This window comes from Passer montanus, unplaced genomic scaffold (genome assembly GCF_014805655.1).
Source record: "Passer montanus isolate IOZ18808 unplaced genomic scaffold, ASM1480565v1 scaffold1, whole genome shotgun sequence".
Lineage (NCBI taxonomy): Eukaryota > Metazoa > Chordata > Aves > Passeriformes > Passeridae > Passer > Passer montanus.
Window position 1 is genome coordinate 314,762 of NW_024356504.1, and position 288,358 is coordinate 603,119.

General features: G+C 39.4%; 7 protein-coding genes and 1 long non-coding RNA gene across 31 annotated transcripts in view; 2 read left to right on the forward strand and 6 right to left on the reverse strand.

The window, feature by feature from the left end:
• The window catches only part of SLC39A10 (solute carrier family 39 member 10), a 53,764-nt gene extending 30,885 nt beyond the window's left edge, over nucleotides 1-22,879 (forward strand). For 15 of the 17 annotated variants that reach the window (XM_039727186.1, XM_039724674.1, XM_039726368.1 and 12 more), the window contains 9 exons: nucleotides 2,195-3,268; nucleotides 4,169-4,370; nucleotides 8,413-8,582; nucleotides 9,520-9,738; nucleotides 11,026-11,146; nucleotides 12,433-12,801; nucleotides 14,623-14,703; nucleotides 16,433-16,623; nucleotides 19,686-19,844. In XM_039727186.1, coding sequence (XP_039583120.1) covers nucleotides 2,204-3,268; nucleotides 4,169-4,370; nucleotides 8,413-8,582; nucleotides 9,520-9,738; nucleotides 11,026-11,146; nucleotides 12,433-12,801; nucleotides 14,623-14,703; nucleotides 16,433-16,623; nucleotides 19,686-19,844 — 2,577 coding nt within the window. In that variant the 5' untranslated portion in view covers nucleotides 2,195-2,203. Of the gene's footprint in view, nucleotides 1-2,194; nucleotides 3,269-4,168; nucleotides 4,371-8,412; nucleotides 8,583-9,519; nucleotides 9,739-11,025; nucleotides 11,147-12,432; nucleotides 12,802-14,622; nucleotides 14,704-16,432; nucleotides 16,624-19,685; nucleotides 19,855-20,745 lie in introns of those variants that run through there. The other 2 variants (XM_039717984.1, XM_039728043.1) reach the window with 2 other exon arrangements.
• Nucleotides 22,880-23,438: 559 nt separating this feature from the next.
• LOC120512759 lies at nucleotides 23,439-25,606 on the reverse strand. Its single transcript, XR_005630166.1, has 2 exons — nucleotides 25,510-25,606; nucleotides 23,439-24,678 (listed from the first exon to the last, which is right to left on the reverse strand). It is a non-coding gene; the product is annotated as an uncharacterized LOC120512759 (long non-coding RNA).
• A 2,956-nt stretch (nucleotides 25,607-28,562) lies between these two features.
• On the forward strand, nucleotides 28,563-33,184 carry LOC120511613 (baculoviral IAP repeat-containing protein 5.1-like). Of its 2 annotated transcripts, XR_005629955.1 has the most exons (5): nucleotides 28,563-28,863; nucleotides 29,492-29,601; nucleotides 29,922-30,036; nucleotides 31,117-32,237; nucleotides 32,787-33,184. XR_005629955.1 is itself a non-coding variant. In XM_039729328.1 (4 exons), the coding sequence occupies exons 1-4, from the start codon at nucleotides 28,726-28,728 to the stop codon at nucleotides 31,327-31,329; spliced, it is 576 nt and encodes a 191-aa protein (XP_039585262.1). In that variant the 5' UTR covers nucleotides 28,563-28,725; the 3' UTR covers nucleotides 31,330-32,385. The 2 variants fall into 2 exon arrangements, 1 of the variants encoding a protein (XP_039585262.1); XM_039729328.1 differs by lacking the exon at nucleotides 32,787-33,184 and having other exon boundaries at nucleotides 31,117-32,385.
• Nucleotides 33,185-57,542: 24,358 nt separating this feature from the next.
• STK17B (serine/threonine kinase 17b) lies at nucleotides 57,543-70,770 on the reverse strand. 3 transcript variants are annotated; one of them, XM_039700195.1, is made up of 8 exons: nucleotides 70,633-70,770; nucleotides 68,390-68,548; nucleotides 64,507-64,719; nucleotides 62,709-62,853; nucleotides 62,325-62,451; nucleotides 61,407-61,455; nucleotides 59,900-60,079; nucleotides 57,543-58,073 (listed from the first exon to the last, which is right to left on the reverse strand). In XM_039700195.1, the coding sequence occupies exons 2-8, from the start codon at nucleotides 68,509-68,511 to the stop codon at nucleotides 57,791-57,793; spliced, it is 1,119 nt and encodes a 372-aa protein (XP_039556129.1). In that variant the 5' UTR covers nucleotides 68,512-68,548; nucleotides 70,633-70,770; the 3' UTR covers nucleotides 57,543-57,790. The 3 variants fall into 3 exon arrangements, with proteins under 3 accessions (XP_039556129.1, XP_039556203.1, XP_039556290.1); XM_039700269.1 differs by having other exon boundaries at nucleotides 68,390-68,551; nucleotides 70,633-70,744; XM_039700356.1 differs by lacking the exon at nucleotides 70,633-70,770 and adding an exon at nucleotides 67,422-67,483 and having other exon boundaries at nucleotides 68,390-68,528.
• Nucleotides 70,771-74,043: 3,273 nt separating this feature from the next.
• Nucleotides 74,044-179,458, reverse strand: HECW2 (HECT, C2 and WW domain containing E3 ubiquitin protein ligase 2). 2 transcript variants are annotated; one of them, XM_039699961.1, is made up of 28 exons: nucleotides 179,118-179,458; nucleotides 152,246-152,353; nucleotides 140,501-140,595; nucleotides 136,239-136,314; nucleotides 134,266-134,435; nucleotides 132,143-132,285; nucleotides 129,260-129,360; nucleotides 127,347-128,690; nucleotides 126,001-126,096; nucleotides 123,501-123,651; nucleotides 123,030-123,133; nucleotides 119,846-119,970; nucleotides 119,083-119,268; nucleotides 114,599-114,733; nucleotides 111,727-111,829; nucleotides 110,612-110,708; nucleotides 107,029-107,112; nucleotides 104,732-104,841; nucleotides 101,176-101,296; nucleotides 99,065-99,178; nucleotides 95,292-95,444; nucleotides 93,171-93,269; nucleotides 91,895-92,024; nucleotides 91,156-91,302; nucleotides 90,640-90,754; nucleotides 89,799-89,884; nucleotides 88,321-88,433; nucleotides 74,044-82,810 (listed from the first exon to the last, which is right to left on the reverse strand). In XM_039699961.1, the coding sequence occupies exons 1-28, from the start codon at nucleotides 179,407-179,409 to the stop codon at nucleotides 82,699-82,701; spliced, it is 4,710 nt and encodes a 1,569-aa protein (XP_039555895.1). In that variant the 5' UTR covers nucleotides 179,410-179,458; the 3' UTR covers nucleotides 74,044-82,698. The 2 variants fall into 2 exon arrangements, with proteins under 2 accessions (XP_039555895.1, XP_039555995.1); XM_039700061.1 differs by lacking the exon at nucleotides 179,118-179,458 and adding an exon at nucleotides 158,084-158,472.
• A 67,338-nt stretch (nucleotides 179,459-246,796) lies between these two features.
• On the reverse strand, nucleotides 246,797-262,992 carry GTF3C3 (general transcription factor IIIC subunit 3). 2 transcript variants are annotated; one of them, XM_039700014.1, is made up of 19 exons: nucleotides 262,714-262,989; nucleotides 262,062-262,164; nucleotides 260,778-261,004; nucleotides 260,273-260,396; nucleotides 259,580-259,771; nucleotides 259,158-259,323; nucleotides 258,478-258,625; nucleotides 257,372-257,444; nucleotides 256,347-256,430; nucleotides 255,205-255,308; nucleotides 254,453-254,624; nucleotides 253,833-254,035; nucleotides 253,145-253,246; nucleotides 252,140-252,275; nucleotides 251,252-251,489; nucleotides 250,695-250,885; nucleotides 249,839-249,963; nucleotides 248,456-248,608; nucleotides 246,797-247,537 (listed from the first exon to the last, which is right to left on the reverse strand). In XM_039700014.1, exons 1-19 carry the CDS (start codon nucleotides 262,810-262,812, stop codon nucleotides 247,415-247,417), a joined length of 2,763 nt encoding a protein of 920 aa, XP_039555948.1. In that variant the 5' UTR covers nucleotides 262,813-262,989; the 3' UTR covers nucleotides 246,797-247,414. The 2 variants fall into 2 exon arrangements, 1 of the variants encoding a protein (XP_039555948.1); XR_005626591.1 differs by lacking the exons at nucleotides 246,797-247,537; nucleotides 248,456-248,608; nucleotides 249,839-249,963; nucleotides 252,140-252,275 and having other exon boundaries at nucleotides 250,701-250,885; nucleotides 262,714-262,992.
• A 163-nt stretch (nucleotides 262,993-263,155) lies between these two features.
• On the reverse strand, nucleotides 263,156-268,163 carry CUNH2orf66 (chromosome unknown C2orf66 homolog). 2 transcript variants are annotated; one of them, XM_039699928.1, is made up of 4 exons: nucleotides 266,089-268,163; nucleotides 265,441-265,583; nucleotides 264,404-264,595; nucleotides 263,156-263,416 (listed from the first exon to the last, which is right to left on the reverse strand). In XM_039699928.1, the coding sequence occupies exons 2-3, from the start codon at nucleotides 265,561-265,563 to the stop codon at nucleotides 264,422-264,424; spliced, it is 297 nt and encodes a 98-aa protein (XP_039555862.1). In that variant the 5' UTR covers nucleotides 265,564-265,583; nucleotides 266,089-268,163; the 3' UTR covers nucleotides 263,156-263,416; nucleotides 264,404-264,421. The 2 variants fall into 2 exon arrangements, with proteins under 2 accessions (XP_039555862.1, XP_039555854.1); XM_039699920.1 differs by having other exon boundaries at nucleotides 265,441-268,163.
• Nucleotides 268,164-268,307: 144 nt separating this feature from the next.
• The window catches only part of PGAP1 (post-GPI attachment to proteins inositol deacylase 1), a 34,577-nt gene continuing 14,526 nt past the window's right edge, over nucleotides 268,308-288,358 (reverse strand). For both annotated transcript variants that reach the window (XM_039699895.1, XM_039699904.1), the window contains exons 11-27: nucleotides 287,204-287,253; nucleotides 285,547-285,598; nucleotides 285,266-285,343; nucleotides 284,279-284,354; nucleotides 283,933-284,006; nucleotides 283,795-283,846; nucleotides 283,045-283,111; nucleotides 282,066-282,174; nucleotides 281,675-281,713; nucleotides 280,531-280,624; nucleotides 279,785-279,875; nucleotides 279,373-279,570; nucleotides 279,012-279,147; nucleotides 278,553-278,603; nucleotides 277,212-277,435; nucleotides 276,764-276,868; nucleotides 268,308-275,943 (exon numbers count right to left, since the gene is read on the reverse strand). In XM_039699895.1, coding sequence (XP_039555829.1) covers nucleotides 275,805-275,943; nucleotides 276,764-276,868; nucleotides 277,212-277,435; nucleotides 278,553-278,603; nucleotides 279,012-279,147; nucleotides 279,373-279,570; nucleotides 279,785-279,875; nucleotides 280,531-280,624; nucleotides 281,675-281,713; nucleotides 282,066-282,174; nucleotides 283,045-283,111; nucleotides 283,795-283,846; nucleotides 283,933-284,006; nucleotides 284,279-284,354; nucleotides 285,266-285,343; nucleotides 285,547-285,598; nucleotides 287,204-287,253 — 1,635 coding nt within the window. In that variant the 3' untranslated portion in view covers nucleotides 268,308-275,804. The remainder of the gene's footprint in view (nucleotides 275,944-276,763; nucleotides 276,869-277,211; nucleotides 277,436-278,552; nucleotides 278,604-279,011; nucleotides 279,148-279,372; nucleotides 279,571-279,784; nucleotides 279,876-280,530; nucleotides 280,625-281,674; nucleotides 281,714-282,065; nucleotides 282,175-283,044; nucleotides 283,112-283,794; nucleotides 283,847-283,932; nucleotides 284,007-284,278; nucleotides 284,355-285,265; nucleotides 285,344-285,546; nucleotides 285,599-287,203; nucleotides 287,254-288,358) is intronic.

The window sequence follows — 288,358 nt, forward strand, 5'->3', positions numbered from 1 at the left end:
AAGAAAGAAATAATTCTTTCTGGTTGTTCTTTTGGAAACTTTATTATGGCTACATTTGTTTTTTAAGTATCTGTTCCATAAGAAGATTTGCAGTGGAAGATACAGAATATTATACAATAGAAGATCAAAAATCCTTTGCTAGGGTTATGACTTTTAACTGAAAACAGACAAGTAATTGATTTTGAAACTGCTCTGAGACTGTTCAGCTCTTGTTTTTCAGCAACGAATCACAGTCATAGGTTACAAACTATTTTAACCACTATGGCATGGAGAAAAGGTACCATTCAAAGCTAAACACCACAATTAGGGATGCATGACTAAAGTTTCCAAGTAATGTATTAGTAGTATTGTATGAGACAGTCACATGGAAAAGATCATGAGGTTGTGAAAAGGATTATGAGCGTGCTTTAGTCATGAATTTCCTGGTAGAGATATTTTAGTCTGGATCATGCTTGTCTAAATGAGAGTAATTTAGCTTTGCTTGTTCTGATTGTATTACCATTATGTGGCAAAGGGAGAGAAAAGGTGTCTTACCTACAAAGTAGTATTACTTTATATATTAATATATGAAAATAATATTTCAGTAAATTTTGGGGATGAACTTGCCATACTCAACTGCTTGAAAAAGTTTATCACAGCCCTGAAATCAGCAACTGGAATGTAGGGGATTGAACTGTGGAGATGAGCTATGATTATTCCAGATTGATGATTGAACAGTTGTTTATAAAAATAAACCACTAATGTACAGTGAGTAGCCATTGTCCTATCTGACATCCATGGAATCAGTTTTGATGCAGATGCCTCCATTTGACAGATATTCTTTAGGGCTTATATTTATAAATGGGACAGCATTGCAAAAGAGAGTTTTGCTTTTTAAAAAAAATTTGTAAGTTTTTGAAGCTCCAGTGAAAAAGTGAATTTTCATATTTTGGATTTGTATAGGTTAAAAAGGGAAAGGTTTTTCTCCAGTCTTCTGTGTTGACACATTTATTTGCCATATAAAGTCCTTAGAAGGTAGCTCCTTCCTTTTCTCTGCCAACCTGTTACAAGTATAGCAGCTTCCAATAGATATTTTGGGAAAGTAAGATGGACTTCAAATGTTTGTGGTTTGCTGCAGAGCACCTGCCTGGCTGGCTTCTCAAAGCACATTTTAGTGAGCAGCTGTGGGGGCCTTGGGAAGGAGAGCCAAATTTCTCCTGTCTCATGTGAGAGTCAGTGGCACTTGAGGATGCACTGAGCAGGTCACGTGTGTCTGGGAATGTAGGGCCAGGGGCAGCCCCAGATGCACACCAGGAGCTAAAACCACTGGCAGTGGTAAGAGCTTAAGGCACAGCTGGCCCATGGCCTGTCCCCTTACATCCTTGCATTTGCTGCAGTGTAAAATGGTGACTTGCAAGTTTTTTACATGTAACAGAATTGAAAGCCACGTTGTCTCAATGATATAATTTCTAAAAACCAGCACTAACTGCTTTTGGCTCAACAGTTGTCAGCATTAACAGTATTTTTTTAGTTGCCTAAGCAGGTGTTTTCCATATAACCCTACTTTTAAATGGATGTCCACACAGATATTTGTGGATGTAAGTGAAAATTACTAAAAATATGAACATTTAAGTGATATATTGAAGTTAGTTGATGACAACTTATTTGTACATTGATAATGGGTGATTTCAAAATAGGGAATTGTGCACTATGTGTTTAGTGGAGGCACTTGAGCAGCACAAAAGAGAATAAATGGTGTGTGGGTTTTCAGCTGTACTACCTGCCTGTCACCCCTGTGAACAGGAAAATACAGCATTGTTATTTTAAGTTAATTTTCATTGTTTTGTACCTTGTGTTTTATCAAGATTTTCAATATTATAGGTTATCATAAGTATAGATGCCTCTGAAAATATGCACAAAAATATTCTGATATGACTGACTGTAAATGTTGTTAATCTTTTTCTTATCATTGCCTCCTGTAAGTATGGTTTGTAAAACCACATCGCTAAAATACACAGTCTGTCTTACTGTTGGATAAGAAAAGTACATTATTACAATTTCTGCAGTAAAAGATCTGCAATTGCTATTCTTTTATTGCCAATATCTAAAAAGCTTTGTGGATGATTCAGTTGGCATAAGTACCAAACTGATATGTCATATAAACTGACATTGAGATTGCTTTACAGCTCAGTGCTTCCCTTTGTGTTTCTTGTAGGAAACAGAGATGAAGGTACACATGCACACAAAATTTTGCATCATTTGTTTGCTGACATTTATTTTTCATCAGTGCAATCATTGCCATGGAGATGGACACAACAATGGTCCCAAAAAGGATCGTGTACACGACCATAATGACTATCAGATCTCAAATGAATCATACTTCCAGAATGGAGGAACAGAATCTATGCCCAGTAAATTTTCAACGTTGGAAGCAGAAAATGAACAAAAATACTACATTGAAAAGATTTTTGATCGCTATGGTGAAAATGGAAGATTATCTTTTTTTGGCCTGGAAAAACTGTTAATAAGCCTTGGTTTGGGAGAGGTAAAAGTAGTGATGATAAATCATGATGATATTGGCCATGATCATGTTTCTCACTTGTATGCTTTGGAAGTACAGGAAGGAAAGCATTTTCATCCTCATAACCATGCTCACAGCCACTCAGATTCAGAAAACCAGACCACGGTTGGTGTGTCTGCAAAGAGAAATCATAAATGTGACACTGAGAGAGACACGGCGGTGCCCTCGGTGAAGGAGGACGGCAAACACGTTCACAACCAGAGCCGCCGCCACCACCACCACCACCACTCGCGCCCGCACCGGCACGAGCACAACGGCACGCGGCACTCGCGCAACGATTCCGTCAGCCACGGCGACCCCGCGGAGCAGAGCCACGAGCCTGCCACCGAGACAAACACCACCCAGGAGCAGCCGGAACGGAAACAGCGCAAGCAGAAGAAGAAGCAGAAGAAGATCAGCGAGACGTCGGGAGACGCCACGTGGGATTACGCCCCGGAGCACGATCCCGGCGATCAGTACGAGCACAACCGCGTTCACAAACACGACCATGTCCACGATGCCTCTCACTTGCACGTGCACCACCACGAGCACAGCGGTGACCGCTCTGCCGGCCACGGCCACCAGGATGGCAGCTTGGGCAGTGCCAGCGGGCACCGCCACACCAGCAAGCGAGAGGCCTCGCACAAGCAGATCAGCGTGAGGAAACACGCGCTTCCTGCGGCACGCGGTCGCAAGGATCACAGTGAAGATGAGCACAAGCATGAAGAGGTGAGTGTGAAATGCAGAGCTGGTAAGTGACTTTCAGTGCCGTCACATAATAACTGAAGGTGCATACCCACAAATAACAGAGAGGCATGTTTGGGAGCATAGTGTAACACAGTGTATGAATTTGATCTGTAAAGCTTTCTGAGCTACCCTGCTTACAGGGGAGGTTTTCCCTTCCCAGTATTCCAGAATACTGCCACCGCACACCTTTTTTGGACTTCTTTCTGAATCTGAGATCACTAACATTTTTGGAAACTGCACAGACACTTCCCTAAAATACCTGCATCTTTTCAGCACACTTCTGTTATCTTTGTCCTTGGAGATTAAAAGCAATTGCTGGTGTTGCTTCAGCAGCACTGTGGTCAGTAGAAGCTCTTCTGTTTTGTCTTTCAACATCCATTAGTTCTGCCAACACCATAAATCCCTTCCCCTTACAGTTAACTACAGATGCAGGACCTTGTAAAGTCATAATTTTAAACTAGAAGGATGGAGGGAGTGCCAAGTTCAAGGTTTCAAACTCTACTAAAAAGTGAAACTCAAAACACAAAAGGTTGGTAGGTAAACAGAAGTGTTGAAAAACCTATTTTGGATTTACATTTTTCCACTCTTCACCTGTTGCTTTTTCTCCATTGCTTGCACTGTGTAAAAAATATGGAAACTGCTTTTCATTGAAATTTATCAAAAGTTATGCAGGTGTTGGGGGTCTGGAGTGTTTGGTGCAGATGTTGTTATTGTTTCTTGCTTTCATAAACCACTTAGATCAGTTTAAGTCATGTTTTAGCACTGGTGGAACATTTGGACCAAAGTTTCTGCTTTGTTTGTGTTCTCAAATAATATCCTGCATTTTCCATACATGAAAATAGATGCTTTTTTATTTAATTTGTTTGTACAATTTGCTTGCAGTGCTTGAATGCTACCCAGCTGCTACGGTACTATGGTCTGGAAGCCAGCTCTCTAATATCTCCTGAGCTCTTCGTGTACATGTGTCCTGCTTTGCTCTACCAGATTGAGAGAAGGCTTTGTATTCTACATTATGATGAGCTGGAAGATTTTACAAGAAATAAAAATGCATCAGTTGAGAATAAAGATAAAACAGGTGCATCAGGTAGGTGTCTTTTTTTCTTAGTGGGACTGAGGTGGTGCTTATGTTTATCTCAAAGTTGGAAAGTTGCAGTGTTACTTTGGCATTAAATTTCTTAATAAATTTGACCTGGAGGTGCTAATTCAGGAATAGAGAACAACACTATGATCACAGTTCATTCACCGGAAAATAAGATTTTAGGTCTTACTATTTTTATATTTTAGCAGTGATACAGGTGTGTAGAATTTACATGCATAATTTTTTGTGAACTTAAAAAATAGGCATAAGCAAGTACAAGAGCATTTAAATTGTCATTTCTGATACTTCCCTTTTCTGACTATTTCTCTAAGCACATGAGAAGTGTTCCACCAAAATCCTCTGTTGCCAGTTTTAATTTTTTTGTGTGTACCTGTGTGTACCTTGAGTAAAACTGAGTAGACTTCTTATCTCATCACCATAGTTCTAAAATATTTTTACTACTGTTAAAGCAGTTACTTTAAGGGTAGAATCCATTGTTGTTATTTCATAACTGAATGTACTTTTCAAATACATGTTTGCCACTGCTATCTTGCATAAATTTTAATGAAACTGTTGATGTTTAGTTGTATTAAAATACTAAAAATCTAAAAAATCTTGGATATAATGAATGTGTTTTGAAAATGAAAATATTGGTAATGTGAGGATTGATTAGTACATAGGTGCATATTAGCATTATTAGAAATAAATCTGGAAATAACTGCATTCTCATAAATGTTAATAACTGTTGGGAAGAATGCATTGCTGGTAATCTTTCTTAGCAATTGCAGAGTCATTAAAATAATTAACTTCTTATAGATAAATCTCCTCTAGTGGCACATCTGCTGTCTTGTTAGCTGCTCAGAGATTGCTGTAGAGCAGATACAGTGGGTGTTTTGTACGACAGCAAATTACTTTGTGGTGTGGTCTGTGTAGTAAGAGCTGACCCCTGCCTTATTACCAAGAGCATTGCTAGAGCAACTCTAAGCATTTTCTGCCAATTAAAATGTTGAAACCCTGTACAAAACTGTCACATTGCACATGCTCTGGACCAGTTTAATTAGGAAGCTTCTACAGATGAGTGCTTCTTTTTAAAAGATTGCATTTTATTTTTCTGTAATGAGAAAGGGAGTTCATTAATAACTCAGCTTGAAGACCTTTAATGTTTTAAGAGACTTAATCTGCAAAATTAGTGAAGCTTATTGTGAACATTTAACATGTTTTATGGCATCTGATACCTTGAATATAAATAACACCTTTGCCAGTTAGTGTAAAAATCTGGGTGCTAACTCATTGATTTGGCTCTCAAACAGTAACCTGCAGAACAAGTCAGCTTGATTAGATAATGATAAATCAATCTTCATAACAATTTCCTGTATTCTCTTGTATTAATTACAGCAAGATTTCAGTTGATATAATAATAATTGTTCAGTGTTATGTAAGGAAGTGAATAAGAAATAACAAGTCCTTATTGGAATGTGGGATTGTGGGAGGTGTAGGGCAAATGTCAGCCACAGAGTAACGTAACCTATACATTGTAGGTCTGTACTGAAATGAAAGCATGTGCTCACCTAAGGTAATATAAACATTTTTAAATAGAAGTATTCAGCAGAGTTAGGAGGATGTAGTCACTTTTAAACATAAGCTTTCTGTGATTTACTTTAGTTTTAGTCAAAGCTTTCAATCAGTCTTAACAGGCCAGTGTTGCTTCTGTTCATTGATACCAACCTGTGAGGTTTCCATTACCTCTGCTAACTGGTTTTCTAAAGCAAGATAATTTACTTAATTTAAAAAACTTATAAAGCCGTGTTGGGTTTTCTTCCTGTAATTTGCAGATAGTTCTGTGACATTTTCTAATGGAGGATTTTCAAGGGCTTATCCATAGAACTGAGCTTTCACAGTGTACCTCCTGGAAGGGGAGCACTGTCACCACTGAGGGCCCTAAACAACTGAAAAGGAAAGGCACACCCTGCTGCTGAATGAAGTAGAAGTAGTAGAAGTCACAGAAGTAAACAGGGAGCATTTTGTTTAAAGCTGGAGATGGCTTAGAGCTGTTGATGAGAAGTGTCTCAGATCAGATACAAGCTGTAATTCTGCCTGTGCAGATGCCAGTGCTCCCTGGGGCTCGATCCGAGAGGGGCACAGATTCCATATTCTAATCCCATGCGCCTTATCTTAATCATGATGTCACGTTTAGGTCCTGTATCATCTACAGGAGTATTCCAGCCCCTCAGAGGTGTATCTGCCAAACCTGCTGTGATAGATGAAACTTGAGCCTTTCCACTTTTCTCCATGTAAGGCTGTTTATCATCTACCCTGGCACTGAACACCAGAGTGTGTCCACCTTGGGGCAGCGTCCTGCCCAAAGGCTGTGTCATTTTTATCTGGCTGCTTCTGCATGTGTGATTGATAGAACATTGAGGGACAGCTCCATGTATGCTGGGTTTTCAGCACTGCCTGCTGGTCCAGGGTACATGGCTGAAGTGCTCTGGGGATCAGTCTGGGGACCTGGGGCAGTATTTTGGTCATCGTGGTCCTGCTTCAGCTTTAGACTTACTTTTGTATTCCTGCTTTCCAACCTCAGTTTTTCAGTTCCATCTGACAGCAGACTTTGACTTACCACCAACTCTTTTTTGCTATGGTCTCAGTACTCAGGTCTGTCAGTGCACACCTCATACTGGCTAAAGCTTTTTCCAGTCATTGTCTCCCAGTGGATGTGGTCTGGTACCCCTTGCATTGCAGCTGGACTTTTTCCTTTTATACATTGTTGTGGAATGACAGCCACAGACTTAGTAAGAATCAATATCCCACCAAAATAAAATTTAAAGCAACAGATGTGAGCTTTGGTGTTGAAGCAGACCAAGCCTGCAGCAGCCACACTTCTGCTGACAAAGTCATATCAATCTGCTCCATGTGGGTTTGGTACAGACAGAATTCTTGGGGTGTTTCACCCTCATGTTGACACTGAGCAGCTACAACACATTTGTTCCTCTTTTCTTCTCCTCTCACACATGCCCTGCCCCATTTTCCAGGATGTTTTCCCCTACTTCTGGACCCTCACAGATGCAAGGAAAGTGAGATTATTCTCTGAAATGTGGAAATGTTAGGGATTCTGAGTCAGGAGTTGTAGCTTACCTTAAAGTTGGCAAAATGTGGTAGACAAACATCTTTGATTAAAAGTGGAGCTAGGAAAAACCGTGTGGAAGAAAATCAAAGCCTTTGTACTAAAACTTAAAGAAAATACTTCATTAGAGTGAAATGCTGACTGAAAGAGCTGTGTCTCTTTGTTTATAGGATCTGTATCTTCTGTAATTCCTCCTTTTCAATGTCATGTACAAATGTTCACATCTTCCCTCATTAACAGGAATATGTTGGGTATACCACATCCCATTATCACTTCCTCTATGGCAACAGTAAAGATTCTCAGAAAAAATAAATGCTGCTATTTGGTGGTAGCAAGTTGCTTTCAGCTTTTCAAGCTCTTATGGTAGCATTTGATTTTAGAGTTCCTCTGCCAAAGGTTGTATCTTCTCATGAATAAAGGTGTATGTTTCAAAGCACCAAGTGAAATAAATAGTGCCAAATTAAACATGTGACTCCAAACAGGGAGAAATACAGAATCCAGGAAAATTTTGCATCAGAATCATATTAAAAACAACTGTTACATACACATTAGTGCTTGTAGAGCTCTTGCAAGTTAAGTAGCAGAGATGGTTTTGTCCCAGTATGAAACTTTTTGCTTTTTCTTTCATGAAGGGCTACAAAGCTAAGCCTGGAACTAACAATCAGGAAGAATTGCTGGGCTCTTTATAGCTAGCTGTCTTCTGATGTCTCACTATATTATACTGTGCTGTGAATAAGCCTGTGTATTTCTGGTTTGCTGGGGACTTCAGTACTGCCTTCGTATTTTTCAGCACCTTTTCAATGAACAATCACTACTTAGGTTAAAGGAAAGTCACCTTCTTAAGACATAATTGAAAGTCATTAATCAGGCTTAAACGTTTTCCAGGTGTTGTTCTGATAACCTTTCTGTGTTCATTTTTTCCCACAGCCTGGTTTTGTGGTATCATCTCTATCACCGTCATTAGCCTGCTTTCCTTGCTAGGTGTGATCTTGGTTCCCATCATTAACCAATGGTGCTTCAAATTTCTTCTAACTTTCTTGGTAGCTCTGGCTGTAGGAACAATGAGTGGAGATGCACTGCTCCATCTCTTGCCACATGTAAGTATGGTCTCCTCACCTTTTATTCTTAATTGTAAACGAGTCTAGAATTTTCGAGGAATTGTTTGATAGTGTCCATAAAGAAAGGCTCACTGATGCACCTGGAGATTGACTTGACTGTGAGGAACACCAACACTTTTGGAGACTTTCAGCTGACAGAAAGGAAGGAAATGTGTTTCTCTAAACAAAAGGTGGTGGGGAAAACTAGTTGCATATTCATTGTTGAACTGATGTCATGCTATTGTAAAACACTCAGGAGCCCAGCAAGAGTATTTGTAAATTAGCAGTATTGCTGTCTCTTGTTTACTGATAGTTGTGTATCAGTACCTAAAAGTATTTTCTGGGGATTAACCTGCCTGGTTGCTATATTTGAGGGAGAAGGTATTGTGTACTGAATCAAGCAATTGGCCAAGCAAGGTGAGCAGCTTTTAATTCATGATGGTGCTCTGTAATTCTTAAAAGGGGAAATGTTTTCTAAAATGATTTTACCTCAGTTGTTTATCACAAAGACTAATATTTACATGGTTTCTTTGTATAATTCTAATACCCATTTTTGGTTGTGGTTTTACAGTTTAAGTTCATCTTTTAGATCAGAATTTAGGGTATAATTGACTGTAATAGTTTAAAAAGTCATTAGGCTTGGTTGGTAATGAGAGAATAAGAATGGTAATTCCTTGTGCTATTTCTGAATGTTAGTCTCATTTTCAGCATCATGAGAGAAAAGCTGAAGCTACATTATCTACACCCTCAAAACAAAACAAAAAAAAATCCCCAGAGGAATTTATTTACTGATTAGGGTAATGAATAATCTTTTGAAAAATGTACGTGGCAAAATGTGTGAGTGTGAAGAAAAAGCAAAAAAGGGTGGGGGTTTCTGTTGTTTCTTCTGGCCCAGTGCCACTTCAGTGCCATGGTGTCACTGTTGTCTCTCCCACAGTCCCATGGAGGCCACAACCACAGCCACCACCATGGCCAAGGCCACGTGCACGAGCACAGGCACTCGCACCGGCACGGCCACGCGCACGCGGCGCACGCCGAGAGCTTCCTGCAGGAGAACGATCCCGTGCTCAAAGGGCTCTTGGCACTTGGAGGCATTTATGTTCTCTTCATCATTGAGCACTGCATAAGAATGTACAAACATTACAATAAACAAAAGGTAGGTGATGAAATTGTTTGCTGTTAAAAAAATGTGTTCCCTAAAGGTACCTTGTGAGCGCTGAGGAATTGTGTTTGCCCTGTGAACAAGTGCTGCTGCTGCTGCTGCTCTGTATTCTGCCTGATGTTATGTGGGGGATCCCCTTCCTAAAGAAGTTGATTTTCTCAAAAGGTAACTTGGGAAAACAGTGTAGACATCTGATGGAGGAAGCTGCATCTAAAGCTTCCTGGGGTTTTTTTGCAAAAACAGGAGAAAGCATTATGTAAGAAAGATCTGGTTAGAGAGCCAACAATTGTCAGACAATTGATAAGAAACTTAGCAGTATGCTCTTACCTGACAATGCCAGTGTAACAGAGGTGTCCAGGTTTTCCACATCAGAAGAATGCTAAAATTTTCAGATCTCCTGCTTTCTGTAAATTGCCAGTCAAATTTTAACTTGTTTCTCAAAAAATGATTGCATTTTTAGTGCTGGGAGCGCTCTGTATTTATGATAGGGTATAAAAGGAGAGCAAGTACCCTGGGGAGTGTGAATGTGGATGGAAATTCAGTTTTAGCCTTTGCCTTTGTCTTTCAGCTTTGAGGAGAAAATTATTTTGGTGAAATTCCAACTTGTTTTTCCCAAAATTACTGTGAAAACTTTTCAGCTTCTCTGTTTTCATGTCAGACTTGCTGTCTGAGCTGGACAGGCAGCAAAAGATTTTCTTTGTTGGAGGAGGCATTTCCTAGATCTTCTGATAAAAGGATGAAAACTGTTACACTGTGCATATAATCTTTGAGATTAATTAAATAATTAAATCCCCATGGCTGCTTTGGCAAATCCTTGGGATCTGCTGTATGGGCTGCAGATAGAGAAAAGATTGCTGCATTCTTAAAGGGAAGTACCAGGACGTTACAAAAATATAAAACAAAAAAATAAAATTCAACAAATTAGAGGAGCTGTTCTTGCTGCAAATTTGCTTTCTTGAACAAATCTAATAGCTGCATGGAAGTATTTCTGGGCTATGAGAGCAATCCTTGTCAGAATATCCCCTCTTATTAAAGTGAAATACATCTCTGTGTAAGTGTTTGAGAGTGAGATTCCATGGTAAGTAGCTAAGAACTCCTGCTGGAAAGGGATTGTTGCTGAGCCTTATAAAGGTCAATATTTTGAAGTGACATATTTCTGTCATACATGGTAAGAGAGAGTAGCTTGGTCTGTTTAGGAGAGATTTTTGGACAGCATTTCAGTTCCTGTTATTTCCATCAATGTCCTGTCACAAACCAGACATTACCTGTTTTCTGTTGCAGAGTAAGCAGAAATGGTGCAAAAAACCCCAGACTGAAGAATCACCAATTGGAAGGAAACTTTCTGATCACAAATTAAATAACAGACCAGATGCTGACTGGCTTCAGCTGAAACCCCTTGCAGGTAGGCAGTTACTGTCAGAATTCTCTGACTGTGAGATCCGAAGCAGGAGCAGTTACTGGGGCATGGTGTGTAGCATGTAACCTCTTGTACAGTTTTGCTGCTATTATGCAAATCATTGTTAATAAGACTTAATAGGCTTTTCCCTATTAAATCTTTTTTATTTTGTTTTCTTTAGATCAGAGAGCACTCTGAACATTTCCTAATATGCCATAGAGATGGTTCTCAGACTTCTGAAGCAGTCATGTTTTGGGTGGCTGTGGGTCTTTGGGAGTTTGTTTGTTTGTTTGTTTTCAGGGTGTTTGGATGTTTTGGTTAAGCTATTCCTGACTAGCTCAGCCCTGGCAAAAATAAGATCAAAAATGAACACCCACACAATGAATGGGGATACCTTCCACTTTGAAGATCCCAGCATCTGACCAGTTACAGATAAACAAAATCTGTTTCTTTCCATAAATACAACTGAGTATCCTGAATACTCCTCAAGTATCCAAAACAACTTCTGCACACTGTTCCTTCATGACAGCCTGTGGATGCTCACCCTGTGTGTACCCAGAATAAATGCTTTATCCCCCTTCTCCACAGTAGGAGAGAAGGGCAAAGGCTTTGCTCCATAACCTTCCAATTCTGTTGCCTGCATGGCTGCAGAATTAATTTGTTGATGAAGAACCTATACAAATTTGTATTTGCACAAATTAGGTTTATTTAATTTGATTGGTTTGTAGAAGAGAGGGTTAGGATTGCACCTTTCTCCACGCAAAAATCTCATGAGGGAACTGGGGCACTGACACAGAACATGGAAAGTTTTTTTTTCAGCAGTGCAGGGGTTGGAGCATATATTTGAAATGTCTGCATGACAGTGGAGGCTGAGCTGTGACTTGTAGGGGCATGTGCAGGCAGAGCCAGGTAGGGTTTCCTTAAACCAATCAGATCCCATCTACAGCCCTAAGACATTATCACCATATTGGCAACTCTCCTTTGCCAGTGTTGAACCATAAACTTTGTCAGTAGCAAAATTACAGGCACGAGCGTAGGCTGGGCTAAAACTGGCTTTGAGTGCTGTGGATGCAGTGCTGCTGCCTTGCAGTGGAGACTTTTATATATTGTACATGCACATTTGTGAAAAAATGTCTCAATGACAGACTTAGTTTTTGGATTGGATGCTAGCAACAAACTTGCTAGACTGGGATGTGTTAAAATACTTGTTTTGCTTTCCCAAAGCAGTTAACCCTTAGGTCAAGGGTTAAACAGGAATTAACTCAGTGTCTCTCCCAACTGATGGGATGCAGGAGCAGACGACTCAGTTTTGTCTGAAGATCGCCTGAATGAAACTGAACTGACTGACTTGGATGGGCAGCTGGAGCCCCCTGCCAAAAACTACCTGTCTGCAGAAGAGGAGAACAACCTGCGGCACTCTCACAACGACGTCTCCCACGCCGCCCAAGAGCACGAGCTGCACGATTCCGAGTATGACAGCCATGGCGAAGATAAAATGATAGCTAGAAAACACAGTCACCACTGGCATCACAAACATTCCCATCATTCCCATGGCCACTGTCATTCTGGAAAAGACCTGAAAGATACTGGGATAGCTAATATTGCTTGGATGGTAATTATGGGAGATGGCATTCACAACTTTAGTGATGGCTTAGCAATCGGTAAGCAAAAGCACTGAGTGTTTCTCAACAGTTTCTCCTTACCTTTAGTAACTCTGCTAATATTTTACTTAGTAGTGATCACAGGTAAGGCTTCCAGTTAGCACCTGTGGTTACTGCCATTGTTCAGTCTCCTGCAGAGCAGAAATAAAAAGCCTGTCAATTGCAATAATTTCCCTTTTGTTAATATTCTGTGCTATTTGCACTAAAATTAGTGTACCAGTAGCAGTGACAATCAGTCTTTGCCAAGGAGAGATTGGTGCAGACAGACCTTGGGATTTATGGAGCACAGTAACCCACCTTTCTTGTTTGGGTCTCAGTTGCCTTAGAATTATAAATAAATGCCTTTCAGTCTTATTTAGAATGATATTTACTAACAATAATAGTAATACTATTTCTAGTATTGTTAATACATAGAATTATACAGTACTTGCAAATAAAAATACACTGTGAGCCAGGTTACAGAAATCATATTTTAAAAGTATTACTTAGGATAATTTAGTTTTAATTTAAGCAAAATATTATTTCAGCTCACGGTCCGTATAGATTTATTTCTAGCCAAGTGCAGAAAAAAAATTGAAGTACCAAAGAGATTTTATTAGATTTATTAAATCAACTTGGAGTCACACAATGTTCTAAATGTGATTTGAATTGTAAAGTGTATTAATTTGGATGTACAAGTCAGGGTGATGGTGAGGGGCCTGAAGTGCACGTTTTGATTCATGACTAAGGTAGCTGCTCAAGAGCAAGGGTAGGCAGAGTTCTGAACTAATGGCACAAGGGACACACCCATTTTGAAGGATGGGGGATAAGCATTTGTCAGGGTCTGTAATTGACAATGGAATCTACTACAGTTTCTCCACTTCCTTCTGACAATTTCCAAAGAAACTAAACTCCTTAAAAAATAACTTGTTGCTTCATTTTCACATAAAACAGGTAAGACATTTACTCAATGGCTTCTAATGCCAAAAACAATTGCTACGCCTTCTGTTGAGCACTTCACAGTATTGAAACTCCATTTCTAAATGTTCCTGGGTCAAGCCCAAACAGATGAATCTGTGTAATTGCAGATTTTAGAAAAACATGCCCATCTTTTTAATATATCAAGCTATGAGGAATCCAGAGGAAATAAATTCCTCCTGTGTCTTTAGATTGTGTCTTCTCTTTCTGCTTTATGCTGCCTGTTTAGACTGCTCACTGCAGGCTCTTTTTGTGCTTTTCTCTGCTACAGTACAGAAATTTAATGCCAGTTTTCTCATCTCAGAATTATTTAAGGTATGAACTTAAAGTTGATTGAATTCAATTAGCTTATGCAAAAGTACTGAAAGATATTTATGGCAATGTTTTTACCCATATTATTTTCCAGATCTGGCTTACTAATATTGCTCATATTTTTTCTAAAAATAAGTAGAAAGGAGCTAGAGAGGTTATGGTTTAAATATTAGCTTGGATTTCCAGGCTGGAAAGATAGAGCCAGACTCTTGCTCATGTACATTCCTAACTGCCCTTGTGTACTTGAGAGTTCCTAAAAGTGGTGTTATTTATTAGCTGGTTGTCTTTATGTCTCATTTTTGGCCAGCTGTGTTCTCCTCTCCAGGGTTTGTTTTTCAGATAAATGAGTAATAAAAGCCTGCAGTGGTAATGCACATCCAGCCAGGGTGCTTCCAGTATTTCCCATTTATATAGAGACAGGGCACAAACATACTGAAAAATAGTAGTGTGCATTCTAACAGAAGGATGTCAGCTCTGCAAAGTCTATTAATTTTTCTGACCTGAAAATAGTGAAATATAATTTTAATTTTTTTTTCCTTTTTTTTTTTCTAGGAGCAGCTTTTAGTGCTGGACTGACAGGGGGAATTAGTACATCTATAGCAGTATTTTGTCACGAGCTTCCCCATGAATTAGGTAACTAAGTGTAGAAACTGTGCTCCATCTGTACAAAATCCTTATATAAAAGCTGTTGTAATACTGTGGTAAGCACAATGCAGTGCAGAAGCTGCAGAGGTGACCAGAACTTCAGAGGGTGAGGGAAAAATATTGCTTCAGAGAAGGTACTGCTACAGGATTATGTGGGTAGTGTCTAGCTACAGCACTTCTGTAAAGCTTTTTGAGTATGTTTTTAAAATATTCTTAGGAGCACACATTTTACATAGCTCTGCATTTTATAAAGTTCCACAGTACTCTGTGTGGCATTATCTTACACAAAGTTAAGTCACATGAGCAAACACAGGTTTACATAAGTAAAATTCCATGTGGGGATCTTCAGAAGAGGCTTTGTTCCAACTGTGGCCGAGTTCAGCAGGTGTGGCCATTTAGGGTAAGCCTGTAGGCACTATTGCCAGTGTTATTGATTCTTCCCCCACTAATTGAAGCATTTCTTCTGGAGGTAGCTAACCATGATGAAACCTGTTGTTTTCACATTGCATGAAAATGTCCTGCACCCTGAGAGTTTAAAAAGAGCAGCCAGAGAGAGGAGGAATTTTCTGGTTTTCCACACTGATGTGAAGTTGTGCTAGACTGACCTCTCTCTGTACTCACAGCTTGCTCACTTGAAGAGCTGCTGGGTCTGAATGATCAAAAGTGAAGTAAAACAGGCACTGCAAAAACCTTAGAGGTGATGAGGGAAAGCATTTTATATGGGCATCTCCTGAGCTATAGGTAAATCAGAGGCATAGTGGGGAAATAATAGAGCAGGTGTTTGTGGTTTGACCTGTGCTATACAACCATTAAGTTAAGTGAAGCTGCTGCAATAGATACAGGATTGCAATGTATATTACAATGCTTGGAACTTGACAGCTTAGCATGATGAAATGATGTATATATATGACTCACCCCTTGTATAAGGGGTGAGTCATATATATTTTTTTTTATTTTTCCTTAAATTTTGATATAGTTATGATTCTAATTTTTGATTCTAGATTAGGAAAATAATTTCAGGCATGGGTATAAGAACATTACATAAGAATATTACTTTAATTGCCCTGATGTCTGTACATCACCTTACACTTCTCAAGATCACAAGAGTTCAGTTTGAATGAAGTAAAACTGTTAGAGCTGATTACAAGACTGAAGTCTAAATTTTTATAGAATATCTACTTTTAGCACCTAATTTAGTAGAGCTGTCCTGAATTCAGAATGAAACACATTACCCTGGCATGCCTTTACTCAGAAAACTGATTCAGGGTGGATCTGAAGTCATTCTTTGTGAATGTGAACTTCCTAGTGCTCAAATTCATTGTCATCTGTGGGGACAAATGCCTCATTATCCTCTTCCTGGATTTGCATAATGAGGTGTGTATAGCTAAGAGGAATTCTCACAGGTATTGATCCTAAGCCTCTGGTTTTATGTGCTGTGGAGAACTTCTGAGAAAGATGAGTGTGTGCACACAGGTGTGTTCTCTGTGGGAAGAGCAGACCTAGACTCCTCCACTCACCCTTCACAATTAATCACTGCTGCCTTTTTGACAATCAGCAACACGAACAGGCACCTTTAAATCACATCTTACTCAAGGCATGGCTGTGCCTATGCACAGTTCCTGGAGGTGGTCAGTTCCTGTGGCTCAGCCTGCTCCCTGCTGAGGGCTTTCTCCGGCCGCTCGGGCGCGCTGACGCCCAGCCCGTGTTGTCCCCACAGGTGACTTTGCGGTGCTGCTGAAGGCAGGGATGACAGTGAAGCAGGCCATCGTGTACAACCTGCTGTCAGCCATGATGGCCTACATCGGGATGCTGATCGGCACGGCCGTGGGGCAGTATGCCAACAACATCACCCTCTGGATCTTCGCCGTCACCGCCGGCATGTTCCTCTACGTGGCCCTGGTCGACATGGTACGGCTGCTGGGTGGGGCTGCGCCTCTGGGGCCTTCTGGGAGGGAAGCTGGGCCTTCTGGGGGTGCTGCACTTCAGTCTGCTGTTCAGGTTTATTCTTCACTGAGACTTCATCGTCATGTATTCCGTTCTGGAAAGTTCAGTCTGAACTTTACTATGAGCAGCTGGTAATCCAGAGCTGTTGTGGTGAGTAGCTTTTAAAAAAATTACCTGGTGGAAAAATGCTGCTGCTTCAAGAACACACAGGTGCATTAACCTAAGTGTGTGTACACCATAGAGCAGAGCCTTCAGGCAGCAGTGCTGCTGTGCACATGTTACCAGCACATATTCAGTCCTGATTTCTTTCCTCTAAGCTGCTTCAGAGCTTCATTTAAATGAGGCAATTTTCTCACTTCTCATCTTTACCAGCCCAAAGGTGATGAGATAATTTTTCACTTTTGGGGTACTTTGTAATGCTCTCCACTTCATTATAGAGACTTTAATTTGTAAATATACTGTTGTTATAAAGTCACTCTAATCTAGTAATAGGTGAATAAGTCCTTTTCAGGACCTGCTAAATTGTTAAATAGAATGTCTGGGTAGAGTGATCCTTCTTGCACCTTCAGGTGTTCCATAGTAGCTTATAATGCCTGAAATATCACTTCCTTGTAAGCTCTGTGTCTGATACTTATTTCCTGTTCTTTGACTGAAGATGTCATGGATAAAGGAAAGGAAGACAGTATTTTCATTCCTTCATTCCTTTTTCTTTCCCTTGGCCATCATAGTAGTAACCAAATAGTCAAAGTCCCATGGCCTGACTCAACAACAGCAGGAAAGTTTCTGCAAGAGACACTTGAAACTGAACCAGTTTTGTCTTGGTGTCTGCATAATCAGCCTCCTTCTCAAAGACCTCTTTACCTGGAACACAACAAGATTAGATTTTGATTCCTCCCTGGCTGTGAGCAGAGGTTCACAGAGGTGCAGTTTTCCGTCCATTCCTTATACCAGCCCATTGAGAATGAGCCTTTTGGTATTTTTGCATTTGACTGCCCTGAAGTTTGTGTAACTACATGGGTTTCAATTATAAGGATATTCCTACCCAGGCCTTTCATCTAAACTCAGGCGTTTCAAAGTCCTCCAGGTTTTCCATGTTCTTTCATGAAATTTCATTTGGTGATGACTTATAAGAGTAATCATAATATCCTCCTTCCTGACACTCCTGTTTTGAATGGGTACATTGAATAGTCCAACTAGAATAATTTCATCTTACTGGGAAACAAATTTATCTGCTGCGGTTTTTGTTCCTTTTATCTCTAGTAGTGACACCATGAGCTTTCGCCTTCAAAAGAATGGGGGTTTTTTAATTGACAGGAGCATTCTTTATATGGTCCCTGAAATTGGTCACATCAGCTTTTATTAGCAATAAAGCAAAACGTTTAGTCATCTTTGGATGTGCTGCCAAAGTAAACATCCAGAGTGTTAAAGCCCATTACAGTAATGCTAAGGTGAAGCCCTTTATTCTTTATGACTTAACAGCACTTTGTAATTTAGAGTAGTGCTTGCTGTGGAGCTGCCTGGTGTAGTGTATATGTGATAATCATTTAAACATTTTTCACACAAATTGGGGAGGCTTTTTGTGTTTTGAGGAATAGTATCCCTTTTCTTCTGTATCATCATTTTCTGTATTGAGTGAGTCTTGAAGGAATTCCTGTAAGAATTCCCTCCTTGAAGGAATTATTTTAAGAGACTTAAAGATCACAAGTGCCTCAAACACTGTTAAATCACCGAAGGACTTTGCCCACTGTAGCAAACTGCAAAGAAGCAACTGCTCTGCCCCCATGGAATCCCACTCTGCTGAGTATAGTCCTGACTAAAGATAAGGTTAAGGTGGGACTATTGTCCAGTTATCTCAGGCCTAAGGAGAAGTAAACAACACTGGGGAGAAGAATACAAAGGCAGAGCAGCTCTGCTGAAAATGAGCTCTGGCTGGGCCCAGGAGGGGGAGGCCACAGCCCAGCACTCCTGTGAGGCACCCGACTCAAAGTAAGAGAGACTGGGATGGGATAATTAGCATTGGAAGTGAGGGAATAATTTAACCCCTAGAATAAGAGAACTGCACAGCCAATGAGCACTGAGCCTTTGTTTGCTAAAATGTGTACATGGTGACAAGTTTTGAGTGGCTGGCTTTGGGGAAGACCAGGAGGACACTAGCTGGATCCATAAGTGGTGACTATGTTCTGTGCTTTTTCTCCCATCTCCCATCATGTCTTTCTCCCACCTTCTTTCTTTCTTTCTTTCTCCTCTCCCTCCTCTCTCTTTCTTACTTCTTTCTCTCTCTGCCTCATATTTGCTGTTAAATAAAATCCTGACTCTTGACTTTGGCATATGGTTTTATTTGCACTTTAATTCAGGCAGAAGCATCTCTCAGTAACCAGATCTTAACATGTACCTCCTGTTTACTTGAATTAATTTCCTTGTAAATATTCTACTTCTTTTCTATGTGGATGGCTTTGTAAAACTCAAAACTTTATTTTTACATTTCCAAGAGCACTACTCTTAGTTTATTTTGTCAGTACTTGACTTTTCCTCATAGGTGAGCAATATTCAGAATGTCTAGAACTTTCATAAGTTCTTTTGTACAAAAAATTTCTCTTTAATTGCTTGTAGCTATCATTCCCAGATTTAAAAAGGATGTGAATATGTGTAAGCGTCTCAAATGACAAATGAATGGCTAAGTTAATCAAAGTCATATGTTTATTTGAGCCTGACTTGAATTCTTTTCAAATTAAAAGAGCAGAACTTGAAGAATATTGGCTGTACCCTGTCTTGAGGAACTTAATGTTCAGTTGGATGATCTGGTGAAAGTTGAAGGAAAGGCTTTTTTAGTTTGTTTTGTAACTACATCACGTGATCATGTTTTTATTGAGTGTAGTTGTTTGGTAGAGTTTAAGCTGTGTCTTAATATATTGCTTTTATATCTGAACTCTGGAGTGTTTATCCTTGACAATATCATCTTGTAAACTTGTCCATGTATAAATGGAAAAGAGGTGAAACAACTTCCTAAATTGCTTTGTATCTTTTAGCTTCCAGAAATGCTTCATGGAGATGGAGATAATGAAGAGCATGGTTACTGTCCTGTGGGGCAGTTTATTCTTCAGAATCTAGGCCTGCTTCTTGGATTTGCCATCATGCTGGTGATTGCCCTCTATGAAGACAAAATAGTGCTTGACATCCAGTTTTGACCTGATGCTGGTAATCACTGTGGTTCCAATCTGTTGCTGTCTGGCTTTGAGTCTGCACTGTGTGGCTGTGTGCACACTGCTCAGAGGACATGTGGTGCTTGCACTGCTTACAGGAGGACAGGAGATTCCTTTCTGCCTAGAGTAGCTTCTGCTTTTCTCTAATCCCATCCAATGAGCTTACCCAACACAACTCCTAAACTTGAGTGAGCAGCGTTTAGGAAACCCTAAATCTGAGAAATAAGGGCCAAGGTCAGGGTGCTGTATAGGGAGCACTGCTTGCTTAAGAAAGAAAAAGTACAGGAAAAGATCTCATTTGGGAAAACACCATTCCATTAGTGCACTTGGACAGAACCCAGATGTTGCAGCTGAAACTCACACCTGTGCAAGGAACCCAAGGAAACTTTTAGTGCCACATGAGTCTTGAGTAGCTCCTAGCTCTGTGTGTGTATAGATCTGTATAGATATAGACAGATGTGCACACATATACTTGTGTGTGTGTGCACCTCTGTATATATATGTATTAATCCTGTGCTGATTTTTCTGCGTAGTGGTGACTTGAAGTATTCAGTCTTACAGCAGGACATGGCTGGAAGCCACTGTGCTGGCTTAAATTTTTAAAAAGAAACCCCAAGCCTAAACACTGTTTAAATTCTTGGAAGCTGTGTTAAGCTGCACTCCATCATTGAAACCTCTTGTGTAAGAAGGCAGGCTGTTGCCATGTACTCTGCGAAGTGTAACTTCTGTTCAGGGTCAGTTTGATGATGTTTTTCCCCAGCTGAGATTTATTTGATGTTTGTTCCTTGATATTAGTAGGAAAATGCAAAATGCAGTAGAATTAGTGTTAGCTTGGGGAAATCCCTGACCTTGGAGTTATTGAGCTGTTTCTGGTTCTTTCTTACAGATGCTAAACATGTATTGTGTGCCACTTGCAGCATAAACTACTGAAGAATTGTGGCTGTGAATTTGTGCAAACTCTTTTAACAAGAGAATCCATGTGGGAATTTCTCCATTTTTTAAAATTATTATTTTGGACTGTTTTCTCCTCTTCATGTTAAACCAAGGTGCAAGATGCTAGTAGCTGCAGCTGGACACAAGGGTTAAATTATGCTCTGTGTATGTTGTACTGGTAGGGTATTTACGATACTGTAACAGCGCGTCAAATCCGTTCCTACAATGCCTTGATATCAGACATTGTGACACCAGCCATTTCTGGCAGTAAAGAATATGTAAGAAGATTTCTACTTCCAGTATAAAGGAGTTCATTTCTATGATATTTTTTTACAATTTTGGTATTTAAATTAGATTATTAAAAAGCAGATGTGGTAGAACCATGGTATGTGTCATTTAGAAGAATAGACTGAAAATTTGGGCCTTAACTTGCTGGGACCAGCTGTCCTAAATCAGATTGTGCTGACAGGCATTTATTGCCAGACATGAGTTAGTTCTTCTTGTACCCATCCCCTTAACAAAAAATAAATGGTGAGTTTGTGGGGAGTGCAAGTTGATTCTGTAGTACCAGTCCTAAGCATGGTAGTAGCTTTTTTTCCAAACACCCAGTTTGTCTCTCTCCTGTGTATGCCAGGTAAAAGCTGTACTTTGACTGTGTGCCGTAAGTTTTAAAGTTCCGGTCTGCTTGGTGCCAGTGTAGCTGCTAAAAACACTACTCCTAACGCCTTTAATGAGAGCCAGTGGGTCTCTGCATTCCATTTCAAGTTCCTGTGTTTCCTGTGGCCCTTTACTTCAGAAGCTTCATTGGTCAGTTTAGCTTTTACTGAGAGCAGCTCATGTGTTTTAAAGGTATCAGTTGGTTGCCAGTATTTGTTCCTAATGCAGTATCAGGAAACAGTATTAAGGGTCCATTTCAAAGAAGGGTGCAGTTTCTTCAGTGAAGAAGCCAAAAGCCCAGAGTTCAGGCACGCAGCCATTTGATGTTCTGAACTCAGGTTTTCTTTTTTCCTCTTTAAACCTATTTAGTGTAGAACCCTAATTAGCAAACACACTGTTGTTAGCTTCAGATTGCTGAATTTCTGGCAGTGTAAAACTCCTGGATGACATTTTTGCATAGTGCCCATGTTAAGTCAATGAGACAAAACTTCCTGGATACCTTCTGAAGATCTGAGTTTAAACAATCTCTGTTTCTTTTGTATTAAACTGACTGACTTAAGATTTTTTCTTTTCTGTTAATTCTGAAATATAAGGGGGTCATTATGCAGCTGATGTTTTGTCAAATGATTTTTTTAAGATTTATTTCTCTTAACTCTTTTCAAATGAAGATTTCTGTATTTCCAGTAGTATATTTACTGTTGTATTAGTTGGAATGTGGTTATAGCTCAATACACTGCCTCTGTAGGAAAATAGTTAACTTCCTTCCAAGACCATCTTCAGACAAGGGAAAAACATGGTCGTTGAAGGTAGGTACTGTATTTTTCATGGAATATAGATTGTTTACTTTTATTTTCTAGTATTTATTGCAAGTGTAACAGAGCAGTGTAACAGCTGTGACTTCTCTATATTTCCACCAGTATTGAATTCCAGATGATTCTAATGTACACTTTTGAGTTACAGACAATCTGAATTCCACTACATTTCTACTTGGCTTCAACATTCCATTTGGCTTGAATCCAGAGTCTCATTTAACTTGTATTTGTTGGAGGGCATAAATGTTACTTGTATATTTTACAATGCTGTCACTGTGTGACATCCCATGTGAATTCTGATGTAAATCACATTGCACTCAATCCGCTGTGATTATGCTTAGAAAATGTTGTAGTTGCTAGATGCAGTGTGATTATTTTTTTATTATTTTTTTCTTTCCTCTCCCCATTAACAACTGAGTCTATGGTTTAAAATGTGATAATGGTCCAATAAGATAACTTGCTGAGCTATTGGTTTTTTTTGTTATAACTAAATCATTTTTAAAAAATTTTATAAAGCTGGAAATTATCAAATGCTGTTTTGTTCATTGTCAACAGTGTTGTGTTCATTTTATGTATGTTCCTTATACATAAGGAGCCTTCAGAAAATAAAAAAAAAATTCAAGGAGCAGATATTTTTGTTGAGTTTCTTAAGGTTTGATCACTTTTGTGTTTTAGTATTCCTTTCAGTTCAGCAGACATCACTACGAGCCCCTAAAAGAAATTCTGAAAAGGAAGGTGTCAAAATACTTTGCATAACAGGGTTGCTTAAACAATTAAAAACCAACATAAATGCTCTGTCCTACATTTATGTCTAGGGCAGTCAGGTAGGAGCAATACTGAAAACAAGAACAGTGGATTGGGGGATTCCCTGGAAAGTTACTGTCTGGCTGATCCTGTAGTCATTGGACTGCTCAGTGAAAAAGTCCATAGCCTCTTCTGGAGAAAGCTGCCCATCCTGGGAAATTCTCACTCCCATCCTTCAGAAACATGGTCTGCCCAGAGCATGTCTGAGTTTACTACCTGTAAACCCTCCTCACTATTCTTGTTTCATTCACTGTGGCATTGCTGCAGGTGCCTTCCTCTAAAGCAGCAGAATTCCCTCTCTTCCTGCAGTAGAAGTTACTAGCTTAGAACTAACAAAATTCAGTTGCCTGCAGATGTGTCTCTTTTTTTTTAGTTTTTTTTTTTTTTTTGGCCTGAACTGTGGTGGCACTAGACTGTACCTGGCTTACAAACTGGACTAGAACTGGCCACAGGTTGAAAACTGTTAAAAGCTGGAGGAAGTAGGAGATCTATAAACTGACTGTACAGTCACAAAATGTTTCCCCAGGAAGACAGAAAAAAATAGAATCCCCCCCAAAAAAAGCCTTAAAACATTCTTGAGTGGAAAAGTAATTTCACCAGAATGGAGGTACAGTGAAAACTCAGGAGGGAAGGTGAACATGGATATGCATAGAGAATCTGGGTAAGGTGGTGTGTGACTTTGCATCATGCCTGTGTAAGAATGTCATCAAATAACAGCTGTGTTCCTGACTGAGCCTTGGTAACACCAGCGTTTGCAGTCATTCCAAAGGTCTCTGGGAAAGGATTCTGTGCAAGTGTCTTTGTATGTTCAGTACAGCTTCAGTACTGAGAAGAAGTGGGGAAAAATACCTCCAGAGCAAAAAAAAAAAGATGCAGAAGGAGCCAACCAGCCCACAAGAGGCCACAAGGTGTACTTCAAAACCACTACAGAATTTCCTAGTGATTAATAAAGTGTGTTAACTAAGATATAAAAGATACAAAGATGTAGTTCCTGAAAAATTCTGGGAGCTGATGAAAATTCAGTTAAAATGAGATACCAAGTGTAAGGGGCTGCAGCCTCTCTCCAAGCCCACTGCCTGCCAAGTGCCTGCAGGTGTTTTGCTGATGACTGAGACAACTCCTGTGTGATAAATTAAGCTGATTATTGTGGCCTTTCTGCCTCAGGAAATATAATGAACTACTTCTCTTATGCCTACTTTAAAATGCTTTAACTTCACTGGGCTGTGTTTCTCACTTGCTGTCCCCTGAGTGCTGACTCACACAGTGTCAATTCAGATGACAGTAATTGGGTGGTGTTTACATAATGTCCCTTTCTTAGAAGTCACTGCCACCAAAGCAGTGACTGAGTAAACACTGATACACATCAGTTTCAGTAAAGATGCATCTATTAAAAAAAAAAAAAAAAGCTGTTGGTAATTCTGTTGTTCTGACATACATCTCCTTCAGGAGGGGCAAAATAAACACCACTTGGATCAAGTACCTAATTGACATTTGTAATGATTTCCGAGGAAAATAACATCTTGAGAACACTTACAGAGCCAACCCCAGTGTCAGTGCCTCTGGCACCATAATTGCATTCCCCAGTCACAGTGAGGAGCATCAGCTGGCAGCTCCTGCAGAAAACAGGACAGTGATCAGAGCAGCAGCCCAGCACCTCCCTGGGCAGCCCTATCAGTGTCACTGTACTGCACCTGGAAGGCAGCCAGAATTCTCACTGGAAAGTTTAAAAGCTGTTAATTACTTCTGCTAGTTCATGCTTGAACCATTTCATCTCCCACCCTTCAAATACTTTTTAATAATCATCCCTCAAGGCACCCAGCCATTGCTGCTTTTGAAGAATAATAGCACCAAAAATTTTCACAGTAATGCAGCTGAAACTCCCTGGATACAAGTTTATGGAAAACTTTTCTAAAAATATCTCTATTTGTTCAACATCTTCCTAAAATAAATGTATGCTATCATAAGGCCATAGCTGTGCTCATAATTTTATTTATTTTTTTAGAAAATCAAACATGCTTTAAATTCTTGAGGTTGGGAGAAGCTGGACTCCTCTTAGGTGCATAAAAAGAAAAACTTAAGAGTGATAACAGAAAATTACTTGCAGGAAGGCAAGAGTGGTGATGCACTGAGAACTGGGATAAAGCAAACCAGTCAACAAAAGTATCAATAAATGTTTACTACATACAAATCATTATCTTTCAGGGCAAAAAAAAGGTTCCCTCCCTGCTAGGAACTATATTTGCAATTTGTTCAGAACCTTTGGTCATATAAAAATCCCCCACCCTCCATTCTCCTTCAGGAAAGAAACACCTCTGTGAAGTTGCTTGAGCCACTTGCCTGTTAATCACATTATTGCCTGAATTATTGCTGTTTAACCACACTGATAACCAAAATCACTGCAGGCTGACAGTGAAAGGAACACCCCTGTTCCTGCCCATCCATACCTTGAACAGACTTTGGCCATGCTGGGCTGCTTGGCAAGCTGGAGCATGAAGAAGTGCCATGTATTGCTGGCAAATTCCCGAGAGGCTGCTCTGGCAAACACCCACCTCTGCACGCAGGGAAGGAAACGCCCTCTGCCAGAGCTCCTCTCTGCATGCCGGCTGCTTTCGCTCTGCATGGGGCTGCTCTTGTCCTGCCATGAATAAATCACAGGCAGCCAGCAGGGGTATTTTAGGCAGTAGGGTATTTTACACCTTGCAGGAACAGTTCATTTTTCTCTCCTGTCCTGCACAGCAGAGCTGAGCTGCTCAGAGCCCAGATTCTTCCTGCTCACACACTTTGTGAGTCGGGGGAAGCCTCTTCTTGACAAACTAAAGGCCTTTAGCAGGAGGTCTTTAAATGGTCATGAGCATCATTTCCAGAGTCTCTTAAAACCTCAAAGCAGTTTTATTTTTTAAAACTATTAATTCATGTAGATTTAATTCATGTACATTACGTACAACTGTATGTATGAGACCATGCACCTATACATTTATAACACCACTGTGTTATAAAATATTGTTCATATAATATTTTAGGGTTTTTTTAATCCTTACCAAGACATCAGGTAGAAATGTTTGATTTGGTTTCCAATTAAGACCACCTAGCTAAATACACAATCTCATTTAGATAATCTATATTAATTATAGAAAAATAATGCAAAATAATGTAAAATGTGATTGCAAGCACACATCCAATTATTAAAACAGTGGATAGGTTTTCCCAGTCTTACCTATGTAAAAAAAAAAAAACCAAAAACACCAAGAGAGCTGTATTATTATTGCCATAGCAACAAGTTTCAATTGATGAAGTATGAAACAAGCAAGAAAATAAAAAAATAAATGTACTGCACTATTGCCAGTAATTGAAACTACATTCCTTGCAGTGGAAGACAAGTATTTCATTTCTGAGCCTGTCTTCCCCCAGATCACCGATACACGTTCATCAGGGTGGACTTTAACTGATTTACAAAGTTGCAACATTACTCACAGGTTTTCTGCCCTTAGTGTAGAAGTCAGGATCAGATATCAGGTATTTAATGTACCTGATTTAATCGTTTAAAATATGATTTAAATATTTTCTTTCATGTCATGCCACATCTTGTGTGTCTTCCAGTGAAAAGCTCCATCTACCCATCCATTTAATCTGGACCTATGAAATTCTGACAGTTTCAGAACACTTCTGCAAACAGTATTCTCTTGAAGGATGTAGACAACCTACTATAAAATTTTATATCCCAAAAAAAGGATACCTTTACAGATAGACTTGAAATGTACCTGTCATTCTCAACACCACAGAATTCTGACAGAATTATAGGCAGGAAATGCAAGAAATACATCTTAGGATGTGTCATTGCATGTATAATCTTACTTTCTAGTATTCTAGCAGTACTTTTCTACATAAGAACAGATTTGGGCTGTTGGGAATTTTTTGTTTGTTTTAAATGCCATAAAAACAATCAAAGCAAAAAAAAAACCAAAAACCACAAAGCACTGTATTTCAATTCCGATGCATAAATATCACCCAGGACTCCAAGGTCCCATATTACTGTGGTGTTTTTGATTAAATTATGTATTACACATAAAGCATTTTTGAAAAAATAGCATTTTCAGATCAGACTGCTTACAAGAAGCATTTAAACTATTGTGGTTTTGTTCCATTTTTGCATTTTCCATTTGAAATGACACAAATTAATTAGTTAAATAGATCATGACATCCCAAGATGATAAAATATGCCAAAATATTTAACCTACAGTTTCTTTTAAACAACAGACAAATTCTTCATTCCTGAAAACAATCCACATGCATGAATTAGTGCCTTGTTTTAAAGAGAAGCATGAGATCAATTTTACTGGTTTTGGGCAGTTAAAAACAGGTTTTGGGTTTGGTTTGGCATTTCAATTTTTAGTTAAACAAAGTTCCTTGCTTCATACAAATACACTCACATGTGCACACACATACACACACAAACTTCAACTACAGTAAAAAAGAGATTAAAATATCTGATCATCAGCTGCCATGGAGTCATCACCAGGAGAAACTATTAATATCAGTGCTTGGAGGGCCCAGGTTATGAATGATAAATTCCTGCACCATTGGTATCATCTGGAAAAAAAAATAAATTAAAGTATCCTATTTTCATGTAACACATGTTACTCTAAATATCTGAATATAAACTTCAAGGACAGTATTCCTGAATATACAATAGACATACAGTCCCAGAGGATTCAATGATGTAGCATTTGTAAATCTAGGCAAAAGCAATGCCCCAAGGGCTGACATTGGAAGTCCTATACAAATGTTCTTTAATCTCATTTCTGTCACCACATCTAGACAGAATAATGGGCTGGATTATTTTCTGCACTTACTCCATCTGTATTTCAGAGATTTAAATTTCCAAGTCTCACAATGCAAAATCCTTCAGAGGTGTTAAGATTTTGGCTTAGAAAGCTGCTGCATGCAGCATTCTTGAAGACACTGATGTTTAAACTTCTACTGAATTCAACTGGATTCTTTACCAAAATAAGAGACAGTTTATAAAATGACAACTTAATGCTTTGATACTGTAAACCCTTACAGATATACACCTTTAAAATATTTAACCCAGCATCTGGCTTATACACCTTTAAAATATTTAATCCAGCATCTGGCTATGCTCTATAATATTTTAAAATAGAACTGAGTACTTACAATATTATAAAACAACCACCTCCTCTTTAAAGAAATGCAACACTATTTGCAAAGACAATCCTAAGAATTAATCTCTGAATGTGAAATTCAAGAAACACTGAAGGATTCAAACAGCAATGTCAATTCAACCCATTTCCTTGCAATCAGGATAGTATTCTTTAAAACTTTATATGCAAAGTTTCTGCATTTGTAACTAGAGTTTTAAACTTGCAGGTTTTGACATTTCAGTTGTAAAATCTGCAATAGTAATAGGTGCTTTCAGTTAAAAAATATATAACGTGACCAAGGACAGAGACTGTGACACAAGGGGAAGAAATTCCAGCAGCTTCATTTCCCTTGGTTGTCCTACCCATAAACTCACCTGTGTTAGGAAGGGACTAAGGCTCTGTTAGACCTTCCCCTGCTCTCCAGGTGTCACCAATTAGCAAAGGCCTTAAAAGTGAGAGTAGGAGGGAAGCTCTGCCTTTCACTGATTGCAGGCTTCAGAGATGGAGACTCTGCTGCAAGAGCTCAGCTCAGCTTCCAAGCTCTTAACTGACTTTAAGGAGATGTATGAGTATGAGACCCGTTTAAAAACCTTCACCAAGTGGCCCTTCCAGGAAAACTGCAAGTGCACTCCAGAGAATGTAAGTCTGAAAATGGTTGGTTTGCCTCTGCCTTAATTTATATATGCCATGCCTGAATGTGAAGTCATTATTGAGTGTATTCAGGTTCAAGAGGAGTCCACTAAGCCTGAAGATGAGTTAAATACTCAACTTTCCTCTGTTCCCTGCTCAGAAATACTGTAGTGGGATTTTCTGGTTTTTCTGTGTTCAGTCCACAGTCTGCCTACAGATTCTAATATTTACTGTTCTTGTTCCTTTTTTTTTCTGTTCTTGTCATTTAAAAATTAATTTCTTGTATTACATAGTCTTTCTAATTGCAAATTTCTGTTCATGAGAAAGCAGCCTCCATTAAACAAGTACAGATCCAGCAGGAAGGATATAGTGGAATGATCACTACTTCAAATTCAGAAATGGGAATTATTTAAATAAAAAATCCACCTGACTTCTACTTTGGCACACACATGACACTGCCAGCCTGAATCTCAGATGAGTCATACTGCTAGAGTTGCCTGAAGAGATGTTTGGTTACTGAAACAAACTTAATTTTTGGTGTCTTGACTAGATGTGATTCTAAAGTGCCAGGAAGTATGAGTAAATATGAGTAGCGTGTGTGGGATAATGCTCTAAACTTGTAAACTGTCCCTTGCAGATGGCAAAGGCTGGCTTCATCCACTGTCCAACTGCAAATGAACCAGATGTGGCAAAATGTTTCTTTTGCTTGTTAGAACTGGTGGGCTGGGAGCCAAATGATGACCCATGGTAAGCAAAGATGTACCAATGCTCTTGAGAAGTATCTCTCCAAATTTCTGTAGTAATTTTACAATGAGTTAATGTCCCTGTCAATTTTCGCTATGACAGTGCACAAAACTGGAAGCTTATCTTGCCCAGGAACTGTGGAATTGTTCAACTAGCTTTTATCCGAGAGCCACTAAAATCTATTTCATCTTTTCTGTATGCTATTATTTCTGCTGATAGACAGCACAAGTACTGAAGAGACCTGCCTGTACAGATCTCTTCCTCTCCTGAAATGAAACTTCTGTGGGTTTAACATCTGTTCTTATTCTGGGTTGATATTGCAGGGAGGAACACAGCAAGCGTCACACCTGTGACTTTTTATCCCTTCCCAAGCACTTTGATGAGCTGACAATGGAGGAGTACTACATGCTGGAGATGGCACGGCTGAGGACCTTCATTGTAAGTGTTAGCCACTGTCATCTGGAATTCTAAGCTAGACTATAAACAACTTCTTTTGCTAAGATTTCCAAGCATCAGCCAGGAATGATTGTCTAAGGCTAGAACATGAAGTATTGATTTATATGCATTATTAGCTAAGAAATCTGCACCTAAGCACTTCTCAGTTTAAGTTATTGTCTGGTTTCTGAATGCAAACCTGCTTCCTTTAGAAGTGTTTTTCCAACAACTCATTACAGCAAAGAAAAAATACATAGGGTGCAATAATCAATGCACAAAATTCAACAATGAGCAGCTTTATCATTCACAGGAGGGATGAACAACATACGTGAAAAGACAAAATTTGACCAGATTATTGCTTCACATATCCAGTTTTACATATAAATCTGCCTAATTAAAATGTTAAGCTCATTTCAAATATTTTACTCCTCCCCACTTCTGGGGAGTTTCATCCTGTAGTGTTGACATGTAGAAAAGCACACAACTGAGCAGCTCAGTTGATCCAGATCAGCTGATCTATGAACCCTAATCCTATGGATAGTAAGAATTATGTGAACCAAGCTCCCTGATGAGGAACAGTAAAAGATTCTGCATATTACTTGTTGGTGGGTTTGCACAAATAAGATCTCTGCCTTGCTAATAATGTTCTGTATTACATATATACCTGGTGACTGTCAAGATTAAGCATTTAAGGTCACTGTGCAACAGATTAAAGTACAAAAAAATAGGATAATGGGGCACAATGATATCTTAGAAGGTGGACTAAGAGTGGTGTTACCTAACTTGAACTGTGAATGATTTAGAGCAATGTCTCAAGATACAAGAGGGGTCTTGGCCATAATATGAACATATTTCTAGATAAAGCATATAAAAAATTAGAAGCAGCAGCCTCAGGTGAGGACACTTAGCCCCAAGGACAGTGTCACCGATAGCTGGGAGGGCTGTGCACCAGGCTGACCGGGGTATGATTGCTATCATGAAACAGATACCCGAATGCAGCCTGAGGAGGGAGGGTTGGAATGTGGCAGAACGATACAGTCCAACTGCTCCGCTGAAAGGCTCAATGTCTTGCTTTGATTCAAGTGCAAAGTTGGCAGCCGCGCCATAAGCTCTTTTCAAGAAGAGGTGGCAGCGACGAGGCAGAGGCTGGTGAATTACTTTGGCTCCAGACCCTCGCTCCCGGCACCGCTGCCTCTCGGGGATGAGCCTTCAGCCCAGCAGCCTGGAGAATCTGCTGCCGCCAAAAGCAGCCCAGCACAAGTGAGCTGTGACTCTGGCTCTAAAAGTGACTCTTGATTTCCTCTCTTTGTCTGAGTGTGATTGCAAAGCTGAACAGGTGGGTGAGGGAGTGTATGATGTAGAGAACTGTTCCTGACTGGGAGGAGTGAGTACAGACAGGTATGGCCTGTCTCTCACAGTGTGCTTTCTTAGTATGGCTGGGACAGGAGCTAAGAGCAGTTCCACTACCCTGACAGTGTATGGAAAATGTCTAAGCAAATACTTCTATTCTGGTTTTTAGCAAGCTGACTTTTTTGTTTTGAATAAAGATTCACAACTGTGAGTACTTTCTGTGATCTGTGTTAAAACCTTATGCCTAGATTCAAATCACAACAGCTCTGCTTCAAAACACTTTCCAGGGAACTAAATGGATCTGTGTGTCTGCAACAATTGCTTAGGCACCTGCATTACTACTCTCCTGCTTACCACTAAGTTGTCTTTCTAGATCAGACCAAACTGACACAGACAGCCACATCCAGCACAAATAGCAGGTGTACTGAATAAGGGTAGACACAAGGTGTGTAAGACAGTTTCAAGAAAGAGCTCTGGATATTTTGGTGTGCAACTGAATCAACAAAAGCTAAAGTCCCACTATTCTGTTTTTAAAAGTTTTTCATTACAATTTCAAACTTCCTGAAGTTCTTTAAAAAAATCTTATTAATTTCTATTTTCCTCTTTGAGAGATTGTTGTAGAATACAAGTGCATGCATACTTGCAAATATTTTTGGTTTTTAAGATGCAGACAGACCCTTCTCAGTAAGGTGAAAGTTTTGTACATTACATTGTCAGGTCTCAGGCAGTGAACGAACAGCAGCTTTTGAAACTTTTGACTTGTCTTTCCACTCTGCAAGAAAATCTTCATGCTGGGGATCCTAAAAACATATTTCAACATTCTTCAAAGCATTTATGAATTCCCTATCTTGAGAGTAAGTTATCCCTTAACTGGATACATCAATCCATGAAGTATTTTTTCTTAAGTTACAGAAATGAGGTTGACATGCTTAAAGCTTTTTTAAAAAAACCATTTAAATACATGTTACTCTAAGAAGCTTCTTGTACAGCACAGGATTACTATCTTTGGAAGATGTGGAGTAATTTTCAAGTTCTTCACTAGAAAGTGAAGAAATTATGGGGGGGGGGGGGGGGGGGAGAGAGCATCCATTTTAGCTCCCTCTTTGTTAGAGCTCTATTCTAGTGCCAGTCTTTAAGGTTACAATGATAACATGCTATCAATGACAATCACATTGTATTACTAGGTAACTATGAGCTAGGCTGCAGCTGAAGGCAGAAAAACAAGAATGAGAAAATTAGTGTCAAGCATTAGTGTTGCTTGGTTTGCAAATGGCCTATGCCCAACCCGGCTGTTATGTTGTGATTGCAGCTTCCAGAGTGGGGACAGCTATAACCCTGCATAATGAAGTAGCTCCCCCTCAGTCTCTTTTTCCAATGTCATCATTTCTCTGTTCATTTTCCAGGTGATCATTTCCCAAAGGACTTCAACTTGCTGTATTTATTTTTATGCCCAAAGAAAGGCCAAGAATGAAAATCAGGCTATTTCCTGCAATGTGGTTAAGTGTTTAGTTCCTTTAATGTCTCTCATACTCATTTATGAGCATTTCCAACCAAAAATCCATTCTCACCCTCTCTGCGTACTTTATGCTATTTCTTTAATTAAAAAGTATTTCTAAAGCCTGGATATTTACAATGAAAAAATACACAATCTTTTTTTTTTTTTTTTAGAGAGTCTAAGAATTCCTGGGTCATTTCACTGAATATTGGTGATAATTTTTCTTACTGTTAATTTAAATGATGAAAATCTAACTGGCAAAAGTGTTACCTGGACATGGAAGTGGTTATGGTCAGATATGAAGAGTAAGATGGAAGGATAATTAATTATTTTTCTATAATTCCAGATATGGAATTATCCTTCCATCTTATATGGTCATATAAGATGGAAGGATAATTAATTATTTTTCTGACTACCGTGAGCACCTCAGACAAAATAAGGTGAGGTCCATTCAGGTGGTTTGAAATGCAGTGTAAGAATTTGCAGAAACTACTTCAAATTCTTTTTTCAAAGTAGAAACAAAGGTGTGGAAAATCTCTATAGCTTTTTCCCAATTACCTAGGTCACCAAGCCCTTGGCAGAGAGCTACTCAAGAGAATCATTCCTGTATTTCAGGCATGGTGATCGTTCTCAGACCTAATTGTAATCTATCATCATTAAAAAGTGTAAAGCTTTTGACAGAAGATCAAGAATGAGAGCAAGCTATGCCATTTGAGCTGTGTCTCCTTTTCAGTCTTGTGTTTCAGTCTATTTCTGTTTTCTTCCATTCAGTTAACAACAAATGGATAATTTTTAATATTATTACTGTGATAATTACTGAGTTATTATTAGCATTAAGTCCTTTCAAAGTTATGGTTCCTCATCAGTTAAATGGATGTACATACAATTTATGCACAAAATACTGACACAAAGATGACTGTGGGACAAAATGTAAATTTTTTTTCAAGTCACAAAATTAATATGGTTTGCATGAGAAAAGAGTCTGACTAGTGAAGGTAGCCCAAGCCAAAGAGGGCTATGTGAACTATTAATTAACAGAGAATTTTCTCGGTGGCTGCCTACCTCTGCCTTTGCTGGTCTCGTGGCTTTCTTCAGTTGCTGCTGGACTCTACTGGAGTGCTTCTTGCCTGGATAAAATCATCAAAAAGGGTCTACACCAAACATTCCCTGGGGATGACTGGTGTAATCCACACTGGCAGCTGGGATTCAGGTTCTGTTTCTTCATATTTCTGCTGACAGAAAGGTTTGGAAACAAAGGGAGGTAATTTTATTTATTGCACACTCTAATTGAGGCACACAGGGATACAGGGGATTTTTTTGAGATGTAAAATAGTAAAATTTAAAGTCAAAGATTTATAGAACACAGACTGCCTCAAAGGTACATTCAAATATGATCCCAAAATATTAAGCTCTGAACTAAACTGATTACTAGCAATATCTTTAACAGTTCTGCTAAACTTAAACTGCCCAGGCCCTTCCCTGTCCCTAACTACACTACAGATAAAAAAGCCCAATGCAGCTTTTGCGTGTGAGGTGACTACTGTATTAAGTCTTGTAAATATTTTTATAAAAAAAGGTGAGCAACTAGCATCAGGAGCTCCAGACTGGAAAGGAGATGAAAGTAATTAATTAAATAAATTCCTGACTGGATGAAAGAATGTCAGAATTGCAAGGTGAAGTATTAGATGTGAGAAATGTCAACACTTGTGATACCAGTCACCCAACAGTGTAAAAAAATGTTGGCAGGGGAGGAGGAATAAACAAATGCCAGGAATTCTTCCCAGGTGTTAGCAAAGGAATCACTTTAAAATTAAAACAAAGTTGCACATTTACTTTCAAAATTCTCACTTTAACTGATTTTCCAGCAAGATAATGTGTAGAAATATTATTATTCTAATACGAAAAAAAAGAAATTGCAATTCTCATAAAACAATTAAATATAAAGATTTAACTGATTATTATATTGTGCTAAGAAGTATCTTAGTATAGTTTTAAGTATTACTTGGAGTGAGGGCTTCAATAACATTCACTTGATTCAAAACAAGGAGGGAAAAACATACTTATTTCCCTTAAGTATGAGAACATTGGATATTCACTACTTTGATTTTTTAGCTAATTGTGCCCCCTCCAGGTGCTTCTGTAATTTACACTTTCATTAGTCATCAACCTTCCAGCACTGCCAAACTGAACGCACTTTTCCAGTGCTGCAATAAACTGAGGGTCTCTGAGTTTGATTATATGCAAACTGTTGGATTTTTCCATGTTCTTTATTCATTTGTTTGTTTGATAGCTCCCTAAGGAGCCATGAGCAGAGGCCATCTTCTTGCATTACCAAAGGGAAAAATACAAACTTTCAAAATTGAAATATAAGCTCTTCAAATGTTTACCTCAAAGTGCTTCTTAAGGCAATTTATTCCCTTCTGTCATTACAGCAGAAGCACATCAGTATGAAATCATAGCAGGCACATACTCAGTGCAATTTAAGAGACAGATGAACACTAAAGTTCTTTGTTTACAAAAACAATTTTCCTCTTTGAGAGAATGTATTTAGAATAAGAGTTCTTACCTGCTAGAAAGTTTAATCACATTTAGTTTTATATTTAATTCCAAATAATAATACCCCTCTGAAATTCTGAATAGCTTTAACACAGTTGCATGCATAACTGAGTATTTTCAAGTAGAAACAAAGGGAATTTTTCACTAATGAAAATGGATATTATGGGAAAAAAGCCTAAATGTAGGAGAGGAAGTTTTGGTGGAAAAATGTACCATGAATGGCAGTAACCTTCTCTATTATGGATCACAGTACTTGGGAATGACCCATCACCAGCTGAAGGAGGATGCCTTTCTTCCCCCTTTTGGAAAGGTTCAGGAAAACATCTGAAAGGGATACTGTGCAGCCTACCCACAAGAGAAGGAAGCTTTCACAGGTAAAATGCATACAGAGATTCAGGAAATACATCTATAACCCACCAGCACAGCATTATATCAATAAATTGTGAAATTTGTAAAGTTAAAAGGAGTTTGAGTAATTTGATAAACACAGATAAGGGAAAATTTAGTGACACCATAGGTCTGGAGAAGCAATAGGGTTTGGAAACCTGAATATCTGTCAGATGAGGCAGCAGCATCAGCAGGGATAGAGAGAGAATCTCACAGCACATAACAGTGGGTCAAAAATGTACTGGAAGAACTGCTGAGCTCCCAAATTTCCACGTGGCTCAGTCACTTGTCAGTGCCCAAGGAGAGACCCAAGGGAGATGGAGCCAGGTTACATTTGCCACATAAGCTGCTACCAGCAATTGCAGACTGTAAACTGAACACAGGAAACCTCCACGTTAAGCACAGTCTAGAAACAGGAATTGAGCATTTGGGTAAAACTCAGCTAAAACCTGCATTATTTCTTTCCCTACTTCAAAGTTTCAGTCACATATTATTTTCAGCATATCTCACTTCAGACTTACTATTTGAATAATTAAAGAATAGTTCTCTAATATCAGCCCAACACACACAGCTTTCATCATCTATAAAATCCTTCTTCATTGACAGGAATGCATAAGCAGTCACTGGGTATGTTTGCAAATTATCCTTGGTTTGCTCACTAATTCTGCTTTTGAAAAAAATTTATTGTTACAAAAAGCTTGAGTTGCATTTTCTACTGTTCCTGTGGCCCTAATATCCAGCCATAAACTCATAACTACAGGCATAATATGTACCATCAATTTGAGGTAGATTCTATCTCACCTTTCAAAATTAAAAGCTATCATTATTTAGTTTTAAAATGCTAATCATCTTTCCATTAGTTCAAAAAGAATTTTGATCAAAGCTGTGTAAAAGTGAAATGGAGGATGAACTGTACAAGTCTTGAATTCATTAACATTTGTCGACTGTTTAGCCTGAGTGATTGAATTATTAATACAGTAATTATTTGGGAAAAAATTACATATACAATCAGAATACCAGCATATATACTCTAATTTCAACAAGTAGTTTTGCTTCCTGAAGTACAATCAATACCCTGTATCTGTAGTATTTCTAATGCCAAAGTAAGTGCATTGAAGGAAAAGGGGAATTAGGGAAAATATCCAAATTATATCCTCAAATGACAGACTGATTTTCTTGTCTCTTAGTTTTAGCAATCTTCATTAACCTGGACCTGCTTTTCAAAATAAGTAGACATTAAGTTCTTTAGCTGAATTCAGTGGAAGATTTTGGTGTTCAAAAACATTCAAAGTCAGGGTAATCTTGACACTCAAAAGTTCTTCCAGATAAAAATTATCTGCCATGTCAAAATTTTTCTGTATTCTGCATTTCTGTTTATTTCCTTAAGAGTTATAGGCACAAATCACAGGTTCATAGAATGGCCTGGACTGGAAAGGACCTTAAAGATCATCCAGTTCCAACCCCCTGCCATGGGCTCAGGGCCCCATCCAACCTGGGCCTGGACACTTCCAGGGATGGAGCAATAACACAACATCTGCAGGGATTGGCCATCTGCTCTTCTGGAACTACTGTTGCTTTAGAGAAGAACATGAACCAAAGGAATCCATGTTTTACACAGTACCCTCCAGTAGAAGAAAAAAAGAATATTTCACAGGAGTCTTATAAAGAAAACTCAAAAGCCTACAACGAACAACACAGTTTCAGTTCCACTTATTAATTTTACTAAAACATAATTTAAAATATATTTATATTAGAAGAAAAATTAATTAAATTTAGACTATTAAAAGAACAGAAGAACAAAATCACTGTACATGTCACTTGCCTGTAGCTGGATGTAAAGGCTGCTAGGTAAGCTAAAATTCCTGATGGAATAAGTGTATTCCAGTCAAGTTGATGTCCTGCATTTCCAGCTCCAAAGCAGTCTCAGCCAGAGTTTTCTCACCCTCAGGGCCATCATTAAATTGTTCTGCTCATTGTAGTTTTTTGCTGCATAAGTCAACGTCAGAATAGAAAAAATTGCTGATTATGTAACAAGATCATTTTAGAGATGTTTTACAAACATTTAAAACATCCACAGATTATTTTCCTATGCAGATTTTTTCTTAAGTTACTTCAACAAACAGAAAGAATGCACCCTATTCTAATGGAAGTTTTTAAAGAACAAAAACTACTAAGAGAACCAGTACACCAAAGCCTATTCAGTTAACTTTCATCCAAATAAAGGAAGAAGTATAAAACATGCAATTTGAAATAGCTCTGTGTGAGAGACAGGAAACATTAACAGTGAAGGAAACTTTCTACAAGAGAAAAAAAAAAACCCTTAAAGAGATCACTGTCTCATAAAACGTATGTACACAAAATAAAAGAAAATATTAACAGCTTTTCACAACCAAGGATCTGTTTGTGAGTTTTGAGGATTTCACTCTTTTATACGGATATTTTTCTGAGGAGAATATTGGATGGAACATACACTGAAAACATGTTCATCATTCCAAAAACAAGTATCAAAGTAAAATGTCCCTAGGACCAGCTGAAGCAGAACTTGACAAGAATTAGTGTCAGTTAATGAATCCCCTCTCATATTGGTGTAAGTTGCAGCTCTTTAAAGTCCACCTTTTAAAACAATTTTCTAGATATTACAATGTAGATATTACAATGTAGATATTACAATATTAGTAGCTGTTCCCAAATTGAGAAGTCCCCCAAGCATGCAGTTACCAATCTTTTAGATGAGTAACAAAATACCTTCTCAGATAAAGGCACACCAAATAAAAGCCAGCCATGACTCAGCTTTCAAGGGCCACATTGACCTTGGTGCCCAGAGCAGATTTACTGCTCAGCTGTCAGCTCCAGATGTTCCAAATTAGAAACAGCATCAAAGACCCCACACTTCTTCAATGCATCACAGGTATGCATACCAAAAAATATCCTGTGGGCTGGATGGGACTATCAGAAGCCTCCAAGGACATTGGACATTTCAAGAATGCCCCAGTTTTGTGCAACACGCTAAGAGGATGTTAACGTTGTTGCTGTCTGAAGAGAATGTTGATTTCCTGCCTCCTTACAAAAATTCACAGCTGAAAATCGGGCTCTACACCTTATCAGGTATCTTACATGAATTCATCTGCACTATTGGCTTTTTTCATAAGTATCCCACCAGTAATTTCACCTCTCTTTTGGTGTTAAATTACACTGTAGACCGATCCCTTTAATGAAATGTAACTATTTTTAAAAATACATACTTACATATCATAAAACTCCATGGTTATGACCCATTAAAGAAAAACAAAAAAACTTACCTTTTTTTGGCACAATGCTGTTGGAAACAACTGCATGACTGCTGAGACACTCCTTTCAATGCAACCCAAATAAAGAAAAAAATACCAATCAATAGACAATAAAGTACCAAATAAAACCACTGGTTTTTAAACGAAACATTACCTGAAATAATATCCTACTAACAGGATTGCAGAATAAAACTGTATGTCTAGCTATTCAGGAAGTTAATGGACTTTCTAAAAGATAAACAGAAGGAATCATGATCAATAATTGTAGTTATGGTTAATGCATGACCCCTACTTTTTATTTTATTATTTTATATTTCACTTGACGTGTCTTGTATTACAAGAGATCTTGTCCTGATTTGTGTAAAACATTGTATCCTACCACCATCCAGTAAAAGCACTCATATTTTTCCAGTAAGTACTGTCAATATTATTTTATTTGTGCGTTATATGTCAATTAAAATCTTTAATTGTCATCCCTATAGCATTCTTTATCCTGCAGCATCACAAAACCAAAATACAGTCTTTGAGTCAACAAATTCTGTCTGTAACATTCCCTGCAAATTCAGCAAATGCACTGAGGCTCAGCAGAGATGAAGCAAGTAATTTTAATTAAAAACTGTTTACTTCTGGCTACTGGCCACTCTAGTTAGCAATCCATAAAATGATTGTTCCAGGTATTCTCTTATCAGCAGAAATTCTCACTGTAGCATAACCATTCCCTGTGTGAGCAAGCAAGCAGAAATTGAAAAACTGTGAACAGGAATTACCTTCTAATAGGATTGAGAGGTATCACTCACCTCCCAGCAGCACCTAAGCTGATTTAACCATTCAAAGTCACTCTCATCTTTGCCTTCTTTGCTTACCAGAGATGCAGGAACATCCTCAGCATGAGCATCAAGCTCAACAAGTGCTCCCAGAGTCACTGGATTCTGCTTAGCCAGCTTTCCTCACACCAAGGTGACAGTGTCCTCACTCTGTCTATTATCCTGTCCCAGAAAATCCTCTGGTGCCTGCAAAACATTTTAAAAGTTAAGAAGTTGAACGTCTGGTCTTAGGCGTGATTATGTTTTCTTGCATTTCTTATTTTTTACTATATTACTTTTATTTCTTTTATTAAATGGTTCCTTCTCACTATGATACCAGTACAATGTCCTTCATTCACCAGTAGCTCAACAGGGGCTTGAGATGCATTTTTTTCTTTTACAAACCCAAATATAAAACATCAATGGCACATATCTGCTAACAAAACAGCACACACAATTTAAATCCTGCAACACAGGAAATACCCATGTCCTTTTACTGCTTCCATTTTATTCTTTCCAATAGTACCTAAGAATATATAATTAAGAAAAACATCTGAACAATTTACCTAAAAGACCATTTAAAGTTAAATTAAAAAAAGGTTTATGCTCAGCAATAATTGTTGTGTCCTGCCCCCTGCAAGATGCTTCCCACTGTATTTACTGAGGATCAGTTTAAAGATGTAAAACTTTACTTACAGTCTCTGTAACACAAAAACTCATGAGGATGAACAAGAACTCTCTCTTCAACAGCTAATCCACCTCCAGTACATAAAAAGTTATTATTTATACCTTCCCAGCAATAGCAAATATTAAGGAAATTGAGTAGAGCAATGAGGCACAATCTTAACACAATAGTTTTCCATGATTAAAAGAAAACAAACCAACAAACAAAACCAACACCTTTAAGATTTTTTCCCTCACAAAATTTCTTGTCCTGTTCTTTGCACTGTAGGGATGTTTCTCTGGGACTGAACTAGCATTTTAATTTCCATTTTTACTCTTGTTTCTGTATGACTTTGCACTGCAGTCACTGCACACTCTCAAGTCTGTGTATGGGGACCCAAGCCCAGCTCCTCTCTTTACAGCAAAGATTATATTACTTAACAATATCCCCATTAAATACTTCCATACCAACTAAGGTCTTTGTACTTTGAAAGAACCTCAAGAAGTTTCTAATTCAATAAAAAAAAAGAATCTGGGGAAAACCAGATGCTTTTTCTCTAAGTATTTATTAAGTCCCTTGAGAATTATTTCCAGAAATTCATTGCACTTCCTCAGTTTTTCCAGTATCTTTTCTGCTGTTACTGCTCTCAGCAGATGTCTGTTCTGGAAAAGAAATTATTCCAGATAAAAATATTATTGTCTTTTCAAGTGAATCACCACACAGCACTGCAGGAAGTCTTAATCTGAAAATGAATCTCTATATGACATTCTGCTTTACTCAAACCATTGTCAGGTCTACAATTAACTGTCCTTGCTCATTGCCAGAGTTCACCAGAGCAGCAGTTAGGCAGCTTGTATGAAATTATTCAGCACATGAACTATTAGTTCTGAAATCATTTCAAAATAGGGTCAATTGATCAAAGAGCACAACTCCCATCATTCTGTTGGAGCAACATCAATTTACACTGGCTGTTCAACTGCATTGTGCAATTAAACAACATGAACAATTCATATATTTTGATGGATTTTTAGTGGTTTTTTAATTAAAACAACAAAGTAACACATTTCAACCAGTAATCAAGTATCATAATTCAATGCAAAGAATAATCCTTCTTTCCATATAAAATATATAAACAAGATGTAAGTATTAATACAGCAGTTGTACACAGGCAACGCTGACTTCAGCACTAACACTAACCAGTAATGTGATCTTAGAAAGGTATTTCCTGATCCTGAGACATTTCCTAACTAAATACATGTTTAAAATTTTTGTTCTCAAAACAAAGTTCTACTTATTTTAAGAAGACAAGAAATTGTATTTTTTTTCTTTTCACAACAGCACCTGAATAAGACCTCTCAAGACACGTTGTTGAATAAACACTGTGTTTCTTGTATTTTTACACTGTACAGATGACAAAATATACATTAAGATATGGAGTTCCAAATTCTTTGTAGTGCTTTCCAAATTAATTTCTCAAATTAAATTAATGTAAATTATTAGAAAAGTTACTGTATAAGATGAAAGTTATCTCAGTTAATACAAATACAAAAAAGGTTTTGAAAAGACCTTTAAAAATACAGTTGTCTGAACACCAGGTTCTGGCATTTAATTTGCCTTGTGACCCATTTCTAGCCTAATCATCACTACAGTTTTTAATCTTGCTCACCAAGTATGGGGTTGGGGAGGAAAGACACATTGATATGCAGGAAATTATGCAAATTTATAATTAAGAAATCAAACCAAACAAATGCTTCTACTCAGTTCCAGTATAGGCTTGAATTTAATCCATGACTGAATTTATTCAGTCCAGTTAATTTAGTTCAGTTCCACGCCAGGACATTGTGAACTGATCCAAGCTCCTCAGGCTGCAATACAAAATTCACAGAATTCACAGAATGACCAGGTTGGAAGGGACCTTAAAGACCATTGAGTCCAACTGAGCCCTAACACCTCAACTAAACCATGGCACTGAGTGCCACATCCAGGCTTTTTAAACACATCCAGGGATGGTGACTCCACCACCTGCCCCTGGGCAGACCAAAGCAGAACTTTAGCACTTTAAAACACTTTTACATAATACCCAATCTATATTCCCCTTGAAAATGTTCTATCAGGGCAAAGTCCTGGCAAGGAAATGGGGACTGATAAATACTAATGCCCTGCTCCCCTTCCCAAAACCTGGAACACAGGTTCTGCCAAGGCTTCTCCTCTCCCACCTAAACCAGTGTGCATTCCCCAGACCCTGAGTGGTGCTGGGATGGCCAGAGGTGAGATGGAAACAGAGGTGACCAGAAACGCCAGCCGACCCTGAGGTCCCTCTGCTGTGCCTGGTGCCTGTCCCTGAAGGGATGCAGCCAGGAGCACACATCCAGGATGAAAACAAAACACACAGAGCTGTACCCACCATGAGCAACTCCAGAGAGTTACAGGGACAATTTCAGCCAAATCAATCTACTGAGGGCTCGCAAGAACTGCTGACAGTGACAACAACGATGGACATCGGAGCACAAAGATGTGCCTAAAGGACTCCCAGCAGCAGCAGCTTCCAGAGCCCATCCCAAAAGCAGATCCACCCTGTCAGGGAAGGCCCTGAGAGCAGGCAGAACCACATCACTGAGCAGCAGCTGGGGTCACTGATGGGACAAGGACACCTAAGGACAGAGGCTGCACTGCTGTGCAGAGCCAGCGTGTCCCAGAAACAAACTCCTCACAGGGGGACAAGGCAGATTGGACCCACGACTCCTTCTCAGCTTCAGTTTGGAGAATTTGACAGTAAATTCCAAGTTCAGTTTGAGCCCAGAAGCTCTGAATGTTTGCAATCTGCATTCAGCTTTCTGCTCGTGTCACACAAAGCCCTCCCATCTGGTGACAGCACCAGAGCTGCGCGCTGACCTGAGGGATGCAGGTGGGGTGCAGCTCCCCCTGCAACAATCACAGCCTTCCTTTGTGCAGGAAACCATTCACCCTGTGCCTCCTGCCTCTCAAACCACACCAAACTGCAGAAACTTCAGCTGTACACAGAGAGTCAAGATGTCAGCATGCCAGCACAGTTCATAATTTGTTTATAAAACAGGTTTTAATGCAAAATTGTGTAACTACACATTGTCAAGAGACAAGTGGGTTTTGTTCCCTTTCTTAGTATATTTATGAACAGCAAATGGAATAATTGCAACTGGTAAAGCAAATCAAAGCTGTGTTGCCAGTTTTATAAATGGGATTCTTCCTACTTGTTTTTATTCTTTCACATGAGAAAAAGCTAAGGAAAAAATAATCCATGCTTCGAAATAGTTTCCTATTTACCACTAAGGCATGAAATAAAAAAGGGAATGGCATCATTCCCAGTGATCCAAAACATCAGTGAAATTATTTTGTCAGTGACACTGCCAGTGTCAATTGTGGGGGAAAAAAGTATCAAGAAAAGCACATAAATCAAGTGTACAAAAACAGCCTGAGCACCCTGTTAAAAGACCATCAATAATGTAGTTTCTAAATATAACTTCTAATATATCACAGATTGCAGCCTGGGATTTTTTTTTTACATTTGCTTTTTTTTTCTTGTCTTTTTTTTTTCCTTCTGATTTTTGCCCTGGGAAGATAGAAAAACTTCTGTACCCAAGATTTTCTTAAAATTTATGGGAAGTGGAAATTAAACCACTAAGTAATTTAAACCTCATCAACACACTTTGCTTGAATTAGATATTTATAATGAAGGAATAATGTATGATTATTCAAATTTGCAATGAAAAACTAAGCCAATGAAGGAATTTCATTACCCAATGTCATATAAATGCAAAAAAACCCAGCCTGAACAGACTCAAATTAGCTTTATGCTTTAAGAAGCAGACAGACCGTTCAGACAGTCTGGAGAAGAGCATCCTTTTAAGCCATGAACCTCAGACCCTGCATTTGTGGAAGGACAGTGCCACCTTCTGGAAACTGATTGGGCTCGTTTAGCCATCGGCCTGACACTGCTGAACTTCTGTTCTGGCACTCACACTCTCCTGCACGAACATGACTTTTCTTTTTTTTCCCTGCCAGTGATAGCATGTCGCACATTCCACAAATATACTTTGTAATTGAGTAGCACTGAATATCTGAATTAGATCATTTTATCAAAATTGGTCATTCAGTACACAATATTCAGAAATACCCAGCACACTTCTCAATTTCTTGCCTTTTTTTGAATAGTTTAGTAAGCCCACTTACCAATACATTAAAAATGCAACTTCCTACTAGAAATCCCTTGATATTAGCAAACATCTTCAGAATGAGGGCAGTTTTTTTGAATCATTATTAGAATTATATAACAGGATTACCAGAATGACAAGGTAGCTGGTAATTCCCTGAGGATCAGAATCTGCAGAGCATGCATGAGAGGAGTTGGGGAGAGCTGGACTTGCTCAGTTTGGTGAAATAGAAATTAAGGTAGAATTTAACTGGAGCCAGTAACAGGTACAAATCTTTGCTTGGGAGATTCATCTTGGACAGCAGGAAAAAAATTATTCCCTAGGAGCTCTGAAGCCTCTGGAGGTAATCTGCAAATCTGTGTTCATGGAGATTTCTGAAATTTGGATACACAAAGCTGTACCTGACCTGATGAAGTGGCACCTAAAGTTTCTGCTTTTTGAAAGGAGTCAGATTAACTGAACTCCAGAGGCCCCTCCCAACCAATGTTTCTCTGATTCTGTCTGAACCCATGATTTTTTTTAAAGAACCAGTAAGGAAGCTAAAATCAACAGAAAATGGATTACTGTTTTATCAGAAGCAATTTTTTTAGTACATACTACAAATTCACTCTATACTCTGAATAAAGCAGTATGTACCTGAAAAACTGATTTAAACTCTTTTAGTCAAGTATTGAATTATATACTTTCCTTCAGGCATCTGAGCCATGATGTTAGAACTGAAAATTGCCTCCAAATAAAGCCAAGTAGCCTGAACCTTCAGCCTTTCATGCAGAACATCCTGTTTGAACAACAGATTTCCTTTGTATCCCTACAGAGGGACATCAGCTCAGATGCATTAACTGGTGCTTCCAGCAAAGAATTTCCAGCAGACTGCTGAGACCTTTGGGCAGTTTGCATATTCAGCAGCAGGTGCAGCAGGTGGAAGCCTCAAGATTTCACCTCATATGATTTCCTGCAATGACGAATGCCACGTTATTTTCTGCAAGTGGATCATTTGTAAGGCTGGTGACAGGAGTTCCTCAATGAGGCGAATCCAATGAACAGACAAATGCAGGACATGTTTTAGCATGTAACAGTATTTGTGGACTAATTCCCTTTAAGAGAATATGGCAGCTGGCTTCTGACAAACACCCAAGCCCAGACCACTATTTGTGTTTGCTAGGATAGATTGGGATTGCAGAAGAAAGACAGGAAAGCCACCTAAACTACTGAACCAAAACTAGGCAGGCTTTGTCCTGCACACACAACAAAAAGATGTGGTTTTAATGAGAAGATTTCAAGTAGTAAATAGCCCAATACTTAAGTCATATTTTATATCTGACATCAAATTCCAAGAGTGGATGTGGAACATATTTGGTTGATAGATTAAGGAATTCAGTACCACTGCACCCACTATGGGTACATTTAATGTCATTCAAGTTTTTCAGTCTTTCCTTTGAAAGCAAAAACTTCAAGGTCCTTTAGTTCTATCATTTGTTCTAAGTATTCTCAATTTTTTGCATCATTTAAAAATTATTTACCACCACCATTTCACACTTCTTACTATCTCACCAGTATCACACAGATGTGATGACAGCAGTTCTCTCTATTCCCAATTCAGTGACATAAGCAATTTGCAAAAAAATATATAAAAATAAAATGCTATTTATAACCCTATACAAATCCCTATATTCTTCTTTCCTATATAGAATTAAGAACATTTTTTACAACTCCCATACTAGTGGGCATTAGAGATGGAATTATTACCAAAAGTGTGTGCTGTTAAAATAGATATTGGTTCAATAAACTCATTTGCTGTACAAATATACAATTCATTCAACATCACTGGAACCATAACAGTAATTTTCTCAACAGCACACCCATACATGGGCTGCACCAAGTCCTGTTAAATTAAATATGGGAAAACTTATTTAACTTCTTCCCTTGTTCACTGCCACAGGTTCCAAACAACAGACCATTGTACCCAACACGTAGCACTTCCTCTACACAACGTCCCTCTCTCAGCTTTTAGCTTCTGGGACCTCATCTCTGGTGACCTTGCTCCTACCAAGAGCTAGAGAAAAATGCAGTTTCCAAGAGGAAGTTGAGGAAGGTCAGTTAATTTGCTCACACCAAAATGAAGACAAGGAATGTGGAATGCTCTTTGGCAGCAGTCCAGAACTCTCCATGCTTTGTCAGGTTACTAAGAGAGCAACCATTGTGTAATTGCCTGAATCTCAAGACTGAAGCAACAGCCCTGTGTTATTGAAGCAATACCTTGCATTATCACTGTCAGTCATCAAAACACCCTGAAGACTGAAATGATGAAATTACCAAGCAAGCTTACTCTTTTAAACAGGCAAACCCAACTATTTTGTATTAACAACGAAGGAGCTCCTGGGCTATGGAATGTAGCAATTAGAGAATAAATACTTATTGGAATGCACATGCAGGGATGTGTACATATGTATTCATATTTACTGAATATGTAATGAAATCTGAAAGAGCATTTCTGCAGGTCAGTAGGAGTTTTGAGGTATCCATAGTAGCTAGATATTTATAGCCAAGCTTACCAGGAAAGGCTTCTGGGTTTTCACAATATGGCTATGTTTGGGGGATTTAAGAAGTAAGTATTTCATTGAGAAAAGACAAAACCAGACAAAATCTATGCTCAAAGATGGAAGTACAGAATTCTGAACACAATGCTTATTGTTAGAATTTAATTTTCTGCTTTGGGAAAAATATATAAATCTTTCATCACATCCCTGAAATTTGTCTTGTCTTCAGTTTCTTCATCTCCTTTATATAAACCCTAACATTTTTAATTGTTGAAGAGCTAAACAATTCAGGAGCTTTATATTTTAAGCAGAAAGTTTAGACAAAATTCTCTTAGTCTTCAACCTTTCAATCTCTACTTCAAATATATTTTAGCTGGTGAAACAAAGATATTGATTTAGCTGGTAAAACAGAGGTATTGATACAATACATCTGCTGTCTTAAGTACCAGAGTGTGTTAAAAATATGTAGGAACATTTCCAATGCATTAGCACTCCCACATCATTAATTAAGAGTAAAAATCAGCTTGGAGGGATTAAATAGTGTGTGGCTGACAAGGGACAAAAGCTTTATCCCTTTAAAACAAGATTAATTTGCTGCTTAAGGAGGATAAATAAAAGCATTTGAAGTCTCTATGCTTTAGATTAAACAGAAGCGATTTCTTGTTTGGTTACAATTGTTGGTGATGTTCTGTTAGAGAAATTTACCTTTTTCTGTTTTCATAATGTTGAAGGAAAGGAGATCCTCTCATTGTCTGAATTTTGACAGTGTGGTCTGATGTCATCTACAGATGACAAAATATGGGTTCTGTTTCTGTATAGTCAAGAACTCCATTTAATCCTATGTAGAATCCCTTTCCATTAAAGCTTCCTCAATCAAATGTTCTTTGCTGGCTGTTTCACTGACAGGCTCAAACTTTCCTAGGAATGGTTCAAAATGCAAGTTAATGCATGACAAAACATCTAAGTCTTCAGAAGAAAACAGTGGTAAATCCACAACTTTGGACATCTCTCCCAGTGTCTTTGACAAACCAGGATTGTGAATCACCTGGATTAGAGGAACATGGCCTCAATTCTTCTATTTGGCCTTTAACTTGGCTAATGCATGTAGAGAAGTGTGGGAGGTTTTGTCAAGTTTATACAGCCCATGCCAGGAGCTTCCTACACCATTCTACTTCACCTGTGTCCAGTCTGTTCCCTGTTGTATCCCACAGCCACATCACTAAGATGACATATCAGGATCATATAGGAACAAATGACCATGCTCAGTTAACTTGCAGTTTAAATCTCAGAAGGAGTTTCATGCCAGTATAATAATACCATGATGAAATGCAATTTGTTTATTCTCCAACACAAAATTATAGCATAACACGTGTTCATCTTAAAGGCATCATATTCTCACAGAGCAAACATTTCACTTTTTGCTTGAAAATTTTGCTGTGATTATGCCTGATATGAAACTTCACTGTAGCAAAAGTTCAAATCACTCAGACCCAAATTCAGCTGAGGCACCCACCTGTATTCCAAACATTTAATACCAAGCACATGCACCAGAACTTTGCTGAACAGCAAGGGACTAAAGACAAGTTACATTCCAAGGGTGAATGTAAGTGCTTTGCTGAACTGAAACATAAATACATCAAAGAAACAGCAGGGTTTGATTACTGAAGTGGTATTTGTGAAGTGAGGGGATGGCATTTTACAGTTCCCAAACTGCAAACTCTACATCTGCTAAATTTTAAATGATCATTCAACAAAGGCTGTAAAGGCAAAATTACTTCACACAACTTGCCAATGAGTGCTTTTTAAAGTTTTCTTGTGAAGAAGTGAATGCATATTCAAGTTCTCTACCCCTCAGGTTTCAAGTCTTTGATTAGTTTAGTGTATTGGGAATGGATAGTGAGTCTTCCACAGCTAATCCAACTGCTTGAGTTAAATTCAGGAAAACCAAGAGCTATTCACTGTCTGACTGCCCCACCTGCTCAGAAGCCTGCACAACATCCAATTTAATTCTCCTGGCATGTTGCCCACACTACAGAAATTACTTGTTGTCTGCTGCTTACAGTGGCCAGATGGGCATCAATACAAACCTCAAGCCATCAGATACATATACAGCTTTCTGAAAAACAGCTTTTGAATGTCCAGGCAATGCCCATATCACTATCTAAATACCTACATTACTCTCTAAATACCTACATTACTAACCAGCCACACTGCTTGCTACCATACTCCTCTACATCTGAGACCTCTGAACGTTCCTCATCACACCAGAAAGATGGAGTAAGAAATTTTTATTTTTGAGCACACCCCCTCAATATATGTATATCTATTTACATGTTGTACACACAAGCTACTGCATTAACATATTATATACTCAATAAAACATACAAAAAAGTTCAACATTAAACCGGAATAAATTAAGATGAAATTAACAATATTATAATTTTTATTAACTTTCTATAAAACTTTCCCTTTACTAATCGTACTACTATTTTAAGTCAGAACAATTGCGTGATTGAATATGCTTCATTAGTCTTGGTTCAACATTTTGCGATTCAAAGGTCTAAGTTCAGTTTATTTCAACGCTTTTCTTTAATGGCTGTCATAGATTAAAGTCTGATGACAGGTTCAAATAGAAGAATTGCATCATTGGCTGAGCTTAATAAATCATTATCCCATCCACCAATTATGCAATGATTTTTGTTTAAATTCATATCGTTTATTTTTACCTACCCTGATGTCACTTTATTGTTCTTGCAAACTGACTGGAAGGTATTGCATTTCTGAATTCTTAAAATCACATAAAAAATTTTGGAAAGAGATTGTACCGAGCCTTGTGCAGCAGAGATTTGAAGCTCTCCAAGGACACTGCCTCTGCAGGCAAACTTCTCCCGTTTTATCATTCACTGCGAAGAATGACATCCCTATGCCTGGTGGGAATTCCCGTCGCTGCCGACTGAGGGAGCTGCCGCTCCTGCTGCTGCAGCAAAGCTCCGAGAGGAACCTGGCACCATTTGACATCCCTGCACCTCATCGTTTTCACAATTGCCTCAGGACTCTCTTCACAGCCCAAACGCCCCAGCCCCATGGACTCGGGTCCATCAGCAGCGTTATAGCCCCACAACCCGTCCGTGGTGATCCCATGGACTCGGGTCCATCAGCAGCGTTACAGCTGACGGGGGTAAAATCACCTGAATCGATCAGGTGGCTCCGAACTTCCAACATGCTCTTTGTAATCCGTGTCAAACGCAATGAAACTGAAATACAAAGCTCGAGTGGCCTTGATTTGGGTAAGCACTACCTAGCAACAACCAAAACATCAGTGTGTTATCAATGTAATTGTCATACTGAGTCCAAAACACAGCACTGTGCCAGCTGCTGAGAGGAAAATGAACTCTAGTCCAGCAGAAGCCAAGACAATGACATAATATTTTGTACTTTGCACCAAGCTGAAGCCTTGGTACGCACATTAATTTCTGTGGTTTCTAAAGGGGTGCCAGTAGGAGAGAGTCACTTTCTCTGGAAACACTACATGAGCAGCAGCCCAAACCAAAAGCATCTGTTTAAATTTGCCCTGCTAAGCCAGTTAAAGGCGATCGGGGCAGCTTTAAGGAGGACTGTGTAGTTGGTAAATCCCTGTTTTGCAGAGCTCGCAGCGCAGAGCGCGGTTTGATTGCTGGGTGCCGATGCCAGCGCTTCAGCGGGACCGGGGCTGCGGCCTCTGCGCCGCGCCTGGCCCTGCTCGCCCCGAGCGAGCACTAAAACACGGCAGAAAGTTAACTCATAAAAGGGAGTTAGCTTACACCAAAAAAAAAGGGGGAGGGGGGGGGAACCCGAAAACCCCAATAAATGTTAAGAACCGCACCTTTCAGCTCACAGAGCCCGCTCCGGCAGCCCGGGGCCCCGGGCGCTGGCACCGCCTCAGCCGCCGCCCCGAGGCCCCGTGCTCGGCCGCTCCCGGCGCTCCGCAGCGGGACACGGCACAGCTCAGCCCCGCTGCTTCCCGGGCTCCACCGCCCCATCCCAGCCGCTGGAAACCTGCGGGTCCCTAATCCCCGCCGCCGTGCCTGGCCCAGCGCCGGGAGCCCGGCTGCCGTGCCGTGGCCGGAGCGCCGAGCCCGCGCTGGACGAGCCTCGGCCGAGAACACCTCCCTGCTGAGGGCACGGGATTCAGCACACCTGAGGGGAATTAAACTGCCACAAAGCATCTGCAGCTGGGCCGGGGCTCGGAACTGCACCTGCCGTGCCTGCCAGCTTCAAATGAGGATGGCGAACACGGCTCCGAGCACCCCGTGCCATTCGCTGCTGCCGAGGCAGGTGTCCTCCCCACCTCTGTAAATAACCCACGTGTATCAATAAACGGGTGCAGGTGCTCGTCTCCAGGCAAAGCGGGGGCAGGTGTGTCAGCTAAACATGCAAAGGAGCTCGGCTGTGTTTGCAAAATGATCCCTGCCAAGGTAGAATGGGCTGGGGCGGCTAACCCATAACAGCAACCCAAAGTTTTCCAGGTGCCTCACATGCATCAGCCCATCTTGTGCAGGGACTTGGGATTTAAACGACCTGCCCTCACACTCCTGGAAAATTATAGAACACAAGAAATTAGAAATAAAAATCTCATTTATTTTCATTGGTAGTCAGTAGGTGTTTCCTTCACTGAATCCATTGCTTTGACCAATCTAGATCATCTACTGGCACAGTTGGTATGACTTCTAACACTTCGCTGTTGCCAGGTTTGAATTCAATGGGATCTGAAACAGTTTTGACCATGTTGAATAGTTTGTGAATTTTAAAGGAGGTTTTTGGATATTTTCACAGCAATACATAAAAGCACTGCATTTACAGCATTAACCTGCTGAAAAATGCCTATAAATGAGCTCCAGTTCAGGCCTGTAACCAATCTTGTGAACTGCACACAGAGCATTATGAGTCTAGATAGCAAGTTTTAACCACAAAAGCCCCTTTATTAAAATACCACAGGCAAAGAACCACTAGGGTATTTCTGCTTTGTCCAGCTGCAGAAGGCTCAATATCACCTGGAATTCCCAGAGCATTTTCTAAATCCAAGCCAGCACCAAAGCCTGGTTTTGATTTTGAAATGAGAAATACGCTCATACTCAACGCAGCATAGGGAGATTCACACAAGCTCTGGTCTGTACTGGCTATGATAGGGACCAGTCCAGCTGGAAACCATGCAAAGGGTTTTTTCATTTACTGCTATTTTCATTTACTAGAACTACACCTACAGCAAGCAGTGGCACATTCAGCACACACTGCCATCCACTGCTGGCCATGGGAGTCCTCTGGCTACCAAGTGACATTTTGGGATTTATCGTCTGATTAGGAAACTGGAAACAGCACAGCTGCTGGTACTCTGCAGAGGAAGAAAGAAACTGATTGCTAATATGAGAAACATTATAAAGAAAACCCTTAAACATGTAGCATTTTTCATTATCAGAAGAACTTTCTTCTTATAACATGGGATACCAGATAAGAACTTGTATGTGATCATTCCTGTACCTGCTTTTAATTATTAAAAAGTTTCCTTTTAGTCTCATAGCACATTACTCACTGGTAGATGACTTGGCAATTCAGCCTTGTAATATTACAATTAAATTCAGTAGACTTTCTACTGTGGAGAGTAATAAATCAGAGTAGACTCTGATTTATGCTGGAGCTTGCTCATTTCTGAAATTCTGAGTAGACCAAGCAGTATTTTCAAGCCTGTCAGCTGCCAGGTTCTCAATGCCCAGAATGAGCAGTTTCTGAAACAAACACAGCAACAGCACACTTGTGTTCTGCCCCAGTTTTACAAAGTACTTTTTCAAACTCAACTTGCCTCACTTGGCAAGAGTACAAGCACAGCTGTCCTGGTAAGAAGAGAGTCAGTTATCACCTTGTAATGGCTTGGGTTGGGAGGGACCTACACATCAGCCAGTTCCAACCCTCTGCCATGAACACCTTCCACTAGATCAGGCTGCTCAGAGCCCTGTCCAACCTGGCCTTGAACACTTCCAGGGATGGGGCATCCTCAGCTTTTTTGAGCAACCTGTTCAAGGGGGCCTCACAGCCCTCACTGTCAAGAATTTCTTCTCATTATCTAATCTAACTCTACTCTCAGTTTAAACCGCTGCGATGCATTTATCAAAGGTATCTCCTCCTTTAGGATTTTAGAAAAGGCAGAAATTTCAAGTTGTCTCAAACCGCCATTAAACAAATTAGTTTGTTTTCTTGATGTGTTAAAAAAAGTAGGCATCATTCCGGATAAGAACTCTCACTGCAAGAAATGTAAATATTCAGATATTTTCTGAATTTAATGCTGCAACACCAAAGCAGCCACATGGACACACTGTTTCTTTCTCTAAAAAGAAAGCCCATTTGTGCATTTCAAACAATGGAAAAGCTTTGTCAATGAAATGTGCCTTTAGAAGAAACACACTACCCAGGCCACCAGGAGTTAACCCTATCTTTTGAGTGCAATTCCCTTCCTAAAGCACACTTGTTTTGGGGTTTATTGTTTTTTTTATTTCAGCCATCTACTCGAAAATGAAACAAATGTACCATTAATGCCCTAGGAAGTTAATATGTATAACAAAGATTGCACTTGTCTCACACAGCCATTCAGAAAGGCCAGGAGAATTTAATATAAAAAGTATCACCTCATTAAGTACAGCAAGATATAACTAGATCATTACAAATAGGAACACCAACATTTTCTACATAAACCCCAGACAGACGGAGAACAGTTCCAGGAAGTGAGCTGCTAAGTTCATGATTCACTGGCAGTAGTCAGCATGGTCAGCAAGGGGAAGTCAGAGTTGAGCAACCCTCTGCAGGGACATGACTGCCAGGAGCTGAAGGGAGAGCAGCAGGCACTGCCTGCCCAGACCCCTGACACTCTCCCAGATCCTGGTTAATGATGCTGGGCAGAGCATGCCCTCAGCAAGGCTGCAGGTGACACAATCTGGGAGTGGCTGATACCTGCAGCGCCTGCTGCCATCCACAGGGACCTCTGCAGGCTGGAGAAAGGGGCTGTGGAGGAAGAGTCCTGCACACTGATACATCCTGGAGCCCGGCAGCTGGAAAAGCCCCCTTGCAGAGAAGGCCTTGGGCTCCTGGATTGGAACAGGAGCCAGCAGTGTGCCCAGAGCAGGCTGATGGCGTGGGCTGCAGCAGCAGGGTGACAGAGGTGATCCTTGCCTTGACTCACACAGCAGCAGTGCCCAGTGTGAGGCACACAGACCAGCTGGGAGTCCAGCTAAAGGCCACAGAGGCATTCAGGGACTGCAGCACCTCTCTCACAAGGAAAGGATGAGGCAGCAGGGATTGTGCAGCCGGTGAACAGGAGCCAGCAGTGTGCCCAGGCTGCTGGCATGGGCTGCAGCAGGAGGGTGACAGAGGTGGTCCTTCCCTTTACTCACACAGCAGCAGTGCCCAGTGTGAGGCACACAGACCAGCTGGGAGTCCAGCTAAAGGCCACAGAGGCATTCAGGGACTGCAGCACCTCTCTCACAAGGAAAGGATGAGGCAGCAGGGATTGTGCAGCCAGAAGGAAGCTCAGGGAGACTCTTACCAACACATACCATCATCTGAAGTGGGGGTGCAAGATGGAGGCAGCCTCTTGTCAGGGATGCCCAGGGACAGGCCAAGGGGGAGTGGCACACACTGGAGCAGGTGAGCTTCCCTCTGAGCACAGAGCACACTGTCACTGTGAGGCTGGCTGAGAGCTGCAGCAGGTGGCCCAGGGACACTCTGTCCTTCCTTGGAGAGCCAAAGCCATCTGGACCTCATTCTGGCCAGCAAGGCCTAGATGGCATGGCTGGAGCAGGGAGCATGGACAACATGACTGGCAGAGTCAACCTCAACCCGCCTCTGATTCTGTGAATAAACAAACACATGGAAGTTTTGAAAAAATGCCAAAGTTGGGGTTTTTTAATAGAAAAAACGTCAAGGTCATGAATTGCATAGAAATATAACTTCAGTCATCTCAAAATGTTACTCAGCATTCATTCACACTTGGAAAGTCCCAGTAATATGAGAGGAAGCAAAACAGACTAACTTGCCTACAATGCATGTATTTACATTCAATTGGAATTAATTTACGTAATAATATTTTAAAATAAATCAAATGCACTTATCCAAACAAAGTCTGATTCAAGGTATATTTTAAGTATATATAAAATACAAATAAAAGTCTTCAAAACTTAAATTCTTTGGATAAAACCAATTTTCAATTATTTAAAGATAAGTTAGCTCTAAAGTAGTAAGAAATGTAAACATCAGATAAAAATCTTAAGGAATAACAGCTTTGTCATAAAGTGCTGGCATATGCTATCAGCTTTATTTTCCAGATGCTAAAAAATAGTTGCAATTTCAATTCAGGAATATTTTGGCAGAATTTTAAATTACAACAACTTAAAACCCACTCCTTTTTACCTTTATTTACACTGCTTTTTGGCATTTTCTTCTTTAAGTGAACTTTAACTTCTACATATGTATAGAATAATTTGTGGTTTTAACTTACCCAATTGAAACTGGAGTCCATGATGGCAGAAAATTAATCCAAAGGTCAGGTAAGACTCCAGCTGGGAAAAGCCAAGGACTTCGAAAAGTAAGGGTGTAAAGTACCTGAGCACAATTCAACAGCTGCCCCCTGCAAAGTATTTCTGCAGTTATTTATACAATCAGTACCACTGAGAAAAGCTCCATGAGAATTAATAGACAGAGGAGACCTGGTGTGGTTCACTCACACCCAGCTATCAGAGCTTTGTCCCTGCTGAACAAACCTGTTACTTTATTTCACATGAAATTTAATCTTGGAGAATTTCTTCTTCTGACAAACACAAGCTGAAAAGCCTTACATGTCTTACACCTCAGTCAGCTTTCCACTTGTCAACGTGAGCATCCCCTCCAAGCAAGACAACAGTCCTGAATTCCCCGTGCATTTTGGTGACCTTACACTGGAATCTGTTTGGGAAAAACCTGTTCATTCCTTGTGTGAACAAAGATTAAACACAACCTTTTACCTCTCATCAGGTTCATCTCTCAGCCATATTCCACAATGCCAATCTGCCCAACTACTGACAAATCCACAGGCACACTTGAAAAAGATTATCAGATTGTGGTATTTTATTACAGAAAACAAATCCAATTTGAAGACAATCAAATTTAAACTTTGAGGAGTGGAAAATCTTGAAATATTTTAAAGTGGCATTTACTTTCAAAATATCTCTAAGAGTTTTAATAAATTCAATGCCCAAAAAGGCTCACAGGCTCTGTTATGATTAAGGGGCTTATTTTATGAGTATTACTTTCAGGTTGTTAAGGCACAACTGGCATTTGCTTTAAGACAAAACTTGACACAGGCATTATTACCTCAGAGCCAGAAACAAGATAAAGTGGAAGGCACAGAACTTTTAAAAATACCACTAACCAAACCAATTTTAAAGGCTTAAAACAAATGTTAGGTAGTTGGTCTTGAAATACTAACACACTGCAGTCCATTTCTCAGAGCAGGCGTGAAGCTGAGTAAGTATGGACAACTAATTGACAGCAAGATACACTTCTACATTAGAGGGGCACAGAGAAAAACTGTTAATTGCTGTTTCACTGGCAAAAAGGGTTATTTTCAGTTTACTCTTAACTAGAGGCTTTGTGTTTTGGGGCTTGTTTGTGTTGGATTTTTTGGGGGGGATTGTTTTGGGGTTTTTTTTTAAGATAAGGAAAAATCAGTACAGGTAGATTATACTATTTCAGAGGTTTGATCAAAGCAAACCACCCAGTTCAAATATTCACATCAGCATAGGAACCTCATCTTCAAATGTAGTTTATGGTAAGAACCAAGGACCATAAGCACAAAACTGACAATCTACCTGTTTTCTATGCCCAGTGTTGCAGAGATCCAACACAGCATAACCACACAGAATATGCATGATAATGCCCAAGTGGACCAGCTCCGTAAGGCAGAACTACTAGTGATCCTAGAGGTAAAACAGGTTTCCAAATGGCCTCAACAGATGTACCATAGTCCCAAAACATACCAAATTTAGCCTCTATTCAAAGTGGTGAGAATGGTAGCAAGCAACTCCAGTAAACCAGCAAGGTTCAGCTTCCCTGCTTCCCTTCCCAATCTCTTACTAAGGGAGTCCTAAAAGCATGCATGTGTTCAACCACTGTTTGGCAAAGGCTATGCTGAAATTCATTTGCAGGTTTCAGTTTGTTCACTCTAGCATCATCTTTTGACTAGAACTTGAAAAGTGCAAAAATATTTAATTATATCTTCTTAAAAAAAATAATTCATTTTATTGGCGCAACAGCTCCAATTCCTCAGGAGTTAAATCCACTGCCAGCAATGGATAGAAAAGGAGGCACCAGCATAAAAGAATCAAAGTGCATTTCCAGTATGCCAATGCTGCACAAATTGGCAAGCCAGAACCTTTTTTTCACCACTGGAACAGATTATTCTGAACTCATTCCGTGCAAAGTCTGTGTTCCACATTAGCACACAAAGTCTGTCACCAAGTCTTGGGGATACTGCAGTGAGTCGTCGAAGCGGAAGCGTTTGGAGAGCGTGCTGCTGTCCTCTGGGATGTTCTCCTTGTCCTCCTTGTCACTGCAGCTCCCACTGCAGCTGGATTTTACACTCCACTCTTCTGAGCACTTGGCTGTGTGTCCTGGCAGCTGAGAGGAGCAGCAAATCTCTTCAGGGCTGCACAGGAGCGTGAGCTCCCCTTGCTGCAACCACAAATGGGACAGACAGTCTGCTGCAGTGGGCCTGTCCCTTCGCAGGGAGAAAGGGAAAGGTGCTCCAGTTAGTTTCATCAACACTCAAAAACTAAAATAGTTCTGATGCTAAAAATCCTAACCAAAATGAACACTGAAGAGTCAATATTGGTGTGTTTACACCCCTACCTCAGCTGCTACAAAACACACTTAAGTATGGGCTACATGCCTCTAAATTCAGCTGATGGTTTATCCTAAAGCTGGTAAGCTTTCCATAGAACAAGGAACATAGTCCCTGGGGATGTTTTCAACATGGTCCCTTGGAATGTTTTCAACATGGCACACATTAATGGGCACTTGCTTTTCCTTTTAAAGTAATATGTTTTATACAGACCATAAACAGTGAGGCTCATTAAATCATGCTTTCAAGGACAGCCAAGTTACCAGGATGTCATCAACTCTGACATCTTCTAGTGTTTTACTCTTGCAATTGATCTGGCATAAATTCTATCAAAATGTAGATCCTACCAAACAAACCAGACTTAGAAAACTGCTCCTCTGGATAACCTAGTACAGTGCAACTGCAAGTTTTAATTGTGTTCTGCATTGTTTACCTCCACAGAACTTGCCAGAAAACTGGCTCCAAGACAGCAGAGCCCACTATTTGTCCCTAACTCCACCAGAACACAGGAATATTTTTCAGTCAGAAAAGTGTAACTTTACAGAGCTGACTGAGTCTCTGAGAACAGACTTTTCCTCTTAAAATTCAAGGAGGTATAGTCATCAAGAATTAGAATGGGAATAAAAAAAGTCAGCTTATTGAGTGTATAATGAAGACTCTTGAGATGCCCAGGAGAAAATGAGAAGTAATTGTGACAGAATGTCAAAATATCCCACAGGTCCACGATAAGAGTTATCAAAGCAGGTTCTTAGTCACTGATTCCTTTTTTTCTGGGTGCTGCACAAACATGAAAGACAGGAGTCCCTCATGATACTGGGGTTTTGTGAATCATTTCATATCCTGACAAACTGTGATTGTGAGATGCTAAGACAGGAAGGACTCTTCAGACTTTACATGGAGTCCCAATTGCCTCAGAGCAGCCAATTCCCAGGAATCACCTTCCATCCTCTGCTGCTGTCCAAGAGCCTCTCTCAGGCAGGCAGGCTGAGAGGCTCTCTGAAGGTGACAAGGGTTACTGCCTCACCACAGGTGACCATATCTAGCACTGCAATCAATAGTACCTGACCAGCTCACTTCTCAAAGTTCAGCTTCTTTGCAAGGTCTTGATTAGAGTCTGAACTCCCAAAGAACGCAGAGTTAAGGGAGTGTGCCTTACAAACAAACAAGTTTTTGCTTTGGATTGGGATCATTTTTAGAACACCGAACATGGCAAAACACTGCCAAGTATAAAAATATAGTAAGAGAGGTATTTAAGTAAAAAGACAAAGGTGAGCCAGGAAACAAGAAAGCACTGCAAAAAGATTGCACTGCATTTCCAAACTACAACAATTATAGAAAAGAATGTGACCTTCCTAGAGTACACTTTAATAAAACCTGTTAAAAATCTGTCATCTGAATGAAAATATAAAGAAACTCAAACAAAAACAAAAAACCTCGAAGAACAACCCTGATTAATAATAACATTATCTGTGAAAATAATAAAAATAATATCCGACAATTTTAGGCAGACATTCAATCCAAAATTCTTCTCACACATTATAGAAAAGCATAAACCCACACTTTAAAATATCCGGTTGAAAATACCAATATATTGTGAAATATCCAACTGATCTTATCAGTGACATTAAGTGCATAAATTAACATTCAATTTTCTAGGTGCTCCACAAATTTAGGATTCTTGCCTGGAGGAGTTTGCTACTTACTCTGGACTTTTTATGAGAAGTTTTTGAATGAAGTCTTTTGCAGGCTGTGAAACTGATGAAAATATTTCTTCTGAATAATCCACGTTAACTTGAGATATATTAAGGTAAGTTTCTTGAACATCAGCTCCCACAAATGGAGATTCTTGTGTCAGCAGCATGTATGAGATGACACCGATGTTCCTGAGATAAGAACACAATGTACAAACCCACTAGAGAACAAAATGTACAAACCCACTAGAGAACCTAAACAATATACCCTGCATATTTACTGTGCTGCAAATCCTGACATATCCCACTCTCAGAGTTACAGCCAACATGTTACACCTCACTTTTATGTAATTCAAACATGACTGCACATAGACACACAAGGAATGATATGTCATGTATATGTCTCAATGAAGGGATTTTTGAAAACTTTCATTTCAATAGACCCTTTTCTTCCTACTGAGATTGTTAGGAAAAGAAAATACCACTTTTACCCAGCCCACTCTTGGGTCATGTGGCAATTCTGGATGATAGAGCTGCAAAAAAGACAGACTTTCTAATCTGCATATATCTTGCACTGCAATTCTGGATAACAGAGCAAAGACTTAATGAACTTCTCTGTACATTTGACATCTGAGTTGTGTTACAATCTCTTCTAGCTGAGATGTTCCTCCCAAGAGCATGAACATGAGTGCCACAGATCATGCAACCTGTTATAAATCTTAAGGTGGTTTCTTGATGCATAATAGAAACATTTTTGTGATCTGACAGATCATAATCTAGTAGTCATTAGTGTGGAAACATGCAGCTGGGTTTGTCATTGTGAGCACAGCATCAACTGGGGTTTTCTTAGGCCTTCCCACAAAAGCAGGCAAATAATATGTGATGAAAAAACATTCATGAACAGATTTAGTTACTATTCTAAGTTGAAGATTTATAAGGAGCAACTAGCAACTTTTAACAGTGAATATTAATTGAGATGCTGAAGATGTTATGTTTAAAGGAAACATTTCAAAGCTAGTCTTTAACATAGCACATAAAATTAAAACACCACAAGAAGTTGTGGGTCATTTCAAGGTATTTGTAATTTTTTATGATTCACTCTGCAGATATTTCTCTAAAATAAGAAGTAGGAAGTTGACATCCTTCTTATAATTTGTATCAAAGCTTTTTTAACGATGTAGAAGTGGGGAGGGAAGTGTGCTAGAGTAGCAAATACCTGAAGCATGTCACCCGGGAGTAAGTAATACCTCAAGTATGTTATCCAGCCACTGTTATTATTCCCTCAGAACAAACACCTATCCTCCACAGGATCAGAAGCCACCTGCATTTCCCACTAAGTGTGCAACAGATCCATGAACTCCTGTAAGTCCTGAGGGCTTCATCCCCTCCCATCCTCCCCTCCCTCTTTCAGCCAGCCCACCAAGAGAAGGGGTTTCCTGGAAGCCAGATGAAACTGCATCAGGCCCTTAGATTGTTAAGGGGTCCCACCAAGCCCCAGTAAAATGAAGATCAAACCTACCACATGTCTGTAGCTGTGGTAATAGGCTCATAGTTCAAGATTTCTGGAGCTAGAGATGGGGAGAAGAAAAATGCTTTAATAAATATCTTATTCAAATGGCCTTGAATCATACATTACATTTCTGGCATTCTTTTGCCAACCATTACTGTAAGACTCAACATGTAGTTTCAATAATTAGATTTATTATTTCTAAGCCACAAGGTGGCAAAAAGTCATTTCCATTTGCCTAGACACAGATGGTTACTTGGTTCACACCAAAGTGGCACTACATGGCCTCAAGTTTGTCCAAGTTTCAAGATGTGTTCTAATCAGATGCATGCACATACATTTTTCTCCTAAGAGGATTTTGAATTCTACAGCTTTTTAATAGGAATGTATAGAGCCTTCAGCATGTTAAAGCAAGATGACCAAGCCAATTTTAGGATCAGTGGCTGTTAGCATAGGCTAGGTTGCAAGTTATTCACTGCAGAATGAAGTGCTCTTAACACTGAGTGTTGGCAAATCACAAAGGAAATTTGTCCCTCAGAGAGGGCCAAGCGTTAACAGCAATCTTTTCCTTTCCAACAAATATTTTAATCTAATTAAATCATCATACTGAATAACATTAAAGATGTTACATCAATTCGAAGAACATTTCTTTGTGTATGCTAATATTGTATTTAAATTCTGATCAGAACCATTGAACAGCACATAACACAGCAAATACTACAGTGTAAACCTGAGAGCTGCACTGATTGATATAATTTGGGATTTTTTGGTGCAAATATTTGTTGACTACTCTTAAAAAAGAGCAGCTGAAACATGTTGCCTTGTCCTGTGATGTTCTTTATCAGCTCGTAAGTTGCTCAGTGTGCTCCATGAACTGTTCCTGCTCTCTGGAGAGCCTACATGAGAGGCTGTGAAGCAGCCCTTCCATACCGAGGTACTCTGTGGTTCCCATGATCTGCCGCAGTTCATTGCAATTCTCAAGCTTCCGGGACATCCCAAAATCCACAATTTTTACATCACCAAGAGGATTGATGCTGCTCAGCAAAATATTTTGAGGCTAGAATAGAAAAAAATTGCATTCCTAATTAATAAAATGCAATCAGAAAAAAATGCCCCATGTTCTAAATGACACTTCAGCTTCTATTATGAAATACTTATTGCTAAACACTGTTTAAAAATATTTAATCTCTATCCTTTTAATCTCATTTTAATATCATTTAATCTCCCTCTCATCATCTTTTTAATGTATTTAACAAATTACTTGGATGAACAGAATAAATTAAAGTGCTAAAACAAAGCCTGCTGCAGCCTCACCTTTAAATCAAGATGAACAATATTGTTTTCATGCAAGCAGCAAAGTCCTTCGAGTATTTGCCTTATAAGCCTTACAATATCCCTTTCACAAATTCTGTCATCCAGATCTGGGACACACAAGTCAAATATTTCTCCTCCAGCAGCACTGAAACACATTGAAGAATATCTATGTATTAAATTTAAATTTTGAAACTTTAGCAAGGAAAAATGTTTTTAATAGCACATATTTATCTAACATATATCTGTAATATCAGAGAGGCTGGGAATATTTTTCTTTTTACACATTTACACTAAAACACTTAATGCAAACACTTAGAAAAGGGGGAAAAATGTGATGATGTTTTTTCTTTCCTTATAGCCTGAAACAGCAGTTAAGACAGCAAAAAGCATTTGACTGGTAACCTCATAATGTTCTGTTCCCCTCAAGCAAGCAGGAAGATGCCTTCCAGAAGCTGAGTTCTATCATCAGTCCCTAATCAAAGAAGCCTTTCTTTTCAAGTCAAATCTAAAATGTCTTCCATGAGACCAGTTCATAAATAATTCAGAGCAGTGTAAAGCAGCATGGAAATATCTGTGCTCCTGTGGTTTATGAGTTATTCCTACACTTGGCTGCAGTGTCAGCTGTCTCCTTTCAGGCTGGGTTTGAGATCATTACTCAGCCTGCTCTGAGTGCCTCAAGTCTCTCTCTCAAGGATGAAGGGCTTCCTCAAAACTACAGATCACTGAGCCTAAACCTCATTGCTAAGTTCACTAAACTCTCCAAAATGAGAGTCTGGTAAAAAGTCAGGTGTTGGACAAAATGAACGAACACAGCCACAAACCTGCTGAGGTTATGTGAGGTGTCAGTAATGCCTCCCCCAGGTGACCTTATGGACATGAGGGGAAGGGGCAGAGGATGCCATGGATTTCAACTCTCAAAAGGTTTTCAGCCCTGGCTCCCAGTGTTGCTGTACTCAAGTTATATTATGGTCTGGATGGGTGGGGACCCACAAGGGTAAAGAGCTGAAAGCTCTGCAGGAAAGGATTGCAAAAAAATCAAGAACAAATGCTATGTTAGGGGTCAGCTAGTTCCAGGGGGAAAAAAAGTTTTCAAAGATAGAATCTAGCTAAATTCCTTCAAATTTTCCAAAGAATATACCATGGTGTACAGAGACCACCATTAACAGCACTTCAAATACTTTGTACGTGAAGCTTAAAGCTTAGAAAGAATTAATTTCACAGGCTGTATTTTTGTTCCTTACATTCCACACAAAAATTTACACATCAAACAAATATGATAGATAATGCAAATTTAATTCCCAAATTAAACTTATTTTTCAGAGCTAATAAGAAGCTCTGGGGACATCTGTAAAAAAATGGGATTTTTTTAGGAAACTGTTCAAAAGTCAATTTTAAAACAACAAAATCACTGAATTTAGGAGCTCAAAAAAACCAAATTAACTGTAAGTCTCCGGTCACCAAAAAAATATCAAGTGCTAACTTGAAGTTCACAGGCATGGATGTGCTCAACCTCTTCGAAATCTGTGTACTTGGAACCAATGACTTTTTTTTTGTGTGATTTAAGTTGCATCAAAGCACTCAGGACCTTCTGCAGTATTCCAAGAACATTATTTCCAGTCAGCTTGCCTGAAACATCCTTAAAGGAAAAAATATAAAGTATATTACAATGAAAGATTAGCATAATGTGTACAGGGTACTGCTGCAATTCTTCTGGGCATTCAGGCAACTCATGCAAAAAATTAAAATATCGAAAGATGCTTTCCTGCAAACATGGAACATGTGATGAAGGCATACTTACTATTCCAACACTAAGATGATTTCATTTGCTGTCTCATAGACTTCATGCAGATTAACTATGCGAGGATTGGATTTCATTAGTTCAAGGACAGCAATTTCATGCACAATCTCTGCTTTGCAGTCTTGACCTCTTCTCCTTTTCTTTAAAAATTTAGCTGCATACTCTTGGCCTGTGGATTTAGCTACACATTTTCTAACCACAGCACATCTTCCTCTACAAAATAAAAGGGAAAATACTGAGATGCAGGAAATCAAAAGCGCATAAATTAACATTAGAAATAAGACACAGCAAATAACTGCAAACAAACAAAAACAATGTACTGGGAAATGCCATGCTTGGCCTGCTCTTACACTGTTTCCTGAACATTCACTTGCAGGCACTGTAGAAGGACACTGAGCTAGATGAAGCTCTGGTGAGACCCAGGAAAATTCCCTTTATACAGCCTAGCTAAACATTACATCAGAGTATCAGGTTACAGGGACATTCTCATGGTCAGGTCACAGAATAATTTGGTTGGAAAGGACTTCTGGAGGTCCCTAAAAACCTCCTGCTTAAAGCAAGGCTGGCCATGAGGTCTTACCAGACTGCCCAGAGCTCTGTTCAGGCTGGCAAGATATTAAAAAACCCTCAACCTCACTAAAACACCTACAGGACAGTAACAAACAAAGCAAACCCCTATGAAATGCAGGGAATGAACAGGAAAAATAAAGCACATTTAAATGCATGGGTGGGGCACGAGGTTTTCAGTGAAAAAAAAATTTTAGTCATAAAGGGAATTTCCTTCCACAAATCATGTAGTACTGATACAAAAATCCCAGGTATCTGCAAAATGTGTCATAACATCTTAATAGAAAAGCACCCACCACTTAGCATTCTCTTCCTCAATTACAGTTAGACAAAGTGTGCCACTTTATTTCCTAGCCAACTGTTTAGGTATGGAAACAAAAACATATTCTGGCAAAGAAATGTTTTTAGAAGAAAATCGCATACTGTAGTTAAAACATCAAGCTGATCTTTGAAAAAATTAGAAGGAAAAAAATTGCAGTTTTTTAAGCCAAGTTAAAAACTCCTGTAAAAAGATTTATAGTTACTAATATTGCATTCCCATAAATGCCTGGTTGCATACATGCAAAGTGTTTTCAGATTGTAAAGAGAAACCTTACATACAAAAACCATATTTATTTAAAGAAACCTTATTTACAAAAACACAACTTGAAAGGCTGCAATAAACTGCGAGTAAAGTTCTAAAATCAGCATCAAGCCATGTACAAAGTGCACAGCCTACATTTATCTCTCCAAAATGAGCCTGTCCACCTGTATTTTTTGTTACCACAGCATACTAAGGACAATCATAATGCAACAGCTCAGAATGAGCTATTTGAGCTGTGTTCTTTAAACTAAATTAGCTTCTTTAGTAGAAAATACCACATTGCCTTACAGGCTTTGCCTTTTTTCTGGTGCAAAAATCCCAGTGCTTAAAAGGAACATTTCTTAAAAAAATATTTAAAAAAAAGAATCTAGACTTCAGTATTTAATCAAAACAGGGATAAGCATCACATGCAAAAAAACCAAATTTTCATTTGCAAATAACTGCATAAAGGTGCCTAAATTATTAAATATTTAAAGATGACTTTGAATCATACTGCTACAACTTAAAAATGAATTCAACAAAACAGGACTTCTGTCATCATTTATTTCAACATCAATTAGTTGTAGATTTTCTCTACCCTTTTTTGAAAGCACTAAACTTTAGAGATAAAAGTTATTTAGAATACAGGCACACTCTTCACCTTAGCAACTATCTGTAAGCCTGAAACAGCCACGTTCTTTCCCAATTGTTAACCCAGCTTATTACTGCAGAGCATTTGAAGTTACTGAGCTCAGCCTCATAACACACACAAGTTGGAAACACTCCTCCCCTCCAGTTCACATTCTCTTTTTAGCATCACATCAACCCTGCCAGCCACCAAAGTGCCTCTAAAATTAACAAAGGGGAACCAGTTCAGTTTCATGAGAACAGCACGATCTTCCCCAGTAGTTTTGGCACATCTTCCTTCTGGCTCCTGTGGGCTTAACAACTCTGAAGCGTCCGTGATACTTCCAGATTTGAGAGGTAAGAATTTCCACTTGTTTATTAGTAGAGTGCCAATTAACACAAAAAAATTAAGGCAAAAAATAAGACAAAAAAAGTCTTTTAGAGCTGTGGAAATTGCTCCAGAAACACAAAAAAGTCAGCTCGGAAGTGCTGCACTGACGCAAGCGAAGCAGTTCCCGCTCCTGGCCTGTGCAACCATCCCCCCTCAGAGCCCAGCTCGACAAGAAAAACTGATTTCAGGATGTTTTCATATCTCAGCTCAGAAACCACAGAAATTTAAGTACTTCAAAAGAAGCCAAGCCATGCACACACCAGGGACAGAACTACTTAACCCACTAAACAGAACCTAACCTGCCAGCTTCGTGAGTCAGTGTCTTAAATACCAAAGGACCCAGCAGATAAGGGTGTGGGAGGAAGAAATGGGGCTTGGGAAGCTTAAGCAGAGAACAAGAGAACTATTTACTACATAATCTCAACAGGAAAAAGACAACTGCAAGTGAAAATTAAAGCATATTAATCCTTCAGAGAGGTTACAAAGAATAGATGGATTTTACATCACTCAAAAAGCATTTATACACTTAAAAACATTAAAACATACACATGTAGTTAGGCCAGGAGAAATCACAAATATGTTTGTAAAACAGAGTCGTGCTTCACTTTTCTTTGCGTTTTGGCACTTACTTTGTTATGCCTGGTTTTGCACACATAGAAAAAATTAAAAGCTCAGTTCTGGAATTCACACAAAATCTACACTTTTGTTTGCTTTAGTATATCATCTCACAAGTATGTAGAGTCTGAAAATCCAGCGCTGGAACAATACCTGAGTTCTAGAGGGTGCTGCATATAAACTGCTTCTGTAGGGCTTAGAATTCAAAAGCAGAGCTGACAAAAGTTAAGAAAAGAAGAAAGTTATGGGCTGCAATGTGCACTTCTATAAAAGCGTACCAGATAAAAAGCACATGCTAGAAAAACAGAAAAAAACCCAAGAGAACAATGAAGGCTGAGGAGCTCACACACCACATGCAGAAGAGCATCTCTGCTGACAAAAGGAGCTGCAGGTGCAAAGGGTCCTTATGCAGCACAGCTGTGAGACTGCCCTGGCACACTGCTGTTCAGGGAGCTTGGAAACAGATCACAGCATGTGTCTGCGTGGCTTTGCACCCAATTCACTGAGTGTCTCAGGGTGTGAATTAACCCAGTGATTTCAAAACACACATCCACTCGTATGCCAGAAACAGTGTCATAAACACCGAGGGTTTGGGTGCTTTGTTGCTTTATTTCCTATTTTACTGTTGCAAACAAGAGCAAGGGAAGCAGGCTGCAAAAGTGCTCTGAAATAGCAGCTGGTTTGAACTCAGTCTAACTGCTTGAGGCTGGGAAGGGGAGAGAAAAGGTCTTTGTTTTCTGGGTTTCAGATAACTCACCCAAACACTTGGAGCAACCAACTCAAAATCCTCATTTTTTTTCTTTTAGTATCACTTTATGTCATCTCTTGTTTAGGCCATGCCCCTGGAATCTATGTGGCAGGGAAAGGAAGATAATCCCAAATCTACCTGCCTATGAAAACCCTCCAGATCTCTGTGACATGGAACAGGCTGGCAGCTTATGCCTCACTGTCCCTTTTCCTGGTCCCTAAAGAACCCACTGTGATGCAAAGAAGGGGACAGGGAAGGAGAAGGGCATACTTCATTCTCCATCTACTACCACAAAGGTTTGTTTCATTGTACAGAGAATTTTCTTGCAGCAGAAATTCCTCTGCTCAAATAAAATAAATGGGAATAATCTTACCTTCCTAGCTCTTTTGATTCAAGCATATAAAAATTGTAGAAGTTTTCTGTCTTGATTGGTGTGTGCAGAGATGTGGCCAACAAGCCAGAAAGGCTTTTGTTCTCCAGCTTTCTCCTCGACATGGTCAGGAGCAGCAGGTCTCTCTCTTACACCAGCCACCTGCTGAAGCAAAACAATTAAGAGCCTTGGAAATTGCATAGTTACAGCCCAGGAAAGTATACAAATATTGTGAGTTTAGGGCTATAAAACTAGAACAGCCAGAACTTGGTTCAGTAGCAGCCTGAAAACAACACATTTAATCACTGTAAAAATAAAACCTGAAAGGAATACTAATCAAGACATGCTAATTTAATAATGTAAACACTCCAGATAAGTTAGGTTTTTTTTTTCTCCCTGGAGCATATCCATAAGATACTAGGGATAAGCTTTAGTTCTAATAAAAATGCTAATAGCTACTTAACTATTAATGAGATGTAGCTTTTCTTAATCTTTCTGAAACTCTTCGCTGGATTCTGGGTAACTTCCACACTTCCTTTAAGTTTACCCTTTTAACAGATATTTGTTCCTGGTGGAATTTACCAAAACTCCTTCCTGTTTGTTAACTGCAACACAGCAGGAAGAGGTGACAACAGGACAAAGTGGGGTTCTTTTCCCAGTGGGAATATTCACATTTGTTATTAGGCTCACTCATAGTTCCTCCAAGTTTCCTTTTTAAGGCCGAGTTGATTGTCAGAGAGAAGCATGAATGGACAAGGTCCTCTTTGCAAGTTCAGATCATTTAGAATCAAATGATGTAGTAATCCTGATTAAATTACCTTAATAAACCAGTAGAACAGCACATTATGAAGATACACCCACCCACATCATTTCTACTACAGTGAAAAAAAACCCCAACAAAACCAAACCCAATAAAAATTAAAAAATACCAAACTGGGGTTTAGTATTCACGTTTATAGGCCTGAAGCATCTCTTCAGGTGAAATGCAAAAGCAAGGCAGAAAAGGGTTACTGAAGGATACCAGAAGTAGTAATTGATGGCTTCTTTAAGCTAAAGAGCAGGTTTACCTTTATTAGTGAAAAAAAAGGCAAATTGCAATTCAGAGACAGTTAGCAAGCTCACAAAAATACACCTGCAGTTTAAATGAGAGACATGCACTGTCAGACACTTCTGGGGGAGCACTCGAAGTAGTTATGATCCAAATGCAACCCATTACCCATCCAGCATTGTTCACATTCCCATGTGGGATGGAACATGCTTATTCATATTAGAACTATTTTGGATTCAAATCATTGTACATAATTTAGCAGGACAAAGACACAAACTACATAGTTTAAAAATATCTTCAAAGTATCATCTGATATGCAGGAAATAGCTTCTTTAAGAAATTATGAAAAGGTCAAAATACAATCTAATACACAAGCCTTTGACTCACTCTGTAACAAGCAAGCATTCCTTCTCCCCCATTATATGACAGTTTAGCATTTAAGAGGATGATTTTGATGTCTGAAGTTTTACATGACTCTCCTTAGAGCTCTGCTCCCTCGATAACTTTAACCCCTAAACTGTATCTTCTTCCTGCTGTACTTCAGCAGAAAACCATTTGTGTTCGATAACTGGCCTCACTGACTGACAGCTTACCATTATCAAATTTATTACCATTATCGAGCTTATTACGTAAGCTTTCATCGTACATGGTCATGTGTACAGAGCAATTATTAAGAACTTCTGCCTCACATTGCCTTGAAGTTGTTTCTCCGGTAAGACACCACATCTCTTTTTTTTAGCCCAGTATCATCAAGAATAGAGAAGAACTCATACCCATAGCAGGCAGAAACCCACAAAGAAGCATGTAATCTACTCAGGAGAATGAGATTCAACCAGCTATGGGGGAAAAAAAGGCTTCCCACTAAACTAGGGAAGTTTACCGAGAAAAAAGTCAGCTGTTTTAACCTTTTCTAAAGACGTCAAGTCCCTGGTCTGGGCCGGGAAGACGTTTGGCAGCGAAGGACCACGGAGGGCGGCAGCGGCCGGGCGGGACCGGCCCTGTCCCCGCGGGGCAGCCCCGACTCCCCTCACGGGCACCCCCGCGCTGCCCCGGCGCGACCCGGCACCGGGCGGGGAGGCAGCGCGGCGCCTCCACCGCGCCCAGCCAGCAGCACAGCACAGCGGCCCCCCGGCCGGGCACATTCCCCGCTCCCCCGGGTCCGAGCACGCTCCCGCTCTCCCCGGCCGGGCACACTCACCGCTGGCCGCCGCCCGCCGTCCCTCACGGCTCCGCTCCCGCTCTCTCGCCGCCTCTCGGCGTTTGAAAGCCGCAAGCCGAGGGGAGCGGCTGTCCCAGCGGCGCGAGCGCCACGCCCCGCCCCCTCGGCAGAACAGCCAATCCGCGCCCAGCCGCGGCGCCCAGCGGCCCAGCGATTGGCGGGAGCGCCCTCCGCGCGGGCAGCGCCCTCTAGCGGCTGCCGGGCCCCAGCGGCAGGTGCCGCCGGGCCGTGAGGGCGCTGAGGGCTCGGCGTGCGCGGAGCCGCTTCGGGCCACGGGGCACCGACGGCGCGTCCCGGCCCCGCTGCTGCGCCGCCAAACCCCGCTGCGAGGGCTCCTCGGCGCGTCCGCTGCATCCCCGAGCGCTGGGCAGCGGGGCACGGCCGAGGCAGCGGGGCAGGTCCCGGTGTAGACGCCGTCCCCGCGGTGGGAGCCGGGGACGGGAGCCGCGCCCGCAGCGCTTCCGCTCGTCCTGGTGCGGGACGCGGGGACGGAGGCGCCGCGCGGGCCCCGCGGAGGCTCCGAGACCACGGCACCGGGCCGGTCCCGTTAAAAACCCAGCGATAAAGCGGTTCTCACCCGCAGCTGCCGGGGACAGAGCGCTTGCAGTCCGCATGTATAAGCACAGGGCCCGCACGGAGCACGTTGGACAATCTCGTAGTCATGCATGCAAGGGGAAACAGGGTCTTCAGAGCCGTGAGCAGCTCTGAAGAAAAAAAAAAAAAAAAAAAAAAAAAAAAAAAAAAGTTAAAAGACTCCAACCTGTGGTTTCAAAGACTCTTTCCAAGGACTGAAAATAGCCTAAAGCATGGTTCAGAAATAAGTTGAAGTTAGAAAGAGTTCTAAAATAGTTGCAATTTGTTTGTCAAATGGGTTTCCTCTGAAGCAATCCAAGGAGCTAGAATTTGCAAACATCCGTTTTGTAATACTTTTGTCATGAAGTCAGCAATAGTAACGCAGCATAAGAGTTTAAGTGTATTTAATTTCAGCAGCGCACCATTAGAGTTACTGGGTTAATTCTGTTTGTGCCATGGCACTGCCAGTGAAATGGGTAATTGCTGTGTTTATTACAGTGCCTAAGTCATGCAGTCACAGCAAGGCTTGCATTAAGATGAAAGTAACATAAATGAAGATAAGAAAGCAGAAAGTATTTTTGAAGAGTCTAGAATATGTCACACCATGTAGCTGGCACACTGAGGTACCTACTGAAAACATGTAACTCCTGCTTGCTTGCACTTCCATCTGGCTTTTTAGCACTTTGAGCTGTGGATATTTTTGACAAAAGCAGTCCAAAATCTTCACTGTCTCCCACAGAGTTCCACCATCTCTGCAGGGTTCCAGATCATACCCTTTCTTGATTAGAACATGATTTCAAATACATCTGTCAAATAAAAAGACAACATGCGGACAGGATTGGTTTTGTTGAGAAGTGCTCTTTGAGCAGTATGAAAAGCAGGCAGCATTCCAAACATACCAAATGAGCCGCAGAGTAAATTTAAATGATGCCCACAATTAAGATGTTTTAGGTTATTATAGTGGTGCCAAGAAGTAAATGACAGTGCTTATGTTTGTCTCCTTAGCTGCTTTTTTGTCTTTACTGATGCTCTTCAGGGTTTGCTCTACTCTCCCTTTAAGTTTTGAAAACCAAGCAAATACCAAAAATGCTCCGTGACATGCATGTTGTTGTACTCTTGGTTATCTGTTTCTATAATGCCATGGAAACATGAATGGCACTTGGAGAAGGGTATAATTGACAGGACTCCACCCTGAGGACTTTGGAATTTTACTGAGATACACCACAACTGAGAAGGAAAACAAAGGTGGAGGAGGAGGAATGGGTAGGCTGAAGGTCACAACAGCACAGGAGCACGAACTATTATTATTCCTAATGTATACACCTGGTCTGTGGGATAATTAAAAAATAGCAATTAAAGGTGTTAGCTTCATAACTCCCATTCTTAGTTACTACTCTGGCTTACCTTGATTATCGATCCATTACAAAGCTGGCTCTTTTCAGCCTGTAGAGGCTTTCAGGAAAGAACAATTTCCACTTGATCAGCAGCCATTTGGCACAGCTGCATGCACAGCCCCGGTGACCAGAGGACAGGTGTTCCAGGCAGCAGCCTTGTGCAAAAAGCTCTGCTCCCTCCAGGAATGCTGGGTTCAGCTCAGGTCTGTCATGGGCTGGTGATGTTGGAAGAGATGGCAGCCTACCCTTCTCAGCAGGGAACTGCACAGTGGGGACAAGCACACGACATTAAGAGCTGCACAGCTGGAAGCTCAGAGTGTCTGAGCCTTCTCCAACTCGTTTTTATTTAATATAGGTAGTTTTGGAAAAAATCTGATTCCCCCCACGCTAAAATCTCTGCACCACCTTCTCACACAAGGCAGTCCTCAGTGCAGTGGGAAATGCTGGATTCCACACAGGCACTGCTTCCCACAGCTGCCTCAGTGACACCCAGCACGAGCTCCAGGCCAGCTCCAGTGTTTACTCCGAGGGAAAGTGAGTGACTGTGCACTACGTGGCATCAGTTATCAGCGACCCGGCCGAAAATATCTCATGAGTCTGACATCAAGAATGACAGAGAACAGATTCTGGAAGGGCCTCTTCCCACAGCAGCTCTCCGTCAGCGACTCAGGTTAGCTCGCACCACATCTCGAGTGGCAGCAAGAGAATGCAAAATCACCTTCTGGAAAAAGTTTTTTAAAAATGGAAATATCACTTCACTATCAGATTCTCCAGTTTGTTTAACACAGGGGAAGTGACAAGTTGCCATTTAACCATTCTCCTCGGGCTGTGTCATGGTGGGGAGAACCCTTGCCTAAGAGCTGACTAAAGACCAGTTTCTCTCACTCTAACCACTACCATCTCTAAGAAAAGGAAATATTTGGTGGGGGCCACTGACTTTTATTAAAGACAACAGAATGCATTTCCCCCTGAAGGTATTTCCCTGTGAAAAAGAGAGCTTTCCTGTGTTATAGCCACTGCTGGGAAGTATTTTGCTGCTAGCTCTGATGCTCCATTCAAAAGCAGAGGCTCTTCCAGGAGGCCCAAACCTCTCCAATGTGTTTGCTGTGATATCTGGTGCTTTGTTTGTCATAAGTGGTTTTTTTGGTTTTTTTTTTCATATGTAGCTCTTATCCAAATTATGTTGAATATGGCTGCAGAATCCTTAATTTCCCCACTTCCAAAATCATGATCTGTAATATGTCAGACTCCACAGGCCACCAGAAACCACTCAGCAAAGGAGATGACAGAAAGACTATCTTGTGGTTTCCCTAAAGGTTTTTAAATGCTGCAAAAGACAGAATGCTCTAAAGGTACTCACTTCAAAAAGGATGTTACAGCATATTCAGAGACACAATAAAAGAGATGATTTACAAAGCGGATTTTGTAAGAAGATTTATTTTAATTAAGTGATTTCATGATGAAACATGGTCTTAAACAAAATAGAGATCAGTATGAAAATAAAATTATACACAGAAAATTCTTTTCCCCAAATGTTTTTGAGTAACAGGGAATACAACACAACAGTCCTGTATTCAAATTATGTAAATCTGTGAGCAGTCAAACATTATAGTACATTCCTTGAAGCCAGGCACAATGACACACATTGTGTGCCCCTGTAACACACTCAACACATTTTCTATCTCCTCTCTCTGCCTCGAAGAAAAAAATCCTGAAATGTAATGCAATGTAAATAGGGAAAAGGAGGGAAACTATCTTAATGCTTGAAGCAGGTATTCCCCATTTAGTGTTTTGTGAAAGTCATGTACCAAATTCAGATGAAACTTAAACTGGCTTGTAGAAAGATAGAAAAACTTGGAATTGTACTTGATATACAGTCTTGTGAACACTTAACTGAAAAGTATGGAAAGGATTAAAAAATACACTGTGTTCTACTTAAAGCTTAGAAATAAATATGCACTCCATATTCTCAGTGCCTGAAATTCTTTAAAAACAAAGAACTTGGTATAAAATTATATCAAGTAATTGTCAAAAATGAGGAAGATGCACCTATAATCCTGTTAGATTTTGGATGCCTGCATCCCCACTACAAAAACTTGTAAAACTCTACACACTTTCAAACATGCTGAATAACCCAAACTGTAACCTAGCAAGGGCAGGAACATCAACTGACTTGGGGGTAGCAGTATTCCACACCACATCCCTTCTTTGCCTCTAAAGATGTCCCTTTCCATACTGCACCAGCCCTTAAAAGTACAAATGTTCAGTCAATTATTCAAAAAGCAGCCTTGCTGATCAGGATTCATTAATGCCCTCAAGGCTACGTCATTCCCAGGAAAAACAGCGTGCAAAGAAAAAGCATCCTCCAAATGTGATTTATGTAGTTAATATTATCATAATTCTCCTCCTCCCTGCAATGCTGATAATAAACAGCAGTCAGTCCTGAGTGCTGCAGACTCATTGCAGAAAAATGTCCTGCTGTATGGAACTATTGAACCAGTATGGTTCAACATGGGAGTTGTCTTCTCATTTAGGACTTCAGGTTTATATAAAACTCCTACCGTCTCAGTAACCATGTTGCAGAAGAAAACTCACAAAGAATTCTTCCTTTGACTCTCGTATTGAATCATTCAATAGTCTTGTCTTTCAGGTAAAAAAACAGGTCAACTTTTAGGTACAGAAACCCATCATGAAACCCTCCCACCCTCTTACACAGTATTTTTTATAACATCATTAGAGTGTGAATGGAATCAAGATTTGCATCTGCTTGGCTAAAGCTACCTAGGTCATTGAGAATATTCTAATTACCCTAATTAAGCTTTGGAAATGCCACATCAATCCTTGTCTTTGTGGAAATGCATGGTTCTTACACAACCATAATGCAAATATCAAGTATCTTAAAAAAACCCCCAAAATCTGCATTTTGACACATCTAACATTAGGGATTTGCCCCATCACATTGAAAAGGAAAGTCACCATTGGTTGTGATGATTTAACCTTTTCTCAGAAGTGATATCCCTTGCCAAATGCAGATTATAATAAACAGTTGTTACTTATACAAACAAAAGACCACTTCCAGACACCACCCTTATTTTATTTAGAAGCCTTCGTTTTCCTGAAAATAGCCCAAATAAAAAAAAACAATCCAGTCCAAATAAAACAAAACAAAAAAGCCAAACCACGTAGAAGTAAATTTTCTGTACTTAGATTTTCAAAAGCTAACAATCAGTTAAAGCATGTCCTGCAGTTGCAGTAACACCAGTGTATTTCAGGATGAGCAGTCATTTTTTCCTAGGTGCATTATCACAGCCTAATTTTCAAGCAGGAAGTGTCCTGTTTTATATCCCAGGGCTCATCACAGCTCACTGTCCTGCTCCCTACCCTCGAAGTGCAGTCCTTTTCCTGTGCCTGCTCTCAGGCTTGTGCTCACTCCAGCACTCCTCTATGGCTGTATCTTGTGTGCTGTGTGGAACTGCCCTGTCTTATCATTACAGCACCTACAATTACATTCCTTCTTAAAATTATTTATGAGGCTTCCGAGAGTTATTTTCTTATTCATACACTAATCTACTTTAAAATTAGTGAGCTCCAACGTCTCACTGCAGTCAGCATGGCAATCAATTATGATGTCTCAGCAAAATCCTCTTTTATTGACCTTATGCTGCTGGATGGGCATTCCTAACTAAGAAAAATGTAATCCTTGTTTAAAATGAAAGATGTTGAATAGTCAGGGGAGTGTGTCATGAGCTGCTTGTATTGCAAGTAGCAGGCATCACAGACAGAACGAGCTTTTGGGAAGAATCCAGCTCAAGGGCTGCATGAGAAAGCCTCCAACTGTGGAAGGCACAGTGCTCACTACAGAACAGATCCCCTGCTGCTGTGATTTCTGGATCAGCATCACCTGCCTCACTGCAAAGGCTCTGCACCCACCTGGCCAACAGCCTGGGGCAGCCCCTGGAGCCCACAAATTCTGGCAATATAAAGCATTGCAAGCAAAATTCCCTGCCTCAATAATTTTGCAAAACCAAAACCAAAAGACATTTTACCCTTGGATATCTAATCAACTATTTTCAAAATGACTTTTACGACTATTTTTATTGAACAGCTCAGTCTTGATGTCAGAGTAACAGTCATCCTGTTAACTCTGGACTGAGGGAGCTGCTTCTGAAAGCAAACCCCAACCCAGAGTCTTCCTGTGATACTACAGCTACAGTCAGTGTAGGTGGTCAGCAATTGTCCCTGGGTGACTGTAGGATTATGTGCAATCAAAAGGGATAGGATGGATGGCTTTGGAAGGCAGCCCAGAATAAGGGAGACCAGAGTCCTGCGGAGTTCTGTAGGTCTATACATTTAAAAGCTAATTGATGTCAGCACAAAGGGATGTTAAATTAGTTGAACAATATACCTCCTGAGTGCTTAACAAAAGCCTCAAAGTAGGCAAGGCTTTTTTTAACACGGGCTGAATGAGAAGCTTCTCAAAGTTCTGAAAACAAGAAACAAATGCAACCCAAAAGATAAAGTTTCATTATTCAGAAGTTTTTTAACGGGTGAAAGGATGAGAGCAGCATAGCTCGGCTCCCTTTCACATTCATAGTTTTGAGAAATTTGTAAGACAACATCTCCAGTTAAAAATTTTGTATAATTATTCTGCAATGTAATCTGAAAGGAAACAAGTTCAAATTTTGAAATATTGACTTAGAAAGGGGCTAATCAATGAGTGTAGCAACAATTTCATGTAGTCCTCAGGAGGTATTTTTAAATGCATTTTGAATACATACAGACACTTCAATGGATTGTAACCATTCGAGGAGTCTTTGACTGGCATCCTTTTACCAAAAATCAGGAGGAACCTTTCTAAACAGTGGCCAGAAGATCAGTCATACAAAAGAGAATTATCAAATAATCATGATTTTACCTTAAAATACCTACAGCATAATATGGCTCTGAGCAAAGCCTATGAAGTAAAGTCCTAAAGAAAATATTTAGTAAAAATACTACAAATGTTTAAGTAAAAAACATTTCATAGCAATGAACATCCCAAATAGTAGTAGCCTAATGCCAAAATTAGTTAGTCTAAAGCTGAACAGAAGCACTAAGAAGTTCATGGTCTATTTGGAAGACATGCAAAATATGAAACATCTTTCATTGTGAAAATGCTGTGTTTGGAGGGTCAGCATTGTAATTCTGCATACTGCTAACTGCCTTTACAGTAAAGTTATTCTTTTCCTCTACTATTTACCTAACAAGTAATTTCAAATTTAACCTCTGAAAATTTTTTATTGTAAAATACTTAGGCAAAAGGTTAAACTAGTCCAACAGCAGCCACTGTGGTTGCACTAACAAAATTGTAAAGAATTTTTTACTTAAACTGATGAGCCAGTCAACCCATAGCATTTCTGCAGTTCTGTTTTATAGCACATTATTGAGCCAAAACACAAACAGTTTAAGAAGCCAGCTTTGAGTAATTCTTCTGAAATTTTGCTTGGAGTTCAATTGTTTGCCCAGAGAAAAAAGGGTGAGAAGGGGAAACAACAGTAGCTACATCTGCAATCTTATGACTGGAGATCAACCTTCAGCTCAAATTCCGTTAGTGCTAACAGGAATATATTAACCCTCCACATAAAAAAAAATTGGCAGGAAAAACAACACTATTAGTATAACTTAATGCAGATAAGTTTCATTCACTGAAAAGAAATAACTTGCTTTATGATATGGGAAATGAACTTACACTGGCCATTCAAACACAGATGCTGAAGTTTCCCTGATGTGAACAGGGATTCCCTCAGTGCAGAGACAGAGTGCTTCAATCAGCTCCATAAAACTCTGCAGCTACCACTGCAGAAACTCAGTAAACATCTGCAATTAATACTGCTGAGATCACATTTAACAACCAGATGATACCATTGTAAATGCTTCAGAAGGAATTTGTTTTTAAAACTTTTTTTAAAGGATTAAAAATACATAAGAAACCACAAACCTCTTCTCTTTCCTGTAATTTTAACTGAGCAAAGTACCAGTCCAGCTCCTACCAGAAGCTCTGTGTGATGTCCTGCCAGGGCACTGCTGCTCAGATTTTCAGTTTTCCCGAAGATTACAGCTATTCCCTGCCCCCTGTGACCCAGGGCTGACTGCTGCCATGTGGAGCTCATGTGGTGCCCATGAGCAGGCTTGCCTGGGAACACAGAATAGCTCACCCCATATACTCTCTAAGCCATATTAGCATTTTTTTATGGTAAGGTCATTAAGTACAGGATAATGACAATGATGTTTAAAAGCAAAAGGAGGTGAATATTTGATGAATACCAAGGAAAAACAGCAGGCAGGGAGTGGGTGGGAAAAAAGGTCTGGATTGAAAGGCTGTCCTGTCCTGTCGTGCCCTGCCAGGTGCTGCAGGTGGTGTGACAGAGGTGGCAGATGGCTGTGCCCTGCTGCTGTGGGCAAAGGCACCACTCCCCTCACTGCTGCTGGCCCGCAGACTCGCAATGGGTGACTGCTTGCTACAGCAGGTGCCACACTGCACAACCTCACTGATTCCAAGTTTTTGTGGTGTATTTAGGAGTGTTCTGGCTACAACCTTACTGCCAGCAGTGCCAGGTGAGCAAAGCACACCTGTGCAGGGCTGGGATGCTGGGACCTGGGGAGAGGGGGCCTGTCCTGGCATGTGGGGGACAGAGGCCACTCTGCTGCCAGCCTGCCCAGGCTGCAGTGACCTGGGAGCTGCTTTTTGGCTGCTGATGTGTGGCTCCACTTCCCAGCAGAGCAGGAAACTTGGGCACCCCACTTCAATTCCTGCAGGGACCTCCCCTGCCAGCCTCTGTGTGACGGAGATGCTGAGGGTTAGGTTGGTATGAGTTGTCATTGGCTGAAGGGATTCTTCTGTCGACTTTTTCCTTCCTAAATGCAAAGCTCCTTAGCACCATCTGGAAAAGCTCCAAGGAGATACAGAGCTTTGGAAAGGCTCCCCCAGCCTTGCTCTGTGTGGACCTTCATCCCTGCTACACTGTGTCATAAGCAATTGCATTGTGGTCACCTGCTGCAGCCAGCTGCAGGACATGAAAGATGGCTTTCCCTGGGGACACATTTAATGGGAATGGCTTCCAAAACCAAAGGGAGAACATTCCAAGCTGTTGCTAGGAGATGTGGGTTTCTGACTAAGCTCAGGCTTCCTCTCCTCTACTCCCTCCTTGCTAATCCCTTAGAGCAGCAGCATCACTTACACCAAGTGCTGGAGGCAGCACAGGGAGCTGTACCCAGCTGACACCTCAACCTTCACACAGTGCTTTTCTGGAGCCCCCAGGGCATGCTAGCAGCACAGGAGGAAGCAGCAACTTCTCCTTAGTCTCTCTTGGCTTTAGTGCTACAAAGATTCTGGATTTTTTATTTATTTATCTATTTTCTAACTGACAGCTGTCCCACTCGTGACCCTGTCACATCTTTACAGAATACTGGATTATCATGGCTGATTTCAATTATTTTTACATGCATAAATACAGAACAAATGGGTGCAGTAGATATATTTAAATAAAAATTGACAAGATGCATTTATTGTTTTAGTTTTGTACAAAAGCATAACTTAAAAGGCAAACTAGTATAAACTTACTTTGTGCCAAATATTTAAACTTTTCATTCCAAAGAGTATCTGGTTCAAAACTTGTAGATACAGTTTCCACCTGGGAAATCTCTTTTTTAAGACCACAGATAACACAGTATTGTAAAATGAAAATTCTGCAGTCCTTCAACCAATCAGAAGCTGCATTCTGCTCTGAGTGCCAGAATTTTAGCTACTCAGGGAATGGATCCCATGAAACATGAGCCATGCTGGAGTGACCTGCTGAAAAGTCAGTTTGCCTACTGCTCATTCATGTTCTGAAAAGAGATGTGCATTAGGACCCGCGACATGCAATCTTAGCAAAGACTGATAAATATACGTGTAGAAACAGGGTGATGTGTTTGGATTTTTCTCTGCTACTTCATACCAGCCAGAAGTAGCCTAAGAAAACCTACGTTACTTAAGAGAGTCCCAGATGTCATGCAGAAGCTCAGTTATCCTTGAAATAAAAGAATGCTTTCCCCCTGATTTTGCTTTTCCTTTGCACATGTGACATTTCCTCAGTAAGTCTGAAGGGTTTTCTCAGTCACCACCACAGCTGCAGCTGCCTTCTGCCTCGGAGGGTGACTGGCAGTCTCTGCTGACGACATCTCCAGGGACGCTGGAACAAACCTCCCACCAGAACAAGCAGGACACCTCCCTCAGACGCCCCTTCAAGAGCCTCCAAAGCGAGAAGGTTCCTCCAAAAGCTACTTTTCCCACAGAACAGGGCTCGCTGTGCTGCAGCACTACCAAAAGGGCTAGCACAGAGCTGGGATTCGTGTTCTTGTCATCCATATCCAAGCGCAACTCCTGCCATTTTAAAATGTGGTGGATGCAGCGCGTGACAGCAGCTGTGCGAGAAATGAGGCACAGCTGCACAAGTGTTCCACAAGACCATCTGGAGGAAAAGTACCAAAAATAGAAGCGAGCAAGCCTTGTGTATTTCAGCAAAATTAAGCATAAAGAAACTGGTGTCCATGCAGTGTTTGATATGCCATAGAAACTGCTTCAAAGAACATTGGATAAGAAAACTATTTATCAGTGAAAATGCAAGCTTGGACACTACGAACAGTTTACATCTTGTAGGTGTTCACTGATACAGGACAGTGGCATTATGACCAGTGGCTCACCTTAAAGAAGTTATTCATGGTTTTCCAAATGAGCTAGTGTCTTACAGTGCTGTACAAATAAAAAGTTGTGGGGAGTATATGAAATATCTGTATTAAATTCCACTGCATTAAGTTATCCAATGCATGAAAAATGACCCAGATGCATTTAAAATAAATGCATATTACAATATCACATATAGTATTATAAAATTATTACTTATGTGCACAGTCCTGATATCTACAGACATGGCACTGTGAAGAAAGCCTGGTTCCTAAGCATTTTTATAGATATTTGATAGTGATGCAATTTGCTATCAGTCAGATCATAATGTCCCTTCAACTTTGGTACATTCAGTGCAAAATATTTTCGGGAGTTTTTTTACTCTTATAAAAATAAAAGGCATTTTTTTCCCTGGAGAGTGCTTAAAGAATAAACACTAGCAGAATGTCTGTTCAAGCATGGAAAGTGACAAAACAGAAATAACACTTTTGTTTGCTTGTTTCCTGTTTATACTCTAAGAAACATAATATAATGAACCTATAAAAATAAACAGAAGTCACTGTGTTAGGGTTTTTTCCTGATATGCTGTGATAAATTGCTAGTTTCTTCTTAAAATAGTTTCCATGCAGTATAAAGCATAAAATCAGTCTTATTAAGTTAATAAGTTCATTGTAACAGCTCATATTTTGTCATACACACCACTGGCAAATGCATTTCCACAAACCTCCTCAATGCACAAGCCGTTGTTACATCCTTTGTTGCTGACTTTCCTTCCAACTCACTTCTGCCCCAGGAACTCGAGCTCTATGGTGTTCCCCAGGCAGGCACTCGTAGTCTTAAGTAAAGCAAGTGTTGGATATGCTGTTATAACATATGGCATAAAGTAATGTACCTTCATGAATTTAAAAAAAAAAAAAGAATTTATAAAAGTTCGGCTGTATGCTTTTTTGATAATTTACTGGGTAGGTAAGGGACTGAATGATTTCACATTTTGACTTGAATTTTCTATTGAACAACTTTGATGAAATCCAGTCCTTGGGTACATGTCAGTTTTGCAGCAGCCAGATGGATCACAACATGGCATCACGTTTCTGGTTTGCTCAGAACATAAACTTAGGAAGTGCAGCCATCCCAAAACCCCATGGATTGCAAGACTTGGCTTTCCCTGCACACCAGGCACACTCTAGTTTCACTGTTGAGAATTCTGCCACTACCACAATGCTTTTTAATTGCTTCACACACTCCTTCGTGGAATCTCATTATTTGAATTGCACCATGAAACAATTTTCCTCTAGGAAATCCAATACAAATGTTCATTCATTCCTTGAGAAGACAGATCCACAAAAGTCCAATGAGCTGGGCACTGTGGTTTGTGTATCACTCAAGTCCAAAAGTACTTGTCTCTTCTACTGCTGTCAACAGTTTTTCATATAACATAGAGAATGATGGGTAAGGGGGAAGGTCCAGACGATTGAAACAAGTGTGAGCCCTGAGGGGAAAAAGAGAGAGGAGGTGAAGAAGTGCATTATTTGAAAAGTTCAAAAGAGAACACACAGATTGGTATGTGCTTGAATAGAGATGGGGAGATAGTATTCTTTTAGAAGACTTTGTTCTGTCAAATGGTGTTTTCCAACTGAACAGGTAGTGAGGTTTAATCTACTTTCTTCTCATTAAAATAAGTCAGTAAGAAGCATTTATGAAGCTCTTTAGAAACATACTGACAGTCTAAAAGGCATGGGATAAATTTTATCCATCAAATGTGCATGAGAAAAAAAAGAGAATGATTTGGCATGATACAGGTCAAACAGTCTGGTCTGAAATCTTGGCTTTAAATGTGTCTTCTGAGATGTAGCCTTTCTTTTCTGTACGGATGATACTTGAATACTGTATTTGTAATGATAACAAGATATTTCCACACATCTCCAGATCTACAGGAAACACTCCTACAGTGGCAAAAGACAGATGAATTAGATGCTCTTCCTTCTACAATGTCCTTACATGGCATATGAATGGTGTTGAGGCATACTGCTTGTGCTGCTATTCCCAATGGACACAGCTGCCCTAGAGGCCAGCAGCTTTTGGAATTACACAAAACCATACACGAACCTCTAGCAACCACCTTGCTTTCTTAAGAGGGCGACCATGCAATTTATTTCTCAGTTTTTGAAGTAATCTACCTCAAGTTTGTTGACACACTTGGAACTGTCTCTCAAATCCTCTTGCAGGGAATGAAAAGGGAGATAGCAAAGGTTTCTCTTCATAGTGGAACCATGGATATCATTGCCTGACCTCAGAGCATGCTAAGGATGGTACTTTCTAAAACACTGAGGTGGATGAGCCTGCTCTAATGAAATAGATAATGTAACTATTAATGTGATGGGATCTTGAGGATGAAATGATGCAAAGAGAAACTGGAAAAGGCATCTCTTCTGCTCTAAAGCTTTGTAACAAAGCCTCACTTTAGATTAATTTTAGAATTCTGGCTGGTCTCTGTTCACAAATACTTCAATCTTACCCAATAAAATACATCACAGTTATTTATTTAAATTCAATCCAGCTGAAAACCAAACTCCTCCTGCAGTGCCCTGCCCTTCATCAGTATGATCTGTATTATGCATAAATATGTAACATGTTAATGGAAGGACTGAACAAGCTCCCTCCTCACAGCAAATGCAACTCCTCGTTTAACCTACCCAGTCCCAGAAACCCAGGTGTCTACCACAGACCTGTACAGACTTCCTCTAAGCCAGAAAGTACTGCCTTCCATGTGAGCAAATTCATTAATTGCCACTTTAAGTGCCTCTCAGCTCCCAGCTATGGGAATGGAACACGGAGTGAAGTGGGCTAATCTCACTTGTTAAAAAACCTCAGAGTCCATTACAAACTGGAACTCATTGAAGCTGAAACACCCACTCAGTTACAGCCTTGAAGAGTCATAAAAATATCAGGCTGAAGATATGTATACACAGCACACAAGGTCACACCATTATTATAAACACAATCCAAACACCAAATATGCAATCACTTAAAAAAACATTGCCTTTAGCACCCTCCCCAAACCCAGTGCCCTTAGAAGAGCACTTCTGGTACATGCTGTCTAGCAGAGATGACATTTCCCCACTCCATATTCCAAGGGGTATGGTAAGATTTTTCCACGCAGACATCTCTCTGAGGCTCCTGGAGGAAAACTTTCTTTTTACTCCTCCTTTGCCTTTCCAAAAACCTTGTAAAATGATATAATGATACAGATGATATTATTCCATTCCCTGCAGAGTACTTAAAAAATTGAAAATACTCTCTTTTGAAGAAAAAGACTGATTTAAGGCCAGCAGCAACTGGAACTCAGTGATCCCTTGAATTCAGTGTAGAGTGTTGAAGAATCTTAGGCAATTAAGAGCCTAACCACATGCTTCTGCTCCATGGGGCTGACAGCCACTCATTAGAACTATGGATCATGCTGTGTGGGCTGTAAAACCACAAATTATAAAAGACACAGTATATAATTAGCAAGGGATTCATTATGAACTGGTTTAATAGTAAGCTGGCATGTTGTTTACATTTATTAAGAGAACTGAATTTTATCTTATTTTGAGGGCAATTCTGAAAATGGAATCACTCACTGTGGAAAACCAAGTAATTAAAAAAGACAAAAACAAGACCTTTGTCTTCTGAGGCAATGCAAGCTTTTCCAAACCCAGCACACAACTTCCTAAGTCCTTGATACAAATGTGTTTTTTCCTTCTGGGTAGTATCTTCCCATTCCAACATTTCAAACCTCATGGGCACTGACTGTTCATCTTCCTGGGCTCACATCTTATGACAACATAAAAACCCATCTTGGTTCCTAAAGTCTAGGTTCCCAGATTCCCAATTAAATTCCCCTTCATTTTGATTACCACAGTTAAAGAGAATAATTTAGGATTAAAATGCAGTAGTCACACATAGATATAATTTCCAAGTGAATCATCACACGAATGAATAAATAATGTACAGCAATGAATCTGGAACCAATTTCTCAGCATGGGAGTGAATTGAAAGAGCACTGGTCCCTTCCCCTAAAATTAGTCTAATCTGCAACACAGTGAAAAAGAAGGAAGTAGAAGTGCCATTGGGGAAGCAATAGTTAAGCTAGACCCATAGTAATCAATCTTTCCAGGGCATTTTACATGCTACCTAGTTAGGGTCAAAGGCAGCAATACAAGCTGGGCAACCTGACATGTGCCTCACAGAAATCTCACTATTTGGATTCAGCAGAGCTGATTACACAGCAGTCAGAACAGTGGGAACTAGGCAAACATCTAGTGAAAACGTTTGTGTTTACATTCACAGCTGCTCAGGCCACAGTCACATACCTAAGTGACTATCCTAGCTGCCCTTCGTGGCTCAGACCAGGAAGAAGAGATGGGGATGGGTATTCTTATGTGTCTTCAGCACTGCAGTAATGTTTTTAGAAACGGAGGAAGAAACAAAATCCACTGACCTGTTAAATCCTCACTTCTGCCACCTGAGCACCGAGCACTATCAAATTTCACAGGCACTCCTGCTAAGAGGGCAATTTGCAAAGTACAACACTGCTAGGAGTGAGTGATGGTACCTTAACATAAAAGCTTTAGTTATCTGAGAATCAGTAAGAGTCACAGAGTCCTAGGGCAGCGTTCCCAGCAGATCCAGCGATATGTTTACACATGCTGGGCTTGTTTGGAAACCCCTTGAAAGGTGCTACTCAGGGTTGTAGTTACTGATGTGTTACCTGCAAGCCAGCAGGACCCGGTGTTTGCACAGGGAGTCTCAGAGGCTGCTGAGACCCAGGCTGAAGCTGCACTGCATCCAAGAACTACGCATGTAAAAATGCAAACAGTGCTTTTGACTTGGGGCTTAACCCATTTCAGTACTGACATGGAAGAGCTTTCACTTTTTATGAGATCAAGGTTTACCATGTGTGAATACCAGGAACTGCTTGCTCATGATGACTGCAGGTATTTGTCACACACAGTTGTTTTTACTTTAATTCTCACATTTGTATGGTAAAAATGATCCAGAGAGACAAAATTCAAATGATTGTTAACCAAGGGATGGTGAGGTAAGTGAAATTTCAATGAATAATACAATCTCTTAAATGTGAGGAGCTGGCATTTCCCCTACACTTGATGAACAGCCTATGATAGCAAAGATTCTCGACATGTTTCTCCACATTGCACTTTTGGAAGCAGTTTTATTCTGCAATTTATCACAACTAGGGTTCTGCATAAGCTTTCCAGAGAAAATTCTGAACATCCTGTTCTGGCAGGTCCTGACCTTTTCCAAGCTCTGCTTGCAAGCACCGGGAAATTCAGCTTCAGAGAATTTATGGAAAAAATCATGCAATCTCTTTTCTTACTTAAACTCACCAAAAAAAAAAAAAACCCCTTGAATTTTGAAGTCAGGAATTATTTTTTTTTTAAAGGCACAGCTTTTTCTTTTTAAAACAGAATCAAAGCTAGTCCACAGGCCAATCATAATCAAACTATAAAGGAGAGGTATTGGGCTACAAGATATTACTAGGCCTCCAGATGACATTTGATATCAAATAGCAATTTTCAAGATTTGGATTCGTTTAATCTTTAGTTGCCTGGCTCTCATTTATGCTGTAAACAGGAAAGATGGCTCTGTTTAAAGGCCATCCCCTGTGCCTGGATTTCACAGCACCACTTCTGTGTCCACGACCTTCTCCATGCAGTTCTGATGGCAGCAGCCAACCCAAGAGATATTTCTGCCTCTGACCTTGATTTTGCTGGAGGAAAAATCTACAGGTTGTTGGTCAGAGAGACTCTGAGTGTCTCTGACAGCCACCCTGTGTCTAAGATGAGATTCTGAATGCAAGTTATTCCTGAGGCCTCTTGTTTATGAGGAGTGGGTTTATGATTAGGGTTGAGCTTGCTCCATGGATCAGCCCAGCCCAAAGCCGCCTCCAGAGGCTGTACACAGCACACTAAAGCTGAGGTCTGATGAAGCAGAGTTAGGCTGCCCACACTCCACACACTAATCTGTGTCTAACCACTCCTAACCCATTCTAGAGGCTGCAGAGTCACAGAACTGGGTGAAAGAAAATCTCCCAGCTCTCAGTCTCATCACAGTAAAGACAAGAACCTGTCATGTTTTGTCAATGAAGAAACCAAGCTGAAGGTGTTTTTTTCATCACTCATATTATTAGTCTAGTCCTGGCATTGTTACCATGGACCTTTGAGGAGCACTCTTTTTCTGCTCCAAAAATTGGAAAGGTTTTTTTTTAACCTTTTCATCCTACTCCTGTAAACTTGCCGTACCCAATATAAATTGCATGGGCTTGTGTAACTCAACTCTTCCTTTCATATCTTGGACTCTTACTGCTCCTTTACCCTCTTCACCTATTTCAATTTATTTTACTTGTTCTGTTTGAAATCCTTACCTTCTCTTGTCTGTCTTGCTGCTTCTCAAGTGAAATTACTCCCTCCTATTCTGCACTCACAACTTGCCTCTTCAGTATTTAACACTTGATATCAGACCGAGCATAAAAATTGTATCAGTAAATTGTACTATAAAGCCTTTGCCTGATGCAAAAAATATGATAGTAGCTTTCAGTCAGACATAGTCACAAGAGCTATTTCATTTAAATTCATATTCATTTGTGCTCCTAACTTGTGAACTGCATGTTAAGTAGGTAAATACTTGCACATTTAATCAAATGTAATAAAGAAACTCAGAAGTAGCTATCATTCTAAGATAATTTTCCATGAGAAAAACACTGCAATATGGATGTTAGCCACAGTTACACCGCCTTGTCCAGTTTAAGAGAACAAAACTGAGTTCAAACCAAAATGGATGCATCAGACACGGCAACAATGGGGAAGGAAGTATGCATGTAAGGGAAGGTAAATTTGCATATTCAGTGAAAGCTTGTTAATGTTTGTCCAACAGCTGATCTGTTACCCCAGAGAGTGGCCCTGTGAAGCCACCCTGGCACTGGAGCCCCCAGAGCTGTACCTTGGAAGAGCAGTGATCTTCCCCCACTTCTCCACGCAGAAGCGCCTGGGCCCGTTGCTGCCGCGGAGAGAGGCAAAGCCTTCGTAGGGAATGCTGGACGTGCCTGTGACAAACTGGCAGCACAAACACCCATCAGGACAGGCCTGCACACAGGGGGCTGGGGGGGACACAGCAGCACACCCACCACAGCCCAGACACTTTTGGAAAAGCATTTGCAAAGCAAGGAAATTCGTGAGGCACAAGCAGTAAATGCTACTTTACATGGAGGCTAAGGGCAAACAGACCATTTCCTGGCTGGGCTCTAGAAGAGGCAACTTAGCAGACTAATTTCCTCCAAAGCTTTTCTGCTGCATAAATATTGTAGAATAACACACTATCAGTATCCAGTTACTCACACATAAGCCTAAGTGAGTTTTTTGCTGCTGTTTCCTTTATTATAAGGAGCTAATACAAAACATAGTAATATCTGGTGGCTTTGTGTTATGCCTTTTTAGCTATATGGTTTTCCTTTGCTTTATAAACCACAATTAATTACTGTAAGAAAAAGACAAAATTCTGAAGGTTAGATATGCCCACTGACACTTGATGAAATACTGACTGGTGAGCAGTTTTATTTACAACTTGTCATGAACAGACCAAACATGGCTTTGGACAGATCAGAGACTACTTAATTTGTAATGACCTGGATATTATAAAAACTTCTGACTAACAGATGTGACAGGAACATACAAGCAGATATTTCTGTCTCGCCATCAAATGGGATGTTCTACACTGCCTTTTTACAGGCTTTTAAAAAAATGCTTAAACAGATTCAAAAAAGAAAATTCTTCATAATTCAGTCATCAGATAAAAATTCTGAATTGTTAAAACCAGCAGATTTCATATTAGATCAATAACGTGGTATGGTTTGCAGTGGAGGTTTGTCTGTTTCTTTATAGACAGGATGGATGTAACCTGAACTTTAAAAATTTAACTCAACAGTAAACCCACATGTATAAATATTCTTCTGTTGAGATATTTTGTCCTTCAGCAGCAGGGTGACTGGAACCTGCAAGTTTAGTGAAAATGGAATTGGACTGACTTTAAGGTTTCCATCATTATTTTCTAATTTGAAACCTTGAACTGCCATCTAAGCTTTCTCCTTCCTAAGCTGTATAAATACCATTAACATTTCTACCTAATGACATAACCAATTACACAGTTTTCCTTTTCTATCTTTAGGAGTCTTAATGTACTTTTAATCAAACAATAGTAAAGGATTATTGACATCAGCCATTGTATCTTAAATTTACTTTTAAAATTAGAAATCTATAAAAATAGCTGTGAGCTTCTCTCACTTGAAGTCATTACATTTATCCTCTGACTCAGGCTATTCCCAGTAGTAAACATCACCATAGTTTCTGGGTATCCTAAACCAGGATGGGGCTATTTGAGCAGCAAATTTTATTTATTTTTACACAGATCAGGTGATTTCTTACCTGTAAAAGTCTTAGACGTTGTTCATTGTTGAACCTTTCCACAGCAGCCCAGAACCACCGAATTACAATGTGATTGTCATGATAACCTGTTAAAACAAAAAGAGCCTTTATACTTTCAGGTGCTGTGAAAGTGGTTGAGGGAATAGTTGGTAAGCTTTTCCTGGTTTGGCCCTAGTCACAATAATGCCATATTCTTTATCCAATTGCATCAAAAGGCAGAAGGTGAGAGAGAAATACTCCTAAAATGCTTAGAAATTCTAAAGGCAGAGAATGAATGTACTATAACAAAAAGAAGTGAGATCCCTTGTGCAAGCATTTCTTCCATTAATCAGTCACTAACATGAATGCCAGTTCTTGAACTATTCCAACACTGTGCTATTTATCTATCTAAAGCTACAAATGATGCTGCAACCATCTCTCTCACAGTATCTCACAGTTCCCAAATCTTCTGTTGTTCTGAAATTATTTCAACTACCAGCCTGCAGCCACTGTGATTGCTTCTAATTTCCTGTCAACTTTGAGTGCATAAAAAAAAAGGAGGAATATGCAACCAAGAATGGCTACCATTTCCATTTCTCTCCCAGGTCTGGGAGATACCTCCCAGTGTGCAGCTGAACATGGCACTTGCTGTGGAGAAGAGCATCCTGTCATGCTGTCTCAGCAAGGGCATGCAAGGAAGCAAACTAAAATGGAAAAATTATCTTCTTGAAACACTAACTTAACCAGAGAAGTTCAAAAATTACTATAAATGTATCTCATGGGATGGTTCTTTACTGTCTTGAAAATTAGGCAGATCCAGAGCCCTTGACACTGTCACTGAACAAGTCAAAATTCAAGTTACCTCCTCTGTACTCTGTATTATTTCTCCAATCACTCAAGTCAATTTCTGCTGTTCCAGCTATAACCAGTTCCAGTTCTCTAGCATCAAATACAGACACCAGTCTTGCATCAACCACCTGTGAAAGAAATAAAATGCATAGCATCATTTCTTCATGTACTGATTCATGCCTCCCCATAAAATCTGCTACTAAGGTATTTACCAGGTATCATTTCATGTAATTCAGGATTCAGGTTTTGTCTTTTTAAACAAACTAGACTCAGAGACCCAATGAAGAAACAGAGCAAGGATTCAATGCTAATCATACAGTGATTGAGAGTATTGTCCAGTGCAAAGTAGACACATAACCACAGTCTTTACATAAATTACTAAAAAAAATTTTTTTACACTCCCTTCCTCTTCCAGTAACTGCAAGGGCACTTCTGACTATATTTGGGACCCTGTATTTTGGAAATGTATACAAGGAGAAAAATATTTTGGAAGGAGAAAGAAAGTAAATTTAATTTTGGAGTTTCTTACCTCATAGAAACCACGAACTAGACTTTCTGTTTGTTGTACAACTCCTCTCTCAATTCTCCATTTCACCATTCTTTCTATGTATTCTTTCTTGTTTTTTTCAGTGACTGGGATATTGGCACCTCCTGGTTTTAGTTCCCGTTCTGTGATCTTAGGACATAAAATGACCAAGTGACAACACAGTTATTATAAAGATAAAAGAAGGAATTGTAATAACTTAAATTTTTAAGCTGGAGTAATTCTCCAAAATCACTAAACAAGCCTGACTAGCAAACTGGAATATATTAAGTAAGAGAACACACAAAAAATTATTTTTAAAAACAATATTTTAAATTCCATTTAGTCTGAGGAACCTTCATAATTAGATTGAAGAATAAGTTGAGAAGAAGAAACAATCCTGACAGTGACTAAAGCACTGGAGTTTTCTGAATAATACCTTAACAAAGGTGTTGTAATACCTTTGAATGGAAACTTTGCTGCAATTAAATTCAGGTGAACTACCTCTAGCAAAGCAATCCTAAATTCTGATATTTCGGATACTCTCCAGAAAATCTCCTGAACCAGAAAAACATGTTTGACCTGCTACAAATATTAATTCCTCCTCAGATTTCAACACTGGTTTCACCAGCAGGAATTTTTGAAATACAAGTTCAAAGCAGCATGGAAGGACACTCGTTCTTCTGTCCAAATAAATGTTTATCTAGCCATAGAGTGCACCAAGGAAATTAAGAATCTTGCACACCTGCCCAAAAACTTCTTCATTTACAGTAAACGTGAGATCCAGGATATCATGTATGTCGTTGTCTTTCATCCACTGCAAACTCTGGTGAAACTCTTCATCCAGATATTCCAGGTCACTCAGGTCACAGAGTCTGACAGAAGAAAGAAGAAAACACAAATACAGATGATGGCAGCAGCCTGTGCTCAGTAACTAAACTCAGACAAAACAGACTGTGAATGGGAGCCAAGAGAAACATTAATAAAGAGGACAACTTCAAATCTCTGTTTATTTGCCTGGTAACAGCAGTTACTGTAAAACACAAAATAACTCTGTAAATATACAAAACTCCAGAATTTAATTTGAAGACACATTGCTTCTTAATGGGAGTCTGCCCCATGTTTCCTGAGAAACACATTTCGGAAATATGAAAATACACAGATTGAAGAGACAAATAATTCAAATAATAGAAGAATTTAAAGGATTTTTTAAACAAGCAAGCAGTGTCCTTTTTGTTTATGTAGCTACACTGCCTCATCTCCATCATTTGTTGAACTGCTTAGATTTCCACCTTACCACATACTTACCATACTTTCCCTTACCTCATCCTTCTCACGAAAATGATGCTGCTAGCATTTAGGTGTTTTAAAAATGTGTGTGCAGTAGGAATGGATTAATTACTCCCCATTAGTAGAACATGCAATGTTTTATAGGAAAAAAAATGCTTCCAGACTTCAAAACCAGCTTTTAAATAAAAGTAAAGCACCTTAAGTTTATTAGATCTTAGCTTCCAGACATGCTGAGCAAGCACAGCCCTCACTGTTCCAGCCAGAACAGAAGCAGTAGTCCTGGAAACAAAGTCTGAAGTCTATCAAAGTACAGCTCCTCAAAATGGAGATTGCCAACAATCAGTCTACCTCTGAGAATGCATGGTGCAGTCTAAGTTATGAAGTGATTCATATCCTATCCTGTGAGTCATTACATGACAAAAGAATAAGAACTCTATTAATATCTGGAATAAGCCCACAGCACTGCATTGTACATCTTCAAGTCTAGAAGAAAGCTGGTAACAGGGCTAAAACAAAACACAAGGTTCTCATACTGATCACAAACAACATTCTGAGATACTGGAAACAAGGAAATTTTTCAAAAAATTAATGGATTTAAATCAGTTTATTAAATTAGAAATAATGGCCTGTCTCCTTTGTCAATACAGCATCATAAATAATCCACACACAAAATGGCATCACTGATAGGGGAAGGAACCAAACAAAAGTGGAGACAGAACAATTCTACTCACATTCGGAGGAGGGCTTTATAAAAGGGTCTTGTAAAAAAGGCATCCAGCAAATACTGATGTATCAGAGCAAGACCAAGAATTCGACCACTAAACCTGAACCTGGAAGAGAAAGGGTTACAGTCATGATATTGAAACGTTGTGGTTGGCACACTGCTCTGTCATCAAAACTTGCATGAATTTCCAAACAGCATTATTAAATCAGACAGCTATGTCTAAATTGTGGTATTTTTGTTTATTTACTGGGTTTCTTTAACATTCTCAGTAAGGCACAGGGAAAAAAATAATAAAAAAGCAAGACTGCAGGGTGTGGAAAACCCCTCAGATAGCTAAGCTACAGCTGCTCAAAAATGTTAAATCCATATTTAACCCAATCAACCCCTGCCAGAGCAGCCACTTTATAAATGCATTATCTCCCAAAATGATAGCCACTGTCTATTTTTATTTCACACCCCTACAGGATTCACTTGTTTTCATGTTATAGAGGGGCCAAAAATTCTTCTACTCTTTCCCTGGCTGACAGCTCATGCTGCCTGTCTTTCTAACTTACAGGGGCTCTTTGCTCCCTCTTCTGACTGTGGTTAAGGAGTTCTATGTATATTTTCACAAACAGTGCCAGAAATATTTTATGTATTGCAGTGCTCTCCAGCCCTGTGTCAACGGGATCTAAATCTCCTTCTCTCACCTCCTTCTTCCCTTATTATCTTCATTTTGTTGGGTGTGTAAGGAGGAAGTTTGCCAGGGGTGAGATCAAATGGCAGCAACCTTGAAATAGGAGGGTCTTTGCAAATATTCCCATGAGAATCAAGATCCATTGTGAAAGCTCTTCCACGATTCTAGAACTAGATTAAAGTCTAGTGTTTGTTTTCAAAGTAAATGTTTCTTGAACTTTCTGTTTATGTATCCTTAACAACATTTTTCTTGGAAAAAATTAGGGCTTCATTATACCTGCTTGTACAGTGTTTGCAAGATGAGGATGTGACATGCAGAGCCTTCCCCTTTCCATGCATAAATTGCTTGTCACAGCTGCATTTTCTGAATTCCCCCTGGGGCTGTACAAAACCAGCACTCTCTGAAAGAGAGAGGGGTCATGCCTCCTTCATTCCCCAGGTCTCTGGTCCAGCACTGCAGAAGCCAGTGTGAATAAAAAACGTTGGCAGAAGCTGCACAGCACATGAGGGTTTTCTCTCACCTCTGTGCCAGGCTTTTCTGCCTTTCCAATAGAGACTTGAAGTACTGGAGTTCAACAGGCAGGCTGCTTCAACTAACTGAACTGTCAACCACTTAATTCTCTTTTCATTTGTAAAATTAATAATGAGATTCCCCTCATGCTCATTCTTTATAACTGACCTTCAAAAAACAAGAACTCAGTGCATATCTGTCCTACAGAGATGAGCACTTGTCATTCCACTATTAATGTAATCCAACTACTTACACAGCAGAATTCTCTGTTAATAGTCACAGCACAGCTTTACAGATTTATGGTGATGCCATGGCTTAAATCAACTGAGGGTGATTTAAACTGGCTTATAATTGTAAAAATAGGATTATGCAAAAATCCTCGATAACTATTTCAGAAGCATGGGTGAATGTACAGCCTGTTTCAAAGCTGTGTGATCAGCAGTCTCCCCCCTACTCCCAATTAAGATATCACCACAGATTTCCTTCCAATAGGTATGTTGGGGTTTTTCCACTGAGAAGATCTCTGTGTTCTTCAGGAAGACTCAAACAAATTACACAGTAATATGTACCTGAAACCTCCCTTCATCTCCTTAGCTGACAAAAAGTCAATTGCTACTTTTTCTTGTTTTTTCCTAATACACAAGAGGTTAATACTGCTTTCATGAAATGACTACTAATGTACAAGAAATGCAGGGAGTTGTGTTGTGAGACAATCCCATGATACATGTTCCAAATTATAATTTTGCTGACCTTGTGAGAAATAAGATCATTTAAAAACCACAAGAGAAACCAAAATCAGGGAAGTCTAAAGAAATGCAATTATCTTGCTGCTGGTTCAAAAGATCAGATTCGGTATTAAATGTCTGAGCAGATCTGAGCAGTTAACCTATAAGTAGGAATAACAGAAAATGTGTCTGAAAAACAAAAGAAAATAATTCTTACCACTCATGGTGATTGTCTACGAAAGCAGACATGGGACTTATTTGTACTGTGTAAGTATCGTTGGCTGAATATTCAAACAAACCATAATATGGATTGAAGAGCTCCCTGGACACCAGGAAAAAAAACTCTCTTGATGGTCCACTGTAGTCCAACCTTTAAAGAGAAACCTGACATTACTATGAAGCAAGAAACTTTTTTTTTTAAATCTACATTCCTTACATTATATTTTGATCAAAATTTCGTAAGATTTTAACCAAAACCCTTATCCGTGCAGATTGCCTAATGCAAAAATATGTGGAACTCTCAAGGGACTATTCTAAAATGGAATAGCTTGGAGGACTGGAATGAAGTTCTCCATGTGGGCTGCACTCAGAAAGAAGCTTTGGCTCCAGCTGTAGTGGCCTTTCTGCCACAGGAATATAACCAAATAATTGGGGGTGGCCAGGGTAGGGAGCAGAAAAATCATGAAAAGAGCCAAAATCAGACTTATCTGCATCTGACATATTAACAATGAAAATAAACAATGGTCATATTTTGTCTTTGCAGACTGCAACCATAGGACAATTGGAGGGATAATATTTGTCTTTTCCCTAGCAATATAATCTGAGATTACTTCAGTGATTTATGTTTCTTGGTCTAAATTTTCTTGTCTGTCTTCCAAACTTGAGTGCATTTAAATGTCTTTTGGAGAGTGCACTTCCTTTGCTGGGTTTTTTTATTTGTTGTTTTCTACTTTTTTTCCCCCTATTTCAAGATTCCAGTAGTAATGAATCTAAATAACCCCTTCTTCCTGAATGATAAACAAACTCATTGCTGACAATGCACTGAGACCGAATTGTGGCATTACTCTGCAGGTCACCAGTCAAGTGAGTTAGGTATGACATTAATGCTCTATTAGAGTTGGAAAACGGAAAACTAGGAATTTTCCAGTGGGGAGCAGAGAATATTATAATCCTAACAAAAAGAAAGATACATCTTTTATAGATGTAAGATTTAATATTTGACTCAAGTACTAAGACAATGCACAGACAGAAGTATCACAGAGAAAGTCAGCTTTCACAAAGAACTCCTGCTACAAATGTTTTGGCTCATAAACTTTTACAGAAGACAACCACAAATGAGAGTTGTTTTTGAGGATGAAGTTGTCAGGGAAGTAAAGGCTAGGTGCCATTATCAATCTGAGGACAAACCCTCTTTCCTCAGCTGATTAAAAAACATTTTCCCTTCAGTCACTTGGAAGCATTTCACTTCTGTTAAGCTTCAGCAGTGAAGTACTGAAACAGATCCTTACCCTGGCAAGAAGGGGTAGATTCCATCAACAAATTAGAGGGAAAAAAAATCAAAAATGGTTCGATACCATGGACAACTGTTGGATCTTAATCTTGGCATGAATACCAGGATCAAGTATAGGGTCACCTGCAAGACTCTTGCAAACTTCTGGGATAATCAGACACACTAAGAAATCCTGAGATAGAAAGGAAACTGTGTGCTTGACTATCAGCCACTCCATACAGCTCCCTCTGTATGCAGTTACTGTGAGTCATGTTAAATAAATCAATCATGAGAGTCCTGCACTGCCAGTCAGATTTATCCTACAATTAAAGGCTTGGCACAAGGGTGAGAAAACTTCATACGAGAGGTATGCAACCACACAACAGCTGCAACTGTGGGGCATTTGGATATTCAGGAGAGGAAAATGTTGTTGGCAACATGACTCATGTCTCCTAGGAAGCACCATTAATACTTCAGATTTACCACTCTTAAATGCAAAGCAGCTTCTCCTAGTAGTTCAAAGAACTCAGGAAAAACAAGGAACCATATTTTTCCTATCTAAGTTTTTGTAATGTGTTACCAAAATGAATGAGTGTATAAAAACCATTAAATGAGCATCACAATTGATGAGTATAGAAACTGAAGATCTGAGGAAGATACACATTATGAGACTTATGACAGAAATCACATTCACATGTCTGAGTTGCCCCACTTACTATTTTATATACTAATAAATCAATAGTTACTAGAATGTTGTATTATGCATTTCCTTACCCATTACTTTATGACTTATATCTCTTTACCAAGAGGAAAAGAAATGCAAAAGCAAACTCCTACTTACACTCTTAAAAAAGGAGGAGCAAATAGGAAACAATTAACTTTCAGTATTCCTCCTCTCCTCCACCCTGACCTGTCTTTCTTCACCTGGCCAAATGAGTGGTTGGATGTGATACATATCCTTGCACCATCTCTGATGAAACAATACTGTTTGCACACATCATTTCTTCATTAAAAATACAGATGTGTAAATAAAGGACTGACGTCATTTTAATTTGACTTTGCTCCTAATTAACTGATTCTTTTCCATTAAGTCTAGAGTCTCATGTAAAGCTGGATATAATGGGGACAGGAGGTGTCACCCCCATTTCCAGGTCACTCTTCATGTTGCTGAGTGGTGAAATGCAGAAGTCTGACGTCTGATGAAAGGAAATGGTGTATGGTGTATCTGGATCAATCTCTATCTCATGTATGATTTTAAAAATTTCCCTTTCATTTTTAAATCTGATTTGAGGCTGTAGGTGTGAAAGCAAAGGCTGGTAGGGGCTGTGTAAAGCAGGCCTTGCTCCTGCATCCCCACCCTCCTTTGTCAATACAGCATAATCTCATTGTGCACCAGCCTTGCCATTCCAGTTCTGAGCTTCTCCTCAGACAGCATGGTGATATTATTTATATGAACAAGTCCACACTTGGCTCTCAGCTGCAAACATTCTTTATTTTAAGACTTCACTGGATCTTTATTAACACTCAGTGCTTCAGGGTAAACTTTAAACAAACAGTAGGATTTAGAGGTTTTCAAAGACATATTAATTTTATCTAATCTTGTAGGAGATGTTTCTATTACAACTTTGCATTTTAAAGACTCACACATTGCATGGCAATAGCCCACACTACAGCATTTCAAGAGCTGTGCTGCAGTTTTCTGAATATCATGGAATAAAAGTTTGAATGTTTATAAACATATTCATGAAGCATTTCAACAACAGACAAGTGGGCTTTAAGACCTGCCAAAGGGGTCACAAATCAAGAGACAAAAGCAGCAAATAGTACATTGTTTCAGTTTCACTTGTAAAGGAAATCTAACCACATCTTGCTTTGCAAAGCACATCTCACAACCTGAACATATTAGAATTTCATTAGACACAAACTGAGCATTCTCTAAATGTGACTTTGAAACCTGGGGAATATTTGGGGTTTTTTAACAACTGGCAACAGCCCAGTTGCTTTTATTTGTGATGCAGGCCCTGGCCTGAAGAGGCAGTGAGCACCTCCTGTAGCATTGAGGGCTTTCTGCTCCCAGTGCCTCAGACAGGGGCTAAATTAAGGACTGAGCCCAGAGCCTACTCTGGAAGCACACTACCTCCAACAAATAGCAGCTGTCTTTTGGTAAGCCCTGGAGACACAACAGCACTGAGAGAAAAGAAACATGAATAACACAAGAAAGCTGTTTGGTTTTTAATTTGCTTTCCCAGCAACATTCTGAAACACACACCAACTACTGGGAAAATTCACATAAGCATTCACATTACTTCTGCAAATGCAAGATATGTTACATTGCAAAATGCTTAAGAAGCCATCTTGAACAGCTGCATGTTCTAGGCTTTTGTATGTGGCATTTCCTGAGCACAGCCCTTCCTCTTTTCACTCTAGACAAAAAGTTTGGTGAGAGAGGAGCAGCAAGACACTGTGTTCTCAGGCCACAAATACTTCCCTGTTTTACTCACCCTTCTTCCCCAACGAACGTGACATAGAGTTTATTTCTCTGCAGGTCTTTTCTTGAGTAGCCCATGATCTGGTTAAAGGCATCTTCTAACAAGTGATCTCTCCTGATGATTAATCTGAAGGGCAAAATTATTTTGAAATAGAAATTTGTGAACATGAACCCCATTTGGAAACATCTATTTACACAGCAGGATAGTAACCAGGGTGATTTCAGAGATACCTGTTTCTGCTGGATAATTTTATTCAGATCAGGAAGCTCCCGTTCTCCAAAGCTCTCCCTTATGTTTCAATAAAATGTCCCTTGTACAAGGAAGAGTAGTTTTGTTTTGTCTACCTTGGTTCTTCCTTAAAAGTCTTAAGCAGAAAGGTCCTAAAGCTTGAATTTCATTAAGTCTGAAATCCTTCTGTAAAGCTGGGCCCCTAAGTGAGTTTAACTGTGAGCAAGAATCTCATCTTTTCCATAAAAATCAATCTCTTAACACAGAAAAAGATAAAACCACGGAAAATCACAGTATGGTAAACCCAGAAACACATGTCCCTACATTATCCTTGTGTGACGGTACAAGAAGTGCAGAAGGAATGGCAATTATTTGTACAAAACCCCACTGAAACATCACATATGAAAACGCAATGTACCTTCTGAAAGAAAAATTGTGAACATGAGGAAGTGTCAAAGATCTAAAATAAGAGGTGAAAGAATCCTCCTTACTCAAACATTTTATCCTCTGCCAAAAAAATGTGTTTAATTAGTTTCCTGAAACTTCACTTGCTCTACATTCAAATAGTGCCTTCTGTGTGTGCCCATCAGATGGCAGCTGCTGCTGCCTGCAGGAAGGCAGGAACCCACCCCAGCTCCTGCAAAGCCCCTCTGGCCCTGCAGAGCTCAGTGACTGCACTGACCATCCTGCTGAGGACATGCAAGGGGAGAGCCAGGAACTGAGCAGGCACCTGGGCAGGACCCAGGCAGCAGTGGAGCTGTGCTGGGCCCTGCTTTGAACAGGTCAGTGCTGTTGCCTGGGAAAGCAACCCAGAGAAAACTTCCATTCACGTGTCAAACTGCAGCTTAAAAATCTACAGTGTGATGGCAAATAGGTCAGGGAAGAAAGGACAGGGAAAAAAAGGGTGTGAGAAATGGAACAGATTATTACAGGGAGCCAAAGCTCCACACCAGTTATTTGCCCAAGTACTCAGGACAAAGCTTTCATAAATAAGGCTTTAACTGTTTACGATTTCATTATATTTTAGGCAGACACTGCTCAACCTTTGCCTCTTAAGACTTGTCTAAACAGTAGCATTTTAATCCCATTTCAGTTTTGCAAAACTTGTAACAAGCTCACATCAATGAAGTCTGAGCTTTGCAAGATTTCTGCAAAAATAAGAGAAGTGACTGGCTGAAAGAAATTATAAAAAAAATAGAAAACCCCTTTTTTATAATAGAGGAAATGATTAAATCATGTTCTAGTGCCTCATGGCTATGAGTTTGACCACTGGCACAAGACTTGGTAATTTACAAAATTTTGAAAGTATCTTGTGAGGACAATTCTTATATATAACAGCACATAATCACATGATTAGCTAATAAATGAAGGAGGGAATACCTCACTTCAAGTACTCTACCATTCAGAGTTCTAAAATAAAAATATTAGCAGTTTAAGGCAATCCTGAGACTTTAACAACATTTAATGTATGAATCCTCTTTATTAAAGAGGGCTGTGATACCAGGACAGGCAATGATGTACAAAAGATATGTCTATCTAATTATTTTTTTGTGGAAAAAGATATGAGAAAATCTAACTGTTTATATCATAATGGAAGAATTCAGATGCCTCCTGCCCTGCAGGCCTCTTCCCAAAGCTCTTTTTGGCACCATATTGGTAATACTGTCTGTACAAAAACATAGTTGGAGGAAGCACAGAGGTGCTCAGAACTTGCTGTATCCTCTGTTATGAATCACATGCTGGCATTAAGTCTTTTATTACAGGTTTTATATTCCCAGAAATGCCTGGGTAACCGTAACATCTGCATTCCTTCTAATGGGAAGAAGCTTGCAGATATGCGAGGCAAGGCAAGCTGCCTGAAAAGAAATCCAGTTTCATGAGATGCTTCAACCTACTTCAATTTCCCTGGGCCTTGTCCATATCCTTTAGTCTCCAACTTCCTGTAGAAGTTCCTCAGCTTGGCTTCAAAGTCTCTTTTGTAGGGAGCTGGAGCTCGGGCATTGGCACGCTGAGTACCTGCAGGGAGAAACAGGCACAGAATGAGCTGTGTGACATGAACTGATGGATGTCCCATCTGCTACTGGAAAGACTCCTTAATAGCAAAAGGTATGCATGGTATGTGTTTGGTTCAGTCACCTTTATAAAGAGTATAAGCTGCATATCCTCAAATCTGCTCTGCATCCAATACTTTTTGGTTGCTCACTTCCAATAGTATCATCTTTCAAAAGTAAATCTTAAAAGAGCAAATCCAGGTCAATGCAAAAGATGGATTTTAAAAACAACACGAGCAACTTGAAAGACTTTTTGTTTTTCAAGTACACTTTATATCTAACCTTTATAATAGTTCATATGATAAATGTTCTGCTCTGGTTTCAATATTATCAGAAAAACAACAACTCGGAAATGAAGCAAAAATAGGCTGGACTCTGCATTGCCCATGTTGACTACATAAAGAGGAAGAAGGAAAATATTTGGAAATTCCTTAGTGGAAGGTTTTTCCCTGGGGAAGTAACAAGGAAAAAAATATAGGAAGAATGGAAAGACTATCAAATTTAAGCTTGTGGAACTTCTAATCTGAGGCTGCAGAAATATACATGATGGCCATGTAAGTGAATTTAATTTTGACAAACTGTTTTTGAGGGTCAATTTCTTAAAGGCAAGGAGAGGTGAGATCTGTACACCAAAAAAAAAAGGCATACCCTATAACTGCATGCACAGTATATACAAATTAGATGTTTAGTCTCATCTATTCTGAAAATGGCCATCATTAAGACTTCCACTGCCTCCCTGGATAAATCACTTCCACCGATTCAATTGCGAGGCAGGGTGCCAAGGAGGCAGTTAAACTCCTTCCCTGCATGGCTGCATAGACATCCCACACAAAAAATTCAGAGGATGTTTAAAATTTTTCGTGCCCTAAAGTACATATAAGTTGCCAACTACTTCTCAGGAACTAGTGGTCACCTGTAATGCACTGAAAGCACAAATGAATAGTTTAGCAGCACTTTTCTGCAGAGTTCCATCTTTTAGCTCAGTTCCTCGTGCAAGTTTGCTTTTGGCTCCCTGCATGATGCTAAGCCAATACAGAAACACTGATTGCTTCCGTGGGGGAAGGCATGGGAACGTAAGGTTTCAGGTACTACAAGAGGAGGTGCATCCGTTCAGCCTGTGGGCAGAGACAGGGGAAGGGGGCAGCCACAAAGACCACGGGTCTGACGAGAAGGCGACAGCACATCCTGCGGAAGTGGCGGCTGGAAGGAGCTGCAGAGTCTATCTCTGCAGAGATCAGAGAGAGCCTGTGAGCTCACCAGCAACACCGAATGCCATTTAACAGGTCTTTAAAAGACCTGTCTGACCAGAAAGAAACTTGGCACTTGTTCCAGGCTTGAAGTGAAGTGTGGGAGGAATAGTAAATATCATGGAATCTGCAGGGATCCAAAAGGAACATGAAGGATCCCTCTGGAAAAACAGATCATGGTCATTGATTCATCTGTAGTGGTTTTCGTCTTTTACTGAGAGCACCAAGAGCTTCTAAAGGTACACTCAGCTGAAATCTCCTGAAAACTTACAGAAATAGTAAACAAGCCTTTTAACTATTGGCCTTTTGCCTCTCTTGTTTGTTTTGCTTTGGGTCAAATGATGTACAAAAATGCAGTCACCAGGAAAAAGCAATAAAAATATACTTTAATGTTAACCCCTCAAGGAAGCTGGGGTTTTTTGAAGGGTACCATAAAATATGAATCTGATAACACATTACTTCATGGTTCAGTGATCAGCATCATAATATTCTGTCAGCACATGACAAGTCCTCACTGCAAATCAGATGCATATGCCAAGAAATTCCTGGGCAATTATAGTGATTACTTCCGCCTTGGGAACAAAAGATGTTAATGGAAGAGCTAAAAACCACCAGTGATGTGATAATCATACTTGATTTTCAAAGAGGTTATATTCTAAAGCAGATATAAAGAGTAGCTTCATGACTATTCATCTTTTCCAAAACAGAAAGTACAAGTGATTGTGGCTGATCTGAACAATGGATCCTTAACGCCCCAACTCGTGCAGCGCAGCACAGCCAGCTTAGCTGATGAGAAAAAACAGAGCCTCCATAGAAACATGGGCTATTTACAATTTCTCATCAAAAAAGTCATTTGTACACCAACACAAACGTGCAGGCTTGCAGACTGACAGGGAGATTCAATGGTCTCTCTATATTTTTCTATGAGCTAGAAGAGAGATTACAATTTTAGGGAGAATGAGACTAAACCCATCACTGTTCATTCTCAACTATCTGCTGCTACTGTGAGTAAATGAGAGTATCACATGTTAAAGACTGAGTGTATTTTGAAATTACTTTGTTGGAATGAAGTTATGCCCAAAATGCTTTGGTGCACGTACCAGTGATTAAGAAATCTTAACTCTGGAAGCCAAAACTGGTTTTATTTATAAAAGACTGCCAGGTTTGCAGTTGGAAGTAAGATGCATACATGCAGATCATTCCCTTCTTTTCAATAAAGGGAAACAGTTCTATCTAAACCACATACATACTGAAAGTATTAATAAATGTGAACACTGTATTTCACTGCTTCGCAGAATGCCATAAGATCATTAAAGTCTTCAGACAGTTTCTTCAGAGAGATCTTACAGAGGTCCTTTGTCCAACAACAGGAAAAGCTACCACATGTTCATGAATGCATTTAATCTGATTCCATGAAAAGGCAAAGCTTTTTGTCATTATGGACTGGGAAACGCCCATGAAAATCACAGTTCTTTTTCTGATAAAAACTTCTGGCTGTCTGGAACTACCTAGAGTTGCTTACACCCTAAATGTTCTCTGTTTATCTATATTTTCGTTATCAAATTTGTAGAAATCCCCTTAAGCCACTTCCGATATGTTTATCTATTATCTTGAGGAAACCAAGCATAGCACCATCTATCAACACGGCTTTCAAATGGAACTTGTCATACTTGCAATAATTTAGTTCTGATCTGCAGCTCAGTTAGAATCTGAAATATCAGTTTCTTTCCATTCTGACATGAATATCCATACAGCTGCAGTATGCTATGTTCTGAACTTGTGTTAAAGTATAACAAGCTGGCTTTTATACATAAAATTGTCCCTCATTGCCCCAGAGCCCCATTACATTGCTATTTTAATGTACAGCTATTAGATCCATGCTTTTAATTCTCCAGGCATCAGGATGCTGGCACGAGCAGTCACTTAGTTGTTTCACATCAGTGAGAAACAAGTCTGCATGTTTTTTTACAAGTCAGAACAAAATCCCAACTCCTGAATTTGCAATACACCCAGCAAAGCATCTTGTGAGCCCAAGGCAGAGGTTCAAGTCTGACCTGTTGACTTTGCTCAAAAATAGTTCTAGATCTTTGTTTTATCAAGGATGAGAAGTGGTTTCATGGAGCCCCTGCACAAGCTTTGCCTGAGCACCTTACCTGGAGAGTTCTGAGGTGAAGACACCGGCGAGCCTCGGGGGGACTGGCAATAACTAGGATGAAGTAAGGCATGTGGCGGCACATATGACATGATTTCCTCCTCAAACAAGCTGGCAAAAAGGAAAGAACATGTTTATTTGAATAAATGGCATGTTTCACTTTCTAGGGATAAATCTCTAGTTATTAACCTGCTTTCTTTGGTAGTCACTTACCTATTTCCACTGTGCACACTTAGAGTGCTACAAAATATTTTATCGCCATTTCCTCAAGCAGATTTTGAAAGTACTGGAAAGCAGTAACTGCTATTGGGTATTTGTTCTCAAGGTTAAAATATAGTTAATCATCTATGGTTGTGTTCAAGGGTGCCAGGATGAGGGAAGAGATGAGAATCTTGACTCCATGTTTTAGAAGGCTGATTTATTATATTATGATATATGTTATATTAAAATTATATACTAAAACTATACTAAAAGAATAGTGAGAAAAGGATCCATCAGAAGGCTAGAAAGGATAGGAGAGGAATGATAACAAAAGCTTGTGACTCTCAGAGGCTGAAGCAGCTGCATCTTTGATTGGTTATTAAGTAGAAACAACTCACATGAACCAATTAAAGCTGCACCTGTTGGTAAACGATGTCCAAATCACATTCCACAGCCATCAGATAGTTAATTGTTTACATTTCTTTTCTGACGCTTCTCAGCTAGAATAGGAGAAAAATCCTAGCAAAGGATTTTTCATAAAATATCATGGCTACAATCCTTGACCCCACTCTTTTTTTTTAATGTTCTCATTACAAAAGGGTCAATAACCTCATCCAGAAACATTCTAAGCCTCCAGGATTAAGAATCACATCTGATGAACTTAAGTGCATTGACTGGTAAGCTTGTTAGCATAACATTTTATGTTTAATAACACTCCTGCTGAACCAGGTATCACATCTAGCATGTTCAAGCTCAGATACTTCAGGTTTCATCTATTATTGATACACAACTTTTTAAGTGAAAAAACTCAAACTTATTTTCCAGCCTAATCACTGCATCTCTGTGTGTGTATGTATGCATATATATATATTAAAATTTCAGTCTTTTCCCAAATTTGACACAAGCAAATCCAAAAACGGACAGAATATTTAATGTCAGAATGGATCTGGTATCAAAAGGTATTTTGAATGTGAAACATGATAGAAATAAACTGCTCTGATAGTATGTAAAAATTACTTTCAAGAATTGATCTATGGAAAGAACTGCAAGCCAGTCTTATACTATCCAATGCAATGAAAACAATGTTCAAATAAAAGATGTTTTTTACTAAGTCTCTTCATCAGACAAATATCTAGACTTTTTTTACATGGATTTTTTTTAAATGGGTCCTTTCTGCCAATTCTTTTTCCAGTCATGGCCATGTGATGTTTTCCTCCAAGTTACACGTAACTGTTTTAAACTAAGTTCTTAAAGAAACAATATTTACATTTCAGAAAGGCCCAAACATCTATTTAAAATGAGATTTTTTTTTTAGTAGCTGTAATAATTTGGAGATTTGGGGACCAGAAAGGATTATAGTCATGCAACCTGGCCTCAAAATACAACTACTAATGTCAATTAGTCAATGTCCGTTTCATTAGATTCAATTTTAAAGGTACCCATTAATTTCTTGATGCACTTTTACAGTGGATGAGAACACAGTATCAAGATAAAAGGGTTTAATTTTAGCAAAAAATCTGGCTGATTTTTTGAGTTAATAGCTTAAATGAAAACTAGTAAAGAATCAGCTTCCCATTTCCTGAAGTCTGTAATATTGTCTTTACTGAAGGGGACAATGCTTGACAGCACAGTAAAGAGGCAAGAGAGACATTAAGTAATGAAAACACCTCTCAAGTATGTGCCTTTACAAACAGACACCTCCCAAAGCACAGAACTAAACAGATGCAGTCTAAAGGTAGCACAAGGCTCATTGTTGAATAAAGGTCTGAGCTGTACCACCTTTCTAAGCATCAGGGCTGGATACAGGACAATTAAAGGTGGTCTGGGCAAACCCATAAAAATCACAAGCACAGTGCTCTTGCACTTGCCTTTCATATTCCATTATGCTATGAAAAGTGTGAGTTTCAACTACCATCTAGAACTGAACATGAAGAGAATAAAACCTGAGCCCTGAGCTGTAGCTCTCCCAGCTGCAAGTAGTCCAGGGAGTGCAGGGGAAAGGACTGGGTGACACCACCAGCCCACACTGCTCCCTGAAAGCTCCTGAGCAGCTGCCCCAGCATTTTCCACAAGTGCATGGGCAGCAGCAGTGCCTACCTGAGTAACATGACAAGGTCTGCATCACTGGATAAACGCACCAGCCCAGGTGTTCCCTCTGTCCGGATGAACTGGATCTTCTCCCTGTGCAAGCAAAAAAAGGCTTTCAACCTACCTTTGGCACATAAGGCATCAATGTGTACCACAGCAACAAGTACAGTGTATATCAGAGATCTCTGGATTATGGTTTTCCCTACTTTTTTTCCCTGCCACACCAAGTCCATGTGAGCAATAAAATACTACAACCAAAAAGCTAATTTGTTCTGAGGAAGGATGCTCGTGCTGCCCTCATCTCTTCAATGCTCATGCTCTTGGCAGATAGTCACCCAAAAAAAAACCCAAAAAACAATCCCTCAAATTCACACTCAAGTCCATGTCTCTGAATTCAAAGGAGGAGGCTGAAAACTGTAAGAGGACATTGCTACTGCCTCTTCTGAATCTCTGGACAAATGTAAGCCATACATTACAATGCATACTTGTGATTTTAAAGCCAGTGTTTTCATACCACACTGCATTTAAGATATCTTCGTAAAAAACTGTATTATTTCTCCCCTCTATTCCATCTAAGCACACACATCCTTTCTCCTAGACCCAGTTTAGTCACTGTTGTGCAATCTATGCATCCTAAGTTCTGAGCATGGTAACACACATAATTTTAGGATCTGTACTGAATATAATTTCTCAGATTCTTATTATTTTTCTCTGCAGAGCCTTTCCCTGCATTCTGAAATATAAGTACATCCTTCATATGTTTTCTTCATCAGTATGATAGTACAGTAGAGATAAATTCTAATTTGGCCTTACACTTCTAGAGGAAAAAGAAACAAGAATCAAACCCATGTAGTAAAACCTAAATCTAGTCCCAAATTAAAAGGAGAAAACCTGCAAACAAAGAGAAAGGACCTCTGGGTGAGAACAGCAGCATTAGCTCAGCTCACAGATCTGTCTACCCCGTGTCCTATTACCAACAGTGACAAGAAGGTCAAAAACACCCCATGCAATTGGCAGCCCAGGGACATCCAGACACTTGCAGAGCCCACTTCACTCTACACCAGTGCCCAAATGGCAAGGCTGGAGGAAACAAATGATGGATTATAAAATATATCTTAGTGTTTGGTTGGCAGCAACACCAGAAACCAGAAGGACATTTTCTGGGATAACTAATGTGCAGCCTTCCAAATGAATGCAACCCATCACTGGGGTTACCTGTGACAGTTGTGATTTCAGTGTTTGGTTTTTTTTAATACATATGCCTTTTACTTCCCATTAAGATATAAATTATATTTAATGTATAACAGGTGCCTTTGCCTGAAGCCCTTTACATTATCTAGCAGCCTCTCAGATTTACCAGCAGTGGCTTGGAAGAAGATTTAATCATGACAACATGCCTAACAAAGATATGATAAGTATAATGTTCTTACTCCACCATGAGACCTGTGAACAGCAATTTTCTACATGTAGTATACTTTCACTTTATATTTTAATAGACTCTCAACTTCCTATCTCTTCTTTCTCTAAGGTAATATGAAATTATTTTAGACAGAAAATGTCAGAGATCTTTTCAAATTATCTTCGTCCTCTTCAACTGGCCAAATACTGATTTTCCTCCTCACCTATGTAATAATTACAATAATATTATTAATAATAAGAAGAATATTTAATATCATCATAATTTCATTTCAACTGCACCAAGGTCCTCAAAGGAAGAGATTTCTGGCAGTTGCACTAATTGCTATTAAAAAAAATTACACAAACATTTATACTGAAGGATTTTAGTTAGGTCTTAATTTATCAAGTGTTACAGCAATGTCCATGGAGTTGCTTAGTCTCACAATGTGTCAAATAGACATGGATTCCAATAATTTGCTAAATCAGGGTCTTAAAAGACTAACCAGGAAAAATAAAACTGGGATTTTAATCAGTAACATTTTAATTTTTAATTATACAAATTAAAATGCTATTGAAGCATCAGCTTTAGAAGTATATAGGAAAAGTATAATGGAAGATAATTTACCTTAATCAAATTACTAACTTCAATACTAAAATTAGAAGGAACCATTCAGCTTAAGAGAATGGCTTTTCTGACCGATCTCATTTAATGTAAAATAAAATTATGTTCCTTAAAATCCCCAATCATTCTGCTGAAGAAAGTCAGTTAAGGCATATACCTTCAGTCTCCTTCCAAAGTAAATGTACAGAAGGACATATAATCTCAAGCAAATTAGGAGGTACAAAGAAATCCTCTGATCTTTCATTTTTAACCTGAAACCCATCTTTTCTTGAGAAAGTCAAGTTTGTGGGAAATTTTGCATCTGTAATCAGGAAGCAAGGTTCTACTAGAAGCAGAATCGGGGAATACCAACAAGCCTCGTGAGCAATTTGAACTCTAATTTGTTAAAAAAACCCACAACACTCATGAAGAAAATTACACAGATTGCTATCACAGTGAAGGAAATCAAGCACCCTGGGAAAAAGAATATGAAGCAATAACACTACAAGCAACCAGAAATTGTTTGTATACTACTTCCCAGCAGATTTCAAACCAAGCCTGGTGGGAAAAACTTGCCTACAGTGATATGGGTACAAGTGTTTTGACATGCTGAGAATGCAGATTTCTGCTGCATTTTCTAGAGAGCTTGTATTCTGTTAGTGTGTTCTTTCAGGTTTGGCAGCTAGGATTTCTTCAGAAGGTTAACCATGTCTTTAACACAGAAGTCACATCACAAAACTTGTTATACTACACACAGGGAAACTGCAAAACAGGGCAGCTTGTTGAGTTTTGGGAACTTGCAGGACACAGAGGAAAAGGGATCAGTAAGTAACACAGAACAGAAGAAAAATGAGTACCAGTGCTGGCTGCCATGCCAGCCAGTGTGGGTAGGCCTCTGGAACACAGCACTGCACAGGAGAGGCTGCCAACAATCAAACCAATTTTTAAAATGTAGTGTCCAAGGAAGAACAGATACATTCATTTCAGTTCTGGTCACTACTATCCAAGTTGCTGGTGTTTCCATTTCCAAGTAAACATATGAGGGAATTACAACAACCACACAACAAAATCATCCTTCCTTAGATCTCATTGTACTGTGCAAAAATCTGTAGATATCCCATTTTGTAAATTTTGCGGTGACATAAAAAATTCTGACAGATGTAAGATTACTTCCAGATCTCATGAGGTCAGGACAGCCTTTCTGTAAATGTGCTTTGCAAAGATAAGGACAAATCCAAATGCCATTCTGCCTCATGCTCCCAGCTGAATGAATGGGCACATTTGCTGTGCCATCCAGCTGTCTTGGCACATTAGGAAGACATCAGCAAATCTCTTATGCCAGTTGTTCCAAACATTTTCTTGTAGGTACCTTTATTTGATAATTAAACATTACCTATGTACTTCTCAACCCTTTTATCGTAGGCTGTTACACAGAAATACAGCAAACAGCTATTTCCCACAGCTTTATGAATATGTTTGAAGTCACCAGAAGTCTACATTCTGTTATGTTCCACTGCTAATTGATGAAAGTAGGTAATTGTAATTAGCTTTTTTTACTGAAATGGGAACAGCAAACTTCATTAATTTTCTTACCTGAGTGAATGATTCCTGGTAAGATCTGGTTGGCGCTCTTGTAGAATTTCGAAGATATTGGGCTGCCGCAAAAATGCAACTATCTTGTCATTGTAAGCTGAAAACATTAACAAAAATATCATGCTGAAACAAGGAGATCCCAAAGCAAAGCATGACATTCCTTTTGAGTCTTCAACAATGACATACTTCACCTTCACAGTTTTAAATTTAGAAGTATTGGGTTAATACTTTTGTATGTAAGGCCACCAATTCTATTGTCTTTTAAGAAACACACTTATGATTATGAACCAAATCTCATTGTGACGTATCCTTTCCACTGCTAACAGCTATAATTCTCTTAACAACTTCTATTACATTTTAGCACTCACACTCTTAGCTAATATCAAACCAGAATATTTATTGTTAGTATAAAATTGCAGAGACCTTGGTTTTCACTGTATCTGTCCTCAAACGTTAAGCAGCCATTGGAAACACCCATATCAAATCCTCATTAATGGCTGAGCCTGTGAGGCATGCACACCATGTCCATGGCAAGGGGGAGGATTTAAACAGGCAGAGGTTTTCAAGTAAACATGCCACAGTACAAAGAGCCAGTCAGAGTTAATCGGATTAATTTATCTTGATTTAGCACAATGCGACAGCTGTTAGATTTAACAAGCTACATTCTGTACATGGTGGCACAGAAGTCAGTAACTCTGTGTGTATGTAACTGAGAACAGAAGTTAAGCTAATGGCTAATTCCAGGCTGATTAACACTTTCTGTAATCCTGCCAAAATAGATGCTCACAAGTTGTGGGGGGCGGGAAAAAAAAAAAAAATTCACTGGGAATACATGGAGTCCAATTAGGACCCAACCTGACTCCCTGGCTTCAGTTCATCCTGTGAGCACACAGAGTATGTGAGCTAGGAAAGGAAAATACATCACTTATTTGGTTCTGCACACTTCCAGCTCTGAAAGTACCAAGTGAACAGGGGGGAAATGCCGATGGACAGAAGGATCACAGAAAATGGCAACTTCCAGCCATCCCAAGTGAATGGAAACCCCAGCAGTGCACACTGCCATGACCCCTCAGTGATGGAGAACTCCTCCCAGCAGAGGCTGGATGCTGACATACCCACTGGAACCACATCCTGGTACTGAGCTCTGCTGACAGTGTTAAATGTGCTGGATGGTCTTGGCAAAACGGGGGGTCCTGCATGACGGGAGTCCTCTCCAACCTGAAAACGTGCAAGCAACCACAGTGAGTGTCTCTGTGCCAGCACAAGCACTCGGGTACAGCAAAGTGAGAATTTATACGGCTTAAAATCAAGTGCAGACATCAAGGCTTTGCTTGATCACTATCCCCAGCAACCACTGCAGCAGGAAGCAGCTCTGCTGCTAGGACAAGTACTAGCAAAACGTTATTTAGCATACTGGGCCCATTAATAGGAAGAATCAAAACTGATGCAAGATTTACTCTTATTTTTAAACAGTCCCATTCTTAAAAGAGACCAAAGAATTAAAACTGGGATACCTTTTTTGATTTTGTAACTTAATTTTTTATTTTGTAATTAATGGACAACTTTATCTATTTGAAACATTCTGGAAACCAAATTCTGCTCCTTCATTAGCATCTCTATTACCTCTGTGCATGAATGCAGTTTCCCTAAATTTGAAGTGGAAAAAAGTTTGTGGCTGAAGCCTCAAAGGAGAATAAAGAAGTGAGTTCACATTCAGGTAAGGCAAACAAGTCCAAAATTGGTAAAAACATGGCTCCTAGAATAATTCAGAAACACTGTTCTGTTTTTCCTGTATTCACCTTCTGGACTTAAAAAAATTGCATGTGAACAATTTTTAGGGTAGAACCACAATATAAAATTGTTCTTAGAGGCATTTGTTATCTCAGGGCAATTGCTGCAGTTTACTGCATCATGAGGTTTCAGACATTTCTTGGTATTCACTATTTTATCTCTATAAAACATTTGGTCAACCTCTTTTTCATCCTGCTGGACCTCTTTGTTTACTTCTCCATTTATCTGCCTACATGTAATGGTTAGCATTTGAACTGCACTCCCAAGCTTCAAAGATCTATAAAACATCTAACTGCTAAAGGTCAAATAATTATAAAAGGTTGCTTTTGAATCCAATCTCTGAAATCACAAAGCAGCAAAAGTCCCAAGATATCTCCCAAGACCTTTTTGCTCTCTCATAATATTCTTTCAGAAAAATGAAGAATTATTTCCCGTTAGGCAATGTGCTGGAAAAGGAATGCCATTATTATTAGCTCCAGCTTCACACTGCAGTTCAGCTTTAGCTAAAAAGGCATTCCTTACACTGGTTCATGTTTGTTTTAGAGCATCTCTGTAAAAACTGGGTCAGTGGCTTCAAAACATCAAAGTTCATGGCAAGTTAAAGACAAAGAAAGTATTTTGATTTTTTTTAATTAAGTACTCATCTTTTGCAATAATGTACAGTTCCTTTATACAATAGCTTGAAAATAGGAAAAAAATGCAAATATGTAATGTGTAATACATGAGCCCCAAAGTGCAGAGGAAAAACTGGTGTTCAGGTTCTTACATATGTAAAAAGAACATCATTGCATCATTAATACTAGAATGGTAATACTGTATTGAATTGCTATGCTTGAGATTCCTATCTGGAATTATACCTGGAATTAATTCAAGTAACAATTGTAACAATATCAAGGAAACATTTCTAAAATTGCATAGAGAAACGTGGTTTAAGGAATTTTATGTATGTAGATGGAGTGGGAAATTTTGACAGGTAAGCAGTACTATGTATATGAAATATATATGATCATTTCTTGTTGGATTAACTATACTTGTTCTGCAGCATTGACAACTTCAGGAGCATGGTTGGCACAAATACCAGTTTTAAGTGCAGAGCTACTGGATGCTGCTTAAAGACAGATAATTTGGGTGCATACTGGGTAAAGTAAAAAAAAATTCTGCTCTGCTACAAATCAACCAAACAGAAATATTTGCTTTACCTTATTCAAGACCTAAATAGCTATATGAAGGTATATAGCTTCTTGCCTTATACACAACATCACCAAACTGATGGAAGATTATATTTAAAACCATTTGCAAAATATTCCTGACACTGGAGGGGAGCTGACTAGACCATGTTCACACAGGATGTGACAAGATACGCAGTCAGTGCTGTGGCACTCACTGCAGCTCAGTGGAAGCCCTGTTAGAGAAGTGGCAGACAAGACCCATGTTTGCTCTGAAACAGAGGCCTGGCAGACCTTCATCTGCCACAAGACTGAGCTAAAAAAAGGATAAATCAGATCATTCCTCTTGCTATTCTGAATTGTATTATGTTTAATTGCTGGCATGGAATAGCCCTCTCCTGAAAAGACAACCTACAGCCAACAGTATGGAGGTTTTTAAATAAAGTACAACTGAAGTCCAAGTCACTGCACATACACAAGGTTACAAACATACGTTAGTGACAACAACACTATGGGGACTGCCAGTGAAAATGGTGCACGACAACATAACAACAAAATAGTGTTTTCCATGTTCTTCTGATCAGAAAATAGAGATTAAATATATATTCAATGGCATATAACAGTCTGATAAAGCTGAATGTGGTATGATTTTTTTACACTTCATGGGGAAGTTGCAGAACTAGATGTATAGTCACACATGCATCTTTTCCCCTCCCACTTATTTTGCAGACACTCGGCAGACACCATGCTAGACAATGCACATGTCAGTGAAATACTGGATACAGGAACCAGTAATCTGTAATCAGATGCTCTCCTGTGGTTAAGAGGGGTTACTGCGAATTCAAAATAATAAAAATTCATGCTTGGTATTTTTCCTCTGAATTCATACATATCAAAAGCAACAGCGGCTAGCAGAAAAAAACAGCAAATCCTTACAGATGGCTAGTGCACTGTTACGGAAGGATCACGCTCCTCCCCACATGGAAAGGGGATGCTGGAGCTCCCGAGGGGAGGCCCAGACCCCACTCACCTCCCCAGCACTGTGGCTGCGCTGCCGAGTCAAGTGCTGCCGATGGACCAGCGCACTGGTGGGCCTGCTGCTCTGCAAGGGCAGCCGCGGGTCGATGAACGTCGTGGTGCGCGAGTTGTGGTCCACAAAGAAAGCCTGCAGAGGGACACAGACAACAGGATTCATCAAAGCTTTTTTTATTCATTATGTCTGAGGTTAATGCTTACTGGGGATCCAGGTTTCATTCGATCAAGTGGGGGTGTGGAAAATCTGTTACTGTGGCTTCCATTTCCTTTCTGCAGAAGGAGGACAGGGATGAATTGTTTAATGCCTTACTTTGTTCGTGTCTATAAAATCCTTTGAAATTCTCACCTGACAAGTATCAGAAGTGGGAAGCTTTATTATGACTGTCAAGAAGAGAAGACTTGAATATTTAATAAAAGCAATCCTGGTGTATTCTCCTTTTCATTCCCTTATAAGCATCTAAAAAGGTGTCATTAAGCGGCAAACCCATTACCTTTTGTGAAGTATTTACCATATAATTATGAATACAATTGGCTGTATGTATGTCAAGTGTATGCTTGCATCCAGTGATGAACTATGATTACAGACCAACAGGCATTTTTGCTATATTTCTGTTACAACTATTCTAAGTTCTCTGACCTTTTTTTCTAAAACCCAAAACAAAATGCAAAAAAAAAACCCCTAAAGCACCATCCCAAAAAAAAAAAAAAAAGACCTCTGAAAGCCAAAAAGAAAGGTCAACCAACAAAACAAAGATGATGGCAACAAAAAAATTTTAATCAGGCAATTAATGAGAACAACCACATATTGGCCAGTCAACCATTTGCTGAAAACAAGGTCACAGGGACATGTATCCTGGAAAATTAAAGCCTCCTAAAATTCTAGCCAATTTGAACCAAAAAGGTTTCTAAGCCCTGAAATTTAAACTTTTTTGTAGCACTTGTGTTGCACTTGGAAACCAGCACTGTTCTATTTCAACACACTCTACATTTTCTGTCACAATACTGGAAACACGTGGAAGTGGCAAATAAAAAATCTCAGTTTTGAGCAGGAGAATTACAGGAAACTGACATCTGGTTCAAGGAATCAAAAAATCTGGACCAGCAGAGTGGTAGTCAGGGACTGTGGTAGCCATTTCTGTGTTTGGCTAACAGTGAGGTACTTTGACCACAATTCCACAAACAATTTATTCCTGTGGTGTCAGCAAAAGAAACGTTCTCATCTTTCCCCCTCCTGACCACTTGTTTCATCCCCTGTGTGCCCTTCCTGCCTTGTGCTGGCACAAGTGTTTGTGTAGCCAAGCAGTGAACCCATCAAGGGAGCTGGTCCAGGCTAAAATTACTCTCTTTTTGTCCCTCTCCCTGCTGGCTCCTCTAACCTCAGTCAGCTCACCAGGGATGAGAGGAGAGGAGAGCAGAACCACTATTTTGGCAGCAAAACCAGCTTCTAGTATTCATGGAATCATTGTTTCAGATTGGGAAAACCAGACCAGAGCAAATGCAATTCTTCTGACTGCTGTGAAGGTAGGTAGACAAACCATGTGTCATGCTATACAGCAAGTAAAATCCATTATGGACTGCAGTGGAAGAAAATGTTCATGCTTCCATTTCCCAAGGAAGGAGAAGCATATGGAGAGACACCACAGTTGGAGAACCCTAAAAGTGCTCCAGAAAAGAGCACCAAGCCTCATATAGCCCCAACAGCAATCACCCATACCTGTAGCTTGTGCCTACAAGGAGGGAATCCCATCACCTGAGCAGTAAGAACCCTGTTCTAACCATCTGACATAGTCACAGATACGCAAGTGAAACTGTTTCACAGCTAAAACAGTATAAAGTTTTTTCAATAAATGAAATTTTAATTGCTACAGCTGAGCCAGCTGATGCAGGACTTGTTTACCTTGACAAACAATGATGCCACCCTGCAGTGCAAGCATACAGATTAGAGATTACAAAACCAGTGAGAAAGAATGAAAACCATTATGAAATTTATATTTGGGGCCTGGCAGATGACTCAAAGAGACTGCTGGAACACAGTCAGTATTTCTGAAAGTTTTTCTCCTGATTGGTAAGATCCACTTACTTTACTAGCAAGTTTGGGTTTTTTTTTAAGTCCTTCTGCCTGTTTTACCTAGTCTGTGTACATTAATAAGATGTAAAGCACTTTCAACAAAACATAGGTTGATTTCATTACGTCATCACCATACTGTAAATCACTTATTAAAAATTCCTGATTGAATAAACGAGGTAGTACCCCCTAGAGCTGTACCACTCAGTTCTGAGTTAATGCAGCATTCTGGTATTGCATGTAGTGTTCCACAGCATTCTATTTAAGTAACAACTCAGTTTAGACATGAAGATAAAGACAATCCTATCTTATTAAATATGTATGGTTGCAGGCCAGCTCATAGTAGCCTACTTTAAAACAAAGCATAAGTTAGCACTTTGAAGCTTTGGTGAAGATAACCATTGGAGCTTCAATGCTTTGGGCTAATCTGGACACTGGCACACAGCTCAAAATACAGTGTGGTTCACAATCTCCTTTCAAAAAAATTCCTCTCATAACTCCTGCCTAGCTATAATCCATAAATCTACAATGCTTGAAGAGACTGACAAAATAGGTAGTGCCAAAACTATATTTAGCCCATTAAACATGAATAGTTGCCCCAGTTATTCTTCCAGTTAAAATCTATGAAGCTTGCTAAAATACCTTTTCTTCCTATTGGAGACTTCAATAATCAATTACTATGATTTCTTTAATTGTAGAGAGAAAAGCCAAAAATGTGCTCTAATAACTTGCTATCTGTTTGCACATCTCGCAGAGACCTAATTAAAAGCACACAGACTTGCATCTGGCTTTAAAATACAGACACATGTTTACACACAGTGCACAAATGCGTTATCTGTATGCTGTCTGTGTGTGTATGCACATGGACACAGCAAGGCACAACCTCAAAGCTCAGCTCAGGGGCCTATTAAGCCTGTATAATGCTTCCTGTTACCACATTTTCCAATGGCTTTCTGCCTCCCTGTGGTCACTGACTGATGAAGGATCATCTGTAATGCCCATTAGAAACTACACTGTAGTCACACCGGACCTTTTAAAATATCATCTCCTGCCAGGGATACACAGAGGAGCCAAAAAGGAGAGGGCAGTTGGGCTTCGCTGTGCAGCTCTGGAGGGAGTTCAGAGGTGGGCAGTCCCCAGCTGACCTTGGAAGACAGCCCACGAAGAGGACAGGCAAGCAGCACCACACTGCCATGGGGGAATGAAAACACCACTACTCAGCATTGTGCCAGGGCCAGAACAACCACTGTGCCTTGTAAGCAGGAGCACCAAGCTCTCACTGTGACATACTTGAAAAAATAAAGGAAAACCTCTTCTTAGCAGGGAAGAGTAGTTAAGGAAAGGAAACATAATTATATGTTGTGTTATGGCTAAGTTCTACCAGCTTCTCTTTAGGTTTATGCTTTAATAAAGGCAGGTCCAGTTTCAGTTTGGTCTCCCCAAGCACTGCTTTTGCCATGTACTCGCCATGGTCTCTCTCGAGTGCTGAATAGGCTTTTCCACTGGCCACAAGTGGCACTTGTGACACAGACAATTCAACATGATGAAAACGAGCGATACTAAGACTAATTCAAAGTGAAGAAATCCCAGTAGGAATTCATTCAGTGCTTCCTCTTCCTGATTAATATTGTGGTAGCATTGCTGTTACGAAATACCAACCCAGAAATCCAAAGGTCTAATTCTCTCTATGAAGCACATATTAAAGAAAATTGAAAATTGCTCTATTCTTCAGGAGAAAACTGGCCTCTGAAGAACTTAACAGAACAAGAATGACTTAAAACAGAAAACAGTGAGGCAAAGAACAACGTTAGTAGAATTACACATTCCTAATTGTGTGTCTAACAAAAAAACAAAGTGCTTTACAGAGTTAAAAAAATCTAGGAAACAACTTTCAAGTACTTTTACCCTTCAGCTTAGAAGTGTCTAATCTTTCCAAGCATCAAGATCATTATTAATATGGACTCCCACAGCTAACCACATTGAGAGTGATAAATGTAAGAACCAATAAGCTAAATATGCCAGTAATCCTAATAAACTGATAAGCCTTATCACTTCCTCACATACTAATCACAGTCTATTTTTAACCCTCCTGTTTTCTACACAAAATATAACGTTCCAGATACTGAGGATGCACTAGTTTAAAGTTACATTAAAACTGACATCACAACTGTAAAAGTAACATCAAAATATTTTTTTAGGAAATTGAAAATTGATACCTGTTTAAAAAAATCAGTGAGACTTGCAAGTATTTAAGATCTCTAATACTCTTAAGGAAACCTACTCTATACCAACTCTTTCCAAGCAATACACAACCACCAGAGTAATCTCCTGGGATCTGTACCAGACCATCCTTTTTACATCATTTGATCTCAGAAACTGATGAACACAAGGCCTTCTCAGCCCTGTGGAGTTACCTTGCCCTGATGGTCGTGTTTCATCTCCCAGCCCCTGGGCAGCTCCAGCTGTTTGTTGGCAAACATGTTGAGGAAGCCCACCAGATCCCGGTTGTGCTGGTAGCGCTCGAAGTGGTGGGTGTCCCGGCGGACTTTGGTGATCATGTGCTTCAGACACGTGTTGTTTGTAAACATGCGGTAGGCACTCTGAGAAACACACAGCAGCAAAGGTTTTTCAAAGAGAAAACTGCTCTGGCCACAAAAGGCAGCCCTGTTCATTGTAAGTGGGCCTGCAGAAGAAAAGTTACTCCTTCCATTGCTTCTCCTTACACTATAAATCCCATTACACAAAGAGGGGAAAATCTATGCAAAAAGAAGCACTGAAGAACAGGCAAAAAAGGAAAAGATATATATTAACAGGGTTTTGTGTTCAGTATGACCTCTAATATACTTCAACATAAACCAGGCAATCTGGGGGAAACAAATATTGCCATTAAGCAGCAAGGTCTTTCCCAGAATTGTGTCTCACCCTGTGCAAAGCACAGTAAGAAAGCTATTGCTTCCGTAAACAAATAATTCTGTATCATAAGAAAGATGAAGAATTGAGTGGGAAATAAAAATTGCTATCATGCAGAGCTATGATGGCCCTGATAGCCCAATAATTTCAGGGGATAATGATGCCAATATCTTATCATCAAACACTGAGCAGTGTTTTTGTACACAAAAAACTGCATTTATAAGCATGTATTTATGAAAGCCTTTGAGCTGTAGCCACCATACTCACAGGGTTAGAATGCAGCACTGTAAAGAACTCTGGGCTGATAAGGAATTTCACAGGGGGAGACTGGAGCAATAAAGTAAGTCTGGATCTGGAGGTAGAGTGAGGCAGCACATTCTCTCTTCGAAAATCTAAGAGCAAAGTAAATGTCAAAGACTTCCAGCAGTTATTACCAAAGCATCCCTGCAAACAACTACATTGATGTGAATCACACAAGCAAGAAAAGCATTAAGTAGACAACTATTGCAGATTTACTGAAGATTGTCCACGTAAGTGTGCCCAAATTTCTTCTAACATAACACTGAAGTTTCTGAAAATATTACAATCTTAGTTTAGTAACATTTACCTGTGGCTTTTGGTAAACAACCATTAAAAAAACCACGTTCCATTGTTTGGGTTACCAAGTTCGTGCTTCTATATAAGATGCAATAAAGTCCCCTGGGCACGTCTGCACTGCTATACTGTAGCTGTATGCAGGTAAGTCATTTTTTTAAATGCTGACTTAATGGATATAAAAGTCATTGTACACTTATAAATATTTCATTCCTTCTTAAAAAACAAACAATAAATCTGCCATTACCACAGCCCCAGTCTTGATACAGTATTGAAGCAGCTTATGTAAGTAAGAAGTATGTTGCTAAGGAAGAACCTTTCAAATTTTAACTTCCAATAAACATTTGTGTCTTCTCCTAGCAACTACAGAAGTGCCCTGATTTTTCTTCAGTACCAGGAAGGAAGTGAAAAATATTGAGTGGTGTTTGCTACAATGTGAACACTGTTGTCCCCGATTCTCTTTGAAGATATTTGGAAGCATATTTTTAATGTAAATGAAAAACTGCAAGTTCAGATTTGGTCTTCAGTGATGCTACACTAAAATGTGTGCTGCCATCTATATTTCATTTTCTTTCTTTTTTACATGTTGTAGTATGTGCACACTTCTCCATCAAATGAATATTAATCACGTAGACCACAGCTATCACAGATATAAAAGATCATAACACACTAGCAGAGCAAGGAGAAAGGTAGTAAGTGAGATTCTAAACTGAGAGGAAAGGAAGAAGATCTAACAAAAGAAGAGGCAAACAACAAAGGTAAAATTCTAAGTAAAAGGAATGGAGAAAATCAAATAAACACACTAGAGGAAACCAGGAAGTGTGAGGGACACTGGTAAAATAAATAAACAAGAGGATTTATACAAACACTACTTAAACAATAGACCTCAAGCTGTCCCACATGGAGCACATCATGAACAGGGCAAAGGCAGAGTGGCACAAAGGCTGCTGAAGCTGTGTCTGAATACTTGGGCTGGGAGTGTCTTGCAGACACTCACTGAAGTTTTATGTGAACTCTGTACCAGTACAAAACTTGGGTGTACACCAAGCAGCTCTCACACCCTGGAAGATGCTGTGACACGCAGCAGCTAAGTCCTCTGTCATAGTCTGGGCAATCTGGAAACCAGAATGGGTCACCAGGTGGGTTTTTATTGCAATTTGAGGCTTATGAGTTTGGTTTATGAGAAGTTTATTCAGCTGAATTTGCTTAACACTGGCTTGTGTACAGCACAAACCATCTGGCTGCACATGCACAAAGGTAGAAAAGGAAACACCTACAACAGAAGTGAAGACTACAAGTAATAAAAGGGAACACTTGGGTAAATCTCAAGTTCTACAATGACTTGAAACTTGAAAAAGGGTGACACTGCTTGCACATCAGATTAATTGAGGAGAGACTTTTAAAAGAGTACATCAAGAGCATCCAGAGACAAAGCCAAAGCACACGACACTACACAGCTGTGCAAGGAACTGGATGGATAAAAAACTTTATAAACGTGTTAGTAAATTTTTAGTAGGAAGATGACCAAGGAGAGACCTGCTTAGTGAAAAGAAAAAAGTAATGATGTTCAGAACCCTAAACAAAAGGTCTTTATTCCTATCTTCATTCCAAAGGTTAACACTGGACAGACTATCAGAAGAATGAAGAAATGGAGGTGAGAGAGAGCAGGTTAAAGATCGTGGTGCAAATGAAAGGTTTTCAAAGCCTTTAGGTCAGGTGACATGCACTCCAGCAGTCAGGAAATAAGGTGGAGTAATCGCTGAGACTGGTGGCTCTTTCAGAGGTCTGAAGGAGCTCTCAGAAGGAATGGGATAATGCTGTAAGAGTACACCAAGATGTTTTACTAAGATCTCTCTGGCTCTGGTCCTACTCGTTATTTCTATGAATGACTGGATAGGGAAGACAAAACTTGCACCAATTAGGAGATTCTGCAGTACTTGGACAGCAGAATGGACAAGATTCAAAACCACGGGGCACATTAGAAAAGTACAAAGATCTGTGTGCAGGTCAGGATAATCAACTCACAAAGACCAAATGAAAGTGCCAAGTACTGCACACAAGGATGAGGACTTGATTTTAGCAGATCAAAGACACTGGTTGAAACCATTAAAAACAAAGAAACAAACAAAAACCAAACCAAACCTTCTGCAGAAATGTACAAGGAGTGTTTTATGTAAGACACTTCCACAATCTCTTCAGTACAGCAGAGTCACAGCTTTATTTGATTTTCTGAAATATTCCTTAAAAGCTGAAGACCAACTCAAGACAATCCTGATTAGACCAAAAAACGAATTTGAGACCTAAAACCAGAAGTCACGAGGAAAGACTAGGAAGTAATGGATTTAAGGGTATGTTATAAGAAGAATAATGAGTAGACTGTCTAAAAAAGTTAAAGAATGTCCCTCAAGTGGAGCATATAAGAACTCATGAGACAGCATTTGGCAAGCATGGCTTAGGAACAGCTCATCCTATTTATCTAGAGATATAGTCAATGACTGCCTGAAGCCCTTTCTAGTTCTACATTCTACTATTTCAAACTTCATTAGCAGAGTCAAAATATTTGTAAGCCAGACCATGTAATTTTATATTTTTTTCACTGCAAGTCTCCTGCTCTCTAAACCACTCTGGTACTGACAGAAAAGTGCTCTGAATTTCACAATCTTCTCTTCAGAATATTGAGCAGGCTGAGTCATAACCTTCAAAACTAGACAGCATTGAAAACAAATGGCTTCATTTTCACACAGACCTTCAAAGGAAGAAGTTAGGGTTTGCCTTATGTACTCTCACTAAATCATCTATGAGATAAGTGCAAGTGCTCCCTTCTTTGGAGAAGGGGTAAAAAATTAATTTTTTTAACCTGAATTAGAATGGTGAAATTCAGCTTCCTCTGCAGCTCCATCCACGGCATTTGTGTGCTCTTCAGGCCTGTCATTTGTCATTGTTCTTCGGATGCTCTGGTACCTAGGGTTGGAAAACTGGACTTTACATATAGTATATGGTAACTATGACCCAATTCTGGCTCTGAGGGAGCCTGCCCATATTTTCTGCCATATAGGTTAATATATATTGACCTCTGATTTCTGCATTAATAGCCTTTTGAATTTCTGACAACCATCATCAGATGTATTATTTTTGGTCACATAGCTTAAGATCACAGGTGGAACACAAAAGTCCTGGAAACTCACATGCAAACTAAAGCAACAGAACAGCCACACACCTAAGGCCAGCAGTGGGAGCAGCCGTGGCCTTGTCTCCACACTCAGCCTTGCAATGGTGAGTGCAGTTGTGCAAGCACACAAAGCTCACAAGCACCAGGGGTGACTCTTACCGGCGGTTCAGCTGCTCCATCTGCTGTATGGAGTTGGATCTCTGCAGAATCTGTGGGGCTGGGGGAGCTGTGGGGCGCTGCCATGTTGTTGTCCTGTTCACGTGGTCCACGTAAAAAATGCGTCCGTGGCTGTCAATTCGAGCCTCCCAGTCTAAGGAGCAATAAAATACTGTCAGCTATGGAGGGCTTGGGGCTTATCCATTGATTTGTTTGAGCTCTGTCACTTTTATAAACCCATCTATTGGCTCTATAATCATAATTACTACTACAACATAGACATATACCTGTGTATATAAAAAATACACATCTATAAAGAAACAGACATGCCTGATTCTTAGGCACCTGCAACTACAGAAAATGTGCAAACCATTTAGCACATCAGTTGAAAAACAGTCTTTGAGAGCTCAGCAGGTGTCTAGATGAGACTGTCTATATTGCAAGCCTAAGTGAAAGTAGTATCTGATGACAAAATAAAAACACTCAAGTTTTTAAATCAGAGTTTGTAAACGAAATAGAACACCCAAGTATTCCAGGAAGAACAGAAATGCTCATTGGGAAAAAATAAAACCCAAACGAAAAAAAAAACCAAATTCCCTCAAACAGTTCACATTCGTGAATTCATTAGCCTGCTTAACTGTCAAGCCCTAAACCACTGTATAATAAGTTGGGATTGTTCTTGTCATGTTTATGCCCAATTCTGACACAGTCACCATTTCTGTGACATGGTCTTGCAGAAAAAAAACCAAAAACATTTTATCCTGCATTTAATTTTAAATACACTTAAAATTTTATCCCGCATTTAATTTTAAACATTTGGGCAATGGCTTCCAAAGTAAAGCATCCGCATCAGTGCTGTGACTGACAAGGCTGTCTTCTGCTGTGTTCCTTATAGTCCATCAAATCACTGTTAGATAAATGTGTTACAAATAGCTTGTTGAAGCTATTGCAAAATTGTCATTCATCAAGGTTTCATGGTCAAACTTTATTAATTTTTTCCCCAGGAATGTTGCACATTATAGGCAGAAATAAAAGATAAATGTTTAAATTTTTTCTCTTGTTCTTTAACTTGACCTAACACAAGACCGAAAGAAATACACATATTTTCCTTTCTTACTTTCGAATTTTGGTGAAACAACAGAATGAATATTATCCAAATTAAAAAGAAATTACAGTTTACAACTCAAAATAATAGTCTTAATATTTTCTCTAATTTTCCAGCATTAAAATATTAAATCTGTCACATATCTGCAAGCAGAGGTTTGAAGAACAAAACAATCTAGTCAATGATTAGCAGACTTTATTTACACAGAGACTGTACTGGGCTATGACTGTAAAGGGGTGATGTGTACATGCATCATGACACGCACGACTATGCAGAATCCCAGCAAATGGCAGAAATGTTAAAATACTACACAGCCAAAGCTTTTTCCACTAATATTTCAGCAGTTTTTCCAACTAGTTATTGTAGTGTATAGTTTTCTTCTGAAACCACAGAACTGGACCAGCTGTCTCTGTGCATTTCCGAAATATTTGTCTCCCAGACAGAGTTTTGTAAAATGTAGAACGGGTGTAATAGGGTGACAATTAATTAACTCGAAGATCTGCACACAGGATTAATCTGATTATAACATAACCAGCAAGGGAGCACAACCATATCATCATCCTGGCTTTGCACATATAGTTGTATCTGTGTTCTGCTATCAGGATCCTTCCAGTTACTTGCTCCAGTTACAGAACAAAGTCCCATACCATACTCGGAAATAGGGATCTGTTCATTTTACAGTAAATATCCTAATTCCTGACTCCTTTAAAGTAACAGAGCTTTGCCACAGACTTCAGTGGGTCTGAATTTACTTTTTTTTTTTTTTGCATATTTGTTTTAAAGCAATGTTTTATGAGTTGTGTAGCTTTTCTTTGGGGGGGGAGGGGGGTCTTTGAATACCTAATACAGAATAGATTTTCACTTCTCAAAGTTTAATGAATTCAGTAATTGACAGCAATGTATTTTTTATATGCATTAGAGAAATTGCAATTCATTAAGGCTCTCTAACTGTTGCTTGATGTCCAGGTTTATTTTAATATAAAATCTTCATTCTGTCTTGAAAAATGCAAGGAAAGCACAGACACCTGTAAGTTAATCTGCAGATGTGAAAGATGTTGTATATTCCTTTGTAAATCATTACCACACAAGCAGCATTCAGAGACTTCAGTGTGCTTGACAGCTCACAGTGCCTCACGAGCACCATCACCTCATCTCTCTGCCCTGTGCACTGCACACAGGAAAGGCAGCACTGTCTCTGCATGAGTGACACTCAGCAAGTCTGTGTGCACCAGGTGTAACTGTCACAGCAGCAACACCGGACCCAACCATCATCACTCCTCACTTTCAACTTCTCAGCTGCTCATTCTCAGTTCTAACATCCAAAAAAGAAAATGTAATGGACTCTCAGTAAAAAGCCACAGGCAGCTTATGCCCAAATTAAAGTATGGAGAAGCTCACTTGGTGGCAGGGCCTCGTCCACTCTCTGGTAGCGGCTAACGTCCTGACGCACCGACGGCAGGGACCTCAAGGGCTGATGGCCATTGGCAGGAGAGCCTGCAATCAAAACACACACACATTTCTTTTTTCAGTCAGTGTGGGGAAGCCCTAGACTTGCCTCTAAACTGAGCAAGCTGTGTTAAAGCTTCTGCAGGACTATGGTATTTCAGGATATATCTAACAGTCATCTTTTCTTGGGGTCAAAATAAGTTATGCCAACAGTTCTAGGTAAGTGATTCCTCTGGATGTCCTGGTCCTGGAAACATCACCTCTGGGATGTGCTGCATCCCTCTGTGAGCAGCCAAAGTCAGGGCAAGGAAACAGCCTGTGCCTGAGCCATATCCCAGGACAAAGCTCCACCTGGCCTCAGAAACCTTAAGAGTGGGAGGTGTAACTATCCACTGTCAGTCCTTGCTGCAGCCAAACTGATCTGCAAAACATGATGCAACCTGACACCTAATAAAGAGCATCCCAAATGTCTAGAAAATGCTGTAAAACTGACAGTATTTGAAATAAACACCAAAATTATTATTGCCAGTCAACAACCTGTTTATGAAGAGAGGAAATTATTGCTTATATATAGCACTTGGTATGTTATGAAAAAGATGCATTTGGAAACCCACTTGACTGCATATACTTCAGGCCCTGAAGAAACTGAACAGATTCCATTATAAAAGTTGCTTGGAAACAATTCATTAGGGACACATTTCTACCTTCAGTGATTTTAGCGAGACAGAAGATTCTCAACTGTTAAAATAATTTAAAAATCAATAAGCATTTTACAGTGTTAACTTAGGTACCACATTTCTCTCTTCCCAAGGCTGCAGTGTGCTGGGATCCACCTGTACAGAGAAGGAATTGGGAAAAGGAAAATAAAGAGCCTGAAGCTGACAAAATATGATTCTTTTTCCTTTCCCCTTTCTTTTTATTACCCTTATGTTTTAATGCTAATATAAAATATTACAATATAAATTCTCTTTAGCATTTCATACTTTTGGGGAGTTTTGTCCCTCATTACCATTTTCATTAGTGAGCAGGGTAATATTGTGGAATTCTTTCCTTCTCTTCATTCTCCTCACTACTCTCTCAAGAATTAAAATACATCCAATTTTAAAGTAAACACATTTTGGATATTTCAGGTTTGGATTTTTCATCAAATCAAAAACCCCCAAGAGTCTCTTGAATAAATAAATTCAGAGGAACAAAAAAAGGACAAAATCTTGAAAGATAACGAAATTGAGAAATTAAGGATCTTTGTTTTCAGGTGCAGTAAGGTCACTCCAAGAAGCGCCTCCTGCAGGTGTTACCTCCAGTAGCTCCTTCAAGCTGCGCTGTGGCCCCCTCACAAGCTGCCTGTGCTCCCTCAGTTTCTTCATCCTGAGACTGGCTCTGGGCAGCTGCTGCCTGCAGGCTCCTTCTCCTTTGCCAGATTTCCTCTGCTTCCTCTTGGTCCTGCAGTTCCCCTGCCTCAGCCTCCTGCGCCTCCTCCCGAGGTAACTGCACGGCGGGCAGAGAACCGGCGGCGCTCGCAGGCTCCTGCGCTTCGGCAGCCGGCTCCGCCGCAGCTGCCTCGGGGGCACAGGCTCCTTCCTCCTCCTCCTCCTCCTCTTGGGGAGAGAAGGCTGGAGTCTCGGGAAACCTGGCGCTCTCGCAGGAGGAGCAGCGCATCTCCACGGAGGAGCGCCGCACGGTCGCGCTCTCGTTGCAGGAGCTGTCGGCCCCCTCGGCGTCGCTCTCGCCCTCGGGCCGGGTGCTGGCCTCGCTGACGCTCTCGGTGCGAGCCGGGTCGCTCTGCTCCGTCTCTGAGGACAGCTGGGAAGGCTCCGAGCCTTGGTCAATGGACTCGGTTTCGCTGACGCCCCTTCTGCTCCCACCTGCGGCTTCAGCCGCTGCCGACTCTGCAGTGCCGGGAGGCTGCTCTGCCTCCGGAGGGGCAGAGGACTCGCTGCCAGCCTGCTCTGCTGCGCCTTCAGCCTGAGAGCCCTGCAGGCTTTCGCCTCCTTCCTCTGCAGGTGGCAGCTCTGGGGGAGACTCTTCCTGGTCATCAGCTGATGGCAAAGGAGCATCAGGGGCCGAAACCCTTTCACTCTCAGCAGGCCCCGGCACTACCTGATCTGATGAGGAACTTACTTCATTTCTTTCAGTGTTTCTGGTAGCACCATTAAGCATTACTAAACCACCATCATCTTCCAAAGACGGAAAACCCAGGTCTTGATGCAGCTCATGCTCCTCTTCATCTGAGTCAATGTGAAGCATAGCATTAAGTCTTGTGTCAGTAGGGAAGCTACTCCTCAGTTTTGGGGAGGCTCCTCGTGGACGGTCCCCAGAGGAAGATGTCCCTGGCCTGGGATGGTTATTGTGTTCTATTGCATCGAGATAGTCATTTAGTGAGTCCTGGCGACCTCTGGGAGGAGATGATCTTGAACCACCAGAGGTCAGCTCATCCTGGTCTGTCTCCAGAGTCCTACTAGTCCTTAAAGAATGTCTCAGGATTGTGTCTCCAGAAGACTCCTCAAAGACTGGGCCATTGGAACACACCGTGGATGTATCGTGATGTCCTGCTGGCATGTCCTCATCATCAGAGGGGCTCCCCAAGTCTCCATTTACAGAGTTGGTTCCTAGCAAAGTCCCAACTGTTTCTGGTGAAGCATCTGCAGACAGAAAGACTGAATGTAAAACAAAGAGCAAGAACACATAGTTCATTCTACTTAAATTATCTAAAAATACACACCCTTGAAGATGCTTCCTTACTTCAATCAGAAAACTAAGGGAAAAACTTCAATCAAAGTAACAGAGGCATCTACAGTGTTGGAACAAGTTACAAAATTGTCTCTGTGTAAGTGTATATACTGTTTTGTAGGATATAGAAAAATAAAGAGGTTTGCAGTATGACATTAAATTATTCCCATTTTGCTTTCAAAAAACAGAGCATTGCCAAACATAACATGAGAATCATAAACAGATTCATTTAGAATCCATCCAAAAAAATCAAAAACAATATGCTAAGAATGTGTTGGTGGTTCTGGAACTGCCATCTCCAAGGCAGCACCTGCCATACCCAGATTTTGAATCCCAACAGAAAAAAATCTATAGTAGGGGGACCATACACTAATGAGAAAGTATATTATGTCCTCAACAACAGAAAAGCCTAGACACAGAAATACAAAGAAACTCTCTCCATACAACTATCTGGAGATCAAAATAATTGACAAATTCTCACCTTCGTGAACAGAAGATGTGATTTCCACTTTGAATTGGAGATACCCACTAACATGATCAGCTGGGAGCCTTCTGCCAAGATTATAGCTGAGAACCTGGTCTCTGCCAAATCAAAAATATTGGATTTTTAAAATTTTTGCTGGCTTCATGTTTTCAGTATTTAATTCCTATTATGGTCTTAAAATCGGCCACATACTCCGGTTTGCATGGAAAAGCACAAACACCAACAATGGTGTAAAATACCTTTTGTTAATGGAAAAAGCAGCCTAAAAACCTATGTTTGATCTATTCCAAATACAGATTGTGCCCCACCAATTCCTATACATCTCTACATGTAAGTTCTAAAGAAATCAAACTACAAAGATTCCTCTCTCCTAACCTCCTCCTATGCCCAACACAGTGTTTTATAATTAACAAAACCTTTCTGCCCCCTTGTGGTTTTTACTATGTGCAAAACATAGTAAAACATTTTTCACATTCAACGAAGCACATAGTAGTAAAGCTATTAATGCTTGAATTTATTTTTAAATACATTCTTAAGAGTTACTGAATTCAATGGGGCTCAGATTAGATTAGACACTTGCATCAGCTTGAGACTTTGGATAAGATCCCAGACTGCACATTTTTATTAAGGTACAGCCAGAAATCACAGCCCAGATCCCCTCAGCACGGCTGGGACAGCTGAAAGAAGAAGAGGGAGCTACTAAAGATCTCCACAGGAAATTATTGTTATTTATACAAATAATTTGGTACTGGTATAAACACCTCTCCTTTACTTGGAGCACTTCTACTATAAAATAAAACAAATGCAGCTATTACTGAAATAAGCTGCAGCAGTCTGCATAAACTTTTAGGGGAAAAAAAAAAGCCCTGAGTGGACAAGCAGCTTCCCCTCTCCAAGCTGCTCCAGGGCCCACAGGATACCAGATCTCTGCAGCAGCTTTTCCAGGACCTGTCACAGATTCCTCATTCTGTACTCCAAGTACAAGTCATCCATTAGACATCTGAGGTTTCCAGTTTTTACATAAGTTTTATATTACTCCACAGCATTTAAGAATAGAGGAAGCCATGCTATGAATAATGCCTTCTCTGTATTCAGCTGAATCAATTCTAGATGATTCTCATGCTCGTTTATCATGTTTTCCAGGAGATTAAAAGCCACTGGTCGTTTCATTACACAAACTTGTGAGCTCTGACTACAGCTAAAACTGGGGCAGAACTTATCTACAAGTGGCTGGCTCTGGATTTCATCTTTTCATTCCTTAAGAATCATCCCTGACATCACCAAAATGATGGTGTTATACTTGCTTGACCAAAAATTAAAAATGCAAGAGCATTAGCAGTTATAATTGTGTATTTGGTACATTTCTCCTTCACATCTACATTAACCACTACTTTACTTTGCAAAATCTTTGGTGAAATATTGTCTATCTTTACACAAAAACTGAAAATGGACAGGTATACTACAGAAGAAGAGGCAAAAGATTTAATGTCAGTTCTAACAGAGGTATGGCAAACCAACAAATACCCACTTAATACATATTTCTTATACTGCCTCTCCTTTCCTAAAAAGATTTGATATATCAAATATACAGAACTGAAATTCAGAGAACAAAACAGGAAATGTCTTCCAGATTAATGTGTGAAAAAGCAGAGGTGAGAACTGATGAACACTGCAAACTGGTAATTTCCACAAATCACAGCACCAGGAATCCCAGAGCAGAGAAACATTTTGCTGTTTAGCAAGGAAATACACACCCTGCACTAGGTTTTAAAACCAGCCTGGATCATGGTGTTATTTTTGAGTGTGCAGGAGTGTGCAAATTTGTTAGAAAAAGCTGCTTGTTCAACCAAACACAGTATATTGAAACTCAATGTGAGGCACTTAGAAAAGTTGTATTGTGTATATACCTGCACTGTTCTTGGATACCACTACAAAACAAATGGACAGGCTTTTTTAAAAATGTTTTTAATAAATTCTGTGTCAGAAGGTATTATCAAAATCTTAAGCTACTCTTACAATTTTATTCTTCCTTTACTTAGCAGTGTAGACAACACTTTGAAAACATAAAGCTGAAAACTGTTTTCAAATTGAATTTGATTTTCTCCCCTTATGCAACTTATTACTTTGAGGGGAATATCTGTGGAAAAGGAGGCCAGTTTGTATAAGTGTCATGACACTGCCGTGTCCTTAAGCTTTAAAGCAGAAAATATGTATTTAATTTCACCATGATTCTTCATGGGCCTAATCTTGTGGCTTTTTTAATTCAATGGAGACACTGATTTTAGCAAACTTAGAGGCAGGGCCTTTAAAAAAGGCATGCACAACAGGTGAATTTTGAGTCCCATCACTGAGCTATTCATAATGACAGGCAATTTTAATTGTGTAGTACTAGAAGCACTCTGAAAATAAGGGGTTACAGCCTTGAAGTTCTGGCCAATTCATTGAAGGGAACTGATTAGTTCACTGATTAGTGAACTGACAATTAAAAAGACTTCAGCTGTACAAAAAGTCAGTCAATTACACCTGCTTGTTCTAAATAATTTGCACACAACCATGTAACACTATGAAAATGCCTTGCTTCTTGACTAGCTAGCCCTTCTTGTGAATAGCATTTTTTATGAAAAGAAATTAGGCTGAAAGAGAAAGACACACATCAACACAAATGTGGGTACATGTATTCAGGACAGAGCTAGAAACATTGCCATTTTCCAGTCCATCCATAAAGTTATTAAAATTACAATGTATTTCTTCGTACAGATGTAGCAAAAATTTGATGGTCTGTACCAGTAAGCCAGAAAAGCTGTTCTTTGTTCTCAGTATCCTAGATGCTGAGTCCTGAGATGCTGAACAGAAGTTAGCATTAAGAATGTATTCATTTACCCAATTGCATGTCTCTCCAAAAGTCTCTGAACGGGTATGGTTAACTTCCCAAGGAAGCGCTTGATGATCGGACGACTCTTGGCAAATTTGTCTTTAACCTCAATTTCCAGGACATCTGTTAGAAGTGCAACAAAAGAATATTTCTGGAAGGAAAGAACATATTTGACACCATATCAATACACCTTTATTCAGAAAGAATGTACTTAATTACTACTAACGTGCAGCGAACTCCAAAAGTAATGACTGATGACAGCAGTTTCCACATGGCAAAATAATGTCATCATTTATTAAAGAATTTTTGCATATGTAACTAGCTTTTTACTGTTCCCCATTCCCTTTCACAGTTCCTTGAAAAGAATTGCTCAGTAAGAAACTGCACTGGATAAAAGCACTTTCAGGGTCTATGTCAGAAAGTAGAACACCATGCATCCTACTGCTTGCTTCTATTTGCATAGGGGAAAGCAAAAAAAGAAGGAATCCTGGCTGTACTCTGCCAGGTCCATGCAGGAGGCAAATGTTAAGCAAGCATATTGGTGGACACACACATATACATACAGTGAGATGATAAATTCCCCTTAGGAAAACAAGTTTAAGAAACCAAAATTTGTATTTGTCATCAAGATTTTAAAACATTCCAAATAAGTGAGCAAAGTATGGCATAACCTACTCAGAAAAAACCACCTGTGCACAATGCCTAATACACATGTATTGGTTAGGTAGCCAAAGATATATTGAACAATGAACAGTAGGAGAAACAGCTCTTCACTTCAGCTGTCGGCATCAGATAAACATCTTCAAAACAACCAATTAAACTGGGTCAGGAATAAAACACCTTCCTCATGCTGAGAAACTGTCACAACTGGGTTCCTCTAATAAACAGAACTTAAAAATGTGTCACACTCAGCTTGCTATAATATTGCAAATTACTTTGCAGAAAGTATTAGGTGTAAAACAGGATCAATCCTGCACCACTAGGACAGAATACATAATGGGATCATAACTGCTGTTGTCAGAGCATTGCTAAAGGGAAGATCCAGCAGCTAAAGCAAGCTAATACAATGTGTGCAACACTGAACATTATCTCTTTTCTAATAAGCTTCAAAGCCAAGGAGAACTGGAGGAGGACAAAAAAGGGACAAATTCTTCCTAGCTTCTGGATAGATGGACAAACAGACAGACAGACAGAAAGCTAAAGAATCAGTGCAGAGATCCAAACTTTGGTTTTTTAAAAGATTTTAGGACTATTCACATCTACAGTCTTTCCCACAACCAAGCACCCCAGGGCAGTGCTAATGCTGGCCCTGCTCAGTTCTGCTTTACTGTTTGTTTGCTTTATGATTTGTGGAAACATTTCCCAAAGCCTACTCAATTTTCATCTTCCCAAAGAATACATTAACATTCACCACAGCACAGGCTTGCCACTCTTGAAAGGGCTATGGATGTGTGTCATCAGTTTCACTTTGCCACATAAACATTTATCTTCAAAAGCACAGACTTGGCTCTCCTGCATTCAATGACAGCTCTGGGACTGATTTCCTTCCATGGGATGTGCACAGTTTAACCAATATGAAGACGTTTGGCAAACTGGCTTCTGCTAGACTCCTGTTTGCCCCCCTTGCTGAGTGCTGCTCTAACACCTTCCTGGGTTTGCCTTCCTGCAAGGTGTAGCTTGCAGAGGTAACACCAAAGAGTATCTTCTTAGCCTGACAAAAGTGAAAATTTGTCACCTGCTATACAACACAAAAACACCATTTACAAATGAACAGTTGTTGCAATCACTGAGCATAAATGTTCATGTAGTGTAACTTCTCTTTAAGAGTCATCTCACAACATATAATCCAATTTTAATTAATTTATTTTTGCAGTTTGAAGAAATCTACAGGGTGGCTAAGTAAGTTCAGCCTTTTTTTAGCAGAGAAGGGAATGAACTGCCAGCAGTTTAAATACTCAGCTTTAAGATGCAGACAATAACTGCTTCTATCCACCAACAGGGTTCCTAAAATTACTAAAATTTCTGTGTCACTTGAAATAACTAGCTACAAAATAAGCTCACAGCTTTCAGAGAGTAAGGCATGAGGAGAAAATGCAAGCCCGGCAGACAGCTCCCAAAAGGGATACATTACCTCTCTGTGCCAAACAGGATTAGTTGTGTTACTGATGATAGTCGACCTTCTTTCCTGGCCATGGTGAGCAAACGTAGGAAATGTACTTTTCTTGCCCGGCTGAATGGACATCTTTAGATAAGGATCAGGGTTGAAGAACATGCCTTTTTTAAGTCCAGCTGCTCTAATATCTATAAAGCAAAACAAGAAGAAAGGAAAAAGGAACTGAGTAAATTAAAGCTAGTTCACAAAGTAGTGTATTCCTAAAATATTACCCAGGAAATCAATTCACCACAGATTACTAAATAAAGCAACTTAAAACTACTCACACATTAACTGGATCCAGTGTACAGCAGGAAATCAAGTGTTTTCCCAAAAGAATATAAGGAAGAAAGGTATCAACATCCTCATTTACATTTGAGCCTCCACTTATTTGTAAAACAAAAACATAAACTTGTATCTCACCTACAAATACTTTTCTCAGTAAGGTATCTAAGGTATTTCCACTCAAATTAAAAAAGAAACCCCAACAGAAACAGCCCAAAATGAATGACACAGTACTTGTTTTGTTTCTGGGTGAGGAGAGGAGATTAAAAACTGTATGGAAGGTAATGCAGTGAAAAGACACTTTCCAAAAGTTCAGTCTTTGAGAAATGTAAGTAACCAAGTCTGCTCTGGAATATGATGCAATTTTCTTGCAACAGAGCAGCTAATCCACTTCACATAAAGGGAGGCCAAGTTTTCTGAAAAGGCTTCTTTCTTCCTAGGGAAACCTCAGTGCTGCTGCCCTCACAACTTAGAACAATAAATAATAATTTCCTCAGAAGCATATTGTCATGAATAAGGACTTCAATGACAGTGCAAGCTTCAGCAACAAGAAAAATAAAGAGGTGCTTTTTAATATAATATTAGATTTTAAATTTAACTGTAAAATATTTTTCTGTTTCTCTGTAGGTTTGCTGAGGCACAAGACTTGTCTTTTTCCATTAAGTACACCAGTATGCTGCATGCAGCAATGCAACTGGCACATACAGTTTAGACATGCAGCAGAATTCATTCACTGCTCTAAAATTAAATGCCATGCCTGTGGATTTCGTAAAAAAAAAAAAAAGAATCCTACCCAATATTCAGAATTAAGCCACACAGCAGAAACACAATGAAATAGCCATGTGTAAATGAACAACCCAAAAACATTACAGGACATGTGTCACAAGCCTATCAGTCAACACACCTTTCAAAATTATTTCATGGGACTCCTCAGGCAGAATCACAACTGTCTATTAAACAAAACAGGCTTTCCAGAATTCACAAAGCAATTACTTGTATAGTGCACTCTGTGAGTCTGTACAACCTATCAGGTCTATCTCAGGCAACTGCTGAAAGGTCACTTCAAAAAGCAGTGGATTTTTTCTGCTCTACCTCTACTATCTTTGCATGTTTTACTGTCAGCTCTTCAAGATGCAGAAGTGAATTTCATCTGCCTTTGCTCAAGCTAAATATGCTTCTGTCTCACACATGATTTCCCTGGAATAAAGTGCTAATCAATACAAGGGAAGCTGCTAGACTGCACCCCTACAGCTATTTCACTGTAGTGACAGCTTAGCTCTGTTACAAGTGAAAATTTTTTCCCTTTCTAAACCACCATTCAGCTATTGCTTTTTTCACAGTGATGTAGCCAGACTGCATTTTAGTTAGAAGTTATGATTTCCACTCTTCAGTCTGAGAGGAACTGTCCCTTGTGCAAACCGGAAATTTCCCTAAATTTTTCATGCTGAGATATATCAAATCCATTTCCTTCACTCCTGGAGATCCAGGATTCTGGCTGGTTTTCAACAAACAGAAGTTCTAAAGAAATGACATCTTTCAAGCCACTAGAGTGTGCTCCTACAGAAGCTAATGAAGAAAAGCATTCCATCTTTGATGTTATTTAGAAACAGAAACTTACTTTTTTAAAAACAATAATATGTACAACACAGAGAAGTATTGGTTTTTACCTGATAGGGTAAAGCTGACCAACTTCCTAGAGTGCTGAGCTCCAGAAGCACCTTCATCCGTGCCTTCTACTCCCATCTGAAGAGGAGAAAAAAAAAAGAAATACACCACAGAAGTTTTCATCTGCTTTGTACATGCCTGAGGATGATAACACAATTTTAAGGTACTATGCTAGGGAAGGATCTGACCAAATACTGCCTTGTGACCAGAGACAGCGTCAGCCACAGCATTAGTTTACAGCAAAATATCTATGTCACACAGTGCTAATATACCAGTAGCCCAAATCTTCCAAACAAAACATGTATAGGCTAACACACATGAAGACAATAATAATCAGAGAAAACCTGTATCTTTTACAGCTTTCCCTTCTGTAAAATAACAAACAACAGTGTGAATTTGTAATACACATCAAAGCACTGAGCTGTCCAGTGACAGCATATGTAACTTTTGTCACTTTCCACAAATAGATAATTTAGTGTGCAACAACAACAAAAAAAAAGCAAAGAGATCAAAGACAGACTAAAAAAGCTTTCAGCTCTATTAACAAAAGCTCCTTTTAAACAGAAAAGCGCATCAGACATCTAAATATAAACGTGGTCTAAAAGCTTATGCTTCACAGATTTTTGAGGTTTGGTTTCTGCTGAAATCCCTCATTAGGTAAAGCACTACTTCAGAATAAAAGTTTCTCATGTATTAATGTCCGTCTCTTTCAACTAGCAGAAGGATTTGTCTTTCAAGACAAAGGAGATGTGCATCCAGCCAAATAATCCATCACAGAGACATCAATGGAGAGATCTTTGAAGACAAATGGTTCCCTGGGTAGGCACTGCCCTCACTCCCAGGCAGGAAAGGTGACACAGAAAAAGTTTGAGCCAAACACAGAGCTGAGCGTTAATACCAGAACAAGGTCTGATCTATTGAAAGATGCAAATCAGCTGAATAAAAATGGGCACAACACCTGTGAGTGTAGATGAAGAATGTGTGGCAGCCCTGAGCAGTGGTTTGAAGTCACCAGACGGATAAATGACTTGGGAGCTGCAGCAGCCACAGGGAAGCTGCTTTGCATTCATCGAACACGCAGTCATTCCTTTTTATACTGCTTTGAGCTACTTAATAATATCATTTCAAATACTTCCCACAATGATCAGCAAGCACACTGGAATTTCACTGGAATTAACAAGCGTGTGGATTTCTCCAGACAAAGCAATGAGGAAACAGCCATGATGTTGGGGTCTGACATCCCCGTGGGCCTCAGCGGTCTCGTGAGGGGACACACCGTGTCAGCAAGCACTGCCACTCACCAGCCAGTCCATTCCCTTCCGTCACTGCTGGCTTCATGGGCACTTCTCACCTCTCAGGGCAAGACAAGTCTCACCACAGCGCTCAGAATTGTCACTTTTCCACCCAGCATGACATTATTATGCCAGTGATTTTATACGGATGCGTAAGTAGTGACAGGTGGTAGCAAAATTATGAAGGCATCAAAAGCAATGGGTTAATTCCAGCTGGATCAGCATCCCCTTGTCTACAGACAGATACCATGGAAGCAGTGAGGGGTGCATCCCACTGTGATACTAATGCTGTCCAGGCAATGCCACAGGAACGCTGCGTGTTCCAGTCTTCTCTTTTGGGCTCATTTCAGCATGCACTGTTTTCCATGTTAAAAATGTTACTCATCAACGAAGAGGCCTTTCCCATTCTATACCTATTTCTGTGCTACAATATATGATATATATGATATCATATATATTATGATATATATAATTAATATATGTTAATAATATATTATATATTATAATATATAATATATTATTAACATATATTAATTATATATATCATAATATATATGATATCATATATATTATGATATATATAATTAATATATGTTAATAATATATTATATATTATAATATATAATATATAGAATAATATAATTTTTATTGCTAAATTTTCACATTATAGAAAACAGAATTTTCCAACAATTCAGCTATAATAATGTGAATGGTGACAGTGTTCCCTACCACTTCCATGACTTTTCTATACAACCTCTTCCTGTTCCATAATGATCTAAACAGCAGTTTCAATTCTTCTGCCCAAAGTGAAAAATTTCATCCTGGCACACACACAGAGTTTTGCAGCACAAAGGCCATGTCATCTAGTGTAATCACAGTGTTTCTGAATGCTCCATCAGGCCTTCCATTCCCCCTGAGCCAAAGTAACACAATAGAATGTTAGCTGCTTATCCAAAAATATGATGGACTGAAATACCTGGTGTGATACAGCATCAGTATGAGAAAATCCAGTAAGTAAGGAATTTATTGCACCATAAAAAAGGGGAGTGAGCACACCATTATTCTCTTATGACTTCCTCAAACAGCATTTCTCTAAGAAAAGGCAGAACCAATACCAAGAGAACCCAGTGATCTCTACTGCACAATGCTTAAGCTCAACACCAAAACCACGAAAATGCAGTGAAGTTTTAATGTTTAACAGTAGGTTTACTTACACATAACTAACCCAGTATGACATTTTTAGGAAGTATTACCTCAACTGTCATACAACATTCTCATCAAGAAAACTAACAGCTCACTATTTCTGGAAGTCTACACAGTTCATGCAAACAAAAATGTTTATATAAAATTACCCCTTCTAGCAGATGTGTGAACTCTGTACAATACCCAGGACCCCGCATTACCTTTTAAAAGAAAGAAATTCAAATACAGCAAAAGCTGGTATAAGCCTTCAAGAATTACTGTGACACTCAAAGACAGCTCTCCAGGTAGCTACCAAGTCATTAAATGCATAGTTAGATGACAGAAGTTCAGATGTCCTTTTGTTCAATGAATCTCAAAACTACTGGAGAATAACATGATAAGGTCAAGAAAATACAAAAGTTCAAGTGGTTTCTCCATTGAGTATAATCACTCTGCTTCTCAGTAATGATACAGTCCAGCATGCAGCCCATTATAAGGGTTATTTTGAGATGCATTTTTTCCACTTGCTCAAAATCAGACAACCTGTCTTTAGTTTATAAATTGATTAAAGACAGTAGCTGGCAGGCTCATTAACCATGACACATTTTCTCCTGTAAAGTATCGAGTCTGTATGCATCTGAGATGTTACTGAGATGTGACAAAGATCTGAAAATTAAATGATGCTACCACCTAGGTTTTTAATTCTAAGAGAAAGCCCACACACATTCAGTATATTGAGGTACATAGTATAGCACATTTAGTGTCAGATAACCACAGAATGCACTCATATATAACACACAACACTGAAAAAGCCCAAGATCAGAATAAATGCTATGAGTCTGAGTAATTTAAGTCTAGTATAGCACATTTAGTATCAGATAACCACAGAATGCACTTATATATAATACACAACACTGAAAAAGCCCAAGATCAGAATAAATGCTATGCAGCCTGAGTAATTTCTGCTTTACTGCATCCTCAACACTGCAGTTGTCAGGACACCACCCTGATTGCTGTGATCTTAAATATTTGGCAGCTAACATCAACAAATCAAATGCACTGTGAAACTTGCTGAAGCTTAGCTGAAGAAGTAACCTGTTAGATAAATTACTTGCAGCAAAAGCACCATGGTACAAGTTTGGAAGCCTTTTCTGCCACTGCTTAACAACTATTCCACGGCTATGTAAACAACTAAAAAAACTCCTCTAAAACTTAAACGAGTCTCATAACACAAATGCAGTCAGACAATACTTCTTGATAATCAGAGAATTACTAAATTTCAATGGTACAGGAACACTCAAAGAATTCAGTAATTTTTGCAAGAGCAGACTCTTGTCCAGTTTAAGTCATACTAAAAATTGCTATTTCTGCAACAGTTTCATACTGAATATTAGGAAATATTTAAGAAGTAGGAAGAAACAGAGACTCTGGACATGGTTTCAGTTATATAATTAGTGAGAAAAATTTCTCTTATGGTGTTAAATTACAGAAAACTGTAAGTAGCAAAAAACTGAATGCAAGCAAATTCTTAGCATAAAAGATTTCAGTTAAGCTCAGTGACTTTTCACTGTTATTTTATTATGAGCAATTCAAAGCCATGAAAATCACTTTCCAGTTTTTATGGTTTTGTAAGGCAGCATTTTTTTTTTTTTAAATAATTGCTGTCAATAGCAAAAATAGGAGACATTGATAGGTTGGTCTGACAGTTAACACCATCATTAGTACTATCATTTTATAAAACCTATCAATAAATCATCTACAAATATAATGAACAAATAGGCTAAACTCACCATCACAGCAGGGTTTTTCACAGTGATACATGGAGTAGTAGCTCTGAGGGCTCCACTAACACCATGGTAGTATTTAAAACAGATCTTTATTTCAGCTGAAAAGAAAACAAAAACCACATTAAAAACTTCATGACTGACCCTAAACAAAGGAGACACAGCAAAAGGGTCCAGCATTCAGTGACCTATCTTCAGAAATACTCTAACAGGACATTAAAAATAGAACTGCTGGTTATATCCTTGTTGTGTGTTGGGTCATTCTATTACTTAACAGACAAAAAATAGAACTTACCCAATTCTGCAACTTGTATTTCTGCTACTATATCATCAGCCCTGAAAAAGGTATATGAGACATTTGCCACTAGGATGATTTTTTAGGACTTTGGAAGAACGTGACGCATATCTGAAGGAAGCTGGAATCACTTTATATATCAGAACACAGGAAAGGTAAATGTTGAACTATGTTTCTGGTCCCACTGATTAAAGTTTTGTTTGCTAAACTGCATTTGCAGCAAACAAAAGAGTATTATGTTTAACTGAAGCCTGACCTCCCCTGTAGTTCCTCTGCATTCTTCCAACCAAGCAGAACAGCTATAATTATGGCTGCCCTTGATCCTGTGGGATTTTCCCTAGCTGGAACAATGTCTGTTTTCCTTCTCCATTGGGATAACTCTTCTGTGTAAGGCTGGTGAGGGTTTTACCTCTGGGTACAGAGATGGCCACAGGCAGACAGCAATGGCCAAAGGCAGGCAATTACAGCAGCCAGTTCAGACAGAGGATGTGTATGAAAGTCTTGGCAGTTCAATTCCTCTGCTTGGTTTAACAATATGTCAGTAGTCCTGAAGTACAAAACCCCAGAGTTTAGTATAAGAATTTGAGACATATATGGTATGATTCCTTGAGGTTTGAGGTATCCACTTATCCCTACCCAGAAACCCACCCTGCAAGCATGCTCAGTCAAAAATATTTATTTTTAAATTTGCTACAGTTACATATCAACATTTATTTACTATCTTCCTCTCAGAACAAAGAGGAGACACCTCAGAACAACCCTTCAAAGGAAAGTGTCTGGCTGACAGTGCCTCCAGGGAATCAGGAGGTGGAGAAGCTGCTGAGCCCACTTCCTCCTCCTCACAGATGAGTTCACACAGAGACAAAACATGCTCTATTTACCACAAGCTTTACAGCAAAATTCAAAATGCAAACAGGATTTCTAATCACCTACAAAGGTTTATGAGACTTAAAACTCATCAGGCAGGACTATGGGTTAGTTTCTTCCTGAACTGAGCAATTCTGCTTACCTACCAACAATGCTTATATCCAGGACACACAAGAATTTCTAGCTCACATAAAATCAGAGGTTCAGCACTTGCAAAATTTGGGAGGATTTATATCACGTACTGGACTCTCCACATTGTAAAATGCACTTACTAAGTAAAAAGAACTCAAGTCTGAGCATCTCTTATTCACACTGAGAACATATTATGGCTACATGAGAGCATGGTTAAGACAATGTACTATTCCAACCAAGACTTCCAATTTCCAGCTATATTACTTACTTTTATTGCCTTGCTTACTTTTATTGCAACCTAAGCCTAATTTTTCAGAGAGTTTCTGGAGCTACTGTTTATCCAGTCTGTTGTGACTCTCTTCTCACAATTCATCACTTTCAAATAGAATCTAGTAATAGAAAGGTTACCAACTGCTGGTTCTGTCCATGGAAAATCCATAATATCACAGGGGACAAATACTCTCACTTTTATCTAAAGGTACATTTATCTACAGACTGAAATGCAATACTATAAGTTCTGCATCCTCATATTTCTTTCTCTCAATGGCTTCTATGAGCATAAAGAACTTTTCAATACCTGTATATGGCTGGTGATAGAACAATGCTTGATTCAAGAAATGGATCTGACAATCTATTTCAGGTACACTAAATTAAAAAAAATACAATCTAACAAACAAAATACCAAACTTCAGGACTCATTGCTAGAAATAATTAGAAAAAGCAGAGCACTTAAACACATGACAATGAGACTTTTTCTCCCACTAGCCAGCAGAAGCAGCACTGATTCAGTTTGGGCTTTATACAGCGCTGCATTCACACATGCATTTAGAGGAATAGCAGATCAGCTGTCAGCACTGTGTCAGTGGGATTAATACAAGAGAATCTGTGCTTGAAATTCAGCACAAAATTGAAAAATGGGCTACCCACCATATGCACGCAGATGTTGGCAAAATGAGCATGGATTTGCAAGACTGGATCTTATACAGAGCAACAATACAAACACTTCAGAGAGTAAGAGACACCAAAGTGTTTTTTGGGTTTTTTTTGGCTAATAATGGTAGAAACTGCAGTTAATGTTAACAGAAGAAGAAATCTCAGAGGAACCCTGTAAGTTCAAAGCAGCTGAGGATGTTGCTTTTTTTTTTTCTTGTGTGGTGCTATCAGAAATAAAAATCTTGATTAGAAGAGGTTTTCCTTGATGACTGACAGATTCCTGACCTCTAGATCTATTGGACACAAGTATCTGTGCCTGTTCTGACAGTTACAGGTGGTGTGCTCAGATGTGTTCTAAGGCCCCATAAACACAAAGACTTCTTCAGCAGCAGTAAGTTCAATTATCTGCAAACAGGACTTCAGTACTTTGAGAAATGAGTTCAATACCATATTAACACACAGGTTTCCTCTGAACTATTCCATACTCCAAATGCACATTAGGATGTGTCACTTACAGAGTTTTCCCAGTTTCTTTCATTTCTCCTGCCACCTTTTTTTTATGTGTTGCCTTCAGGGGGAAACTGGCACTTCTCTTTTTTTCTTTCCTACTTATTCTTCCTCAACAGGTTAATGAGATTGCTTTGCATGGTATCTCTAATGAAAACAGTAAGAGCAGTAAACCCAGCAAAGGAGGTACATCTGCACCTGACCACAGGACTATTTGCTGTATTATTAAAGAAAATAAGATGCTTCAGAACACAAAAGAATTTTCATTAATGGGAAAAATTAATGTACTTTTGATACTACATGTGTCCTTTTATAATTGACATTCCTGCAGACATACAGACCACAGTAAATTCCTTCTTTAATTAAAAAGAAGCAAAAAATTAAATTGGGTGGATTTATGATTCTTTCAAAGCTATCACATGGCCATATAAAAAGTTATATATATGTTAATTAATCAGAAAACTCTGTGAAACCATAATCCCCTTCTTTTAAAGCTAATAGCTGTTACTATTTCATAACCATAGTCTTATAGCTCCATTACATAAAAATGGAATCAGGAAAGGTTTCTGGGACTCAAACATTGACATTTGAATTTCAAAAGAACACCTGCATGAAATTATAGTGCTCTTACCTCTATGGACCATATACTTTTGCCTCTTCAATAATAAAGGCATCAGTTTACACTAAATAACAGCTTGGGTTTAAAACATTACTAATTCCCCGAAGTTCCTCACTAACTATTTTTTACTGCCTTTAATACTTTACCTTTGCTCATCAAAAGAATGCTTTATTAAAGAAAGAAACTAAGAATACATAAATACATGAGAATAATCCTTGAAGAATGCATTCTTTCCAGGAGACTGATAATGCAGGAAAGCAGGTGAGTTTACTGTAAGAACAGCTTGCTCCAGACAGACCCTAGTCAAACAAAACACCTACATTAGAGATGGAATAATCTCTACTGAGAAGGGATAAGCAGACATATCTCCAAAAAGAAGTCAAATCCAAGCTGGGTTACAACAGTCTCTAGAGAAAAACAGAGCTCCAAGTTCACTGTATGGAACCTGCACAACAGCTGAAACTTCCTGGCCACTGCAGCTGAGTGCCCAGAAGGTACTTGGGCTGAATCCATGGCTCTCTGCAGACAGAAACATATGTCCTCAACATTCACTGGGGAAAAAGCTGACAGCACAGTAACTCATTGGAAAAATATGAGAGCATGTTCTGCAAAACTTATTTAAGAAAACTAGAGCAAATGAAGTCACTCACATTCACGCTTTACAAAGCTATAAGGGAGATACAATCCATGCAAAAGAAACTGTGTTAAATCCCATTTCTTACCATCTGAACCTGACAGACAGCTGCAAATATTTAGCACTCCCGCCTGTTGAACTTTTCTGTAGGGTGACAATTCACTGAACTCAACATTTCTGTTTGGACATTTAGCATTCTCTTCTCTGCATCACTTTCAGTGTGTGCATTTTTGATTGCTTCCTACTGGACAGTAGCAAAGAGCAGCAGAATGCAAGGGTCAAAGCTGGCAGCCCTCAGGTACTTGCCATCTCTCTCAGCAGGTGTATCACAGAATTTATTTTACAGGAACATTAGGCAGGCCATCTACAAAGTGACTTACAGAAAGCTTTTCAGCTAAAGTAGGATCAATAACAGAAAATGCTTATGTCCCAGTGGTCTCTCCATCTAACTTGCTTCAAAGGGTATGTGGACAAATGTTTGTTCAGGTAACAGAGCATCCCTATCCTCACCAGCCCCACACACTTTGCTGTCACCAGAGATTCTTATTTACAGTCATGAGCACTGACTATTATGCTCCAGTTTGGCAAAGTATTTAACTACAATCTAACCTCTAAAACAAAACACTGGGGTATTATGTGCATAAGGAAGTCAACAAAGCCTGCCACAAATGTAAAAAATACAAGACTTGATCCTGTTTCAGTTATTTTTGATACTCAAAAATAGCTGTTAAGAGACAACATAGAAAAACAGCAGAAGAATAATAGAAGTATTTCTAACTCAGTGAATATGTCTATAAATAGAGTAGGGACAATAACCATGAGTCCCCAGACAAACCACTGAAAGGGCACTGGTTGCAGGGCACTGCACAGATGAATGTTCCAGGCTCAGAACAATTCCATGTGAGAAAACCATGACCTTTACAGAATCTAACTGGTAAATTTTTAAATAGTAAAAATATAAAGATTGGATACAAGTAATGAACTACATTCATAGAACATTCATTAACACTAACCATTATGGTCAAAACCACTACTAAAAATAAACTCTGTTCATACCTCTAGTTACAACGAGTCCTTAAAAGCTAAAAGTATATGAAGTTCAATTATTAAACTGGTATTTTTTTCCTTCAATATCTATCAGCATTTAACAAAAAAGAGAGCTGTGAGTCTGCTTTGCTAACTACAAAGTAAGGCATTTCAGTCCTAATACACTATTTTTGCAAAAGTTGTAATTTCATGGAAATACCAAGAATTTCCACAAAAAACCTCACTTTTAACATGATACCAGTGCAATGCAAACACATATATTACCACGTTTTCTGAATATATCTCATAGTCTGCTCATGTTCTTACTCATGGGAGATGAACAGATCCAGAGCTGCCCAGCTGAGAAGGACATGGGGGGAGCTGGTGGAGTAGAGGCTGGACATGGCCCAGCCATGGGCACTCCCAGCCCAGAGAGCCAAACGTGTCCTGGGCTGCATCCAAAGCCCGTGGGCAGAGGGCAAGGCAGGGGATTCTGCCCCTCTGAGATCCCACCTGGAACCCTGCAGCCGGCTCTGGGGCCAGCACAGGAGGGACAGGGACCTGCTGGAGTGAGTCCAGAGGAGGCCAGCAAGAGATTGAAGGAATGGAGCACCCCTCCTATGAAGACAAGTCTGAGAGAGTTGGGTTTGCTCAGCCTGGAGAAGAAAAAGCTCTGAGGAGAATTCACTGCAGCCTTTCACTACTTGAAGGGAGCTTATCAAAAAGATAAGGAAAAATTTTTTTACCAGGGACAGTGGGTAATGGTTTTAAACTAAAATAGGGTAGATTCAGATTAGACATAAGGATGAAACTTTATACAGTGAGGGTGGTGAAATGCTGGCATACATTGCCCAGAGAGGTGGTAGGTGCCCAATCCCTGGAAGCACTCAAGATCAGGTTGGATAAGGATCTGAGTAACCTGACCTATTGAAGATGCCACTGCTTATTGCAGGGGAGTTGGACTAGAGACCTTTAAAGGTCCCTTCCAACTCCAACTATTCTGTGATTCTATGCCACAAACAAGATTTTAGTTCAAAACACACTGCATCTGTGCAGTCACTGCATCCAAGTATCACAGTGTGGCACCAGAAGTAATTTAACCACAAACATCCCAGGGGGGATTTGGAAATGATTGATGTGACAAGACTGGCAGTCTCTGGATGAATCCCAACAGCTGCCACTACGGATTATTGCTCACAGCATAAAGCCATAGCACTGGTAAAGAAAATATATGCAAATCAATGTATTTCTATTCTACTGACAGTAATGACTATGACATCAAACAGTATAAATAACAACAAAGGTAGATAAAGTAGGTGAAGGTGCTTCTTGTGGACCCTGTAATTAACACTCATGAGACCAAAACTACAACTCATAAATACAAGGCCAATACAGTCTCAAAGCAGGCTCTGAGCCTAAGCCCATGCTAATAAACCAGGCAGGACCATGGCAGAGAATCAGGAGTGAGCACATGCCCATCCATAGTGCTGAACTGTAACCACTCCCCTGCTTTACCTACTGGGATATGTACAGCTTTTCACTTCTGGGCACACTGCATATGGAAGTGCATAAGCACCAGTTACCTGCTGCATGGCAGTGACTGTCCTATGCTGATGACCCTGCCATGGCATCTCCACCATGACCTGTCCCCTCCCTGTACTGCAGAAACCTGACTTGGAAGCTGCAGATTATGAATGAACAGCAGCTGTTACCAGCTAGTCCCAAATAAAACTCGGGCTTCTTCTCATGTGTTTTTTCTATCACCAGCTTTCCTATGGATCATTTCACTCCATCTTTCTGTTACCACTGTTCTCCATATGGAATACCAACACCATCCACTCTATATCCAACAGTACCCCAAAGGGAGCCACTTCATCCCAAGCTCACAGACTGCTATACCCAGAGAAACACTTGCCATCTGAAATAATTCCTGGGGCAATTGAAACTCTCTTGCACCATAGAGTAAAGTGGTAAGTAAGGAGAGTAAAGGCCCTAATGTACTTAGAAACCTGAACAGCCTGATGCCATGCTAAATACCAGATGCCCATACTAACTGCAAAAGCATTAAGCTGTATGGCACTTTCCCACTACTGCTACCTGTTTAGGATAATACTCCTTGAACTTGTTTCCTTTTACAGGAGGATGACAATTGTAGAGCTGTGTTTAGCAATCCTTCTGTAGTTTACACACCAAAAAAAGCCTGATGGAGCCATCCAGTGAGTCATTGTTTTCCTTCACTCACATTTTAGCAAGCCTCAGAGCAGGATGTTTGAAAGCCACCTCTGCTATGTGAGGAAACAGCATACCAGGCATATTGATCCTCAAACTCACCTTCTTGAATGTCTAAAATGACTGAGTTCCCATTCATGCCTACAAAGCACTTTTGCTCCTTCCCCAGTGAAAAGCAAGAGGAACACCTGGCTCTGTACTGGCTGGCTCTGCAGTTCAGAGCCACTCACACTGTCTCAAGGTGACATCTTAAGGACACTGGCTGTATGTGATGGTGAGCTGGACTTGGTATTCTGCAAATATTTTCCTTCTCCTCTGCACAATATTTCCTCCCTCCCCTTCCTCAGCCCCTCCCCTCAGAAGCTGCTCGTTTTTCTGGAATACATTAAGTTCATTTCTCTTTATTTTACTGTTGATTCCTTTGATTCTCCCTTCCAGGGCAGAGCCTACAGAATTTTTGTGCTGATTTTTGTCCGAGGCAAATAGAGTTTTCTTTGATCATCCTTGTTTTGCTGATTTTGGATGCTTTGAGGGGAATTAACATCTGTTTTTAGTATGAAGAGGAAACTCTCCCCTCCCTTCTTTCTGCAGGTTGCTTGATCTGAATAGAGCAGATGGCAAACTATGCCTTTCCATGTTACTTTCTTGGAAAAATAGGAGATATTGAATCCCCAGGGAGGGATTTTTAAGAGGAATAAATTAAGTGATCATAACACTGAGTTACAAGACTACAGACACACAGTAATGTGAAATTCAGAAAAATGTTTATCCAAGTCTACCTTTAAACATAAGCATAAATTTGAGAGACCTTGGTGAAACTATAAATAAGTTTATAATTATGCTCATGGAAAAACAGCTTCCTAAATTAATGCATAAAATGTTTTTCTTAAAAGACACAAATCTTTTTGCAGGAGTCCAAGGCTTAACCCAGCTGACTCCCACTGACTAACATTAATGCAATTAAATGGAAATACTCCTTCTGCATGAGATTTGTTTGCATATGGCTCATTAGCAATGCTATAACTCTCTGCACTTCACCCTCCAGAGATGTTACTGGTGAAGAGATACACAATGTCCCTAGGCTGTGACAGTGCCAGGGAAAACCCACATCCAGAGCCTCTGGTTTAAACGCATGCTGACTGAGCACAACTCATTATCCAACATTAGCAACTTACATTCCTTTTCTTCCCAAAAAAACCATGACAATTTTACGCCACTTTTGAGTGCAAATCCTAAAGGATTATTGTAGTTACTTAGCATAACTCTGTTAATGAGCATCATCAATTCTCATTGCCAAAGCAAGTTCAATGCTTCTCAGACTTGCAGAAAACATTCCCTTCCTCTCCTTGAGTACAGGTAGAGAAAGGAACTGCAATCATGTAGGTTTCACAGTATAGAGCAGGGAACCTGCAATCATGTAGGTATCACAGTACAGAGCAGGGAACCTGCAACCATGTAGGTATCACAGCATATAGGTGGCAATTAAGTACTGTTCCCCTCTACTTGGTACTGGTGAGGAACACTGTGTCTAGTTTTGGGTCCCTAGGTTCAAGAGCATGGAGAAAATGGAGAGTGAAAAGCAGAGGGCTACAAAGGTGGCTGGATGGATAAAATGTGACACATGAGAAAAGGCTAAAGGAGTTTGCTCTGTTTAAAAATGAAGAGTGAAGAGCAGAGGGCTACAAAGTGGCTGGATGGATAAAATGTGACACATGAGAAAAGGCTAAAGGAGTTTGCCCTGTTTAGTCTCGTGAAGAGGAGGTTAAGGCAAGACAAATGTTATATCTCTACTCTTTCCAGTTCTATCAGAGATTTTAAAAGGGGCAGTGGCCCCAAATTTAAGCTACAGCCATTCATATTGGATGTCAGAAATCTTTTTAGATGGAACAATACTGCAGCAATAGAACAAGTTACCTAGAGCACCCACAACATCTCTGTCCTTGAAACCTTCCAATAAAAACCACACTTGAGCAGGTCAAATGCTAGTTCCAGCTGAGAGCAGACTGGATGCAACGAGTGTTCCTATGCTGTAGCTAGTCTCCAATTGAGTTTAGATTGATCCATTTACACATTTTGTTCATGCTGGTCCCCCAGACATTGACCCCCTTATGGACCTGCTGCTTCAGAAACTCAGGGATACTGCTAACAGCCTGCTGAAGTCATTACTGTGAGGAGTAAATACAATAAACCCCATGACCTGTATCTCATATATTTTACCTCTCAGCAAAGATATTTCTAAACATAAGAAATATACATCTGGAGAGCTTCTTCCCAAATTTGGAAAACAATAGTGGATTAAAGCATCAGAAATACCTTAAATCTAATAATCTGGCACACGTTTACTGATAACGTTAGACTCCTCATTTGTCTCTCCCTCTTGCTGTGACATTAGGATCATGTGCAGTGCTAGACTGAGAGACAAATCATATCTGCACCACAACAGAAGAAGAAGGTTAACAGGGGAGGTAAGTTTGGCACAGGCTGGGCAGTGCCAGGTCTGCAGGGCATGGTAAGAACCCCCCAGCACAGCTCTTTCCACACCTGGCCTGGCACAGTGACAGCATGGCTGTACCTGGAGGCTGCAGCCACCTGCTGCGTTTGCCCCTGCTGTGATCTACCGAGCTGAGGAACAGAAAAGAAAAGGAAAAGAGCAGCTGCCTGTAGTTGCATCAGTGTTGCTTCACCACCTGTAAGTTACAAGGAAACATGGTCACAGATCTGTGGACACCTCTCGTTTAAAAAGTGGAATCAGAAATTCGGTAACATGTTTCAGTGCAGTTTTTGACCTCTCACTAGAAACACCAGTGTCACTGGGACATATTTATCTACCATACTATGTGCTATAGCAACATATGCTCATAAACACTCCCTTTACAGCTCTCAGCTGCTGCACAATTGCTTGTCTCTTGTTCATTGTATGGCAGCAGAGCTGTTTGTTAGTGAAGCTCACCATGACTGAAGAACACACATCCTGCACTTCCCTTCAGCTGACTGTGACGTGCAGTTAGTTGCAAAGTACAAAGTCGGCTGCAGCTGGTTTTAAGTCCAAACTAGTAGTACTTGAAGCATCAGTTTGGGTTACTCATGTGAACTGGAAATATTATTCAATAGTCTCATCTCAATAGACTTTGGAGCAACACATAACCAGCTAAAAGATACAAACATCCTTGAAGTCAAACTGCCCGTATTGGCAACAATACTGACGGAGTTCATGTACAAGAAAGATGAGGCAATGAATTTTGCCAACAGACATTTTAATCTGCTTTAATATACCAGTGTCTTTGGCACCAGGGAAGTTAATTATCTTTATTATTTTCTTGAGCATTGTCTTCAGTTCAATCATTGTAATGTAATGAACTCCTGAAATGGAATTTAATTTTATACTATTCAGGCCCCTTTTCTTTTTTTAAGTGTGTTGTTTAACACATAGGGCAACTTGGCAAGATTCAATGATGAGTTCTACAAAAGGAAGCTTTAATATGTATTTTTAGTAGAGGGCATACAACACCTCTCGAAATACATGTATTACTGTGCTATCAGTTAATTAGAATAAAAATTTCTGCCAAGACCTACAGTAAGCAGCACTGCAGTGCTTTACTTCACTGCAGTGAAGTAAAGAGTGGGAGTATTTTTATTTTTTTTAACTTATGAAAGAGGTTTCATTACTGCGAGGCTAAACAGGTGGTAGAGCAACTCAGAGCTCTTCTGGGACTGATTGCCACTTTGATGCTTGGCACATCAGAGTTTCCAGAAAGCTCTGATACAACGTCCTATGATTAGAACCTCAGTTTCTTTACAGATCATATGCTTCATATAGTAGGATAGCATAGTTTCATCCAAAAGGAAAAAAAAAAACAAGAAAAAAACCCAGCCCACAGCAGAGTAGCTCAGCTTCCTATAAATCCTGGTTGTCTGAGGGAGTCATGTAGCTCTTCAGTTTGAAGTTTGATTACCAACACAGCAGTCAACTACCAACACAGTTCAACTGAAGGCTTTTTATTTCAGTCACATAAAGACTCTCAGTATTTCCAAACTGCCCAGTGGATTTTTCAGCACAACAGATCTTCAGCTGAGAAATTCTGCTGCAACTGAACAGGACATTGGCACTTCCTAGACTCAAATCCAACCTTCCCACTAACAAACATCAGCAAGCACGATTAGCTTACTACCTTTTCCTTCACACAAACTTACCATTAGTATTTGGCCAGCTGAAACTTGCAACTTCTGTGGTAAGGAACTTCATCTTTCAAGGTGTATATACTAATCACACCACACAAGGCAACTCCTTCCTCCCTTAAAGTGAAATGTGCTAAGAACAACACTAGAATACAAATGTAAATCTAAGCTCAACTCCCTTTTCAACATGTCCAGCAACTGCACTAGAAAATGCTCCCCCCTAAGAGCAATACAATTAATTCCCTTGCTTCATCAGAGGGACTGATGAAATGGATATCAAATGGCACTCTGTTGACCTGCCTTGGAATATGCACTGCATAAACAGGTACTCACATTCCATGAAGTAGGGGCCAGGTTCAATTCGCCACACAATTTGTCCTTTTTGCGTGCCAGTCACTCCCCGATTCTTGGAATCCCAGAAATTGGCTGGAGAGTTCTCATCTGAAGGAGGGAAGACAAAAAATAATTTCAGCAAGCAGTATTTAAAATAGAAGTTTTCTTGGCTTCCTGTTTCAAGAGGCCCAGATACAAAAAAATTACTTGTATTAAATTAAAAAAATTTAAAAAATTGAATTAATGGCAAAAATAAATAGCTTCTCTTGTACACTTGATAGATCAATTTATGCAGAGTGAGCAGACAGACACACAGCCAAAGTAAATATATGGCTTCCTGTAAAAGGTGACCTGCCAAGGTACAGTATTAAATTCCAAACTTCCCTAATCCAACAGAGAGGCTATTGGGAGTGTATAGCTGATTGAAACTGCATCACAGAGTTACCACACCATGCTGTACACCAGTCCTGCTCTGTGATGTGAAAATCTAGCATTCATTCCCTGCCTGGGAAATGCAGAATTGTAACTAGGGGTATCCTGTTAGAGGCCCAAAGTGCAGAACTGTCAGTAAGCCAGAGCTAGAAAGGAGAGATTCAGCAAAATGCATTCAGAGAAAACATTCAAAGCAAATAGTATCTGCAGAGCAGCTTAGCAATATCAGTATTATCCCTTCTCAAATTGAGATTTTTGTCCTAGCAAACACAAGTCTTAGGGCTTTTTTATTTCCAGCCTGTATTCAGATACCCAGAACACCAGATGAATGAAAGAAAACCAGGGCAAGAAATTGTCTGAAAGGGCACAAAGGTTAGTTCTGATGACATGGACAAAGCTGACATAAATCCAGCATAACTCTTTTGTACAGGAAGTTATTTGGAAGTATGTATTATGACATTTCACCAGTGCATTTCAGCAGCTGTTTCTTAACTAGACTAGACAAGAACTACACCTATGTAGTTCAATGTAGATGTCAAATAAAACATCCTAATCCTTTCCAGTGATACTGCATATTCTTTAATTTTACTTTAAAAAAAATAATTTTGTTATATACATTTGAGTGCATTCTACAAATTTAAAGACTTCACTAAGAACCTAGTCTACTGTGACTTTGTTCATGAAGCTCATATCCATTCAAGCACTTTCCTTTGTGCTTTGGTAGGAACTCTCACATGAGATAACAGAATTGTCACCTACATTTTAGACACCCATATACTATTTATGAAAGAAAAATAAAAAACGCAGCTTTCTTACATTTATCTTAAAAATATGAACTCACACTAAAGCTTCTCTTCCTCCCTTTCATTCTGATGGCTCATCTCAGTGTACAAGCAGTAACTCCACTGAATTATGATGAGTGCAGTCTGTACATCTCATCTCACCAAACCAACACACAGAACACGACCACACACTGGGCTTCTGTGGCTGCTCAAGAGAACTTCCACACTGCCCAAAACCTACAAGAGCTCTGGAGAATAAAGAAGGAGTCATGGCAAGCTACTGACATTTTTATGCCTCCAGCCATGGATAACTTTGAGAATTTTCTGAAAGCTGATGTCTCAACACCTCAAAATCATGACAAGTCCAGGAGAACTTCACAATTATCTCAATGACAAGGAGAAGGGACGGGAGGGTTCTCCTAACACTTGTGATCCTCAAGCTTGTAATGCCCTCAGGCTTAACTTCTCGTGCAGAATCAACATGATAGGACACAAAGTGCATGCACCAGAAAGGCACACAGGCAGTAAAATCTTAAAGTGCATGTATTTAGTCTTCATTACAGTAAAAAAACTTTCAGACTAAACAAAGGTGCATCTCACCCATGTTTTGTTGGGGCTTTTTCCAAAGTTGTATAAAGAGGAACACTGAATGTACAACCTGTAAATCACCCCACAGACCTTATAAAAAATCTCTACATGATTTGCAATGACACACTAACCAAAAGAATGCATTGTTGATGAATTTATTTACTTTTTATACTTGTGCCTTCCTATCCCAAGGCCCCCTGTTTTCTTCCAGACAGAACACTGAGAAACCATGAGATACAGCTTAACTTCCAGCAACACTACACTAGTGACTGCTCTGGTCCACCATATAAACCTGGTTATCCAAAAGATCACTACCAAAAGTGAGCAGATTCTTTAAAAATTCCAGTTACCTGAAACACAGAGTTTTAAACTATTCAGCATTCTCATTTCATCTAGGTAAATGAAGACACATTCCTGACAGTAAACATCTCATCTAACATGCTCTAGCTCTGAATTTCTGTCTTTAATCTGCTGGAGAAGAGTCTCTTCATGATTCTAAGAAGGACGGATATTTGGTATACAATAACCATGAGTTTTTTTAATTCTTATCTTGTTCAACAAATTAACAAAGCCTGAAGCAATGAAATACACCTTTATTGGTGAGATTTCCAACAATAAGGCACAAGCAACTGTTCTTTGTTTTTTAAATCAGTCACAAAGCAAAGTCAATGGCAATTTTACAGGGATATTAGTAAGCTTCAGAAAAGGTCCTCCATGAAATGAGTCTCAAATTCCCAGCTGGTAGTTCAAGAATGCAGAACGCTTTCTTTCACTTTATTAAAATCCCACATTTATAGAAGTGCCTGGATTTTCAGCTCTTTCATGAAGGAACGGACTCCTTTGCAGCAATGAAGACTAAATCATTGATACTCTGCCCACAGGCATGCTGCCACTGCAACAGAAGGTGGTGGAGACAGAGGGATGGAAAATGCTAACAGACCCTTGCCTGTCAGCAATCGACTCAAATTACACAATTTATTTTGGTCAGCTTTGACTTTCTTCTGAAACAGATGGGTTTTTTCTACTTTTATGATGCTATTCACATAAGGGGAAAATAACATTACTAAAGCATATGGAAAAATAACTTAAACATCAGTTCATGGATTTTAAAAAGAAAAACTGAAGGAAAAGAATGAATGGCATGAAAACATTGAAGTAGACAATAATCATAAAAGTATTGACCAAAAAAAAGGAAGCGTTTAAGAGCAGAAAAAGCAACATCAGAATTATCACTCCCTCATTTTTTCTCTCCTCCCAAACATACATGCACACACACTCTCTCTCTCTCTCCATATATACATTCCATAGGGAACTTCGATTCTAAGCAGTTCTATTCTCCTTTTAGCACATAATTGTTGCTGTTTGTGAAACTGGCGGCTGTTCCAGAATCTGGGCCAAAGAGTAGATATAAATATCCCTTCCCAGAACATAAAATATGCAACAAAATACTGTCTTACTGCATCAGTATCTTGTCCAGTGAGGCTACACTTCTGAAAGAAATAAAACAATGCAAGATGCACAGTTTTTCTTTATCTTCAGTAATTCCTAGACATAAAATGCTACAGAACAGAACTTCTCAGAGCTACAACCCCTGTACAAATCAGAGTATATAAGATAATGTTTTACAACAAAAAGTGGGTAATAATAAATGTATTAGACATAAAATACTACAGAACAAAACTCAGAGCTACAATCCCTGTACAAATCACAGTATATGAGATAATGTTTTACAACAAAAAGTGGGTAATAATAAATGTATCACTGTGTGGAATTTCACTCTGAGTAATGCTCCTTGAAATCACTGTAAAGCAAAAACATTCTGAGTAACAGTGTTTTCTTTATTTAACTACTAAACAGTCAGCCAAACCTGGCATTGAGAAACGTTGCACTGGCACACTGCTGGCTCTTCCTCAATTTGTCCTCCAGGTCTTCTTCTGCAAAGCTGATTTGCAGAGTCAGCCCCCAGCCCATCCCAGTGTCAGGGGTCACTCCTGTCTGCCCATTTCTCCAGCCTGCCTGCCTGCACAATCGTGTTTTATCATCTGCTACTCCCAGTTTTGCACAAGGATGTTATGGAGTGTTGGAAGCTGTGCTAAGCCAGTGTGTCTGACATCAGGGGTTAGGAGGCTTCTGAAGAGTTCACATTTTGTTCTTTGTGTCTTATATCTTCCATTATTTCTGTCTTGGGAAAAAAGGATAAACTACCTGAAACCCATCACCTCACAGAGTCATCCTGCATAGACTAAAGCAACAAACAGATAAATAAGATACAGTCTTTTATAAGACAGCTAGAGGAACTGCTAGCAATTAATTATCTGAAACAAGCCTTACAGTCCCAGTGCACAGAGCAGAGAAACCAGCACTCATCTTCTGGTCCCAGTTTGTTGTCAGTAGTGCTAGATTTTGTGATAAAAGGGTTGCTTCCATCAACACAATATTATATTTTTTCTTCAATATGCCAAAACATTATAGAAGTCAAAAATACCTGGTGTGGAAACATCATTGCTTTAAATTTTTTCCTGTGCAATAAGCAAAGATCGCTATAGCAATCTAAGAGGTTCAAACTTGTGCATTCTGATGTCTTTACTGTAACACATTTATAAAGATGCTCATACCAGAGCAAAGGTGATGTTAATAGATTCTGGTTGTCAACTTTAATTATATACAACTTAACAATTTTCATCTTGCACTACCATATATGGCTAACTCACAGCCCTTGAAAAATCCATGCAGCTTAGCTCAGAAAAGATCAATCACGTTGGTAACCCCATTGTATCCCTGCATAATTCTCTTATCCTCCTTTGGGATTTACATCCCAGTCTCTGATTTTTTTATCCCTTTCTGGAAGATGCTTTATGCAAAATCTTTTGAAGTGTTTGTATTGTTCAGTTTCAATTTAAAATTTTAAATTAAGTTCATATTGTCAGAATGCGACTTCTTTCACATTTTAGGCTGATGCCAATCCATTTGTGGCACCGAAGAAGGTGTGTGCAATGCATTCAGTTATTAAGGGGAGTATTGGTACTAAGCTTTTAAAGCATCATTTATTTCTCTTACAATGAGGATCAGCAGTGCTGGAAGGCTGGAGAATAGCAAGGCTATGTCAAGTTCTGTCCAAGGCTGAGATCTGTGAATTTGCCATCAGTTCCTCCCATAAACATCCTACCAAGAAGGGTCACTCCCCCACCTATTTTACTCCATCATTTCACTTAGTCTTTAAAAGTAACAGAGGCTTGTGGTTAATCTGCATTGGAGAATATTTCTGAACTTGATTTTGAGCCAACCTCAGGAGATCTCTAGGATGGCATTTCCAATGTAAACCAAAAAACTAACTGACATGCATTTTACTTCATTACTTCCAAATACCTTAATCTCAATGCCAGCAATTGCACTCTTTTCAGTGTAAGCACAGACTTCCAAGCAGTAAAACCGACTGTCACCAAAATGTAAGACTAACTAGAACATTCCAGAGAATACATATAGTGGATTTTGGGAAAATGACTAGGAAAGTCTGCAATGCTAACTTTGGTGCAATATTTTCACTTTGGTAATCTCTAATAATTTTAATTCCAGAAATACTAGAAATAAAAATCTATGGGTGATCAATAAAGAAGTAGCACTGTGTTTACTGATATAATTAACTAAATATATTTCTTCCTTATACCCAGAATATGCTTAAAAGCACTTGGAAACTGTATCAGGACACATCCAAAGGAGAAGATAAATTTTATCACCTGAGGCCTCATTCCTTTTCTAGAAAGTCAGTAAGTAAATTAACATGTTCTAGGGTTTCTACTGCAAGCAATTACTATAATAAATCACATTATGTCAATCAATTTAAAATACACTAGGTATTAGTTAGTACCGTATAAACAAATATTAACCCACTAAGTCAGAGCTTGTTTCTCTGATTTTCAGAATTTGCCCTCTCAGCCTGTGAACACAGGTTACCTGGTAGAACCAAAACATTTCCCATGAAAGACAGCACCATTGCCAAAATTAAAGATCAACACTTAGTTGTACTTTCTAGCCTTACCTGGCCATTCCAAAGGATGCCCGTGGATCCTAAACTGCATTCCTCCATCAGAGCCCAATTAACAAACTGAAGAATAAAAACCAGTAACGTTTAGAGGACGGATATTGAAAACAGCATCCTCATTCCCAATCACAACCAGTGCTTTCTACAGAAGTTGCCTTCTGGACCCAGCCAGTGCAGCTCAAGTTTGGAGGCTTAGCTCTGTGTTAGCACTGCTGCATAAATCTCAGCTCCACGAAGCACGTCTGTCCTCTCCCTTCCTCCTGTCATTTGGAGGAAAGGCTTTTAGAAGGATGTCCTCCAACTCCGCGGCAGTTCCGAGCAGTTACACGCCATCATCTGCCTTTTCTCCTTTATTCAAGGTTCCTCTGGGTTCAAGCAGCCCGTGCTAAAACGCATAAGGTATTACGTCCTTCAGGCTCTGCTATTTGCAGCCACTCCCCTCCGAAGGGTACAGGATGCCGAAGCCCCATCCTCCCTCCACTTCCTTCCTTGCCTTGTCCATGGGAGGATTCCTCAGCATGGCCACGGCCCCGCAGCACGGGCAGGCTGATGTAAACAGGAGGATCCTGAAATCCTAGAAATGACGGCAAGGCAGCCACAGCAACGAGCACAGCGGGAGCTCGCTGGAAGTGCAGGCTTTGTTTACACAGTATTTCGCCCTCCCGCATGACTTCCCCACAAATCCAGTTATTTCAGGGAAGAGGGGACTGCTCCATGACGTCTGGCTGGCATGGAGCTGCCTTAAACCCAGGATAACTCTGCCCAGGGCACTCCTGGGCAGGAGGACAAACAGGTGGCAGAGAGCTTCCATTACTACTTCTCCTCTTTCAGGGTGGTAAATGCCACCTCAGGGCAGGAGCTTGGACAAGCCTCTATTCCTCCAGATGCTCCAGCTCCTCAATGGCCTCCTAGTGGAAAACCTGCAGCTGACCTAAAACTCCTTCAGCCTGTGGCAAGCACCCAAACCGTGCCAAAGCAGTCCCAGCACCTCAAGAAAAAAGAGGATTCCTAAAGGAATCTGCAATCTGGTCTGTAGCCCAAGATCAAATTTTTCACGGCACACATTTCATGAAATTGCACACTTGTGGAGCTGTAGGTCCAGACTCTCAAAGCAAATCTTGGTTTTCCTAGTAATACTCAGATTTTTAAAAGAAAAAAAAATGCAGTAAAAAAACCCCTTCCACCTCTTACAGGAGTATCTGTTTTACTCAATTGAAGATTTTTCAAAAACGCTTCCAGTCGAAGAAATTAAGATAGATTCTTTGCTAACGAAGGGATGAAAGCTAACGCATTGCTTTGTGCTTGCATGAGCACCTCTAGGAATTGTATCTTCAAAGGACAGAAGGTGAAAGAACATGAGAACTGGAATACTGTAAGAGAAATCTAACACACTGCTGAGTACTAAATGGCTGGAAACATTCCTCCCTCTCTCCTCTCTTCCAGCAGAGCAACCCCAAAAAAGTTGAGAACAAAATTCTTGGACTGTCTTGAAAGCTCCCTAAGCAGCTAGAAGATCCAATTATCACAGTTCTCTTTACTCTTCAGGACACTTTGAAAAAAACTTGGAAAGTGGCAGAAATACAAGACACAAGGTCCAACTGAGAAAAGCAAGAGCAGAAAAGAGGCAGAAAAAGGTACAAGAGATGCTCTTACAGCCTCACACAGGAGAGAAGCTGCTGTTGCAGCTCTTCCTGAAGGTAATCATGCACTGCTAGAGGGTGCTGGACAACACTCTGAATTCCAGCCTGGACACAGATTTCAGCCTTCTGGTGCCACAGTCCTGCTATATTAGCAGTGGAGAATCAACATCATCTATAATCATGACCCATGGTCAGAAAACAAAGAGGTGTTTGCTCCTCACAGCACAGCAGCAGTTTTTCCTATTGCACAACCAAATTTAAGATTCATGTACCTCCACTGATTGCCCCTGAGCTGTGGGCAAGAAGCAGAAAGACTCCACTTGCATTCCCTTGTGTGCCCACTGTGACTCACTGTGTACATGAATATGCTGCTGATTTTTATTGCACTCTATTGCTTTATGCAGCAAGAGCCATTATTAATTTTTCTAGTTGTGACTGACAGGATGGCCAGGAATAACATCAACTTCTCTAACACTTCACTCCTACTTCAGCTGCACAAGCAGAGCACAGACACCATACCATACACCCCATTCAAACACTGAACTGTGAAACCTTTTTGCTATTGAAACTTAACAGAGTGGGAAAATCCTGACACTGGCTATTTCCTTCTTTTCCAAGAATTATACCACTATATTTTGATTCCTTCTTTATGTACACTAACATTTCAGCATGGGGATCACAGCATCTCCATGTGCCCTCACACAATGTGATATTTCAGGGCACAGCAGCAGCTCAAAAGATTAGTCAACTAGAATGTAAGACACAAAGATATTGGAAAAAAAATACAAGTAATTTTTTCAGACATATGACAGTACAATGGCAGGAATAAAGTGGAATTCCACTTCTCTGCATTCAAAGTAAAGGCATCATTGAAATTCAAAGCATTCAAAGATAAAAATAAGCCCTTTCACCCATCTTACTGGCAGAAATTCAAAAGCATAACAAGAGGAAGGAAATGACCTCAAGCTTAACATCTTTCCTGAAAATCTTACTAATCCTCCTTCATAAATGATGTGCACTTCATTCCCATCTCCAGTTCAGGTTTCACATATGTGCCAGCCCACGGCACAAGTGCCCTGTGCATCATGAGCCACCTGCCAGCTGACCTGGCCCACCTGGAAACCACATCCTGCACAGCACAGGGACACAATGCTTGGCTGTTCCTGAGCTGCACTACCACAGACTGGCTACAACAAGAAAGGCATAAATGTTAGAGCAAAAATTAAGCTTAAGAATGACACTGAAAAAACTTTGACAGATGGTACTGCACACCCTTAGACACAAAGACTATTAGAGGCTGAATGATATTGCATAAGACTCCCAACACCTTTGCAAAATGCTAATAAATCACCTACCATTTAAATCTTGAGGTCCAGCTAGCTGTATGCGGGGGGGAAATAAGGGACAGGGGTGTTTCAACCTCCTCCTGAAAGAAGCAGCACACAGCTGAGGCAAAAGCTGCACCACCTCTCCTGTCAACTCACAATCATTTCAGCTGCTGATGGGTCAGGGGAAGTGATGTCTGCAGAAGACGGAGACTGCCAAAAAGAGTGGCCACCAGGCAGGGAACGGTTTGGAAATTCAGATTTAGGCCACCACTGGCTACCAAAGTTGGACTATACCGATATTCTAAAGCACTACAATAACTAAGCTATTTCATGATAAAGATGAGAGGATATGAGGACAGCAAAGATGCAAGCAATATACTAGGGAAAAGAGAAGTCTCTCTCCTGTAGCACCATGTCTTTTTTTTTAAGCACTTCACTGCATCTCACATTTTGTTAAAACTCAATTAAACTCATCTTCACAACCATAATTCTTTCTCAATATGCTCCTCACTGTTATATCCTGTCTCTAAACACATCCTGACACTCCCACAGTCCTATACACTAAAGGTGTTTTTCTTGCTTTTAACAGTAGCAAGTCCAAGGTCAAAAAAAACCCAAAACCAAACTCCACAATAACAAACCCTGAGTGCACCAATATCCTAAAATCCTGTTATTCTGGGACAAGACTATTTAGAGTATCTAGAAAAACAAGCCATGTTTACCTAATTAACATTAAAAAAGTTATTGTGGGGTTAAATGCTGTCAGAGCTAAACTAAAAAAAGCAAAAAAAAAAGAAAAATAAAAACTCTATCTAACCTTTTCTGTGCCATATTAAATCTGCCAGTATAAGTTTATTGTGGAATGTTTTTCATCATTTTCTTCCTCAGCCACAGCCTTATATGGTGTCAGCTAAGCACTTGTTTGCTGGCAGCACACGAGCTGCTGAGCTTGCTTTAGCTGCACGCAAAAGGGGACTGCAGCTTCCAAAGATAAAGGGCATGCACTTTTATCCGTGACCACATTCCCATCACAAATCTTTGCCAGAAAAACTCAAAAATATAACAAAGTATTCCTGCTGTGGAAGATGTGATATCAGCAAAGCCATGCTCTTGTCTACACAGCCTATCCTGCCCCCAGGAAATTCTGCTGGTAAATAAACATTCCAAATAAAAGCACAATTTTGCTACTAGCACAGCTGCACTTACAGAGAGGCTTTCTGTGCTGTGGCTGTCTTCAAACACATCATATGTAATCTACAGGCAGCAGAAAAAGTAAGGGGTCATTTATTCTATGGCCTTCGTGCTGGTTTATTTATTAACCAGCAAACATCTGGTTCTGTATGCAGGCACCCAGTGCAGAAAGGTCCCAGACAAACTGACAGTTTTGCTGGGTGTTCCTTCTTTTCTGGTCAAACACTTCTCAAGTGGAAACAGTGGAAACCACTTCAGGAAAGGCCATATGTTTATGGCCATCCCTCTTCCCTCCTCCTCAGCCTCAAAACGTACTTGGAGCAATTCCTGCTCTGCAATCAGAACATTATTCCCATTCAGTCTGCTGCTGCTCTCTGGCAATAGTCACATTTTCATCTTCTCAGAGTGGGAATATTCAGGAGAGGAGAGATTTGGACAACACTGAGTGGCCTTAATACACAGTAGACTGTACTGAATGATGTAATGATTTCTTCTGCGTTTAATTTTGGTAAAATATGGGCTCATTTGACAGACATTACTAGCTCATAAACTAACCTTAAGTGCACTTCATTCCGCATGCAGATCTTCTGTAAATTACTTATACCTCACAATGAGGCTTTTCTTGTGGAACTGTCAGCAAACACAACTGCCATAACTGAGAGGATTTTAAAAATAGAGTTGATGACTGTGTTCTATTTTTACTTTTTTTGTTGTTGTTTGCAAATCTAAATACCATTTTGAATTATTATGCAATGTACATCTGCCCTTTAAAACACCATACATATCACTGTGATGCACATGTAGGAAAAGCACAACAGTCTAGAAGAGATTTCAAAAACATATGCATGTTATTTTAAATCCATATTTTGAAACTGTTGCCAAGTGTCATTTGTTCTGTTTATATTACTGAAATTTTAAAATCAGATAGGAAACATGTACTTGGCAACTGTCTATTACTGAAACATTCAGTTTGAGTACTCACCTTTATTTCCAGGCAGCATTTTGCAATATGCCTCACATCGGCTACCCATGAAACAGTAAAATTCATTACAAGCATATTTGCTGTTATTGATCTGTAGGTTTGCACAGAACACTGTCTAGCTTCCTGCTTTCCTTTTCTGCTCATCCTTCTGTTCCCTTTTCCTTTTCTGCTCCAGCTTTTCATACAGCAGAAGAAAGTAACCTGTTTTATACAGAGTTTAGAGTAGCAATGGCAAACTATTATCTGAAACCCAGCCAGCGGTATGATAGGTTCCCTAAGAAGTAGCTAAAGGAAGTATCAAACCTGTTACTACTTATCTAATAACCTACAAAACTTCTTGTCCTAATTAACAGGAGCCATTCCATGTCGAATTATTAGCAGCCATCCTGTTTCCCCTGCCCTCCAACTTAATAACGACACGTGAATACTTTATAAATTCACATAAATTTTGCAATCACTTTTTGACAAGTATCATGCTTATTTACCCTTTTCATCCTCTGGTCCTAAAAGTGAGGTGATGATAAATTGTAAGCATCTATAATTTAGGTTACACGGCCTTTAGGTTAATACATTTATCAATTTGAAAACCTCACCTGACAGATGATCCTCAAAATTGGTGAAAAGCCAGAACTAGTTACTCATCACATCAATAACTTGAAAACCTCATTCTAGCTTACTCAAGTGACACAAATCCCTCAATTTCTGCAATTATCTTCTACAAAAACTGACCTGAATTCACTGGTGCATTATCCACCTGACATGGTCTTTTCTCATTCATTTTCTAACACCTATTGCTGGCAGAAATATTTACATTTTACAAATGCTATAAAATATTGATACAGCTCAAAGGATGAGCTCAGTCACGTCTCTACGTTCAACATCTTGATCATCAAGACCTTTCAGGTGCTACAGACAAACACCAACCAACCATAAGCAGCTACATCCCAAAAGTAACTTCATCATCTTTACCTATCAAAATACAGGAAGCCATCAGCTCAAGAGCAGTGTCATTCAGCAAGGGCTCACACTTCTAACCCTCTAATCATGTCACAACTTTCAATGAAAGGGCTGCAGGCCTAAATAATTAATTAGGAATTTATAATACCTCTGAATAAACCGCAGAAAAAAATCTTTAATGTATATATGCAATCAAAAGGTTAAGTTCAGTAAAAGTATTTCTTTTCTAGAACAGAACAAAAACATGCAACTCAGATGAAAATACAAGAGATTAAAGGTATGTATTTCTTCTCAAATCCCTGCAAGGGCATAAAGTATCCTAATGAGCTGAAATCTCGTTTGTGGGAAGCTCTCAGATGTGTGCTGAGAAGGAGGCACTCCCTTGCCAGATGGCTGGCTCTGCTCATGGCCACGAAGGAGAAGGACTGTAACCACAAATCCGAATTAAGTGTTTTAACTGCCCACATACATACACCCGCCAGTAGTTCTAACAAGTAGCTTTTGCCAGTGGAAGTTTCTACCAGAATTACTGAAAGTTTTCTGTATGACATATTAAAAAAAAAATTAACTGATCATTAGCAAGGGTGTTAAACTCTGACCACAAACCATTTTGAATTACAGAGCCAGCATCACCCAAAAAGCTGACCCAGCCTTTGCACACAGTGATCCACCAGCTGCTTTTATGGCCAGCTAGTTGGATGTTCTCATTTTGCTTTTGTTACTCAGTCCCCTTCAGCTTTCCCCACAGTTCTCTTTCCTTTCCTGGAATGAACCAGGAAAGAGCAAAGTACGTGCCAAACACACTCCCCAAGAGTCCTGTGGATTTCATTTAACCCTCAATCACTTTTGCAGCCCTTGTTTTACTTGGTGTTTACTTAGACTTATTTCTTTTTTTGGTATGTGAGTGTGTGAAAGTGCTATTTATTGCTAGGAATGAGGGCTAAAACAAGAAGCAGTACACCCACAGAACAGATCAGTTACAGAAAAAAGAGTTTTCCTACACACAGCAGCTGACATCTAGGAATCCAGGAGGTTAATTTCAGTTTTGCATTCTCCAATGGTTGATGGTTTGAATCCTGAACCTATTATGATGGTAAAGATATCTCTGAATTTTCAGCAATGTGGCATCCTTCAAAACTGGGTGGAGAGAATTGACTCATCACTGAAAGGAGAGAAAGGACAGCCTTTTGATTCCTCATGTTCGCTTGATTATTACTTACAGTTTCTGACATTGATCAAAATTCTTCTTAGCCTGTTCCAACCTTTTGACAGTAACAATATCAGCCAGCATTTTCCTTTCAGCGCTCAAGTCCATTCCCAAAAATACTTTTTTTTTAGGGAAAAAATTTCTTTCCCAGCTTCAAGCAATTACTTACTGCCTTTTAGAAATTCTTCTGGTTTCTCAAACTTGTCAAAAAACATTCCATACTGTGTCTCTACAGCACACATCTCTTAAGGATCTTGTGGGATTTAATATTCCCTTAGCAGCTGTTGTTTTTAAGTTTATCTTCAATATTATGAGTTGTTTAAGCGGGAATGCAAACTAGTCTATTGTCATTTGGCAGTAATAGGTTTCTTAGGGAATTTATTAGAAAGCCAGGGAGCTTCCTGGCTTGGAATACAGAAAAATGTTTATATTTTGACAATATCCTTTTGTCATGCTTCAATGTCTCGGTAATTTAACCGAAATTTAAAAGCGACCAACAAAAAGAATAAATGGTCCAAGAATCTGAGTTCATTATGAAGCCCAACAAACCTATACAAAGCAAACATCTTTTCTAAGCATTTCCTACTAATATTGCACCTGAAGTAAAATACTCTAAGTGTTTCCAAACACATATTTTGTTCCAGTAAGCACAGCCAGAACTATTCAATGTGGTAATGTAAATGCAAGAAGTGGGCAAGAAATATACAAAAACAACAAAAAAGGTTTAAAAGTATGTAAGAACTGCAAACAAAAAAATCCATTCAGATTGGTTACATCCCACCTAACTAGCCACAGGTTTGTACAGTGAGCTGCAAATCTTGCTAGTATTTGTGAACCAAGTCCCTGGGGCATAATTTTCAGCCAAGCTGTGGTTTCTACAGCTTACAGTTTCTTACATTTGTGCTTAATTTCATATTGTGTGTCACTGACTACTTGCAAACACAGACTGTCCCATTTGGGGATCTGACACTAGCATCCTGACATTGAAGAATTTAACAGCACAATCAGGGAAACACTGTAGTCACCAGGAGAACAGGTTCTTTGGATGAGCATATGACTGAAGTCTGACCCAGTTCACTTTACAGAAGCACATTATGTTTTTCTCTGTCCTGTCCACCAAACAGTATAGCGTGCTTATACACTGAATTAATCTTTAAGCAGACACAGGATAACCCAGAAATAGATCAGGAGCACAGCACATTCCAAATTTGCACATACACTTCCAAAGATGCTATTTTTGCAAGGTATACAGATGGAGGAAATAGAATGTGTTCACTGCCTGCATTCTTGCACTGTCCCTGACCTGATTCAGGCTCCCTTGGACTGCAGCCTGAGGTTTGTTTGATTATTGGTTCTTTGTTGAGACCACCAAACCTATTTTGTCACAATGAGCCAGGAGTTTATCCTGATGGTTTTAGCCACCTATTTTTGCTGATTTCTCTATCATGCTTGGGATATACTATCTCCTTTGCTCAAGCTGGAGCTGCAAACAGGTAGGTATGCTGGACCTACAAGTCAATCTCGCATCAAGCATTGTTTTTCTTTCCTGTGTTCCTGCCAAATCAATCAATAGTTTAGCCACCTATTTTTGCTGATTACTCTATCATGCTTGGGATATACTATCCTTTGCTCAAGCTGGAGCTGCAAACAGGTAGGTACACTGAACCTACAAGTCAATCTTGCATCAAGCATTGTTTTTCTTTCCTGTGTTCCTGCCAAATCAATCAATAATTTATTCACATTCTTCAACAGGGATGTTCCTATTGATGCAATGCTTTTGTTTGTTTTTTAATAAACCATGACTATTCTGTCCTTTTGCCTGCACACACTGCTACTTCACCCCTAAAGGTTGTATCAAAAAGCTTACAGATCACAGTACCAAACTACCGTGGCCAACACTTACGCTCCAACAAGAGAAATGTAGCAAGTTCATTGTGCACGACCACAAATTACAGGCAAAAGTCACTCACAACAACCACAAAAACAGAGACAGAGCCCTACACCTTATTCTGTATCCTTCCACTGCAGTTGGATTTGTATTTTATACCTGCTTTTATGCAACTCTCACTGCGCACCAACAGGGTCAACTCCTCTGCAGATGTTCCAGGCTTTCTTCTCTCTGTTGTGGTGTGTATGTATTCACTCCTTCCACTGCAGTTGGATTTGTATTTTGTACCTGCTTTTATGCAACTCTCACTGTTTTGAGACACTGCACACCAACAGGGTCAGCTCCTCTGCAGATGTTCCAGGCTTTCTTCTCTCTGTTGTGGTGTGTATGTATTCAGATCTCCCTCGAGTGCCTGGCAGTGCACGTCACCTGTCTGGAGATGCACGTCACCTCTGTTTAGAGATGTGGTATTTACAGCCTGCATCAGGGACTTTCTGCATAATGCACCACAGCAGGGCAAGCTGGCTTATTACTTGCTGCCTCAGAGTTCAAAGTTCAGATCCAGATCCAGACATTGAACTTTTTAAATATTAAGGGCCATCTGGTTTTACTTTTAGTTAGGCTCATCAGACAGAAAATCCCAGATCATGGTGTTTGGTGCTGGCTTTCTCATTTCTGTCCCTGAGTCGCTGAGTAATCCTTGGGAAGCAAAGAAAATCCTGAATCCTGTGCCTACCTACGGTATAAGACAGATATGTTACTAAAATGGTGTCTTCTTACTTATTTTTAATCTAGCTATATAAGACTGCAGTCAGTTGCCAGCGCAGTGACTCAGCAAAGCCCCAAGCAAGGAAACTCCCTGCTGGGACTCCTGCAACTCAAAGGGAAGGTGGACAGGGACTGGGCCTTTCCTCACAGAACCACCTCACCTGCTTTGGGCACCCGCAGGACATTCAGGTCACTCACAGCAAGGGCTCCTGGAACCAGAATGCAAATTGCTTGTGCGTAATAAAATAAGGATCAAAGAAAGCACTTCACCTACACAGCCTTCAGATTTCAGTGTTGTTTTATGAAAGCTTTGTAGTCCTCAACTCAGCACCTTTGCATTACTCCTATTTATTTACACTTAACTTCAACAACATCCTTAATTTGGCATTAGAGAGCCTGTCTGTCACCTCCCCATCTGCACCTCTCACACTAATACCTGTCAGTCTAGAAGCATGCCCCACATTCATAACAGGAAAGCCCAGGTGCTTGCTGTGGATATTTGTCTCCTAAATCCTTTTGGAACATGGATATAACAGATTTTCAGAGACTATCTCTTAATTAGTATCCACAGAACTATCAAGGGCGTCTGTGATGTCGAACATAGTATCCTCTATTCAGTAAGCAATTTATTTCAGGAGGTTGACTCATTTCCTTAAAGCTTTTTGAGCTATCTGTTGTGACTGAAAAAAATTCAGAAAATTTAGAAGTACTCAAGGAAATGAGCCAACACATCCTGGAAGAAATTCATCCAATATACACACACAATAAGATAAGTCAGTCTTAGATTTCTAAAGAAATGAGCAGGAAGGAGTTCTAAAAGAACCTGAAATATTTTCTGTCAAACGCAATGTTTGTTTCCCATCCTCATAACTCCTTACGCCCACTTTAAAAGCAACATATTATGGCTAATCAGGAAGTGGTTCTCCTAAGTTGGTCCTCTCCCTGCAAAGACAAAAAAACCTTCCCTGAAACAGTTTAGTGGATCTCCCCTACACTTAAATTAAAACCACTGCTGCCTGTGTGCCTCATGAGAGCTTTCAGTCCCTGGTGCTTACCCCTAGAGGCACAGAGTCCATGGTCAAACCATACATCCAAGAATCTGAATCACCTGAATCACTGAATCACCTCAGCACAGACTCATTACCTTCAGCAGTTTCCAGCAATGTATCAATATCTCAAGGCACTAGTAAATATTCTTGAGTATTAAACAGGCCACCTCAAAGTAAGTGGTAGAGTTCATGCTCTAGCTAAACAGAAGACGGTTTTGCTTTGGAAATTTAAACGAAATTTGAAATTTCATTTTATGGCAAAGCCTTGATTTACTACATTTAACTGCAGAGCAGTCCTAAGCAAAAGGACATTATCTAAAAAATAGCACCTTATAACCTATTCTTCATCACATGATGTGCAGTATATAGATGGAGAAAGGGGGAAAGGAGGTTGGAAGATCACTTACAATTTTTGCACTCTACTTCAGTTGAAGACAATTTAGAATTTCCAAGATAAATTAACTTCTGAGTAATGCACTGATGGCATAAAGAGAGTTTTCAAGTAATAACCAGAAAAACTGCTAACTTGTCTTAAGCACTATCCTGTCACATGCAGAGTAACAGGAATGATTTTTTTTCCCTCCTATACATTGCCAGATCATTTTTCTCACATTTAGGCTGTAGCAGTTTTGTAGTGAGATGGATGACTACTTCACAGTTAAGAAGTAGTACGTTTACCTCTTCAACAAAAAGGATGCCAATATAGTTATTTCTCATCTCAAATATTTAAGCTGATATCATGAAAATGAGAGAAATTAAGCCAAACACTGCTTATGATAAGTACTAAATAGCTCTGCAGATTAAACTGGACGAGACCCAAGCCAGAAGAAACACAAAGGTCATTCTGCAGTTCTTCAGAAGCAGTATCATTTTAACCAGTGCCAAAAGCATCATCAGAACTCAGGAAAAGAGATAACGATTTTGCTTTTTAACTTTTTAATATAAAATCTCAGAAATGAAAAAGCACTCTCTCACATGCAACATCAAAAAAGAACACAAAACTGTAGACTAATGAAGGCAAGGAAGTATTATTAACTTGTGTAATTATCTTGAAAGCACCTTCATATCAGATTTCCATTATTTCTACACCTTTTCCAGAAGAGCATTTGTAAAAGCATTAATTCCCTGGAACTCTTCAGGCAACAAACAGAACCTAAAATTGAATGCAACTAGAAGCAAAGGCTCACCAACTCAGCTACTACAAGCAATACACACAAACTCGGACATAAGTAACTAATTGCAATTAGTCTCACACACCTTTTAGAGCAGACTACAAATCACATCTCATCACAGCCTCTGTGCTGGGGTCACCGCTGCACACTGCAGATGAGCAGATCCAGTGGCCAATTCCTGCCTAGAGTGTCCCTCCCACTCCTGGTCCCACGCTCCTGCAGGTAACCCCTGCTGCTGTCCCCCAGCCCCTCCGAGATGCTGAACTGACCCAGAGCTGTTTGCATTCTTGGGAGAGGAAATGCTCTGCCAGCTTGGCACCACTGAGCCAGCAACCAGCAGCACCAAGCACAGTCACCTACCTGAACCTGAAACACACAGATTTGTATTTAACTGCTTGAGCAGGAGAGAAGGAGTGCACTCAGTTCAACATGCTGTAATTAGGACTGCTTTCCAAACTACAAACCTTTCCTCATCTGATCGACTTAGAGCTCTTCACATCCCTTGGGGCAGTGGCACTGATGTCAGCTGGGATTTCACTTCTGAACACATAGCAGGGGTATGTTCGGTTTGGGGTTTTCAAAGAGAACTGGACAATGCGCTTCTCACCCTATTGCTCAAATTTACAAGTTGAAGAATACATCAGAAAAAGTGTTGTTGCTTGCACATTAAGTACCACCTCATTAATAACTCCTAAAAATCTTACTCATTGTTGACTTTAGTAGATTGTTGCATCCTTATTCAGTATCTGGGAAGCAAGTACCTTTCTGAAATCTACTAAAATTAAGAGAGGCATCTATGTTGAAAAATTTGTCAAACTGTATTTTTCCCCACCCTGCAGGCTTCCATCTGCTGAACTATGTCATGCATGAAACTCTAGATACAAATTAAACTACAGTGGACATATAAATTCTTTTTTTCTTTTTTAATGAGGTCATTACTGGATATTTATCTCAGTGACAACCAAATGTGCCTACTACTGCACTATAACATTTTCTACACATATTTAATTTTATAAAGTCAAACCCATTTAGGCTTAACTAGCTTCACACACAAGAAACTGCTTCCACATTTTATGGCAAAGATAAAACATTGATTAGGGTCCTGATTTTGCAAGGCATGGAATGCATTCAGTTCTTAATCCTCTTCACAGATGACACTTATTAGGTCCAAGCTTTCAGTTTTCCCCTCTTGAAAATTATCCTCAAGTGTGACTTAAGTCAATGAACTACATTTTTTGACCATCACATGAAGTTTAAATTCTCAATTTAATGGAGAGTGAGAGCTCACACCATATCTGACTAGATACCTGTCTTTCTCCTTTTTGCCTTACTACAGTACATACAGAATGACTACCTTACTTATATGGAAATTGTAGGTTCATTTTTTGCATTACCACACTGGAAGATAAGGGATTCATTTCTTCCCAAGGGTAGGGGAGGAATGACAAGGGCAATGAACCCACTGATTTTTATAAACTTTCTAGGACTACTGACACATTAGTGATCAGTGACTTGAAACACGACAGAAGACTAAACAGTTTGACACTAACTCTGAATGACTGCCACACAAAGGAGGCAGATCTCTTGAAACAAAGCTCAGAAGCACAGGGTTTGCTCGCCTGAAAATCAGCTGCCCCTCAAAGTGAGGGCAATGGAGTCCTGGCTGCTGCTGGGCACAGAGACAGGAAACGCTGCCAGTGCAGCCGTGCCCAGGTCCTGCAGTGCCCACCAGGTGAGCACCAGCACGGCACGATCAGTGGAACTGCACAGCTCCAGCATCTTCACCCCAAACCAGAATTTCCCTCATGACAAACCACAAATCCTGCAAGGGCTGGGTACCACTCTGGCCCATTTTTTCATACCAGAGAAGTTTCAGACCTGGCCATTCTCTGGGTCTTTGCTGTCCTTCAAAGAGCATAAATTGATGAGCTTTGCTAGAAAGAAGGCCTATCTAAATTCGTATTGGCACCTTCATTAACCTCCTCCAGTTATAATTTAAGAATCTGTGTATCCAATATCAGACTATATTAAAAATTATATTAAATGTATCTGCTAAAAAATGTTTGCTTCAGAGTCCTAGTATGTTTGTGTCTCATCTTTTCTTGTCCCACTGGCTTTACCTACACCAGTCACACCCTTAACATATCCTATTTAACACTCAGCTTATAACACATCTCAATTCAGATCCTTAGAGTCATTGATAAATATGTGCAGACACAGGAGCCAAGAATTTCATAAAAAATGTACAAGGAGGAGTTCTAACACTATGCATAATGCAAACCTAATCCATACTCTATTTCTCACATGAAAAAAATCAATAGATGAATTTATGCAATTCCTTTTTCAATCCGGTTATAACTGACTTGGAATGACTGTTTTCCCAAATTACTTTGAAAATACTGTATGGCACGATGATTCTATGATAGCAAACAGCACTGGAAATGTCTTTTTAAAATTAAATCCAACCTCCTTCAACCAAATTAAAATACAAGCTGACACAAGACAGTTTTACGGTAAAAGGGAATATTACAAATCCAGAGGTCTATACTGTTTTTCATTATCCAGTGTTTGTATTTGCCATCTTCCCATCTGCTAGAACAGTCACTTCAAAAGGCAGGGTTGCGAGAGCACCACTTTCTATCCAAAGGATTATAAATGTTGTCATGCCAAAACCTCTTGCAGTGGAAAGATACTGACAACACAGCTGAAAATGTCCTCCCTGCAGCTACATTTGTCTAGTTTTCAGGTCAGGGCTATCTGAAAAACTGAAGAAAACCCACAATTAACTGAAAAGTTTGGATGTTCTGGCAAGACCTTTTCTGTCACAGTTTGAATCTATGTATCATCATACAAGTTCCTAGATTTTGGGGGTTTTAGCAGGGAATTAATTATTTTCTTCTTAAAACAATAAAAAAACATATATTTTAACATAATGAATATCTTTTCAGGCATCTGCTTAATGCAATGAAAAATACATAGAGAAAAAACTTTCTATCCACATCTTCTAATTTTCTGCAGTAAAGAAATGGCATTATGCTGTCCATACACTTATTTTTGAACAAAGTTCGCCAGCTCACAACTGAAGAGGAAAAATTCCATGCTGGTGAAAAAAGAGCTTTGTATGTGGGTCAGGACCTAGGAAGAACTGAGAGAATAAAACTGGAATGCAGTACCTGGAGGGAAAGCTTCTGAAGACCCTTGGTTTATTGTACAGGTTTTTTTAGACCACTGAAGCCTCACCACATTTTAGGACACAGTTGTTACATTAGACTGCCCCTACTTTTCATTATCCCACTCAAGAGCTGGCCTTTCCCTAAATATTACTAAGTCACCAGCAAATGAAACTCCAAGGCAGCTTCTTCTGGCACTATGGTTGATGACAAAAAGCACAGTGCCAGTGTCCTGGAAGTCAAAGCCAGAGACTCTCATGGAGCCAGCTGGGAAAGACTCTTCCACACAGAAACTCAAGCCAGCAGCTTCCAGACCTTAGCAGCAGCCAGAATGAGGAGTAACCACAAATTAACAGTTTTATGCCTAGCAACTAGTCAACAGACATGAACAGTACTGCTCATGTTTTAAAATACAGAAACGTAAAGAAAGAACAGGAAACAGGGAAAAAAAAATCAAGTGAAAAATCACAATTTTCTGGAAGATGATAGAGCTATTACTTTGTATGTTTTCTATAATGCAAACCAAATAAATCTTCTAGGAATAAAGTATTTTAACATTTTATAATCTCTCTGTCTAATGTGAGCCTCTACTTTAAGCATACTAAAGGCAGTTTATGCAAAAGGTTTTTTCTTTTTAATCCTGTCTGACCTGAAAAGAGAGGCTCCAAACTCCATTACCCTAGGAAGCTTAGTATAAACCCAGGGCCTATCTAAATTGCCCTAGATAACTTCACACCGGGGGCGGGTTTGTTTCTTTTTATTTTTGTTTGGTTTTATAATTCTGGTTTGGACCCATGATGTAGGTATAGCAAAAAGCCAAGCAGCTTCTGTAAGGCAGCTAATGGAAACAAATACAATGACCTTTGACAGCCAGCATTCTGAATGTGCTAAGGATCTCTAGAATGAGGGCATGCAGCTCATAAATAGGACTCTGTAAATTAGGACAAAAATAGGCCAACCTGTGCAATTTGGCCATGGGAGATAATCTATTTTAACCAGAAATAGGGTTTGCTTCTCTCTGCTGACTTTTTATTCCTTATTTTGTACTTCCTGTTTTCTTTTAATATGACACTTCATGACAACCTGTAACACTTATCAAGATGCAACTTCCCTCAGCATTCCATGAGTAGTGGAGAGTCCACCTGCTCATCTTTTTGAGCAGCCCTCACTTTCCAAGGAAGTCTTGGAAGCCTGTTGCCACAATAACACAGTAGCAAGAAAACAGGGATCTCACAGTTCCTTCAAAATGAATATCCATTTATCTTTGATTTCAACTGGGGCCAGTATTTGGCACAGCTTTACTCACTACAGGGTTCCAGAACTTGAGCACTCCTGCCATAGCAAGATGCAGATTCTTCATAAATCAAGGAAATAAAAAACAACCTCCAACATATTAAATATTGCTTGTAACAACAATAATACACAAAGCAAAAGCTGGGTTGCTACTGAGCAAGAAAACCTTATGGGTCTAAGAGGATGTGTGTTAAATTCTGTAGTGTGCTATGACTTCAAAAGATAGTGGTTTCCAGTCTAAACCCTCATGAGAAATCGAGAATTTTTGAGAAGAGGATTTCTTTCTTCTAAGTACAGAAGGACTGAAAATTTACCTCTACTTCTCAAAGTAAGCACAGGCCCAGTACCTCTACTAAAAAGCCCCCTCTTCAAATTCCATCCTGCTTGTCACTCTCAAGTGACAATCCTCATTACCAATCCTGAAGAAAAAACGACAGGTCCATTCTAGGCAGAGCTTAAAGCTGAATCCAAAATGATAAACCTGCATTTCAGATTTGACAATTTCACAGTTCATGCAACACCGCCCGATTTACCCAGAGAGAGCAAACAGCATTTCTGCCTTGCACGCAGCCTCGGTGGGACCCTCTGTGCCTTCACAGCTGTGCTATCTGCACTCCCACACATCTCCTCTGCAGACAGAAAGCTGCTCTAACAAAACTTGATGGACAAGACTGTTCCAGAAGTGCTACTGACACTTTTAAAAGTTCAGCCAGTACAAATCCAGAAATAGCCAGGAAAAAGGATGTTTGCCTTCACAGAATACACCACGTTCCTCACACACACTTTTCTTCTGGTAATCCTTAGGAATACACTGGGAAAGAAAAAGAACATGCATACAAAACTGTTCCTCAGCAAGAAAATTGGCCATGTTTTCACATGCATATTGATGAAAGCAAGGAAGATAAAAGTATGCTACAAGTGAACAAACTCACATATATATCTAACAACATTCTTTAAAGTACAAAATCCTAGAAAATCTGAGCATGAATTTAGCTATGTAGAAATTTTCAGTTAGGTTCAATTCCTTGCATTTAAAAGTGAAAGACTGAAAGTTTCTATGCAGGAGTATCCCATTAATTAATGTCTCATAAAATACAGTCTTTTCTACAAAGCATTTGTTCATTTATGACTTCCTTCCTTTAAAAAAAAAATAACCAGAAGTCCCCAAAAAATATTCACATGCACTTAAAAAAAAAATAAAATTAAATCAGTCCTTCAGAATAAGATGATTCTGTGTTTTTCCCCTTGGGCTTTTCTCATTTTAAAAAGGTAACATTTATTTTCATAACTATTTAGCAGGATAAACACTCCACTGAAGTTGTACTGTATTGGGAAATGCTCTATCTAGTATTCCCTAGTGAAAGCCAGTCAATCACCTGCAAAGCACTAACAGGAGAGGCAGTGACTCTGATTGCTGACAGTCTTGTTACCAACTGCACCAGTCCATGCTGGGTGAATGTGTGCAGTGGGTTCTGGTCACACTCTTATAAAGAAACTTTTATTAAGAACTTTTGTGGGATTCCTCATGAGCCCCTGCAGTTCTAACTGAGAAACAAAACCACACTCAGAGGCATAGAACTGCCTTATCCTTATAGAAAACTAATGAGAACATGCTAATTGAGAAAATTAATGAATGAAGAGGCAAGACAGCTTCCAGTGTTCCATTTTCAATTCCTTTTATACTGGCTGTAATTCTGCAAAACTTAGCTTGACCTGAAAATGTACCTGGATTGGTTCAGACCCTTGCCAAACCTCTCTGTGCAAATGCCTGAGCTCAGAATGATGCCCATTTTAGAATACTCACCTTCTCCTCACAGAATCAGCAACAACTTTTTCCTCTCAAAACACTGATCCAGACTGCATGTCAGTTAATTGTACAAGCAACACTAAAAAAAAAGAAGCCATAGGACTGTGCTTTTGGGTTTTAAAATAAGAGCACAATATTTGCCTTTTTCTGCTCCTAGCTCCTCAAAAATGGTGCTTTACTAGAAGACATGGGGGAATACTGGAGGTACAGCAGCAAGCTGGCAGAGCCCCAGTGCTGCCTTGTGTTAGTGACCACACACAATTCCCAGTGCCTTCAGGAGCCTGTGCCCGAGGGGAGACTTAAATGAAATAATTTTCATTTTAAACAAAGACTAGGATGAAGAACCTCAAGCAACTACAATAAATTTTAATAACATGTTTGAGGATAGAGTTTTATTCTCAAAAATCTTCACCAACTAGCATGCCTCTCCCAAGAAAATAAGAAGTGTCCTCAACTTACAAAGGAGTAAGTGGAAACTGGAGGTACTTCACAGCTATTATCATAAAGGATGGAAAATCCTGGATTGTACCTGGAGAATTTAACTTACCATAACTGTGGCTATAAAAGTTATGCAAATTGAAAGGTTTTTTTAACACTTGAAAGAGTTGATCAAAAAATTTACATCAAAGACAGACAGGCATACCTATCAGACTGAGTACGTCCTTACCTCTGTTGTTAAAAAATGTGCAATTTCATCATTCAGAATGATGAAACCACCATCGAAACTCACACCACCATTCACGGATTTCAAGTGGCAATGGAGACAAAAGTTTCTGGACCTTCCACCATTTAACAAGACAGCATTCACGTACTCTGGTATTACCTGGTTGTAAATGGGGGGTTTAGGCCCAAGAAGGCATAAATTTGGGTGTTCCTTATAGATTTCTTACTCTGTGCTAACTTATTTTTTGTACTTTAGGGACTCAACAGACTGAATGCATAAATATTTTTAATCATGAAAATAAGATAAAAATCACTTTCAGCCTAGCGTAAGAACCAATAAGAATTTTACAGAGATGCTGCATTTTAGCTTATTGAACATCAATCCTGAAGTGCCGTGAACCATAAAAAAACAAGAAAGACTGTTATACCTTTATGCAGATGAAGCTCTCGATGTATTTAAATTAGAATGTTTCAGCTCATTTAGCAGTCTGTGCATTTTACAGCACAGATCACACTTCAGCTGCTAATGCTGTTGGGAAGATCCATTCCTGTTTATTATGGAGACACTTCATTTAGGTGGCTTAAAGGTTAGTGCATATCCACACTTTTTCCAGGAGAGACTGCAGCTTATGCAGCAATAGTGCTTTTATTGCCAGGTATGCACTGGAACAGCACAAGTTAATAATGCCCACTTTGTGGAACTATGGTCATGTCAGAAAAAAATATCAGACTTAAAAAAAAGAGAACTAGAAATAGCATCTACATAGAATTTAACATTAAGTGATGCAGAGATGGAACATCTTGGGAAAAGGTTACACAGCAAGTATTTCTCAAAAAATCCTACTGAGGCCAGTTTCACTGCACTACACTTAGTCCCAGCCAGATTTAACTTCAGTGGTCAGAACTGTCTCCATCAGTTTCTGCTATAGCTGCTTCTGGCAGTTTGAATTGACCATTCTCTACATGAGTCATTAGATCCAGAGAAGCAGCACAATTTTGGAACAAATGAACCCACCAGTCCCACTTGGTGAGCACTGGTTAAATTTAGTGCACGTGAAGTGATTCCTGAGGAGGTGACTAAACCCCGTGTGCCACTCCAGGTACCGCCTGTGCTCCCTTCCTAGCAGGGACATAAAGGCTGTCCTTTGGACAGTTCCAAACCACACCTGCAGCAGGGACATTTGCATCCTTGACTAAACCCAACACAGAGGAAAATCACAGCCCAGATAGGTTACTGGTGCTCTCAAAACCAACTGACCTACTGATCCACCCCTTTGGAATCACATTATTTGCTAATGCACACACAACCCACAGGCCTTTGCATGGCAGCCTAGAGCTCTTTCCAGCTCCTTCTAAAAAAGAAACCCACACAGAAGAATCTCTGGAGAGGATTTCCTTCTACAAGAATTCATCGTAAACAGAAATTTTCACTCCTTCAGAACTGATGCTATTTCAGTTCTACAAAATCAAAGACTTATACAAATGATAATTTGTTTGCTTTTCACGAACGATAAGAGGTTTTATCTTTTTTTTGTCCAAGATAACGTACAAGCATTGGACTGTAAGCACATCAAGGTACATGATGAGTATGATACCTCAAATTTTCCAGTCTGCAAGCCAGCCACCAGCCAAGGTAGAAATAGGAAACTGTATGCATATTTATTCTTTAGGAATAATGCATTTCATCTTCTAGCAGGTCATTGTGGAACCAGATCTATATTAATTAGAATCAAGTTTTTACATAGTCATTGCATGGAGAAAAGCAAAGAGGAACCCAAGGCAACTCTCTGCAGTTGTACCTCGACTTATCTGTAAATTAATTCTGTGGTATGCCAGAACACATACCAGAAAAGAAAATATTAAGTGGCAAAATAGCAAGAAATACACAGAAATATTACAACACAATTCTGACTTACCTATGTGATAAAGTCCTATCCAGTCAGTTGGATCTACTTCTTCCTTAATATCCCAGAAAATGATGAGGTTCTGAGACTGTCCCAAGGTGTATTCGTACATGCTGGCTGTCAAACTCGACCTGCTATCCGAGGTCACTAAATCAGTGTCACTGTTGGCACGCTGCAAGTTCATGTTCTCAGGCATGGTGCCCTGAGAGGCCAAGCTCTGCAGGTTCTCGGGGCTCAGGGTGTACCGGAGCTGCGGGTTGCGACGGCGCACGAAGAGCAGGTGCTCTCGGGCTGAGCTGGCCATCTCTTCTCCTCTTCTGTCAACTCACGTAAAAAAGTTGTTGTTCAGAGATCTATCACAACAAAGGAAAAAAAGACAGTTTTAAGTGAGACAGGAGGTGACTCAGTCAGTTATTAAATGGAGAAGTATCAGTGCAAGAATGTTCCCACAAAAGCCTGAAACAGACCGAGTACAATTTTTTTCTTCATTGCTCTACCACTGCAAGAACTGAGTGTCTGTACATTAAAAAACCCCACAATTCACTTACAACAAAACTTGGAGTTAGCCATACACCATGAAATGACATTTATAAGCCAGAAAACAGCAGAAAGCAAATCATCCAGGACAATCTGTGAAGCAAGAACAGCCTCAGAAACAAAGCTAATGTAAGTGTGGACTTAAGAGTGAAGTAGCCTTACGAGCAAAGAATAATGAACTCGCCTTGTACCACAAAAACCCCAGCAGTACATGATGTTTATGGTAGTTTCAACAATACTCTCTATGCACTGTTTGATCAGCATGAGTTAAGTGTCAAAGATTGGATGTAAAGTTGGACATATTTCAGCTGAAATAACGTATTCCAGATTTATGTTACTATAAAATCATCTTGTAAGGATTTCATCTTATAAAGTACAAAGCATAGCTTCTGAGGTCCTCTATACCATACAAAAACATGTCAAACCATTGAGGTACTTTAGACTACAGATATATATTAAATTAGTCCACTCATCTGTGCAGTCAAATTTTTGTTGTCCTTTTCCATCCATTACAAAACAGAGGCCTTAGAAATTCAAGGCAATTTCTTCAGCAAAGGAGCTGTCAGTGAATGTTTTCCTCCAGCCCTGAGCAGACACTTCATTGAAGTGTCTTCCCTGAAAGGGTCATGCCAATATCATCACACAATACATTCAGAATCAGAACTTGTGTTTCGTAATCCATTACTGTCTACATTACTACATCTAAATTACTGTCATTTGAAAAGAAGCCCTCACATTACTCACAACTTGCGATAAATCATAACTCATCTTCAATTTTCTTTTCAATAATATTTCAGTGTATGAACTCTACAAGCATACAAAAAAATTTCTGCTGTTTTTCAGCTTATCTTAAATGGGACATGTTTTGAAACACTAAGAACTAACAAAGGGGAAAAATAAAGTTCAGCTAATCCAGTTGTGTGCAGTATATCATACTGTATATGATTCAGCATCAAATAATGCAGAAAAGGAAGGAAACAAAAATTCAGTTCAATAAATCTACATATACAGAAGTGACACAGAGACAACCACGTTTCCTTCACTAAGTATATGACACAGTCTTTCCTGACATGAGGAATATTTTGGCTGCATACACATTTTATTTCTGGTGCTGGACGTCAGCAGGGCTCACTACCTCCTCTCTGCCATGTTCCTGCACGCTCTGCCCCTGACATAAGGGTCAGTGAGAAAAGGGAAACTTCAGTACAAAGGGACTTTTTAAATGAGAATCAGGGAAGTTAGTATCTCGTTTCTCTATGCAAAGTTTTATTCACTAGATCTGAAAATCCCAGAGTGCTTTGAGACCAGAAAGGTTGGCAAGAAACAGCCACCACCTTCCCCACAAGGCAGTGAAACACACAGGGATCAGCCCTGTGATGTGACAGCACACACTACATTCAAGTGTTAAATGTCACCCTGACAGAGTTCTACCCCTGAGTCAGGAGGTCCCAATTTGCTCCTGGGACTGCCCATCACAGCAAGCAGCTCGTGCTCCTGCCTAGGAACCCAGCCCCCAGCACCAGATCAGGCAGTATTAACTAACAGGCTGACAGAGAGCTATTAAGTTTGTCTTCTGCCCCACAGCCATAGATTTATGTCTTTTTGAACTACTGTATGGCAGTAAAATCACTGCAAAATAAGTGTCATGCAGGCAGACTACAGGTTAAAGATCAAGTTTTAACAGGAGGGATGAAGAAATTTCCTTCAGCTGCAGAGTCTTACACTGTACCTAGGGCAGAACTGACATTTGTTGGAACATATTGAAAATTTATATGTGGCAGATGGACAAACTCATCTATGATTAAGGACACTTGAGAATTAACTTGTACTAGCCAGGACTATGCCACAGGTTGAGAGACAAAAATAGCCCGAGAAGAACATTAACTCCTTTGCAACAGGCCACTTTCCTAAGTCCCAATGGCTATCACTCTGGTGAAACACATTAGCTTCTCAAAGTAAATGAAACCACAAATCTAAATGCCGGGTAACTCGTTTGATCCCATTCATAATTCCAAGTGTGATCTAAACAAACCACATAAAGCCGCTGAAATCAATTTGCAACCAACAAGATGTGTAAATAGCTCCTATTGCAGGTAAAAAACCCCCAAAAACAACAACCCCTCCAACAATTCAGGTCTCATAAGTTTTTACAGCATCTTCTAAATCATTAAAAGCAGTTGTTAAGGGGCCCTCATGACAGATAGTACTCTGCTATGTAGTATCTCACAGTGAGATTAATTAAGAATATTTGTAAAGAGAGAAATATAACACTCATATGTAAAAGGGGAAAATATGATTGCCATAAAAACCAACCCATAAGGAGTGATAGAAGGGCAAAAAGAGCCACTACTTCAATTATTTCCAACTGAGAAAAGAGGAAAACCTTACACAGCACCTTCCTGCCTACAAAAGAAATTAGTTCATTGGGTTCACAATTCCTGATGTCTGTCACTAATAACTAACATTAACATTAACACATAATCCTACCACAGACTGAAAATAAGAATTATCCTCCCACCTTCAGTTCCTGCTAAGCACCACTGAAACGGCATTTGCAGCCAGACTATGCTGTAAAGACAATGCCCAGGATTAGCTGTGTGCACCTGCCCTGCCACGAAGGTTCAGCTCATCAGGCTGAACGCGATCAGAGCAGTGGTGTCACTGAGTATCACACCAAGCTGGCCAGGCATCTTGTTTCATGAAGGCAAACAGAAATGTTCAATTTGAATTAGAAGCATAGGAAAATACAGGCATTCAGGAAACCAGCAGATACCAACTTTGGCAAACTATTTCATTTGAAAAGTGAAACCTGTATCAAAGCTACTTATCCGTATCACAGCATTTTCTTCAGTACTTGACAAGAAGCTTAGCGAGAACTAAAACTGATTTCCTCTTAATCTCTAAGTGGTCCAAGTTCAGGATTATTTCTATCTAAATATACTTCACAATTACTAGTCATAGAGGGACTAGAACTGGGAAATAGCTCCACTTAATACACAACATATAGATAGGAAAAATCCTCTCACCCGACCTTCTTCACTAAAGGAGATTGAAAAGAAATGTCAGGCCATTTCACACAAGTCAAATACTCAACGGTTTAAAAAAACCCATGAATGGAAGTCCAAGAGTTCCAGCACAGGAATAACCAAAAAAAAAAAAAAAAATAAAAATCGTACCCCACCATGGAAAACAAGCCTAAGTTCACACGCTGCCCTGTTTATCTTACTCCTACCAGTGATTCATTTCTTGTTTATGCAGCGCTCTTTGACGTGTGTGACGGGTGCTGCTCCAGCCGCTTCCCACAGCACGCGGAGTGAAGCAGCTCCGCAGGGCTGGCCCGAGCTGGGCTGGCCCCGAGCAGGGCTGGCCTGAGCAGGGCTGACTCGAGCAGGGCTGACCCGAGCTGGGCTGGCCCCGAGCTGGGCTGGCCCGGGCCCGGCGGGGCTCAGGGCGCTGCTGGGCCGCGCTCCTTCACCCGCTGCTCCCCGCGGGCACGCCGGGCTCCCTGCCCCGGGCACACGCCGGCCCTGCTGCTGTGTGACACCGTCCTGCCCCACTGACACCCAAATGGCCCCCGCTCACGGGATCACTGAGTCACTCAGCTTGAAAAAGACCTTCACCAACATCCAGCCCAACGATTAATCTAACACAGGTTCACCACTGCCACTGTCTGAGAGCTGCTTTGCTGAAGAAATTTTCCCTAATATTCAATGCAAGCCTCCCCAGGGGCAGCTGGAAGCCGTTTCCTCTGGTCCTTTTGCCTCCTACCTGGGAAAACAGACTGACACCCAGCTACTTGCAGGGACTTGTGGAGAGCCTTAAGGTTCCCCCTGAGCCTCCTTTAAACACCCCCAGCTCCCTCAGCCACTCCTCACAGGACCTTCACCAGCTCCCTTGCCCTCCTTTGGACACATCCAGATCATGCTTGGTGTATATCTCTCAAATGCCTCTTCCATGCTGAGATAAGCAATCCCCATAATTAGACAGGCTGAAGACCATATTAAGAATACCAAGAACAGAAAACATGCTGGTTTTCCAATTACACACTGTGTGACACTGTTTTGTTCAGTAAAAAGATTTATAAATGCTACAGTATAAGGTTCAAACTGACCATCTGTCTGAGCTAAAAGTGGCTGAGAAAATGCTTCTTGAATAACTTTAGAATTTGGAGATCCTTTTCTGCACAGAACTCAAAAATAGCATATTTTCTGGGATGAGGTAGGACTCCAGTCCCTGTACTGGCTTCAAAGCTGCTAGAAACTCTGGCAAAAGCAGAACAGTCAGAATTCACTGTCGGCTGCAAAAGCTGCCTGTGCAGCTGGGTGATGGTTAACCATGACTCACTCATGTGCTGCACCACTCTGCACTTACCCTGCTTCAGCACTGAAGAGCTTTTCTCTCCTCTAGAGCTGCTGTGCACCTCTGCCAGCAGGACAGATGGGCCCTTCCCAGTAAAACTCACCAGCTACTTACTCAGCATGATCATCAGGAGCTCATTTGGCCTGAGACAAAGGGATTAACTGGATAGCTCTTTAACTCAATAGCTTCTTTTCAGGCCTGTATTCTACTATTTCAGATAGCAGATTTGGCCTATGAAAAATTTAAAAAAAATAAAGTAAAAACACAACAAAATAATAAAATCAGATAAAGCTGGCATGAGCCATCCTTTTCTCTGCAGACAAAAATGAGACAAAAGCTTCATCCTTCTGCCCAGATGTCATTTTCTTGTTATTCATGCTGGAATATTTCCAAGAATTTCTACTCATCAAGTTTTCTGCATTCCACATAATGGAATTTGTCTTAGAAGGTATTTCACTGATTAGCAGGATTTCTCTCCATTAGCGAACATTCTGTCAGATCCAAGTTAAGCTAGCACATTTGGATGCCTCCTATTCTATCACCAAGATAAAGATGAATATAAAAGCTGTCACAGTATTCAAGAGCCAAGAAAAATCAGTTCTTTAGGATCTCTATTTTTCTCCACTGATTAACAAAGAGAGGGTAATAAAGCCTTTTCACTTACATGACCACGACTATATCCCAAGTCTTTGAGATTATTTAGTTCATTAATAAATAAACTTGTATCACATAATAGAAATTTAATTTTATTCCAGTAGGTCATGAAATTCAGTATTTCAAAAATACAACTGCCATCATATTACATAACTGCACAGTTCTGAGCATCAACAGCAGGCAGAAAGTACTGAGATCCTTCAGCTAAAATATAGTCCTAACTGTTCAGTATTGCTACCTAGAATGCCTGAGTGCGCATTAGGTCTGCATGTTTTAAACAATTATTTATGCAGGTAGATGATACAAACAAATCCAGGGCAAGAAGTGATCATCCCAAACCTAGAGACATAAAATCTGATATAATCTGATAAAAACCAAAAGAGAGATGTCATAAACTGGAAAAATCAAATCATTACACTGCTGACACCATTTTTCTTTTTAATTACAAGTATACTGAGGATATATCGGAAATATTAACAGGGAAAGAAGAAGTCTCTCTTTTTTCACTCCATTTCTTCTATTTTATGCATTTGACAGTAAATTTGTATTCATTGTTTTTCCCTGAACAGCCAGTTCTGGATATTACTTTTATTTGCGGAGGTCTTGAAAGATATTAAAAATTACTGGAAGCAACTATCAGAGCTGACATAGGACTTAGATACAGCTGAAATACTTAAATGTTCTTTAATATCTCGCTTTTTAAATGGAATAAAATTAAAAGTTGCTTTAATTCAGCTTCAAATTAATTGGATAGTAACTGTCTCGAAATAGAAATTGTTATTTCCAGAAGCACAGAGACAATTTAAATTCAGAAAAATTATTTTTCTGCTGATCTGCTTACTTCCTCCTTCAACAAAGCCCCCCAGACTTTCATAATAGGACAATTACTGGATACCCTTAGAAGTGGCTTAGCCTGAAGCAATGATGGTGAAAGAACTTAATAAATTTCCCAGATTCCAAAAACAAACCTATATGTGCACAATCTTTCAACCAGATTTCCTTTTTAATCAAAAAAATTGCCAAGAAGGTCAACTTAAGCATCTTGAAAGACACAGAACTTTGTAGATCTTCTCCCAAGAGAGATGTTTTGACTTTTCCATTCAAAGCATCCCCACAGGAGTGCCAGACTGAATGACATGCCTGACACTGTGCTGGCTGTGCCAGGGAGCTGGCCTCCTTAGGGGCAGAGGCAGAGGTCCTCCAAAAAAATCACTCAGAGGACCAAAACCACTCTCTGTTGATCTGTGGAGGAAACTGCAGTTACTTCAGCCTGAGCAAGAGAGGACAGAATTTTGTTGGGATGTCCTTTTGCCTTGCTGCCCTGCTTCGAGCCATGTGGGGAGTGAACGGCACTGAAAAACTCTGCCTTCAGTCTGCTAACTCATCCTCTGAAATCACTGCTGGGAAATCACAACTAGAAATTTCTGGAAACTGGACTCATGTTTTAAAGTAAAGCTAAAAATTACTGCACTGCAATTTGACAAGGATGTTGCTGTTCAGGAGAGGGAGGAAAAAAGGAAAGAACGTGCTCATGCATCTCCAGTCTGCTTTGGACTCAAACCTGGTGACTCAGCTCAGATGTTAAACATCAGCTCAGATTACAAAACCACCATATAATTTAGACTGGCTGAAAACCTACCCTAAGGGAAAAACATATAGTTCAGCATAAACATACACTTTAAGAAAACAGTCCATTCATTATTTGGCCAGAGAATGGCTCGATTCATTCAGAATGTAAGAGAGTATCTATTTTTAATAGATTTCTGTACAGTTCATTTGTAAAGTGAGTCCTACCTTGTATCTACCCAGAAACAAATGTCACTCTCATATGACCTTAGCTGCTTGAGTAAGGCTTCCACCAACAACAGGAACTTCCTTAGAGCAGGCAGAAGTTCCTGCTCAAGCCTGATATCATGGCCAGAAGTCTGAAAGGTTGTGCATATTCCTGACAGGTCCACACACCCTGCCCAGCAGCCCACCAGGCACTGCGATTTCAGTGTAACTTACTGCATTAATTACCAGGCAAAAGCTTCAGCATGGAGCAAACTGGTGTACAGCACAAAAAGGTCAGAAGAGTGAAAGTCATAAATATGTGCCAGGAGACCAGTGCACACATCCATAGCCCAGCACCCTACAGTTATCCCAGTTTTGGAGGGTATTTACTGATGTACTTTGTTGTCAAGGATGTCCCCACAATACTGTCCCCACAGCTCAGGGGGAGTAAGAAACTCTACAACATTTCAAGCTAACTCAGCCCCATGAACTGTGGAGTTGAACACTGAGAGCCTGGATAACCTGTCTGGAATTGTAAGGAAGGGGTTACAGAGGGTTCATCTAATCCCTTCTGCTGCAGCTGCCCGGCTGTGAGATCCATCTGGCCTGCAGATGTATCTTAGTATTGCTCTGCAGACATACAGGAGGATGTCAATTGCTAAAATTCATTCCTGTCTTTCACTGAAGTAGCAATAAAAGAACTGCATGTAAATTTATATTAAACATACCAGACAGACTCCTATCCTCCAGACTACTCCCATGAGAAACACAATTTGACTGGAGATCATAGGGCAATTTCATAGCCAACAGGCCATGTTCCATATGTATTATATGCCCTCCTTAACCTCCTCCTGGTGTGGCAACTACTGTAACCAAGTTTGTTTATTTCAGTAATCTTACCTGCAGCACCACTGCTCAGAGTGGAGTTCACAGCTCAGGCAGAGACTTGAGGTACAGCCAGGTAGCCCTTAAACCCTGCATATTGTGAACTGTGGCCTTGGATAATTCACAATGCAATGGTAGTCTACTGAAACTTTAAAACCAGAATCCCCACTGCCAGGCTTTGATCTTGAGTGCCCATGACAAAGCTGTATCTGCTGCTAGTTGCTGTTGATTTGTTGTATTCAAGAATTTCTCTTCAAGTACCGATGCAGCTTCTGTCAGTTTAGACTTCTGATGCCAGGTCACACAATCCATCTAAAATACAGCCCCCTTCTAATGTCTATACTAGAAACACAGACTGTATTCTCTATGAGAAGCTACTTTGTCACAGGATAGGAAAATTAGAATTCAATTATTCTGTGACTAACCTATAATATATGCTCATACTCGCAGATGTGAAAGCCTGCAGGAACCTCTAAATGACCAAAAAAAAAGGGTAACCCATTCAACTCTCTTGAAATCCCTCCTGTCTTTAGGACTTCCAGAACATCAGCAGCAACAGCCCACAGTTATCCAATTATAAGTTTTCTCCCAAGGCTTTTTCACAAGAGACAGTAAAGACCAAAATACAGAACTTCTGCAGAAAATAAAAGCATTTGTCTGTTCAGGAAAGGAAATAAACATGGAACCAGAAGAAACAGTACAATGCCAAAAATCTTGACAGAAAAGAAAAGATGTATTCCTTTGAAAAATGAAAGAAAATCTGCCAGGCCAAAAAAGCCACAATTCAAAAAGCCATTTGTAAAATAATGCACTTGACAGAAGAAGTAGTACAATTATTTACTGCTTACTATGAGAGTAGTTCTGCAGTTTCATTCCAAGTCTCTGCAACCAGTACCCAAGCAGAAACTATTCAGTGAGTGTCACATCCCCGAATGACAGCTGTATTTTAGTGGCATTTAACAAAGCCTGATTTAAGAATTTATTTGGCAGTTATTAAAACCTGGTGTATTTATATTTAGATATGCAACAAGCATTTCCATACATTCACTTTAATTCAAGTTTTAACTGGAAATCCATTCTATGCTGATGGAAGTCCTTGGAACATACAATGAGTATTAGTGAACATTCATTGTTCTACCCATGCAAGCCCAAATCCAATACAGTCATTCCCACTTTCAAATCTGTCTGAGCTCAATTTTCTACCACATAAAATTGATTTCACCCACTGAAATGGTAACAAACCACCACAGATCAGGTACATCTCTCACACAGAGATTCTGGCGTTACCAGGGAACACAGGAATGCTGTTTCTCTCAAAGCAGCACACGCTTCAATTCATGATGCTATTTATTCAGTTTTGTCACAAAGGGGTATTATCAACTTGAAAAAAGGCATTTCTTTGTGCAAAACATGCATCAACTGACTGCAAATTCAGGAATTCTGTAACTGAAACACATTGGTAGACTAAAAGTAGCATAAAAAAGAGTGCCCATCAGTCCAGAGCAAAGCAATTTCCCTGATTCCCTATTTTTTCAAGTTCCAGCCTGGTAAAACTGATCATAATGTGGGTGTGGAAGATGTTTAAAAAAGACTCAATTGGTCTCCTTAAAGAACAAAGGAAAATTAAAAACAAAACCAACCCAAAGCTTTGTGTACCTAAGTCTTATAAATAAACTGTAGATACAATCAGTAGATGAGGAAAACAGGAAACAATTATTTTTAAGAATTGACAAATTTTGCTGGAGTGAATTTAAATGCTGTCTGTATAAATGTGAATTTCCATCCTTCTGCCCCTTTTACCCTTTTGGTATTTCAATTTGGTTCATTTTTCCAGTTATAATCTTGCCCCCACAAAGCCTGCATTTCCATAAAGATTTGAGGAGACTCTTTGGCTGAATTAAAACATGAGAACATTTCCGCTTGTCTACAGTTTAATGGAGCTTTTTGAATGAATCTCTACTAAGAAAACATCTACCAAAGGCATCCCTGACACTAAGAGAAGAACTGATGGTCATACCAGCTCAAAAGCAATGGCTTTTGCCTGCTGACTGTCCCAAGTACGTTTTCTCCTTAAGGAGGAGGTGCCATTACCAAAAAGACGTCAACATTATATTTCTCATATATAGCTTTTCGAGTTCAGCTTAAGGTGTCCAGTGTATTAAGTTAGAAATATTGCAGAGAATCAAATAGCTATGAATGCAGTCTTTGCAGAAACTGCAGAGACTGAAAGTCCTGAAGACTCCTCCTCCAGAAAACACCCGTTCAACCTTCTTTAAATCACTTCCTTATAATCCACAGAAAAAGAGCCCAGAATAAAAAAAAAACAAACAAAAAACCTTAAGTTGTTTGTCTGTATTAAACAAATATGCTTATCTTCAACCTAAATAAATCCAGGCAGAAAGTCAGCAGGGTTGTATATGAAGGTGTTGATGATACCACACTCTCTGCTTACAGGATAAATCACTTTTAATACTCAAAACACTTCAGCTCTAAACCAAAACAGTTCTGTTGCTTAACAGCAACAGTTTTGTCATTTACAAACCACAAAATAGCACCATACAACATTCTGAAGTCTAATAACTTCTTTTAAAGAATGAAGCTTGGAGTCTTATGTCCTACTTCAGATTTTCCTCCAAAATATGTTTTAGGTCAGAGCTTCATGCTTGAAACACTGTGTCAGAACTCTTATGCACCAGTTGCTTTACTATTTTTTTAAGCACTAAAATAATTTTAAGGAAACATTTTAGCTGGATAATTCAAGAAACAGAGCACTTTATCATTACAGTAAAAAGAAGTCAGTTTGGTAAGTAGTTACTGTGCCCTGGATAAAATCTTTTCCACAGCTGTGTGAGTCAGATTACTTAATTTATACCAACAGGTTATTAACAGAGGATGCCTGCATTTGTTGAGGTGCAGCAAGACATCAGTAGGACACTTAGACATATTCTATGCCATACACATTGCCTCTCTCCTCAAAGCTAAGAGCCCCGAGGAAACACAAGCTATGCCAGGGAACAGCCTCAGAGCCAGAGGCACACACTAAATCTCAACTTGAAAGGAAGACAGAAATGGAATGAAAAAACTTCCCCTACTTAACAGCTTATTGATTTCAGTTTACAATCCGTAACCACACTGAAGAGAGGAGAAAACCAGTTAAGAGTCCTAAGGAGCACCACTTGGACAACAAAGATACTCCAGGGGTGACTGGAACACGCCCTCAGCACTTGCAATTGCATCCCAGGGCACACTTGGCTGTGTCTGGCTGCGCTCTTGAGATGAGGAAATTGTTTGTGCTAGAGCACAGACCATTGAGGAGTTAGAGATACTAAAGCTATCACCAGCCGTGCCTCTCTCCTTGCAAGTACACCTTACAATTCATTATTTAGTTCAATGAGCACATGCTGAAATTTTTTCTCTTTGCAAGATTACTGCTGCATTTGCTGCTTTCCTCAGGTTCTGCAGTAAATGAAGCAGAAATCTTTCAGCAGCTAAATGAACAATTAATGAAAAGACAACAATACAAAGTGGGCTATACAAAGATGAGGCTTATTATGAATTAATACTTTTACTATTAAATATGCATGAGTTTTTAATAAGCAGAGCTAAAAATAGAGCCGTGTATCACAGGATTTCTCCAGGCTGTACAATTTTCATTCATCTTCATCCTGTGAAGAAATGGACCATTGCTGAAAGGATTCTCACTGCACATTTTTACATTGCTATCACTAGCCCTAATTCATCAATCCACAAAAATCCCCAGCCTCTGGGATCTTGGCATAAATGATTCTGAACAGCTCCACCCTCTGCCATAAGGCTTGCAGGAATGTGCAGCAAAGTCTGCTTGTCCATCCCCCAGCTGGCACAGGTCTCGCAGCCCAGTCCCCATCTGCAATTTGTGTGCTTAGAAAGAATCCATTCGCAAGAAGATTCCTGCACTGGATAACAAACAGCAACCAGCAGCAGATGTAGCCACTAGTCTTACCAAAAAAACCTGAAGTAACTACTTAAGTCTTTATCTTTTCATCTTAATACTTCATTTTCAGAATGAATGTGTTCTCCTCATTACTCTGGCCCCAAACCAAGAAAGGAAATCTAAAATTGAGCCAAATGCATCAAATTTTCGGATTGGATTTTAACATTCATTTTTAACATCAAGTCATGTTACAGATGAACAAAGGATGTTAATAAAGACTGCCCTAGTTCTGGATGAGGGTGTACACACTCAGGAACACACCACAATTTTATATACATCCACCCCAGGGCGTAGGTGCTCCAGCCCCAGGAAACGGAAGAAGATTGAAATCAGTGTTTATAAATACAGCCAAGAAATCCCAGCACACATACCACCAAATATATAAACAGAACTTCAGACAATCTCATCTGGAGGCCTAAATTTCCTACACTTATTTATGCTGGGGAATTTATTTTTATTTTTACATGTTGTGTTGTGCCTCCATGTTTTTAAAGTGACCTTGGTGTGTTTAAACCAAAGGACTTGCTTTGATTGAGCTGAGTTGCTAATTGCCGTGTGACAAAAGGAAACAAAGAAATCATAGCACACTGCATCCTAGTACAATCTTAAATTACTCTGAAATCTGTATTTTAAAATTAATTCTGTTTGATTTTGAATGTAATCTATTTCTCAATGTGCAACTATAAAATGTAATTTAATCCACATCAGATATATTCCTAATTAAAAATCAAAACCAAACCACATTACAGCAGAGGCGACTTTCAGCATTTTATGGATGAAGTTTTAAATCACATACCTATTACCACTTTAAAATTTTTCAAGGGGGAACAGTAAACATGTGCAGTAAAATGATAGTGATTTTCAGTCAAATGTCCCCGGCTTGCTCTTTATGAAGACAATTTAGGATTTGAGGTTTGCATAGATGTACAGCTACTTAAAACTGATAATTCAGAGTAAAAGTCACATGATTTATTGGAAATCAGAATATTATATTTCTTTTCCCCTCCTCCAGATTCAGTCTAGTAAACTCTCAAAATTTATCTTGCTTTTCTTATGATGCATTATACTCACAATAATCAGAAATCCCCATTTTTTCAAATTTTTCAGAAAAAATCAGCCATTTACCACAGAACCGAAAAGAAAAAGAAATTTATATGTTTTGTGATTTTTGGTGTCCTTACTATTCACAAATGCATTTTGGGCTTCAAACACACTGTCCTCCCTCTCCTAGCATCCAGGATCCAATTGCTTAATATTGCTTTTTGGACTTAATGTCCAAAAAAAAGACTGAAAATAGCTACATAAAACATGATCAAAACCCAACAACATAAGCAAAATAAAATGTGAAGAAAATGGCGGGGGGTGGGGGGGGAGTAAAAAACCCCATTGGTTGATTTTTTCCTTATTAATGGAAATGTCCCTGCATTGTCCTGCATTTGGAAGTTGACTTCACAGGGTCACCTTCCCAAAAAACAAGATGCAATGCAGTTTTCTGGTTAGATAATGTCACTGCCTCTGTGTCAGCCCTTCACTTGTGCCAAATTACCACTGCCAACCTCTGTTGTAGGTTATTACTAAGCAGAATTAAAGAGAAATCACTCAAAACAAATACCCACATACTGACTGGACTTGATAGTTTGCCAAAACTGCAATGTCATTATATGAAAAGATATGAATGAAGTCTGCTATCAACACTGCTGGCTAGCTGGTGGATTTCTATGTAGTTTGAGACTTTGATTCTTTAAAATTGTTGGCCTAATAAATTACATGACCATACGATTACAGACAAATTACTGTTTATTACCATTAAATTGTTTTATCCCTGTGATGCAAGTCCAGTAGGTCAGTAATAAAAAATTTCAGCTTTAGGCAACCACCACCAGGTTTCATACCAGCACTTTTAAGCTGTTTTTCCTGAACTGCAGTAGCAGCCCAATCAAGCAGAGGATGTTGTTGTACTTCACTAACAATCCTACACCTCCACCACTCTGTAATGCAAACACAAATCTCAGATTAACACACAAACAAGTCTTAGGCTGCCAACACCAACAACTCGTGGAGCATGCTGGAACTGCAAAACAATAACAGTTTTTGGAGAAAGCAGTGGAACAACAGAAAAAGACATTTAAAAATAATGCTGAACCCAGAAGCTGAACCCTTCAGAAAAATCAAACACCATATAAGGCAGCATCTAGGTACCCTTGCTAAATGGTCACAACCAAGGTCTGGGTGACAACACAGGCCTGCTGTTGAAGGGCAGCAGTTCTATAGGCACTGAGAAAGCAGATCACCCATTCATTCCAAAGGCTTCACTGGAATACCCCCAATACACATCAGTGATGCCAGCTGCAGTTGGAAAAGCAGCAATTGCTGGAAACAGCTCAGCAAGCCTCTAATACTAATGCAACATAGCCTGTATTATTAGTTAACTTCAAATTAATAACCATCCTCCACATGGCAAAAGTGTTTCATCCGAGCGTCACAATATTGAGCCACTAGTTTGTCATCTTCCACTAGTACTGGCTGTAGGAAACAAAGCAGAATGTATTTTAAGTCCTTAAGACAATTACTTTAACTCCGTTTCTCCTTGATCACAGAGGAACATATACCATTGTTGCTATCCCATCAGATGCTGCATCCTGTCTAAAAGAAAAAAAGAGCTTCAATTATAGAACATGCTATTCTCAAACTTACTTTCTAGTATTTCTTATAAGTAAAGCAAAAAATTGCTTTACAACGGTATCCAACCTAATGGAGATGGAAAAGTGGTTCCCACTGCAGCTGACCAGAAGTCATGACCAACTCTGAGCAGATATACAAGACATACACTCATGCCAACAGCTTTCCATGAAAATAACTTCTTAAACCTATTACTTCACTTGGCATTTTCTACATAATTACCAAAGTGCTGGGTTATCAACCCCCATCTGTACTGCAGTGGATTGGCAGTATAAATTTGGATCATCCCTGTAATTGTGAGTCGTCCTGAATACCTTACTTCAGAGCTTCAGCTCCTGAAGCAAATGGCAATAGAAGACCCAGAGTGGCACAGCATGCTTGTGGCATACAGGGGTTAAGATATGCCAACTGATACTTCTGGTGAAATGGAAGATCCTCCAAAACCCTCCAAACTTCAATGTATGCCAGCAAATACTTATTTTAGAATAAAGACAAAGCTCAGGCACATACCAATAAGCAGTTTCAAAACCGAAAGATTGCATAACCACACAAGATGAAATATTAAAATTTACTTTCTCTGCTATGAACCCCAGAGATGTAGCAAACCTTTCAGGTCCTGAACTACATCCAGGAGCAGCCAGAGGCTGCACGTGCCTGGGTATGTCGAGATGAGATGTACTCCGTCTGGAACGGTCTTCATCTCTCCCAGGGCACTGGCCACCAAGGAGAGGGGAGCTGGTGCTGATCTGCTGGAGTTCAGCTCTGCCCAGAGGATGCTCAGGGAGCAGAGGCTACACAAAAGCAAATCGATGGGCTGTTAAAAAGTGTTAATAGCACACTTAGTGGTTGGACAGACTATTCTGCAGGGGGAGAGATGTGGTAATTAAAAGATCAGAAAATACTGCCAGAGATCCATCAGGGAACTTCCGTGAGAGTCAGAAAATTAAACCGTTTCCATGTCATGCCACCAGTTTTTCAGACATAATCAGAATCTGCAATTCTTACATTTCACTCTTCTGAGAGTCCGAGTTGTTCTCTTGTGTGCACAGGGAATGCAGGGTGTCTCCAGGCCCCAGGGACTGAAAGGTACTGGGGCTTTATGCTCTAACCACATCCTCGGAAGAGCATTATGCCACGGGCACCACATCTGAACCAGCACCCAGCTATGATGGATACACTAAGAAATGTCTGATGGGGTTCTTTGTTGGTTTGTTCGTGTTTATTTTTTTGTCAGGCATGCCTACTGGAAATTTAAGCCACAGGGGCAGTACCTTCTGCTACCTACAGGCTACTGGGAGGATTTAATCAAGTAAGCATGATGTAACAGGCACTGAAATTCCTGGAGATTACAAAATGCTGCAGAGGGTGTCACCGGGTGTCATCCAGCCAGGCAACAGAAATAAAGTGATATAAGCATATGAGACCAGAAAAGCAGCTAGTGAAAAATACATGACTCCTTAATGCTAAAAAGTATAATTTTGGACATTGTCTATATTTAGTGAGCAATAACCAAACAGATCTAAATATAACATGAGCTCTTACAATCTCCATACAGACTGAGGAAACTTTTCTATGCTAAGGCACAAATATGTCTTCCAGTTATATTTGGTGAAGCACACAGTAAAATGCAACTTAGCATTATTCAGAAACAGTGTGGCCAGTGAAACATCATTCCTTAAGTTCCAAGTGCAGCCAGAGAATGTTTCCCCCCACCATTTACTGGGTCAACTCAAGCACACACACAAACATCTGCTGACCAGGTAAAGGCAAGCTCCATACCTGCTGAAGCTAACAGGATCCTCTCTGCCACACTGGAGTGCCTAGGAGCAGCAGCAGATGGGAAGGCTTCTCCAGCACCAGGATAAAGCCTAGCATGCCTTGAGCCTGAGGTCTTTCAAATAAAAGAACATTCTCATGACAAAAAGCTCTACCAAAACTGAGATCTCATTTTGTTTTAATCATCAAATGAGACGAGCTCAGAAATACATTTCATGTATTTCAAAATATGATTTTACTCACTTCAAATTTTCGAGGTGAAGGTGTCATTTCCTGTAAGCACCACTAACTCTAAGCTCATAACACACATGAGAGCCATAACTAAGGTGGTCATTTCTTCTTACCTAGAATTTGTAATGATTCCATTATTAATCCACAGTTGGAGTTCAGTTATGACTAAACTCTTCCATTATTAACAGATTGACAGTGGAATATTCAGTTTAACACAACACTCTCATGGGCATTAAACAGTTGCTCTGTGGGTGTTTTTGGAGCTTTTTTGGGGCGATTGGTTCTTTTTTTTTTTTTTTTTGTAGTTTACTTGGTGGGGTTTTTAAGCATTATGATTTCCAATTAGTCAAAACTACAGTGCAGACACCCTGCATTTCATAACATGCCATTCTTTTTGCTAAAGATAAACCTAGAAGTAGGTGAGATAGGAAATACAAGATCTATTTTACAGCTAACATCAACCGCACATAATCATAGTTATATTTTATTTTTAAGAGAATTGAAGTTCACATAGTGCAGGTTTTACTAGGGAGTAGAAAAGGCAGAGTGAAGAGGCATGAACTGGTCAGAGGAATAAGGGTAATAAAGTTTATTAAATAAGATTTCCAGGACTAAATCTCTGGTCCCAAAGTTATTCTGTGAAATCAGTAAGAAAACCACAGAAATGACTGTTACTTTAAAGACTATTTTTCATTACTTGTAGATTTGGGGCTCTTCCTCCTCCACTTGCTTCAAGGTTCCTTATCAGAATTTGTCACCATCATCTTAACCGTCCCTGAAACACCTTCTGAAGTATGATACACTAAGAAAATGGTTTAAACCCTCCTGACACATTCAGCTGAGAATTTCTATATAAAGCTCTCCTCAATTCTCTTTCACAGTATCCCTGACACCTTCTGTAGTTGACACCTAAGAGATGTTAGCACTGTATTGCCATGAACTATGCGAATATTTTAAATTACTTTTAAAATATTTATGAAAAAAAGACTGAAGAATATTGTCAGAATTCATATTTTTCATCTTGTTTCCAATTACTTATTTTTAATACATACCACTAGGAATTAGGATTTGAAAAAACAAATGACAAAACATTATGAACAAGCTACACTGCCAGGAACAGTTTTCCAGAGCTGTGTTTTATTTGAGAGAAGAACAGTCACCCTTCAATAAACAGTGGATTTCATTAGCATGTTGTTTGTTAATTGGTACAAACTGAGTATAATCAATTAATTAAACTGATAGAACTACCTTGAAATGCATAATTATTTAGAGAAGCAGAGAACTCCTAACCATTTACTCAATACAGTACATTTACAAATGGAGACTTTGAAATTAAAAATTAATAAGCTATTAATAGGATGAGACAGCTTGTGACTCATTGTCTAACAAAGGAAACATGTCAGGGAACAAAAAAAGAGAGAAAAAAATCACTAGACTCCAAGTATGACTTTTTAAAGCTATATGCACAAGCAAGTTATTTGAGTTATTAAACACAACAAGGTGACAAAAATCAACAAAAAGAAGCAAATATACCAACCTGGAAAACACAACCAACATGTTTTGTTTACCATAGCCAGCATGGTAAGAACCAGCTGTGTCAGAAGGTAAGTCACGTCCTAAAAACCAAAGGAAAAAGGGAGAAGCCTTCTTGCACATAACTAAAGAGATCTCCGCACTAAAACATTTTTTAATGCTTTTTACTACCAGTTTTTCTGTTTTCCTGAAATTTTTATCCTCTGTGTGGATTTCACTTGATCTAATCTCACATCTGCAAGCCAGAAACAGTAACAGAAGAAAATGTTTTGATTGCCAAGGTGTAGTGTGAAAAAAACCATGCAAAAAAACCCATACCCTCACCATTCTCTTTTGACTCATGGAAAATCTTAGTCTGTGTCCTGCAGGATGTAGAACCAGTTTGGAACTAAGTTTGATTAGAGGGACTGAAGTTTATTTCAGCAATGACTCTCTAAGATAACAACAGTACCAAAATTCTTTTAAAATTAAGTACTTAAACTGGACTGCTCTCAAATACTGTGGTGCTTTTGATAAAACCCAATTTATTTATTAAGAGAAACCCACTCTTTTTATAATAGTTTCTTATCTTACAATAATCTTTCTTGTCCTACCCTTCTTGTGAGAAAAGCTTAAACTAAAGGGGCAGGCATTCCAGCTTCTCGTGGTCAAGGACCTGGTTCTAGTCTGACCACATCAGTATTTTGCCCCAACTCTTAATCTCACAGTGCATTATGAATTTTAGAGTTTACAGCTACAGGCACTAAACACACTCATGATCTGGCATGCCTTCAGCATTCCCTTGATTTCCTTCTCCTCCTAAAGACTGTTATCTTTATATTCACTTTTTAGGAACAGCATTTTTCCATGCCTCTAATTCCCAAAATTTATTTGGTATCAAGTGATCAAGTGCATGTTCCTAAAGCCCTCTGATGCACTCTAAAGGGAATGTGTAAGTTTGAGGCTAATCACACTCTTCCAGCACTCAATATAGATCATCTGAACACAGTGAAATAAGTAAAAGGAAGACTTGTTTTACCATAGATCAGTCTTTTACATATATAATCTGCTCCCATGCAAAGAAAAGTGTCCCATCTTATTTCTCCAAAAGAATTCACTCCCAGAAAATTATTTGTAATGTTTCTGATAAATCAGTACAGTGCCAGCAAAGTTGGCCAAAAATAATGTAAGACTAGTCCAAATTGCCTAATTTGGAAAGACTGCCAAACTCCCCACAGTAAGTGGCTGACATTCTCTATTTTTGTGTCAAAATATTTATCAGCTTTTCCCCAACTATTGCTACACTGACTATATTAAAGCAGGAGTCAATATCTGTAATGCACTGTATTCCTTCATATGCAATGTGTCTTTCATTCTGAACCCATCCATGTTTTTGGAGTAACACAAATAAAAAAGATTAGTACAATATATGCCAAAAAACCAAACACTATGGGGAGTATCAGCCACCTCTTCCTCTCCCACCCAGCCTGTCTTTGCCTTGCTTTCCCCTGCTCCACTCTCTGGCAGATTGTTTTCTGTCACCACAGACCTGGGATGGAGAACCCCTCTCAGCACTGCCCTGGCCCAGCTTTCAGGCAGCTCCCCTGAGGGGCTGAGCGTCCTTCTGCTTTCCTTTACCCCTCCATCAAAGCCAGCCCCTGCCAACTCTCTGCCACCCTACTGAGAAAGGGTCCCAAAAAACCAGAAAATTACACAGAAGTAGTATTCTCAAGGAGTAAATTAATTTATTTGACCTCAGATAAATTACTACTTAGAAGAAATAATGTCTTATAACCTCCTCAATATATTCATTGTGAATTGCCACAGAATTTTCCAATGTAATCAAAATACTGCTATATTGTGGCTGGGATTTAAGAAAACTCCTTTCTACTTCTGGAAAATGCATAATGTAATGAACTCAACCACCATAATCTAAGAGAACAACTGAATGTAATCAGCAAAAAATCAACAGTAATTTAATTTTATCCCACATCAAGGTATCTGTGGGTGGTAGGAGAGAAGCACTATGTACAGCAGTCATTTGGCTCTTACCTCAAGTGTTGGGGGTTTTTTGCCTTAGTCCTTTCCTTAGTAATGAATCTGACTTTATGGAAACACTAGTTTCCTAAATGTATATAAAGAGGGCAGGAGAAGGAGGAAGGCATTAAAACACTAACAATTCATTAATTCATCACAGATCACAATTGGAAATCAGAACTTCCATCACATGTTTTCAACACAGTTGGTCTTTTCTTAAGGTCACTTGCAGCATCACCCATTGCTGGATCAGTACATACATGCACTGCCTTTGAACAGAACACAAACACAGTATGGTAACACCTTCATTAGTCATTTCTTAATAAACATTTTAGAATAATAATTACAGAACCTTATTTAATGCATACAGTATTGTTTGCCTGTCCACGTATTACTGCTATGGCAAGCTGTGTAAAAAACCTGCCTTCGAAGAGCTAAACTCAATTACTATCTTTTTTTTTTTTACATCACTGTACAATTAAGACCAAAATGTTGCATAAGCTGTCAAATCTAGAATAAAACACTATTGCCACAGTTCAATATAAGCTGTTTATGCTCACACTAGCCAGTTAAATCATGCAGGATTGCAATGGATGTATGCTCTCTGTAATTGGAATGAATTCCACATAGGAATGTCTCTCGGGTCATACTATGACACTGAAATAGTCCCAAATACACAAGGAAATTTGTATTCACAACAGGTTAGTAGACTCATGAATAAAATGAAGTGGTGTTTTACATTTTTAAAAAATTTATACAAGCTTCCAGCACAAGTGTATAAGTCACGAGTAGCAAACAAACCAAAGTATGAAAGATTGAAGCTGCTTTCACAAAGCTGCTGATTTCAGGAGATGGACACGGCATGGATAGGAAATCCCAGGGGTGTTTAAACTCCATAAAAAGATACATTCATATTTCCTTCCAAGAAGCTTTGCTCATGAGATGTTTTGCTAATTCCTTTCAGAGCCCACTGCTCCACTGTATGAGCCCAGACTTCTCCCTCCTCCTGTGCCCCGGGGTGCCGGAGGTTCTCCCTTCCCCTCAGCTGGGCTGCAGAACCGGCATCCCTCACCCCATCCTCATCATACTGACATTTTGAAAAGGTATTTCCTGAGCATGGGAAAACCAACAGCGTGACACTGAAGCTGCTTTAAGCACGGCTTTGTACCGCAATGAGCACAAAGCCCCCCTTACGCTGCTCCTAACTTGCACCGCTCCTGCTGCTGCGCAGAGTAAATAATTCCTAAATTCAGCAGTGGGGAACTGGCAGTGAGTTACTGGCTACAGCGTGCTCTGATACATCATAACAATGTGAGCATAACGGTTATGAAAATATGTTTCCTGCTTCAATATTAAGCACTGATTGAATAGTCCTAAAAAACTTATCCCCTGTAACCAAGGCAAGGGGAGCTGCCATGCAGCTCCATTCTGATGTGTCTGGATTTCAGATTTTCAGTTTCTCTTGTAAAATGGGAAGGAGGTGTGTGTATACATACACACATATTTATACAGACACTTAAACAAATGGAACTTGTGGTTTTTTCTAAATATCAAACTCAAAAGCTCAACTAAATAAAAAATTAAGATGCTCTCTATTGGCATTGGAGGCCCTTACTCTAACAAAGCTCATCTACCAACATTACATGGATCCATGTTTACTAACGCACTTAGGATGTTTAATTGTGCAATCCTTATGCAGCACTTAGAAAAAACTCATGGCATGTGTTCAAATTGGGTTGGGCACAGGTACAGACTCCTAGATATGATATATAAATTAAAATCACTAGTGCCAGGATGAAGGAAAAAGCTTGTAACAACCAATTTGTTAAAATTAAGCTTCCAAAAATATTTAATAGTGCTCAGGAGAATTGTTCATATAACTTAATGTCATTCATCCCAAGATTTAGGTTCCTAAAAGCAATTGTGGAGAACAAATCATTTCTTCCTTTTAAGGAGGGATTTGCCATCACACTAAATTGCCAGTACACTCATCAAATGTGATATATCATGTCTATTTTTTCTAGGATTAAATGGAAAACCATTTTCATTGAGTGACATACATAAATACTTTTGATAGCTGTTCATTAACTCTTCTAAAGTTATTTTTCAGGAAGTTTTACTTGCAAAGTGGAAACAATATTAAAGCTCTCTTTATCGCTCTTCATTTCTGTAGAACACACTCAGTTCGACTTTTACCACATGCTAATAATTATTTTGAGGATGACCTCCATGAGAAGACATTGCAGCATCTATCTCATGTATTTATGAAGCTTAAAACACTGTAATATTCCAGAGATACTTAAAGATTAGACATGTACCATCAGTGAGTCATTGCAGTATCTGCATTCACTGGTATTTATAACAATGGCAATGCACAAGAACCCCACATGGAAACAGATGGACAGATGATCATTATGGAAGAAAAAAGATCCTCAAAATTAGAGATATCCCTTGTAGATATCTTGTTGGAGAAAAATATGATACAGTAAAACAATAATCTGTTTCCATGCAAGTAAAAAAATATACTGGAATGAGAGATGTCTAAATAAAATGTTCCAATTCAAAAAGTGAAACTGAAGAACACTGCTGACAAGAAAGACAAACTGGTAACAATAGTTACAGGCTAAAACTATTGCAATCTAGTAGCAATCCTTTATCTTCAAAGTATTGTTTAATTTTATACGCTACATTTTATAACTCATCCCCTTCATTTTCTGTAGTATTTTTCTCTTTGTGCTTCTCTTACTGGTACTGTACTAACTCCTCTAAGAACATGAAACACTACTACTATGATTCTGATTGTTTTCCTTCATATATTAAAAATATAAACCTATAAAGAAAAAACATTACACTCACCAACATCACATATATCAACCCAGTAAGAGTCATGATTCAAAATTAGATGTATATCATTTGTGTGATATTCACAATTACTAATGATCAGTGGAGAAAACAGTAATCTTGAAGAGTAGTAAGTAGATTTATATGCATAATGTGCCATAACTTCCCAGTCACTTTGAAAATTATCATATATTTTTATTTGTAAGAATGTGTCTTAGCTACATTAAGAGTATACCTGAGGCTGGCATAAACCAAGATTAGCTTAACTGATTTTTCAAGGAGCTGTGCCAGCTACTACATGACAGCAGCTGGTACTTCACCTTTTGCCTCTGTGCCAATGACTTTTTCTAGTGCCTGGATGCACCATAGTTTACTGCATGTCAGAATTCATCACTGAACTGCTCAGCATGAAGTCCACAAACAACAGGGGTCACAAGGAAGCTGTCACTTTTTGTTTGAGAAATGACCTCTGCTCTTCATTCACATTCTTTCCACAATATCCCAGCACTCTCAAACAACTGGCATGGAAACTTCACTTATGGCATCCTAAACTGTCTAGACTAGAAGGGACAAAAAATGCAGATTATACACATACTACACAAGTGCATGATACTTTTTCAGCACTGGTTAAATGTATCAATCTTTTAGAAGTGCTGGGGGGGTTTTGATTTTTTTAAATAACGTAATGTCGCTATTTTTCCATGATTGCGAAGGTGAACTTGTTTGTATGGAACTGTCATGGTGGACTTTGCTCTTTGCATGTCTTAAGCTTCACTTGCTGTAGCCAAAAATGTAGCCTAAAAATGTAGGAAAGAATCCAAACCTCAAGTTTTAATTTCTATTCTGATGTCAAAACTGTGCCAAAATTTTATAGAATCATAGAATATGCTGGATTGGAAGGGACCTGTGGAATCCAGCTCCTGGCCCTGCCCAGCACTGTCCCCAAGAATACCACCACGTACCTGAGAACGTCATCCAAACGCTTCTTGAACTCTGCTGGGCTTAGGGCTGTGACCACTTCCCTGGAGGATTTTACTATCCTACACACATCCTGCAAGTGGCACAAATATCACAGAAGTGTGGGGCTGCACACAAGCTTTCACTTAGCCTGGAGCCACAAAAAACCATGGAAGAGATCCCTCATTTTGACATTCCTCATGGTAAAAGAGGTATGACGGCAGCCAGCTGGGCACTGGGAGCCAACTCTAAGAAAAACATATACTAAGAATTTTTAAATTTAGAAAAACCCAACCATGTTCTCTAGCAGGTAGAAGTGAAAACCTGGATACCCTGGATGTTTTGGATACTTGGGAAGAAACAGTCTGCACTACAAAAAGATCTCTTACCAAACAAAATCATTATTGACTGACCCCTAAGCATTAGCTTCGAGAAGCTTCCAACTTGGATTTCATCATGTAAGGCTTGATTTAGACTGGCATATCCAACTTTAATGGACTTAGGAAAAAAAATACTCTCTTGCCCAGGGAATATTTATGTATTAAGATACTAAGAAATGTCCCCAAGCAGGAATCAAACAAGGTGCTCTATCTCACAGAGTGAGAATTAATTCCTGCCCTAAAGAATATTAAAAAAAAAAAAATCAAAGATAAATGAATATCAAAATAAAAATCATCTGGCAGATCAACAGCACAGAAAAATCTCAAAATAATGTCCAATTTGCTTGAGCCTGCATTTTAGACAGCATTGGGCTCTCTACAAGTCAGTGGGAACTGTTATATTGATTCAGGGTAGGACTTGACATCTTTTCTCCACAGGTCTGCCAGGGCAGAGTCCTATGTGTGCCTGAAGAATGGCTCTAACTATCCTGCTCTCACCTCACAGTCAAAAATGCAGATGAAAGGCCAGCTTAGCATTGTGGAAACTACCACTGTACCAGGCCTTTTTAAATCTTGAGCTGTTCAGCAGCTCCCCTAGTGTTCAGAAAGCTTACAAAAGGCCAAGAGCATCTTAGAAGCTGAAAAAAATTGCTCATTTTTATAAAAACCTTAGAAGTTATTACTTGTAGAATCCATTAATATCCTCTCTCTCCTGCCTTCTACCTTCCTATTTCTCCAGACTTAAGACCTATCTTAAGACCTATCCTCTTATTTTCTTGTCTTTTCTCCCTTTAACAAAATATTATTATATATGAGAGTCTGAAGCACTGTTTTCTTATTTTAATACATCAGCCATGCAATACTAAATGCCTGTTGTTCAGCCCAGTTTTACACAGAAATGGATGTGTGAAGATTCACAAATAAAGCCACCCTGAAGACACAATTGCCAGACTACTCACAGATACTGCAAAACCCAGCCCCTGTTACCTTTTCTAAATTTTATTTGTGGAAAACCTATTTTTCAGCATCCCTAGTAGAATTGCAGCACAATCCAGGTTAAGAAGGACTTGAAGACATAATTGTTGTTGTTAGGCAAGATGAAACTCATTCCCAAGAAGGATGCAGGCATACATTTTAAAATGTTTAATTCTGTAGCTTACTCTTTGCTTAGGGATTACTAACAACTCTTAAAAGCTTATCCAGTATTAGAGGAACACAGTCTTACACCAAGAAGCACTCATGATACTAAAAGCACTATACAAACAGTACTCCACAAAAGAATCACCTCATGCTAGCAAACAAGGAAACTGGGAGTGTTTATGGTGATCCTGCCCCACAAACTGAAGTGGGGCAGGATCTGTGAGGCACAGTGAAGAGTTTACACCAGCAGAGAAAAAATAAAAGTATGTACAGACTTCCAGAAAAAAGAAATGTGGGCTTAAAATTTCACTGCTTGGAAAAGAGAACAAAACTTTAATGGCAAATTATTCAGGAATCATCCACATATACAAAGAAAATTAGATTGGTCAGTGGGTACCCAAATTAGGAAGTGTATCACTAAACCTAAAATTTGGACTGGAAAGAAAGTAGAGACAACATCAGTCAGAAAATTTGGATTCAGATAGAGTATTCTCAGCTCCACAAGAAAGTATAAAGACAAGCTGAGAGAGATGGGGCTCTGCAGTCAGGAGAAGAGAAGGCTCTGGGGATGCCTTCCAGCCCCTAAAGGGGGCCCACAAGAGAGCTGGAGAGGGACTTTTCACAGGGGTGAGTAGGGACCAGACAAGGACAGTGGCCTTAAGCCAAAGGAGAATGGATTTAGCTTGGATATAGGGAAAAACTTCCTTACTGTGAGGGTGGTGCAGCACTGGAACAGGTTGCCCAGGGAGTGAGCCCAGTGAACTCCTCATCCCTGGATGTATTTACAGCCAGGTAGGAGCAGCTCTGAGCAACCTGCTCTAGTGGAAGCAGTCCCTGCCAATGGCAATGGGGTGCCTTTAAGGTCCCTTCCAATCCAGACCATTCTATGATTTTAAACCCTCAAGACAAAGGGTATCATTCTAGGTCAATCTCTAATTCACTTTACGTTGCATGGGCTCTGAAGTGGCACTTGCAAGGCTACCATTATCCATTAGCCTCAACAAATGATGGCATAAAATGCTGAGAAATCAGAGCAAGACCACAGAATTTCAGACATCTACAAAATCAAAACCCAACATCAAATAAAAATTAACATAGCATGCAGTGAGAGTTAATACAGACTTTCATTCAGTGATGGGAAGCACACAGATCAAGAGATCCTGACAGAAACAATTATCTGGTATCTCAGTGATAAAGAAGCAGAGCACATCTTTTCTGATGGATTAGAAGCCACATCACTGGCACCAGCAAAAGCCAAGCCCAATACAAGAACATCTTTGATTGATTCACTGTCTGATCTTGTTACTGTGAAACTCTCACACTAATTTACTACAGACTGCAATCAGGAGCACACAATTAAATGTGATTCCTCACCTACAAAAAAAAAACCAAAAAACAAAAAAAAACCACACACACAGAAAAAAACCCCAACAACCTCACAGATTTCTTTCTGCCATTTTCAGACCCAAAATGACCTTTGTTCAGTTAAGCCATATGAATAATCATTAATCTCAGATTCAGAATCTCCAATAGGACCAACTGTGCAGTAAAACCAGTTTTAGTGGGAGTGTTAAAATAGATGGGTCACTTTCCCTCAGTTCAATACAACTGTGTCTTCTTATAGAAAGTTCAAAGCTCATCATAGTTTCAATTTATCTTGACAATGATACCAAATATATCTGTTATCTCCCAACGCACTAATTTCAAGAAGAAATTAAGTCAATTGCCAAATCCTGCAGCACGCCCTTATCAGACCAATGAATTATCCAAAACATCTGTCAAATCTTAGACACTGGTCCTGAATTTCTCCAAACAAGAAAAGAAACCTGACAAACCAGGATGATTCCAGAAGAAAGTAAAGGGAACTCTGACGTTCTGATTAAACAGTTCATTAACCAAAGTTACACTTTTTCTGTCAACCTTTAAAATCACTCAATTCTTAATCCAAGTTAAATGTTTCTGAAGCTTAACCCTGAGTTATAGCTCGCATTCACCTGCATTCATTGTAATGCTTATATAGTTTGATTCAGAATTCCTTCTAGACCAAAGCTTTAAGTTTATCAAATAACACACATTCAGTCTTTATTATATAATCTCCTATTTGCAATGTGTGTGTGGTATTACCATCAACCTGAAAGGCAATTTGCATTTCACTGAAAACAAAATGGTGACAAAACAAAATTCTCTGAGCTGAATTGGCTGTTACAGTACTTTGAAGCATATCCATTTTTCCTACTGATATACAAGTAAAAAGTGAGAAAATTCACAAAACTTAGAAACACTGAAGACCAACAAAAAATAGTTTTAAGCTAACAAAGCTTCATTGAGCTGTATGTGCATCAAATTTCCTGATACTTTTGGGATTTCCTACAACCACAGAGTTTGTACGTTATGTACAAACACATTAAGCACAAAATACAAAGTTAATGTTATTAACAATGTTTGCTACTCCCCTCCCTGAGGCAAAGACACCCATCCAACAGTTTGTCTCCACCCTGTGATGGGGTTCTCGTGGAGCAAGGGAGAAATTTGGCAGCTCCCTGGCCTGTCTTCCCAACACACTCACTTTCCACTCCCTAACAGCTCTACACCAAACATATGCATACTTCGGGACTTGAACTGTAATAAGTTTAGGGCATATTTAACTAATTAGCAACCAACTCCTAATTTCAATAGTGGTGCACTGTCATACTATTTACACCACAGAACCACACAGAAAAAAATAATAATAAGGCTTTTTCTTCCTTTCAGTGGTGTGCAACATGCTTTTTGTTTTCTCAGGATGACACAGATGAAGGCAAGACACCCAACATGAGTGAAGGCAGCGCTAATTTATTTAAATACTTAGCATAGGTGAGGCTCAAATCCTTTGCTCAGTTCGAGGCTTCTCACTGCAGAAGAGCATTGAGAGGCTGGAGCAGGTCTAGAGGTCATTTGAGCTGGTGAAAAGCACAAATCTCATAAGGAGTGGCTGAGGGAGTTTATCTTGGAGAAAAGAAGGCTCAGGGGGACCTTACTCCTCTTTATAACTACCTGAAAGGAGGTTGTAGTCAGGTAGGTGTCAGTCTCTTCTCTCAAGTAACAAGGAATAGGCAAGAGGAAATGCCCCCAAGGTGCCCCAGGGGAGGTTTAGATTGGGTATTTGGGAAAATTTATTCACCACAAGAGTTGTCAAACACTGAAACCCTCTGCCCAGGAACATGGTTGAGTCACCATCCCTGACGGTGTTAAGAAGATGTATACAGCTGGTACATAAGGACACAGTTTAGCAATGGGCTTGCCAGTGCTGGGTTAATGGTTGAACTTCAGAATCATAAAGGTATTTTCCAACCTAAATGATTCCATGATTCCACAGTGTAACAGCATCAAATGATGTGCCATTAACTCCAGAGGCCAAGGAAAAACAGGTATCTGAGAGGCCTGTTTTATATGGACATCCTCACCAATATAACCTTACAGTCAAAATCCAGCTTCTATTCAAAGAAAAGACAAAAATTCAAACCGATAAGATCCTAGCCAGGCATTTCATTTCCAAATGAGGAAACTTGGGCAGACTTTGTTTCCACTCATTCTTTAGCCTTTACTGGCTTGCGTCCAGGTATCATCAACTGAGTTGCATGTTTTTCAAATAAAAAGAAATGTTGCACCAGTGGGATCAGAGCTAGTAATTACTGGTAAAAGGACACAAAAGGAAAGTTGGTAGAAAGAAAGACAAGAGGAACGCAGTAAATAAATTTTAAGATATGGCAAAAAGACAAATGACACCTGAAAACTGTACAAAGCCCATTCAGAGGTCCTGTTCCTGAAGGATGTAGCAACCCACAGAACTGGGTCCTGAGGACACAATTCAATTCAATCGTTCTGCCTCTCTACACAACACAGGTTGGAGAACGCACCCATCAAATACACAGTTCCTGGGAAGGTGAGATCCAGTATTACCTCATCCAGCAAGGCTAGACAAAGTTTTGATCTGTACTCAGAAGAATGCACTACACCCACTCTTCCTGACCAGGCAAGACACCTGAGATTCTTCCAGTACCAGTGGAAGACAAAATCCTGGGTTTCTTCTCTGTCCCTTGAACTGGCATGTGTGCAGCAAAGTCTGTCCAGACATCATTACTGGGTTACACGCCCTCCCCCAGCACTTCTGAAAAGGTATTTTGCCAGAAAGCATGTGCACACCTCCCGGTTCACTCTGAAGCTGAGCCAAAAAACGGGGAACAGGCCACAACTGTCCAAATTGTTCATACAGCATAATTTCTGGCACAGCTGCAGAGCACACAGGGAGTGGGCTGCAGGCTCGATGAATGGTTCTGGTAGTAGCAACCTTCAATCACTATTTTTCTAGAGCTATTCTTAGTCCTTCCTCTGCTACCTTACAAATCCTTAAATTTAGAGGATTACAACACACTACAGCTCTTTTTGTGCAAGCAGACTTTGTACATCCATAATGCACGTAGTGGAAATTTGCACAAAAGTGGCCCCAAAATTAGAGCTTAAATCAACACTGGATACAGATGTATGTGGGAAGTCAATGCTGCTGGATGGAAAAAAAGTATTTAAATATTTTTATACATGGTACAATTCTTCTGTTTTTCTTAACAAAACATTTGGATTAATATCCTAAGTACTAATTCCAAGAAGCATCATTCCCAGTGTCTCAACCAAGCTGTAAGTTTGTATTAATACCTTCCTGTTTTATGGTCTTTGCTTCAAAGGCAATCATGGAAAATTGCAATGCAGAGCTTGGCTAAGAACCACACTGGCACCACCACCACCCACGCCAGGCACTGTTTCACGTGGAGGATTTCAAGGGCTTGGGAAAGGACCTGAAGGTCTTCTTGATTTTCTCAATGTTTCTGTCTCTGCAGTGGGACATGTTTCATAAATATTATCTTATTTGCTTCACATCCTATGCTGCTAATTATTATACATGATCTATTTTCCTCTCCTATCTACTTTTTCCATTTCTGAAGTCTCAGGGAGCCCTGTCCATGTCAGCTAAATGAAAAGAAGACTGATGGGTCATTTGATTACCAGAAATAAGCACTTACTCCCTGAGAAGCAGATCTGGTAGCAAGGCATTTTCGAACTTGCTGATAGTAATGCAATAGGATCCAGCAGCTAACAATTAAAGCTGCATCAATTCAACCTTGAAACACTCTGCAATTTCCTAGCAGTAACTGCAGCTGAACCTTGGAACTGTTTACTGGGAAAGACAGAGGGCGAATCCCTGTCACATGATGTGCTCAAAAAGAGAAAGCTTCAGTTTATCTCTGGAAGAACTCATATAAAGGTTGTGAAGTGAACAGCATTTCTTTCTGGAGTCTCCATCTCTTGATCTACAAACTTGTTTCTTCACTTTTTCTTGTGAATCACAGGGAGAAGGTGGTTCCTTTTAATACCCAAACCATGTTTCTTAGACAAAAGTTCCCAAATGACCTGCAGAACACTTTAAACAAACATATAAATGAACAGGGATCCACTTGACTGGTGATGTTCAGATCTAGTGTAGGAACAGACTATTTCATCCAGTTAGACTGTTCAATCTTTGGTTTGCATTTCAGCTTGTGTTTTGGCTAGGGAGCAGGGAGTGGCATAAAGGATTATTTTGCTTTTCTCTGCTACACAGACTGTCAGAGGATATCACCCCTAGAAGAGCCAGGCCCTGAGCATTACTGACCACGCTTCTGCTGCTGGTTTCTAAGCACACAAGCACTCACTCTAATGCCTTTGTGGTCAGTATTGTACCTGCCTGGCACCAAGCTGACACTGACTTACCGACTTGCAGGACCTCAGGCTGAAGCCCCAGTAATCCTGTTAAACCCCAAGCACTATAAAAATGACAAAAAAGAACATCCACCTGCATTTCATGTAAGGAGTATCACACAAGGCATGAGTCAGTCAAAAACTGCACATCATAAATAAAGGCTAACCTGGAAAAAAATTAGCATTTTAATACACAGGCATCTACAGCAATCAACAAGAAAATTATTGAAGAATATTCTGAGCAATAACACACAAACTTCTCCATGCTTGTTTTCAGAAGTAATTTCAAAGATGGGAAGTTCAAGTACTCATTTCATCCACACTCATATTTTTCCATTTCAAAAGGAAATTCTGTCTTCTTTTTTTTGCTTAAAACTTTTTCTCTAGGGGGAAAAATCCTTACAAGAACCTGCTTTTAAAAGATAATCTAGGGATTCTGTTTTGTAAAAATAGAGCTGATTTTCAAAAGAGGAAGGAGCCTGACTTAAACTTCTCAACATCTGCAACTGCAGCTCTCCCCCAGGCATCTGATTAAGCATCTATGGAAATGAAGTAGGCAGTTCAGCATTCTGACAAACTCGACTGACAAGGTACGCTCCGATGATTTGGGATTTCACCTTCAAAACAGTTCAGGTCTTTAATACACTCCATTATAAAACACAGATTTATTGCTTAGTGTTCAGTTTTGGCCGACAATTCTTCGGCAATCTTTTTCCAGACAAGGACAGTACCTTCTTTCCTTCTGAGCTGAGTTTGCCATAACACCCCAACTTTCAGTCCCACGTTTCTACCACAGAAGTAACCACCTTTTGAAGGGTGATGAACATATTTTCTAATAAATAATATTATGCAGAATTCCAGTCCTGCACTAAGCCTGTTAGTCCATCAAATGAGGAAGAAAGTCTGAGAGAGTGCAAAATTAGCCCTGCAATACCACCTCAGTCTCTGACATGAAATTTAATTTTTGCTTTTCAGTTCCTCTCACATGTCTAAAGATCAATGGTAACAGAAATATATTTTAAAACTTAAATTCCCTCATACAATTTCTTGTTCTGAAAACCACTATTAACATAAATGCTATATATATATTAAATTCAAACATGTGTCTGATAGTACTTAAGATGTTCCCTGAAAAAAAGATGGTCACAATCATCCTGACTTGGAGCCAACAGTATCACTTTAAACTGTGCTCTGCAGCAGATAATCCTGAGAAGTTAGAGTAAGAAATGAACTTTTCAAAAACAGGTATAGTTTATACCGTGCACACTAGAGAAGCAACACAAAAACATGCATTACAACCACATTCTAAATGAACTCCAACATTCTTTTTCCATACTCCTACTAAGGCTAAAAGCCTTGGAGACCAGTTAGGTATTAAAGTCCAAATTTACCTCGTTCAATCACAGCCAGTGACACAAACTTTGTATCCCACCAAATTAGCAGAAGCATCCTGTAACTGCTTGTTTATAAGAAGAAACAAAGCAAGATTTTTTTCAAAAATAATTTGCAACACCAAAAAAAAAATCACCCACATCTGCAGCAAATTTTTGCATATCACAAAAGTACTGTAAAGTGAACAGTCTTTAGTAACATGTAAAACTGCAAAATTATCCCTGCTTATCTTTCTTTTCAGGCATAGTAGCTACTTATTTTTTTGCTCTCAGTCCCTCCCTTCCTCTTCCCCCACTCCAAGTTTTATCTCACAATTTTCCTTATTCTGAAACACCTCATAAAATAATTATAGTAAATTATATGAAGTATTTTAAAAACATCTCCTAAAGAATCCAGAAGCATTTTAACGAGCTTGGCATTTTGGTCAAAAAAGAACAGCACCTATTGAATCAAAACTGAGTGCATTTAACTGTTTAGAAAACTTTGTGGAAAAAACCTCAAGTGTATGTCTTATTTCATCTAAAACTCAGCACAATGTGAGTTAACCTGCACCTTAACCATTCTGTAGGTCATGATGAGTCACTGTTCTCTGGAAGAGCAGGCAGAGCACCACCTGCAACTTGTCAGGAGGCTGAAATGTGATTAAGTTATCCAAAGCTTTCCTCTAGCAGAAGAAGTCTTCCCTCACACAGAATTACTGCATGGATACATTGACATAAAACAGTATTTCCAAAGCCAAGTATCATTTCACCTCCATGCTGAAAGCAAAGCATAGACAGAATAAAAGATTCTCACCACAACAGCAAATAATTTGGGCTTGTTTTCAAAGGTAACTTTGGGGAACCAATAGTTACACTATTTCCAGCCAAATTCTGCCTCTTCTTTTTTCCCCCCCAAGTCCTTTCCCTCACTTTTGTAATAAGGACTGGCCTTGAACACAGCCATTAGGAAAAGTTTAATACATTCCTGTAGCTCTAGGGAGTGTAGGGCTAATAGAAGAAATATCATGGGCATCTACTACATGTGAGCTGTTACTCATCTTCCTTGGAATTTTTCAAAACATCAGGCTAATTAATTATCAGCAGAGAGAAGAACAGCACAGAGAAGAACAAGGTAACAGTCATGCAACTGGCAATACAATAATTATAAAATATTACATATATTGCCTTCAATGTTCTGACTTAAAGAATTTCAAGATACTTATCTCAGAGGCTCCTTTTAAACCTGAAAAGCTGACAAACCTTCCATCCACTGACCAAAATAATTGCAGTTTCCACTTCTTAAGTAGTTAAACAGTAAGTCAGCTCACACTCCAGGCTTCTCATGAAAACAAAGGAAAATGTACAGATTTGTTAAGGCTGGCAACAAATTAATCTTGCTTTAATTGCTCCCCTTTCGATAAGCATGATGCTTCCTTGTGCTATTCTTTAATCTTCGTGATCCAATCCATTTTGTTAAACTACATTTCAAAATTCTCTTCTTTCTCTTCCTTCTACTTCTCTATCTCCCAGTGCAAAGCTGTTGGTTGGCAACCAAGTATAACTGCAGAGCAACCCAGTGTTAAGCATCAGGCTATACCAAGTGTCTACGATGAAACTGTGATTTTGCAGAATTGGTTCCTCCCCTTTGAAATTGCTTGTCTCCACAGATTCCCAAAAGAAACTATGTTCTAAATTTACTAACTGACCTTCTTTGTATGAATTATATACCCGGTATGTTATTTTGCAGCTCTGTTGCTGCTCTTTAAGCATTACCCAATGCTAAATTCCTATCAAGTACAACAGCAAGTCAAGAGCACAGCCTATAATTCTGTGCCTCTAATGAGACAACCACAGTCCAAGTGCAACATATGAACTCAGGCACACTAGAGGAACAGAGAACACTGATAAAAGTTAATGACTGGGAATCTTTGTACAGCTGCTTTTTAAATTCTCTGCTATGAGCAGCTGATTCGAATAAGAATATTAGCTAGGAAAGCCAAAAACATCAAAATGCAGAATTTGAGACACGAACACATTTCAGTGAGATCAGTTATGACAGTGAAGTTAGACAGTGCAGAGTTTCTAAGTGTTCATGCAAATCATCATATTCAAAGACAACAAAGCAAAAGGGAATACAAAAGGTTTCTGGACATCGTAAGTGCCAGAGGAATTATTTAGTCCATAAATTCAAACACATTGGTTTGTGTCAAAGAGCTCAAAGGGAAGATGCAATGAAAGTATCACTGTCCTAAAAGAAACCAATAAAGGTTTTCATTATTCAGGTACCTCAGTTGCTTCACATTAGTGGTGCTTCTATTTCTGCAACCCTTATGTCTGCCTAAAGTACATATAAATCACTTAGATTTGCTTATTACTCACACTCCTGGCTTCTAATAAAATTACTTATCAAAACCTAATAAAGCATCGTGAACCATTCTAGACCCATGCTTAAAATTACCATATGCAGAAAACATTTTTTAAAATTTACAAATGTGTTCTGAGCTCAGAAATGGCTCTAACAATTTCATGATTTTGCTAAAAAAAATCTTAACTAAAATTAGTATTCTATGTGTGGGCATACCACTGTATTTTTAATTTTTTGAAGAGACTAAAAAAAGTCCTGGTACTAACCTTAATCTTTTATGGCTAAGTTCTATAAAAAAACAGTAAAACTCACTCCAACTGCTAAAAAAAGCCATAAGCATAGCTGAAGCAAATGAGTTTGCAGATAGATCCTGATCAGTCCTTGCTCCATTTACTTGTTTTGGAAAGCAGCATCCCACTCTTCCCTCAAGCAAGATAGGTAAAAAATCTCGAGTGAATGTTCCTCCTCATTGCCAATGCACAGAAGCTGCTGGAGGTGAAAGCAAAAGCTCCCATGTGCCACCCTTTCCCGACAAACAGGAGAAAATCTGACATCAAGGACTTCCAGTCTCTCAGATGCAGTATCTTTAAAAAATGTTACTGCACCAGCAGAGTTCAGCAGCTGATGAAAAAGGTGACCCAAGGCATCTGCTACAGACCAGGAAAAAGGGAGATGGAGATAAATTCTAATCACGTCCCCTGTTTTGCCAATACACCCCTCATTTTAGTTCACATTTTGACAGTCCCATGGCTGGCCAACAGGGCTGTCCTCAGATGTGACCCGAACAACTCAAATATTTCTTTCTAATGAACTTTTTTTTTCTATTACCCTATGCAAGGTAATAGAAACTCCACTCTCCAGGCTCCCATCCTTAATAAACCAAACAGGACACGAAAAGGATGGAAAAAGCCATGAGTATGAATGTGTATGCAGAGAACTGCAGAAATCCAAAATTACTGGAGGTCTAAGGAGGGATGAGAATGACAAGATAATTGCAGAGATGCCTGAAGACAAAACAGAGAGAGAGAGTGGCAGAGGAAGGAAATCAGAAGAGAAAGCACTTTGGGACATATAAGATGATAAGATAGAAAAACTTCAAAGAAAGTAATCAAAAGAATAATTTAAAGATAATGGATGCATGACATTTCAGAACACAGTCTTAAACCACTAATTGTTCCTATTCTGTGGTTAAATTGATTAGAGTTCTGTGGTTTTCCAATTAAAATACCACCTTAAACACACACCAACTATAATTAGGAGGAAAAGAATCTCACAATGTAATATTACATAAAATCACTTGGACTCTTGCAGTAAGGAACTCGAATTTAAAATATTCAGTTCCATAATGGCTGAACTATCACTCAAAAATTGGAGGATAAACCAGGCATAACTCTCTTTCTAGAACACTGTTTCTAGGAAGGTATGATACTCACAAAGCTTGATTTTGGGGGGATCCATTACATTCCTACCAGAAGTTTCAAAAGGCAGAAAGAAGGATGCTGGATTTTGGTTTTATGTCACCCCCAAGACCACTATTACAGTATTTGTAAATCAAAAACAATAGTGGATTCCTACACAGGTTTAATGGAGGTTGCCACATTTAAGGAACAAAAGCACTGTTTATTTTACTACATGCTTTTTTGAAAGTGAGATACATTTGGGGGTTGGGACTTTAAATTCCATTCCAGCCCCTTAACATTTTGTGATTCTATGATAAGGGCAGCAAGAGGAAGCTTTTCACATTGAGACATCACTTGTCATGAAAGGGCTTCCTCAAAACTCAAAATCTGGAAGCATTTGCAGCAGTTCAGATTTCAATGATCTGATCTGGCAGACTGTTCCACAGCTGAATCCTTACAACCAAGGGCATTTTATTCCCAGTTCTTTGAGTATTAATCCTGGGCTTTTCTAACTGCATTGTGCCAGATCCACACACCCATGGGACACTTCAGAGTCCAACTCAATCTTTCCACTATAAAAGCCTATACAAAAAATTTTCCTGCGCAATCCAGGAGGAACACGGCTATAAACACTTCTAGCTCTTTATTCCGTGGGACTTTTCCATGTGCAAATACTGGATAAAAACTTCAATCAGTTGAGAATTTAACATTCAGTTTCTGCTAAACATAAAATAGGTTATATTCTATCCACCTCAGATTTCTAGCCATGCTTCTTATTACAAACTATAGATAAGTGAAATACCACTTGCAGATGAAAATATGGCTAGAGCACCTAACTACATCTTGGAACATTCATGCTCTAAGAGATCCACACATAGATTGTTTTTAATTTCAGGTGAATAATGACAAGAAGAACTGAACTTTTAAGTTCAAGACCTACAAAATATTATTACATTTATTTACATTTTGGTGAGATAAAATGTCTTCACTCAAATCTATCTAACCTTTTACAAAGATTAGAGAGCACATGCAGTAGAGATACCCAGTGAGTAACTTAGAAAGTAGAATATTCATAGGAGAAAACCTTTTCCCCATATACAGGAAATGTGAATGTATCATGCAATACTTCTGCTGGTTTTCTGCAGCAAACAACATTTTACCAATTTTTTCAACTAGTTGCTTAGTACATTATGCAGAATGAGGGAAAACTGATCAGATACATCAATCAAAGCAGATTACATCCTGTTAATCCACTTAACAATTTAAGCTGCACTTGGCCTCTTCTAAGAAGTGTAAAGCACAGTAGCCCAATTAAGCATTATACCCATCTAGATTAGTTGGAACCAGGCATACAAGCATCTCCTTTTCCAGTTAACCTTAGCAAGTCTGAAACAGTAAGTAAAACAACAACAACATTATCATACACAAGACCACTTTCCCTTATTCAAATCATTAAGCACAAAACTCAGTTGAAAAGACTCATTTTTATCCACAGGAAGCAAACTTCCCTTAATTTCTCCTCACTGAAAAGACAACTTCTAGCCTTCAACAATGCACACTGGTCTTAGGTTGTCAGTCCAAAAGTAAATTTTATTACTGGTTTCCCAAGAGGCAACAAATGAGATTTACATTCCAAAGGATAGAGGACAGAGGAGGATCAAAAGGACAAGCCATCCTCAGCAGCAGGAAGACACACAAGCAGACTCTGCTGTGGTACTCCCTGGATGCTAATTGTCCTGGCCCTGCTGCTATCCAGACTGCAGGGGCAGGGGGAGGCTCCACAACCTGCTCTGTCCCTACAAGCAGTGATTCCAACACTGATTTTTCGTGGGGTTACTTACATGAGTAAACATTTATCAATTTATCTTTGGGTTGCAAATTAAGATCTAAATAATTATTTGACAAATAAAGTTTGCTTGCAGCTGACTTACAGCCACAAGTTGTGAAGCATATCCTGTAGAAAGCTAAATCCTTTGCTCATGCAATTCTGCTTTTTCTTTCCCAAATGACACATAACCAGCTAAGACACTAAGTCAACACACAACATTTTGCATGTGGTTAATCAATGTCTATTTCACATAACAAAGTCTTTCTTTAATATACAGACAGCCCAGACTGCCTTAGGCATTAATAAAGGGATATAATTAATTTTAAAATCACATTAATCTGTCAGAAAAATGTCCACGTATTAGAGCAAAAAGTACCCCTTTAATTAATGAGAAGTATTTCTGTTTCTCCAAACTGAGTAATCGAGAGCTTGCCAATGCTTGTGCTTTGCTCCTCCACCCCACTCTCCCATTTGTTTGGGTGAATTTTTATCAAAGTACCAGAGAGAAAAGCACTTCTGTGGTGACAATAACAACATAAACCTTGGAAAGGAGACACAGTGACATGCACAAGACCTGAGACTTACCTTTTCTTCCATGAACAGATTCAAACTGCACTGTATAACTTAAAAAAAAACCAAAACCCAGCAGTATAGAAATGACCAACAGAGTGTGAAAAGAAAAAGCTTCTTTCAAGGCAATCCATGGCACTTCTCCCATTAAAAGAAAAATTTAATATATGCATTAGTCCTCCTCATATTGACTTCATACGGCTGTACCCTTTGTACAGCTGACAACTGATGAAGCTTATGCCAAGAGGTGTTGAAGACACTTTTATTTGTACTCCTTCAAACTCTTTAAAAACCAAGATAAGCATAATCAAGGTTTAAAAACCTCCTGACTTCATGTTCATAAAGCCTTGGCAGTTAATTGTTCCAGTTAGTGATTTACCCTACCAAGATGGGGCAAGCGTATCTTAAGCTCAACATAAATCAAAAGCAGACTTATTTGTAGTGTATCTAAGCCAAAGCCTTTTACCTATTGACTTACCTTAAGTAGAAACCCAGTACTTAATTCCATACCTTTGCACATAGTCAGTATCACCATCAGTATTACCTGGTAATGAAACAACACAAAAAAAGATTTCTTCCAAAGCAGTGAGTCAGTTTTTAAAAGACACAAAATCTCACTGGGAATGAGTATTCTTAAAACTACTGGGCAAAATTAAACCCAGTACCCAGGAAAGTAAATGAAAAACACCCAACCAAATTCAACTAAGGAAAATAAGGAGAACATTTTAAACCAGTTATTAGTCCACATCTCAGAGCATGAAGTCTGACAATTTTACTTTATTTACCTATTTAATATAAAGGTATTGATAAATCAACTCCATAAAAAGCAGTCTTCCATAATTTGCAATATTTAGAGTATGTTTTATGCAATGCTTAAAGAGACTCTAAAACCCCTAAAACCTTTCTCTCAAGCATGAAAAAGCCTGTATCTTCGGTATCAGGAACAAAAAACACATCTACACTGTTCAGTGCACCTAAATATATGGCACAAAGGCAAAAAGCGGGAAATACCAAGAGTTCTGGGGAACATTAAGGAGAGTGACAAATTACATCTGCTGAGCAGCAGCACCACAGTCTTTGCAGTGGCTCTCTACACTAACCTGTAGCTTCATAATGAAAAATTCAGCCTGTCAACAGTCCAACACAAAACATATCACCAAAGCTCAGAGTAAGTTCACAGCACCCACTCAAGTTAATAGGACTTGTTTATAAAGTTGAGCTAGGTCAAAGTTGTATTTTGCTGAAAGTTATGTCATTCCAAGGAAGTCAAAACACATTTTTGGAAATTAAACAGAGAAGTGATGTCATATCTATACACACAGAGATTATTAGGAGAACATTTGACACAAAAACACCATGTAAAGCAATCAAAACCTGTGACATTTACTCCAATTATGATACTTGGCTACACACACTTACGAGATCCTAACAGCATTTTGGGAAGGTCTGGGCATTGCTCAACATGGCATTATTCAAAACATATGAAGATGGCTGTTAGGTGAAACAATGGGTGCGTATATGTATTTATTTTAATACAGACACACAGTGAAACAACAATATACATTAAACTTCCTTAAGTGCTGTTTTCTCCTTACTGACAGTGTCCTCTGGTTTTTTCTCTAGATAAAGAGCATTCAGTGGGAGCTTTTTCTAATCCACACACATGCAGTAGCCCCTCTATGGCCACAGCTGTACCTGTACGAGCACAGGCCAGATGCTGAAGCCATGCAGGACACAGCACATGGTAAATGTTCGTGACTCATGGAATAGGCCTGTCTTGTCCCTAATCCATTTTGGGACAGTCCCTAGCCCATGGCTTTCCCTTAGCAGTGCTCTGTTAGGGCTCCTGGCACTGGCCCAAGGCAGGCCAGGGAGCCTCTGACACCTGGACAGTGCCACAGCCCTGAGACAGCACTCAGGTTCAGCAGGTACAGCCCCAGCCTTACCTTATCTTCCCCAGGGGAAGTTCTGCAAGATTCAGAGAGCACAACAGCTGTATTTTTCTTATTTTCTTTTACAACATAAATATTTAAGAGATTATTTCCACTACTCTAATATTTATGTTGGTGAAGACAATGTAGACATTTTTATTAGAGCAATGAAGCAAGAAACATAAAATATGGGTTTATGTAGTTATGGCTACATTTTAGAGATGATACATTTACAATCTGTACTCCTTATTTTTAGCAGGAGAAATCTCTTTTATCAAACTACCAGCTCAAAACAGACTCAAATCAATGATCATACAGAATGATAATAAGATCAACCAAGCAGAGGGGCCTTTTAAAAAAGCCTCTTAAATAAAGAAAACACACCATTGAACAAATACTTCTGAAGCTGGAATGCTGTAGCCTAGCACTATGAAGCTCACATGCTCTTGTGAGAGCAAGGGTAAGGAATCACTCAAAGATGGACTTTTGTGACAATCAGGATCCAAAGGGAGTTGTTGGTTTTGTGATTTTTTTAACACTATTTTTCTCAGCATGTAATATCTAAGTACCTAGTGAATTATCACTTTTGAGCATTTTTTTTTTTCAGCAGGATCCTTACAGACCACACTGCTTCCCACCAGGCTATGGCTGATCCATTCCACTCACCATGAGTTGCTGCAGCTTCAGCTGTCACATTTATTCCTGGAAAACTCTTCTTTCCTACTGTGGCTATTCTATCTGACAAGGATCAGTTAATGCTTTATTTTTTTAAAGATGCTGCTGGTCATTCCTGGAAGAAAATGAAATTTACTGCTGTGTGCTTTGGGATCATCTAATTACAACACCAGCCTTCAGGGAATTTTTAAACTAATGACATTGGATTTGTCAAGCACAAAAACTTTTAATCTGATTTTTCAAGTGGATCCTAGCCAATGGATCCTGGCCACCACGGCACTTAAAACACATTTGACTGTCCTCCATGCAATATTTAGGTGGGCTTCTTATCAAAATGTTAATTTTTGTTACCTAATATCTTTTGCTGGTGGTCAATACAAGGCATGCAGGGATATTGACAATGCTATTAAAGTTTTTATGACTGGAAGTCCACAAATCAAATTATGTGTGTGTATATACAGCTTCACAAATGAAAGGAGGCACAGACTTTGAGAAATGTGAACCACAATACTGTATGAACAACTCCCCAGTTTGATCTCATGATGCAACTTCAAGAAACATCAGCTAAACAATAGTTATTTTTAATTTTATTTCAACATCCTAGTCTTTATTTTGAGCATTCTTTTCATTTCCAGTGCTAATACCATGAACAAAGTCCCAAACAATTAATTATGTCACAATGACTCCTCCAAAGGCAAATAATTCATATGACCCATCAATCATCCACTTTTGGGTATTTCCTTAGTTCTAAAGTACAAATAATGCACCATTTGAGCTGTCAGGTTTGGTTTGACTGCACTAGGTTGGGTCTTTTGCCCAAATGATGATGGACTCATGCTTCAATATCAAATTAGTTTCCATTATTACTGCTTTGCACACACAAGCTGCAACTGTGCCATGTAGAAACATGGATAACTACACTTCAAACAAAAGATCCTCTTTCTTTCAAACATAATTATTGTCTATTTTTCAAAATTGCCTACTTTATGACAAATTTATGAAACAAATTATTATATACAAGTATTATTGTTCATTAAGCAGCTGCTATCAGCATTCTAGTCCTCCCCAATCATAAGAAAATACAGTTGTAACACAAAACTCATGCAAATGTAACAAAACTCAAAATAGTGGCACAATCCAATGGCTACATCCAAACCAGACAGCCTGAGTCACTTGTCATTTTCTCCCCAGTACTACCAGGTACCATGAGAAGGAGGAACAGCTCCCCAAGGGAACACAGAGTGAAATGAAGGCTGTGACTACCCATTTGCTTCAAAAGCTAAACGTGTTCATCCTGTCAGCAGAACTTGGAAACCTAACACCAACTTTATTATCAAACCAAGTAGCAGGATTCCTGGGTGCTGGAAGGGATAACTGACACACATCCTCTTGTAATGTCAGTGACCTTCTCTAACCAACAGCCAGGGCTTGCACTTCCAAAGAGAATTCACAACCCAACTGCAGTCATTTAACACAACTACTCAGAAGACTGCATGCAACTGCTGTGCTGCTTTCTTCAAGTATGCAACCAATTTAAGAAGAGATGCATTTCAAGGGCTGATGTCTACACTTCTGTAAAAATATAAAACCAAAACCTGCTACTTGAACTCTTCTATAAGCACTACAGTAGTTTAGCATCATATTCTACTTCCCACAAAGATGTGTCCTTGGAACACGCAGCCATGCTACACAAAGCTCTATCACCATTTTCTATCCTACTGCCAGGCACAAGGGCATTGTCAGCCTTTTCCTCACTGATATTCCCACTGATCACAAACAAGCTGTTGTGGAGGCACATCACAGACGCCCTGATGTCCAGATGCACAGGTGCCCAGCTCAATTTCAATGGAAATTACAAGGATCTTTTCTCAGATACTAAACTCAAATATCAGAACAGTAGATCATGTCACTCTCAAATGGCAATGAGCTCTGATATGATTAGAGAAACACCTCACATACCACCAGGTAGCTTGAAGCGCCAAACACATGCGTCCAAGGTTGCAAGAGTAGGTCTCCTTTCCTATTAGGTTAGAGAACTTCTACATGAAACAGTCAATTCTGTTCCATCTGTTGGCAATGAAATTACCACACTTCCTTCTGGTGGTAGCTACACTGCAGCCTCTCCCCCTCTGATCAGCAAGGCACAACGTGAAGGCAAAGGTTACAGCCATGCCATGCATAATGACAGCAGGATCAAACAAAATCAGGCTCAGCCACTCAGAGCACTAGGAAAGGCAGTATTATGGATACAGTCTCAAATAAAGGATTTTGAACACGCTACTAAATCTTAAGCCCATTATTTACATCTCATTTTCAATGATTCAGTAATGTTACCCAAACAGGTGCTTCATTAGCCAGTGGACTAAATGCAATATCCTAAGCATTCTTGCCACTGTCTGACTGAAGGAGTTTTTGAACAAACAAAATGCTGAGTAAGATTGGGTTAGATTAAAAAGGGAAAAAAAAGAAACAATAATTATTCAAGAAGTTAATCTGCAGATTGAGTCTCATACATAGAAATCCCCCTTATTTTGCAGCATATTGAAGCTTTAGCTGCAGTTTAAAGCATGTTGGCACATAAAGGAAAAAGTTAATTTCTTTTCCATTAGGCATTACTACTTAATCTTATAAAGGGGAAAACACAAAATTCATTCAACTTCTTCTCAGGAAACCTGACAAAACAGTATATTGTTTCTGGCTGGCAGCCACTGTACTGCCATAGAGTTTCTTAAAGGTGCAACACTGCAATCTACCAGGTTTGAAGAAACACTGGAAGCATAAAACAAGTGGAATTATCATTAGTTAAATTTACTCCAAAAACAAACAGCAAGAAAGCAATAGGTCTTTGGGGAAGACAGAGGCTGGCAAATGCTCCAAGCCAAACTAAATCCATAGTGCTAACAAACCACGGCTTTGCTCTGGCATCACCAGAAGGCTGTTTTTACAAAAGACAGATGGACAGAAGGGAGGCTTTTCAACTACGATTCTGTCAAGTTAAACTACTACCAAGCAGAAGTTTAAAAGTGGTTTCCAGTCAACCATATGAGCTCCACAGAATCTCAGAGCCCATTTTAAGGTGATGTAAGTAAGGACAGAAAGATAGATACACACATGTGGACTAACATCTAACATCCATGTGGTAGCTCCAGCTGACACAAAAGCAACCACCAGATTTTTGGAAATTTAGAGCCTGAACAGCAGTGTTGATTGAAAGACACCATTAGGCTTATTCCTTTCATATGCTAATAATGACATCATGCCTTATGGCCTGATGCTGCAACTATACATTATCATCTCTTTAAGATATTTTTCCAAAGAAGTCTAATATGTGAGCAAACAGCTCACCTGCATATAGGAAGAAGGTTTTTTAATTCGTCCATGACACAGATTTCCTTCTGTACCTTAGCACTGTAAATAATTGCTATTGAAATATTTATAGAGGTTTGACTTACTTTTTTTTTTTAAAGCAAGAAAAGAAAAAAAGTGTTGGGGCAGGAAAAAAAAGTCTACAAAAGAAATTTTGGGAGCATACAAGAAGCAGCTCTGGACATCAACAAAGTGAAGCAAGGTAAAGCCCCTGATGGTATTTCAGGTACAGGAGTGATTCAGGGCCGAATCTCTTGCAAATATTCTAGTGCAATGTAGTGTAGTGCAAAGACCGTCACACAGCACCCCAGAAAAGGAAGGAGAAAAAAAAATGTTATAAATACTCCCTCCATGTTCCTGACATATATCCAGGAACAAAATAAGCGACAATAAATTATGTAACTCTATTACTGACTACATATGCCACACTCTCTTTTATTTTGGCATCATACAGGCCAAAAGAGAATTCTGTTTTTCTCAAATACCCTGGTTTGTAGTGATGCGCACTGAAAAGGTTAAAGAGAAAAAACAAAAACATACGAAGAAAGGAACATGATCTCCACATCAACAAACAATCCACAGAACAGTGAGGACACGAATATAAACCTATTTTTCCCACACACATACTGTCATTGTCCGGTATTTTGTACATAAAGCATTAGAAACGCACATTAAGTCCCCCTGTTTTGAAAACAACACGCTTAAAAACTGCGGTGATCTTTCTTCCCCACCACGGACAGTGCTATGTAGAATCTGGAGAACAGCCTCATACATAAATAAATAAATACACTAAACGGCGAAGGTGGACAGCCCGGAGGAAATAAACGCGGCACACAAAGTGCTGAACGCCTTCCCCGGGCAGGAAACCAGTTATAATTTAATGGCCCAAACCGATTTCAATCAAGCCGAGCGGAACCCTGCGGGGCTCCGCGGCAGCGCGGCGCCCGAGCCTCCCGCATGACGGGGCCGCCGCGGCGGGCGCCGGGGCGAGCAGCGGAGCCCCGGNGCCGGGGGCGGGCAGCCGGTAACAAAGCCGCCCGCAAGGCTGGGGGATGCGGGGATGCCGCCCAGGCCCCGGGCGCAGCGCCCAGCGCGTCGCAGCGGACCCCGATCCGCACCCCCAGGAATGAGCAAAGGGGGTGGGCGGGTGAGCAGCGATCCCCGAGCGGAGCGGGGGAAAGGCTCCTGCGGCTGCTACATTGTTACCGCTACTGACGAGCAAGCGCCGCTGAGGTGGTGCTGAGAAACGCCGGGGTTTTTTTGAGTCGCACAGTTATCTGCACTGACGGCTATCGGTGTCATCAGCCGCGAGTATGAGCCAGCCTTCACCGTCCCCCCGTGCCAATTACCCGTCTATTTCAAAGCAGCCGAGTGCCGACAGCTCTACAGTCCCTACTTTTTCGGCAAATTCACTTCTGCTTTGTCCATCACAATTAATTCAGGATTGTTTTCATAGGAAATGTGCTTACAAAAAAACCCACAAATTAAATGAAAACTTAAAATACATTAATATGTACAAAACACAGCAATCTAGAGGAAGAGAGATGTGAAACACTGCAGAATCACAGCCCAACAAAAACACGGTAATGTCAGTAGCAGGAAAAAATGGTTATTTTGTACACATATTCTTACACTATCAAGGTTATGGTTGTTATTATGAGACAACACCTCATGCTTTGTTTTCTAAAGCATATTAAGATAGATAAAATCTTCCCACAAGTAAGGAGCACATCAGTCATTGCTTCTTTGTATTTCACATCTGTTTTCTAATATATATTTATTTATTTATTTATGTATGGGAAACAGTTTCTTCAGAATAACCAGATGGCAACTATATTAAATTAATGCACGTCAAAATAAAAAGTAAATACAGTGCATTCTCAAAGCCCTGGGCTTCAAATCCTTTCTGTAGTGAAGCCCGTGGCACTGTGGGCTTGGGCTCCAATAGAAGGAGGGAATTGCTCTTCAGCCCTTCTGTACTGGAGGAACTGCTCCAGATAGGAATGTACGCAGCTGTGTTCCAAAGTAGGTCAAGCTATAAAAGTCATTGACACTCTTCCACCTACCTGAAGCTTTAAAACTTTGATTTGTTTCTTTTCTGTGACTTGCACACCTTTTGGCACATTGGTCCGAGGTAGTTTAAAAAAGCTTAATGTGCAAATGATCAGTGTGCAACTGATTAGCCTTATACAGATTTTCCCTCATTTCTTATACTGAAAAGTGTAATACTGTGATGTGCAATTGTAATAAAAGATTGAATTTACATTAAATGATCAGATCTGAATGATCACATATAAGTTAGTGTTTATTTGGACATTGTAGACACATCAGTCTTTTCAGCAGTACCTTGGCTTGGCTCCAGTAATGTAGCATTATTTTATTTTCTGAAACAAGATGAAAATAGGAAAAAAAAAAAAAAGAGCAGGGCCAAGAGTTTCATAACATTTATGATTATTTGTTCCTTGTTTTTGTTTATCATGACTTTTTTTTTTGATGTTGAGATGAGAAACCCAGAAGATGAAAACCTTTAGCTAATGAATTATTCTCAGTGGATTTGCAAGCTGTTAAAGCCCTTTGACTGAATGACATGAGTGAAGACTTTCCATAAGTTAAGACTTTTCATCTGTCAAATTAAAAAGTACATAAAGCTAATGCAGTGGATTTTCGTGTTTCTCTCCCTGAAATGAATACTGGAAATGTTCTTGTCCACTAAGCAAAAACATTAATTCATATGAATCCTCTTGACTTCCCCCAAACATCAATGGCAGCGACCACAGTAGCAAAATCTAACATATTTGTAGAAAATCAGCACTGCTGCTTTCCTAGTGGTTACAAACATGTTGATTTCTATGCATGCTTTCCTGACATATTCAAATTATATGTGATGCGACATGCACAGTCCTTTATTAACAGTTCCCACATCTTTGGTGTGAGTTAGGATTCTTTCCTGTTTTCCTCAGATGTAACTCTGGCTGCCCCTGAATAGAGGAGGGTGCACACTAGAAAATAAACACATTCCACAGAGGAATTGCTGCTTCAGTCTTCATGGGGGCTCACACACACTGCTAGCAAGAGAACTGTTCAGAGCATGCACTGAGGCAATGAGTAGTTTACCTTCAACAGACCCAAAACCACAGAAACCCAGCCTGCTTTTCTGGAGACACATTGTCTTTTCTCCTATGTCCAGCAACTATTGCTGTCACCCAGCCCTCCCCGATCCTTCTTATCTCTCCTTTGCCAAAAAGTTCATGTGAAAAAAACAGAAACTCCTACTGTCTTCTCTATCATTCTGTAACAGAGATGGGCAGTCCATAGCAATACCTTTCCAGACTGACAAATCTCTTTGCAAAGTCAAGTTACAATGCATTTGAGGCAAAGATACTCTTGGGTAGACGTTCACAAAATTATAATTGTTCTCACCTGGAAATTAGGACCTAAAAATAGCTGAAGTAGTACTAGAATACAAAAGCTTCCAGAAAATGTTTTGTTATGTTCTTGGTAAAATTTTCACTGAAGAAAAAAACAATTTTTGGCCATCCCCAAAAATTATGTTATGAAAATGCAAAATGCTATTGACTGTAGAAATCCTTTACTCTAATGATACATTAGACATCAAAACTTTCTAATTAATGTCCTTAATATCTTGTATATGACAAGAAACTATGACATACTGACATAAGGATGCACCCCTTGCAACATTTTCAGCTGCTCTAACCTTAGACATTGGTAACTTAACAAAAGGCAACATTAATGCAATTCATAATGCATTAATATTAAAAAGAAATACTCTTTCTGTTTAGTATTATTAATTACTTTCACCCAAATACTAAGGAGACATGTACAGAAAAAGCAAAATACAACTTTTTGGTAAACCATGTATAAAGAAAATAAAACAATATTCCAGTATTTCCCATCTGCTTTCTTTTTCATTTCATTATCATTTAGAAGAAACAAAAAGGACTTGATGAATCATTAGTGAAGGTCACCATTTACCACCGTGGGATCAGCAGCAGGTTATGAAAAACGCACCCTTTGTGGGGGTAACTTGCCTATACCACAGCAAGAAGTGTTAAAAGACAAGGAACACTCCCCTATATTTCACAAAGATTTCATCTTAGCTAATCAGCTCTTTACAAGGCAATGGGCCAAGCTGAATGTCCAAAATATAAGCTTCTTTGCTATTAAAAAGCCAAACATGAAAAGGCTTAAAGGATCAACCAGAAAAACATTTGGGTGGGATGGAAATGTAATCTTTCACAAGATTTCTGGACAGATTACTGTTCAGCAGGTGAAAGTATTAATTGAAAGAATCACCCTAGGAGACAAAATCTGCAGGACATATTCCCTGACCTGTCCCACCTCTTTCGTGCTGCACAAAAGACTTAATGAGAGTGAAAACCATCTGCAGCTCCCCAGCACGTTTTTTATAACATAAAAGAGTCCCTGAGTGACTGTGGAGTTGTCCAGCCCATGGGAGGCCACACACCCTACAATGTGAGCAGAGAGAGGGGAGAGCACTGTGAGGGAAATCATTCTGGGGTTTGCTGCTCCTGCCACCTGCAGCTGGTCCATGAGCCCTCAGGAGCTGTTGCCATCTGGTACTGTTGGTGCCAGGGCAGGCATTCATCCAGCCTGAGACTTGAGGGGCTCCACAGGAGCTCTCCACTCCTCTGGAATACAGGCAAGGAGCCCACTGCACCAGGCCATCTGGGCTAATCTGGTTAGAGCTCAAATCTGCAGTCCCCACTCTGACAAAACTCCCATGGGTATCTTTGAGCACTTACCTGAGTTGGTCTTCTGGTCTTGGACTTAGAGGAATATTAATACAGAGAGCAAAGAAACACATGGCTGAGTTTTGATTTAGAAACATTTAAACCTTTCATGAAAAGTATATTAATTGCCAATATTAAAGCAATATCCAATAGCAATTTATTAAATTATTCGAATAGTTTTTGAGTACAGAAATGAAATCTGGTGCAGTTCCTAATGCTTCCAAATAGTTACTGAAATGTGCATAAGATCACTGAATTGGAGTTGAAGACATGATGATAAAAGCAATTGTCGGTTTCTGTTGGCACTTGCAGAGATTTAATTTTAGAACTGTACCCTCAGGCAAGTAATATAGGATTAGACCCATAGGCACTGCATCAAAAAATAATACTGAAATGTCACTTGTAAAACACACTTTCATGATCTTGCTATTTGACTTATAAATGTGTCAGTCAGACCTGCAGAGAAAGCCTGCACTAGGCTCTAATGAGGTAATATCAATGGATCATGCTTTTGTAAAATTAGAAATCTTCCATAACTGAAGAAAATTACTGCATTGTTTCTTTACAATATTGTTGCTGAAACAAGTAAATAGAGCCTGTGGGGAAACAGTCTGACATCATGAGAGAAATGACAAAGACTGTGAAGGCATCGAGACATGAGTGAGGCTAAAAGAGGATGACAAATCTGTATCAGAACCCCAGAGAATTTAACGATCTGTACTGACAGTAGTGGAACAATTCTTGGTTTTACCCAGTGAAGGGAGAGCAGAAAAAGCTCGAGCAGGTGGCGCAGAGCTGCCATTAATATCACTAAGACTCAAATCTCAGAATATTTATCTGGTGCCCCTCTTCATGTTTGTTTACACCTCTAGACAATCGTTATTTGAATTACACATTTAGTCACTAATTTGACTAAAATCTTCAAATGATCTCTTTAGTAGTCTTAATGCTTACCACACCAGCAACACTTACATGTAAACGCACTCAGTAAGCAAAACCAGCAGACAGTAGGTGAGCAAGATACTCTGCCAATGAATTCTCTTTAAATGATGGGAAAGAAGCAGTAACTTCTTTGGCAACTAAGCAGCAGGTTACCCTAGTGACATTAATTCCTTCTGCATCCCACATAGGATTGAATGTGGAATTAGCAGAGCTTGAAAATGCCCCTGCAGCTCAGGCAGAAATAATTTACTTCTCACTGTAAATTGAGGTTTCTCTTCAGGAGACGCTTGAGCTTCAACGCTCTTTATCAGACAGGGTAACATGAATATACATTTCACTAACAGCCATGATCAGCAATGGAAACTCAACTTATATGAACTGAGAGAGAGCTGTCAAACACTTGAGCCATATTCATCCTGCCACAGAACAAATAAACATTAATGCCAGAAAAATAAAGCCACTCTGAAAGCCTGAGGAATCAACAAAGAAGCTTTTTGCCTGTGCCTAATCCAGCTAAACCTTCTTATAGTCCCATTCAAAATAGACACTTTATGTGATTTCCATCCACAATAGCTTTCTTACACATTCTATCCTTTTCCATTTATAAAAAGACTATAACTTTATATTTAAGAATCCACAGAGTCATCTAAAGTACAGATGATGGAACTATTATTTTGGCTAAGAGTTCAATTCAAAATGGTAAAGATAAATAGGGCTTTACCTTCCCAAACACTTTTGTCAAATCAAGAGAGAGAAGATATTCATTCAGTGAGTGCAAAATATACAAATGATGGTGACTTTAAAGCCAGCATTCAGCCAGATTTCTGTGTAAAAATGTCACCATACCATATCCAGCACAATAAAAAGATAACCACAAAATCCTAACAGCTACAAATATAATCTCACTCCCTTCTTAGGTTCAAAGTGAAAGGAAGAGCTTGGGTTTTTATATTTTTACCTTGTTCTTACTGCAAGGTGTTATAAAACTTCAATGTTAGTTTCCACCTGGCATTTTTACCTTGGTATCACGTGGTAAAAACCAGCAGTGGTAAACTATCAGTTTGCAATAATGGTAGCATTCATTCCACAAGAATATATATGTAAGTTATTCTAGTTATTTAATGAAGTGTAAGCTACCTGACCACCTTGAAATGTGAACAATACCTAAAAATAAGGGCTCCAAACTAAAGCCACAATGGCACACATTAACATGCCACAAAACCTGAGCAACCCTGTTTAGTGGAAGTTGTCCCTGTGCAAGGGGTGGGAACTGGATGATCTCTAATGTTCTTTCTGACCCAGGCCATTCTAAGACCCCAGGAATAAGCTTTAGATTAACCATGCACCTAAATTAAAATACAAACTTAACTCCTTAACTGAAAAGGGACAAATTTGAATGTACAACTCAAGTTAAGCCAAACACCAACAAGCAAAACTATTGCATGAAATCACATTCAAATTCACAAATTGCTCAGGAGAAGAGTATGACGACAGAGAAGAACTGACAGTAACAAAGAAGATTAGAAGAAGTAATGATATTTAAATTCTTCACACTGAAAAAGAACAAACAAGTATTTGGGTTCACAGAGTAAACAAAAATAGAGTATAAGAAATGAACCTCAGAGTGGTGAACAGTGCAGGCAACTGCTGAGCTTTCTACCCAAATCTCTGTCTGGCTGTGTAAGCTGTAGAAAAGAGAAGTGGTGTACACTGCTCAATACTGTGACTTCTTGTTCATGTCATCTCCATAGTGGAAAATAAACACAAAGTCCTGAAGGTGCTTTGGAAGAGCAAAGCCAGGAACAGAATCTTTGAAACATTACAACCTCAAAGGATAGGAAAAAATAGGTAGAATAAGACCTGTCTGGAGTATGGCTGCAGAAGTTCTCTAAAAACCTTAGCAGGGAGAAAACAAATTTCTACAAGCATTTACAGTTCTAGATGTTCTGATAAGCAGAAAACACGCTGCTTGGGATATCTGGAGTGCTGTTGGAACACATCAAAGTCACTCTTATCCTGGCAGAGTTACATCAGGGATACCTGTCAGTTTTCAGCTAAGCTCACATCACTGTAGTAGGCAACCATTTAAATTCCATGCATGGTTTTGGGCTGGTATGTGATTTCAGAGCAGGAATCACATGGCAGTCATTCCAGGAGGACGGAAACCACATAGAAGTGTTCCTCTCACTGAGGAATGTGGGTTTGTTTTTATAGCAACATTACTAAGTTGAGGTAGGCAGCACAAATGTTCTACAGTTGTGTCTTTCCCGACTTTGCTTTATATAAAAACCAAAATGTTTTCTGTCTTCCTTATTCTGTGGTACAATTCACAGAACAAAGAATTTTGTCATGTCAACACCCTGCTGCTGGTTTTGGTTGATAGCTGTAAGCCTTAGTTTTGTGTTTTACTACAACAGTTGTTTTACAAGGCAACTTTTGAGACTTTGCTTATACTCCATTTAAATAAAAACTTTATAATAAAGACTGCGTATTATGAAACTTGGGTTTACACGTTGAAAAGCTGAAAGCATGGACATAACACTCCACCTGTGTGCTACACTGACAAACATCCACATTTCCAGAGCGAGGATTTGCCTGTGGATGGACTGACAGCATCAGGCACTTGCAGCCCATGGGAGCTGTTCTCCACTGCCTGCTATCTTGTATGAAACACCAGCTCCCAGATTTAATGAAGTCTGAGTGTGTGGTACACATCATAAATACAGATTTTTAAAGCATGACTCCAGAGACTGCTTTCAGTATTCTATGAACAATCCTGCAGCTATGGAGTGCAGTCTATACATGCAAAAATATACCTCACTCTAAGGGCTCTGGTCCAGGAGACAAAGATGCCATTACTTGACAGCAGAGACTGGAGATGATGTGAGCTGCACTACTATGTGACCAGATTACTGCAAGGCGAGTATGCTGCAAGGTGGATCTTTGCACCTGTGTTTTACCAGTGAAGAGGAAAAAAGGCTCTAAATTCTGCAAAGTCTGTTCTAATTAGATTTGAATAGCACACTTAATTCTAAATTAATGCATCTCGATGAGCATGAGTGGAATTAATTTCCTAGCAAAAAGCTGAATGTAGCAGAGAAAAAAAAATGGCAATAGAGGTTACGTAGCTTAGCCTTGCTGGCTAATTAGGGTACTTTACTATTATCAAAGGTGCCTGAATAACTTCAGTGGAGTTCTAGAATATCTTACTGCAAAAAACATAATCTCCACATAATATTCCTATGAATAACAAATGTTATTTAGACATCAAGCTACTGCTCTCATACAAAGCTGTAACATTACTTCCCCAAAAACAGGTATGACATAATGAGAAAAAAAAATTACTCCAGGTAATGCAGCTGTTTAAAAACCATCATGATTACAACTTGGTGTATTTTGGAGAACACCATTACAGTGTATTTGTTAAACCTCTTAATTTGCCTCAAAGTACCCATGATTTGAGAAGCTTGATGAAGCTTATATTTATTTAGTGTATTAGGGCTGTTTTTTTCTGAGAAGTGTCAGGTTGACACATGAATAGAAAGTGGCAGAAAAAGAAATACTGTTTCTCCCACAGCAAGCACACTAATGTAAAGCTTAAAAATTAAGCAGCAGCAGCACATTTTTCCTCAGACCTTTGAGCTGGACCATATGGTTGACGCTCAATTAAGCAAAGATTTATCAGTCCCCAATTGGAATGTGTCCAGAACTCACTATTTTCTCAAATCTTTGGACCAGAGGACTAGAACTGAACAATTTTATCGACTCACACATGATACCCCACACTTTTAAATCTTTGAATGAAATTAGAAAAAATGTAATGTATTTTTGGCAGGGGTATGCATTTTTACATTTTAGCATTAAAATATAACAGTTCTATAAAAGCTACAAAGGGGCAGTTTGATGTTACACCTTTAGCCAAGTCAACATCTCATTACCATCACAAAGGTGAGGTTCAAATTTCTACCAACTCTCCTCAAGGAGTCCCATCTCTTACCTTAAATCTGCTTTAGCAGCCACCAAACTGCATGGCAAAAAATATTCTATTCACAGAAATGCCAGAATACCCACACAGTAAAAGTGTGTGTGGTCTCTTGCCAAGTTAGCAAACGGAATGGGTTCACTGTGCAATCCAAGTGGCACAAGATCCCATGTCACAGACAGGTGATCCCATTTTTGGGAACAGACAGCAAGGAGAAAAGTATGAGACAATGTTTGTTTGAGAGCACAATGCTATTATTTTGACTTCAAATCTAAATATTAACTCTTTTCTGCTCTCTGGACATTTGGCTTCTGCTTTCAGCTGTCTGCTTTGTACGTACATTTTCATCACACCCAAGTGCAGCACTAAATTCCTGAACAATAGACAAGTCCATGACTTCAAGTCTAAAAGTGTTAAGAATGGATTGAGAAATAACAACTTTCAAATGAACCCAGTCAGAATTTTATCTAAGTGAGTATTGGAAAGCATATTAAGATCTGGAACATAAAATGTCACAGCTGCATAGAAAAATATGTAATTTTTTCATTCAAGACTGTATATTTAATTCATGGGCTAAAACACAGATACAATATTAGACAGAATTAGGTCATTATGTTTTCCCATCAGATTATTGGAGGCCATAGAAATGTCACAAGAAAGTTGTTTACAGCAAAAATCCTAACTCAAAATTTGGCAATAATGAAGTAAGTCAAACATAAAGCTGTTATGTTGAATTGTAAAAGCTTAATTTTAAATTCCACGTGAGACTCTGTGGTTAAATTCTGATTTTATGGACAGATGGTAGGATTTTTTCTTTGTTTGTTTATTATAAATGTACTTGAGTGCATCTATTCAATTCACTGTAAAAAGACCTGCAAACATAATTTGCAGTATTCTAAACCACAAAGCTTAATTCCTTTGCAACTGCCATTTCCAGTGTAGCAGCCAATTCCACTGTCACTATTGCTACAAAGGGATTAACCTTTCCCTGCTGATTCTTTTTATGATGGGGGGGAAAATGTAATTGAAGGGTTCAATCAGTTTTTAAGTTTTTTGTTTATTTGTTTTTCTTTTTCTAAGTGTGACCTCATCATTGCAATTTTTCATAGAGATTGGACTATTCTACTATAATAATGCTATAAGACATGTCTGTAGTCCTGCTTTTTGTAGAATGGTTTAGACTGGAAGGGACATGAAAGATGATCTTGTTCCAACCCCCTGCCATGGGCAGGGACACCTTCCACTAGGCCAGGGTGCTCAGAGCCTCATTCAACCTGCCTTAAACATTTCCAGGGATGGGACAGCCACAGCTTCTCTGGTCAATGTGTTCCAGTCCCTTGCCACCCTCACAGGAAAGATCATTCCCCTAATATCTAATCTAAACCTACACTCTATCAGTTTGAAGCTGTTCCCCCTTGTCCTGTCACTACATGCTCTTGTAAAGTCTTTCTCCATGTTTTCTGTAGGTTCCCTCCAGGTATAGGGAGGCTGTAACTAAGTCACCCCTGAAACCACATGGCATAGTAAATAACTTCTAATACGGTAAATATAATGGTGGAATGAAGAACAGTACTTAAAACTAGTTTCCACTGTAAATTTACTAGCAGCACTATAGAAAAAAAGTATATTTACAGATGTTCACAAAGATTACAGAACCACATGGGTGCACTGCAAATATGGCAGTTCTAGTTTCATCACTTTTCCTATGTGCTCCACCAAACTCTTCGATCAGGGAAGATGCTCTTCCTTGATTCGACAGATTAATGCAAACTTTATTACCTTAACAGAGGGACTCAATAAAATGTGCCTGCTGCTCTGACATCGAGAGTTTTTATCATAATTATTTTACACAAAGAGTGTAGTTCAATAAAGAAGCTTCAATTACTTGGGCAAAACACTGCCTTTCTACACTGGTAAGATGCTGTAGGAGATGGACAGGATCCCTAGCTATGTGCGTGTCCAGGGGCAGATGAAGAGAGAAGTGATTTATCTGGAGCTACTCCCAAAGCAGCACCTTAGCTGGAACCCAAAACTTCAGCTGTCAGATTCTCAGCTAAACACTGTGTTCTTCTTCAGTCTGGTTGTACTGTGTATTTTCAGATCTTCTCTTTTTGTTGTTGTTGTTTGGAAAGTATTGGAAGGGCTAGAGCGAGTTCATCTAGAATATTTTTTCCAAACCATTTTTAATATCCAAGGACCAGATAGTGCTTCAGGAAGAAAAATTGTTGTACTCTTTTTCTTGGTAGGAAGGCATTTAATAAATATTTAGCATTTTGGCAACCGAAGTTTATGAATTTAAATGTTACCATATGTATAATTTTCATTTAAAATATGCATTTAAAAATATAATAACAATATGACCTAATTCCTTTTACTTATCCTGTCAAAAGTCAATGACATACAGCTTCTAACTCACATAAAAACCTATGATGCTTGTTTTGCTTTTTGTAACTGCAATTCTTTACACATGATGGGGACACCATCTCTTCTTTAGGATATTCCCACAGTCTGTGGATTTCCTCTTATAGGTCTAGTCCATCCTTCTGCCCTAAGGCAGAATAAATTATGACAGAATCACTTCTCAGATATTTTCATATATATTTTCCTATAATCACAGGGTAACAGAGCACATGGTCAGAACTCTGGCCACAAATTCTGTAAAGAATAGTGATTACCTTGAAAATGCAGATTGCAGCATATTATACACTTTTGGTGTACACGGTTATGAATTCTGATTACAAAATATTATGGACAAAAAAATCTGTCCTTATAAGCTCAGCCAGTAAATGCTACAGACTTGAGCCTAAATGTTTTATTCAGCCTAATTTTCCTCTGATTCAGTAATTTTGACCATACAGGTAAGAATCTGTGCTCATTGTGTCCTGCACCCTACCAGTTACTAAAAGATGTCCCAAAACTCTGACAGATTTTTAATGCCCTGTTGAATGCAATTGTGCATTCTGCCCATAACCACACCAACCTTTGTGTCAGGAAAAACCCCTTACAAAGAATCCAGTGCTACTGAACATATCTGTCTTTTTAAAAAAAAATTCAGGAGAAAAACATCAAGTTCCATGTGGTGTCATGGAATGACAAAGGTCAACGTTAGCAGAAGGGTTTTAATGTTCTCTCTAAATAAGTACTGTTTATTCATCAGTACTCTTTGTTATGAGCTGGAACCAGGATATTGTCTGCAGTTTGACGTAGACAGTTAAGAACGTAAAATCTATCAGTACATAAGAAACCAAGGTCAGGAGAGACAAATAGTGTTTTATAAAGCAGTATTTAGGGCAGATGCATTTTAACATAATTAAGTAATGAGCCATTGGAAGTAAAGCAAACCCTGCATTGTTTGTAAATGAAGTTAAGCCTTTTAATCAGAACGCCACTTTTTCAACAAAAAAGCCTTGTTCAATAAAAATGACAGCCAACAGATAAAAATAAAACAATTAATAATAGAGTATTGCTTAGAAAGATTGACTTTAGCATGTCCAAAATAATAAGCATTATTATTTGTATTATACATATTTTGCTGAATGTATTAAGTTTTGAATATAAATCAAACTCTGCTACTCAGCATAACTCAACATGTTAGCTACATTAACACCTGTTACTGCTGGAAATTGTTTTAAGAGACACCAGACTGGATTCTCTGCATGGAACTGGTATTTTGCACTGCACTCCAGTGTGCTCCATTAGACCCCAGTGTAAAATGCATGCTAACAATGGAGGTCATGCTCCTCCTGGTTTTCCCTGCTGCTGGCATAAATCCAGGCTCAAATCCCCAGTCCTGTGGATCAGTCCCCACACATCCACCATCAATTTGAAGCAGACAAATGTCGCTTTCCCTCCCACAAACAAAATAATTCTGTACAAAGTGGAGCCAAGAATTTTAGGTGAAAAAAAGGCAAGCTGTAATCTCCTTTTGTGCACACATCTGGTTTTACAGCACATCAGTCTGCAACTCCCAGGACAGGAGCCACACTCACCAAAGCCCTGCAGCAGTCCCTGCTTATTCACATAAAAACAGCACAGCACTTCAAAGAGTGGAAAAATGCAGGTTTAGTATATAACAAGGCAAAATCCCTCCCAAAAATACATGCTGGCTTTTGATTATATGCAAAAAGAAAATGTTCCTCTTAAGGGCTTGATAAACAAAGCCTGAACGCAAATATAAAATGTTAATTAAAATTTAATGTATCCTGCATGATGCCTTTGTTTATTCTGCATCCCTGGTTTAAATCTGAGACTGGTTATCTTACTGACTAATGGGGCTCTCCTGCTTTGCCAGTCACTTGTTCTGAAGGAGAAGTCATCCTTCCAGTAAGCACAGCAGCCATTTACCTCGGCTCTCACGTCAGTGTCTTACCCTTAGAGACTCTTCCCTTCAAAAATAGGCCAGCAGATACATTAAGCTTATGTGTCACTGGCATTAAGGCAAGAGGCAAACCCTTACTCAAAATGTAATTGTTTATAAAAAACACTTCAATACAATTTACAGCTTTCAATTTTTTAAATTTAAAAATAGGAAAAAATATTATTAAGAGTGTAGTGATTGGTTTAACTGGAACTTGTGATATTATTACTCTGGAGATTTTCAGAGCAGACAGGATAAGTAAAAATCAGAAAGGGTTCTGAAGAGAAAATTTTCAGCTAACAATTTCCAAATCTTGCATCTGATGCAATAAAAAAAAAGCATTTTGGAAGAATGGGATAAACTAATTGAAGCAATGCTCAGGGAAAGAGTTACAGCAGTGACAGAATAATTGAGGCTCTTACTCCTACAAAGTACCTCCCTTTGCAGAATGCAAACCTGGATGGACAAACTGATCCAATTTAGCAGATTTAATTTATCCCACCTCTCAATTCAAACTTGCAAATTCCACCTACTGCTGCAGCATTCTTTCATGCCACCCAAGGAATCCAAACTAGAGATATTTGTAATGGAGTTTGCTCTCTGATTTACCTTCATACCAAAGCGTTCCTTGCATAAGCAAGGAATTGAGTGAGATTAAAAGGATTCTAAAGACAAGCTCTGCAACAGTGCTGGCACCTCAGACTCCACTTTGAACAAAGACTTCAGTTCTACCTCAAAACAGTAGAAGAAATTCAAAGAAGATCAATGCAAGGAAAGCATTTCACCTACGCTGGAATAAAACTTTGTTAACTAATGACAGTTGTAGCACTTAATTATCTCCAAACACAGGGCAAATCTAAGCAGAAATTAAAATACATTGTCAGAATAGCAAGAAAAACTGTAGCTAAAAGAAATGTCATTACAAACATATGAATTTTATATTAATTTTCTGATTTTTACATATAATTTACATGAAAGCTTTACTAAGCTATGTGAGCTGCTGTACACATCACACAAAGCACAGGTGTAAGAAACAAAAGTAGACTTTTATGTTCCTAACTACAAATGAAAACATTCTTCCATCCCATTTTAGCTTGCAACTTTGTAACATGATTCCACCAGGAATAAATTTTAGTTGGCAGAGTATAAAGGAAATGATACTTATTTGAAGAAACAAGTAGATGAGCTGTCATCATAATGCACCTGCCCACCCCATCTCCTACTGCCATATAAACAACATTAAAAATGAAAGAAAATACTATTTTTAGGTTATTTTGACTACTCCAGTGAAACTGTTAGACAGGATATTTGTAGTGGAAAATAACATCTAATTGTTTAACTTCAACTTTCAACACTCATTCTTTTGATCACAGTCATCCTAAAAGTTTCCCATGGGAAACATGCTACAGACATTTTGATGTACGTGTTTTATTCCTACTTTTTTATACAAAGTAACTCTTACAGGACTGTACACCAACTTCTGAAAGTAAAATAACAAATGGGAACAAAAAATTCAAATCAATCAGTTCTCCTAATGAACAGTAAATTAAGAATAGCATTTGATCTGTTTGTTTCAAAATTTATCAGGTGCTGTCAGAACTAGCCATCTTTCTGTTACCCTACCCCAGCTCATGAAAGGATCTCTGAAATACAATTTCCATTTGACCATATGACCCACATATCAGTTGCTCTTTTATGTTCTCACCTCCTATACACACACTATTCTACTGCATAAACCAGGCATCCCCACATGGTCATTATATCAAAATCCTCCCATTAATGACCAGCCCAATACAGCACCAACAGTTATTGAGAAGCTGTACAATAAAAACAATGTTATTTATGCATTAGGTGAGAAACTTAAGAGTTACTTAATTTATCATTTTAATCTCACTTCTTCCAAGTGATTTTTATATTCCCTCACATCCTACATTTCTTCACAAGCCTCCTAGCAACATCCCCCAGGCAAAGGCTTTCTGGAGCAAATTCTCAAGTGGAGCAATGACATCCTTACGTCAGCTGAGGATCTTTTTATTACATACACAGCACTGATCAAATGCACTGCTGCCCTGCCTGCAGAGTCACCCTCTGCTCAGAAAAGCTCCAACTCTTCCTCCAAAATAAACAGTCATGCCAAAAGATCCTTAAATCAAAATAATTGTATTCATCAGTAAAGTGCAAAAATTTCAGCATTAATGGAGAGCCACCAGCTGCAGTTGCACAAGTCATAAATTGCACCATCACCATATTTAGAGGTCCTAATAAATATCTTTCCTCTCTGCTGCCATCTACAGACTTCAAGGTTTTTTTAGAAATCCACCTTTCCATTCCAGACATACATTTAACAACAGCATCTCAACATGCCCTAGAAAACAGTTCGCCCCAAACATATATGATATCAGTAGTATTACCTCAACATATTAGAAGCTTCAGGAACAGCTGAGCCCAAGTGATGGGTACCTGAAATGTACTTTTGTGGTGTTCACACTGCATGCTGATCCTGAGGAAAATCCTCAGCTGGGAATCAGTGGCTCATGGCCCCTGTCCATGGGAGGAGTTGAGTCACACAGAGATGTCCCTCAGAAGCCATATGAGCTGCCAAAAGTTAAAAGGAGATTCTAAGGCTCTATGATAGAGAGAGCTTAAACACCTTTGCTCGAGTCCCCAGAACATCTAATGCTTAATGGTTGTAGCATTACTACTTGCTGCCTGCTTCAGACAGAAGACCTCCCAGTTCCACAGCCCTATGTTCTAACCAGAAGGCTACAAAAACAGTTTTTCTCTCTGCATAAAACAGAAATTTGGTACAAAAAGGGCTACCATTTTAAAAACCCCACACCTCAGATGCACAGTGTAATGCAATACAATTGCTGATCTCTCTATCTGTATTAAATGACTGCAAGCCGTATGGCTAGAAATATAAAACACTATGCTTGCTTAGGCCCCAACTGAACATAGAACAGGTTGGTTAGGAAGGGACATTAAACATCATTTTGTTCCCATCCCCTGCCATGGGCAGGGACATCTCTCACTGGACCAGGTTGCTCAGAGCCCCAACCAGCCTGGCCTTGAACACTCCCAGGGATGGGGCATCCACAGCCTCTCTGGAGAAACTGTGTCAGAGCCTGACCCTCACCTCAGTGAAGTTTTCTTCTTAGTAGTTAACCTAAACTTACTGTGTTCCAGCTTCCAGCCATCCCCTTTGCATGCCATTTGATATGCAATAAATTAATCACATGTGAAAATACCCCTCCAGCCTGAAGGTCAGCACGCTCCTGCGGCGCAGCTCCCCGGGGAGGTGCGAGCCTCCACACGCCTCCAGCCGGAGTTAAACCCCCTCAGTGCTCTGCTGTGAAACGCTGCGCTGCCAGCGCCATCTAAGCACCAGATAGCGGCGAGGCTCATTGACAGAGCCCTGCCGAGGGGCTCCGGGGGCCAGCCCAGCTCCCCCCTCACCAGCACCGGCGCGCCCGGCCCCGCAGGGTGCGGCAGCTCCGCCGGGCTCCCTCATGAGGCGCTGCGGGCTGGGGGGCCCGGCCCCCGGGAGGGGGATGCAGCGGGCCGGGGATGAAACAAAACATCGCCAGCCCGCACTCTGCTCTGCATTGGTGTGTCCTCACTTTGACTCCTGTGTCCAGTGTTGAGCTCCACAGTATAAAAAAAAAAAAGCATTAACCTGTTAGAGAGCATTCACAAGAGCGGCACGAGAATGGTGAAGAGCCCTGAGGGGAAGCCGTGTAAGGAGCAGCTGAGGCCACTTGGTCTGTCCCTAGTCTCACCTAGATCAGGGTACTTGACTGCTTCCAGAAAAGTTGAGTAAAAGCTTAGCAATACTGTGCTAACAATGCTTTTACCATTTAGTTTTTAGAGTACTGAATGTGATAACCACTTTCATACACTGGAGATTCTAAGAAACACTTAGCTGCTGATAAGGTCCTCTAAAATCAAACCGCTAAAATGATTTAGTTGAAACATCTTTTGAATATGTGTCATTTGATAATCAAAGTTGCATTTCTATAGTAGTTACTCTGTAACATATCGATATATCTTTTCTGCTTAACAGAAAAAAAATTGTTTTACTCTTTCGTCATCTTCCTTAAGAATAGGAATCAATAAAGCATTCAGAACATTAAAAAATGTCACACTTTTTTTGTATTCTTTACTCAGTTACTTTAATTCTGTCCATATCTTCTTATTCTTCTTCTTATTTTTTGCTTCTCTGTTCCCTGTTGTCAAAGATTTCTTTCATCTCTACATTTCTGTTGGCTGTGCTTCTAGGACAGTGGCCTTCTTGTGGCCATCTGGACAATTGTACTAATTTGAGCAGCCACTCCTAAAAATAAGGTGGTCTTGAAGATATTTTGATTTTTTTTTAATCTGCTTTACTGTTTCATACAACTGAAAATTTATATACCAAGAACTTTTTTTTTTTTGGTTGCTTTTTGCCTTGTTTTCCTACAAGGTGGTGACTTCTGCTCCTTTTCCCCCAGTGTGCCCAGCAGCAGGTACATCTGGTGCTGGCAGAGCTGTCTGCCAGCAAGAATAAACTGACCTGTGACAAAATGCAGGTACCTCCCAGCATCCTATTTTGCACCTCAAAGGGAAAACTTGGCTTTTATTAATCTAAGGTTGTTTAACCTGAGCTCTTTGGTACATCATCTGGAAGGGAGTGCTTATTTCTTTTCTCTACTTATTTGTGTAGTGACAAATGCATAGTAAGAGAGTTCCGTATCAAAATCATCTTCAGTGCTGCTCACACTGCCTTTGGGAGTCTAGGATTGGGATAATTAATTTGCATAATGTGTGAAAATAGCAGAATGGCTAAGAGCCACCAGGGGGCATTAAAACAAAATAGATGGGTAAAAATTGGTTGAAATATTGGAAACATACAAAACTCTATTAAAAAAATTACTGATTAATAAGGAGGGAGGCACAGTGTGGTGGTAATGAAAAACAAGCAGGAAGTAAAGCTTTAATTCATGGTGACCTATGTCACAGAATTTGGGACAGTGGTGGAAAGATTCCCACCTTTCTTCAAACAGCACAGAATGTGTAGTGATTACAAGAGAGCAAGAAAGCTGCATTTATGCAACAGTCCTGATGGTAGTGACCAAGACATTGGACTTAGATTAAAACTAAATTAATTGCTGGAATGAATCTTGGAATTATTTCTGTGGAAGGATAAATTAGAAGTGATTCCTGTTTCTCCTGCTGTGAGACTCAGAGAAAAAAAAAAACAGTTGCTCTGAGTAGAGAGACACTGTCACTTCCCTTCTGTGTTCCAAGTCAAACAATGCTGTTTTGTTTCTGCACTAAAAGCAGGCTGAGCTATTTTGTCACATCTCTTTTCTTCATGACTGAAGTGCAAAAGCCAGATAACAAGATATTAATTGAGCATATGCACCAAGTAACCCTTTCAATCTCAGCTATAATCCTCTGGTGAAGAGTAAGGTGTACACATGACCTTTTCAACTAAGCAAAAAAGATTATTTTTTTCTGTCAGTTCAATTTAGTGGGGTTTGTCTAAAGGGCTTTTGTTCCCCACAGCCTATTATTTTTACCAGGCTCAAAATATCTCTCTGCCTTTTCAACTAAGCAAAAAAGATTTTTTTTTTTTTCTGTAAGTCAGTTCAATTTAGCGGGGTTTGTCTAAAGAGCTTTTGTTCCCCACAGCCTATTATTTTTACCAGGCTCAAAATATCTCTCTTACCCAACCAAACAGAAGTGTTGTGGCCCAGTAAATTGCTCCCCCGTGCTGCTGTTATGTCACTGTATGTGACATCATGCAAAACCACCCACCACACCCCTGCCCCCAGAATCATTTGTCCTTACATCATTGTATCACAATACCCAAATTATTATTGCTTGCATGGATTAATACAGTATTAATGCAGGTGTGAAAATTGAAGGGATTAGATATTTATAGAGTATGAACCAGCATGAAGTAAAAATTTTTAAAAAGTAATAAAGTGCCCAAGACTCAAGTTTTACATGCTGCTTTATCAGTCCAAGTATTGTTCTATGATTAGAAAGAGATCCCAATAACAAAAGAGTATTTTTATAGCACTGGTCAGGTAAAGTTAGGCTGCTCTCATTTTCTGAGGAGTTAGTGGCACTCAGCACCTGGTTTCCTCCTTTCCTATGCCTCTGTATTTTATGCTGATTTCACCACCCCTCTAAGAGAGGAGCAACTCTTTTTCACATCACAGCAAGACAGTATCTCCTACTCCTGTGTACAGGAGAAAGATGTGAAGGGTGTGCTGTTCCTTCTGCCCTGATTTTCTCAGGAGTTTGTGGCACTCAGCACCTGGTTTCCCTCTTTCCTATGCCTCTGTATTTTATGCTGTGTTGGAGACCCATGTTGATTTCACCACCCCTCTAAGAAAGGGACAACTTTTCCACAGCACAGTAAGACAGCATCTCCTAGCTCCTACTCCTGAGTACAGGAGAAAGATGTGAAGGGTGTGCTGTTCCTGCCCCTCACATGTGGAACACAGCACAACATCACTGTTCTCTCTGCAGTTTTAATCACACCACCTTGCCTAGATCACAACTGGCCTAGAAGCAGTAACTCACCAGTGGTTCACATCTAAGTTTGACAGCCTGCAAAGTCCTGAAAAACCTCAAGCCAAGAAGACAGCAGCTCTAAAAGGAGGTAAAAAAGGCAAGCACATTCATTTCAAAGAGGGAAGCAGAGAAAAATTACCTGAGTAGTATTTTCCAGGCTGTTATCAGGATTTCAATTTTCTAGGCTTTCTTCTGTAGTTCCTTATGCTCAGGGCTGGAGAGCAGACCTCTTCAAGTTTAGTTTGTTCCCTCCCCTTTTGCCAAAAGACATACTGAAGCAGCAAGGAATGTTACAGGTACAGGAGAGCTTCAAGGCACTGTTCTGTACTTGGAAAAGGTGCTTTGTACACACTTCATGCTTGATGTTCATTAAACAAACACTGATCTGAAAGCTAACAGCTAATCTGTTTTCCTCTGCATTCAGCTCCATATCAGTGGTTTCTCTTCCCTTGTCCATGCCCTCTACAGACACCCTTCCAAAAGCCATGCTTACCTTCTTTGGGTAGGTTCCTCAGCCTTCTCCATAATTAGTTCTTGTACAGCCATATAATTAACTTTTTAGATATGTCAGTATCAAACTGCTAAAACTTCATCTCATCTTCAGTAGACAAAGATTCTTCAATGACAAAGATTTCCCAAAGAGCCATCAGCTTCATAGAATAGCACATTTTCTTCTCCCAGGAGGAAAAGTGAGGAGCCTCCCCCTCATACCTCCCTGGACACCCAGGGCAAAGACCAGGCCACCAGCTCACCTCTGGAGAGGCTCACGTGAGCTGTGCAGGAAATGAGCTCATCTGACTGGTGATTCCCAGCCCTGGGAGAGCATCACCTGCGCAGGAGACTCCCTGCTAGCGCCCAGGTGTGGAGGGATCTGGCACTTTACTTGCTCGGACAGTTAGACAGGTGTGAATTGCTGAGGCCAGCTGCAGATAAAAGGTGCTCACAGGGCACCCATCTGTAGGGACCTTTGGAATTCTTGTTAGACCCTAACAGCTGATTTGAATTAACTCTGACCGCTCATGTTGTCTTTCTGACTCACGTTCTTTGCATTATGAGGCTGATAATAAAATTACTATTTATAACAAACCAATCATTCTTTATTTGTGATCACTGTAAACTGCATACTGTTGACAGGCTACACGTTAGCTTTTATCCCTCTTTCACCAGCTTTAGACTAAGGCCTGGCAGGTGCTATCAAAACAAAGACTGGTTTGCAGAGGGTTCAGGTGAATTTCTGAGGACAGAGTCATGTGCCTGTGGCTGGAAGCTGACGTGACTGGGGCAGGGAGGAACTGGCAGGACTGGCTGCTTATAATGGGAGATGATATCTGGGTCATGAGAGAACCTAAGCTTTGGGCTACTTCAGGAGCGTAGAAGGAATTCATTAGGTGTGTGATGTTACACCACACATCACCTTACCTTCATAGGAATTAGTGGAATTTGTTCAACCTATCCTACTGTGGAACAACAGACTGGAGAAAGAGTAGTTAAAGCAGGAGACTTATGTCATGATATGCTGAAGATGATTACAGCATGGACAGTTTTCAAGACCAAAGATCAGCTCATCTTCATCGTGGCCTACTCTTCTCTGTGGTGTCAGTGCAACCTGGCTTCAGGACAGGGGGTGTTGCACTCTGACCTGCCAGGAGAGCTGCTCACCCCCTCCTCTGACCCATGGCACTACTGCTTCTGTGGGACCTACACATGTTATTTGTGGTACTTCTTTAGTGTAATAGGGAGAAAAGTCTTGCATGCCTCTGGAGCCTCGGGCTGTGTCTAGTGTCCTAGCCAAGGACACTCTGGAATTGTCTCCTTCTGTTCCTCCAGAAATTTGGCCCTAAACTGTAATTTATATGGTGGGGCTGCAGACTAATGCAAGAGCCTCTCTCCCTTGAGGCAAATGGCTGTTGTGAGGACAAAGGGGTGGCTCAGCACACCAGCAAAGCTAAACACACCTGAGCTTCATTAAATTGTGCTGCTTAAAATTAGGTGTGTGCCACATGGCTTTAGGTTTGTCCTGTTCTGTAGGATAGATGTTAGCTGAGAAGAAGTAAACATCATTAACCTCAGAACTTTTATTAACAAGTTCACAGAAAGAACAAAAGTTACATTGATTTCAGTAAAACAAAGATCAATCCCCTTCAAATACAAAAACTGCTCGAATATGAACTCCTATAAAACTCTGAATATTTTACAGATCTTGAAATACTGAATTCCTCATCCTCTAGGATGGCTCCACATTATTGTAACTTGATGCTGCACATTACAATACCCTCATCACCAGTGAGTATGGCTTCTTCAGCAACCTCAATGGTAATTAGCTGAAATACTGCACACTGTACATTTCCCCCCCTAAAAGCCTCAGCAAATCACACTGGGCCTTGGTTTTCACTGTTTGATTCTATACACAAGACTGAATATATTTAGAGAGCAGTGCACCAAAGGAGAAGAGCTAACAGCAGCCACTCATGAGCACGTCAGGGGTGTGCTCAGGATGGCCAGCTCCCACCCACACGTGATGCAGTGCCAATGGCAGAAGCAATCCACAAAGCCACAACACAGGACCAGATACATCTCTGACCCTCTGCAGAAAAAGTTGTAGTTAAAACCAGCTTCCCCAGCTCTGCATAATGCAAAGGTCAATGCAAAGGGTATCAATTCCACTTGCACAAACCTCATCACACAACTGCATAGGTATACAGCATCTTCTGAGCCATTCTGGTATTCCCACTGCTCTGGTAAATGAGTGACAAGTTAAAGGCAGTATCTCTTCTCAAGTCTGTTTGATCTGTTTCTATTCCCTGTAAAAGTAATGATTAAAAAAAGCTATCAATATAGAAAAATAGTGTAAAACAGAAACATGAGTAGCCATTACAGTGGAATCAAATGACATATTCATAGCCAATAAAGGCTTTCAGCTGTATGGAAACAGAACAAGTATTATTTGTGCTCTCCCTCTTTAAGAAGTTTCCACATCATGTTGTTAATCACCAAAGTTATAAAATTTCACACTCAAAACATTAGCTCTAAGTTAAATAGCCAGCTTATAAACCAGCAAAGTACTACCTTAATTTGTCTTTGTATGCTAAATATTTGCTTCTCCACCAGAATGTGAATATTGCTTGCATTTTTTACAGGGTCACAGACTGCTGCTCTGAACTCCCAGGGCTGACTGACACCCTCAGCTCTTACTTTACCAACACTTCCCATTTTCTAACACCCTTGCAATGATTCTATCTACCCATTCCACAGACCAGACTTGTAAATGTATGACACGTCAATTAGGATCTAATACAGATCAATTAGAATTAAACTATGGCTCAGATGTAATTAGGCATTCCTAATACTGGTCCATCTTGCTCCAGCATGCTGTTTGATAGCATGGCAGAGTATACAGAACTGCCAGTTATAATTCATTGCATGTCGGATGTAGAAATGTCAGCTACCTAAACAGGAAAAGTTATTTAGCAACTCTTTTTGCTGCTGCTTCAGCCTATGACTAAATCCTTCAAAATTCATACATCTTTGAACTTAACACATGCTTAAATACATTATCAGGTGATAATCAGATTTGATTGCTTCCAATGACAAGGAATTAAAATAGTCATTGAAGGAGGCACAACTACAGAGATTTTGTGTACTTATTTTAACTATGACTATGGAATTCTTCACGTTTTCCTGACTTTATTCTCTGTCCATAACTTACAAAGTTACAGTACCTCTAAGGTGAGGGGAGGAAGTTCAAGTGCTCTTTGGTAATAGTGGATTGCCAGGTGCAGCAATCCCAGCTGGTGCAGGCCACGGCCTAGGTTGTAGAAGGACTCCTGGCATGGTCCACGCAGGTCCAAGTAGCGGTGAAGGAAGGAGAATCCCTGTAAGACAAATTGAGCACACAACTTTTTCCTCCCCTTCTGTGCATTTATTTTGTTGCCATTTTGGAGTGTGATGATTCTGTTGTAAACAGAGGATCTTCTTTCTAGAGACTGTGTTGGTAATCAGGGAAGGTACTTCCTTCAATATAAGGAATTATTTCAAACACAAGCAGCTAATGATATAATTTAGGTCACCAGTAGGTCACTGTGGCTGAATTACTAATTAACTACCATAGCAGCAAGAAATGATGTAAAATCACTGAGTATAGTAAGCAGGAAATGAGAAGAGAGAGAGCAGGGAACTGTATTGCCAGGGGGTAATATAAATAGGACATTGTTCAAGAATGTATAAAAGGAGAACAGGGCAGTTCCTGTAAAAAAGGCAGGCTGGTTACAGAAAAAAGTGGATAAAAGTATTAAAATTAGGTCAAAGTTTGCAAGTTCAAAATGTCGAAGTTGGACACTGTCATAACTGATTTTGTGTTACAGTAGCTGGGGACCTGCAGCTTTTGTCAAGATCAGTGCAAGTTACAGTCTTGCAGCAATTTCAAAAGTCACAAGAGCTCAGGATCCTCACCATATTGGGCTGACTGAGCTCAGCAGCTACAGGAATTAAAAGGTATTTCAAGTTAATGAAAATACTTGGTGTAAAGTAGAGGAAATTATTTTCAAGATTCTGTTGGGGACAACTCAGTCCGTGGTTTGTAACTGGATGTTGCAGATGAAAAGAAAAATGCGAATAATGAAGCTGAAAATTTGAAGGTAGCTAAACTGGAGCTCACAAGATCTTTACAGAGAGAGTGTGTAGAGGCACCTAAAAGGAGAAAAAAACCACTTTCCAAGTCTGTACAATTTGCCTCAAGAATGCTGTATGAGACAGCTATGAAGGGCACGTGGCATAGATTCCACTCTACAGCAATGCAGGCCAAAAAAAATTTGAAAGAAAACTCAGATTACAACCACCAAGAAATTAGTAATGTTTTCACAAACAGCTGGCAGCTGTTAACATCAAGGCAACAAGCTACCTTTACCCATAAGGAGAGGAGATTCAGATGGTGTAACTATAGTTCAAAAGCACATTCATCTGTGCTCATGTTTTACCACTTCTCTCTTTAGAAATACCATCTTAAAAATGATGAAAAATGATTTAAACAGAGTGTGTTGTGGTCATAAACATCCGCAAGATACAAAGCCAGGAAACACTGGATAAGAAGAAGCTCACTGCCTCACCTGTACTAGAAGAGCATGCCTTTTCAGCACATATTTCTGAGAGGCCATGTGGATGAAAGTCAGGCCAATACAAAGACTGTACAAAGGCTCGTCTGGGTTTGCACGGAAGGCTTGCACATACTGACCTAAAAGCAAATAAATGAATAAAGATGTTGGTTGTGAAAAACATTCCTTAAGAAGTTACAAACAAGAAAGAAAATATTTGAATTAGAAGTGTGAACTAAGAAAAGAAACAGTTTTATACACCTACATTAAAATATACAGGAAAAAAACAAGGAAGAAAATTCTGTATTTTCAGCACCCATTGGATTCTGAAGGAAGAATGCAGACTGTGATGTAAAAAATATACCTACATTAAAATATACAGGAAAAAACAGGGAAGAAAATTCTGTATTTTCAGTACCCACTGGATTCTGAAGGAAGAATGCAGACTGTGATGTAAAAATGGAAGCAGAACATTATCATACACAAAAGGCAAACATGGTCCTTGCTGGGATTTAAATGTGACATTTGGAGGACTTGACTGAAAGCAGCAGGTTTACTTCAAAGGCCCGCTTAAAACATGCAACCAGCTGTATTTGCTGTTTAAATTAGGCTGGTTCTGTCATTATTATCATCATTAGCCTCCAATTATCTTTGCAAGTTAGTTATATTTGCAATGTGTGCTAAACTTGAAACGTGCCAGCCTAATTTTTATTAGCAAAACCCTTCAGCAATGCTCTGATTTGTGCACAGAATAATTAAAGCACCAGACTAGCATTGTGAACCTATAATTTTCTGATGAAAAAAAAATCTTTCCCTTTATATATACTTTCACTTGTTTTATTTGTTGATATTAGAACATGAAAGATATTACCAAGAGCATGCTTGAAACTGCCAGACACGAAGGCATTGTGCCCATTGAGGACACACAGCACGTGATTGTCAGGATTTTTCAGCATCAGGCGGAGACAAAAGCGATGGTGACGGACATCCTGAGACTGCATAGTGACCTGATTGAAGATGTTCCACAGCTGGGGCTTATTGACATTCTCCATGACCATGATTCTACAGCATGAAAAGTGTGCAAGAAATTAGTAAATGCTATGTAGTATACACTGTATCTTCAGTAAAATCTCAGCAGTTCAGGGAAGAGAACAAACAACAGGAACTCAAAGAGAAGGTCAGTGACTGAAGCAAAGATGAGAGTGAAAAGCAGAACCAATGGTTCTGGCCAAATCAACCAACCTATTGCACTGTGCATTTTTGGAATCTGAGGCTATTGGAAAGCTCCTTCAGTTTCAGTAGCCCCCTCTCATTTACCAAGGCTGGAAAGCATCAGCCTGCCTGCTTCAGCAGTATCATCAGCAGTGTGACTACAGCCTCAGAGGAGACAATTACAGCACAGACTGCTCTGCCTTCTCAGCAGCCCACCTGATGTAGTTGTAAGCTTTTCTGAAGTTCTTGTCCAGAATTGCAGCAGAGAGCCCAAAGTACTCCAGCTCCTTGCGCTTTTGTCTGTCCTCATAGAACGAGTAATATTCCAGGGAGGAATCCACAAGCAGCTCTGCCTCCTTGTACCGGGAGAGGTCACACAAGGCATATATAGCCTTCAGGAGGAGGTTCCACCAGTCATCTTTTGTCAGAACGCTTGTGAGGACAGCAAAAATTGCTAAAAATATTGGAGCCAGAAAGACAACAAAAATTAGAACAAGAAAGATAAATTTTCACAAAATAGATGCATATATCAAACTATTTTCAGAGATGTTGTAGCACTACTACCTAATATGAAGTATTTACTTTTTCTCAGTTTAAGGGCAGTCCATAAAACACCGGCAAAAAACACTCTCAAAGTGGGAACAAAGAGCAAGCAATACACCCAGTTCAAGCTGTAAACATACTACATGAATGCAATAAAGTTCCTCTCCCTAATCTATCAAGCAGTACTTAAGTACATGTGGTCTGGCTCAACCAAGCCTGGCCATCTAAAAAAAACCCACACCACTTTTATACAATATATTTGTATCACAGTTCTAGATTCGCATGTATATTTCCCCTGAGGTGAATGTTGCCCCATAAGATCTCTAGAGGTGCATCTCAATCTGAATTATTCTGTAATCTTACTATTTTTCTCTGAATGGGGACTGTTTCCTTAAGATATATTATCTTCAGTTTTGCTGCCTTCTTTGCCCTAGAAATAAAGCAATGCTAACATGAACTGCATGGATGTAGCATGCAAAAGAGGAGCATTTTTATAATTTTTCAGAACTAAGGAGTTCACCTTGTTACTTTGCTTTTAATAAACAATTTGTGATTTTTTACCTTTCGCATCGCAATTTGCTGTCTCTTGGTCATCATTGTCAGAAATTTTATCCCTTGACACCTTAATAAGATAGAGGTGTCTCTCTCCAGATTTGGAACTAGATATCAAACACACCTGAGCTCTGCTCATTGCTACCTAGAAACAAATTTAAGTGCAGCATTTCAGATTACAATGTAACATCCTATGACAAAGGCAGCATTATGGCCAATCCATCTGGCTCACCTCATCCCAAAAGAGTCTGTAACACCACATAGCAAGGTCATCAGAGAGAACATTCCAACAGGAATATCATCTCTGCATTGCCTCGTGCTCCAGTGCAAACTGGGCTAAGCAAGAGCGATATACAAATTCTTCAAGCTACTTAAAAAGACTTCTCCTGGGACTGGAACATCCCTGGGTTTACTGAAATCAAGACTCTTTGCAGAGAAGCGTAAGAAGAACAATGCTTTTCTCTATATGTTTCAGAAGTTTGGGCATAGTCAGCTCTTCAACCAGTATAATACAATACTCAAGATGCTGAGCAGATCGTAAAATGGAGGTCTAAATATTCCTTTAACTCACTCCCTATTTATAAATAAACAAAAATTCATTAACACAAAACTGCCACCACTGTATTTACTGGCTAAACAAACTGTTATTTTGTCCTTTTATCACAAGAAAATAATAAAGAAAGAAATAAAAAAGAAAATTGTTGAAATAGAAGCCAGTATCAACACCTAAAAAATGCTGTGTGCTCAGTGTTAAAAAGGCAAGAAGCAGCTTTAGAATACAGTGGGTTGTAAGTTACTGTATCAATAATTACACACACAAACAGTCCTCTGTTCTGAACACTACAGCAGGAACACCAGTATTGCAGGCTACCTGCAAGATTACTACCTAACAAAATTATGAAACCCCTTACATATAAAAGCCCACTAGCTTTCCTCCTGAGCTCATTTGTAGTTTATCTTGACCCAAGTCACAGCTGCCCAATTTCCTACATGCAGCTGGAGAGACTGGCTTACCTTGAGCAGCATTGCCAGCATTGTGAGCAAGGTGTCAATGTAACCATACATTTTGCCTTGGGAGTACAACAGCGTGGAGCGATGCAGGAGTAGCTTTAATTCCTGGACAACAGTGAACACTATTATTCAATCTCTTGCACAGACAGAGTTTATAAAACAAACTGTTTTGACATGGTACAGTACTAATAGGATTGTAAAAGCTTCAAGAAAGCTGTAAGAATCTGCAGCATCAGGTAAGCTCTCCCTAAACTGCTCTCAGGAGTTTCTGCTCCAAATTCTCCCATTTCAGAGACATCTGGCATGGCTCTTACCTATGGTGAGGGTGCTTCTAGAGAGGGGATTCAGAACCTCTGCTTACAATCAGTAAAGGCCAGACCATGTAACCCACATGTAGCAACTACTGATCAACTTGATGTAGAGTCAGGACTGGCCCTCAGTGGCCAAAAGCTTGTGCATTGCACAGAAGTTACCAGGTGGGACTGGGGAAAAGCTGAGAGAATGGTCAGGGAGAAAGTCAGGAGGACGTGTCCCTGACACTGTAATGGATCAGTCACTGTGCTCTGCAAGGTCCCCCTGGGGAGGTAAGTCTGAATCCCTGGTCCTATGCAGACATCTTGGACTAGTAGCACAGGTTGGCAGAATAACACATCCTAAATGGAAGTACAGAACACCAGAACACTTTACCCACCTGCTGTGCAGCGTTAGCATCCTGAGCCAGAGTATCTGGGTCATACATTGGCTCCAGAGCCTCCAGAGCTTTCTCAGGCCGGCCCAGCTGCTGCTGAAGTGTTGAAAGTGAGATTCTTGCATCGAGATGCAATGGAGCAAGATCAACAACTTTGGCATAGCTCTCTGCAGCACGCTCCATGTGTCCCAAAGCCTTCAAGCACTCTAGAAATACCATAAGCAACACAAGACACTAAAGTGGCAGAAAAAGAAGATTTCAAGGTTTGCAAATAAATTAACACACCTTCTTAGTAAAATCACCCCAAACATGTATTTTTAAGTGATAATATTCAGATATATGCACTGATGCATCACTTCAAACATCAGCAGCTGACACAGGATGAAATGTAGAATAGGTGCTGTTTCACTTTACATGAACATGAAGTACTTTTAGCTGATATAAATTTCAGTGTACATGAAGAACAAAAAAATGCTTGACAGAGTCATCATGATAAGCTTCATTCTGCAATTCTCATTCAACCAGTCAAATCTAAAATTCCCGTGATCTTGGCTAAAGGTCCCTGGAAATGGTCAGCACTGTACTAACACCTCCCCATGCTGAGCAGTCCTGCCTGCTCTCACCTGCGTGCCGCAGCCACACAACAGCCAGGTTGTATCGCTCTGAGCAGACAAGGGAACTCAGGAGAGGCAGGGCTGAGTTGTATTCCCCAACGTCCAGAAAAGCCTCTGCAACATCCAAATACAGGTCACCCATATCTTCTGGATTTTGTTCCACCAGAGTAGTCAAAAGAGGCTTTAACAAAAAAACCACACAAACACATAAAGAACAAATTCTTTAAGGCATGCTTATTGGAAGCTTGCATTTTTATCCTATGACTTTTACTCATTTGCATTCTGAACTATACTTCCTCTAATTAAATGTTAGTTTAGAAGTGAAAAATAAAAGATCTGAAATTCAGCATTCCTGAAGAAGCCACATTTTTCTAGATGTTTCACATGTCCAGTGGGTTAAAGTACCCATCAGTGAGGAGTATCCTTTTTGAAAGAACAGTCTTCAGACTTAGTATGGTTTTAAAACAAAGTGAAAACATGTTCCTTAGTGTTCACAGCTTTGCAATATTGTCCTGGGCCTGTCACAGCACACAGGCTGGGACTTACTGTGCTTTGGTAATACTTACACTGGCATAACTTCTAAGGGCAAAGATATTATTTCTGCTATTACAGGACTGTGAGGTTTCTCTCCTAGAGTGGGAGAGAAGCTCCCAAAAAGAATCCCCACAGCTCCCTCAACCACCTATGAAAACAGGCACAATTACTTGCTTTTGTGATTTTTTAGAACATTATCCCCACCTTGTGAGTTGGTTTCCACTTACACTGAGTGGCTCCAGGATGTTCAAGTGAATCAAGCACACCATCAGCTTGACCGTGATGTCTATGGGAACACCCTCAGGTATGCAGCAGCTGACCTTCTCCACAGCTGGGACAAGATAAAGAATTTCCTTCTGAACTCAGAGGCTTTAAGAAGCACTTCTCAAGCACTACATCCCCTCCAGGCCATGCTCAGGAACTGAGAAAATATTCTTATCAGCTCTAGCAAGTGTTTGTCTACCCTCCTTTTCCTCCTCCTTTATCTTTTCCAAGAGTTGGAGCAACATCTTCCTACTGTCTCTGAGACTAATAATTCCATGTGAGGTGGAATGACCAAGTGCTGTCAGTCTGCATCGACTCCAACAGCAGGATTCCACAGCATGTGCTTAGATCCTTTGCCTGCTTAAGGATCCTTGCCTACTTTGTCACTCAATAAAGCTTTCCTTTAACAATTTATGCACCTGTACCCACTTCTCCTTTATTTTTTGAAGGAAAAGCCTTCAAACTGTATCAAGGTTCTTGTTCTTGCTAAGTATGTCCTGTGTAGCAGGCACTGCCTGAACACACTGTAAAACAGAGTGAACTGCAGAACTTCACACAACAGGTAGGCTGAATGCAACCTCATCAGAATGCAGACAAGAGGCACAGTAACTACCCAGGACAATACCAGCAAAAGAGAGGTTACACAATAAAATTCCATTATCATAGGTCCTTCACATATAGTCATGACACCTCCTTAACTCCTGGTTAAGTTCTCCTTCACTTCAGTGCTTGCACCATTCAGTGCTAAAACCTGAGAAAACTGTGATTTCCAGCCCAAGGTTTCCCTTTTACCTCCTACATCCACATCCCTTTACTGCAAATCACAACATGCAGACTGATTCATCATTCTTTGAACACTGCAATACCCAGCACTATTCCCCTACTGATATATTTTACAAAATCACAACTGTCTGGGTTAGAGGGAAGTTCTGAGAAAAGGAAAGAAGAAAAGTACAGAAGAATCTTTTTCTGGATGAAGCCCTGTTTTTGTGCTGTTAGAAATCTCCAGATGTTCTATGATTGCAAGCTGGTTCCTAACCATATGATCAATTCATAGACTTGTCTGAAATTAAAAAAAAAAAAAAAAAATTAAAAAATTACTTACCTGGAGCACTGGATTCAGCTGGCTGACTCTGGTTGTCAGTCACAGCCTCCTGGCTTTCCTGAGTTTCTACTGCTGCACCTGTATCTTTTTTAAAAGATTATCAGATTAACCAGTAGTTACTTGCCTTTGAATCCATAATTGATTGGCAGCTTACTCTGAAAAGTGGACTGGGTTTATCTTGTTTTGGTTTGGGGCTTTTTTGTGTTGTATTGTTTTGTTTTTTAAGGACAGCAGAGCAGGAAGCAGTTATAAAAGTTACAAAGCAACAGGGTAGAGAACCCAGCTCTATTTTAAAAGCCTTCTCTCAACCAATGGCACACAGGAGGTAACTAGGAAACATTGTGTGCTAATTCCTAGACTCATGATAGTTTTGTTTCTTATAAATTACCTGCTGAAAGTCTCCATCAGGACAGTTGTTCATAAATCAACTGTATTTTCACCTGGCCAATCAGAGCAAAAAGCCAACAGAAATATCTCATACCTGTATTGGGCTTGGATCAGATTGCTGAGACAACCACTTTAATCACAAAACAGACTGTCTCCTTATGGAGTTGGTGTGCTGTATCCCTTCTACTTCATTAAATTTCAAGCTAGCACACCTAGATTTCAGTTAGGTGGTTAATAACAGATGCAGGATGTATAAAGAACATTACTCTTAGGTCAAAGGCTGATATTCTTGAGCATAGTTGCCACTAATCTTTTATCTTTTTTTTTTTTAGAAGTTATTTAGCTGGTAGAAATAGCTGGTCTGATGTAAACTCAGAGGAATGTTTAGAACTTTAAAAGCCCTCCAGTTGCCTGGAGATCAGTCCTTGTCTTCAATGAGTCAGCAGGGCTGTGGGGATACCAGAGTAACTTCTTATAGCAGGCTGAGGTCACGCCGTGTAACTCACTAAGAGCACCCACAGATTTCAATAGAGAAAAGCCTGTCAACAGTACAGCAAAATATATCCAGGAGGTGAAAAGGTAAAGATGTCACATCACATGAACAGCAGGGTCACAGGAACCACTTGACAGCTACTTACCCTTTTTCTCCTCAGCTGCACTTTTTTCTGGTACTTTTTTTTCAAGTACAATTCCGGTAAAATCTGTAATAACCTAAAACAGAAAAATAACTCAGATCATTTCAAAGATTTAAAGCATAAATGGAGCAACCAGCCTATGTGACATTTTTAGACATTTCAGAAGTTATCAGAGGTAAAGCTGCATTCATCTACCCAAGCAGAACCTTCAAAAAGAAACACGGAAATGGCTCTGTGACTACAGATCTACTGCATTAATAAATCCAGTAGCTAAATGCTGTGTACATAAAACTGAGTGACTGACATTTAAGGAGGGAAGAAGTACAAAAAAGGATCAGGGGAATTGTTTGCAGACTCATGATACTGTGCTCTGACAGAAAGCTGAATAAAATCTAAAGAAAGAAAAAAAACCCCTAAGTAATTTCAGATCAACAAATAAGAATATTCACAAAAGAAGTCCCAATTTACAGTGTCTTTTCAATCTTGGAAAGTATTACAATGGCCAAATACCAACATCTTCCTTCTCAAAGCCAAACCAAATCAAGTTGGAAATATGCCTCAAAAGTGAGAGTTAACAAATTTGGACCAGATAAGCAACATTCTCTAATTCCTGATTCCTTAGAGTTAAGATGTATTGTCTTTCTGGAATGTATGCTTAGTGCTTAATGCATAAATTATTAGTTGCAACACGAGTCTGACAGATAAGTCACAACAATTTGCATTTGAACCATCAGAGCTTTCAGTGTCATGATTTTAACCTTCCACTCAGAGAATGACCTCTGCTGGTATTACTCACAAAACCAGCCTGAAGGTCTTCTCTGGCTACTAGGGTTATGGTCACTATAGAGAAGAAGAGGAAGGATCCCAAAATTTTAACTCTCTAACAACATACAAATTTATCAGCCCTCAATTAATTAAATCCAACCATTAATTTAAATGCTAATTACTATAGAACTAAAAGCAAGCAGTCTGTTTCTGATGAGCTCTATTTTTACAGAAGCAGGACCCCATTTTAGCACTGCAGAAACATGTATTATGAACATACACCACCCATTCTGGCAGGCAGAGAGGTGCTGAAATGCCACCCAAGCTCACTGAGGTGTCCGTACCGCCAGAGCTTTGTCGTACTGTTTGGAGGAGATGTACAGTTCAGCTGCAATGTTAACATCCTCCATGGACACGAGGCTCTGGTGCTTGGCAAAAGCCTCTTCCACTATCTCAATGGCAGAGGTCACATCATTGGCTTCGTAGTAACTCCTATAAAACACAGACATGAAACAGCAGGTAATTCACATAACTGACAATGTATACGTTGAATTGAAGTGAAAGGATTTTCATATTTCTCTGATTTTTGCTTATTAGAGAAGATTTTCATCATCAAGTGGTATAAAAGACAGTGAGAAAGGGGATGGTTTGCCTTTCCATACAAGTGTTGAAAACTTTGATGTATTTCAAATAATTAACAATTTTCTTCTCCCTTGTTTGTTAGGACATTACTGGAGTTTTCATCACAGTCTCCCCCAATGAAGTCAGGCATCAATCATGTCCCACATCAACCTGCTTTAAGAAACCCTAATAACATTGTTATAATACACACCCTTGTATTTTTTGGTACACTTCCCTAACATGAAGATCAAAAGAGTTTAAACTGTTTTGAGACAGAGAAAAAAAACCTGCATTTCCACGAGAAAGCAGTTCACAGGGACAAAACTACTGTGTGAGAGCTACACACTTTAACCACAGGGCTCCCGTGGCAAGGCAAACCCCAGAGTTTGCAGGCCCGGCTCACTTGGCCATGTCTCGGGCCAGCTGCATGAAGCGCTCCCCGTCGGAGGGAGCCAGGAGGTTGAGGATGCGCCGGTAGCCATCCATGGCCATCTTCTGCTCGCCCAGCTGCTCGTACAGGCTGGACCTCTCCCACAGGTAGCGCACGTTGGTCGGGTCGTACTTCAGAGCTACGGGAGGAAGCAGCAGCACAGCAGCACTTTAGGAAATGCAACAGTGGATTTCGCATTCATTTCCTTGTGTTAATGGACATGCACGGGGTTTTTGCAAGATTACAGATTCATTAATCTTTTTATCAAATTCCACACAGAGGCACCAAAATCTTAGCACCCTGAAGCAAACTAAACTAGAAAGGAGAAGAAAACAAAATGATTGCTGTCAGCACATAGCATTAATTTTAAATTATTAAAATGTTTGCTACACTACCTTTTGTGTAGCAGAAAACAGCCTGCTTAATATTGTCCTGCTCCAGTGACATTTCTGCCAGTCTAACCCACTCCTCAGTATTGCTAGGATTTAAGTGAGCTGCAATCAGTCCAAACTGTAGTGATTTCTCCATATCCCCCTGGTCTTCATAGATCATGGCAAGAGTGGAAAATGGCTCGTGAGCAAGAGGAGCTGTGAAAAGGCAAAAACAATTATTAAGATTTATTGTTTAAAATCCACACTGGAAACAAATAACTTGCCTTTCTCAAAGAACAGGTATCAGAATTATATGAAACATGTGCTGTTCAAATTCAGGAAAAACTTGCAGACAAGTTTCTCATTCCTGTTTGTAAATTATTAAACAGGCTGACTGCATCTAACAACAACCATTCATAGGATTATTGTACACTGCAAGGCATGCTGATGCTTATACCTTGTGCCTACAAAGACAGTAAAAGCACACTGTGTAAAGCTAAGCCAAGGCCTGGGCCTCTGCAGAATAGGGGTGCTAGTTTCTTTTTATAAGCAAAAAAATAAAGGAAGTGCACCACATATTCTTCATTCTACTCCTTATACCATGACTTTGCTTGTACAGTTTATTTTCACCTTCAGTGAAGCCACACTGAATCCTCCTCCTGCACATGGAAACTTCACCCTATCCTTAAAGCCCAAAGGCTGCCCGTTCTCCCATACCTTGTCGAATGATCTCCATGCACATCAGAATGGCCTCCTCACGCTCTCCTCGAGCAAATCTGATGTTGGCCTCTCCCATCAGACCCCTCAAGGCACGGGGAAGTTTGCTGCGAGGTCTCTTCTCCTAAATGGAAAAGGGATGCTGTTTCTGCCCAAGGCTGAGCTGTGCCCAAATTCAGAAGACACCTTATTGTGCTTAACACCACCTAACACCAAGTTATTTAAGTATTAGCAATAATAAATGACTGACCAAAAGACTTGCTAATGTTCATAGTTTTCTGACACTGGGAAAACTGATTTCATGATTTCTGAAAGCTTTCAAGCAGTGAATTACAGTGCTTTTATAATAAAGACAGCATAACAAACACCAGCATAAGCAGGATTACCCTCCATGGAACAATTCTCGGGCAAATTTCTCAGTAAGCAGCTAAAAGTCACACAAAGTGGCATTCATGCACTATGGTCAGGAGACACATGGAAGGTATAGGAAAGTTTAAACACTTGCTTTCATCATTTTCTTGGTCTCTCGATTAAGAACCATCTCCAAAACAAAAACATCTCCAGCTGTAGGCTGTTCTGTAGTTTCTTCTTCCTCCTCTCCTTCTCCTCCTCCTTCTTCTTCTTCTTCTTCTTCCTCCTCCTCCTCCTCTTCATCCTCCTCCTCTTCATTTTCCCCAAGCATGGATGCAAAGACCCGATGGACAGATTTACTGACCCCATCTGCTGTTTCTCCTGGTTGAGAAAGAAGTAAAATAGGTTTATGATACAATGAAGAGGACGAGCTGCTTCCCAGGACAAGTGCAGGGAAAACAGCAGCCCACTTGAAGCAGCTATTCTGCAAGAGTGCTGCCTGCACAAATGAAGAAAAACTACTGACAGCCTCTGTGGTTTTAAGGCTCTGCATTATTCATCACCAATGCCTGGTATGGCCCAGCCTGTAACATCTTTAGATATCTGAAATGAAAGCAGGGAGGAACACACAGAATGAAGCCACAGTATAATCAACATTTTTCTCAGTCCAGAAGAAGATTAAGCAATTTTCAAGCACTGAGCTGGCTGGCTGCAATAAGCTTTTCTGCTCAAGAGGCTGTAAGTGAGCAGAGAATTCTACCACACAGCAATCCAGCAACCAATTTTTCAAAGCCATTGAAAACAAGATCTTGTAACCATTCCATTCATGACAACAAGTACCTTTTAACATGTGTAAATACAAAATTCATGTTGTTTGCATTTCTCTGGAAAAAGAACGGAATTCTTTAAAACAAGTAAGAAAACTATGCTAAGAACTCTGAATAAATATGCTTAAGGCATACAGATTTTAAGAATTTCCCATTTTTTATTTACAGTTTCTCACTATGAAGTGAACCTGGGTTATAACTGACCACAGATCTATATACAAAATTCCAAATATGTAGGGTTCAAAGGTTTGAGCTGGGGGATTGGACACCTGAAGACTTTATTATAAAATAACCACAGTATCAAGCCGGAACTGAAAAACAAATCTATCATGTATTGCCTATATAGGAGAGGGACTTGGGGACCACACCTGGGTTTATTTTTTTCGACTTGGATATGTTTCATTATTTTTATTCTGACTTGGATATTAAGCATCTGAACATAAGACTTATCTTCCCCTGCCCCCATCTGAAAAAACACATAATTATTAATTTAATGTCCCTTATATTTCAGTCCCTACAGAGACCAGAAGGGGAAAAATGGAGCCAGTTAGCAAAGAGCAAATACTTCCAGTGCCTTTTTAAACAGGAATGGTTATGTTAGAAACACCAACCATCAGTTTCATCCTGACTTTGGGATTTCCCAGATGCTTTTCTGGATGAAGATGGAGCCTCTACATCTTCCTCATTTTCCTCAGCAGATGCATTTTCGCCATCCTACACACACCAAAAATACAAATTATTACCTTTATAGAATAACCCTTTTTTATTTCCCCATATATTTAGTTACCATTTGGGTTTCCAGCCTTTGCACTGCCAGTGAAACAGCACTGTGTATAAAACCCAGCATTCCTTGCTTTCAGGACATCTATATTTTTTATCAGTGTGGGGAGACTCAGATGGTGACTGTTCACATACTTTTGTTTGACTGAAGAAACCAGTCCACTGCTCATTTGGCATTACAGAGAGGTGGGATGGTTGACTGTATTAGAAAAAAAAGTTCTGTGTGACTAATGCTTCCAGGAGCTTGTCAATATCAAACCAGCACTCATTAATCCGGCAAGAATGCTGCCTTAGGGTAACACTAGGGAGCCTCCGCCTCCACCATCGGGGCAGAGAAGCTCGCAGCTCCGGAGCCGCAGCAGCAGCAGCGAGCGAGCGAGAGCGAGAGCCCCTCCACACACGGAGCAGCGGGCCGTGCCCTGCCAGGTGCCGTCATGAGGGTGGCGGCCCGCGCCGTGGGGCGGCCAGGCGGGGCAGACTCACCTTCTCGCGGCTCTTGCGCTCCTCTCGGCGCTGCTCGAACTCCTCGAAGGAGATCTTCCCCTCCAAGTAGTCGATCAGCTCCGGGCTGAAGCCCGACATGGCTCCGCCACGGCCCGGGGGAACCTTGTGAGGGAGGCACCGCGTCCGTCCTGCTATGGCGCCCGGCCGCGCGAGTTCCGGGCGGCGGCTGCCGCGCTGAGGGCGCTGAGGGCAGGGCGGGCAGCGAGCGCAGGGCCGGGGCACGGCGGGCTCGGCAGCCTCGGCACCGAGGGTTTAACTCCGCGCTGACAGGGATGGGGCAGTTCTGGGCAGGGCACGGGCAGAAAGGGACCAGCAGCCGCCAAGAAAGGGGCTGTACCCACAGAGGGTCCGAACACTTGGCACACACCACCTTGGGACAGATCGTTCTAATAAACTGAAAGGCAACGTTTATTTCCCAGCTTTGAACAAAGACACGTGGCAGGAGTTAAGTGCGCGCTGTTGCACTCCCCATTTATTCACACTTAAGCACAATAATGCTCACAGACTGCAGACATTTGTCAACAGAAACAATAATGCTCATTGCAGCACGACACCAGGATCCATCGGCACAAACGGTGACAGTGAAGAAACTTTGGAATTGTCAGGTAACAGTTAAAAAGTCAAAAGCAGTAAAATTTTGCTGTGAAGGTTTCCACTTGGCATGGAGTTCTGAAGTTAATGCCTAAAGAGAAAAAAAAATACAAATACGTGAGACAAATACAGAACTATCCATTAAATATCCATAAGCAATCCAAACCAAGACAAGAAAACACTGACTGAACCTCTGTTCCCACAAAACAGTTCTGAACACTGAAAAAAACTACCACGACCATCCTGAATTATGCAGGACAAAACTTCCACCAGTCATTTTCTCACTACTGCTGACTTATAGTAGAGCATCCCTTCTGAATTCCCTTTTCATTTTTTTAATGCACAAAATACACATTCTGTGGCACCTCTATTTTTCATTACATAACTCAGCAAAAAGAGAATTTAGTATTAAAATTTGAGTGCAGTCTTTATTATGGTTCATGATAATAAGAATAAAGCTTTGATTTTGATTATAAACAGACAAGGTGTTAAGCAGACCAAGAACATGACAGAGCTGGAAATCCTAAGCTGACTATTGATTACAAATTAAACACTTTAAGATACTGAGTAAATCACCAAAATGCTTTGATTTAAATCTTATTGAAATTCTCAGCTATTTGTAAACCAACAGAAAACACTATTTACTGTGAATGTAAAGGATAATGTATGCTTTATTAGTGCAATGACTTATGCCAAAATTAATTTTCTTAACATACATATATCACAAGAAACCATTAATTAATCTCAATTTGTAATCTTACTTTTTTCAATTCCTTTCATAAAACCTGCATCCTCTATTATCTGTACATCTTCAGAATTCTCCTCCATATGAAGGAGGGGAGAAAAAAGAAAACAAAAAAAATCAGGGTCTGTACAGATCTGCACAAGGACCATGTGCTATTTTATCTAAGTAGTAATGACCTCATGAATCTCTGCCTCAAGAATTTTAAACCCCACTTCAGGCAAGGGTTAGGATACTACATTTTTAATTTGTTCTGAGAAAGAAGTTGCTTTTATACTTCTGTCAGACTCTTCCTTGGTTACACGTAACATCAGAGGACAAGGCACCCTATTTTACCTTCATCAGCAGAACCGTTCAGCCTTTGAAATAGTTCTGAAAGGATTTTTTCTTTTCTTCATAATCTGCAAATGCAGAAGCAATAGGATCTGAGTAGAGCCTTGGTCCCTCATTGTTCACAGTGAAAGTAGCTGGGAACTTCCTGAGATCGAGGCCCCTGCCCGAGAAGTAAGCCTGGAGCGTTCTGAAAAACTGAACAGATTGTGGATGTGAAAATAAACTGAGCATGGCCCGTGGAGACTAATTATTTCTACTGACACAAATTAGATGTCATGTTTATTCCTCTCTGGGATGAAATCCTCGATTCTGATCATAACCTGATACAGTGTAGGCAAACTATTTCAGACATGCCCACTCCATCCATGGCTTGTGCAACTGTGTCCTGCTCATTTATGCTCCCCACTGAACCACAGGGGCTGTGAGATAACTGCACCCCTTGTAAAATAGGCACAGCCAAAGCTCTGCTGAGAGCAAACACTTCTGTAAACATTGCAGTAAGAGTCAGCAACAATGGGCAAATGGTTTGAACTGTCCCCTTACAATCACTTCCAAGGAGAAATTAAAGCTTCTTAAAACACTGAGGAATTACTATGGGAGACTGATTCTTTTCCTTCACAAATTCTTTTTGTGCAAACGTTCTCTGAGTGGTATTTTCCTAGCTGTCAGATGCAAACTTATTTGTACTTCCATGAGATGAAACAACATGCAATCAGAGCACACATTTGAAAGAAACACAGTAATCATTCCCCTTCTGTTTCATAAAACAAGTAGTTGTATAATCAAAATAATTTTTTAAAAAGGAAAGCTGCTGGATGGAGATACAAGCACGTTTTATGCACTGCTGTGCTCTGAGGATGTCTCTTTAGTTAAGGGGTACATCTTGACTGAGAAATGGTTATTGACCATGCAAAGTGCACAGCTCCTAACATTACATCTAATGGGCCCCTCTCGCCTTTAAATTTAGACAATAAGGAGTCTCTTCATGGAAAACAAAACCACACAGAACTTCGGCGCTCTTTCTTGAAACATTTCCTTACCAGGTCTCTGTTTCTGGGGTTATCAAGAGGCTTCCATTTATCTTCTGGTTGGAAAGGAGCACCCTTTTCCAGTCCTCTCACAGCCAGTACTACATACAGACCCAGGAGCAGCACTTTCCACATGCTGGAGATGAACAGACTGCCTGTAAGAAGGGCAAACAGACATACTCCTTAAATCCCACAGAGCTGTCAATGGGAACACACAAATCATGTGAATCCAAGGAAAGTCTGCCCTCTGCAGATTACATCCATGTGCTATCAACTCTTTGTTTTCATAGTACTAAGGTCCTTGGAAGAACACATTATTCTAAACAAGTGTTTCCCATTCCAAAGCTATTTCTAGACATTGGACTCTCTTCTGAGGGACCAGTACAACACTCAATACAAAATATTACATTTATTACATAAAGCCATTTTCAGTGGCTAATGCAGCACCAGACCTCTGTATGCTCCAAGGAGAATGCAAAAATATAACTCAAGATCCAGAGAGCTCAGTTTTACAAAACTACATTAGATTTTACTACATATAATAATAAGTGCAATGGCATTTAATACATCCTGGTCTAACATACTAGAGATCCATTTCACAACTTGACTCAGGGGGAGAAAAGGAATTCTCCCTCTCACATTCTTTAAAGTAGAGCTTACCAGGGAATTTGGCTTTGGCTTGCCCCTTCTTGGTTGGTCTCCTCGTAATCTGTGAACAACCTGATCTCTGCACTTATATTTCTAGTAGACTGTAGGTGGGTGTCAATGACGTTAGCAGGAGCTCAAAAATACAGTAATGATTCCATTTCCAACCATGACATAAAGACCCTTGAGAATTTCATCCTTGATACTCTTCAGACCTGTTGCTATCGAACAGTGCAGCACAAATTCCTCCCAAGCCGTATTGCAGAAATTGGTAGCAGGCATACAGGAAGTTTAAAACAATTCCCAGGAGAAATGGCACAGCTTTATCAAAATACTATTTTTAGTTTAAAGTAATTAGCCATATCTCTAGAATGGTGACTAATGGTTTTCAAGTAAATGAGATATGGGTCACTCTCTTGATGCTGGAAAAAGATAGGGAAAAGTAAGGTCTGCTTCAATATCCAAAATCATAACATTTCAATGGAAGCATTGCTTTCCTACCCTGCTTTTATCAGCAGTTAATATCCTCCTTAGAAACTAAGACAAAGGCTGCAAGGAGGACTCTGCTAATTTACCTTGGCCTTAGTGCATTGCATTCTTCATACCAAAGCTCATATTTTTTATTATTTCACTGCACTCTTCTCTCCACTATGTAGATGATACATGATTTAGCATCAAATAAAATATGTCCCTAAATAGACGTGCTAAAATTAAAAATATTTGACCATCACATTACTCCAGAGTGTAGATGTTTATGTCTGACTAGAAGCTTTACATTTTTCTTTGGTTTAAATTTTGAAAGCAACATAAAAACCTGCAACCACCCTTCCAGGAAGGTGAAGTTTTGGACATCCAAACATCATTAGCAACACAGTAAACAAAATCCTAGCAGTGTTATATTTGTGACTACAGTAGCACATAAAAATTCAAGAAAATTTATCCAGCTTGTTTATTATCCAGCATATTTGGATTTAAAAAAAAATCATACACACACAAAAAAAAATCCATTAAGCCCCATTAATTATGTTTCATAACACTCAACTTCCAGATAGTGGACTCATCAAGAACAAAGCAGTAACACCAAAATAACTTGAAAAAGGCAGGTCCTAGCAGAAGGGAACTGTCTTTATTGATCTTCTAGGTAGGTACTTATTTCAGCTAGAAGTACAAATATGCTTCTGTAGAGAAAATGACAGGAAGGGGAAAAGGCAAGATTTACAGTTTGGGATTAGATTTTAGTTCCTTCTTTATCTTTGGGAAGGGGGGGGGGGGAAGAGCCAGAAGAGCTGGCAGTTTTCTTCTACCTCTTTTCTCCCCCTCAATTAATTTATTCCTTTGGTTTCTTTACAAAGAACTGGGAATATGCAGTGTATTCAGCTAGTACAACCTACCAAAGTCATCTGCAAATATGAAATCAGCTTTGTTACTGGAGGAACTCGGGCAATGTGGGTGACTGATGAAGCATTCAGATATGCAAGAGATTCAATTAGCATATATTTTCTGTGAGCTGTCAAAAAAAAAAAGTCTGTACACACTTGTATTGTTGCTTCCTGAGCTAAAGCTCTGAGAAACTGTTGGAGCTAAAAAGTCTGTTTAGACCTATAGCTCATTTTAATGTGTGGGTTGGTCTTTTTTTAGTAATTGCAATTCTTTCCTTCAGGGAAAGTCAAATATAAGCAGAACACATTCATATTAAAATACTATTAGTATACTTACACTGACTGAATTAAATTGCATCCTTAGTTTTGAGGACAGTAGCTAAGTTTAACAAAAACTGTCAAAGTCAGATGCCAGGGTGCTGCCTTTTTAATGCACCCAAATTTAAGCATCAGGTTTTCCTGATAAACATCTTCAGTAAACCAAATTTTTTTTAAGTGTCTATACTAATTATAAAGCCTTTCTAGCACACAAAGTAATGTTCATGTATGCTTGAATTAAACTGCTGTGAAGATGAAAATGCTGATGGCATTGCTTGCTCAATTCCACACAATTCACCTCTGAAATGTAAAAATTTAAAATATACTAGTTTAGCTGAGAACAAATTGTATACATATGATGCTCTACATAAACTGTAATATTCAGCAAACACTTTGAATTTTATTGCATTTCCCAGTCATGAAGCCTAAGTGTTGGAGTTAAGATACGAGCCAAACTTTATCTTATCTATCAAACTATCTTTATTGCACTGAGGTGTGAAAGAAGCACCTGTTAAAGCACTGCTCCAACCACAAGGCTTTTGTTCACTACTTTTATTTTCTGCTTAGAATCCCAAGTCTTACAAGTCAGAAGGAAAAGCACCAAAGTGCTCCACACGAGTACCTGAGCCAGGACTAGAGGCAGACGTTGCTCACAACTCCCATCAGCGTTTGTACAACAGCATACAGGTAACACAGCACTCCACAGAGCAGCACTGGCAAGTGGCACTTCTTGTGAGTTACAACCATTTGTACCAATGCAAGCACGTTGGAACACCATACAAAGATATACAGAAGTGTTTCTTTAGAGAGGATTTGCTACACAATGTACTTAAATCATGCACACTTAGGTAAAAAAAAAAGAGACCAAAAAAAATTGAAGTACACACTGCAGCCAGGGAAACCACGAAACAAAATAGGAACATCCCAGAGCAGCTCCCAATCAAGCTGCCCTCAACTACAAGAAAAAAAGTATCTAAATGCAGTCTTTAAAGACTATGAGATTTCATCTTTCAGCGATTACAACATCATCTGAAAAAGCCTCTTCTCCAAGGTTTCCTCAGCATCTCACAAGGCAAGGACTTTGTTGAAGTTTATGATACATGACACGATCTGTAAGAACTTAGTTTTAAACATTTTTGTAAGGACAGTAATTTGCTGTAGCATTATTCAAACATGTATAGATAAGACCCTGTCAACATCTCTAAAAACCTGTAAATATTAAGAGTTCTTGTACAACATCACATTTATGGTAGCTACATAAGAACTGAAAACAGAGGAAGAGTTAAAAAGTTCTAAGACAGATTGCTTGAGAAGTGATAAGATTTTTCCCAAAATTACATGTTTTCTTCAAAGTTTTAAGTCCTTTCACAACCAACAAATCCTTCCCTCCCCACTAATCACCCAAACCAGGTATTTTGGCCAACATTATTCTGTCTTTGTGCTTGAAAAAACAATTAAAAGTGCAGTGGGAAATCCAGTTAAACAGTTTTTCCTCAAGCTACCATCATACATAAAGGCCTTAAAGGTAATTCTGCCTTCTCAAGGGTTTCAATACTAGAATATTCCAGTGGCTAGAAAATCACCAATGGCCAGGAGTGCTGAAACATCACCACAAAATAAGAAGTGAGGTGACTGGAATGAGTTTAAGCAATGGAGAAGACACAAAGATTGGCACCCAGACTGAAGTTGGAGCTCAATGAAAGGAAATGTTTTATAACTTTGCTGTGGATTGCTTCAAACCAGCTCTGTGCCCAGCTGACAGGCAGTTAGTTGTTTGTGTGCATGTCTAAATACCCCCAGTACAACAATAAGCTCTGAGATGGCACCACTTTCCAAGGTTCAGTGCTATATGGGATGGGGAAATCAGAATTTGGGGGATTTGTTCAAAACACACAAAGAATCCTCTAGAGACAAATAAGAAAAGCCAGCAGTGGCTTTTCCTGAGTTCTTTGTATTAAAAAATATACATAAGAAATCCTTCTGCTATATTTAAACAAGATTTTAAGATCTTAAGTATTTCTAGTTTTCTTTAATGAGTTAGGATTAAAAAAATGTAGTTTTAATTTTTCTCCAAAAAAGGGAATCTACATGTGAACTTTCAGGGATTTATATGTGAATATTTTTCCTAAAAAGTAAAATTTAGTACTCAAAACTTCTGGAGCCTTAACACAAACAATCAACCCCACCCCAGTCTAGTTTTCTTCTCACACTGGTGAAGATTTTGCTATTTAATGGCTTCAAAACAGTACTTTGCTTAAACTAAAATTAAGAGATTTTTAAAATTATTTTTGAGGACTAAAGATCAAAATGCTTAAAAATAATTTGACACACAGACTTCAAAGCTGAGACAGATATCTGCAGCTCGTTTTCCTTCCTTAGTTTTCTTTTGGTCAACAAGAGAAAGGCTTGAAAAATTCAGGTCAGCTAAAGCTTTCTGACTTTGGTTGGTGTGATTCCAAACAAAAAATATGCTCTACTTGTCATAAATCTTCATTTCTCTAAGTGTAAAATGGGGTCAAAATAACTTTTTAAGCATTTTCCCCAAATCAAGTTTCAGTATGATCCACACAAATATTTTTGGTCAACTTCAAAAATCAAATATAAGGCTATGGAAGTCCACAGGCTACAGTTAAGAGTGTATTCATTTACTGATTTAAGGCACAGTACATATATTTTTTTTTTCCCTCTAGAAAGCTACAAGTTTAAAGTCACAGTGAGAAATTTCACATTTCAGTTTTGGTCTGGCACTCTAATTATATGTGTCCTGTCTACTACCTGTAGACTTCTGTAAAGTGTTCCAGCTGTCAGGTGCTGCAGTCTCAAATCCTGTCTCCAAACTCAGACTGAAGTGGGTGGAAAATACTGAAGCCTGAATGGATCCTAAAATAGTGCACTTAGCCTTTTGTAAAAATAAACATCAACACACTTGCACATTTGATACTTAGATATGCCCTGAAATTATTGAAGTTGGAGGGGGAAAACACTTGGCTGATATTTTAACAAACAGGAGTCTACAGGACACAGCTGCTGCACTTCCTGCCAGGGACACTGCAAAGCAGAGAGAGCTGCATGGGGAAGGAGGACCTGCAATGATGTGCCACAAATAACAAATATTATGATTTTTAGAGACAAACTCAGCTCTGACTTCACACATTCCTACAGAATCCAGAGCAGAAGCTGCCAATAACTGCAGGGAGGCAATGCTTACAAGGTTTGTTTATGACAGCATGAATAGCAAAATCTGTCTACATTTAAAAATGCAGAAAGAAACCTTACATCTTAAGAAAATAAATTCAAAATATCACAGTTCAGGTTTTCATCCTACAAGGCAATAAGCACATATTTGAGGCAGTTATGTGCTTAGACACCTGAAAAATTGAGGGCTGGGCAGATTTGCTTAAGTAAAAGCTATGGAATTTTCTCTCTAAATGCTTAAAATTCATTTTTAAAAGCAGCAGTGCCTACTAATAAGACAAAGTGTATACTTTTTACTTGAGTTTGAAGATAGATGAGCTGATTAAAAGCTTTGAACACATTCACCCATAAATAAAAATATACATCAGAAAGCATAGTCTTTGCAAAAGGTTTTCAAATTTTTTAAGACTTTATGGATTCTAACATTCTAGTTCAAAGTTCTGGCTTTAAAAAAAAAAGGCAGAAATTGTACTTTAAAATAAAAACCTGACTAGTTTTGAATTGTCCTTCATTGTCACATATTTCCTAGAGGTTATACAACAGCAGCATGTAGCTTTGGTGACAAAAGTATAACTCCCCTAAAGGAACTGTGATGAACATTTTATATTTTACAGTGCAAATGCTTGCAAAAGCTAGACTGATTTTCTCCTGGAAAAAAAAAAAGGAGATGCAAAAAGTCAAAGCTGTAAATTAAGTGAGAAACATTATTCATTAAAACATTAAATGGAAAATAAGCACTAAGAATTCAGTCTACTTTACAACTAGCAATTTTCTAGTAGCTTAGTGACTTAGAACAGCAGCACAATTCTGTACAGACTCTACATGCACTTCCAAAAACATTTTCATAGCTTGGAGTATTAAAGGTCAGTAAATGGCTGGTTTTATCTCAGTATAAATGCAACAAAAGTCTAAACACACTCAACCCTGTATTGAAATAACTTGATTCAAATGGAAGTTTCTCAAATGTTTACATTTATTAATGACTACATAACAGACTTTATTCTGTGCTGTCAGATGGATCAGATTTATCAGATTTCAGAAGAACACCAAGTGAGTTTATCACTTGTTACTGGCAAACACATGGAAAATGAGATGTATCAAACATTGACATATGCAATGCTTTTGAGGTTAAATGTCAATACATTTTATTTTATTAATCAATGACTTTAAAGGTAGTCCAATTAGGTTATAGATGAAAAATTCACTTAGACATACCAGCAGTCTCTATGCCTTCTGCAATGCATTACTGCACTGCTTACAGTTTTGTCATTGTTCATCTATTTGTCTTGAAACATAGCAAATTAATAGTAAGGAATGGTTTGCTATGTGAATTAGCTCACTCAAAACCAAAATCAGGGCAGAACTCTAAATGTCAGAAATAATATTAACTTAAATGCCATTTACTGCAGGTTTCTTGGAAATAAAACATACAAAGAAACCTCCCACCAAAACCCCCAAACTGCAACTTTTAAATCACAACTAAGATTAGCTTTGGACAACATAATTCACTCAGTTCCAAGGTACATTTGGTCATTCCAGTGAAGATGTGAGTTTTTCCCTATCAGACACATAGAGACTTTCTATGAAGTGTTAGCTACACGTGTCGTGCAGCATGATGAGACTGTGAGGAACATGTTTGATGACATCAAGCAGGAAAGATTATAGACTTCCAGAGTAATTTCAGGGTATGAAGCTATCATCCAAAGCTTCTCATTAAATCTCTCCCTGGCAAAGAAAGATTCTGCTGTTCCAAACGTTAGTGGCATTTAGTATTTTAAGTTCTTACCCTGTTTCCTCATTCTGTTTCTGAAAGCTTATTAAAAAAATTGTATTAGATCCACATAAATAGTTCTTATTTTAAATGCATCCTGAGGTATAGATCCTTACAATTTGTGCCCTGGTCTCCTCCCATGCAGTCTAGATAATTTAAAATGTGAAAAATAAAGTGGAATTTTAATGTAATTAAAGCTGGTAAGAGATATTATAGTGTATTTGCCAAAAGCTGTTTTATATGCAGACAACTCATAATAAAGGATATTTCAGTAATACTTACATCTCCTTACATATGCAATTAACAGCATAGATATACATAGATATATTGGGTTATCATATGTTTCTGCTGAAATAACTGAACAGTGACAGAACTACAGATTCACCTAACTGAAGCTTCTTGTTCAGAAGTAACAGCAAACAATCATTGTATTTTACCTGAAAAACAACTGTTTTCAGACTGTTACAAAATCTAGTCCTTTTCAGAATGACAAGTAGGAGAATTCATCCTCTCTCAGAATGGGATGAATTCTAAGACTTGTTCTAATCCTATTACCACCCATTGATTGTATGGCAAATCTAATTGGGATTAGACTCCTAATCCGCCAAACAGTTGAAGTTGTCCAGTCCATGATCACTGCACAATCCAGACACACATCCCTGACAACAGTTTAAATATATTAAATGGCACACAAGGCATTTAAATTCAAAACAGGAGTAAGACTTCCCCTCCTTTCCCCAGTAAAGATAAACCATCTCTGAGAAAAGGGAGTGTTGAGGAAGATGTGAAAAAGTCTTGTTATCTGGGATCTCAGACTCAGGATTATACCTATTCCTACCTCCAACTTGAAAATCAGGCAGGAAAATACACAAGATACCAGAATTCACTTTATGAAGAGTTCTAACAATCATCAATAGAACTCCAGCTAAAAAAAAAAAAATCATCAAATGAAAAAAAAATCGTGCTATCCTATGCTGCTGTAATTCAGTAGGTTTCATTTTATGGCATATTTTGAAAGCTATCAAAGATACTAAATATCAAGTCTGTTTCATTTCCAACAGTTCCAACAAATGGATCAGAAGCAAAATAGAGTAGTAAGCCAAATGGACCACAGAAGTCAAGGAAAACTATCTTCCACAGAAATCAGACCCTGCACATTTCACAGCCCTTTGCCAGCCCTAAAAGCAGTTCTGCCACCATTTTTCATTCACAGCCATTTCCAAGTATAACAACTCTCTTCTATGTTTGAACAGCAATTTCTAGTTAAACCAACTGGTGCATTTAGCTACAAGTATATTAAGTCACACAAATTATCTTATATACATATATTAATGTAGCATACATTTGATTAGAAAATATCAAGATATCATCTATTCAGATAACTTCTCTGATTTACAAAGACTATATATAATCTAACCCTGTTTTTTGAAAAAATTAAGACTTGAATACCAGCACACAGATTACTGATAACAGTGACAGTGGTTTGGCTAACTACAATACCCTTACTCAGTTACAGCACTTTTAATGACTTATTAATAATTTGAACTGCTGACATGGATATAAGCAAACAAAACACACGTGGCTTTCTTATTTGTCCTTCATTTTGGAAAGTCACTGTGTGAACTGAGTCTTTCCAGCCAGCTCAAAGGAATTGACCCTAACAACACCTTAGAAATAACGGAGGCACTTAGGCAAGATTATTAAAATGTGATGGAATTAATGGGTCAGGCTGGCTGTACTACTGTATCAAGAGTATACTTGATTGACTGTGAGCAGCAGATTTCCTCTTGCTATTCCTATAAGATGATTGAGCTGGTCTAGTATTTCCAGATGAAGGTCACAGGTATCTCAGACACAGCAGAGACAGCTAACACAGAAGCAAGTAGTAAGCTCATCTCTACACAGAATCAACACATCATTTAAACCTAAAGACTGCTGAGATTTCTTCTGTTGGCAAAACACATGCCCAGGGGACAGAATTCCTTACACATAGCTATTGTAGGCTTTATTATAAATGGCAGTCACTGTAGCATCTAGGCACTAAGATAGAATTTATACAGAGCTAATAATTATGGTCAGTATTTCCCACTATTACTGAGTTTGCCCACATGCAGAAGTTAGCACTGTATGGCAGGACAGAAGCTTGCAGGGTTGTAACTATTCCATATTAATTTTATGTATTGGCATTTATTAGGATAAATAAATTTCCTCTGTTTACAATAGGAAAAAAGCCTGCCTTGTCTACATAGAAAGAGTGCAGCAAATGCACTGTTAACTCACACCATATCTCAGCGTTTGCTAGCTTCTACATATGGACAAAGTCCAAGGATTAATTTCAAGATTCCAGAGAAAACTGACAATGTTTTAAAACAACATTACAGCAAATTGTTTATGAATCTGCTGGTATCCTTCCTGAATAGAAAGCTACATAGAATACTGTTGTCTTCTCACTCTCACAAAAAGTAAAATGTGTAAGACTTGCAATAATCTCACAAATGTTCAACTCACACTGATTGAACAAATGATTTGATAGAAATAACAGTTCTATATAAGCAGTACATTCTAGTTTGTCTAGACACAAATGTGGCAGCTTTTGGATATAACATAAAATAATTCAAAGTATACTTGGCTGTGTGGTTTTTGTGATAGTCACAGTGTGCTTGAAATGTATTGAGTTTTAACCAGCATACTTTAGACCTGCAAGAGATGCAAGTTCAGAACACAGACACTGCATGGCACAGTGAGTAAAAAAGGTCTGTTTTCACAAGCAGTACAGTGAAACACCAAAGTGTCTACAAGGCAGAGTATTGAGATGTTGCACTGATATGAGTCATGTGCTTGTACACAGTTAAGTCACTCCATTTTCAGAGACATGAAATAAACACCAGGAAAAGTTTTCTAAGCAACATGAATAAAACCATGAATTTTCTGTAAAGTATTCACAGTTCTGTCCTCTTTCCCATGTAATGTAAACTACTGATCATATTAGTTTAGGCATTTCTGTGTTGCAATTTTTCCCATCTCCAGTGTTAAGTTTCTAGGGTGCATTGTCCTATATAGAATGAACATTACACAAAACAGCACAGCACATGTAGAAGAAGAGAAAAGGTTACAAAGTGTGGGACTCTGTATAAATGTATTCGTCCAAAGGCCAGCATTGCAACAGACAAAGGGAGTGGAACTTTGGCTGCAATCTTCAAGAGCTTACTGTAAGAATAGAGAGAAGAAAAATTATAATTTTGTAGCCACATATGCAGAAAGTATGCAAATGTCATATTTCATTTTCCTTTGCAAAATACTTTCTACTTCAAGGCTTTGTTTATCTTTAAAACTGAGCAACTAGTCTAATACGCCATAAAAATTGATGCATAAGCAAGAGAAATTATTAAAAAAGGTTAATGTCACTAAAAATATTAATTTAGAAATTTGTTCTCTGTAACACAGGAAGACAGTGGTTTCGATCACTTGAGATAACAGGTACTGGTCAAGAGGATAAATGACATTTCTTATTATTGATTGTCATTCATGAGGCTCTGACTAATTCCATATCTCCACAAGAAATATTCTGTCAGCAGAACCAGGCTCTCAGAACTTCTTAATCCACTAGAGAAAACAGTACATTTCCTCTCCCACAAGGGAGCTGCAGGAACATAACTATAGTGCTGTAGAATTCCCTTTTCCTTCTAACTGTCTGACAATAATTGCTCAATGTATGTAGATTCTGTGACACTTGAAAGAATTCAATGAATTGTGAGTGAAAAAGTCACATTTCAAGAAGTTGTTATGCAGCCCATTGCTTAGAGAGCACATACTTCATTTATTTCCATGTGGCAAATACAAGGGATTTTTTCCTCCTAGCTGAACTAGAGGTATTTTGCACACATTTTAGTTCATCTTTTAGACTTAACCATGTGAGTTCATGAATCTCTGTAGAGGCTGAACAATTACAACATAAATTAAGTTTTACCATACAAATGGTAATTCACAGAGAAGCAGAAAAGCAAAACTCAAGATTGGGTTACAGTACCTTGATTTCACTTCAGAAGTACTTGAATTCATTAGAATTTCTAAGATGCATACGAGGATAATAGCTGTGGATCTGCAGGGATCAGGATCAAGTCTAACATTGTACCTGCAAAGAAATGGTTTAAAAAGCACATCACTTCTAAACTAGGCTGCCAAACAATATCCATGTGCTGATGACAAAAAATATACATGAAATCTATATGGCATCCCAGCCTGATTTCATACCCCTTCTGAAACATTATTTTCTTCAACATATCACTGATTTACTTAACACCTATTATTTACACCACAATGCAAACCAGAAAGGATAGAGAAAACAGTAATAATTAACAGAAGTCTTTAAAACTGTAAGGTAACTAATAATATAAAGAATCAAACACTTATAATTTTTATTATCTTCAAAGGTTTCTATAACTTTCTTCCACCTTAGTGTCAACTTAAGAATTTACCTGAGATTTTTTAACCAATAAATTAAAGATGGCAAGTTGAGCAGCACAATCCACGTGAATAAATTGAGGACTGTAATGTGCATCTTAAGACTGTTAACAGCTTCAGCAAGTGTTTTACTGTTGGAAGGAGACTGTGTTGCTTCTGGAATGCTGTCCACTGAACTCTGGGCTTTGACTGTGTGTGTACTAGAGTTCTGTGAAGTTTCTTTTGAGTGGCCTGAATCCTGGAAATGAAAGATAGAAGTCACACAAACATGCACAGGCTCGTAAGAACCCATGCTGAGGAAAGAGGAGGGGAAAAATATCCTAACAGTATTACACCAGCTGAGATTTAGGAAGAAAATCTGCAATTTATGCCTCAAAAAGCCACCAAGAGTAAAGTTCAATTTTAAAGTATCTAAATTTAACCAGAAATTTCTCATACACTCATAGTTTATATGTCTGTGGAAGAAAAGAATGGAAACTGTAAATGTCCTGACACCAATGAAATGAAAAGCAATTCCTGGAAGGGGGAAGAACAAAATAAAAGGAGTAATAAAGCATGGGGGTGAAAAATCACAGATGATCATTCACAGGAAAGATATAGGAAGTAATGCAACTGGGAGTAAAATATTACCTGTAGGAATAAATAGCAAAGATAAACGAATGAGTTGACAGATACTAATTTCCAGTGACAGAAAAAACCCTCACAAATGAAACAAAATATTATATAGAGATGAAAGGAAAGGATTTTCAACTAAACATGAAAAATCCACTTGAAGAAACCCAAAGAAAACTTTCAACAACTTTGTGTCAGCCTTTGTTCTATGTTTGCAAAGAACAGCAGGTAGTTATCATATGCTGTTATCCACACCTGCTTACATCTTTGATCCTATACCTTAAAGTAATCCAGAAAATAAAGTTGACACTGCTGCAACCTCAGTCCATATTCATCTAATACATCCTATTTGTCATCTCTGGACTAAAATACCTTGATGTCCACATGCTGCCTCTCTAGAAAAAGCAGTTTTACCTGCAGTATAGATTATTACCTAGAATTCTTTTTTTTTTTGAGATAAGCCATGCATAATCAAATACCTAAATTTAGATAAACCATGTTAATCAGTGCCTTCAGAGACAGAGTTTTCTTCTTAGATGACAAGTTCACATTGCAGAAACTTCAAACAGCAGTCATGTGTGATGGAGCAGGCTGCTCATGGCCTGGATGCTCTTTCACATCACACATGCAGCAAGGGAACTACAGCTACCCAGTCACTGCAGCACAACCTGAGAGTACCAAGGCAGAAGTTTGCCAGACAATTTTTGGCCAGAGTTTGGAACAGAAGCAGGAAACAGACTCACCCTGTTGTGCCTGTTTTGCTCTGCTCTTACAGTTACATGCAGTTTTACCACCTGTAAGACAAGCAGTTGCTTGTTTAGTAAGGATTCTTCACACAAAAGCTGTAGTACAGGAAAAGAAACTGAGGACTCCCTACTCTTCAAGGGAGGTATTAGTCTTTGTTTGTATAATATTGCCTAGCTATAAGTTAAAATTCTCAATTATCTGCATTGTTGTAGTGGGCACGTGGGACCACACGTTTCTTTCTAAGAAGCATAAACAAAAGAAGAAGAAAAATTCTACAGATTATAAGATTATGACAGTGAGAAATTAGAAATACCTATTTAAAGTATGAGAATAATAACATTTCTTTTATGTGTGAAAAAGGGTAATCTGGATTTTTGCTTTTAACCTGTGGTTAATTCAAAGCACCTAAAATTTTCAATTCAGTTATAAATACAAAATGTTTAGCCTTTTAGTACCTTGAACAAGTATTGAAGATAAATAATGAGCACAGCAAATGCACCACAAGTGGTCCAGCTAACCAAAGCAAGAGATATCATCCCACAGAGTCTGCTGGGTGTAATCAACTTATCATCTTTCTGAAGTTCAGTAGGTCTAAGAAAAAAGAAAAAATCAGAAACAAAACTCCTGTTGTACTTCTTCTCGGACATCAATTTCTGCTTGCTTTCAAACCCAGATGTCTAAAATAATGTGTAAATTCAATCTGCCCAGAATTCAATCTTGGCCAAGCATTCATACAAAAGCAAACAAACAAAAAAACAATTGTCAGGGTCAAAGTCATCTAGAAGAGCATAATTATATAGTATCACATTGTTTTACCTAATCAGAGTTAACCATAATGAAGAGAAGAGTCTCAGAGATGTAGAGAAAAATACTCCACTCCAGTAGGCAATGCCTGTCCCAAAAAGAAATAGAATCAGGGACACAAGGGGGAACCATGCATCCTGACTACTCAGTACAGCAGCATCCACCTCTGGTAGTGACAGTGATTCCCATATCTCTCTAAACCAGTTAAACCTGCCAAAAACATGAAAGCAGTATTATTTATCACTTCCAATTGCTCTTACATTTAGATATCTATCAACTATTCCTTCTATTACAGTCTTACAAGCAAAATAACAGTCAGGTGTTTACAGTGACTACAGATAAAATAATATTCCTCCCTAGCAACAGTTTTACTGAAATTTCTGTTTTGGAAACTGTTTTAAACAAATAAATGATGCAAACTCACCCCTGCAGAAACACAACAATGCTTATAAGAGGTTCTACTTTGTAGGGCTTTGCTGTCCTAACTAGCTCGAGGGAGAAGTCTGAACACTGGCCTAGGATCAAGAACAGAGAGCATCTGTAGTTACTGCCATGTCATGAACTTCAACAAACATCATCCACAACAAAACAAAAATTCAGACAATGGTGAGCTGAGTTAAAAACAAGATAACTAGGTCTTGTAAGAGTACTGCAAGGCTGCATATTTTACCACCAAGGCCCTTCTCCATGGGTCACCCACATTAAGGTAATAAGGCACAGGAGCTTCTAGAGACATTGTGGAGTTTGCTACAAACACCCCCCGAATTTTAATAAAAATGCATTTTGTCTGAAGACATGACAGCATAACAAAGCAAATCTCATCTTCCTGCAAGAAACAGTGTTTTCTGCACATTAACAGTGTATTTTAAACTTTTACACGTATTTTTAAGTAGACTTCTGGTAATTCTAACCTACTGTGCAACACCGATATTTCAGAGAGAGACTGGAATTTAAAATAGTAAAGAAATATTTTGCTACAACACAACCTTGAAGAACTACCAGCTAAGAAAAAATAAAAAAGTAGAACAAAGATCCAAGTATTTCCACAAGCTGAATGAGGTTTAGCTTGAAAAATTCACATCTAGCTAATCTTTCATCACTAAACTCAATAAGCAATTTCTCTAAAAACACTTGTGACAGAGAAAAATATACAGATTTTTAGAAAGCTACCTGTTGATCTTAGTGTGCTCAGTTGTCCTCCATAAGTAAGAAGAATATTAGAAACAATATAGACTGGAAAAGCACCAGCATGGAATCTTACTATCTGAAAGACAAGGAAGAAGGGATAACTTCACTTCTATTTATAAAAATACATTCAAAAAACACATACACAAATGTTATCATGAAGCCAGAAAGATTTTCTTATTATCATTCTTAGAAGATCCAGTTTCTCATTTTAATGCATATTTAATAATGTCCAATAGCAATTAATGTTATAGATGGAAAAGACTTGAATCTCTCATAAGCAGCTAATGAAATAGGTTTGGATAAACGATCAAATTAGAAACAAATGGGGGTTTTCTTCCAGTCAAGACAAGTATGAAAAAAATCAAGTATCAGATTTCAGTAAAGTAAGTTTAAAACAATTTAAAGGCCACTTTCCAAGCAAAATCTGCATATAGTTATATATGCTTTTAGGCAAAGAACTTTTGGAAGGAATTATATGCATGTATTAATTGGCCTCCACTATCTCAAGTCATTATTAATATACCAATAGCCTATAAATTCTCATAAAATAACAACAAAATGAAAAATCCTTACTCTAAATGTATACATTCACATAGAGAATCTTGCCAGTTTTATTCCAGCACTACACTTAGGTGCTTGCAAATTAATTACTCTTTAGATGCAGAGAAGTGCAGATGGCCAGTCTATTTTTACTGATCCCCACGTCGATATGTATTCTTCATTGATAACCAAAGAAGATTTGTTCAAAAGGAGCATATGGACCTGCTTAGACTTTTTCCCCCAACTTAATTGATGCCAAATGTATTTGAAAGTTTTAACACCACTGACTCATCAGGCAAGAAAGTTAAAGTGACCTACAGATATTGAGCTTACCACAAAGCCACATACTCCACATTTACAGCAGCTCTTTAGAGCTAGAGAGCTTTTCTGCTCCTCTAAGGACAGGGGCCTGACATTCATCTGGGAGGGATCCTTGCCAAGGGAAAGGCTGCAAAATGATCACTGAATAGTGCTCCTCTTGGCATTAAGAAGGAATCTGAAGTGCCACAGTAAGGAAGGGAGGATGTAAAAATTTCTATAGATGCTACTGAGATAAAAAAACCAATTTAGTATTAGGTTTTCTTACTTGGCCAAGGACCTGTAGAAGTGATGTCTTCAGAATTACCTTGAAAAAAAATATATTGTTTCATACAATGGTAAGCATAAGTACAAAATACTCTAATTTTTAACAAGCAAACTTATGTTCTAGAATACAACAATCCTACAACTAAAATTTATAACACCTTAGAATTGACAATTAAAAGCAAATGCTTTAAAGTTTTAGAATCCAACTTGCAGTACTAACCCAGCTATTGCAAATACTTGTAAAACACCCTACATGTCCAAAAGGCCAAACAGCCCACCTTTAGATACACTTAGTATTTACTTAGGTTAATTAGCTATGGTTTAGAAGACTGAATTACACAAAAATCATCCAGCAATGCCAACTAGCTGTAAAATAAAACTGTTTTACTCACTTCATACTGACAGTCTGGGGAAGAGTAGATGTTTAACTCTGGAAGGCTGCTGTCACCGTGAGGCTGAGCCACGTGCAGTTTGGCAGAAATCTCAGCAAGAGATGGAACTCTGAAACAGCAACTTACATGGTCACTGCTGTCCTTATGACCAAGCAGGAAAACCAAACGTGTCTCAGTCTTCAACAAGTGCACATAAAGCACATCTACCACACCAAGTGGCACCTCAAGCTGTGAGCAAAATGGTGTAAGGAACTTGTTGATCCTGTCACAAAGAGCTACATAAAATCCTCAATTCCCTCTCCTCTGAACTATCCTGGACATGGAACTAAGGAAAGCAGACAAGTTCAGTGAACACACTGCCTCACAGAGCATGCAAATATGCTGAGTGCCAGGAAGGGAAAGAACATATCCTCAAGAACACAATTCAGTTTCCTGCAAGTATTATGCTGCTGGAAAACATAGGGAGCTGGAAATTGTGAGGTATCCTTAAGCCTCCTAAAATAAACTATAAATACAGTTTTTCTACCATCTAAAAGACTGTCAATGTTGTTCAACTTCATAAGTGACAAATATATTTCAAGCTGTATCATTTGATTTTGTCAAGACTAGGCTTGACAAACATAGGGCTGCTGTGCAATCCAAACCCCAGCTTCCAGGGGGAAGCCAGCATCCAGAGCAGCCATTGTTCTCCTCTGATGAGAAGGGCAATGATTATCCTCAGAATTCCAGACCAGAATATCTGACTTCTTTCACAAGAATATTAGTGAGAACCATTAAGCAACCAATTAGTAGGTATTCTTATTCTAGGAACAGTCAAAACAACTTTGTCCACAAGGTCAGAAAGGTAAATGAGCAAAAAATGCAGAAGCCAAACACTTAAGACTGGAGAAACTGTCTCATATCAGAAATATTACCATAACAGTATGCAAATATTCTTCAAAAAACATATCAAGAAGTTATTAATTGTTCAAGTCCTTACTTCGCTACAGTTATTGAGTCTTCATATGACCAGGGAATATGAAGTCTGTAAACACTTGGTTTTCTTTCTGAAATGGAACAGCATTACAAAATATAAACTTAACTAAGAACCAGATGTGGCAACTGTCTCTAAAAACTACAGGGTCAGTAAAACAAAGGTGGCACACAGATCACTAGATAGAATCTCTGGGCTTGCAGTTACATTGCAATGCAGATCAGAGCAGTTAGCAGCAAACAAAAATTACATGGTTAAACTCAGGCTGTTACAGGACAAGACAGTGAGACATCAATGTTTAAAGGAAGAACAGTAATGAGAAGAGTTCTGCTTTTCAATATGAAACAAAACCTCAGTCTAATAAAATTCATCACTTTCTTTTTTTTTGAAACAGGGTCCTTTAGCAACCCATCCTGTTTAAGCTTATGTAGCTCAACATTCAAATTTGAGTCCTGTTATTAGCAAATAAAAATCCTAGGCAAATGGGCTTTTCTCAAGAAACATTTTCAATATAAGGCAGAATCCTAATGAAAATTCAACTTCCCTTTGCTGGAAAATAAGAAAAACAAACATTAAAAGACTGATTCCTCATTTCCATTGATCCATCCTTTTTAGAGAAGTGAGAGATATTAGCAGACACATTTGAACAGACCATAGCAGCATTGCCTAAACTCCACTGCATGAGAAGACTTTCATTTCTACAAATTTTCAACAATTTTTAAAATAAATTTATACTTTAGTAAGACTTATATTTACCTTTGAGTGACTGGCAGTGACTGTCTATATAAATTTTGAAAGCTTGATATATCTAGAACACAAAAAAATAGAATTCACTCACTTTTCTCCAGACAAGCAGTGGTTACATTACCTTAAAAACTTAAGTTGCATTCTTACTTGGTTGAAGTGCTGGAGCTGTACATTGTAAAATAATCCAGTTGAATTTAACAGAATTTTGCTTGAAGAAAACCCTGGAAAGGATACAACATTTTCACTTATTAGATAAAATTATCTGAGAACTCTCTACATATTGAGATTCTTTTCCAGGGGAATTACATACTTTCATATCTGTAAGTCTAAGATATTAGACAATTCTTATTTCTTTGTTACCAACAAAAGCAGTATTAGCTTTAGTGAAAAACAAGCCCAAAAACCTCCTGACCTGACATTTTTAGGCAAATTTATTATTCAAAGGTTAGTTATATGTTTTCCATTTTTTCCAAAAGCAATATGCTATACTTACCAAATGAAAAAAGATGTGTTACAGGGAGCTGGACTGTTCTGGAATCCTCTGTGAAGAATTCACAGCCCAAAGTATACTGCAATTGAGGATATTAAAAACAGATTTAAACCAAAGCCAAGACTAGAAAGCCTTTGTACTTGCCAAATTACACTTCCCAAGTGATCTCTCCTCTATCTTTGCTTACCCTGAAAATTGTGCATTACTAGTTTCACTGCAAGATGCCTCTGTCACAACTATCTGAAGATACACTCAGAGAAGAACATCACACTCACTTGTGCTGTGAATAATTTCTTGGATCATGGATTAATATACCACAGACTCTATTTGTGTCACAGAAAGCAATGTCAGATCTGATTAGGCTGGAAATTCCAATTCAGTACTCTGCCATTTCCAGGGCTAACTGGAAAGGTCTGCCAGATCCAGATGGGTAACACACTAAGCCTTCAAATGTCCTCTTACTGGGATCCTGAGAGCTTTGATGCAAAGATATTTATCTCATTTGTGAGACACAAACTGTTAAACTCTGCACAAGTCAGTCTACTACATCATTTGTGGTTGAAGAGCTTGCAGAGCTATCTGGCCTATGCTTCCCAGAATCCAGGTGTGGTGCCTTCAATTATCTGTATTCCCTGCTAACCTGGGTAAGAGAAATGACTGTTCAAAGGTATGAACATTCAGGAAAACAATCAGAGTATTAAGAAAAGCAAGGAAGATTACCATCAGAATCTCCAACAAGAACTCTAAGAACTGATTTGAGAACTGTGTCTTTGTACATATTTCAAGTGCTGTTCATGCCTTATTGTTTGGTATTTTATCAAAGTGTTTCTCAGCTTACAGAAGCTACTTTAAACCACACTACACTGTGGGTCTATAGTTTCTCAAAGTAACTTAGCACATTATTAAATATACTTCCTTTTCCTCCTGTCATAGCACCTGAAAGTTATGAATGCCCTAAGCAAGCAATTTCTGAATATCATATTTTTTTACCTTATTGCCAACTGCAGGTGGTACCTGAATGACAATGTGGGACAAAGAAGGATAGTCCAGAAGTTTCAGCATCACAACCTTAAAAAGAAAGGAATAAAGAAAAAGAGAGAAGGAAGTAGCAAACCATTACTGAACATACCCCTTAGCTTGCCCCTTGCCAGTTCCTAGTTGTCTACCCCTTGGACCCTCTTCCAATGCTCCAAACAGAACAGCTCATTCCTCTATGACTTGCAAGCACCCCCTAAAGCACCCCTCCCTCCTAAAGTCAGGCTCACACTTACCTTGGTGGTTGGAAGTAACTCAGCTCTCCAGGATAAATCAGCAGCTTCCAGGCTGTAAAAATTCATGCACATTAAAGGATCAGCATATTCATTATGCAGGGCCAGCATTATGGCACTGGATTAATATACCAGCTTCTCCCTCTCTCTGAATTAACATTTTAAATTGGGAAGAAATTTGGGTGTACTGCTACACAGTAATTTATCAAACTGCAGTAATTTCAGATAGTGCAAATCTTATTTGTGCAAAACCAAGCCAAGCAAAGCTCCAACTCTCTCATACAGAAAACCTGCAGCACATATTCACCAGGCAGCTCAGACACAAAATGAAAACTTTTCATGAGCTAAAACTGCACTAGCATTGAATTATCATGCACTTTTATTAGCATCTGTTATACATCAAAAGCACTAATTTTCCTATGGAAATATCTAGAATAGATATACAAATAAAAATTTTGTTAGCTGTTAAAGACTTTGCAGCAGTTCTAAAATGTGTTCACACACTGAACTGCAACACATCCATTTGGTCACTTCAGGTTTTGATTATCTGAATACCAGAATACTGCTGATTCTCTAAATAGTGTTCATGACCTTAGGACACAGTTCACAGCCAATCCACTATTGTTAGATGAGGTTTAAGTAGCAGTCCTGAACTAGTAATGCACTTCATGCTGATCAAAGGTTCTACAAAGGAGTAACAGCCAACTTCCTGGATCAGGAAAAAGTAATTGTGACATTTGGCTATCTGCTGGAGGCAAGACTCTGCCTGTACACCTCAGTGATCCCAGAACAGATAAAAACTCCGCTAGTTCAATTTTGCCTGGAAGCTTTCCCTAATTTGAAGGGTAGCTTGAATTTGAGTTTATTTTACAAATTTAATCTAAGACAATGTTTTAAATCTATTGTGTAATGACTGTCATAACAAATAACCACTAAACCATGCACCCTTCTAAATACTTTTCATATGCCAGTAGCAAATTTGAAGTAAAAAAGAAAGAGATGCTTTAATCCACTAATTTGAAGGTTCTGTGGACATTTGATGTCTTTTGTCACAGGATTCTAAAGAAACAGCATGACAGAGTGCTTTGGGTTGAAAAGGACATCAAAAACCATCTAGTTCCAACAGCTCTGCTGTGGACAGGGACGCTCTCTACTAGACCAGGTTACTCAGGGCCTCATCCAGCCTGGCCTGGGACATCTCCAAGGACGGGACAGGCACAGCCTCTGTGGAGGAGCTGCTCCAATGCCCCACCACCCTCACAGGAACATCTCCAGGGATGGGGCATGCACAGCCTCTGTGGAGGAGCTGCTCCAATGCCCCACCACACTTACAGTAACCACTGCTCCCCAATATCCACCTAAACCTGCCCTGCCAGTTTAAAGCCACTACTCCTTGCTCTGCCACCTCCTGCTCTTGTGAAAGGTCCCTCTCCAGCTCTTGTTATGAAGGTCAAAAATGCAGCTCCCTGGAGAAGAATATAATTTATTTTAAGAAAAGCTATTCTTCCCTGTTTTCCTGGTGATATAGAAAGCATGAATTATTTATAGTAACGATTTTACTTCCCAATCCCTTCCTACCAAGGATAATTTATACACTTTAAATTCAAACACAGTCTCACAAAAGCCATTTGAATAAAGAACAGGAATTGTTCATACTCACCACATTGATGAATTAGTGTTCATGCAGCCATAAATCCAGCTACTTGTGTCCTGTAAAGTCAATACCATAAAATACTACATTACCTAGGTGTGATTCCATTTATAAATCTATTAAAAATACTGATTACTTCAAACAATGCAAGGGTTAAAACTGATGATAATTAAAGGACTGATATCATAACCTTGCAATTATAATTGCAAGGACAGAAAGGTGAAGCTTTAGAGTGAATGGTGGGGGTTTCTAGGAACCATTTTAAACAACTTCAATTTGTCACCCTTTATAGGAATAAATACAAAGTTAAGCAAACAAGCTTTCATAAATTCTCTTTTAAAAATATCCATCTTACATATCATGTTTATCTCTTTTAATTGAAAGAAACACCTCAAGGCACTCTTCTAGGCAGTAGAGGAATACTTTGCATATTTAATGTTCTACTGCTCTGCCCCTTGAGAATTGAAGTGTTCTGGAAGCAACAGCACCATGGTGCAGCTCTCAGACATGTGGTCTGTACCTCCCTGCTCCTCTCAAGCTGTACTGAGCTTGTGTTTCAGACATTACAGCAAGGGCAAAAGGTATCCCATCAAAGCACAGCTGAGATCACAACATACATGCAGACACCGAAGGTGCCACTGAGAGGGACAATTACAAAAGCACCAAGCACAGACATTGTTGTGCACAATGGTGGTATGAATGGCATCTTTGGCAAGGGGAGGAGTGGCAACAGGGACAGGCAGGATGAAACAGGAAAGCATCTCAATTTTTTTGCCACTAATATAAAATACATGATTCTGAAAAGTGTATTTATCCATCTTCAGTTTGCCAAGAGATTAAATTCATTCTTGTATAAAAAAATGAAAAAAAAAATTTGGCTCAATGTATGTCTCAAGCTAAAAATACAAGAAATGCACATTATGGTGTTTCCTTTTCACAGGAGACAACTGAGATGGTGCTGGCTTCCATTCACTTTCTCTCCTTAGTGAAAGATCTCTGCAGCCTTTCAGGCTCACTTATATTTTATTATGGGAAAGCAAACCTATAAACAGCTTTCCCAAATTAGAAGTATGGCAAAAACACAGCAGCACTAAAAACAACTTCTTCCTTCAAAACCATCAATAGAGGACTGCACTAAATGAAAGGACACAGTAATCTAGAGCT

What these genes read in the sequence shown, in the direction of transcription:
- LOC120511613 (XM_039729328.1), top strand. Translation starts at nt 28,726, where the DNA reads ATGGAGACTCTGCTGCAAGAGCTCAGCTCAGCTTCCAAGCTCTTAACT. An exon ending in GCAAGTGCACTCCAGAGAAT is followed by an intron (nt 28,864 to 29,491) that starts GTAAGTCTGAAA and finishes TGTCCCTTGCAG; the next exon opens with ATGGCAAAGGCTGGCTTCAT. An exon ending in CACGGCTGAGGACCTTCATT is followed by an intron (nt 30,037 to 31,116) that starts GTAAGTGTTAGC and finishes CTTTGATTCAAG; the next exon opens with TGCAAAGTTGGCAGCCGCGC.
- STK17B (XM_039700195.1), bottom strand. Translation starts at nt 68,511, where the DNA reads ATGTCGAGGAGAAAGCTGGAGAACAAAAGCCTTTCTGGCTTGTTGGCC. An exon ending in ACCACAGCTACAGACATGTG is followed by an intron (nt 60,080 to 61,406) that starts GTAGGTTTGATC and finishes TTCTTATCTCAG; the next exon opens with GAACATCGGTGTCATCTCAT. An exon ending in CTTCTCATAAAAAGTCCAGA is followed by an intron (nt 58,074 to 59,899) that starts GTAAGTAGCAAA and finishes CTCCCTGCGAAG; the next exon opens with GGACAGGCCCACTGCAGCAG.
- HECW2 (XM_039699961.1), bottom strand. Translation starts at nt 179,409, where the DNA reads ATGGCCAGCTCAGCCCGAGAGCACCTGCTCTTCGTGCGCCGTCGCAAC. An exon ending in ATCCTGTTTGGCACAGAGAG is followed by an intron (nt 132,286 to 134,265) that starts GTAATGTATCCC and finishes CTTTCCTTCCAG; the next exon opens with AAATATTCTTTTGTTGCACT. An exon ending in CCAGGATGTGGTTCCAGTGG is followed by an intron (nt 110,709 to 111,726) that starts GTATGTCAGCAT and finishes TAATGTTTTCAG; the next exon opens with CTTACAATGACAAGATAGTT.
- GTF3C3 (XM_039700014.1), bottom strand. Translation starts at nt 262,812, where the DNA reads ATGTCGGGCTTCAGCCCGGAGCTGATCGACTACTTGGAGGGGAAGATC. An exon ending in TGCTGGCAATGCTGCTCAAG is followed by an intron (nt 252,276 to 253,144) that starts GTAAGCCAGTCT and finishes ATTTGTTTCTAG; the next exon opens with GTAGCAATGAGCAGAGCTCA. An exon ending in CAGTTTCAAGCATGCTCTTG is followed by an intron (nt 249,964 to 250,694) that starts GTAATATCTTTC and finishes ATTTGCTTTTAG; the next exon opens with GTCAGTATGTGCAAGCCTTC.
- CUNH2orf66 (XM_039699928.1), bottom strand. Translation starts at nt 265,563, where the DNA reads ATGTGGAAAGTGCTGCTCCTGGGTCTGTATGTAGTACTGGCTGTGAGA. An exon ending in ACCCCAGAAACAGAGACCTG is followed by an intron (nt 264,596 to 265,440) that starts GTAAGGAAATGT and finishes CAATCTGTTCAG; the next exon opens with TTTTTCAGAACGCTCCAGGC.